General features: G+C 48.8%; 5 protein-coding genes across 12 annotated transcripts; 2 read left to right on the top strand and 3 right to left on the bottom strand.

The window, feature by feature from the left end:
• Positions 1-20,854: 20,854 nt before the first annotated feature.
• On the bottom strand, positions 20,855-61,642 carry LOC116953551 (dual specificity mitogen-activated protein kinase kinase 1-like). Its single transcript, XM_032973852.2, has 11 exons — positions 61,319-61,642; positions 42,157-42,367; positions 41,072-41,218; positions 37,659-37,736; positions 36,499-36,550; positions 32,305-32,429; positions 29,972-30,185; positions 28,927-28,991; positions 27,443-27,504; positions 25,159-25,204; positions 20,855-24,628 (listed from the first exon to the last, which is right to left on the bottom strand). The coding sequence occupies exons 1-11, from the start codon at positions 61,402-61,404 to the stop codon at positions 24,518-24,520; spliced, it is 1,197 nt and encodes a 398-aa protein (XP_032829743.1). The 5' UTR covers positions 61,405-61,642; the 3' UTR covers positions 20,855-24,517.
• Positions 61,643-67,196: 5,554 nt separating this feature from the next.
• On the top strand, positions 67,197-82,976 carry LOC116953543 (cyclic AMP-responsive element-binding protein 3-like protein 4). 3 transcript variants are annotated; one of them, XM_032973836.2, is made up of 10 exons: positions 67,197-67,619; positions 69,738-69,949; positions 70,535-70,847; positions 72,544-72,677; positions 73,231-73,317; positions 75,173-75,279; positions 75,885-75,953; positions 77,547-77,631; positions 78,150-78,246; positions 79,694-82,976. In XM_032973836.2, exons 2-10 carry the CDS (start codon positions 69,809-69,811, stop codon positions 80,062-80,064), a joined length of 1,404 nt encoding a protein of 467 aa, XP_032829727.2. In that variant the 5' UTR covers positions 67,197-67,619; positions 69,738-69,808; the 3' UTR covers positions 80,065-82,976. The 3 variants fall into 3 exon arrangements, with proteins under 3 accessions (XP_032829727.2, XP_032829726.2, XP_032829728.2); XM_032973835.2 differs by having other exon boundaries at positions 69,732-69,949; XM_032973837.2 differs by lacking the exon at positions 69,738-69,949.
• Positions 82,977-91,015: 8,039 nt separating this feature from the next.
• USE1 (unconventional SNARE in the ER 1) lies at positions 91,016-98,641 on the top strand. The gene is made up of 8 exons (XM_032973871.2): positions 91,016-91,195; positions 93,855-93,904; positions 94,312-94,390; positions 95,805-95,960; positions 96,984-97,002; positions 97,126-97,141; positions 97,400-97,559; positions 98,317-98,641. Exons 1-8 carry the CDS (start codon positions 91,097-91,099, stop codon positions 98,497-98,499), a joined length of 762 nt encoding a protein of 253 aa, XP_032829762.2. The 5' UTR covers positions 91,016-91,096; the 3' UTR covers positions 98,500-98,641.
• A 13,467-nt stretch (positions 98,642-112,108) lies between these two features.
• On the bottom strand, positions 112,109-152,392 carry LOC116953557 (tropomyosin alpha-1 chain). Of its 6 annotated transcripts, none has more exons than XM_032973865.2 (10): positions 152,132-152,392; positions 150,608-150,733; positions 133,972-134,105; positions 130,108-130,225; positions 128,449-128,519; positions 127,187-127,262; positions 124,776-124,838; positions 123,850-123,919; positions 121,844-121,922; positions 119,857-121,012 (listed from the first exon to the last, which is right to left on the bottom strand). In XM_032973865.2, the coding sequence occupies exons 1-10, from the start codon at positions 152,243-152,245 to the stop codon at positions 121,009-121,011; spliced, it is 855 nt and encodes a 284-aa protein (XP_032829756.1). In that variant the 5' UTR covers positions 152,246-152,392; the 3' UTR covers positions 119,857-121,008. The 6 variants fall into 6 exon arrangements, with proteins under 6 accessions (XP_032829755.1, XP_032829756.1, XP_032829753.1 ...); XM_032973862.2 differs by lacking the exon at positions 127,187-127,262 and adding an exon at positions 126,528-126,603 and having other exon boundaries at positions 152,132-152,387; XM_032973864.2 differs by lacking the exons at positions 119,857-121,012; positions 121,844-121,922; positions 127,187-127,262 and adding exons at positions 112,109-112,702; positions 126,528-126,603 and having other exon boundaries at positions 152,132-152,388.
• Positions 152,393-169,765: 17,373 nt separating this feature from the next.
• LOC116953532 (uncharacterized) lies at positions 169,766-216,967 on the bottom strand. The gene is made up of 20 exons (XM_076075108.1): positions 216,581-216,967; positions 216,052-216,101; positions 211,108-211,326; positions 210,104-210,602; positions 205,012-205,370; positions 204,246-204,355; positions 203,841-203,882; positions 201,678-201,854; positions 200,433-200,578; positions 199,433-199,527; positions 197,585-197,639; positions 194,699-194,815; positions 192,062-192,455; positions 191,549-191,664; positions 178,316-178,481; positions 177,365-177,588; positions 176,149-176,414; positions 172,711-176,071; positions 171,192-172,285; positions 169,766-170,915 (listed from the first exon to the last, which is right to left on the bottom strand). The coding sequence occupies exons 3-20, from the start codon at positions 211,267-211,269 to the stop codon at positions 170,736-170,738; spliced, it is 7,563 nt and encodes a 2,520-aa protein (XP_075931223.1). The 5' UTR covers positions 211,270-211,326; positions 216,052-216,101; positions 216,581-216,967; the 3' UTR covers positions 169,766-170,735.
• Positions 216,968-224,502: the final 7,535 nt, after the last annotated feature.

Here is a 224,502-nt window from a genome sequence, read left to right as displayed (position 1 = left end):
TGGTTGATGGTGGTTGATGGTGGTTGATTCCCATACTAAGTCTTGTTGTTGTTATTGTTGTTGTTGAGAGGTCCTACTCCAAACATGCACCGTGACGACACCAGCGGACCATTCGCGCGCGTGACGATGCCTAAGTTGTTGTTGTTGTTGCTGCTGCCTGGTTAATACACCCGCAGTATTAATTAACTCGCAGGGCGGCCCACCGCGGCCAAACCGCGACCCTCCTGCGTCGCCAAAGCGGCGATCGAGCTCCCCGCTTGGCCGTGTCCCCAATCAACATCCATCACCACCCCCCCCCGCCCCCCCCCCACATCGTGAAGAAGTCTTCCCAGACTGCAAGGTGCACGTGCTGTGAGCCAGCAGCACCTGTGAAGGTCGGCACGGCAACACAAGGGCATTCAGGTAATCGGAACCACGCCCGGACAGCCCGCATCTCTCCCTCGTGGCGATGTGCTCGTTACACATCGCAGAGGGTATCCCATTTGAAGCCGGGCAGCCCTTGGGAGAGGCCCAGGACTTGTTCAGGTATAAATCCCCACCGGCGTGGGTCGTGAATCGAACTCGAGCCGCCGGGTCCGCAGCGCCGCTGCGCCGCCGCTACCCACGAGAACGAGAGCCGTAGGCAAGGACACACTCGGACACACTCCCAGAAAGGTACAAAAACACAGAGAGAAAGAGAGAGACAAAGATTCCCCGTGTAGCCTTAACAGGCTGTTGGGGCAAAAGTGCTGTGAGCGAGCACCTATGAAGGCCGGCACGGCACACGAGGGGGTGGGTGACCAACACCACGCCCTGTCGCCTTTGTCTGCCTAGTGGCTATTTTTACACAACGCACTCATTTTAGGCTGAGTCGACCTAGGAGAGACCCAGGACCGGTTCAAATAATCGTCACTGATGTTTGCCGTGAGCGGGAATCGAACCCGGGTCGCCAGGTTCGTAGTGCAGCGCGCTAACCGCTACACTACCGCTCAGAGAGAGACACACACACCCACACACAGACACTCACACAAAGAGATACACATAACAGAGAGAGAGACACACACACAGACACACACACACTAAGAGACACACATAACAGAGACAGAGACACACACCTACACAGACACTCACACCCACACACAGACACTCACACACACAAAGAGATATACATAACAGAGAGAGAGAGACACACCCACACACAGACACACACTCACACACACAAAGAGATAAACATAACAGAGAGAGAGAGACACACACACAGACACTCACACACACAAAGAGACACACATAACAGAGACAGAGACCTACACCCACACACTCACACACACAAAGAGACACACAGAGAGAGACACACACCCACACACAGACACACACACACACAAAGAGACACAGAGAGAGACACACACACCCACACACAGACACACACACACACAAAGAGACACACATAACAGACAGAGAGAGAGACACCCACCCACACACAGACACACACACAAAGAGATACACATAACAGAGAAAGAGACACACACACCCACACACAGACACACACACACAAAGAGACACAGAGAGAGAGACAACAATAACAACAACCTACATTCACCACTAAGTGACGGTGACATCACCACGGCGCTTGTGCCAGGCTATGTGCACGTTGAGGCCACGTGAAGTGTCGAACGCCCGCTGGCAGGAGGTCACGGGGCAGACCCTGCAGGTGCCACGGGTCGACTGACAAGGATGAGTGGCTGATGCACCACCTGTGCCCCCTACTGTGCCAACCCGCTGTGCTTTAGCCATCCGGCGCTCCGCTCGTTGTTGTGAGCGTCGCTCCTCCGCCCTCCGTTGTTGTTGGAGGGCGACTGCCTCCAACTGCCCAGTAGCGTCCTTCACGAGTCTCTTCCACAGAGGCCGATCTTGACACCGCCGGTACCAGTCATCGGCAAGTCCACTCAGCTCCACGTCCTCCTGTACCACATCACTCCATCTCTTCTCTAGCCCGTGCCGCGCCCGCTTAGCCCCCTCGATGCGGCCGAACAAAAGCTGTTTCGGCATGCGGTGGCTGGGCATGCGGGCTACATGACCCAGCCATCGCAGCCTTGCCTGCCGGAGGAGTTCACCGATGGGACTTTGTCCAGATCTTTCAAGGATTTGTGAGCTCCTCACACAATCCAGCCTGGTTAAACCCATGATGGGTCGTAGGCAGGCAAGCCTAATTTTTTTTCTAACCGGCGAAGATGTTCCATTAGGGAGATCCATGTTTCGCAAGCGTAGAGAAGGGAGGGCATGAATGTGGCCGAGAAGATCTGAAGCTTTGTGTGGCGCGACAGACCGAGTAGCTTCCACACAGCAGCGTTACACAACCGATGAAAAAATAATGCCGCTCGACTGATTCGGAGTGAGACCTCTGCTGTCAAACCGGAGCCGGTCAGAGAGAGACATAGAGAGACACACAACAGATAAAACATTCACACACAACAGAGGCAATCACATAATAGAGAGACACTCACACAACAGAAATACACTTACAGATATACCAGAGAGGTACGCACATAACAGAGGAGACACACAACAGAGAGACACATACAGAGACACACACAACAGAGACACACTCACACAATAGAGAGACACTCACACACAACAGAGACTTACACACAACAGAGAGAGACACTCACACACAACAAAGAGACACTCACACACAACAGAGAGAGACACACACTCACAACAGAGAGAGACTCACACACAACAGAGAGAGACACACGCTCACAACAGAGAGAGACTCACACACAACAGAGAGAGACACTCACACACAACAGAGAGAGACACACTCACAACAGAGAGACACTCACACACAACAGAGAGAGACACTCACACACAACAGAGAGACACTCACACACAACAGAGAGAGACACTTACACACAACAGAGAGAGACACTCACACACAACAGAGAGAGACACACACTCACAACAGAGACACACACACACGGACAGTCCAGACCGACCACCCCCACCCCACCAGCCCTCCTCCCCGGCGTGTTTCCCGTGGCCGCGTGTCGGGTTTCTGGGAGAGCGGAGTTGCCTGCTGGAGGCGATCGCTGGCACCCAAACTCGAAGCACATGGGGCGCTTCGGAAGAAGCGCTGAGTGTGCAAGCCGGACGCTGCATCCGCGTTCGCGCGCGTTCTCGTGCGGCGTGCGCTCACGAGAACGCGCGCATACGCGTGCGTGCGTGCGCGTGTGTGTGTATGTGCGTGCGTGCTCACGTGCGTGCGTGTGTGTGCGTGTGTGTGTGCTCGTGTGTGTGTATGTGCGTTTGTGCGTGTGTGTGTGTGCGTGTGCTCGTGTGTGTGTGTGGGTGCGTGCTCGCGTGTGTGAGTGCGTGTGCTCTTGTGTGTGCGTGTGCTCGCGTGTGTGTGTGTATGTGCGTGTGTGTGCGCGCGTGTGTGTGTGCTCGTGTGTGTATATGTGTGTTTGTGCGTGTGTGTGTGTGTGCGCGTGTGTGTGTATGTGCGTGTGTGTGCGCGTGTGTGCTCGTGTGTGTGCGTTTGTGCGTGTGTGTGTGTGGGTGCGTGCTCGCGTGTGTGAGTGCGTGTGTGTGCGCCTGTGTGTGTATGTGCGTTTGTGCGTGTGTGTGTGCGCGCGTGTGTGCTCGTGTGTGTGCGTGTGCGTGTGTGCGACTCGAGTTCGATTCCCCCACTCACGGGCCAACACCGGCGATGGTGATCTAAATCGGCCAGGGCCATCCCCTGGGTCGACTCAGCTTCCACATGGGTACCTGGTGCGCTGTGTAAACATCGCGACTGGGGAGACAAAGGCGGCCGGGCGTGGCGTTGGCCACCCACCCCCTCGTGGGCCGTGCCGGCCTTCATAGGTGATACTTGCTCACAGCACTTGCCCCAACAGGCTGTGAAAGACTATACGGGGGATCTTTGTCTTTGTTTATTGTTTAACTTCGTTTGTTTACACAAGAAAGCCTCGCCGAATCCAATGACTCTTTGCTCAGGAGGGTCCTAGCCAAGTTGTCGGGGTTGATGATCGCTCCGTAATAATGATCCCAAGCGAGTAATTAGCGGGGTCATTTTAAAATTTGGAACCTTCACCATGCGCGCGCGTGCTATACTGTGGATGTATGTGTTTGTGGATGTATGTGCGTGTGTGGATGTATGTGTGTCTTTTGATGTATGTGTGTGTGTGTGGATGTATGTGTGTGTGTGGATGTATGTGTGTGTGTGGATGTATGTGAGCGCGTATGTATGGATGTCTATGTGTGTTGATGTATGTGTGTGTGTTGATGTATGTGTATGTATGTGTGTGTGGATGTATGTGTGTGTGGATGTATGTGTGTGTGTGGATGTATGTGTGTGTGTGGATGCCCTGGTGGTCCCCCTCTTTAAGAAGGGGGACCGCACAGACTGTAACAACTACAGGGGCATCTCACTCCTCAGTGTGCCGGAAAAGGTCCTGGCAAGGATTATTCAACATCGCCTTGCCAGGCACGCTGAGGAGAGGCTTGCGGAACCCCAATACGGTTTCAGGAAAGGGCAGTCCTGCACAGATGCCATATTTTCTGTCCGTCTGCTACAGCAGAGGTGTAGGGAATTCCAACAAGACCTACATCTCTGCTTTATTGACCTGGTCAAGGCCTATGATACCATCAGTAGGCCTGGGCTCTGGGTTGTTCTTCATGCTTTTGGAGTCCCTGACCCCCTGCTCACGATCATTAAGGACCTTCATGATGGTGAGCGGGCCCGGGTAAAACTACGTGGCCGGGAGTCAGAGCCATTCCCTGTACACCTTGGGGTGCGACAGGCATGTCCTCTGGCTCCCACATTATTTAACATCTATTTTGACCATGTAGTTCGTGAAGCCTTCAATAGCTGTATCTGGGGAATTTCCATCTGGTACAGATACGATGGGAAGCTGATTGATGCCCGGGTGCGGTCAAGGGATGGCTCCCTATTGCTCAACCACGTTATGTATGCCGACGATTTGGTAATAGCTGCTCATTCAGAGGAGGAGTTGGAGACGCTGCTGCTGAGACTGGAGCGTGCCACTAAGAGATGGGGCCTTACCATCAACCCCACCAAAACTAAGCACCTGCCTGGGTATTTTGTACCATCGGACACTCCACCCCCACAACTCCCAATCGGTGATGGGGCAGTTGTGGATAGAGTGGAAGACAAAGGCGGCCGGGCGTGGTGCTGGCCACCCACCTACTTCGTGTGCTACGCTGGCCTTTTCAAAGCTGCTCGCGAAAAGGCACTTGCCCCAAAGGTTCTGTTAAAGGTGACACGGCGGGACCCTTTATGTTTGTGCACGGGGAAGTGAGTTGAGGAATGAAGACGAAATGATGGTGGAGAGATATAAAAATGTGGTGGTGAGAGGTGGGGAGAGATGGTGAGTTGGGAGCTGTTAAGCGATGGTGAGTACCCCCCCCCCCCCGGTAGGAGAGTGGATGGGCAAGGCGGTGGTGGAGAGAGCGAGAGGGGTGAGCGAATGAGTGAACGAACGAACAAGGCGCGACTGGGGAATGACCGCCCCAGTGCGGAGGAGACTAAACACGGGGCGGAGACAGCTGACGTTTAAACGACGGATTTATCAAAGGAGATTTGGGCACGTGAGAACTTCCTGGGAGTGTGGGGTTAAATAAACACACACGGACACATTTATGTTTATGTCTATGTTAAGACGCACAAAGCCAAAGATCTGACCACCCGCGCCCATATAACCCTTGCAGACTGTTGCGGCAAGGGTTGTCACGGAGCTGGCAAGGCACGCGAGGGGGTGACTGGACCAGCACCACGCCCGGCCGCCTTTGTCTCCCCAATGGCGATGCTTACACATCGCACCGGATACTCGTTTGAGGCTGAGTCTACCTAGCGGAAACCCAAAACCGGTTCAGATCATTATCGGCACCGGTCGTGAACGGGACTCGAGATTGCGTCGCTGGGTTCGTATCGCAGCGCGCTAACCGCTGCACTACCGCTCCCCAAAGACAAAGATCCCCCGTATAGCCTTCGACAGACTGTTGCGGCCAAGTGCTGTTAGCGAGCACCTATGAAGGCCGGAACAGCACACGAAGGGGTGGGTGGCCAACACCACCCCCGGCCGCCTTTGTCTCCCTCGTGGCGATGTTTGCACTTTGCACCAGGTACTCGTTTGATGTTGAGTCGACCTGGGAGAGGTCCAGGACCGGTTCAGATCATTGATGTCCGTGAGCGGGACTCGAACCCGGGTTGCCCGGTTCGTATCGCAGCGCGTAAAACCGCCACACGACCGCTCCCCCACACACAAAGACACCGATACCAATCCCCGCCATTCGCCACGAAGTGACGGTGACGTCACCACGGCGTCTGTGCCAGGCTAGGTGCACTTTGAGGCCACGTGAAGTGTCCAAGGCTCGCTGACAGGAGGTCTCGAAACCCACCATGGGTTGGCACCTGGGTGTGTACCCCCGACTGTGCCAACTTGCTGCATTGTATCCGCCTGGCGCTCCGCTCGTTGTTGTGAGCGTCGCTCCTCTGCCCTCCGTTGTTGCTGGAGGGCGACTGCCTCCCACTGCCCAGTAGCAGCAGTGTCCTTCACGAGCCTCCTCCACAGAGGCCGATCTTGACACCGCTGGCGCCAGCCGTCGGCAAGTCCACTCAGCTCCACATCCTCCCGTACCGCATAAGTCCATCTCCTCCCCAGCCCGTGCCGTGTTCGTTTAGCACCCTCTATGCGGCCAAACAGAAGCTGTTTGGGCATGCGGTGGCTACGTGAACCCAGCTAACGCAGCCTTGCCTGCCGGAGGAGCTCATTAAATATCCCCCGTGTAGTCTTAACAGACTGAAGGGGCAAGTGCTGTTAGTGAGCACCTATGAAGGTCAGCACGGCACACGAGGGGGTTGGTGGCCAACACCACGCCCGGCCACCTTTGTCTTCCTAGTGGCGATGTTTACACATCGCACCAGGTACTCATTTGAAGCTGAGTCGACCTAGGGGAGGCCCAAGACCGGTTCAGACAATCGCCATTGGCGTTGGCCGTGAGCGGGAATCGATCCCGGGTCGCCAGGTTCGTAGCGGAGCGCAGCGTGCTAACCGCTACACCACCGCTCCCCACTTACACACAAAGGACAAATATCCCCCGTATAGCCCTAACAGACTGTAGGGGCACACACACACAGACACACGCACATAGATACATACAGATACACACACAGACACACAAAGACACACACAGAGACACACACACAGACACATACAGACACACAAACACACACACAAAGACACACACATACACACACAGAGACACATACAGACACACACACACACACCGGATACATCAACTGTGTGCCTTTTAACTGTTAATGCAGTTTGTCTTTTTCCATGAATTATCAGCCAAATCTCCGTGATTTATTTTCACGATGTCTTTGCGCTTTACAATCGAGGCATCCGCGTGTTAACACTTGGTTTATATATTAAATATATATAATGTATTTTATATGTATCAGGAATTTGAATCACACGTTTAAATACTTTAACCACCTTTATTGCCATCGGCTGCAAAGTGCTACAGTTGGGTAGAATTTCACTCAAGACGAAAAATAAATGGCAAAGGTGCGGCCCTGCAATTTCTTGCTCGGGCTACAGTGATCAAGAGGGCATTTGAACAGAGGGGGCTCTAGAGGGCCGCACCGTATGGCTATTGTGACGTCTTGGTAGAGGTGGGAGTACGCACACTTTACCCCACCACAAGCTACCCAAACTGTGGAGCACCCATTGATATTGCTGGCCGAACAGAGGTAGGGGGAGGGGGTGGTGATTAAGAAACTGCCACACCCGGAGATGTTAACTACCTCGCCTGGTGTACAGGAGGTCGTGGGTTCGATCCCGACCCTGACGCCTGCTGATGTATATTTGGAGTTTGCGGTGTCTCTCTCTCTCTCTCATCATCATCACGGTGGCTAGGAGATGTTAACTGCCTCGCCTGGTATACAGGAGGTCGTGGGTTCGATCCCGACCCTGACGCCTGCTGCTGTATATTTGGAGTTTGCGGTGTCTCTCTCTCACACATCATCATCACGGTGGCTAGGAGATGTTAACTACCTCGGCTGGTATACAGGAGGTCGTGGGTTCAATCCCGACCCTGACGCCTGCTGCTGTATATTTGGAATTTGCGTGTCTCCCTCTCCCCGTAATCGCGTGGATTTTTCTCCGGTTCCTCCGGATTTCTTTGCCAGTATTCGGCTGCTCTAAATGTCCACACGATACGCCACTTGGTTGAGCTATCATTTGTGGCCCGGCCGTTTCCGAAATAAGAGGCTCAGTGGGCCTTACCTGCTAAAACAAGAAGGAGTTTTACTTCTTTGGTTTTGGCTCTGTGGATCTTATTTGGGTCTCTCCCAACCCCCCCACCTCCACCACACCAAAGAGACCCTGCCCAGGTGCGCACGTGCACAGCTACCTACAGGGTACCAGGGCCCAACGCTCTCGCCGGTTCCTTGCGGGCGGCCGAACGGAAGCGCTTTCGCCGCCCGTTGACAGAGAGCCGCGGCGTCCTCCGCCGCCCTGGTTAACGCTGCGCAGTATTAACCGGGGCGGACCGGTAGGCACAGACCGCCCGTCCCTGCCGACCTGTCTGCCCTCCTGCCTGTGCCGGGAACCGCAGCGCGAAAGGTTTTTGGCGTGCTGCGCTTGTGAACTCAGAGATCCGAGTGGGCCTCCTTGTCAGGGTCGACCATCGGTGGAGCGTGGTATCTCAACTGGTTCCGAGCCGTTACTGTGATCGGCTCGGCCCACTCGGCTTGTGTCTATCCGTCCGCTTGCCTGCCTAATCTGCCTGCCTGTGGCCGCTCCGCCTGTCTGTCTGTCTGGCTGCCCGCCTGTCTGTCTGTCTGTCTGCCCGCCTGTCTGCATCGCAGCCAGCCGTACCCATCACGCCTGCGCGTGTCGTTTGCCCGAGCCGACCTCGCACTGCTGTGTTCACGGAAAAGGCCACATTTTTGGCTCTTACGCACGCGCACACAAACCCCATTGTTTCGACAAAAAGCGGAACAGAAAATATATTTCGAAGTGAATGAATGAAAATCTCGTGTCGGCTCTGGAGGCGGTGATCCAGATGTGGGGGTGGGGGGGGGTGCCGCGGGTGTGAGGGTCCAGGTGGAGATGTTTCCAGTCCCTGCCTGCTCCACTTACTTCCATGTCTGAGCGATATTCCATCCTGCACACATTGAGTTTGCACACAGGCCCGTGGACTTACACGGAGTGCAATAGATTTACTCCGATACCCAGAGACTTTCAAAATTTCCATGAGCGCCACGGTGGCTATGAGATGTTAACTACCTCGCCTGGTATACAGGAGGTCGAGGGTTCGATCCCGATCCCGACCCTGACGCCTGCTGTACGCGTGCCTCCGGGTTTTGACTCTATTTGACTGCTATACATTTCCACGTGGTAGGCCACTCAATTTGTGGCCAGGGTCGTTTCTGATTAAAAAAAAAATAGCTACATAGCTCAAGTGGGACTTGCCTGGTAAAGCAAAAAAAAAAGTTCGTTTCAGTTTAATTGCATATTTAGAGATCCCAAAAGACACAACGACGCCAGAGACGTTTCAACAGGACCCACAGACCCGCATAGAGAGATCGGGGGGAAGGGTTGGGAGGAAGGGTTGGGTACAGATGCAGCACTTGTCGTAGTTAAAACAATTGTTTTACAAATATTACGTAGAAAACATAGGGGGAACATAGACATAGAGTCGGGAGAGAGGGGGTAGAGAGAGAGGGGAGGGGGGGTAGAGAGAGGGGGTAGAGAGAGAGGGGAGGGGGGTAGAGAGAGGGGGTAGAGAGAGAGAAGGGGTAAGAAGGAGGAGAGCAGAGCGTGAAATCTTTTGTGAAATCTTTCATTTAAAAGGGGGGGGGGAGGGCACATAAAGCAAAGCATTGAAGGAACAAACCGAAATGATGAACGAAGCAAAGTGCCGACTACACCGATGATCTTCTTGTTTCCTCTGATCGTAACAAAAAAGAGAGAGAGAGATCCATGGGGCTTGCGGAGAGACGAGACGTTTGCCAAGATCTCCAAGACACAAGCCGATTCATTTTTTCGCTCTTCCCACTTCCTCCCCCGCCGACTTCCCCTTCGCTGAGCGAGATTCCGCGCGTCGCCACCTAGGGGCGTGAAACGTCGTCAACTGTTACATCGCCGCTCACCGCACGAAGACAACAACAACAAACAAACAAACAGGGCTACTTGTTTCGATTTAAAGCTTTCGTGACTGCAAGGATTCATCTTCTTTGGTTCTTTCGGTAAAGTCACGCAGAATGAGAATAAAATAATTAAAATAAAACAATAAAATTCTCACGACGTTTCGGCCACAACACAAGTGGCCTTATTCTTCAGGTGAAAGGAACAAACCTGTCGGGACGACAGATCTACAATGTAGCTCTGAAGAAGGCCACTTGTGTTGTGGCCGAAACGTCGTGAGAATTTTACCTGTCGGGACGACAGATCTACAATGTAGCTCTGTCGTTCCGACAGGTTTGTTCCTTTCACCTGAAGAAGGCCACTTGTGTTGTGGCCGAAACGTCGTGAGAATTTTATTGTGTTATTTTATTATTTTGGTCTCATTCTGCGTGACTTTACCGAAAGAACCAAAGAAGAGGGCTACTTTGTGTTTGTGTTTTATTTGCCACGTGTAGAAAACGTCCCGAGCGATAGACGCAACGCGTTCGGATGTTTTTATTTTATTTTTAAACTTCGTAATTAAAAGGCGGCGGTGGGGGGGGAGCTGTCCCAGCGGCGTGGTGACCGGTCAGCGCACCTCACCTGCAACCCGGATTAGTCGCCGGTTCGATATCAGTGTCGGGTGCCGCGGTTTAAACGGTGGTGAATAAATCCTTCCCCACCCAGCCTCATCTCTGTGGGGGGTGTGTGGGGGGGGGGTGTGGGAGGGTGTGGGGAGGGGTGTGTGGGGGGGGGGGGTGTGTGGGGGGGGAGTGGGGGGGGTGTGGGGGGGAGTGTGTGGGGGGGGAGTGTGTGGGGGGAGTGTGGGGGGGGGAGTGTGTGGGGAGGGGTGTGTGGGGGGGTGTGGGGGGGAGTGTGTGGGGGGGAGTGTGGGGGGGAGTGTGTGGGGGGGGAGTGTGTGGGGAGGGGTGTGTGGGGAGGGGTGTGTGGGGGGTGTGTGGGGGGGAGTGTGTGGTGGGGGAGTGTGTGGGGGGAGTGTGGGGGGGAGTGTGTGGGGAGGGGTGTGTGGGGGGGGTGTGTGGGGAGGGGTGTGTGGGGGGGTGTGGGGGGGAGTGTGTGGGGGGGGAGTGTGTGGGGGGAGTGTGGGGGGGAGTGTGTGGGGAGGGGTGTGTGGGGGGGTGTGGGGGGGAGTGTGGGGGGAGTGTGGGGGGAGTGTGTGGGGAGGGGTGTGTGTGGGGGGGGTGTGTGGGGAGGGGTGTGTGGGGGGTGTGTGGGGGGGGGTGTGTGGGGGGGAGTGTGTGGGGGGGGAGTGTGTGGGGGGCAGTGTGTGGGGGGGGGGGTGTGGGGGGGAGTGTGTGGGGGTGTGTGTGTGTGGGGGGAGGGAGTGTGTGGGGACACACACACACACTTGAGATTCCCGTACCGCCGTTTAAAGGCTGTGATGGAAAGGTCAAAGTGATTTTCTGGCTTCAAGCGATGGCCAATATGCTCATCATCTGCTCTTTTACGGCATCCTAAGTCAGTCATGGATATTTGGAAATAAAATTTTTATGGCAGGGACGAGTCTCAGCACAGGACAATTGCTGTTGACTCTTCCCATTTAAAGTTTGTTTCGCTCATTTTTTTCCCACCACGGAGGGACAGTGCCGGATTAGGCTCGTCCGGGACCTGTAGCATCTGTTATAAAGGGGCCCTAAATAAATAAATAAACTTGCATATTAAAACACTATTTTTTCGTACTTGCATAGTAAAGTAATTGTACCTTTTAATTTGCTATACAGCCAGATGATACGACAAATCGCTAACCTTAAACACCCAGTCGTTCATACAAGTTGAAGGCGGTATAGTACTACAGTAATAGAGCAAGTACAGAATCACTGAACCGGAATTGATAGCTTGAAAGCATTTAGCGCGGGGCCCTTGAAAGTGCGGGGCCCGTAGCTACTACATATGTAGTAGCTAACTTTGCTACTAGGATAATCCGGCAGTGCGTAGGGATGATGATGGTGGTGGTTTCAAGTCAACCCCTAGCCAGGATTTGAATTCGAAATCTCCCGCTTGCGAGAGCCGCTCTCTCTCTCTCTCTCTGCCGCTTCACCGTGTGGCTGGTGCTGTTAGCAAGCACCCATCGTCGTGATTATTATGAGTCGGGCTCGATCGGTCCATGAGTGAGCTTGTGTGATCACCCTCCTCTCTCGGTGCTCATTTTGCTCTGCGTGTTGCACCGTCACCTTACGGCCGAGTTAACCTCAGGGGAGGCCCTGGGCTGGTTCAGATAATAACCGATTCGTCACCTGACGTTGGCCGTGGCGGTGGATCACACTCAACTCCAAAATGTACAGGCGTCAGGGTCGGGATCGAACCCACGACCTCCTGCATACCAGGCAAGGTAGTTAACATCTCCGAGCCACCGTGATGATGATTGTCCTTTTACGAGCCTCCTCCTATTCTTGGTTCTTTCGGTAAAGTCACGTAGAAGGGAAATAATAAAATAATAAAAATAAAAATAATAATACAATTCTTACGACGTTTCGGCCACAACGCAAGCAGCCGTCCTCAGGTGAAGAACAGAGCTGTCGGAAAGACAGCGTTCGACAGCTCTGTTCTTATTTCCCTTCTACGTGACTTTACCGAAGGAACCAAGAATATGAATCCCTGCAGTCACGAAAGCTTTAAATCTAAATTTGAGCCTTCTCCTCCACATAGACCGATCTTGCCACCTCCGGTACCATTTCATCGGCAATTCCATTCAGCTCCACATCCTCCTGTAACCAACCACACCAGCCCACCTCTTTCTCTACCCCGCGTTGCGCTGGTCTATTCCCCCTCTATCCGGCCAAACGGAAGCTTCTTGGTGGAGGTTGTGGCTGGGCATGCGGTGCGACATGACCCGGGCAACGCTAGCGCAACAGCCACACTGCTGTGAGCCTGCCCTCTGGTGGACAATCGTGCTCATGACAGGAATTGTCACCATTTACCGATCTGCCGATTGCTGCTTGTGTCGGCAGTGGGGGCACAAACACACGCAGCAACAGCAGCAGCAGCAGCAACAACAACAACAGCTCCACACACAACACTGGTAAACAACAACACCACTTTGTGAGTGGCCTATAAATGTCAGTGTTGGTGTAGGGGCAGCGCCTGGAGAGAGGCCTCCGGATGGCGTAGAGGCCACTCAAATATGAACCTGAGTTGCGTGCCATGCTGAAATTGTCAGCACATTGGTTTGGCGCGATCTCCCGGTGCGGCAGCTGAAACAATCCATGATAGAGGGGAGGAGGGGGTTTAGATCGCGTGAACAGGAGGCTTTCTCCCACGATTCTGGCTGTCGCCCGATGAGGCTGGTTGTAATTACCGGCGAAACGTCACAGTATTCGAATTTTAAATGTTGTAGTGTGTTTACACTCCAACACACAACCGGTGTGTGCTGGACTAGTATGCTACACTATACACTACACTATACACTGCACTATACACTACACTATAATTGTAAATGTTGTAGTGGGTTTACTCTCCAACACACAACCGGTGTGTGCTGAACTAGTATACTACACTATACACTACATTATGCACTACACTATACACTGCACTATACACTATACTATAATTGTAAATGTTGTAGTGGGTTTACTCTGCAACACACAACCGGTGTGTGCTGAACTAAGTCACTAAATTGGCACGCTATGTTTACGTGACAAACCTCACTAATCGGCTGTTTCAGGTATTGGCGGGTTTAACGACACATTTATATTACTTACGCGATCTAATCGAAACAAAGCCTCTCATAATGGATATTGGTTGCTAAACCATTCCCATTCTCGTAGGATGGGGATGGTTTACGGTAGTTTAATTTGTGTGTTTGGGTAATTTGTTGACCTTTCTTGCACTTTGCACTCCTATCGTGTTGTTGTGGTGTAGTGTAACGTTCTTATCCGCCCCTGCTGGACATCTGTGAAAACGAGATTTACATCTTGATTTGAAGCTTTCGTGACTGCAGGAATCCATACTCTTTGGTTGCTACTTCAGCAGTTTGTTCTTGCTGTAGTTGTCCCACCTGAAGACGGTTGCTTGTGTTGAGATCGAAACGTCGTGATCTATTATTTTTTCTACCATTGGTCCCGAAAGAACCAATGAGTAAAGAGCTTCATAGTTCATCGGATTCCTCCTGTATAAATATAAAAAATTCTGAAAGCCCTACTACCACTCCGTGTTAAGTTGCGAGTTTCTAACACGCAGCGGTGTTTGTCGGTGGTGGAGCTGCACTTGATTATTTATGTCACTGTAATCGATAATCGATTAAAGTCACGTCGATTATCGATTACAGTAATATCGATTGTCATAGTGCAGTGGTTAATTATAATGAGCGCACTACGACATCAACCCTGCGAGGTTTTTTTTTAGATTCCCGGCCGTGTCTATAATGGGTGGCGATATGGAGATTTGGGTCCTGCCCAATATCTCAATTTTGGCCAAATATCGGCACGTGGGTTTGGGTCCGGAGCCTTACCTTCCTTTCTTCTTTAAACCTGCACTGACCGGCGTGGCTGAATTGTGAATCAAACGAGCCGTATAACCGACACAGCGTAAAGCCCTTCTCTTCAGCAGTGGTGTCACAATGGCAGATTAATTTGTTCATCATCACGCATAGTCGACGCAGGATCGTTGCGCCGAACGCGAGACATCCTTGTGACGGCGTTCGCATGAGCTGCACTTGCTTGACCATAGCAGGTGGACTATGAATGGTGTCCCTATTGGGCTACAACATAATTACTCATGATTACATGGCGATGTTGAAGGCTACCGATGAAATACGCTACGGAATCTGTGTCGATCCACTGCCGGATGGAAGCGTCCCCCGCGCCGCTGGCTGTCTCGTTGGATGATGTTTGGCCCACCACACTTCTTCACATCGAGTCGCCAGAACATTCGTTTGTACTGGAGGGATCCGATGAGCTATAAAGCTCTTTTTCACACGTGTCCTTTCGTCAGGGTAACGGTGTAAGAACGTTACGCAACAAATCGTGGGGGTTGGTGAAGGAGCCACGGCCCAGTTCAGATAGCAACTGGTCACTGATGGTGACACACCCGAACCCCCCACCCCCCACATGGCTCACGATCAGTATTGACTTTTGGGAAAACAGTGGGGGCGGGGGGGGGCTCGGTTGGGCAAGGAAGGACGCGTGCGCTACCAGGGATGGAGACCGGTTAAATTTCGATTTAAAGCTTTCGTGACTGCAATGATTCATCTTCTTTGGTTCTTTCGGTAAAGTCACGTAGAATGAGAATAAAATAATAAATTGATAAAATAAAATAACACAATAATATTCTCACGACGTTTCGGCCACAACACAAGCGGCCTTCATCAGGTGAAGGGACGAGACTGTCTGGTAGGACAGCGCTGTCCTACCAGACAGTCTCGTCCCGTCAGTCTCAGACCGGTTGTCTGAGACTGACGGCGCGTGGCTGCCGAACGAGACGAACCACGCCGCCGAGACGACTGCTGTCCTCGTGCGGAGATGGAGCGAGTTTTACATCGTCTCGTGAGCAGCGGGTGGCGGAGCGGATGGCACAGCGGATGGCACAGCGGATGGTACAGCGGATGGCACAGCGGATGGCACAGCGGATGGCACAGCGAATGGTACAGCAGATGGCACAGCGGATGGCACAGCGGATGGCACAGCGGGTGGCCGAGCGGATGGCACAGCGGATGGCACAGCGGGTGGCACAGCAGATGGCACAGCGGATGGCACAGCGGATGGCACAGCGGATGGCACAGCGAATGGTACAGCGGATGGCACAGCGGATGGCACAGCGGATGGCACAGCGGATGGCGCGCGCTGCGCTACAAATCCAGCAACCAGAGTTCGATTATAAACTAAACTCAACTATATTCTTGGTTCTTTCGGTAAAGTCACGTAGAAGGGAAACAATAGAAAAAAATGTCATGGTTTTCACACCTGATGATGATTGCTTGTGTTGCAGTCGAAACGTCGTGAGAATTTTATTGTTTTATATTTTTATTATTTTATTGTTTCCCTTCTACGTGACTTTACCGAAAGAACCAAGAATATGAATCCCTGCAGTCACGAAAGCTTTAAATCAAAATTTAAACTCAACTAATTTATTTTACCAGGTAAGGCCCACTGGTCTACATAGCTCTCTTTTTTTTAGAAGCGACCTGGCCATCACAAATTATGGTTCCAGCGAAGTGGCTTATCGTGTGTAAATGTATAGCAGTCAAAGACTCTAGTCTAAACGCATTTTGATCCTAAAATGTCGAGCTAAAAACCGGAGGACCCGGACAAAAATCCACGCGACCCCGGGGAGAGAGACACGAAAACTCCAAATATACAGCAGCAGGCGTCAGGGTCGAGATCGAACCCACGACCTCCTGTATACCAGGCGAGGTAGTTAACATCTCCTAGCCACCCTGACGCCACTTATTGTCCTTCACGAGCCTCCTCCTCCACAGAGGCCGATCTTGACACCTCTCATATAATTTAATCGGCAATTCCACTCAGCTCCACTTCCTTCTGCAACCACATCAGCCCATGTCTTCTCTACCCCGTGTTGTCCTTGCGGAAATGTGTGGTGGTCACTCTGTAAACACACACACGCTACACAGTACCTACCAGAGCGGGGTTATTGATAACCCTGACAAAGGCCCCGCCTGAGGGGTGGAGGCTGTGGAGTGTGTGTGTGTGTGTTGTGAGTATGTGTGTTGAGAGTGTGTGTTGTGAGTGTGTGTGTTGTGAGTGTTTGTGTGATCCCCCAGAACCCTGCCCCTAGACAGAAAGCGGGATAAACAAACAGATCTGTTGGACTACCTGTGGCCAGAACCCCTCGTGAGGGGAGGGGGCTGTGGGGGATCTGTGATCCCTCAGAACCCCGCCCCTCGGTGGGGAATCGTATAAAAGGCGGGCTCCTGAGAGCAGAGCTCAGTTCGCCTCAAGCCGAAGTCGAGGAGCCACCTGGAGACGAGACCCTGGACCCCAAGCCCTGACGCCCTTCTAAGGGCCGGGGCTCAGTGCGGTGCCAGAGGTAGAGAGGCTAGGACCCTGAGGTTCCCTCAGCCCGACGTCCTTCTGAGGGCCGGGTCTGGACGGGCCCAGTGGTCAGAGACCCACCGGTGCCAGCGGTGGGTCAGCCTCCTTAGCTCCAGCCAGCCGGAGGGCTATAGGAGTAGGTCAGTGGCTAGGATAGCCCGGGGGGCTGTACCTCCACAGGTTGTGGGTGGAAGGGGCCATTACCCCTTCGTGTTAAGTCCTAGTGAGTGTTGTTAAAGATATAAAATAAACGTGTTGCTTCCTACTACGACTCCGTCTACATACACGACCACTACAACTGTATAGCAGCAAAAATAGTCTAAATGCATGGCTATAAATGTGGAGGAAAAACCGGAGGACCTGGAGAAAAATCCACGCGAGCATGGGGAGAGAGACGCAAACTTCAAATATACAGCAGGCGTCAGGGTCGGGATCGAACCCACGACCTCCTGCATACCAGGCGAGGTAGTTAACATATCCTAGTCACCGTGATTATGAGAGAGAGACACGCAAACTCCAAATATACAGCAGCAGGCGTCAGGGTCGGGATCGAAACAACGATCTCCTGTATATCAGGCGAGGTAGTTAACCATCAAAATTGGTGAAAGAATCTGGAGAGATTTAGTCTCAAATGACATTGGTGTGTAAAAAACTAAGCACCTGGGAAGACAAAGGCGTTCGGGCGTGGTTCTGGCCGTCCACCCTCGCATGCCGTGCTGGCCTTGATAGGTGCTCGCTACTTGCCCCAACAGTCCGCTAAAGGCGATACGTGGAATATGTCTTTTATTAAAATCGTACTGCGATGGCTTGAGAGAGACATTCATCCGGTAGTGAACATATCACGGCTGACAGTTACTGAATGACGAGGATAGGTTGCAGCAAGCACGCACGTCACAATCTTGGTATGCCTTTTTATTTTAATTAACACTTCATATTCATTGTTAACGGAATCAAGTCCACGGATAAATGGAATGAACAATATAGCAAGGGTAACAGATTTCTAACCACTTTTCAACTTCACACGAAGAGTAATTACATGATTTAAACACGCGACTCGATCATGCGCGCGCTCTACGGGAGAAGACATCAACCAAGTGGTGCCGGATTCTCGTCGTAGCAGCTACTATTACATTTGTAGCAACTACTACATTTGTAGCAACTACTACATATGTAGTAGCTGCTACAAATGTTACAGGCCCCGCATTTTCAAGGGCCCCGCGCTAAATGCTTTCAAGCTATCGATTCTGGTTCAGTGATTCTGGACTTGCTCTATTACTATAGTACTATACTGCATTCAACTTCATGAACGACTGGGTGTTTAAGGTTAGCGGTTTGTCGTATTATGCGGCTGTATAGCAAATGAAAAAATACAATTACTTTACTATGCAAGTTAAACATTTGTGTTTTAATATTTATGGGTTTTTTTTCAATTCAGGGCCCCTTTACAACAAATGCACCAGGCCCCGCACGAGCTTAATCTGGCACTGCAACCAAGGATCCTTCCCTTTGATGTTAGCAAAGTTCACTCTCACCGCTGCGATAAGTTTACAGTCTCATTTCGGTACAAATGTCCTTTGCGTCTCGTTTTTTGTCTTCTTCTTCTAAAGAGTGACACCAAATTTCCAAGGTACATGCGCGACCAGTTAAAAAGGGACACTTGATTTTTCTTTACTTGTCTCAAATATTTTTTTAAACGAAAGTAAATAAAAAAAACTGCAAAGGGACTGACATCGGAAACTTCCATTCGTGACATTTCGTGGTGCTGGCTGACGAGTCTCAACTGTGTCCCGAGGCAATAAAGTGACAATCTCGATGCCATCAGTTTGACACGCAAGTAGGCTTTTCCGACCAATATTAATCGTAAAAGGTTTTTATTTTCTTGGGATTCGATGGCGTAAGTGTAAATGTGTTGTCAACCCACGTCTGGCAAAATCGCCCGACGATGCTGGTTGTAATTACCAGCGTAAGGTTACGGCACTCAAATAGTAAATTACTCTCCAACACCACCGGTGAGCTGAAGTAGTAAACTCATTGACACGTCGTGTTACCGTCACAAACTTTACTAATTGTGGCCGGTTTAACGACGCATTTATTATATGCTTAGTTCTTTCGGTAAAGTCACGTTGAATGGAAACAACAAAATAATAAAATATATATATAATTATATATTTTTATTATTTTGTTGTTTCCCTTCAACGTGACTTTACCGAAAGAACTAAGAATATGAATTACTGCAGTCACGAAAGCTTTAAATCAAGACGCATTTATTATCACGCTAACCCCAAAAGAGCGTTATGAATTGTGATGCAGCGTTTCTGCTCCCCAGATTTAAATTCAACTGCCCCCCCCCTCCTCTCTTTTGTTCTATGGACAATGTGAAAAGGGAAATTAATGAAACGGAACCTTAATATTTCAGTCAACCCCCACCCCCCGGCATTGGATGTCGTGACATCAACGCCACCAAACGTAGACATTATTGTGGGACAGATAGCGCAGTCCCCTTTTTGTTGTGTTTGAAGGACATCCGCTCCCGACAGCCCAAACTTCCTTTGCATCACCGCCTCTCGGCCCACTGGCAAACGACTGCCTTTGTCCACCACTCACGTCCTCCCGCTTGAGACGCGCGGCATCGCCTGAACTCGTGCGGCACTAAAGGGGCCGTCCATAAATGACGTCACGCGATTTTTGACCCCCCCCTCGTCACAAAGTCAGACCCTCCCTCAAATATGACGCCACAAATCTCTGCGCCCCCCCCCACATTTCAAACCCCCTCCCCCCTCGTCACACATCGTCACAAATGTCTGACCCCCCCCCCCCCCAGGTGCGTGACGTCATTTATGGCCGGCCCTCCTGACCTGTAAAACGCCGACGGGTTTATTTAGTTACTTCCCAACACAACGTTGGTCTAAGGCGTACAAACTAATTTTCTTCTCCCCCACCCCCTCCAGTCAACGTTGCCCCAACGTCGCACGCGCCCCCGGGAACGTTTGTTGCCACCGTATTAAAATTACCCATGCCGCCTCGCGGTGCCGTCACGTCACAAGCCACCACGTGTCACGGCTGCCGCTCCGTACCATCCGCGGACTGTGACCACCGTGAACTCTTAGAGATCACAGGGGACGTGACATCTCCGAAAGGCCATCGTGTATTCATGGATGAGTGCACACCAAGGGTGTTTATAACGAACTGATTGTGTAAAGTTCAGAGACTTGTTCATCTAAGCCACTATAAATACAACTTTTTTTTTTAGTAATTGCCAAACGATCTACATTTTTCACCATCTGCATTTATATTACCGTGTTCTCCAGCTCATGAGCAGGTTCCTCATCTGTACTGTATTTCAAAGCAAAAGTTTGGAGGTGAAATCTTTATAAAATACCTGTCAACCTATACGGTTTACCCGTATTCTTGTACAGGGGCATTGCATTCTCAGGTCCATGCGGTGTACAGCCGTGTCAATACGGGCAACAACTAAACATTATCTGTTTCTCCCTTGTGATGGGACTTTATAGGATGAACGTTGAGATTTATAAGGGCACGGGGTGACCAATAAGGTCTCAATTGATCTGTCATAATGTCACCACTGATAAGGGTTTAACAGCTCTGTTATAATCAGGTAGGAGTGCGTGCGTGCGACCGGATCTGTAGAACTCTTACTTATGCAGGACCACACGTTTTTCTTTTGGGGTGCGTCTTAACTTTTCCAGAGCTTTTTTATTTAGATAATCTGAAGAATGCGATAGATCATATGGGGTGAATTATTCCTCCAAAGTACCTCCAAATCTGAAAGCTTGTTTTTAAATGGGATATCAACAACCCCTTCTAAAACAGAAAAAAAATTCGCGTCACGGGCCACCGTGTGACGTGACCATTTGATAACTTTCCATCGCAATGTCCTCTTTCTTTCTTTTTTTTTGGAGGGAGTGGGGGGGGATAGGCTGCGGTGCAGTGTTTTTGGGAGAAAATAATTGTTCTCGGGTCGCGTAGAAAAAAAGAACACGCACTGGGGTCTGCAAAAAAACAAAGCAGAGCAGTCAAAATGTGTTCAAGAACCCATCTGCGCGAAATGTATAAACAAACCAAGTCTCAGTCGGCTCTGCATGCCCCACTCTCCCATTGAGCGCTTGCGTGCTTTTGAAAAGTTATCACACTAGTTAAGCTATGCACTTTAAAATGTGAATTGAACTAATTTCTTGAGAACTGTCGTTTGTGTTTAGTTTGTTGTCCTTCCCCCGCACCTCCGATTTAGCACGGTTGGCTGGGTACGGTGCAAAATAAGTTCTACATACATTGTGGAATGGAGATTGTTGCATTTAAAAAAACTTTCCATGCAGATTTTTTTCCCTGTGCACATGACATCGTCGGAACCACATCAAGACTAGTGTTCTCCACCATTTGTAACTGAATTCATGAGCCACGCACACTACATTGACACTGTTTTCGAGGCAGGATCCAACTCGCGTTTCGGAATTTTGTTCAGTAAGAGTTAACAACTTTCTTTGTAAAACTTGTCAGAATGTTAACTCTCATATTATTGGTCCGATGGAATCCCGTATTGGTCCAAAAGAATCCTGTTCCATCAGTTTGTTTCCTTCTGCCAACCCCACATCATGAGCTTGTATCACCATATTATTTCTCTGGAACCATGCACTTGTTCCCCCAATATTTTAAAGCAAAAGTTGGGAGGTGGGTCTTGAGAGCCGGTTAGAGGTGCGTGCGTGATTTGCATAACTGTCGGCACAGGTTTTGGGAGTGTGGAAGGCTCTTCCAATCCGGAAGCAACCAACCTTGTCGCAGCAAAGCATCATGGTACGGTAAACGTCAAATTTCCATGTTAATGTAAAACCGATGCGGCAATCCACGCGATCTACAAAGTCGGTTTACAACAGGCTCACATTACGTTACATAAACAACCAAAATCCTCAACAAAGTTCAAGCGGGGGGATGGAAAAAAGCACGACACACAGACGTTCAATTCTGCTTGCTTTGCCCATAGTAGATTTACTACATCTATAATAAATGTTCCTCCCCGGCAATTATCAATTCCCCAGGGTCTTTTTTTTGCAAAAAAAATAGGGAGCAATGAATTTCAATTAGTTCTTGCCTGGTTAAATAAAGAATATCGACCAACTGACATTATAATACTATACATCTATCCTTTTTAACATGAAATTATCTGGATTTCTCGCATGCCTTCAATATAATTACAAGTCTACAGTATATAATATTCTGCGCGGATTACATTCGGCGCGCGGTGATGTTAGTCCTCTCCTCGTCGTTATTTATGGCACCTGGTAGGAATTTAATTTTCACATCTCACAGTCGCGCGCCTCAATGTTGGCTCCCTCCGTGTTACAATGGCCGTGTCTAGATCTGCGGGCGCTCCTCTCTCCCTCCACCCACCCCGTGTCTCTGCTGCAGCTTTCGGGGGAGAGGGATAACAACGCAATCTGGATCGTCAAGGGCAATTCCCGATAATCGACATCGCGTTAGTTGTGCGTCTTGACGCCGACGACGTCACGACTACGGCGGCGCGTGTTGGGAAAAGCCGCAGACGTCGTTTCGGCGGCATCAGTTGCGGGGGGGGAGGGGGGGGAGGGGGGGTTGGCGAGCGATTTCCGATCATCTGAAAATTCACACGGACACGGCCTTTGGATATTTCAGATGCTAGGAAAAGAGATCAGCTTATGAGCTTATGGACACCTCGCCGATTTCGAATTACCCTCTTCTCAACAGCCGATTGGATTTTGTGAAAGCGATGGCTCATCAATGTTACATTAACGATGGCATTATATCGACGTTGGTAGGGGCTTCGGAATAAAATGTTTTCTCCAAATTTGCATTTTTCTGGGGTCTCCCATAAATAGATGAGCACGTAATAATATATGGGGCTGCAAAGTGGCAGCACAGCAATGGACCGAATCCATCTGTGCTGAGCTCGGAGTGGTGGAGGGGGTGACCCGTTGAATGTCGATGCCTTGGCGGCTACGACTACCACCCAAGTCCCCATACGCAACGTCGCACCCTAATTCATTGTACGACGGCTGTCCGATGTAATGTGCGCAATGTATTCTTTTCAACGAGCAGGGTCAGCAGTCCTGATATCATGAGTTCAAACCCCAAAACCAGATAACTAAGGCCCATCATCACAATCGTCATCCCTGCAGGATGAGTAAAACGAGCACCACCTGGTTAAGTTACACCACTTTGGTGCGTTCTATGGGCTGGGACCTGTCGTCTTTATCATCATCGTCAGCCATCATCAATCCCACTGCTGGATGGAGGCCTCCACAGGCCGTCGCCATCGTCCCACAATCCTGCGACGGAATAATCCACCCAGCACATGGCAGGATCGTGAGAGACGGTGACCGCTTGGGTAAGCCTGCCAAAGGAACGGAACTTCCGCGGATATCAACTGCACCCGCCCAGTGATGTAGAGGGAGGTGGGGGAGGGGGACAGGGTTGGGAGTGGGAAGTCGGATCGACCACTCCTCCGCAAGCGAGCGACATAAGTCGCCTCGGCAAGTTGCATCAGCAGTGTCAGCGCCGTGATCGTTGACGCCAAATAAACATGCGAGAGCCGCGCACAAAGACAAAGATCGCTCGTGTAGCCTGACAGATGGACAAAGATCGCCTGACAGATCGTTGGAGCAAGTGTTGCTAGCGAGCGCCTAATTAAGGCTGAGAATGGCGCATGAGGTGTGGGCTAGATCCACGCCCGGCCGCCCGAGTTCCGACGTACGCCACCGATGCTATCCGTGGCCGCAAATCAAATCCAGGTCACCGGGTTTGATGCGCAGTGTGCTAACCACAACACTACCGCTCACCTTGCAGATATAACGCACATCTGTGCACATGCACGCACGTGTCTGTTATGGGCCCCATGTTTGTGTACCGAGACCGATTTCCCACACCCCTCGACCGCTCCCGGTTTGATGTCCGTAGGAGAAGATAAACTGGCTGAGAATCAAACTCGAGTCGCGGGCTCCGTGGCGCGGTGTGCAAACCACTGTGACACCACTCCTCCCCATACCATACACAAGAGACAATGGTTCTGTGCAGCCACACGTACTGTTGGGGGCAAGTGCTGTTGTGTTTGTGTGCACCAAATTTTATACCGCACGCAAACCACGTGACAGAAACCAGACTGGAAAAAATGTAACGATGATCACTTTCGAGTCAGATTACGACTTTGCGTGTGGCTTAAGCAGCCCAACAACGAACGGCGTCCCGGGGAGTTAGGCAGTGTTGCAGCGAAGAGATTTTTTGACCGCGGTGAGGGCGCGTGCACAAGTGCGCGGGTGCGTGTGTGCGTGCGCGTGTGCTTGCATCGTCGGATCAAGCGCTGGTGTGCGTAGGGGTGCTTGGCTGGTTGAGGCTCATGGTTTTGCACAGCCATCCGGCAAAATCCACTTCCTCGGCCTCGGAGCGCTTGATGAATGCGTGCGTCTGTTGGAGGGAGAGGGAAGGTGGGGGGGGGGGAGGGGATGAGGCGAGACACGGAGGTTAGTGCGCAGGAGACGAGAGATGGGGAGGGATATATGGGAGGATCAAATGTGTGAGCGCACTCCGTCGCACAAACTGTAGCGCAGGGGGCGTGAAATTTACGCAGGACGGCAAACATGTCCATGCCTCTATCAGCAAGTCTGGATGCCAGCCACACTGCCTCCATCTTCGTATTGGCTTCTTTGTCCGTGTCTTTCAGACAGAGGTCAATGAATGAACGACTGTCAGAAAGTCTCATCTATCGTTCGGGCAGCAATTCTGTTTGTCTGTCTGCACAGTCTCTGTGTGTGTGCTTCTCTGTCTCGATGTCGGCAAGCGTGTCTTTCTGTCTGCTATTACGTCCATTTGCTTGTCCATCTGCCAGTGTGTGTGTGTGTACGTCTGTCGGCGTGTCCGTTTGCCTGCACGTCAGTCCATCTCGAAATGTTGTACAAATCCTGGGTGTGAAGTGTCCAATGTGTGCCCTTCCTCACCATCAGATACTTCAGGTCAGCTCTCTCTGCCGGGTTCTTTATCAAGCTGTCGGACAGACGCACAACAACACAACAACAAGACGAGTCGTCCCGATTTAAGAGAACTGTGACCGAGCGATAGCGCGTGCATCCAACCGCTTCTTGCAAAGGTCTGGTAGTTCAAGTCGTGTGTGGCCACCCCCTGTTGATACTGCGACGTGCATTCACAGTAAACGCTATACGCCATCCTCTTGACCGTGGGCATTAAAGATCCCGTGACCTTTATTTGAAAAAAAATGCACGGGCCATGTTTGCTGGCGTCACCAATTCGCATCAACCAAATATGAAATGTTACACTAAGAATTAGTATTCATTGGGCTACCACGACAATCATCAATCATCCTTTTACCATGTGAAACTACTGCAGACTGTCTGAAGTATGGCATGAATACCAAATGCACTCATGATTTGATATACAAAGTGGCTAATCTGTATGCATGCATGTACGTATGTAGAGTAGAACCCCTTTTGATGACGGTAATTGCTTCTACGAAACCGGTCGTTAAGTGATTTGGCCGTTAAGCGAGTTTAGGAAATACATGTTAAAGGCTTAATTCGTTCGAATAGCATCGAAAGTTAACCTTTTGCGCCCACAAAACGTACTTTTTACATATAAACAATGGATATCTATATTAATACATGAAGATACTAACAACATTATAAACACAATATTAAAAGAAACATGGTTAATCATTGCATTAATTAATATTTTACTGTATCTACAATAACCCGTTGTAAACAGGGGAATGGTCGGTAAGCGACACATTGGGCTCTATGGAGTCACTACACTACTATACACTACACTATACACTACACTACTATACACTACACTATACACTACAATACACTACACCACTATACACTATAAACTACTATACACTACACTACCATACACTACACCACTATACACTATAAACTACTATACACTACAATCCACTACACTATACACTACACTACTATACACTACACTACTATACACTACACTACTATACACTACACTATACTACTCTACACTACAATACACTACACTACTATACACTACACTATACAATACACTATATACTACACTATACAATACACTATACAACACTACTATACACTACACTACTATATACTACACATTTGGCTCTATGGAGGCCTGTCGCTAAGCAATTAGTCGTTAACAGGGGTGGTCGTTAAGAGGGGTTCTTACTCTACACTACACTATACACTAAACTAATATACGCTACACTATACACTACACTACTATACACTACACATTGGGCTCCATGGAGGCCCGTCGCTAAGCGATTAGTCGTTAACAGGGGTGGTCGTTAAGAGAGGTTCTACTGTATAAGTATCGCGCAAATACCAAATACACTCATGATTCTATATAGAATGTTGCTAATCTGTAAGCATGTATGTATGCGCAGATAACCCCCACCCCCCCCACTCCCGGAGAAGACTCCACCAATTTCACTGAGTGATGTGTCATTTGAAAGCTCTTTCGTGTGTAGTTTATGCAAATGAGGGAGTGAATCACAGACACATTTGACCTTCAATCCAATAATTGGACTTGTGTTGCTCCGGTGTTTGTTTGGGGCTACCATTTACAGTGGGTAGCATCATATATTTTCAAAATCATACCGTGGATAGGTGTGCCATTGCAGAGGGGAGGGGGGGGGTGTGGATGGGTGGGGTGTGCCAGCGGCGATATTTTTTACTTAAATTCTTTCCAAGTGATCTATTATCATTAAGTCTCAACAGGCTTTTCTACTGGCTGGTTTTAAAAGTTTAAAAAATACAATGCAATAATATTAAAAATATATACGCATTTCATAGTTCTGCGTAAACTAGGACCTACGTTTCGCACCTCCGATTAGCACGGTTGGCTACGTACGGTGCGATAGAAGTTGAACATGCATACATAGCTAACAAGACAGGGTTCCCTTGCATATAAACATTTGGCAGTGCATCAGGATTGGTTCAGGGCAAAGGCCTGATTGCTGATAAGACACAATGTCAAAAACGCACTGTCAAGAGTTTTTCCAATGAACCAAATGCTCCTGAAATGATGCACTCCCAGTAGTCCTGTGTGTAAGGGTGGCGAGATGAATCGTCTCAGAGTCTTAGTCACAGATATGTGGAGGAGGCATACTGTCTGCCTATTTATATATATATATTTTGTGCTGATATAGTAGTGTAGGATTTGGAGGTGTGCATCGGTTTGGTGATGGAATGCCGACGGAGGACTGCATTTTTTTACCATTTATTTACGAAGTCCTGGAAGTCCTGCGTGAAGACGGTGCAAGGCAGCTTAGGTGGTGGCTGCAAGGGGACACGGGTGAAAAAGGAGACATCATCATCAGCCATGGTTATCCCACTGCTGAATGAAGGCCTCCCCAAATCACCGCCGTCTCTAACGATCCCGCGATGGAATGAATCCACCCAAGCACATGCAGGGTCGAGAGAGAGACGGAAACGATTTGTGAAAGCCTGCCACAGAAACAGACTTCTGCAGATTTCTACCGGGTCTGCCCAATGCCGTGGCGATGCAATACTCCGCACAGGAGCCCATTTCATGGCTCCACCACCTCCATGGTGAGACATCTGTGACTTTTAGAACGAGACAGTCTTGCCGAGGTCTCAAGACTCTTTCTCAGGAGGATCCTGCTACATTGGCATGTTTGACCTATGTGAGAAACCCCCGACGAAACCCTTGAATGCTAACCGAGTGACACTCAAAGCTCCATACAGCTTCGAATAATCCACGGTTGGGACTAATTAATCTCCCCTGGAGACCACGCAACCGATATAAGTTTTCAAAATGAAGCGAGATGTGCTGCTTGGATTTTCAACTCCAAAAACCAAACGGCTCTCACCTGGCCATAACAACACCTTGTCCCAAGCTGTCCTACAAGACCTTAAAGAAGAAGGTGATCATTCGAACGTCCATGAAGCAGATTTTTTACTTGGACATAGTGTCAACCAATTAGAGACTGTGATTTGGATGGCTAAATAGTTGTCATCGTTTCTCGATGGGGAAAGAATGCTAAAAATACTGCGGTCTCGGACGTACTCGGACGAACTGACGCTTTCATTCGCACTTCGACGGTGGTGATGTCGCATTCAAGTTTCGTGTACATGTCAAACCTTTTTTGTTTACGCCACAAACAAGCCATGCTTTTCAAATGAGGGACCCCTGCCACAGCGGTGCAACGTTCAGTGCACCACACTTGGAATACAGGTCGCCAGTTCGATTCCATCTCCGGCGCAAAGGTTGAAACAACGGGGAAAGTTTCACAAATCCCCCCCACACCATCCCTGTCCACCCAGCAGTCCAAATGGGTACACCACAGCGAGTCCATTGTGTGGTGGGGTAAAATATGGGTACTCCCATTCCACGACATCTCGTTAGCATAGAAGTGTAGGCCAAAACTCCCACCTAGAGCTCCGTAGAGTGGAGGCCCTTCCACCAGCAGTGGCGTGGGAAAGCCATTGTAAGGGCTGCACCCTTACTAACATTTATTTCACATTAGAAACTATAAACACCTCGTTTTTTTTGTCCTTCCCCCGCACCTCCGATTAGCACGGTTGGCTACGTAGAGTGTGAAAATCCACCCCGTTTTAAGTTATTAAAATTATTTAGAAAATCTCAAATGATGCTGCCTAATTTGTGGAATGATCAATTTCTATAACTCTGGGCCCCAAGGCTGGCTAAAATCCGCACGGGCGTTCCCGGGTTCCCACCTCATTCACGATGTAATCCAGCAGTTCGAAGATTGCCATGGGAGGCCGTGCATCCATGTTGTACGCTGTGGGGATTGGGAGCCGAGAGCAAACAGAGGTGGGGGCGGAGAGGGGAGGAGGTAGGGGTTCAAGACAAGAGCATGATTTTATTCTTTATTATAACCAGAAGCAGCTCCATTATGTAAGAACATTCCATGCGAGTCTCCCGGCTTGGTCCGTAATCGGAGCGAGCCGTGCCGGGTAAAAGATCGCGAGGAATCCGTCATGGGCAGCAAAAGTTAAAAACACCTTATTACTCAAACACACAGAAACGTCAGGAGTGGTGCTAATAATATTGATGATAGCAACACTGAAAAGTGTAATGTTTATTAATTATACTATTCACATGATAAATATTGCTACATTTTTAAAGCAAGGTGTAAGGATGTAAGTCAAAAGGTCCTCCTATGTAAGTTTATGGACCCTTTGTTAGTTTACACATCCTATGAACGTCAATGGATCCCATATACTCTATGGGTTCTAGCTGAGCCTGTGGAATTGTACGGTGGGGCACAGTGCTGAATGCACTGCTCAAATAATCTCGTAATCGGAGCTCGATTCTCAGCCACAGATCCAGTCCTGGGTACCCACGACCTCCCTTCGCCAACCAGCACTGATCAGCGTGGTGAAGTGTGCTCAAACAACCGCCAATGACTGACATAGGCGTGGGGAGGCCATTGTCCAGCAGTGGATTGACAAATAACTGTAAATGTAATCATTTTGCAAGTCAAAGTGCCCATTGTATGATCGGGTCCTTTGGAAGTCTTTGGGGGCCGTGGGTCCCGGTGGAAGTCTTCAGGTGCCTATTTAAGTCCTTCAATCCCTACGTAAATGGTCGGGTCCCAATGGAAATGTGTGTCACACGCAAGTCTACGGGTCATAATTTCAGTCCATAAGTTCAAAGTATTTAAGAATCCTACGTAAATATCTGGGTCCTGTATATGACTACAACAATAACGTAATCTCTCTTGATAGCTCTCCGTCTCCCTCTCCCGCCACCACTCACCACTGCCGGGGCGTCCCGGCGGCCTTGGCCGAGGCGACGTGTTGTTCTGCATCGCCTCGGCGCCCTCGGTCACCGCCTTGCCAAAGATGCCCTCCAGCTCCTTGGCCTCGGGAGGTGGGATCGGGTAGCGGCCAATGGCCATCTCCACCAATGAGAGGCCCATGCTCCAGATGTCCGACTGCACCGAGTAGTGAGTGCCCTGCAGACGCTCCGGCTGCGCGCGCACGCAAACCAACGACCGTCACGGTGCCGCTGCCGCGCCGGGGATTGTGCCACGGCTGTCCCGCGAAACCCCAGAGAGGGCACACAACCCGATTTTCGACTGCCCGCTCACCGTGGCCAACGTCGGGTGACGAATGTCCGAACTGGTCGTGGGGCCCTCCCATAGGTCGACTCGGCCTTAAATGAGTAATAGTTTAAGAGGATGGCTCCATTAAATCCACCGACTTGGCTAAACTCCACAGGCTCGTTGTTGACAAGGCTAAAGATGCGACTGAAATATACAGTGAGGGAAAAAAGTATTTGATCCGCCGCTGATTTTGTACGTTTGCCCACTGACGAAGAAATGATCAGTCTATAATTTTAATGGTAGGTTTATTTGAACAGTGAAAGACAGAATGACAACAAAGAGATCCAGAAAAACGCATGTGCTATTAATTGATTTGCATTTTAATGAGGGAAATAAGTATTTGACCCCTCTGCAAAACATTACTTAGTACTTGGTGGCAAAACCCTTGTTGGCAATCACAGAGGTCCGACGTTTCTTGTAGTTGGCCACCAGGTTTGCACACATCTCAGGAGAAATTTTGTCCCACTCCTCTTTGCAGATCTTCTCCAAGTCATTAAGGTTTCGAGGCTGACGTTTGGCAACTCGAACCTTCAGCTCCCTCCACAGATTTTCTATGGGATTAAGGTCTGGAGACTGGCTAGGTCACTCCAGGACCTTAATGTGCTTCTTCTTGAGCCACTCCTTTGTTGCCTTGGCCGTGTGTTTTGGGTCATTTTCATGCTGGAATACCCATCCACGACCCATTTTCAATGCCCTGGCTGAGGGAAGGAGGTTCTCACCCAAAATTTGACGATACATGGCCCCGTCCATCGTCCATTTGATGCGGTGAAGTTGTCCTGTCCCTTTAGCAGAAAAACACCCCCAAAGCATAATGTTTCCACCTCCATGTTTGACGGTGGGGATGGTGTTCTTGGGGTCATAGGCAGCATTCCTCCTCCTCCAAACACAGCGAGTTGAGTTGATGCCAAAGAGCTCCATTTTGGTCTCATCTGACCACAACACTTTCACCCAGTTGTCCTCTGAATCATTCAGATGTTCATTGGCAAACTTCAGACGGGCATGTATATGTGCTTTCTTGAGCAGGGGGACCTTGTGGGCGCTGCAGGATTTCAGTCCTTCACGGCGTAGTGTGTTGTTACCAATTGTTTTCTTGGTGACTATGGTCCCAGCTGCCTTGAGGTCATTGACAAGATCCTCCCGTGTAGTTCTGGGCTGATTCTTCACCGTTCTCATGATCATTGCAACTCCACGAGGTGAGATCTTGCATGGAGCCCCAGGCTGAGGGAGATTGACAGTTCTTTTGTGTTTCTTCCATTTGCGAATAATCCCACCAACTGTTGTCACCTTCTCACCAAGCTGCTTGGCAATGGTCTTGTAGCCCATTCCAGCCTTGTGTAGGTCTACAATCTTGTCCATGACATCCTTGGAGAGCTCTTTGGTCTTGGCCATGGTGGACAGTTTGGAATCTGATTGATTGATTGCTTCTGTGGACAAGTGTCTTTTATACAGGTAACAAGCTGAGATTAGGAGCACTCCCTTTAAGAGTGTGCTCCTAATCTCAGCTCGTTACCTGTATAAAAGACACCTGGGAGCCAGAAATATTTCTGATTGAGAGGGGGTCAAATACTTATTTCCCTCATTAAAATGCAAATCAATTTATAACATTTTTGACATGCGTTTTTCTGGATTTTGTTGTTGTTATTCTGTCTCTCACTGTTCAAATAAACCTACCATTAAAATTATAGACTGATCATTTCTTTGTCAGTGGGCAAACGTACAAAATCCGCAGGGGATCAAATACCTTTTTCCCTCACTGTAATTAAAAAAACAGATTAACACTGACCCGAGTGCGGTTACACGTGACCGTGGACAGTGAGTTGCGCGCGTTTGTACGCGGTGGCATGCGGTTGCGCGTGGCCGAGTGGTTGTTCACAATTGCGTGCGGTCGCGTGCAGATGCGCACAGTTTCGCGAGTTGCGGGTAACTACGTGCGGTGGCAAGAGGGTTGTGCATTGGTCGCGTGCGGTGCGCGGGCAGGCCGTACCGACATGTAGGAGCGCGTGCCCACAAACGAGTTGGCCATGGAGTCGATGAGCTGCCCACTCACGCCAAAGTCGCACAGCTTGATCTCCCCGCGCGAGTTCACCAGGATGTTCGATGGCTTCACGTCTGCTCCACCAGGGCGTGGAGAGGGATTTGAAGCATCGACAAAATAATTGAAGTGCTTGGCCAGCTAGGGCGGCTCAGAGGGGGTGGGGGGGGGGGGCTCATGAGGGATGTGACAACGCATGGATTCATTGATCAGAATCCACGCTTCCGCTCGGGGGTACACGTGCATCAGATTCGCGTGCAAGTCTACCAATATTCTCGATTTTATGCAAATCTATGATCCAACATTACAGTTTATCTGATGGTGTGAACTTAAAACTGTACAAAGGAGATGGGGGAGGGGGTAAAGAGAAAAAATAAAAAATCTGAATTAAAATGAGACAGGTACTTGTAGAATCTTTTATGGAATCATGGCTGCTAATCACGATGATCCAATTGCCTGGTGGACGAAGCATTTTACCCCTAGGGCTAAATAATGATGATACGTTCACATTAAGTACACACCAATCATAATCATCATCAGCCTTGGTCAATCCCACTAGCACCAATAAGCTAATCTAGCTTGCACAATGCAAACAACGTAGGGCACCGCCAACACGCCGACTTGATGACGGTAAGGGAGGTGGAAGAGTTTTTCACAATTATTGATGGATAAAAGGGATTCAAAGTTCAATCAGATACAGTTACGCAGCACTATTTAAAGGAATGATGTGTGGTGGTAGTGGGGGGGGCAGCACTGCACTATGAACCCAGTAACCAGAATGCAATTCCCCGGCCAGAGCGAACATCCACGGTTGAGTGACATCCAGGAAATAAAAATTGGTGAAAAACAGTTCATAAATAATTCGATAAGGGATTAAACTATTTTTTAATTTTATTTGATTCTATCAGGTGAGGCCTACTGAGCTATATAGCTTTTCAGAAGCGACGTGGCCACAAATGATCACTCAACGAAGTGGCTTACCATGTGGAAATATAAAAGCAACCAAACACTCTAAAAGGCATGTTGTTTCGAAGTGTGGATGGAAAACCCGGACGACCCGGAGAAAAATCCACGCGACCGCAAACTCAAAATATGAAGGGGTCGAGATTGAACCCACGACCTCCTGCAGACCAGGCGAGGTAGTTCAAATCTCGCAATCATCAAAATCGGTGAAAGAATACCTGAACGGAATCTGGACAGATATAACCTTAAATGAACCTGGTGTGTGCAAAAAATCAGCACCTGGGAAGACAAAGGGTGTTCGGGTATAGTTCTGGCCATCCAACTTTCGTATGCCGTGCTGGCCTTGATAGGTGCTCGCTAATAGTACTTGCCCCAACAGTCTGTTACTACCTCGGTGGTCTAAATCTAAAAAGTACAATGACCATCTTTGTGGCACATCAAAGAAGACGCTCTTGACGAACGCTACAGCCGCGGGACACTGAATAATACATTTTATTCAATTTACAGAAACGTTTTGCAGTTGTTGGGTCACCTGGCTGAAACATTCAACTCTCTATGTTTGAGAACCCAGTTTGTATCATGGGCAACAGATATCCGCATTTAACCAGTGTGTGGTAGTGGTTAGCGCGATACGCTACGAACCCAGGTTGGATTTCCGCTCGCAGCCAACACCAGTAACGATTATCTAAACCGGTCCTGGGCCTCCCCCTAGGTCGACTCAGCCTCAAATGAGTACCTGGTGGGGTGTGTAAACATCGCCACTTGGGAGACAAAGGTGGTCGGGCGTGGTGCTGGCCACCCACTCCCTCGTGTACCGTGCCAGCCTTCGTAGGTGCTCGCTAACAGCACTTGCCCAAACAGTCTGTTCAAGGCTATAGGGGGGATCTTTGTCTTTGTTTTTCAGACTTACCAACTACGCGGCAAAGAGCCGTTTCTCAGCACGCAAACCACGCGAAACAATATCTCCTATAATTCACGGATGTTGCAGTGCTCAGCATTGCAACATTTGATAACCGATGCAGTTTGGTAACCGATGCAGTGTGAGCATTGTGCTTTTGATTAAATATGAAAGATCACATTTTTATTGTTCGAAAAAATGTAATATCGCTCACCATGGCCTGACTCCTGACATTTCATTTCGACGCTGCACGAAAAATTGATTGGTGACGTTAATTTAACCGTGAGGCGGCCTCGTTCGCATTCAGTCTCTTTTGCGAGAGGGGCTTGAAAAATATGAAAATAAATTCGATCCACTATATATATAAAAAATAAATACTTGAATGCAAATATAACAAATAATCCTTTTAGATTAATGGCATTTGATAAAAAAAATAGCGAGAACTTTTAAATAGTATTATTGTCTTGCGAATTTCACGGAGAGGCAATCATGCTTCTGATGCAACGTTGCAAAAAAAATGCAATTCTAATTTTTTGCAAAGTCTATTATTTAACCAGGAGATGAAATAAACATATTGAGACACGTATAACATTGCCTTCTTGGAAAAGGGGCACCTTTAGGGCTACATCGAGACATGTTAAGTACATTTTTAAAATGAACAAATCTAAATTATAACAAGAATCGAATGCACATTTGAATTAGACTTAAGAGATCTAAGGAAGCGTCGACGAAGCCGTGACTGTCAGGCACCTCCAACAATAGCCGCAACCCCGTGTACATTTACAATTCATCTCTTCAAATACTATCGCCATGGCGACATTGCCGTTACCGTGGATACTGCCGCCCTGCGGGTGCGCGCTAGGGTTGCTCGGGAAGAGCAGGACACTTACAAACCCCGCACGGCGATCTATCCCCAGTGCCCATATTTATTTTTCCGCTAAACATTTTTCGTACAAATTAATAAAAGGCATCGCCACCGCTTGCTCACGCTAGTGCTAACGGAAGGCCCCCCCCCCCCCCACCCACTAGAGGGAGCTGTCGAGAGTATCCCCTATCGAAAGGAGTTCCCAATATTTCTGAACACGCAGGGAACCACTGTCAACAATCAACTTTGTTTTTCCCACCCCCTCCCCCCCACGGACCACCAAGCACCAAATAACATTTTCCAAATTTAAAACGACTCCGAATCGGAGCATCGGCAACAGTTCGGCAGACCGCTTCCCACGGCCTTGAGGAGAGGCACCACCGGTCCCCGCAGACTGCAAGGTTGGGAACTATTACTTGAGAGGATATCTTCGCCTACACTCCCACACTGGCCAGCTGTCTTGGAAGAGGTGGAAGTTCCCACATTTTACTCCACACCACGTGACCTGCCATTCAATGCAACCGTGTTGTTACCCATTTATAACTGCTAGGTGGGCAAGAGGCAGGAGGATTAAAAAAGAAAACCTTGCCCCAATTGCTACGCCAGGAGAGGACAAATTCAATCGGCAAACCTCCTGGATTGCCACGCCAACTTCCTTTTTATTTAATATCACCACCAAAAGCAAATATTGGCAGAATGCCTTGAGGGCAAAAGTCAATTTTGCACAGTAAAGTTTACGCCAAGGCGCAAAGTGCACAAAGAAGTGCTGGGAGTGCAAAGGTTAATAAGAATTAGGCCCTAAAGAAGGCTGTCTCTAGTGTAGACCAATCAGTTTCAAAGACAATGCCTACATTACCGGAGCATGTTTTTTTTTGCGTGTTCACCACAAGTACGTGTGGTTAATGCAGACATGATTCCTTGCAAAAGGTTTGGTGTTTGAACATCATAACACCTGTTTAATTGCCATAAAGGGTAAAAACTATTCTTATAATAATGATAATTTCTTTTTATTTCGTTTATTTAGTCTAAGGCTCTTTTTTTTCAGGAGGGTCCTGCTACATTGGGGTGTTTGGACTAATTCCATTTTGCATTTGGCACATGGGTGGAAACATTAGAGGAGGAAAAACCTGGCCACCTCGCAGCTTTAAAGGAAGATGCAAGATACAAAAACAACTTTAATTTTGCATATGCGCACCCACCCGGGCTGTGTGTTATGGAATGCCACACACGAGTTTGAAGCTTCGATAACGAGGAAATTAAATACCCTTATAAAGCCACCATCACGCAGTCCGGCATAGCCCTCTAGTAGCACAACTTGCATTGAAGCCGTGTTGACGAGCACGGGTGCAATGATCACGCCCCTACGCACATTAACTGTTTGTTTTTATCAATGCCCGCTCAACTCAAAGCGACGTCTCACCTCTATGCATGATCTGATGTTTCTCTCGCAGGTACGCCAGTCCTTTGATAACCTGCAAAAATCATTCACGGATGCTCTCAATGGTGTGCGGAGTTATTCATCATGATTTGACATCAGCCATGATTTATCCACTGCTGGATGACCCCACTGCTCTCAAAATCCGTCGCCATCTGCCGCTCGTCCTGCGATGCAGCAATCCTTCAAGCTCCCGCACAAGTGCTGCTCATCCAGCATGTGCTGCGGATTTAATTTTGCTCCATCTCCGCAACGGACGTTATCTTGGGCGCGTTATGTCCGTTTTGGCAAGGTTACCGACGTCTGATGAAACCTAAATAGGTTAGCGCTGCAGCAATGCTCAATTTCAGATGTTCTTGCCTACAGAAGCCCGCCAATACGATGACATTCAGATAAATCATTTGTTGCATTAGTGCATACGCACTATTGCCATTTTAATTAAAAAGCACACACAATCGATTAATTATGTATTCATTGAGCGGCCAAGGCCTTTGGGCACGGTGGCACACACCCAAAGTCGAGGCTCGGTGGCTCACACATATTTGTAAAACTCCAAAACCCACTGGGAATGCGACTGTGGACAGTACAATGAGTGGGTTAATAAGCCTGTCTGTATGGATCTGTGTGCAATATCCACCTCATATTTGTGAGTTTCCTCTGGGTACTCCGGTTCCCTTCCAGTGCACAAACCAATTCCTGAAAAAGGGACCGGCCAAATATCCTGGCAGGTTTGTTAATCCAATAACTAATGAATGACGACATTCTGTCGATACCGCCAGTCAACCTTTGACATCAATTGGTGGCCCCTTCTCGTCTGCTGACCCTGATGTCTGGAACTCCCCCTCCCCCCCTTGCTATCTGCACTGCTGATTGCATTCTTGTTTTAATAGTTTGTTGCGTTACGGTATATATACAATGTGCCGGTATCTGTCTGCCCTCTTGGCGGGGACATTCCCACAAGACTGTTGCCTTTCTTAATTCACAACATTTTCTTTTACCCACAGATTATGAAAAAAACTTCCAATAAAAACCAGTGGGAGCCACAACTTTCCAGAAGAGTGGCGGAATCATCCACAAGTTGGGCTCGCGACGCACCTTACGGCGGGGCACGCAAGGCGGCGGGCTTGACGGAAATGTTTACTCACCGCGATGCTGACCTTGCCCAGGATCTCTTCCGGGATGCGCCCGGCCTTCTTGAGCACAAGGTCCAGGGAGCCACCGTCCTGGGAGGAGGGACAAATGCCAAAAGGGTTTTAACCGTGGGGGACGAACGGGCCCATGAGCCGTCGAGGTTGCACTTTAACCGGGGGATGGAGAGTGAACAAACAGGTGAGGCATTCTGTGACATCGTCATTAAAAGCCCAACCTACAAAGTCTATTGACCAATGAACCTTGTGCTGAATTCACTAGGGTACACGGTATTCATTATGCATGTAAGGATACATACAGTAATCGATTACGAAGCTCGATATGCAAGCGTGGGATGATGTGAGAATTTATTGAATATCAACTTGCGTGTGCTGTTGAAGCCTTTGATTAAATCGTCCGACACGCGCCTGATCTCGTCGGGATCTCAGAAACCAAGTCAGCTCGAGCCTGGACAGTGCTCGCACATGGTGGACATGAGGTCAAATGTAGGGAGTTGAGCGCAGGGGTGAGATCTGCGACGTGCCCGCAGGGTTCAGGCGAGCGGGAGATGCATTCATGAAGAGCAGCGTAAGGATTTACAAAGGAGCAGTGCCCATAGCGCTTGGCAGTAAGTGGGGCCAGAGCACTCTCCATCCCTACAGGGGCAGAGGCTGTTCTACACAACACAATGGACACGTTCAAAAAGCAATCCCATTTTGTGTGCACAAAGAGATACCCTGAAGTGAAGCAGTCATATTGATTGCCATTCACTATTACTTGCCATTACTGCTTTGTTTTTGAAGTGTTCCTTTTCCGTCAGTACAGTCAACTCGATTATCAGGGGTAATGGAGGGGGAGTACAGGCCAAAATACAAAAAAAACTCATGGCAATAAAAAAATACGGGTAAAATAGAAAAGGCGGTATTGATCATCTGTGTGGAATGGCGGTTAAGACATAGGACGCGTCCACAGTTTTTTTAATCGCCACCTTAAAATAATCGGTTTACCGGCCCAATGCATTTGCTGTCATGTGGCTACCAAGTCATTGACCCGCGTGACGAGCGAGGAGCAGCGAGTGATTAAGATGGCATGCGGTAAACAGCGGCGAATGAGCAACGTTCAAACGTAACCCCGGTAAGTCCGCGCACGGATAATCGAGAGTAGAGCCTACATCGATTCATCAACAAAATATTGTAATGAGTTAAGATTTTGTTATCGATTTACTCGGGTCCGTTGAAAAATTGCGGACCCCGCTCCCACCACCCATACCTCCTGAATGCAGGAAACTTCTTACAAGCAAAATATCCACGGGACGTCCTTAAGACGAATTTCTACGCCATCCAGCCTCGGGCCCACTCTAATTAACACCACCGCTTCCGAAGTTGCGTGAAAGACAAGCAGATGAGATGGCATCATTTCTGAGTGGTTGTTTTTTTTTTGGGCCGAGCTATTTTAATTAGGGGGCTAAGGTGGCGCTGCGGCTCCAAATTAATACATCATGAGACGGGTAAGCACGAGGTTGGTGGTTTACGCTGGGATCGCCACGTCCACGTGATACCCAGCTGTGGAGCGACGAGGAGGGGGGGGGTGCCTGTCGCGGGGGCGGTGGACATGTGGTTCCCAACCTCGGTTGGAAAGCGGTCATGTAAAAACAGTGTTAGCGCTCAATTTCGTAATTCTCCTGCCACAAAATTGGGGGCAAAGAATGTGTCCACTTTCATTGCTTCTCAAGTAATCAATTTAACAACAAATTACCTTTGTGTAGCTTAAGTGATGGACAGACAGCGCTCACGTATAAATAAACAGGCCCTTGTGTTTTGGAGAAGTGGTCAAAATCTTAAAAATTAGAAAAAAAATACCTGAAAATTACCTGATTGCACTTAGCACTTATTGCCCATCCCTACTGGCAGACTAATGACAGCTTGCAGGCCAGGTATCTAGTCACCTACAAAAGACACAAGGGACAGCTGCTACTGGAGGGTGCCCTTTTAAACTTTTTTGATGACAGGACAAGTAAATCACCTACCACCGGTTTCCCCACCATACATCGCCTCACTACTCTCGCCTTGCACAGAAGCTCACGGTAGAACCCTATGCAGCGGCGTCACTCTAAATCTGCTTCGGACACCAAGGTCTTGAACTGCTACAACCTCACGTCACTATAAACTACACTACTAGACACTGCAGTGCTATACACTGCACTACTATACACTACCAAACACTACACCATACTGTTCCAGCCTCACGTCGATTCTCTGCTGTCAGCCCCTCGGTGTCGAACCTTCAAATCCCTTTGCACATCCGCAACATCAAATGTACTTCGACTTTCAAGAAACATCTAAAGGCCTCTCTATCTGTTGGGCCAGGGCTTTCAAGCAGCCCTGAGCTTGGCTCCACACCTCTGAGTTGTTTGACTTGTCTGCACATTCTGGCGCGTTAAAAATGTCATTATTATCGCATATCAAGTGCTTTGAGACCCCAGGGTTGCGAGATGTTACCTCCCTCAACTGCTATGCCGGAGGTCATGGGGTTCTCGATCCCGACCCTGATGCCTGTATATTTGGAATTTGCGTGTTCTCCCCGTTGCCGCGTAGATTTTTCTCCAGGTCCTCCTATTTTCCCCTCCGCAGGTGGTAGAATCAACGTGGGTTTAATAGTTTATTTTGGCTGCTATAAATTTCCACGTGAAAAGCCACTTTGTTGAGCTATCATTTGTGGCCAGGTCGCCTCTGAAACAGAGCTAACAGCTCAGTGGGTTCTTTATCTGGCAAATGAAACAATATATATTTTTTAGCTCTATTTAAAACAAATGATTACCATCATTCCGAGTAGAAAAGCCATGTTGCGGCAATGGAAAATAGGAGGCAGCTGTAATTTTCACACTCTTCTCAAAATTATGAACTTGGAACACTAAAAGTAATCCGCTTTTTAAGTAATAAAATGCCATAATATATTGGTACGTTTTTATATTCTCTAAGATTTAAAGAATATGCTGGTGCAAGAATTACATTAAGAGGGGCACATTTTCCTTTTATTAGAGCAATTTTGCGTCGTTAGATATTATTATTGCTACTACGTCTTTGAAACTTTGAAACTTCTTGGAGCATTTCAATTCAACGTTTATCTGTACCACAGAATATCCCATTCAGCCTGTTAACCAGCTAGTTTGGATGGCAACGGCTCGCAAGCAGTCACGAACGACAACAGTTATTGTTGGGCTGGAGAGCAGCCCAGCGAGAAGCCAGCAAGGAAACTCGAGGCATTGATTATCTGTAGGAGTAGTAGTAGCATTGATGAATAAACCTCAATTGTAAAGCACTAAAAAGGGGAAAACACGAGGCCAAGTAAATAATCACCTCGCTCGCACGGAGGCAGCGCTTGCAAGCACTTTCGCCGATGTGCGCGCGCCAGTGGCGCACCCATCGCTCACCATGTGCTCCATGCAGATGCTGATCTCCCCGTCGCTGTAGAAGGCCCCGTAGAAGCCCACGATGTACGGGGAGTTGCACTCGTGCAGCACCTGCAGCTCGCGGATTATCTGGTTTCGGATCGCCGGCTTGATCTCCAAGTGGATGAGCTGCGGGGGCAGGGCCGCATCGCAGACGGAAGGCCGTCGGACGAAGACTTAACGACGTGCGAGCCACTTTTATCGGTGAAGGTGATAGGTGCAGCCCCGCAACTGGCTTACTCACGCCACTGCTGGCAGAAGGGTTTCCTCTCACAGAGGAAAGCTCTCGAGAGGGAATTTTCGCCTACTTGCGCATGCCGGGTCTAAGATCCTGGACAGGGAGTGGGCCCACTCTTTTACCCCATCACAAGCCACCTGGCGATCAACTCACCTGTGTTGTACCCATTTTAGGGCACAGAGGCGGATGCGATTTTTGTTTCAACTGCGATGCCGGCAGATTGAACCAGCGACCGTCTATTGCCAGTCCAGTACGCTAACCATTACACACCAAGGCAGCATCACATTCCTTTTTCCTCTTATAATATCTGTATTTATCATGGATAAGGAGTCACACAGAAGTGAGGGTAAATTCATATTATTTCACATTGACACAGATTTATCCCCATCAAGTGACAGAGATGATCTCCCAAAATGCAAAATTCATCCTTTTATCTGCATGTTTTCAAGTATTATATATTTACGGATAAGTGTCATGGTGTCAGGGGTAGTGTCAGTGTGAGTGCTAGTGCCAGTGCTACTGTCAGGATGCATGCCAGTGTGAATGTCAAGGCTCATGTCAGTGTGAGTGTTAATGCCAGTGTCAGGGCTAGTGCAAGTGTCAGGGCTACCGATGAACGCATGCATCATTTATATACGCAGCGTGTGTGGTGAGCATGGGCAGTGGTGGTGCTGGGTACGGGCGGTGAGTGAAAGAGAGAGGGGCGAGAGGGGCGAGCAATTGAGAAGGAGTAAAAGCACGACAGGACGAGCAGGTCACGAAGTGGTGAGCGTGAGAAGGCGGCGGCGGTGGTGGTGGGGGCGGGGTGTTGGTGCGTGAGTGGCCTCACCTTGCGAGCCATGATGAGCGCCGAGGGCTTGTGCAGGACCTTCGTGACGACGCCGCCATTGCCGGCGCCCAGCTCGCTCAGCTTCTCAAAGTCGTCGTCCTTGAGCTCCCCCACCTTTTGCTTCTGCGTGAGGAACGCCTCCAGACGCTTCTTCTGCTGCTCGTCCAGCTCCAGCTCCTCCAGCTTCTTCTGCAGTTCCTCCAGGTTGGCCCTGGGAAGGAGTGATTCGTCCATTTAATCATCACCATCATTTTTATTCGTTCAGTGTTTCCGCCCGTAGACAGGGTCCGATGGACAATTCTCTCTTCAATGTCGCTCCACCTCCCACTGCTCTCCTCGTCTGTCCGTACACACCCGTCCGCTTGCAGAACTTCGTCTAGCATCATCGTTGTTTTTTTTTTTCCCCCTTCCATCACAGAAATCTTCCCTCGATCGCTGCTTCCAGCAAGCCGTTGCCTCTCACTGCCACTTGCCCAATCCAGATGTCCATCACTTAATATTAATATTCACAGGACGTTTCACAAGCGGGGTAACAATCTCGAGATGCCATGCGGCAGGGGACGCGCCCGACAACAGCTGTGCCCTGTGTGGTACAGGGTGAACTGCAGCATCTGTCAGCAAGCGAGCACTCGTTCAATACGTAGGCTTTCGTGACCAAACTTATTCATAATTAAGGTTTTTTTGGGTTAGATCGCGTCGGTATAAATGTTGTGTCGTAACCCTCCGCCACCCCGATGCAGCCAGTAAGGTTTGTCACGTAAACAAAACGTGTCATTTAGTTACTACTTCAGCCCACCGGTGTGTGTTGGAGAGTAAATCCGCAACGTTTACAATTTAAGTACAATATTTCGCTCGGAATTACATCCAGCATCATCGGCGATTTGCCAAAATAGTGAAGCAATCCACCTGAAGGAGGTGGGCTGAAGCAATAACTAATTGGCACGTTTAATTTACTTGACAAACCTTACAGGCTGTGTCGGGTGGCGAAGGGTTAGGACACATTGACACTTATGCGATCTAACCCAAAAACCTTTATTATGAAGTGAGCATTAGTCTGCCAGGAGGGGATGCTGTTGATATGTGGTGATGATGATAATACTAATGTTTATAACTTACCCAGGAATAATCACACTTGAGTCTTAAGACTTGTGGCTCAGGAGGATCCTGCATTGGGGAAATTTGGCCAATTCCGTTAAAGTGAAGTTTGGCTTCAGGAGGGAGGGGATACCAGAGAACCTGGAGAAACCCTACCAAGCACCTGAGGAAGTGACATGGACATCTCCACACAGATAGATTCACAAATCCATTATTGGTATGCCATCTCCTGGCTATTTTGCAGCAAAAGCTTACGACACCTGGTTATTTGTGATACGGTCTCCCATCCATCCATGTACTAAGTTCAACAATGACGAGACGGGGCACGTGGCAGTGTTATTTTCATCATAAAACCGTACATTGCCCGATTCATGAGTCATGAATCCAATGTTACCTGAGCCGTGGTGAATTAGAACACCGCTCGGATGCTGTTACGCAACCTAGCATTGCATTTCCCACAAAACCAGCCGCGACACGCCACGCGATTTCGTTGATATTTTTCCTTCCGCCTCGGCGCAGATTCATTCTCAACGCAAAAAAAAATTGTCGTCGATCGGATCCCAGTCAAATGTCGATGACACGGGTCTGCGTTCTTGCTGCGGTTTGTGTTTCCGGTGAGCTGGCAACTGGGAGGGGATAAAAACCATGGGGTGGGTGTCTGGGACCGGCCTGGTGAGCACGCTGCACTATCAACCTGATCACGCGAGTTTGATTCCACGCCATAGCTAACATTGGTAGACGAGGTGATATCTGAACTGTTTATAAGTAAATCACTTGTGACCAGCCTGGTGAAGCTCTGGTTAAACAACCCCTACAGGCCGACAAGGCGTGTTGAGGTCTTTGTACAGCGGTGGATTTCCAAAGAGCTGCAAATTATTACGTGTTGTATGCGATTGGTTCATGTGATCCATGCAGCCACAACGCACCCCGACGTAAAATAAATATTTGAACCGCAAACCTGATTCGTGACAATTAGTCAAATAATTACAGGCCTGCATATCATCAGCAGCCATGGTCAATCCACTGCTGGATGAAGGCCTCACCAAGCCTTTGCCATTCCCCTGCAATGCAGTGATGCAACGATCCTCCTGCACAGGAGCCGATGTCATCGCTTGTTTCCTTTTTTGTACCCCCCAATTTTATTCTAATTCGCGCTGTCGGTGTGATGCCGAGTGGCAAAGTGTTCGTTTGAAAATCCTTGCAGGAAGCAACACGTACTGCCAAAGTGATAGAAAATGCCCGCAGAAGTTGGTAACACAGAACTACTTCGGAGATCCTCTCAAGTGACCCTCTCTTTTTGTTCACACAACTGGGGTGTTTCACTTTCTGACGCCGCCCTCCTGTGCTCTCAGGCACATTGTGGTCTTGTTGGTCAAGTCCCTCCCAAGCATCAATTCCCTTCTGTCCCAACCTGGTATTTTTCGCATCTTGTTACCTGTGCCCAAGGAGACAGAGAATTTAGCACGGTTCCAACCATGCAAACATAACACAGGATCCCCACCCCATGACAGATGGCAACAATATCCCCACCACAATGACACACTACCCAACATTATAACTCTACCACAAACCTTTACAATCACAAACCCACACCCATCTCATTCAATCTCTGCTCAATGGGAAGGTCAATGCCTTCTCTGATGCTTGGCACCCTTGACTGGATCTCGCTGCCCTTTGCCATCAGTGCTGAAGAGTCCATGTGCAAGTCCAGGTTCAAGATCATCCTCTTTTCCTCTGTGCTTATAACCGTCTCCTTTTCCTGATGCAGTAAGCAAGCCTCCTCTTTCTCCAGAATGCCCATTCAGAAGCAACTGCAGCTATGCACTTTTAAATCTAGATTTGAAACTCATTTCTCGAGAACTGATTTTTTGCGTTTAGTTTGTGTGCCCTTCCCACGCACCGCCGATTAAAACGGTTGGCAATGTACAGTGCGAAAGAAGTTCAACATATATATGCTCTCTACAGCTGCATTGAGAAGCTGTAAAAATCCAAGTTGTGCTGTACTGTATTCAGCGGAGGACAGTCAAACAAGGATTTGTCATCCCCACAGCGGGAGGTTTTGTTTCCAATTTAAGTAAAGAAGTCAAAGTTAGCAATTAATGACTGCACTGAGAGCATAAACTCGCTACGTGTGAAAACCCGGTTTAATCATCCTAGTGGATGAGTTGATTGCCCTGACCATGAACCAACCAGGTCCTCCTCCATGTTTTATTGCGTTTTAAATATATATATAAAAAAAATTATTATGCAAAGCCATGGCGGTTGCTCCAATTATCAGGCTGACGAATCCACGGCGAGTCGAAAGAGAAGCCCCACGGACAGCCGCCGATCGCGATCTCGACACTGCCGGGGAGCGCTAGTTGGAGCACGTCAAGGTCACACGCGCCTCTGGCGCCCACTCGCACACGTCACTCGCTCCACAATGTGTTCCGTCTGCGTGCAACGGGCCTTTCGCAGAAACCGCACTCGCCGAGGAACGACCATTTCCCAGAGGCAACAGCTGACGGCGATCGTCGCGGCGGTTTCAAATTGACCCGTAAAAACTTTTTTTGGCAGCGGAAAAAAATCTCTTTCAATTAAATGGCACGAACCGTGGTTGCAAAGGGGAATGATTAACTTTTTCTCTCAAGAGTAAAACAAAAATCCTTTGAGCCCACTGCGCATTGCAGAAATCTCTGCCTTTGAGCTTTTCAAAAGGTGTGCGATTGGCTATTGAATGAGCTCACACTGGTTAAAAAGACCATCACAGCACCTCAATCAGAAATATGCAACGCCCAATTATGATCAATTATAGGGCATTGCAATGCCCGATCAACAAATACGAAGGAAACATTGCAGCGATGCACTCCGCTACTCCTGACGCGGTTATCTGGCTTGACCACCGGAATGTGAAAATGTAGTTGCTCTGCATCTACATCAGCAGCCATACGAAAGAAGAAGAATCGGAAATCTGCATTGGACCCGTGAGCCCGAGCAGAACATTGAGTGCGTAAGGGGTAGACTGGGGTGTTAGGGTGGGGTGTTTTGACACCTCGACAGAAAAAAAGCCTACTGGTGGTGGTTAGAGCTGTCGAATTAGGAACCCTTGGCCAAGGGTCCTCCAGTAGACGGAGAGCTCTGGAGAGCCCTCTCTCAAAGGGGTATTTGGTCCAAATCTCCTACTCTTCCACGCTGACCAGACGTCTTGGAAGGGGTGGGAGTACCCGCACTTTACCCCGCCACATACAACCCGCCAATCGACACATTCTTGTGCACCCAATATACTGCTGGGTGAACAGAGGGGTGGGATTTAAGAAACTGCTGAATCAGGAGAAGAGAGATAAGAGTGTGTATGGAGGGAAGTAGAGTGAGATGAGAGAGGAACTTGAAAATGGCAAGTGCGATTTATAACTTGATCCAGGCTTGGATTGGGAGCCAGTGGTGCGACTCGAGTATGGGAGTTATGTGGTCTTTGTTTATGGCTACTTGGTGAGAATTCCGGCAGTGGCATTTTTAAACAATAAACAAGGCCACAATAACGCCATTGCGGTAGCACGCACTGCTGCAGCACTAGCATTGATTGACAAGCGCAACGCCCATTCCATTTACACAACTATTTCATGTCTGCAGCCTGGGTGCCTTGGTACCACCGTCTCATAAATATGGACTCGGCGCAACTCTTCATGCCGCAGAGCCGACAGCCACGGGCGACTGCACCAAATACTTGGCAGCGATGGAATCTGCCCTCCCTGACGCAGGATGCGATCGCTGGCACCTTGCAGGATTGGCAGGGCCCGCATGCACACCATTATCCCTGTTGTATTTTAATTCATAACTCACTTGTGGCCTGCAACGCGTCTCTTTGTCCGACTACTGGACAGTGGCGGCGCAGGCCTGTAAATCAGCACCGTGGAGGCCAGGGTTGGTGGCTCACACAAACGTAGAAAACCTCTCTTACCTTGGGCATAAAGCTGCAGTACCCGAGCTCATCAGGAGATGGTGGTACAGCAAGCATAGACTAATCACCATATGTCCTATCTGTATGAGATAGAGTGTTGCCCCCTCGCACGTGCGAGTTTCCACCCACATGTAATTAAGAATGCAATAACATACAATGTATGAACACACATTATTTGGGTGAAAACATCTTGATATAAATGCCCAATGCAGGACCTTTCTGAAAAATAGTCCTCGGATCTCGATGTGGCTTCCTGCGTAAATAAATAACTATTATGATTACAACGACCCCTCGAACTGAAAAAAAGCACACAACGAAGTGTGGAGAGGTGCGCATTTGGAATTACGGCGATCCACGTGTTCCGCTTTCTCTAAATTACATTGAGAGAAAAAAGGAGCACGTGGATCGGAGAAAACAGACGAGTCAGAGACGTTGTATTGACCATGATGAAAAGTGGCCTTGGGCAGGGTTGATGGCCAGTGGTTGAGAAGACAATGAAGGAGGGTCAGCTAAAAGGAGAGGAAAGCACCCGAGGGGATGTCCCACCGTGGAGATCAAGGCATGAAAGCAACTCGAATGCAACGTGGCCTGTTAATCCCATGACCACAAAAGATGGCGGAGCGGCTTGGGTAGACCCTCATCCAGCAGTGGACTGATCGTGGCTAATGGCGTTTTGTCGTATAGAAAGAGTAGAAATTTACCACGTTGAATACAAGTTCTGGCGAAGTCCTATTGCTCTGTACTGCTTTAATGCATGCAACCAAATGGCCTTTCAAAGCAAAAGCCAAAATAAAACGCCACTCAATGTTTTTTCATAAGTGGCACCTTATAAGGTATTGGCATGTAAAGGATCCCAAACCTCCCACCTGTCTCCCTTGTGATTGTATGAATCGTTGAAATGCAGGGTTGTGATTCAGTTGAATAATTAACGATTTTAATGAAACACTGGCGAATGGCAGCACCTCCTCGTAGGTGAGTGTTTATGTGGCCAAAATACAAACTATTATCATCTTCATCAACCGTGGTCAATCCACCGTAGGATGAAGGCCTCCGTATGCGGTGTTGTTTGGTTGGTCATGGGGGTCCATTTGACTTGCAACCACGGTTTGGTGGCAAGCACCGTCTCTGATGATACCTGTGGCGCGGGATCGAACATGGGTCGCTAGATTAAAAGTGCGGTGCACTAACCAACTGTGCCTCTGGCTCCACCCTGTACACAGCAAAGATAATTGTTCCTTCCACAATTCAATGCATTTATGGTGAGAAATTATCGTGCAACCCTACTGACGTTACCGGTGGCCGGGAATCGAAAGCAGGAAGCTAGGGCAGTGCGACAACCACTGTTGATAATTATAACGTTAAGCTTGGAACAATTTTACCGCCCCTGTGATTCAATGACTTTGTTTCCATGATTCAGGTAAACGAGGATAAAAAAAAATGTTTCCCCCACTTTTAAAATCCACATTGTACTCCCTCTCGTGCACGGTTTCACTTTATGCAGTCCTGTTCACTTCATTGGCCTAAATGAGCTGTAGGATGATCAGCAGTAGAGCGAGCGGACCACAAATTATTTCCAGCTTGTGGGCAAGTCAACAGTGGTTACCTTGATGGGTAGACTCTCCTCCACCGCGGGAATGTGGAATCACCATTGGCTCAGGGCTGTAAACACGATAAGCGCCAGCCTCAGTGCTCATTTGACCAGCAAATCACTTTTACTCTACTCGGAAGCCATCGTTTGTATGCATCATAAATAACATGTTCCCACGTGCACAATTGGTTGCATATTTTAAAAGTGTATTTTTTTTTATGAAATCGATGAATCTACGTATCATCTCATACCTAATTTCCACAGCATAAAGGCAAATCCAAAATTAATTTTAAACCCACAGGAATTGGTGTTGGTGCTCTTGGTGGGGTGGGGGGGGGGGGTCACAGGATATAACTTACCCGGTCCAACTGGCCTCAACAACAGATGCCAACGAGGCATGACAGAGGGCTCGAGAAAGTGGTCACGTGCGCACAAACCGCTCGTGACTCCGGCCAGCGCCGCTGCTGTCCCCGCACCGTCGCCGGGGCGGTATTAAATAATAATAATTCGGCGACCTGCCCCATGCGGAGGTCACGGTTTATCCCGAGAGTGAAGAATACGGCCACGAGCACAGGTGGAGAATCTTTGAGGCCGTGGGCAGGAGACGGCCCTGCAGCTACCCACCACCTTTCCCACCATGAGGTGAAGATGACAAAAAAGCGGATTTCGAATAAAGCACCGTCTAGGTGCAACCGCATCTCAAGACGATGTAACAGAAACCGTGGGGGCATTCGTTTTATTGAGCAAGTCAAACTGATTTCTCACTTGAATGCGCATTAAGGCGGTGCTCGTGTCTTGTTTGCAGCACTGCAATCAAGAGTGGTGACAATTCTACATCTCTATGGCAGAGGCGAGTCTCTCCGTTTGCACTATTCCTGAGCAACTTGGAGAGTTAAAATAGAGAGAGGCAGTCAGTCATAGGCAGAGAACAAAGTGATCTTTGAGACTGGACCTGATTAAGGGCGGGGAGTGGACAGCGAGGATGGCTGGGAGAAGGGAGCGAGAGCGCTATGAACCCTGTTCACCAGCACTTAAAGGAAACGGCCCTTGTACAACCTGTAAGATCCTAACCACGACTAATTTAAGAAGGCTAATTAAACGGCGGTATGCTCGCTAATTGTGTCTGGATGAAGGTCTGGTTACAAATCCCCACGGTAGCAGCAGCGATGGCCAAATCTGGTGCACCCTCCGCCGCTACTCATATTTCACTCGGCTTTGCAGACGAATGCCGCTGCCGTGGTGTAACAGTTAGCACACTGGACCTGCAATCCAAAATTCGCCGGATTAGATTTCCTGGCACGACAGTTAAAATAATGGGACAGTTTAATTAAATCCCCTCCCGACCGTTGTCTGCCCAGCAGTATAGGTAGGTACACCAACAGTTAAGCTTCTAACGTGACTTTACCGAAAGACCCAAAGAATATAACAGGTAAAAGTTGATCGCAGGCCAGAGTAAAGAGGTGGGGTAAGGCGTGGGTACTCCAATTTCTTCCAAGATGTCTGGCACGTGTGGAAGAGTAGACCGAAATAACCCTCTAGAGCAGGGGTCCCCAACCACCCGGGCCGCGGACCGGTACCGGTCCGTGGCTTGTTAGGAACCGGGCCGCACAGCAGGAGGTGAGCGCGGTGAGTCCGCGCGTGGCTCGCCCCCATGATTTTATTTACCACTTCCGTCCGCGCCTCTTTCCCGCACTGCGCAATTGTCTCAGTCACAGTGTTGGTAAGCCCACACGCTAACCCCTAGCCAAAATGAGTAAAAAAACAAACGTCGCTGGATAGCTTCTTTGAAAAGGGGGAAAGAGCCAATGATGACCCCCCCCACCACCACCCGGGTCCGTAAAAAAATTGTCCTCCACGAAACCGGTCCCTGGTGCCAAAAAGGTTGAGGACCGCTGCTCTAGAGGGGCTCTTTAGACCTGCCTCTAGTTGCAGGCCCTTCGGCCATAAGTGGTGTCAATAAGCAATTGCAGGGCTGCAGCCATACCTCGATTCGGTGATCAATGGCAAAGACAGAACGCATACTTGCGCCAACTCCCTTTCTCACACCCACCTCTGCGTTGCAACGAGTCCACTCGCTCCTGCATACGAGTGGATTGCATTGCTCTAATTTCCCTGCGTCGCACACACTCACGGGCCCGTTCCCTCCTTTGGCTGCCGCTCGCCGTTGTTAGTCTCAGCTTCTGTCCCATCGTCCCTTCTAGCCAGGATGTGTCCTGCCCAAGCCTACTTTACTTTTATTAGAAATCAATATGTCTCTAACTTGTGATTGTAGCACCCCCCTCCCCCCACCACTCCCAACAACCATCATGCTGCCAAACGGTCTGAGGACTAGAGCCAGCCGGTGCAGACGCTCGTTTCAAAGTTCAACGCTGGCGTCACCAGAGTAAGCCGCAACCATCCAGGGATTATCCTCACCTCTGCCGTGACTGGCGTCGCACGTGCCCACCACCACCAGGTTTCCACTGTGCCCAGGGATGATTTGCTTTTATTTAAAACTAGAAACACTCTGCATATGCATGGATTATGTGATGCTTCCCAACACGTGTTATTGTCCTTGGAAGTATTTAATTACGTAATCGGCAGTGCAAGCGCTGATGGGTAGAGGTCAGGGAAAAACGCGTATATGCATATTTGCAAGTATGTCCTCTCTGCGTAGCTGCCTCCAAGTTTTGGGGTGACCCTATGATCAATTTGGGCAGTTGTCTCGAGGGCCGTCGTTTCTAACCAAATTTGACTCGCGTACCAATGTCAAACCTCTAAACATATTTGTAGACCACCAAGCACCAAATAACTTATATTTCGAAATTCTAAATACTCTTAAAAGGGCTGAATAATGCACAAAAGCTATACAAAACAATTGACTAGATTTTTGTGACACATGTGCTATTTCTAAAGCGTTGTGCAATGGGTTGTGAAAAAAGTAGGTTCATGAAAAATATTACCTGGTACTATACTTTATTCGCAAGTTCCGCAAACCACTTTTTTTACAATAAAACTCAAAAATCTGTATGGTGATCCATTTACAGACACCACTCATTTCTAATGATCCTCTTAACTTGATTCTCAATAGGCGATTGCATATTGAGAGTGTTTAAATAGTGGGATTCATGTGTTGAGAATGGGGAGGAGACAGGTAGTCACTTTGATATGGAATGTTCATTCTGGAAATGTTCTCCCAATCATTTTGTTAGAGGCATCTATAGCATTTACAGATTCTTGAAAAGTGTCACGGTTTGAATCCCCTGGCCGCCCTGATTAATACTGTGGCACCATTAACCATAAAATACTATACGGCCGTCTGTTTCACAATGGACGTAAAAAATCCTGTGACATCATTAGGAAGAGTAGGCCAAGGTGTTCCGGGTATCATGGTGCCAATTTTCTAAATAAATAAAAAATTCCTGCCAATTACTCAATTTGAATCTACATGACAACCATCACTACATACTTGGCAAGACCTTCCTGAAAAAGGGTCATTAGACTAAGTGAGACATTCCAGGGTACCTAAGTGTAATAATAATTATAACAATACTGAGATTGGTATGAGGTGTGCTGAGTGGAGATTTTGATGTGAAATGTTCTCAAGGGTATAACGCAAAGAAAGACAAATAAGAAGCAGATATCCCATTAACAATTGATACCCACGATAGGCATTACATCTCAATGCCCCTTTGTATGCGCAAATGAAGTGATGGGGCTTAAGAGAACATAACTCTAGGCCGTTCGATAGTCAACCTTTGGAATGGTGCACATCCTGCACAATGCAATCAATCAATCATCTATTTATGGATGTGAAGTCCAATCCCATTAATAGCACTCCCTGGCTTCACTTCGGCATGAGTGCTGCTACAAAAATCCAAGCTGTACCGTCAATTAATCGCAAGTGGAATCGTACCAAGCCAAGGTCTCCTACGGGAAAGAAAATTAAATTATGGGGCTCTCTTCTGCTTCATTATCAATATCATCATCATTTGCCATCATCAATCTACTGATGGATCAACGCCTCTACATTTGTGCCATCTTTCACAGTCCTGTGATGCAACAAACCACTTTGCATCTGTAAACGAGCCAAACGTTTTGCTCTCTCTCTCCACGACAGATATCTTCTCGGGCACGTTAGCACTTTTGGCTGCCACTCAATTGTTAGTCTCGGCTACAAGCCATCTTCCTTTCTAGCGACGTCTCTTGCCCAATACTATGTACTTTTATTAAAGGCAGAAGTTGCGTCTTTAACCAGGGTAATGCTCTCCATTCCGTGCGTCTTTCCATCTCTCAGTGTAATCCCAAGTCTGCATCACTCCAAGCTTTCTTTGCACTCTCTTTTGCTCCGTCGTCTTTGTCGGTGTCAATGTTTCTTTTTGATCGAAATATTATAGCAGGTGATAGGCATTTATTAAGTGTGTGTAAAGCATAATGGCCATAAAGCATGTAATCGCTTACTTATTAAACACTCATTGTACAACACTAAGGAAAGTGAGGGTATCCCATTGCAGTCTACTCCAGACTGGTTTTTCAAATGAAACCTGCGTGAGCTCAATCGATCACATGCTCTATTATTCATGAGACAATGTACTGGCTAACAGGTAGTAGATATTACGGAAACCGGTGGGTCGAGTTGGCACAGTGGTTTGTGCAATGTCCTGTGAACTTGACAATGCGAGTTCGATTCTGGCCAAGGTGCACATCAAATTGCGAGTGTTATCTGAATCGGTTCTGGACCTCCCCCCATTTCACCAATTCACCCCCACGGGGTGGGGAGAAAGTTTTTAAGTAGCGGAATTAACAAAGTAATTACGTAATTTTAATGTTTTATAAAGGAAATCACATGAATGAAAGCATTACTTAATTCATCTGCCAATTAACTGTTTCTTCACTCCAGTTACTATGGAAATCAACTCTGGTCCAGCTTTTCAAGTATGCCAAACCTTTCACATTCATATGCAGACCACGTGTAAAATGAGCGGATATTTTATTCAGCGTTCCACAGCACTCACACGTATGTATATGTTAATAGCACAGTGAAGCAAACGAATCATGACAGTTTCATATAGAGTCTCACGTCTTTTGACGTATAGACGCACAGATTTTAATTTAGAGGCGAATGGAAAATTAGATAAAAGCTGCGGCCCTGCAGCCACTTGCTCACCGCAGACGTCTTTCTAAGAGGTGGAATGCACCCACACTTTACCTTACAACAAGCAACCTGCTAACTCTTCTATACTGCTGGGTAGACACAACACGTGGAGACGGGGGGGGGGATGCAAGAAAATTACGCATCGGATCAACTGCTGCGCTGAGAAAAAGAACTGGCAACTTCTGGTTCGCCCAAAGTTTAAATTAAGTGCTCATACCAATACCATCGGACAATCCAAGAGCTTCTGGATAGTATAGGTATGGGATGCCAATCAACGGCTGGCTATGTACGGCGCCAAAGAAGTTGAACATACACGCATGGCTGATAAAACTCAAAAACCACTTGCATCGATATGTTGAGACACAACAGACGTTATTCTTATATCCAGATTGCAAATCCAGTGTGTGAACCATTACACCGCAGCTGCGTCCCAGGCAATGAGATATTATATTCATTCATACAGATGATAACGTCTGCATTACTGTGCGTTCCCCCGTGTTGGGAGATTAATGCTTCCTGACGGAGAGGGCGGTGATGAACTCAGGGCTTGCATTCCATGGCATTAAAACGTGGCAACCCAACAATAGTCTGGGACACATGAGCACAAAAACAAATATCCCCCTTATAGCCTCATCAGGCTGTTGGGGCAAGTCCTGTTAGCGAGCACCGATTAAGGCCGGAACTGTCCACGAGGGGGTGGCTAGCCAACATGACACCCAGCTGCCTTTGTCTCCCCAGTGCTGATGCTAACACACCTAGGGGAGGTCTACTATCAGTTCAGCTATTTGCCACCGATTTTGGCTGCAAGCAGGAATTGAAATCCAGTCATCGGGTTTGTACCGCAGTTCAATAATGACTGCACCACCGCCCCCCACACATTTAACATGTGCCAGGCGAGGTGCACTCTGAGGCCAAATGAAGCGTCAAAAAGGCTCCCTGGCAGATCACAGAACAGACCCTAGTACCATGGGTTTACTGAGATGACTGGCAGACGCACTACTTGTGCTCCCCACTATGAGAATGTGCTATGTTTTAGTTGTTGTGAGTGTCGCTACTCCACCCTCTGTTGTTGCTGAAGTGCAACTGCCTCGAACTGCCCAGCAGCATCCTTCATCCTCTCCACAGAGGCCGATCTTGACACAACTGGTACTAGTCATCGGCAAGTCCAATCAGCTTCACATCCTTCTGTACGACAACAGTACATTTCTTCTCTAGCCCGTGCTGTGCCTGTTTAGTCCCCTCTATCTGGTCAAATGAAAGCTGCTTGGGCATGTGGTGACTGGGCATGCTGGCTACATGACCCAGTCAACACAGCCTCGCCTGGCCGAGGAGCTCACTGATGGGGCTGTGTCCAAATCTTTCAAGGAACTGAGCTCCTCACACAATCAAGTCTGTTTACATTCAGAATGGATTGTAGTGAGTCCATCCGGAATATTTCAGACCAGCGCAGGTGTGCCTTTAAAGGGCTCCACGTTTTGTAAGCACAAGGGAGGGCATAACTGTGGCAGAGAATATCTGGAGCTTTGTATGGAGTGATAGGCCAGGTATCTTTCACACAACGTTACGCAGCTGATGAAGAGACAGTGCCACTCGCCTGAATCGGACAGGTACACACACAGACGCATAGACACACTGATCCGCTGAGAAGTAAAAAAAAGGTAAAGGTGCAGCCTTGTAATTGCTTGGTCATGCCAGAGCTGGCAGAAGAGCTTCCTCTCGAAGGAGCTCTTGGGCGAGTATCCACAATATAGCCTAACACTGGCAACCTACCGATTGACTAAAGTGTTGTGTACTTCTTCTTTGGTTCTTTCGGTAAAGTCACGTAGAATGAGAATAAAAGAATAAATTGATAAAATAAAATAACACAATAATATTCTCACGACGTTTCGGCCACAACACAAGCGGCCTTCATCAGGTGAAGGGACGAGACTGTCTGGTAGGACAGCGCTGGAGTGACTTTACCGAAAGAACCAAAGAAGATGAATCCTTGCAGTCATGAAAGCTTTAAATCGAAATGTTGTGTACTTGTTTAAACTGCTGGGAGGGCAACGGCAGGGAAATATTAGAGACACTTACACTGTAGATTAAACTGCTGCGCCAGGATAACGAATTGGTGACCTGTGTGCTAACCATCACACCGCGGTAGCGTATGCATGGGAAGAGGGAGGGTGGAGACAAGAACATACTGAAAAATATACGGTTTTGGAGATGTGGAGATGTTTAAAAATAAAATGACGGCACACAAATGTACGTACAATGCAATACCGTGAAACAGACTCCGGTACAGATAAACCCACATTCTGAATGACGCACACGACGTGAACACAAAAACTGATCTACACACACACACAATGAGCCACACGAACAAGCATATACTGACGCACACGAAGACACAGTCAGAAAGCCACAGATATATAGATATACATACTGAAAATACAAATATCCCCTACATAGAATGTTGGGGAATGTTACTTTAGCAAGCACCGATTAAGACTGGTATTGCACATTTGGGAGTGATTTTGCCAACGCCACACCTGGTTGCCTTCGTCTCCCATATGCTGATGTCTGCACACTGCACCATGTACTCATTTGAGGCCGAGACGAGCTAGGTAGGGAAGGTGGAGAAGCAGTTCAGATAGCCACCACATGCATCAACCACTACACCACCACGCTCCACATACATGCGTCAAGACACACACACACATTGTGAACCACACACACACAATGCCACCATAAATCCAACCACGCATATAACATTTAACCGTTTGCCAGACGCACCCACAGGCAAACAGTCCCACCTTAAGTAAATGCCCTTGCCATGTGTCATCCTTCCCAAAGCCACACAAGGTGTTGCTACACCACAATGGTGACGAATGCAAAGCCATTGGAAGCCATGTGGAGTCAAACTGTATCAAAGAACAGGCAAGTCGACACAAAGAGGGAAAGGCCAAATACAGGGCCATTTAAAGTCAACGGGCAACCTTGCTTCTGTGTATGTATCCATAATAGAGGTTTTTGGGTTAGATCGCGTAAATATAATTGCGTGTCGTTAAACCCGCCACCACCAGACACAGCAAATAAGTAAGGTTTATCACGTAAACAAAACATGAAAATTCGTTACTAGTTCAGCACACCGGTGTGTTGGAGACTAAACCCACAACATTTACAATTCGAGTACGACGTTCCGCCAGTAACTACAACCAGCATCATCAGGCGGACAGCCAGAGTTGTGGAGAAATTCTCCTGCTTCGGTATACAGTACGGCCCGGTTATCAATCCACTGTTGGATGAATGAAGGCTTCCCTATGCCGTGTCCATAATGAGGGCTGTTTGGCCACACTGTTTCACCATGCTGGTCAGTACGGGTTTATCAAGTGGGTGGGTGTGGGGGGGGTACCGGTGGAGGGGGGGGGTACAGCTGGTGTATCTGCCAGTCATCTAAGTCAGCCAAACCCATGGCACCTGAGTCTGTCCCCTAACCTCCCATCAGCAAGCCTTCGACAATTCACGTGGACCCTCAGTGCACCTGGCCTGGCACGGGCGGGTGTTGGTATTGGTGCCCAGGACCAGGTTCGATAGCACTCGCCAATGTTTAGCCTTGCCTGTGAATCAAACTCGGGTAGTCGGGTCCATAGTGCAGTGCACGTGAGCAGTACATTGACACCCACCACACCCTTGACGAATGTACTTTGATAAAAAAAAATACAGTCACAAGTGTTATCTTGTTGCCAATTAAACACACGGGGAATAAAGTCGCCTTTAGTCACATTGTAAAGAGGAAATTAAGATGTTGATTTGAAGCTTTCGTGACTGCAGGAATCCATACTCTTTGGTTCTTTCGGTAAAGTCACGTGGTAGGTATAAAATAAAATAAATCACGACGCTTCGGGCGCACACACAAGCGTCCGCTTTCCCACCTGATGACGGACGCTTGTGTTGCGCCCGAAACGTCGTGATTTATTTCATTTTATACCTACGTGACTTTACCGAAAGAACCAAATAGTAGGAATATAAGATGTTATGACTCCACTGGAATAACAACAGTCCTTGTTATTAATACTTATAAATCCAATGGTCTTTTTGTAACACGTGTAATAATAACAATAAGCGTCCTTCATTTATCCTAAGAAAAATCAGTCCCGATGCTTCTGTTCTGAAGGATTGTTGCATGAAGATGTTTGGACAATTAATTTTAAGATCAAGTCCTGAGCCAAATGAAACTAAAGGGGAATCCGATGTCAAATGCCAGAAAAGAACCCCGTTCTTGAAAATATTTAAAGGCGTGTCCCAGGGGCCAGATGCATGTACAGTATTAGAATGTTCTTGTGCAAGTGTGCTCTCTACTCATCCTCAATTAGTACTTGGTGTGGTGCGTATAAACATCGCCACTAAGAGATACAAAGGCGGCCGGGTTGTGTTGCTGGCCACTCACCACCACCCCCCCACGTGTGCCGTTCTGGTCTTCATAGGTGCTGCTCGCTAACAGCACTTGCCCCGACAGTCTGTTAAGGCTATACGGGAGATCTTTGTCTTTAAAGAAGCACCACAAGAGAAAACACAATGAACCAAGGCTTTTCAAAGCACACGCGGAGATCACAAGCTTTGAATTCCATTGACAGAAAGAGGACAACACATGGGTTAGAATGGTAAGTGAGCTTGGACAGGACACGTCATATGGCTAAAAAGTGATGATGGCCAACGGTTAAGTGCTGTAGAATGAGGCAGCCGAGGCCAAGAAATTGAAAGAATAGCTGTCAACCCATACGCTTTACCCGTATTCGTGTACAGGGAAATAGAGTTTTCAGGTCCATACGGCGTATAGCCGTTTCAATACGAGCAACATTTTTTTGTCTATTTGTTTGTGTTTCTCCCCTGCGATGGGACTTTGTGGGATGAACGTTGAGATTTATAAGGAGCACAGGGTGACCAATAAAGTCTGAACTGGTCTGCAATAAGAGGTAGGCACTGATAAGGGGTTGACAGGTATGGGAAAGTTAGTGAGGAAACGTCCACCGTGGAGATGGAGCGCTACAGGTGTAAATATCCATCTGATAAGATGTTTACAAAGTTGCTCTGATTTTAACGGTACTTATTTGAACAAACGCCCATATCGCATGTGCAAGAAATTCACGATCAATGCATACGACTCAGGGATCAGAAACGTGAGCCAACGCTAAAAAAAACAAATGCACAAAAGATGGTGAGATGCATGTTTTGGAACTACGCTAAGATGTGAAATAGAACACATTGGACGAGGGGGAAAATGCAAAATCGGAGCCATCACGTTGGGTCATCAGCCAGCAGGAGATAAACCACGACTCGTCGATGAAAGCATGAGGAGATGCGTGCTTGTAATGACACTAAAGGAGACCAGAGGAACACGTGGATCAAGTGAACAAAGGCATCGTGTTGACGGTTAAGCAAAGCAAGTTGGTTTGGGCAGGACACATGATGATGGCTAGCTGCTGGAATGACGAATGATGAGACGAGACTGGTGAAAGAATGGCAGCCAAATGCAGAGACCCCCCCCCCCAGACCCCGTGAGGATCTTCTTCTGTCGTATGGATTCATAGCAGCAGATTAAAAGATGCAATTAAGATTTGATTTGAAGCTTTCGTGACTGCAGGGATTACTCTTTGGTTTTTTTCCGTAAAGTCACGTATAAATAAGAAATAATAAAATAACATAGCGTACGACGTTTCGGTTGCAACACAAGTAGCCATCATCAGGTACAGAAGAGCTAAATTATGAGAGAGGGGAGACACATAACCTCAGATGTATATACAGACACCCAAGTAGGGGGAACTAACACAGATACAACAGGGGACACAGAGAGAAGCATACCAGACAAACAGGGTTTAGCAAAAAAAAATTGGAAACCATGTAAAGCAACACAGACGGTCGGTCAAAACACAATTAACGCATAGTCCGGTTGATCACGCTATTTTGCTAAACCCTGTTTGTCTGGTATCCTTCTCTCTCTGTGTCCCCTGTTGTATCTGTGTCAGTTCTCCCTACTTGGGTGTCTGTATATACATCTGAGGTTATGTGTCTCCCCTCTCTCGTAATTTAGCTCTTCTGTACCTGATGATGGCTGCTTGTGTTGCAACCGAAACGTCGTACGCTATTATGTTATTTTATTATTTCTTATTTATACGTGACATTACCGAAAAAAACAAAGAGTAATGCAATTAAGATGTTGTTATCCACTCAAGTGTTTGTTTAGACGCAGAGTTGTCTTGTGGTTGTTGTTGTTGTTTGACTTGCATCCCACTGGGATTTTTTGCACACAGCGTTGGTGTACGGTGCTTTTATCAGGAATATTTTGCTGTTTTTTTTTCATGGATTTTCTGTATGCACAGTCACACATAGTCACTTTATGATGTTTTTCTTGTTCGTGTTTTTGTTTGTTGTGGTTGCACCCGATTCAAGAGCCGAATGGCTCACAGGGCTATACCAAAATAACTAAACTGAAACTGAAAGAGTGGATCTCGTCCGTTCTTCCTTTAAAGCAGTGAAGAGAGCAGCCGTGATGGGGACGACTTTAGACTCCCCCCCCTCATTTACAAAGCTTTTCCAACTGGTGTTGGTCACGACGTGCATGCGATGTATCTGCATTCTAGATTGTTGATTTTATCCAAGAGAAGACACGTGCTACTTTAAATGCTGATCCACACGGAAAATATTTTCAAGTAACGGTCAAGGAGATGGGTTAATTCATTACACGCGCACATATTTGAAGATACTTGGGCGGAACGTGATATCCGAACAAGTCTTGGGGTTCCACCTACATCAAACCCGCACACACCCAGAGTGGTGAAGTATGGTCAAACAACCCCATGAACACCCCGGGGGATTTCATCCAGCAGTGGATTGACAATTGGGGGGGGGGGGGCATGCGTTACATTTCCATTTAATTTCCATCTATTTGGTATAGCCCTGTGAGCCATTCGGCTCTTGAATCGGGTGCAGCCGCAATAAACAAAAAAACATGAACAAGAAAAACATCTTAAAGTGACTACGTGACTGTGCACACCTTAATATATTTAGTCCGCAGTGCATAACGATAATCGCGTTTAATTCGTGCGATCACATTTCATTAATTTCAAATCTACACTTATTCAAACGTTGCATCCGAAGCCTAACGCCAGACCAGGAGACACCGACCCTCGGATAGAATCACTGCCGGGATGGAGGCGCCAACTCCCGGCCGAGCTCGCCTGGTCCATGACCCCCCCCCCTCCTCACCTCGTGCGATCGGATTAAAAAAACAAAACTCTCGCACCTCAACGAAGAGCCCGGAGCTCTACAGAACATCCGCCGTCAACCAAAAATCGCAAACTAAATCAATACAAACAATACAATTGTCATCCAGAGCGCGACTTAACCCGCTCACGACGCAACTCACTCAGTGGACGTGGTGGGGTTTCCCATTGGAGCGCAGTCCCCGACCGTGTGGGTGATTTGCAAGGGTTCTGGCTTCTTCTTGGGCATCTTTGTAGAGCAAATTTTTGTTGTTGTTGTTAAGCTTAGGTTTGAAGAAATGTAAAACAAAAAAAGAAAATGTTTCTTTAAACGTTCAGATATTTTTTTTTGTGTTTTTTTTAAGGGGAGTATTTTTGAGGTTTTGTTTTACCGAGAGGCGCCGAGGGGGTAACAAACCACACGGACCCGCTACACACAACCACTAAAGCGCCGGGTTCCTCGGGCGACGATGACGTCACGCGGGCGACGCCCAACCCCTCCCCCGTAGCCCCGCCCACTTTCACACTGACCACGCCCTTTCGCTATCGCCCCCGCCTCCCTCTTTCAAGCCCCTCCCTTCAAGCGCGCCTACCCCCACCCCCTTCACGATCGCCCCCCCTCCCCCATGTATTAGTGGCCCAGCCACCCTCACTTCAAGCTCCTCCCCCTCAATTCTAGATTTAAAGCTTTCGTGACTGCTAGGATCCATACTCTTTGGTTCTATTGGGTAAAGTCACGTAGGTGAAAATAAAATAACAAAAAATCACGACGTTTCGGCCACAACACAAGCGGCCTTCATCAGGTGAAGGGACGAGACTGTCTGGAGGACAGCGCTGGAGTGGGAGAAGCCACGCTTAGATCACGACCTTTCGCCCCCCCCCACCTCCTCCAATACGATGGTGACGTCACCAGGGCGCCTGTGCCAGGCCAAGTGCACTTTAAGGCTACGTGAAGTTGTTGAAGGCTCGCTACTGGGAGGAGGAGGTCACGGGACAGACCCAGCAGGTGCCGCATGGGTTGGCTGAGATGATTGGCAAGATGCACCAGCTGTAACCCCCCCTCCCCCTACTGTGCCAGCTTGCTACGTTTTGGGGCCGTCCATAAATGACGTTACGCGATTTTGGACTATTTTTGAACCCCTCCCCGTCACACGGCGTCACAAAAAGTCAGACCGCCTCTCAAATATGACGTCACAAAGCTCTGCCCCGCCCCCCCCCAAAATAAAACATGCTTCAAATTGAATTTTGATTTAAAGCTTTTGTGACTGCAGGGATTCATATTCTTGGTACTTTCGGTAAAGTCACGTAGAAGGGAAACAATAAAATAATAAAAATATAAAACAATAAAATTCTCACAACGTTTCGACTGCAACACAAGCAATCATCATCAGGTGTGAAAACCACAGCAAGAAAATTTGAAAAAAGTGGTGGCTTTTTTAACGTTAGCACCACGGAGAGAGCGATTTGGCAGTTTATTCAGATGGACGAGTCCATCTATGTTCGGAAAAGAGGAGGGGGGAGACGAAAATAATGGATGCGGTCTGAAAGCCACCGTAAGCGTGAACAATCAATTAAGACCCGAAATGGTTTCTCAAATGCTTCCAATGATTGCTAAACTAGAATCCATCTTCTCGGTTGAAATTGTCTCTGTGTTTGTATATGTGGATAGCCTCATGAACGAATCTCTCATGGTAGCCAGATGACTTGCAAAGAACCTCTGTCTTGGAGAAGTCCATGTCATGTGAGCCTATTGAATTATAACAGTGATCTGCCACGGCCGAGGTGTTGGTCCGACCGTGTTTTAGGTCTGCTTTGTGTTCACGAATGCGGTCCGAGACATGTCGTTTGCTCATTTTTTTCGGTAAAGTTACGTATGTAGAAATACAATAAAATTATTTTAAAACAAAAAACAATCACGACGTTTCGATCACAACGCAAGCGATCTTCATCAGGTGTCAAGAACAAATCACGGAGGTAAATACAACTAAAAGATGAGAGACGAGAATTCAACAAACCTGAAAAAACATTATGTGAAGCACACCCAATGAGTAATTTTATGCAGTCACGAAAGCTTTAATACTTTATTATCACACTTCTACGGGGAAGTTACCATTGTAATTATGTGTAAGATGTGCCCTTTTCTGAGCTGCCGTTTTGTATTTACAAGAGGTGGTCATTTTTTGAGCTGCCGTTTTGTATTTACAAGAGGTGGTACTTTTTTGAGCTGCCGTTTTGTATGTGTAAGATGTGCGTGTTTGAGCTGCCGCTCTCGCTCTGGCCCCTCCCCCCATCCAACCGTATTTCCTATTTAAGCTTCTGTTCATCCCTCCGGCCCCCCCCCCCCTCTCTGCCTCCCTGTCCGTCTTTCCTTCCTCCTTACCTCTTGGTGGACTTGTATATGTATTTCTACTGACCGTGTACCTCGTATTTTTCATTCTATCTATGCTGGTATGTGCAAACCAAAGGTTGAACACGAAATTTAACACTTCTGAAATTCGTGGTCAGCCAGGAAGTGTCTGTGTTGTTGGCCTGAATGGATGTGCTTCACATGTTTTTTCAGGTTTGTTGAATTCTCGTCTCTCATCTTTTTGTTGTATTTACCTCCGTGATTTGTTCTTGACACCTGATGAAGATCGCTTGCGTTGTGATCGAAACGTCGTGATTGTTTTTTGTTTTAATATAATTTTATTGTATTTCTACATACGTGACTTTACCGAAAAAACCAATGAGTAATTTTATGCAGTCACGAAAGCTTTAATACTTTATTACATGTCGTTTGGTTTCTCCAATGTAACTACTACCACAGAGGCAACTTAGTGTGTAGACGCCAGGGTACTGTATGTCCGGAATCACATCTTTTACAGACGGAACCAGATCACGGATTTTATGTAATGTGTTGAATCGGACCTGGATCTTGTGTTTATTCAAGATTTTGGAGATCTTTTTTGTGATCCCCGAAATGTAGGGTAAAGTGATGGTTTTGAAAGGCTCCTCAAGAGGGTCCTTCTTCATGGTTTGAGTGATAGCTTTGCGGATTGTAAAGTCGGAGTAACCATTAGCCTTAAGAGCTTGGTGTACGTGCTTGAGTTCACTGACTATGTGTTCCTGGTCGGATAGGCATTGGGCTCTATGGTGCAGAGTTTTGATGAGGGAATTATTCTGGGATGGATGGTGGTGGGAATCCGGTTTCAGATAAGCATCCGTATTGGTAGCTTTCCTGTAGACAGAGTGGCTCATTGAACCATCAGGTCTCTTTTTTATGAGGACATCCAAAAAAGGTAGCTTGCCATCTTTTTCGACTTCCATGGTAAATCTGATGGCTGGGTGTATGGAATTAATGTGGTCGAGGAATTGGTCTAGAGCAGGCCGGCCATGTGGCCAGATGACAAAAGTGTCATCCACGTACCTCTTCCATAAGGTTGGGCGCAGAGTGGCAGTCTGGATGGCGTCAGTCTCAAATTTCTCCATGAAAATGTTGGCTACATTGATGATGATTGCTTGTGTTGCAGTCGAAACGTCGTGAGAATTTGATTGTTTTATATTTTTGTTATTTTATTGTTTCCCTTCTACGTGACTTTACCGAAAGAACCAAGAATATGCTTCAAATTGCTTTAAGCTATTGTCATTGAAGTGTGTATTTAATGTGCCACTGCACTTCTGATGTTGTGTGGGAAAATATTTATCAAAAAGTATATTTAATGAAGTAGAACGTGTTGTCTATATTTATTTACAGTTGCGCATTTTGATGTGACGTCACATTTCTCAACCCCACCCCCCCAGGTGCATGACGTCATTTATGGACGGGCCCTTTATCCGCCCGGTGCTCCGCTCGTTGTTGTGAGCGTCGTCTCCTCTGCCCTCCGTTGTTGCTGGAGGGCGACTGCCTCCAACTGCCCAGTAGCGTCCTTCACGAGCCTCCTCCGTATAGAGGCCGATCTTGACACCGCTGGTAGCGGTCATCGGCAAGTCCACTCAGCTCCACGTCCTCCCGTACCGCGTCACTCCATCTCCTCTATCCGGCCAAACAGGAGCTGCTTGGGGCATGCGGTGGCTGGGCATGCGGGCTCCATGACTCAGCACCTCACCTGCCGTCACCATGCCCGTTCCATTAAGCCCCTCCGTTGGTGCTGGCACTGTTTAATGTTTATGTTCATTAGAGTACTTAATGTTTATGTTAATTAGAGCACTTTCAAACGTTGTTCGATGATGCTGCATTTGCAGTGGTGCACAAGGACAAATAATGAAAAACTCAACACATTCGTCAATAACATTGTGACCTTAAAAGGAAGATTTTATAATCGGCGACATTTCAGCCAAAGTCCCTTTTCGGAGCACATGAATCGAATCAATTATTTTGATTTCTCATGCGACAGTTATGTTTTTTCTCATTTCTATTTGCTTCATTGTTCGCCGTATTTGCTTTTGTCATGTTGGTAAACGAGGTCACTCTTGCAAACGAGACTACAGTACTGGTCTCTTTGAGTTCTCTCACCTGGTTAGACAAAGTAACATGAACATTTTCTTCGGTTCTTTCGGTAAAGTCACGTCGATGGTTCAAAGAAAATAACAAAAAAAACTACGACGTTTCGATCACAACACAAGCGATCGACATCAGGAGGATGTGTTGTTATTTGCTTTGTACCTATCTACGTGACTTCACCGAAAGACCCCAAGGAATATGAATTCCTGCGGTCACGAAAGCTTTAAGTCAAGAAACATGTACATTTCAAACAGCAGACAAACGTGTCCAAAAAGCACCCACCTTCGTGCGATATTAAAAAAACTACCAACGGTTTTTAAATAACTGCAATTGTGGTCATCTTAGGTTACCATCTAATACATTTGTATTTATGTATCTACAGCATGTTAAACTTCTTTCGTACCGTATTCAACGAACCGTGCTAAGCAGAGGTGTGGGGGGGGGGGGGGAAGGACAACAAAGCAAGGCCGTAATTATAATTTATATTGGGGGGGACACACAAATATTCTGGACAGTCCTGTTTCTTCACCTGAGGACGGCTACTTGTGTTGTGGCCGAAACGTCGTGAGAATTTAATTGTTTTATTATTTTATTTATTTATTCTCATTCTACGTGACTTTACCGAAAGAACCAAAGAGGTCAAAAAGTTTATTTCAAACAACACTGTAACCCAATTTCTCAGCACGCGGTGAGTTTGCGGATGAATATCGCGGAATGAGGCGTAAGGCAAGGCCTAGCCTAAAGTCTAGGACTTGCCTAATGCGCAGTAAACAAACATTCGGAAGTGACTGCTTTCCGTTAACTAATATTAAATGTTTCGTGGTATTCATAAACAATTGGATACAGTATATGTTCCATTAGTTTAATTGTCGGTAGTGTTAGGGTAGATATTCGATGAAATGAAAGAATCGTAGGAAGGGCAGAGCGTATGTGCAGGCAAAGGATAGAGGTAGCGATACAAAACGGACGATAGCGCAACATAGTACCCAGAGAAAAGATAAACTAGTAATCGTGTACGGCAGGCGCAACTATTTCCGGCTATGGGATTTTATCTTGATGTCGGGGGGAGGGGGTGTGGTAATTTTTGGTTCAGACATACGGAAAATTCGGGTTACGGATCGTTCCGTGGAACGTAACCCCTTCCGTAACCCGGGGACTGCCTTGAAATGTGAACGCCATCCCCTTAGCAACATGGCCGCCCGTTGGTTCAACCCCCCCCACCCCCCCAGATGTGACGTCAAATCTGCCAGGTTGTACCCGGAAGCCCCGGGCACGGCTCCGACTCTCGCTGACATTGGATCTAACAACAACATCACCACCTACAATAACATCACTAACAACAACACCTACAATAACATCACTAACAACAACAATAACATCACTAACAACAACACCTACAATAACATCACTAACAACAACAACACCTACAATAACATCACTAACAACACCAACAACAACATCACTAACAACATCACCACCTACAATAACATCACTAACAACACCACGACCTACAATAACATCACTAACAACATCACCAACAACAACATCACTAACAACATCACCACCTACAATAACATCACTAACAACATCACCACCTACAATAACATCACTAACAACATCACCTACAATAACATCACTAACAACATCACCACCTACAATAACATCACTAACAACAACACCACCAACAACATCACTAACAACAACACTACCAACAACATCACCACCAACAACAACACCACCAACAACAACACCACCAACATCACCACCTACAACATCACCAACAAAAACAACACCACCAACATCACCTACAACATCAACAACATCACCACCAACACCACCACCAACATCACCACCAACATCACCAACACCACCAACAACAAAACCACCAACAACAACACCACCAACATCACCACCTACAACATCACCAACAACACCACCAACATCACCCACAACAGTCCATGAGATCTGAGGCCAGGAGCGAGTGGGTAAGTCTCGTGCCGAGCGATCTCAATCCGCTTGGGGGAGGGGGGGGTGTTGTTGTTGTTGCTGTTGTTGTTGTTGTTCTCTTTAAATTGTCGTCACTTTTGAGAGTCGTCTTTGCTTATCGCTGCGCCGACCAACTTGCATCGTCGCCCACCGCGTAGCGCGGGCCGCCGTTTTGCGGACGTGGCGACAGCTCCCCAACTCGCCCCGCGGCGCCTCCTCTCACTCGGGACGATTCCCCGGGGGGTTTCTTTTTGTTGTTACGAAGTTTTTTGTTGTTGTTGTTTTTAAATCGTTACAAACGTTTTTTTAATAGTTTGTTAATGTTTTTTGAAAAACGTCTTTCGCTCGAGAGCCGACTGCGCGATCGTCGATGCGATCGCTTAAAGCCGTCCACTGCTGGATGAGGAGGGCCTGACACCTACAAAGACAAAGCTCCCCCGTGTAGCCTGTAACACACTGTAGGGGCAAGTGCTGTTAGCGAATAGCAGCACCCTGTGAAGGCCGGCACGGCACACGAGGTGGGTGGCTGGCCAACACCACGCCCGGCCGCCTTTGTCTCCCCAGTGGCGATGTTTACTACACACACCGCATCAGGTACTCATTTGAGGCTGAGTCGACCTAGGGGAGGCCCGGGACCGGTTTAGATAATCGTCACCGACGGTGTTGGCCGTGAGCGGGAATCGAACCCGGGGCGCCAAGTTCGTAGCGCAGCGTAGCGCTAACCGCTGCACCACCGCTCCCCACCCTGACACCGACACACATTCACACTCACACATTTCACAGTCACTTTCGAGTGTTGCTGTTACGCTGAGAGTATTTGCAACGAATTGCTTTCCTGGTTCGACCGCACGGTAAAAGTTCGCGTGGTTGGTGATGGGACGTGGTAGCAGCAGCAGTAGTAACCGCGTCAACCCATGCGGTTTCACGCCCTGTTCTTCTCGTACGGGGTAAAAAATAAATAAATGTTAAGTTGTAAGGTACATACGGCGTGCAGACGTTTCACTGCGGGCAAAACTAATAATAATGTTTGTCTATGTGTTTGTGTTTCTCACTTGTGGTGGGACTTTGTGGGGTGAACGTTGAGATTTAGAAGGGCACAGGGTGACCCAATAAGGTCTGAATTGGTCTGCAATGCGGTAGGACTCTGAAGGGGTTGACAGCGACGAGGACCCACTGTCAGTGTGTTGTGCGTGGTGCATTACCGTACAGATTCTATCACGTAACATAGCACTACAAAGTCACATAAGAACGGCGGAGTGCTCTTGCCAATAACATCCAGCAAAGCAGCAGCAGCGTCTGTTTTAACAAGCCCTCACTGCTGATGCACCCCAGGAATGTCTTAAATTGTTTCCAGAGTTTTGTGGCTTAATAATTACACGTTGCTGGATAATGCAGATATGAAAAGCCAATCGGCTGATGAAATAAAAACGCGTTTTTAGCTCGACGAATGCACACAACGAAGTTCTGCTGTGTTAATATGCGTTTGGCATCGTTAATGTGACTTAACCATTCTGTTAACGTTACAATAGCGGTAGTTACGCCATTTCATTCTTACCAAATCAAGATACCTACCCACAGCACGTGTCTTCACCATGGTGAATGACCTTGCCATATATTGCACGAGGCTATCAACACGTAGCTTTACCATAACGTTGACTCTCGTAGTTGCACATTTCTCCGTAGTGACTGCCATGGTAAATGACATACCGTATAGCCACGTGCTATGGTAAAGCCAGATATCATTGTAACTGCACTTCATGCTGCTCAGTGTGGGTTGGTGAAAGATCACTCATGTTAAATATGGCCAGGAATCGAACTCAGGTGACCAGGTTCATAGGTCATCTTGCTAATCAGCACCACTGCTGTTAATATGCTCACATTACATACTTATGCTCACATTACATACATCATATCCATCAACGCTTGGCTTTATCGTATCATGTGACTCCTGTAGTACGGCATCTAACCTCTCCACGGCATGCGACTTTACCGTGGTAGATTACTTTGTCATTTAGCATGTGACTGTCAACATGTATCTATATCACAGCATTTGACTGCCATGCTCACTGTGTGATGGGCCATACCCGTGTGTCATGTATGTGTGTGGGCAGCAACAGTGGTGGCAGCAGAAACTGGCCACAACAACAGCAGACGCAGTGACAGCAGCAGCAGCAGAAACAGCGTGAGCATGGAGCTGGGCAGCGCAGAGCTCCTGGAACTGCTGCTCGACTGCCCGGATGGGTCACGTGACACAGGGCATTCTGGGATACTTATGGGGGATGCCTTCATCGGCTCTGAGGAATCGGGAGACATTTGGGGCATCAATCACGTGAGCAAAATGTCCTTTTCCTTCAATGCATTAGGGAGCTGATTGGATATGAACTGTCGGCTGTCACTGTTTTGTCCCTGTGGCTAGACTACAGGAAGGATGAGGATTTGCATTTGGAGGGCGCTCGCTTAAATGTACTTGCTTAAATTCCTCAGCAACGCAAATCGCCTTCCGTCACATCTCATCTCAGTCAATCCACTAACCATCTGCAGTTTTGGACAAGGGGGACCTCCGGATGACAGCTTCCCCTGTGCAGCGTAAGGCGATTGCCCTATAAGTGGGCATTCGTCTGCCGCTAGGGCATGATGTTGCCCTCGTGGCAGACTAATGCCGATTAGCACGGTTGGCTACGTACGGTGCGAAACAGGATCAACATACATGCATGTGGTTTTCGCAATTGAATAATTTTCAGTGGTTTTATGTTCGGTGAACTTCTTTGGCGCCGTACCTAGCCAACCGTGCTAATCGGAGGTGCGGATCGAATGTGGTTGAGATCAGGTGTGATGTAAGGTGCTTTTAGTTGGGAATTTAAGTGCGCTGTAAATGCAAATACTTACCGCAAAATAACCACATCTGCCTTCCCAGGCCATGGAAGACAGCGAGTCGGAGGACCTCCTCTCCCACATCGTCGACCCCAACCAGGCGCGCTCCATGTCCCCACGAGATGACGGCGGCTTGTCACCCATGGGCAGCGACGACAGCGGCATCTCGGACGAATCGGCCGTGCCGGGCCCAGGGGTCGCCCTCGGCGAGGGCCTGGCCCCCATGATCGCCGAGGGCAGCAGGGCAGCAGTGGGCAGCGGTGCCCGGGACGTGTGCTACGTACTGAGCGTGGGGTTGGATGGGGTGAAGGCCGTGGCTCCGTCGTCAGACATGGACATCATCTCCATTGAGTACGGTGAGTTCGCAGGGCTGGGACGATCAGTCAGTGAAGTCGATTTAAAGTCATCGCTGGTAAAAGTGCAGCCCTGCAATAGTTTGCTCATGCCACTGCTGGAGGAAGGTTTCCACGAGGGGGAGCTCTAGAGGGCCCTCTCTAGAAGTTACTTGGCCTACTCTTCCTCACCACACGCAACCTGTCGATCGACTATCTGGGTCTGTCCAATTTATTTTTCTTGATGGATAGCGACGTTGGGATTTGAGAAACTTGACCATTGTATTATTTTCTGCGCCAGGAGATCAAATTCAACCGGCGACCTCTGGATTTCAAGTCTAGTTTGCTAGCCATTACACAAGGCACAACAAAAAAGAGTACATTCTTGAATCGAATCTGACCTCAAACCGTGAACGTTTATTGAAGTCCTGACTGTATCGGGGATGAATTGTTACCTACTCGTATGTAGGAATAGGTTTTACCCTTTTAACTGGCACAAAAACTGACACCTTTATTCAAGGCATCATGTTTGCAATAACCACAACACAAGCAGTCAAAATGCAAACAAAAAAGACAACTCTGATAATAATATACACTGTCCTTGAATTTGATTGGTCCACACCCGAGACAGCTTTTCTTAGAGCCTAGTCTCCATTGGTGTTGGACCAGAAGACGCCAAAAGGCGTACAACTCAAAAACAGCGCACTATCAGAGTATTGAGGGCTCGGGGTGAGCATTAACATTATGAGACCTCCTTTGCCAGAAACAAGATATAGGAATAGGTTTTACCCTTTTAACTGGCACAAAAACTGACACCTTTATTCAAGGCATCATGTTTGCAATAACCACAACACAAGCAGTCAAAATGCAAACAAAAAAGACAACTCTGATAATAATATACACTGTCCTTGAATTTGATTGGTCCACACCCGAGACAGCTTTTCTTAGAGCCTAGTCTCCATTGGTGTTGGACCAGAAGACGCCAAAAGGCGTACAACTCAAAAACAGCGCACTATCAGAGTATTGAGGGCTCGGGGTGAGCATTAACATTATGAGACCTCCTTTGCCAGAAACAAGATATAGGAATAGGTTTTACCCTTTTAACTGGCACAAAAACTGCTTGTGTTGTGGTTATTGCAAACATGATGCCTTGAATAAAGGTGTCAGTTTTTGTGCCAGTTAAAAGGGTAAAACCTATTCCTATATCTTGTTTCTGGCAAAGGAGGTCTCATAATGTTAATGCTCACCCCGAGCCCTCAATACTCTGATAGTGCGCTGTTTTTGAGTTGTACGCCTTTTGGCGTCTTCTGGTCCAACACCAATGGAGACTAGGCTCTAAGAAAAGCTGTCTCGGGTGTGGACCAATCAAATTCAAGGACAGTGTATATTATTATCAGAGTTGTCTTTTTTGTTTGCATTTTGACTGCTTGTGTTGTGGTTATTGCAAACATGATGCCTTGAATAAAGGTGTCAGTTTTTGTGCCAGTTAAAAGGGTAAAACCTATTCCTATATCTTGTTTCTGGCAAAGGAGGTCTCATAATACTCGTATGTAATTAATATTTACGTAAAAAGTAATTCGCATTTCGAGCCGGATAAACGTACATACGGATTGACATCACGGATGCGTCTTCAGTGCCTGGGATGCACGTGCATGTTATTTCCCGGCACCGTGACCTCGTGCATCTCTCTCTCTCTCTGCCCGTTCACCCTTCATTGCAGACGAGTGGAACTCCCACATGGCCGGCATCTCCACGTTCGCCGACAATCCCATGGCAGCGCTGGCCGGCGGAATCAAAGTGGAGAGCACCATGCTGTCCGCCAGCCAGTACTCGTACCGCGACACTGGCAATCTGGTAGGCAGTGATTAAATTGTGTCCTCAGCTGGGGGGCGATGGGGTGCATAGGTCAGAGGACTTAGCCGCCACCATTGAGATCCTCGATTTTAGTCCCCGAGTTTCAGCCGCACGTCGATTAAGCCGGGCTCTCAAAGTGCTGCGAGTTGATGGTCTCAGCTCAGTGACCAAGCGGTGACTGCGCACAAAAACCCAAACTCGTCATATTAAATTTTTGTCTGACACTTGAAATTGCGCAAGTCCGGATGAGAACTTGGGAGGCAAAGCGTTATGATTAATAGATATTATTAGGCAAAAATGTGTTTGCACTGGGTAGGACACGTGTGCAGGATGGGGGGGGAGTGTTGATCACCGCTGGCATTTAAGAGGTCTCCATGAGTTTGGCGACCAAGGGGAAGAGAGAAGACATGAGAGCAGATTGTGCCATAGTGTTAGGGCAGATATTGGAGGTCATGTGCCAACTGCACTGCAACTGCTGGTAGAAGGTGGAAGGGCATCAGCAGCCTTGGCCTCGATGACTTCTTGACCTTGAGTGTATTGCTATGTGCTCAAGTTCCCAGAGATTACTCTGTCTGAAGAGGAGAGAAAGCTGCTGGAGCAAGAGGGATTGTCACTACCCTCCCACCTGCCACTTACAAAGGTACATTGCAACTAAGCACCTTATGCCTTTACTACACACAGGCACATGTACACACATACTATATATTTAGAAGCTACACACAACAACAACCACCGTTCGCCACTGTGGTGGTGATGTCACCACGGCGCTTATGCCGAGGTTGGTGCATTTTGAGGCCACGTGAAGTGTCCAAGACTCGCTGACAGGTCACGGAACAGACCCAGGTGCCATATGTTGACTGACATGACTGGCAGATGCACCACCTGTGTCCACACTGTGCCAAACTTGGTGCCTTTTAGCCACCCAGCGCTCTGCTCCTTGTTGAGGTCGTCACTCTGCCCTCCGTTGTTGTTCAGAATCAGAATCTTTCCATTTTTCCTGGAGGGATCTGATGAGCTATGAAGCTCTTTTTCGCAGATGTCCAGGAGGGCGAGTCAGCAATTTGTTGGAGGCCGACTACCTCCAATTTCCACGCAGCGTCCTTCACGAGCCTCCTCCACAGAGGACGATTTTGACACCACTCGTACCAGTCATCGGCAATTACAATCAGCTGCACATTTCTCTTTACCACATTAGACCATCTCATCTCTAGCCCCTGCTTGGGCATGCAGTGGTTGGGCATGTGGGCTACATGACCCAGCCAACGCAGCCTCAGCTGCCAGAGGAGCTCGATGATGGGACTGTGTCCAGATATATCAAGGATCTGTGGGCTCATAAAATCCAGTCTGGTTAAACCCAGGATGGATCGTAGGCAGGTCAGCCTGATTGTTTCAAACCGGCACACGTGTTCCTTTCAAGGTCTCCATGTTTTGCAAGCATCAATCAGTCTTTATTTTGCGTGCCAATATCTCCCTCAAAAAAATAGGCGTCAGTGCACATTACAGCAGAATGGAAATTGTACAGAGGCATAATAAATAATAATAGAAATATCCATTTTCCGTGCATCTCTTTGCCAAAAAAACACTAATATAGGTATCAATTATGCTTACGTTTCTCTGCCATCACGCAGTTTTGTAAATTAAAACTCCCAAAAGAAACGATCGGATAAATCACTCAAAATGATGATTTTGATTGATCCTCTTTCTATTTATAACGAACACTCACGATCCACCGATCGATGCGCGTGCTCGGTGATGACACTTTCCTGCTCCCGCACAGCAGAAGACTCAGCCTGCAAAGTTGATAGCAGCGGAGCCACGCCAATCAACATCAATCAAACTCCGCATAATGTTGTAAAGATTTGCAACTACTGTACTGTAGAGGCGATCACGTGGATTTCGGATTCATTTTAAGCACGTGACTTGTAATAAACATTTCCAAGAATAACAATGTATTACTGTTTTTAGATGATTCATTTGGGCTTAAGGGAAAAATCCATGAGTTATTCATTGATCTCAAAATCTCAGGCGCACGGTTCATCTGCAAATTGGACAAAACCATACACGGATAATCGAGAGTATACTGTATACAGATACATTCATAGCTAGCCACAGATACATTGATATATCTATACACAGACAACGATACACAGACAACCATACTTCCTCAAACCACAGTCTCTCTACACTGAAATGTTTCTTAGTCTGACTGCCCGAGCCCCAGGCATTAACACTGAACTCTATGAATCCTTAAGGTGCGTTTGTCTGCCTCTAAGCTTCGGACATTAATATTAAATCATAATTAATCTAAACATGCCTTAGTCTGGCTTTCTGAGCCTCTGCAGTGTTTACAATGTGCATTATGATTCTTCTGAAGCCTGTCGAGATTCGATGCATTCGGTGTGAATTGGCCATAGGCACAGCACTAACCCATTGGTGTACAAAAGAGCGAATGAATGAACAGATAAATGAGTGAATTCCTCCGCTCCTGCCAACAGGCGGAAGAGCGCATGCTCAAGAAAGTTCGCAGGAAAATCCGGAACAAGCAGTCGGCGCAGGAGAGCCGGAAACGGAAGAAGGAGTATGTGGACGGGCTGGAAGGGAGGTGCGTGGTTCCGCGCGCATCGTGCGGCCCAGATTACGGGAGGCAGCAGAGGAGAACGAGCAACCTCCCCACCCCTCCCCCAACTGTGTGCCTGCGTGTGCGCGCGCGCATATGCAGACAATAGATTGTTTACCCAACAAGACGCATGTTAATTTCCACGGTAAGAACATTAATTACGGCACGGAACACAGAATCCGATCTGCGTTAGGCGCTGCTGCACAGCTCTCCGATGTGCTTTCGGGCTGTGTCGTGCGTCGCTCGGCACGATATCCAACATTCCGCTCGGCGTGCAGCGCGTGAAGACAGCTGCCACCGCACAGAGCGAAACGTCGGACGCTGCGTGTAAACAACACGGGGCACAAGCGGGAAACGCGGCGGAGATCCGCAGAGAATCTTGAGTTTCGCAAATTTTGAGACGCAGTCGTTGCTCGCGTTAACGTTTGCGAACGTGACGTCAACCTCCGCTGAGTTCTCCACGCGACCTCCGCGGCCCGTCCGTGGTGGGGACAGGTGGGAGGCTGTCGATGCGTCCCCGCACCCGAGCGACGTTTCCCCACCCCTGGCCTGCGTGGCTTTCACTGTGAGGCGGTGATCGTGGCGTGCAGGGTGGCGGCCTGCAGCACTCAGAACGAGGAGCTCAAGAGGAAAGTGGATCAGCTGGAGGCACAGAACATGTGAGGTTTTTTTCTTTGGCTCTTGCAAACTCCCGCTCACTCACTTAAAGCATTGTGATACTGCCGGGGGGGGGGGTGGGGGCGGCGGAACTTATTTTACGAGCATTACCTACAGCCCCGTGTCTGTCCACAGTTGGGCGGCGGTCATGGGGGGATTGTTTGACCATACCTCACCGCGTTGGTCAGCGTGGGTTGGCAGGGGGATTTGGGCCCGGGACTGCTATTGATAGCAAACTGGCGGCGGTGGCTGAGAATAGAACTTAGGGCGCTGGATTGAGAGGGTAAGTCAGCAATCTCCGAAATGCTGTATCAGTGAATTAATATGCTTTACGATGTACAATCCACTGCCTCGATTGCATCAGATCTTGAAAGGTAAGCAGGTTTATAAGCCTTTGATAGTGCTTGCACGTGCGGCCACGTGCATAAAGCAGCTATCGTATGTCCGTATGTTGAACTTCTTTAGCACCGTACGTAACCAACCGTGCTGTCTTTAGGCGGCTGTGGGGCTACGTTGTGGGCGGCACAGCGCGGTGTAGCAAAATCAATCGTGTTCTACTTCTGTGCTTTCACGTCCGCTGCACGACTTCGCCAAACTCGTCCTGACCAGCGTGGTGAGATACAATTAAATAATCCCCCTACGTCGAGCAGTTGATTGCCAATATGCTCATACGTGTTCACGCAATACAGCAAGGCAGCGCAAAATAAATGTCTGTGCCATCGAATAACAAGACTCGCAAATAAGGGCAACAGTGCATCGAAACTTAATGGCAGTTGAACCTCATTTTACCATCGAATAACAAGACTCGCCAATAAGGGCAACAGTGCATCGAAACGTAATGGCAGTTGAACCTCATTTTACCAGAACTCTAATAGCATCCAAAGGTGGCAGGGTGATGCAATGGTAACGCTTGGCCTCAGAGCAACAAATACCTGGGTTCAATTCCAACTCGAGCACCTTTTTACGTGGAGTTTGTATGTTGCGAGCGGTAATGTCGCGGTTTGCGCACTGCGCTACGAAGCCGGCGAACCGAGTTTGATTCTCACTCATGGCCAAGACCAGTGATGATTATTTGAACCGGTGTTGGGCCTCCCCTAGGTCAACTCAGCCTCATATGAGTACCTGGTGTAATGTGTAAACTTCGCCATTAGGGAGACGAAGGCAATCACGTGTGGTGTTGGCCACCCACTCCCTTGTGTATCGGCTTTCATAGGTACTCGCTAACAGCACTTGCCCCAACAGTCTCTTAAGGCTATACGGGGGATCTTTGTCTTTGGAGTTTGTACCTTCTGCCCCTGTTGTGCATTGGGTTACTCTAGGTTCTTCCGTTTTCCTCCCATAGCTTAAGAAACCAACACAACGTAACTGGTATTGATCAAACATCCCGATGCCGACAGAAGAACTGCACATTACTCAATTGGTAAAACTCATAGCAAAATCATCCCCTCTGTGTAAACTTGGCAGGACGTGACGAAGCATCATTGAGGCTCTCCTGGTTGAACGCGCACGTGAACAATAATCACAATCGCACGTTAATGCGCCGAAAAGTACGGGGCGCGCGCGAGTCATTGGCGGTGGCCCCGTTTGCGTGCCAGAACGTTGGTGACGCAGCTGAAGAAGCTGCAGGCCATGGTGACGCAGACGTCCAGCAAAGCGGCGCAGACGAGCACCTGCGTCATGGTGAGCGAATCGCGTCGCGATATTCCCACATTTTATGCACGATTCTCATGTACAGCGACTCATCGACTTACAAACATTCGACTTACGCACTTTCAGAGATACGAACAAACCTGTCCGTATGTCCAGTTGCCTGTTTGGACCGAGGCTCGTAAGTTCAACCGCCGCGCAATAGATGGCAGTGGTGGCATCTACATTTGCAGAACGTGAAGTACCAGTGGCATCTACAGGAGATTATACAACTTTTAAAGCCATTCCCCGTGTTTAGTGTACATGCCGTACAACATGTTTGGAATCGACAGGAGTAAAGTTGGACTTATGAACAAATCGACGTACGAACAGACCTCTAGAACCTAAATCGTTCGTAAGTAGAGGAGTCGCTGTACGTTGTTAGCGGTGGTGTTAACGTCGCTCTCACAGCCATGAGAGAGAGCCACCATTAAAAAAAAAATTATTAACAGCACTTGGTTCGGCTTTTCAAATGTCTTTTGCCCCCCCCCCCCGCCCCCCTCGTTGCGAAGGTGTTCCTGCTGTGCTTCGCACTCCTTGTCTTCCCCAACTACAGCCCTTTCGGCTCGTCGAAGAACGCCACCCAGGAGCTCTATACACCCGAGGGAGGTGAGATGCTGCACTCATGTAGAAGACTCCCGATTATCCGCGTGCGGTTTGTCCGATTTCCGGTTTAACCGCGCACCTGAGATTTTTTTACATAAACTAACAACTCATGGAGGTTCCCTGAATCACGAAGTAATAATCGTTTTTCTTGGAAATGGTTATTACAGGCCACGTGCTTTAAACCGAGCAAAATATGTGCTCCGCTTAATCCGAAATCCACGTGATCGCCCCTACAGCACGGTAGTGGGCAGAGTTTGATTGATTTTTTTTTTATTGCCGCGGCTCTGCAGCTATCGTCCACTTAGTGGGCGGAGTCTTCTGCCGGGCGGGAGCAGTAAAGGGTTATCACTGAGCGCACGCATCGATCGGTCGGCCGTTACTATACGCATAATTGTGGCTTTTAGCATAGAGATCCGTGGAAAATAGATAGTCTTGGGTTATCCGCGATTTTGAATTATCCGTGGCTGTCCTCCCCGTCATTGGCGCGGATAATCGAGAGTCTACTAAAAATAAACACGTAAACATACAAGCGGACATGGCACCCTGTTAAGCGACCCTGACGCCTGTCTGCAATTGAGCGGTCACGGAATTGCGAGACCAATACATGGGTTTATGGAAATGGGCTCTTGCTTGCGTCATATAAACGCCCGCTGTGTAAATGACGTTTGAAAAACAATAACGGGTCGGCCTGTGGTCACGTTAGATTCTGCGGTTATCGGATTCCATGCCACCTGCTGCCCAGATGGGATTATTGCACGCGCTGAGACCGTGAGAGGCGGCGATGGCTTGCGGTGGGCACTCGCGTAGCAGCGGAGAGATCAAGGCTGCTGATATGATGGCGCCATTCACATAAACAGATGCCACCGTCGCATAAAGGTGACGCTGGGTCTTTGCAGGTGTCAAATTCCGAACGGTTGCTATGAAATTTTACAGAATGGCTGCAGACCATCGCTTATTTGTTCACAAAATAAACAGCGGCCGATGGAGTGGCCCTTCCACGTCGTTGCGTGACCCCGTCACTTGTGAGAAGTTTGACGATTGGGAAGCGCGTTCTTCCGCATTTCGGCACTCCCATGAAGCATTACCGTCTCGCAGTGCTGAGATCCCAGCGTTCAGATGTTGGCAGCTGCCCCGTTGTTAAAACCGAGTTTCCAAGTGAATCGAGTAAAGTGGCCTCAGCCCCGTTGGTAATGACTCCACTTAAAAGCCATTGTTAATCAACTTGGTTTTGTCAATGAAATATAATCTATCCAACTTCCCAGAATTACAAACGCCTCTGCAAACTAATTTCTATCATTGGCAGCTGACACCTGGATGTAATCCGAGGGTCTCAGCATAACGATATAAATTCCTTAAAACTTTTAGGATCATCAAATGAATTAAGAGCCACACGTGTGTTTTTTACCATACCGAAGTGTCATTTTACGATTTTCCCCTCCCTGCATTGCAGCGGTGCTGTCCAGGGCACTAAAGGGGATCGAATCTCCCCTAGAAAACCTGGAGCCAGAGCAGCCTAACCTGTCGCAACCTGACGGGGTCGTGCCAGCAGGGTCACCAGGAAGTCGAGCTATTGCCGTCGCCGGCCCTCCCAGCAACCCTGAAAATCGGCCATCGCAGTCATCATCATCATCGGCAACAGCAGCAGTAGATGACGTGGTGAAAGCGAGCTGTGGAAACGCCACAAATTGTGGGGCCGCCACCAAAGATGTCGTTGCGGAGGCGCCAGGCCCGGTTGGCGTGCCCAGTGGTGCGGTCGGAGACGGGGAGGCTCCGCTGGGCAGTGTGGCTGACGTCAAGTCGACGCACGCTGACGAGATGTGAGAGACTTGGAGGGAGGAGAGAAAACAACGGGGAGTAGCGGGGAGATATGAGGAGCGGGAGGAGGAGGAGGAGGAGGAAGAAGACATGGGGATGAGAGGGAAGACATAAGGAGGAGTTTGGAGACACGAGGATAAAGAGGAAGACACGGAGAGGGGAGGGTAGATAGGATGAGATAGAAGAAGAGACGGAGAGAAGGGAGAAACGAGAGAGCGGAAGCCATGATAAGAGACAAGGGGCCGAAGAGGAACAGGGATGACACGAGGAGGGGAGACATGGGAGAGTTGAGGGGAGGAGGAGTCCTGTCTTTTTATTTCGAAAACTTCTGGCCAGATAGGTGACTGGATGGCTCCTGAATTTGTCTGCTGTGACGCTGCGGGTTTCCTGACACTGAAATCAATAACCAAAAAAACATAGAGACCTGTGTAATATATTTTATTGTAATTTAATAAGTTAAATATTTTGACATTCCACGGATAATTCTTTCAATCATCAAGCCAATACGTGCCTTTAGGTACTATGGGACAGTCAGAGTATCAATAGTGACATTCAGGACGTCACAACTTTCTTTGTGGCGTTTTGCTGCATCGCCGAGATTCGATGCAAGAATAATTTTCGTCTTGTATCATTGTGGTAAATGTCGTAGCAGTCTTTCAGTGTGCTGCATGGGTAAGGTCAACCCATTACACGCTTCGCATCATTCCAGTGAGAATCGTATATTAATGACGGGCCAGATGGGTCAGCGGAAGAGCGAGTTACTTGCAATCGGAATGCGGCGAGTGCACATCCTGGTTGGGGCAGGCGGGGTGGGGGGAGAGGTGTTGACTCGGGATCGATAAAATAAATAGCAATGTGGGGGAAGTCAACAGTGGTTGTCCTATGCAGGAGATGTGGAACTTCGAACACTGTACTCAGGGCTACAAACAGGATGAGAACTGATGCCCTCAAAGCTCAGAGCGACAGGACATCACTTGACTTTTTGACTGTTTGTGTAATGGGCTCACGTGACCTCTCATTGCGTTAAATATGATGGGAACATATCGAGAGAGAGAGTCAGACTTTAGCAATGATTTTGAGAGCGTTTATAAACACGTTATCGTGTTATAATAGGGACCAGGGAGGCAGAACGTTCTCTGGTTCCAAATGCTGTAAAAATGTGTGCGCACATACACACGGCAACAAACTCCCGTTTGCCGTTAAGTAGCGGCAACGACGTGGCCCTTGTACTCGTCTCGGTACACTTTGAAACCACGTGGATTTACAAAAGCTCCGTTGACATGAGGTCACGAGACATCGAATGTTCGGTGAACCGCACCCTTTTCACAGAGGTGTGTACACAAACGTAAACAGACACATTCACTAGGACAGATCCCCCCTGTGGCCTTAAACTATTGGGGGGAAAGTACTTTTGGCGAGCGCCTACGTAGGCCAAAACGATACACGAGCGGGTGGGGGGTGGCCAGTACAACACCCGGCCACCTTTGTCTCCCAAAGTGCTAATATTTATACACCTCACCAGGTACTCAATTTATGGTTGAGTTGACCTAGGGGAGGTATCGAACTCTGGTCGCCGGGTTCCTAGCACAGTGCTCTAACCACTACACAACCACTCCCCAAAGTAGACATGCATAGCCACACATAAACAGATTCACATGCACGACAAAACAGACTCGTACATAAATAGCGGGTGAATGAGGGTATGGTGTTGCCAGTACCACGCCCAGCAGCTACCTTTGTCTCTCCAGTGCATTTGTTCACACACCACACTGAGGCTGCTTTGACTTTGGGGATGCCCAGAACCGGCCCAGACATCGCTTGCCACCGATTTTATTCGTGGCCGGGAATCAAACTCGGATGGCCATTTTCCTGGCGCATAGCGTGGAACCATCTCAGAACCATCGCGCCATCTTGTTATTGTGAGCTACAGCTCGTCAGCAAACGACATCAATGTTGGCCATATCACGCCATTTGTTGACTGCAATGAGCGTGGGGCACTTTGCCGTGAAGTGACATTTGCCTCTTGCTGCACTGCGGGGTTTAGGGCGCGAGAGCTTCTCAACGGCCCAATGAGTGTGAGCGCTTTGCCGGGGGAGCCGCGAATTCGTTGAGAAGGAACCGTTGCTTCTGGATTGGCAGGATTGGGCACCACGGTGGCTAGAAGATGTTAACTACCTCGCCTGGTATGCAGGAGCTCGTGGGTTCGATCCCGACCCGGTCGCGTTGGCAGCGTCCTGCGCCAACAGCTGGCGTGTAAGCACACGACCGCTATTCACGATCCGCTTGTGCGAGGGGAGAAACGGGGGGCGTCAGTGTAGGGTTAACGATGTGTAGTAGTGATTGTTTTTTGCACTAGCTTTATTTGTTGGTAATAGAGGTGGGGGGGGATGGTATTGTTGATAAACATTTACATATGACCTTGGTGGTTTACACTCCAAATGTGTTCTAAATGTGTTTAATGTCAATTGTAATAATTTTTACATTACGTTTGTCAATCCACTGCTCGATGGTTGCCGGCCATAGCGGGGGTGGGGGGTGGTTGCTTGAGCATACTTCACCACGCCGGTCAGTGTGGGTTCGTGAAGACAGGAAAGGGGAAGGGGGGGGGGGTCAGAGGTGGATCAGGACCATTTAAAAAATCAACTTGTCACTGATGTGAACCTTGGCCAGAATTTGAGCTCTCTGGGACCACTAGCGCCTTGCCCCACCAACCCCAAAAGCACAGGACTATAAGTCGAACACTACATTTCTGTTTCAGCTTAACTGCATTACGTTTGCTTTTGTGGGCATCTGATGGTACTGTAATTCACATAATCGGGGAGGCCGAAATCTTTTTCAACGATGTAGTTCTAATTGCGACGTGCATTCTGAAGGCGTATGTGTGTTGTACGCATTAAAAACAAAAAGAAATCCTGTTATTGTGCGTTCTGTGTGAGTTTGGAAAGCAGTCTTTTCTTTGGGTATTTTGAAGAAGGAAGAAAAAAAAACCTTATTGCATATTTTTGAGAATATTGATTTTACTTCGGTAGATGTGATGCAATTCGAGGTGACTTGGGTGAGCTTTTAGCCCCGCCCCTGTGATTAAACTGGGCTCTCGTGGGGGGTGTCCAGAGGGGGGCATGGGGGTCTGGGATGGGCTCGGAGTCCAGGGGGGCGGGGGGGGGGTTAGTAGACTTCAATGTTAAAGGCTCCCATAGACTTCAATGTTAAAGGCTCCCATAGATTTCAATGTTAAAGGCTCCCATAGATTTCAATGTTAAAGGCTCCCATAGACTTCAATGTTAAAGGCTCCCATATACTTTTTGGTTCTTTCGGTAAAGTCACGTAGGTATAAAATAAAATAAATTAAATCACCACGTTTCGGGCGCAACACAAGCGTTCGTCATCAGGTGGGACAACCACAGCAAGAAACAATTGAATAATTTGGCGGGACCCCGGGGTCCCGCAAAGATCAGGTCAATAATTATTATTTTTCTAAGGTCCGCCCCACTCGTGATCCCGACAACAACGCGCCGCCCGCCCAGACTCGCACCAACAAGCGCCAGCAGCAGGCGGCGATCGACACGACGGGCGCCACCCCACCGGCCAAACGCGAGCCCCGGGGGGCGTCCGCCGCAGTCGCGCGCGGCGACGACGCCGCTCCGGTCAGCCGTCGATCCTCGGCTTCTTTGCCAAGGCGAGCCCGCCGCCCCCCAGGCAGTGAATTGAACGTGCCTATGTAATTTTTCAACTTTTTACGAAACTTAGTGCCCCGAGTAGCTCTCGACGAGGCCAATCGATCGACCACTAGTTTTGTTGTCGGTAAGGCAAGACTCGTGTCGCTACGCGGTTTTTCCCACCACGGGGCAGTGATGGGACCCCGGGGTCCCGCCAATTGCTTCAATTGCTGAAGTGGGCAAAAGGGCTACTGTGACAAGAGGCTATGTAGGTAAGAGAGGGGGGAGGAGCCAGGGAGGAGAGATAGAGAGGGGGGGGAGTGGGGCGCTGTCTTGCTCGTTTCCTAATCCCTCTCGCAGCGCTCCACTCCCTCTACCCCACACCCCCCTCTCTATCTCTCTTCCCTGGCTCCTCCCCCCTCTCTATCTCTCCTCCCTTGCTCCTCCCCCCTCTCTATCTCTCCTCCCTTGCTCCTCCCCCCTCTCTATCTCTCCTCCCAGGCTCCTCCCCCCTCTCTATCTCTCCTCCCTTGCTCCTCCCCCCTCTCTATCTCTCCTCCCTGGCTCCTCCCCCCTCTCTATCTCTCCTCCCTGGCTCCTCCCCCCTCTCTATCTCTCCTCCCTGGCTTCTCCCCCCTCTCTATCTCTCCTCCCTGGCTCCTCCCCCCTCTCGATCTCTCCTCCCTGGCTCCTCCCCCCTCTCTATCTCTCCTCCCTGGCTCCTCCCCCCTCTATATCTCTCCTCCCTTGCTCCTCCCCCCTCTCTATCTCTCCTCCCTGGCTCCTCCCCCCTCTCGATCTCTCCTCCCTGGCTCCTCCCCCCTCTCTATCTCTCCTCCCTGGCTCCTCCCCCCCTCTCTTACCTACATAGCCTCTTGTCACAGCAGCCCTTTTGCCCACTTCAGCAATTGTTTCTTGCTGTGGTTGTCCCACCTGATGACGGACGCTTGTGTTGCGCCCAAAACGTCGTGATTTAATTTATTTTATTTTATACCTACGTGACTTTACCGAAAGAACCAAAGAGTATGGATCCCTGCATCCACGAAAACTTCAAATCTAGATTGGCTCCCATAGACTTCAATGTTAAAAGCTCTCATTAACTTAAATGTTAAAGGCTCCCATAGATTTCAATGTTAAAGACTCCCATAGACTTCAATGTTAAAGGCTCCCATAGACTTCAATGTTAAAAGCTCCTATAAACTTAAATGTTAAAGGCTCCCATAGACTTCAATTTTAAAGGTTCCATAGACTTCAATGTTAAAGGCTCCCATAGACTTCAATGTTAAAAGCTCCCATAATATTAAATGTTAAAGGCTCCCATAGACTTCAATTTTAAAGGCTCCCATAGACTTCAATGTTAAAGGCTCCCATAGACTTCAATGTTAAAAGCTCCCATAAACTTAAATGTTAAAGGCTCCCATAGACTTCAATGTTAAAAGCTCCCATAAACTTAAATGTTAAAGGCTCCCATAGACTTCAATGTTAAAGGCTCCCATAGACGTCAATGTCAAAGGCTCCCATAGACTTCAATGTTAAAGGCTCCATAGACTTCAATGTTAAAGGCTCCCATAGACTTCAATGTTAAAGGCTCCCATAGACTTCAATTTTAAAGGCTCCCATAGACTTCAATGTTAAAGGCTCCCATAGACTTCAATGTTAAAAGCTCCCATAAACTTAAATGTTAAAGGCTCCCATAGACTTCAATGTCAAAAGCTCCCATGAACTTCAATGTTAAAGGCTCCCATAGACTTCAATGTTAAAGGCTCTCATATACGTCAATGTTAAAGGCTCCCATAGACTTCAATGTAAAAGGCTCCATAGACTTCAATGTTAAAGGCTCCCATAGACTTCAATGTTAAAGGCTCCCATAGACTTCAATTTTAAAGGTTCGATAGACTTCAATGTTAAAGGCTCCCATAGACTTCAATGTTAAAAGCTCCCATAGACTTCAATGTTAAAGGATCCCATAGACGTCAATGTTAAAGGGTCCCATAGACGTCAATGTTAAAGGCTCCCATAGACTTCAATGTTAAAGGCTCCCATAGACTTCAATGTTAAAGGCTCTCATAGACTTCAATGTTAAAAGCTCCCATAAACTTAAATGTTAAAGGCTCCCATAGACTTCAATGTTAAAAGCTCCCATAAACTTCAATGTTAAAGGCTCCCATAGACTTCAATGTTAAAGGCTCCCATAGACGTCAATGTTAAAGGCTCCCATAGACTTCAATTTTAAAGGCTCCCATAGACTTCAATGTTAAAGGCTCCCATAGACTTCAATGTTAAAGGCTCCCATAGACTTCAATTTTAAAGGTTCGATAGACTTCAATGTTAAAGGCTCCCATAGACTTCAATGTTAAAAGCTCCCATAGACTTCAATGTTAAAGGCTCCCATAGACTTCAATGTTAAAGGCTCCCATAGACGTCAATGTTAAAGGCTCCCATAGACTTCATTGTTAAAGGTTCCCATAGACTTCAATGTTAAAGGCTCCCATAGACTTCAATGTTAAAGGCTCCCATAGACTTCAATGTTAAAGGCTCCCATAGACGTCAATGTTAAAGGCTCCCATAGACTTCAATGTTAAAGGCTCCCATAGACTTCAATGTTAAAGGCTCCCATAGACTTCAATGTTAAAGGCTCCCATAGACTTCAATGTTAAAGGCTCCCATAGACGTCAATGTTAAAGGCTCCCATAGACTTCAATGTTAAAGGCTCCCATAGACTTCAATGTTAAAGGCTCCCATAGACTTCAATGTTAAAGGCTCCCCATAGAGTGAATGTCCTGAAAGGCCTCGTCGTTGACTGAGTTTGGAGAGGAGGCCACGAGGCAGCAGACACACAAAGAGGTCACGAGGCACAGGCATCCTGACGCCGGAATGCGAACGGCGATATCGCCATCGGAAAGTTTAAACAACAAACAAAAAACCGCGTCGACAGCAACTTTGTAAACAACTTGGGCGGCAACGTCAAGCCCGACTCACAGACCTCAAGAGTTCGACGTTTTATTGTTGCCTTCGCTTGCCCTCCCTTTTACACCGTGTCGTACGAGCCCTGTCCCCCCCCCCCCCCCCCCTTAATTACAATTGGATTGCGTCTCTTTAAAATGTGCCTACCGCATTAAACAACAACAACAACCAAAAAACAAGTGTCACTAATGTTCTAACAGTGGTGGAGTTCACCGCTTCAACAGCAACGACACGCGAGGTGACCTCGCGTGAACTCAAGTCTGAAATGACCGCCGTGGTGTGTTTATTTGTCCGCTCGCGCTGCCACTCTCCGTGCCCGCTACTCGGAGCCACCTCTAGAGGCCCTGGGATGACGAAGGCGACGACGGTGATGATTGACCCCCAGGGGTTCACACGGCGACCAAACTCCGCACGCACGGTCGATGCTGCTCCCTCGCTCGCCCGTGCCATTGCGAGGCCTGACGCGAGAGTGGCTGGAGGGAGCGAAAGAAAGTCTCTACACCTACATTGTCATTTATACGCATTCGTTAACCCCCCCCCACACACACACTTCGCTCAAGAACGGCTCACAAGTGATGCCATCACATCTTCCACTCTATTTAAGGAACGAAACAGGAGGATTTTTTCCACAAATCTGGCTGTCGCCTGATGAAGCTGGTTGTTATTACTGGCGAAACGTCGTACTCAGATTGTAAATGTTGTGGCTTTGCTCCCCAACACACCGGTGTGCTGTACTCGTCACGAATTGGCATTGACAAACCTTACGAATTGGCTGTGTCGGGTGGTGGCGGGTTTAACGACACACATTTACGCGATGTAACCCAAAAAAACTCTTATGGTTGAGTAGTTTTGTTGTTGTTGCCTGCTCACCAGCTCGGGGCGTATGGGGGAAGGGGGTGGCACTTGGTTGGGGTTGGCCCATGGGACGATGGGGCTCAGGGTGAGGACTCACGGCGAGCGAGGTGACGCCTCGAACCACGGCTTGTTGACTTACGACATCTAACGCCTCGAAATTGCAACTGCAATTGCTGCCGAGGCAATCACCGATCCGCCAAATCGCATTGTTGGCCCGGAACGCCGGTGTTTCAGCACCGCAGAGGAAGCGTTCTTCACTCATTTTCGCCGATACCACGTAGTCCGTTGCACGAGGGCCTCCACTCCATTAGACACCTTTGGGGGTTTGACAGCAGGCCGATGATGATGGTGATGATGGGGCGGTGTTGTCACTCTTTGTGTTTTGTGTGTGGGGGGGGGGCACGAAAGGCCACCAGGGGCCGCCAGTGGTCCGCGGGACTTGGAATGAAGAACGCTGCCGTACAGGGTGGTCCAGATGTCTTGTGACCCCCCCCCCCAATTGACCCCGACAATTTTCGGCCAATTACAGTCCTATAACGTTTACAATTCTACACTTGCGTATGGCAGCAGGAGCTAAATGCCATGAGCCGGGAGGTTGGGGGCTATTCACGCCTGTAATTCAGCACTGTGGAGGCAGCGGGAGTTGGTGGGTCACACAAATGCCGTGAAACTCCCTTCCCGTGTGCGTCGAGGTGCCATAACCCTGGCTCGCCACGAGAATGCAGTACAGCAAGTTGACTAATCGCGATCTGTATGAATCTTGTGAAAGGGCCAACGCAGAAGATCCCCTGGTTTTGACCTTCCACGAAGCACGGGGTCCACCCTAAACCGCATTCGCACAAACATTGGCAGACGCGGATACCCGATGCACGAATGAAAAATGAAAAACTCTCCGGTTAGTGTGCGACTTTGGGCATCCAAAACACACCGTACGACGATCCACAAATACGAAGGAGACATCACAGCGATGATGCACTACTCCGCTACTCCTGACGCGGTTGTCTGGCTTGACCACCTGAATGTGAAATGGTAGTTGTTGCTGTGTATCTACATCAGCATCCGTACGAAAGAAGGAGAAGATCTGTTCGGGGAGTGGAGCGTTGCACCCTTGCGCGCGTGGGTTCTCTCCGTGTGCTCCGGTTTCCTCCCGCTTGTATCACCAAAGCGACTCATCATTAATTGGCTGAAAACAATTTCAAAAACAAAACAAAAAACCCAACGCGGCAGGACCCTCCTGGAAACGTGCTCTACGACTCAAAGTGTAACTTTCCCGGGTAAATAAGTACATTTCCCACTTACAAAATGTCGAAGTCTGGCTAGCGAGAGAGTTCGTGCCGTTTTGTTCTTCTCCCGTTGAAGGAGCGCAGACCACGGTCGTTGACTGTACGGTCCGTGGTTTGGTTTGCATGGTTTGCGGGTCATGGGTAGTTATATCCCATACTTCACCACGCTGGTTGGGGTGGGCTGGTGAAGCCAGATGAGGGCAGACGCGGGAGCATAGTACAGTACAGTACAGCGGAATCATGGATTTTGCTGCACTTCCCTCTACCAGCTAGAACCCCCAGCACTATCCAGGTTCAAAATCCCTGCTTAGCTTCCGAGATTTGATGAGATTGGGCGTGGTTTGGCCGACGTTGAGCTCAAGAATCGACACTAGCTATAATTCATCTCGCTAATTCATCTCAATATTTAATCTCGAAATTCACAAATTTTCTGTTAATTCCCCAACCACTTGAAATGCCATCGCTTCAAAACGATGTTCCGGCTACTCTCGCATCTAAATAACAATTTGATGCTAAACTGTCCATTATTTATACACTCACTTTCAGTTACATTTGCCACAAGGCCGTAGCCATGGAGTCAACATTGGTGGGGGAGCAAATATTCCAGAGAGTCTGGGGGTCCTGCCATATCCTGCCTAAAATATTAATAAATTCACTAACACATAGGATGGACTTTATTTTTTACAATAATGTCTAATAGTGTATTGTATTTACATTGCTCTGTTTTTTCTTCTGTTTTACCTTTTCTTGTTTCATTGTATGTAACGGCAGAGATTAGGGATTAATAAAGTACAACCATAACCACAATCATATAAACAGATATCTATTTTATAGCAATATATTGGGGGGACATTTTGAGCATATTTGAATTTTGTGGGGGGTGTGTCCCCCAATATATATTATAATTACGGCCTGGATTTGACATATAGAGTCCCTGTCAGGTTACATAATAGTGCAATAGTCACTCTATATAGGTTTAATGTTTCTGTAATTTAATCGTATTTGTACTATTATCCGTTAAATATATATATATACCCCAGCTGACTCACGCTCCAGGGAATGTATTATTAAACACCGATTTATATTTGTGCAAAATTTTCGATTTCCCTCGTAATTAAGTTATTTTTGTACTGATTTCTGTTCGCTTCATCCCTGTGCGGTACTTTATTGCTTTTTGCAATTTTAGTGAGACCCGCGTCAACTCTTGCGAATTAGCCTCTAATTCTGGTATCCGGCGTTTCTTGACATTAAACTTCGATTTTAAGCGGCTTTTGGCGAACCATCGAACAAATATGGTGGTCACCGCGTCGCGCGCTTCAAGACGCGTTTCCGCGGCCGTCTGGAACGCTCTTCCGTCCGATGTTAAGGAAGCCACGGGCAGCTATGCACTTTTGAATCTAAATTGAAAACTCATTTCCACACACGGCCGATTATCACGGTTGGCTACGTACGGTGGCGAAAGAAGTTCAACATGCGGTACAATACGAACGTGGAACGTTGGGCCAACGTTGGCCCGACGCTTCGTTGTAACCACATGCTAACGTTTGCATTATTACCACACCTGTCAACCCATAGCGTTTACCCTTATTCTTGTGCAGGGAAATATAATTTTGAGCTCCATACGACGTACAGCCGTTTCAATACGGGCAAAAATAAATAAATTGTTTGTCTATTTGTTTGTGTGTCTCCCTTGTGATGATGGGACTTTGTAGGATTAACGTTGAGATTTAAAAGGGCACGGGGTGACCAACAAGATCTGAATTGGTCTGTAATAAGGTAGGGCACTGATCAGGGGTGAACAGGTTTGTAGTAAATTTTGATTTAAAGCTTTCGTGACTGCAGTAATTCATATTCTTAGTTTTTTCTCTTCAACGTGACTTTACCGAAAAAACTAAGAATATAGGTTTGTAGTAGTGAGTGTAATCGTGTTGATTGCGTATTTGTTTGTGTTTCTCCCTTGTGATGGGACTTTGTAGGATGAACGTTAAGATTTTAAAGGGCACGGGGTGACCAACAAGGTCTGAATTGGTCTGTAATAAGGTCGGGCACTGACCAGGGGTTGACAGCTGTGGGTTACGGTCTGTACTTTGACGACTCAACAAGCCACGTGGACTTGGTAGGGGGTAGGGGTGGGGGGGACCCAGCTGGCACTTTACGACCCGGCACGCACAGACATATAAACCTCTTTACGACACAAACGATCACCACTTCACGACCCCCCCACCCTCTCCCGCACCGTGCTTTACGGTAAGCGCCGGCCAAACTCGTTGCTGGCCCGCGATGTCGGGCGGTCGCCTGCACATCAATTTCGTGCGACTTCTCGCAAGGTGCGAGTCGCTGGTCGCGGACAACAGAGCTCACGACTGGCGCCTCGACAAGGTGAGAGGCGTATGCCCCATGACTCTCCCTTAACAATATATATGTCTTAAATAAAAAAAAAATCCGCCGCGGGAGAGCTTTCGTCCACATACAGGCCCGAGGCGACGCACGGGGCTCGCCTAGAATTTGGCCGGGGATGGGCGCGGGTCGCCCGGCGGGAGTGGAGCAGCTGAGGTGCCCCCCCCCCCCCCCCTGGTTGTGGAGTTCCATGTCAGGGCTTGATCGCGATGTTACCAAGTCAGGCGACTTTCTCCTTGAAGGCTGCCAATGAGAGAGTGGACGCGTGTGTCTCACCGTCTCTGTCGCGCTGTCTTTTATTTGTCTGCCAGGCGATGTTCTCACCGATGTGTCCGAGTGTGTCTGTGTTTTTTTAAATGATTATTATTAAATATTTGTATCGACGTGTTCAGCTCTGTACCTCTTAATAAGATGTTTAACTTGTAACGCGCACGGTATTTGTTCACACTCGAGGAGAGAGAGAGAGAGCACGACTGTTGAGACGCGACGAGGCGCCACATGGCAGCTCTGCGCTTCTGCGGCCGTCTGGAATGTTCCAGCTTCCGATACTCGGGACGCCACGGAAGCTATGCACTTTTAAGTCGTCATCTAGATTGACAACTCGTGCCTTACAGAACTGCTTTTTGCGTTTAGTTTGTTCTTCCCCACGCACCTCCGATTAGCACGGTTGGCTTAATGTACGGTGCGAAAGAAGTTCAACAAACATAGGTGGTGAGCCGGCGCCAGCAATTGCACCAAGCTCTGCAGCCCTTTGTATGTGAAGGTGTGTTTGGCCACTGATGAGTATTCACGCCTGTTGGACTAAACGCGCGTGCAAGGATATTGTGTGATTCGCATTCCTGCCACAACTCCTTATCAGTGCCTTACCTTATTAGAGAACCAAGTGAGACCTTATTGGTCACCCCGTGCCCTTGTACATCTCAACGTTCATCCTACAAAGTCCCATCACAAGGGAGACGCACAAACAAATAGACGAAACACAAAAAAATGTATCCCGTATTGAAGCGTCCGTATGCCGTATGTACCTGAGAACTCAATTTCCCTGTACAAGAATAAGGGTAAACCTTATGGGTTAACTGGTGTGGATTCACTAACTACCCGATGTAACAATGTCAAGACAGCTCTATCCACATGTGTGTGTGTTGTTTAATCGTCTGTTTTCGTGTCTGTCTATGTATCTACGAATCTCTGTAACATTTTCTTTGTCGCTATACGTTATCCTGTCTCGGTGTTTTAGTTACGTCTAACCAGGAGTCGGTAATCGGGATAACCGGATATCCGGCTGCTGCAAAATGCTGCAGGCTGCCACCTTGTGCTGCCCTGCAGACTGTCACCTTGTGCTACCCTGCAGGCTGCCACCTCGTGCTGCCCTGCAGGCTGCCACCTTGTGCTGCTGCCCTGCAGGCTGCCACCTTGTGTGCTGCCCTGCAGGCTGCCACCTCGTGCTGCCCTGCAGGCTGCCACCTCGTGCTGCCCTGCAGGCTGCCACCTTGTGTGCTGCCCTGCAGGCTGCCACGTTGTGTGCTGCCCTGCAGGCTGCCACCTTGTGTGCTGCCCTGCAGGCTGCCACCTTGTGCTGCCCTGCAGGCTGCCACCTCGTGCTGCCCTGCAGGCTGCCACCTCGTGCTGCCCTGCAGGCTGCCACCTCGTGCTGCCCTGCAGGCTGCCACCTTGTGTGCTGCCCTGCAGGCTGTCACCTTGTGTGCTGCCCTGCAGGCTGTCACCTTGTGTGCTGCCCTGCAGGCTGTCACCTTGTGTGCTGCCCTGCAGGCTGCCACCTTGTGCTGCCCTGCAGGCTGCCACCTTGTGTGCTGCCCTGCAGGCTGTCACCTTGTGTGCTGCCCTGCAGGCTGTCACCTTGTGTGCTGCCCTGCAGGCTGCCACCTTGTGCTGCCCTGCAGGCTGCCACCTTGTGCTGCCCTGCAGGCTGCCACCTTGTGTGCTGCCCTGCAGGCTGCTTGAGCGGCAGCCTTTCGAACTTATCGAACTTATCAGCCACATCAGCGGCTCCGACCTATTAATAAAACTCCGCGTTCAAATCCAATAAAATTTATTTTATACATTTGTGGCGCCCATTGGAAAACATAAAACTGAGATATCTCAGAATATTGAAGTCGCCCCCCCAAGTCAAAATCCTGGCTCCGCCCCTGCGTCTAACGTGCTCTCCCTTGGCTGATGTTTCGTTTCGCGCTGCCCATGCATTGAGTGTCAGCGCGTCTCCGGGATCTTTCTTCTTAGCTCACTCCTTCCTCGCGACACGCATGTTATAATTGGACCTAAAGTATTATGAATTTGCACAGTGAAATACTTTTTTAATTGATGCGTATATAAAGAAAAGCCATTTGGTGATACGCACAAGTTGGAACCGCTGGGGTCCTCATGAGGCTGCAAGGGAACTTGTAATGCCACAGTAATTCGTAAGAACTCATTACGCTGTGTTATTCATGCATTAGTCTGTTGTGTTTGAACGTGTGGAAAATACAATTTGTGTAGTACAGTGGTACCTCGGAAATCGAACGCCCCAGAACTCGAACAATTCGCTGTTCGAACACTGTTTTGGAACGAATTAAGTTCGATCAACAAGCTACCACTGTACTTAATATTGTATTTATTTTAGTTAATACTTTGTTTTATGTCCTAGTACATTGGAGCATTACAAGATCAACTAGCTGAATTGAAAAGGCAAGCGAGGTATGGTTTTACGAGAATTTCATTTATTCAAATGACTGTAAATTTAAAGCTTTCAACTAAAATAAATAAATTTTTGTTTCAAGTTTGTTGATTGTAAAAGTGATCTAAACAAGACTTAATACTGTCGTTAAAATAGACTAACTTTTATTGTTTTTTATCAGCAGTGAACACATTATGTAGATAACGTGCGAATATATATCAGTATAAGGTAGGACATTTGCGAGGTCAAATACTACGCTTACATTCTTCTAACTCACAGCCACAACTTGCTTTGCATTCTTTTTTTTACTTTATAGATTTATAAAAAAATGTTTTAATGATGTGACAGCGCTTTGTGTTGCATTATTTGTGCCAGAAGGGCACCACATTTTATCCAAAACTGAATTGACTTCACTTTTTTTCTGTAGCAAACCATCTCCAGAATTGCTGAAGGAATACACAACCAAAGTGGAGTTCCTAAAAGGACTTTTGCTGGCAGAAAAGCTGGTAGGTGAAAATGAACTACCGCGTTTCTACATTTAAAAATGTACACTTTAAGGCAGTATAGAGTACTACAAAGACGAGCCATTTCCTGATATGCCACCCATTGTATACATATTGACACATTTTTCACATTTCTCACATTAACATCATGCTAATCTCTCACATTAACATAGCCACGTCCGTGCCCTCATTGAGGAGGCCGCTCTCCTCCTATCTTACAGTTACATGCTAATTTCTCACATTCACATCATGCTAATCTCTCACATTAACATCGCTAGCCCCGGCCACTTCTTTATGACCCTTTGGCTACACCCATTTCAAACCTTTTAGAAGTCTGCCTCAGCAGCAGACCAAGGCTTTCCCACCTGATGACGGACACTTGTGTTGCGCCTGAAACGTGATTTTATTTTATTTTATACCTACGTGACTTTACCGAAAGAACCAAAGAGTATTGACGAATCTGTTTAGTTTTGAGTATGAAGACAATTTTTATGCTTTTTCACACTTATATTCCAGTTGTATTTTTAAGCTTCAAATCACGAGACAAAACACATTTCCAGTCGGAACCCGACAGTCAGCATCGCATCACCCTCTGTCATAGAATGGCTCCAGATGTCGCAAACACTTCTCATGAGGTCACTTTAACAGGCTTACTTATCCACACCATGGGAGGAACTTTAAACATCCTGCAAAGGTTCATCGTACGTCAATCAAATTTAATTCTCAGAGCTGGAGTTTAGCCAATTTTAAGTGAAAAAACAAATGTGTTCTGTTCATTATAAATGTTTTTGGGTTAGATCGCGTTATTTAAAAATGTGTCGTAACCCTCCACCACCCGACAAAGCCAATCGGCAAAAAAAGTGTCACGTTGACAAAAGACAAAATAGTTCACTACTTTAGCCCACCGGTGTGTTGTAAGAGTGAATCCACAACATTTACAGTTTTTGAGTACGACGTTTCGCTGGTAATTACATCCAGCATCATCGGGCAATTCGCCAGAATGGTGAAGCCCTCGCTTGCTCCCGGTCTTAAATAGAGCAGCAGGGTAACGTCACCATTTAACTCATTCAGGTGCAGTGATTTGAGGCGGAGGGAGGGGTATTGTAATTATCTAATCGATTGGTAATCAGTCAATGGTTATGATTAGTAATGAGTTGTAGATTAGTGTTCTGTTCTCTGGCGCAGTGAGATCAACTCGTTCTACTTGAAAGCTCAGTTTTACTACAGGGGGCTGATTACCCGGATTCGAACCCAGCATCTCAACAGCTGCTGGCTCAATCCTCTTGACTCCGAAGCCACCCACCCACCCACCCACCCTAGCCACCACCTTCCAGTGTGTGTGCGCGCTTGTGACTATGCAAAAGCTTTCTGAGCAGCATGGCCCGACCTTTTGTGGCTTTGTATTCCTTATTCACAGCCAACAGCATCTGAGAAGGCTTTGGCAGCACAGTTGCTAGCTCCAGGACGCACGCCCACCACGCCCAATGAAGTTACGCCGACCAGCAAGACTGCTCATCTGCAGGCCAGCGCTCGCTATCATGGGGAGATGCGTGACGAACTGCTGGGATGCACCGTGAGTATTTTTGTTGCCGTTTCTAAAGTTGGATAGCGTTCACCGCGACACAGTGCTCGACAGTAGATCACTGACGGAGTAATACGAACACGAGAACAGCGGTTCTCGCCCTGTGGCGCGCGCAGGCCGTTGTTGCTCTTCCACCCGCAAGGCCATGGGAAGTGGTCCGCGGAACTGTTTGAGTTGCTAAGATTTTCAGCAGTTTTTACTTGAGAACAATGTTGTTTGTGAATTGTGGCCCACGAATAATGTTTTGAGTGAGGATTGCCAGAGGTCCGCGGGTACAGAAAGGTTCGGCAACCACTTTTTACGAGTGTCTTGAACCTTCACTCGGATTCCTAGTAAGCATTTTGCCTCCAGTGATGCCAAATCAGGATCTATTATGGAACATTTCCGACAAATATTGCGTGCGATGAGTTGTTGAAAAAACACATTGTTTAAATTTTACTTTGCAGGATTTTTTGGAGGTAATACACGGTTGTGCAGATGTAGCTCGCCGACGCGTTTCCCGGCTGTTGCCGCATGTTGTCCAGCGTGATGTCCGACGTTTCGCTCCACGTCCTGGAAGTTTTTTTTTGGTTTTAAGCCATTTAATTCCTTGAAAACGCACCCAACGTCGGACATCGTGCAACAAAACGCAACACAATACAAGCGGAACAACCCAGAACGCTTCAAAGAACTGCTTGTAGGTTTGACCTTCCTGGGATTCTCAAGAGGTGTGAATTATGAGCTTAACTTGTGAAATGAACGTTAACATTTCGCAAGGTTGTCTTGCAACACATTTTAATGGCAACTCAATTTACATTGTTTCATCGGCAGCCTACTCTCTACGTGCCTTACGCGGTACAGAATTACTGTTTTGAGCATTTTGCAGCATTTCTTGGCTGAATTTGTAACATAAATTAGATCATTCAGAGAGACAGAATAGCAATAACATCTATCAATTAAGTTTTTAGAAGAAGAAAGCAATGAACCCTGTGGTCTACTAAAGTGATTATTTTTTTCCAATCCTTTTTTCTTTAGACCCACGAGTTTGGAAATGGTAAGTGGAAATGTGTAAATAACTACGCACATTTGATTAATAACAGTCGCAAACATAATGAGGTTTATTTTTTTCATACTTAAAACCCTGCACAGTTTTTAATTGATGTTTGTTTTCGTTTAGGAGTGAGGAAACGAACGTGAGTATATATTTTGCTCCCCTCCGAACATTGCTCGTTAAAAATGTAACCGCCAGTTTTTTTTCCATCTCTTTAAATAGATATAAATGCGCCAGGCTATTAAGGCTACACGACGATCTTCGCAGTGCAGATTTGGACTTGTTAATCGTGATTGTATTGTTCCTACTAAGAATGAACGCATTTAGTTTTCTCACTTCTTATACATGCACAGTTGGAGCTAAATGCCAGGGACTAACGATGCAATATTGTGCGATGCAGTGCTGGAAGGGCGACGGATAATCAGCCGGCAGACATCGACGCGGTGTTGCAGCATCACAACAACATGCAAGAGAAGCTCGCGGATGAGATGCTGCTTCTTGCACGCAACCTCAAGAACACGTCGCTTATTGCCCACAACATCATCCAGCAAGACAACAAGGTATACGGTAGAGTGCCTGGAAATACGTGTGCTCTGGGAGATAGCAGTTTTAAACATTCCGCTTTGTTGAAATGACGATAACGTGTACCGCTAGTTCCGTTTAATTTTTCCGTCAAAAATCACGTTACTTTATCGTGAAGCATTTTGGGTAAATGTTTTTAAAAATAATTTGTTGTCTTCGCAAGCATCAACGTGACGAGGAATTATTTAACAATTCGCCTCTGCTTTGGGCGCACTGCCGGGTGGTGATGGCTATGCACGTGACATGTAATCCAGCACCGTGTGGAGGCAGCAGCGAGGGTCGGTGGATCACACAAACGTGAAACACCCGTGCCGTACCCTGGCTCGCCAGGAGAAGGTGGTGCAGCGGCATTGTGGTCTCACCCGTTGCATCGGAATGAGATGGCGTTGCCCGCTCGCACGTGTGTGGGTTTTCTCCAGTCGCTCCGGTTTCCTCGCACCGGCTCACCACCCTGGCTGCCTTGACTGTGCTTTCTTACGCCTCTTGAGTCATTATCTCTCTTGGCGAGTGAGCAAATACTGCCCGGCGTGTTACAATTTTCTTTATTACTATAATGATTCAAACCTCCTTTTGGAACACGGTGATGGCAAGGCTCTGTAAGACTGTCCGAGATCGGTCATGTAAGTCTCCTCGCCATCACGCCGGCAATTCCGACACTGGCTCGTATCTCTCAACCTCCACGCCCCCCCCCCCTTCCCCCCCTTACGCCGCCCCCCTCTGCGTCTTCGCCTCCAGACGATGACGCAGTCGCTCAAGATGGCGGACGTCAACTACGAGAAGCTTAAGGTGGAGTCCGAGCGTCTGGAGCAGCACACGAAGCGTGCTGCCAACTGGTGGATATGGATCATGCTGGTGGTCGTCTGCTTCATCTTCATCACGATGATCCTCTTCATACGAATCTTCCCCAAGCCCAGATAACGCGGCCAAAAGAGGCCCCGTGAGGAGGCCGCTCGCCAGAGTACCACCACAGCCTGCGCCCGAAACATTCTGTTTGCAAGTCGGCCCAGCACAGGACCCGTTAAGTTACGCTTCCAACAACAGCAGTGAGCTATGAAAACATGAACTCGCCTCCCCCCCCCACCCCCACCTCAAGTTCCAAAGGGAATCTCAAATAATAGTAAACTGAACCTGTTTCCGTTTCAAAGTGATTATCTACTCCAATACGCATTGAGGTATTGTGTTTTCCCCATCTACAGCTCTGAGTCAGTGGTGAAAATTCTGCTTTCCTAATGGGGGGGGGGGGGGGCGGCTAGTCCCGTGTTCTTCATTGCAAGGCCCGCAGGTCACTGGCGGCCCCTGGTGGCCTTTAGTGCGACCCCTGACGTGCCCCTCCCCCCCCCAGCAATACACAACACGTGACACAACACCCTTCACAGGCGGTGTGGTGGCCCTCCCACTCACGCTGCCTTATCAGCGAAAGTGTGGCCCCCCCCCCGCCCCCCTCTGAAAATTGGTGAAGAAAACACTGGGCTCGTCGATCCATAGGAACAACCACTGTTGACTTCCTCACGAAGTGGTACTAATGTTATCGACCCCAATGGGATGATGGGCCAAGTCTCAACCCCCAACCAGGATTTGAAATCCAGACCTTTTGGATTGCGAGCCGCTCTACTACCGAGCTTGATGCTGAATATTGTTTGGGTTTTGTGATAATGCTTCGATGCTTTAACATCAGTTATTAAAATCAAGACGTATGCATCAAGTTGCGTGTGCAAAAACCAGTGTTTTTTGAGTCCTGTTCATGTACAGTAAATGTTTAATATTCGCGGGGTGGTGGGAATACTTTCCTGGAGAACGGCGAAAATATTAAATCTGCGAAATAATAATACTTGAAGCGTGTGGGGAAATTAGGGTAAGGAGGCATAAATATATGTTACGATTAAAACCATGTGAACTATATTCTTAGTTTTTTCGGTAAAGTCACGTTGAAGAGAAACAACAAAATAACAAAATATATATAAAACAATAAAAATTCTCACGACGTTTCGACCATAACTCAAACGGTCATCATCAGGTGTGACACACCTGATGATGACCGTTTGTGACACACCTGATGATGACCGTTTGAGTTATGGTCGAAACGTCGTGAGAATTTTTATTGTTTTATATATATTTTGTTATTTTGTTGTTTCTCTTCAACGTGACTTTACCGAAAAAACTAAGAATATGAATTACTGCAGTCACGAAAGCTTTAAATCATGTGAACTATGTTTATATCATCATTTAACACATTGTAGAGTATTGTGTCATTTAACTTGCCAACAACAATAATGATGCACGCCAACATTTAAAAGTACAGATATAAATAAAAGTGAAAGAAAGCACTCGCGTCTACCGTCAACGGTGCGGCAGACAGAGGCGGACGAGGGAGAGCGTCGCATAGGCACCGTGGTGGCGAGATGTTAACTACCTCGCCCGGTGTACAGTAGGTCGTGGGTTCAACCCTGACACTTGACGCCTGCTGTATATTTGCAGTTTGCCTGTCTCTCTCCCCGTGGGGGTCATGTAGGGTTTTCCCCTCGACATTTAGGATAAACATCACGCGTTTGGAGTATTCGGCTGCAGCTGTACATTTCCACGTAAGAAGCCGCTTTGTTGACCCATTCATTTGTGGCAAGGTCGGCTTCTGGAAAAGTGATATAGCTTCAGCGAGCATTTCCTGGTAAAATAAAAAAATTAAGTTTATAGTTTAGTTTTTACTTTTGCCGTCTCACAATCTACACCGCTCCCATGTGCCACAACTTGTCAGGAGCGTGCTACGAACGCGAACATTAAAAATACAACCCCATAAATGTCAAATAGCACTCTTAACATTTCCGCGAATGTGCAAAACCGCGATAAAATACCCCCGGCGAATATTAAGGGATTGCTATTCAACGATGAGCAGTTGCAATCATTTCTTAAACATCGCAGCATCTCAAAGCGGCTCGTGTTGATATGGGGAAATACAAAACGCATTGGAGCAAAACGCGCAGCAGAGATACCGAAGACGGATTAAGATGCAAATAATATAATAACTTGCGTTGATCCCCCCCCTCCCCCCGTGCCCAATATTATCCATTAAATATGTTGCCTTAACTTTCGGGAACACTATATCACCCCTAATGCTGTGCGTGTGTCTACCCAAACATTTAAAGTTGTATTTCGAAAAATTGCATGTTGAATGTAGAAAGCAGATTAAGAAAATCCTTAGTCCCAAATTGTCATGATTCGAGCAGTTTATGCATGTTCTACTCGTTACATCATTTTCGTCATACTCGTAAAAATCACTTGACAATATTGCACATGTAGATATTATTTAACTCGTTATTGGCGGCGGCGGCGACGACGACGATAACATCGCCTAAGTTTTGTGCTGTGTCGGTGTGGATGTGCTCTCCTAAAAACGTGTCAATTTAAAATTGCCTGCGTAGCGTCTGCGTGTTGTCTAGATCTTCTAAAAGCGTTCTATTTCATGAATCGCTGTAAAAACTGAACACCTTTTAAAGATCCATGAGGTTTTTTTTGGGTTAGATTGCGCAAATGTATAAATGTGTCATTAAACCCGCCACCACCCGACACAGCCAATTAGTAAGGTTTGTCACGTAAACAAAACGTGGCCAATTCGTCACTAGTACAGCACGCCGGTGTGTTGGAGAGCCAAGCCACAATATTTACAATCTGAGTACGACGTTTCGCCAGTAATTACTACTAGCTTCATCAGGCGACAGCCAGATTTTACTAATTTGCTGTGTCAGGTGGTGGCGGGTTAAACGACACATACGATCTAACCCAACATTTTTTTTTATTATAGATATTGGTCGCGAAAGGTTACGTGTTAAAGCTTTTAAAGATGTCCACGAATAGCAGTGCATTTTAGCATTTTTGAGACAGGAAGTTGAGCTCTTCACTTAATTTTTGACATCGGGTCAAAACTGCACGTGCAATAATATGTTGTTAGTTTTTGTTGTTGCGATGTACATACAAAGTGTTGGAATTGAAATTCACACTTGCAACCAAACACTGCAAGGAAAATTTACATTTCGGTGAGTGAAAATTTCGGTAAATTTAAAATGAAAATTTTTGGTGATGGTAATCGTACCACGCGTGAAGTATTGCTCCAAAACAGTCGACAATCGCATGTCTAGAGCCAATTCTGAATATCTCGTTTCAAGAAACTCTTACTATAAAGTTACTTTCCAGCCCTGTATCGATCCACTGCTGGATGAAGACCCCCCCCCCCCCCCCCACACTGTTGATCGTGGGCATGCTGGTGGTTCGTGCGGGTTGATGAAGGGGTCAATCGATCAATATTTATTTGACGTGCCAATATCGCATCTCGATAAAGTAGGCATAGGTGCATATTACAGGAGAATGGTACACGGGGCATCGAGCAACAGGAATGAGAATAAACTCCTTTAACAAAAGTTATTTTTTTCAAACGGTTTTTATTAACAACTTCGTTTAACTCACGGTCGAGAAGTACGTCAGTGATGCGGCACGTGCTCCCACATCAACGCTTACTTGAATTAATTGGTTATTTTATACATGAATCTTCAAAGTACAACTTTTGTTTGTGTGGAGTGGGGGTGCCCGTAACTCGTTGACACGGAGCGTGCGCGCCTGAGACGCGTGGCGCCTGCTTCTTGGGCGAGGCGATTCGAAAGTTCTGGGGCCTGCGGCGTTTTTGACCTACACAAATATATAAATAGTAAGGCGTCCATACAAAATTGTAAATTGCTTTAAAGTCGCGAATTTAATTGATTAATTGATGCCGACTTTGATACAGGCATGCATTGTCACCGGATCTGAGTACGTGTTTGCAAAATGTGGAATTTATTGGACAACGGGAAGTGGACGAAATGTTGATTACAGGATTTGACCACGACAAACAGAGGAATCAAGTTCAGGTAAACCGTTGAAAAAAAAACCCCGTCACAACCTCGGCGGCTAACACCGACTGAGCATGTACAGTGAGGGAAAAAAGTATTTGATCCCCTGCTGATTTTGTACGTTTGCCCACTGACAAAGAAATTATCAGTCTATAATTTTAATGGTAGGTTTATTTGAACAGTGAGAGGCAGAATAGCAACAAATAAATCCATAAAAACGCATGTCAAAAATGTTATAAATTGATTTGCATTTTAATGAGGTAAATAAGTATTTGACCCCCTCTCAATAAGAAAGATTTCTGGCTCCCAGGTGTATTTTATACAGGTAACGAGCTGAGATTAGGAGCACACTCTTAAAGGGAGTGCTCCTAATCTTAGCTTGTTACCTGTATAAAAGACACCTGTCCACAGAAGCAGTCAATCAGATTCCAAACTCTGCACCATGGCCAAGACCAAAGAGCTCTCCAAGGATGTCAGGGACAAGATTGTAGACCTACACAAGGCTGAATGGGCTACAAGACCATTGCCAAGCAGCTTGGTGAGAAGGTGACAACAGTTGGTGCGATTATTCGCAAATGGAAGAAACACGAAACAACTGTCAATCTCGCTCGGCCTGGGGCTCCATGCAAGATCTCACCTCGTGGAGTTGCATTGATCATGAGAACGGTGAGGAATCAGCCCAGAACTACACGGGAGGCTCTTGTCAAAGATCTCAAGGCAGCTGGGACCATAGTCACCAAGAAAACAATTGGTAACACTACGCCGTGAAGGACTGAAATCCTGCAGTGCGCGCAAGGTCCCCCTGCTCAAGAAAGCACATACATGCCCGTCTGAAGTTTGCCAATAAACATCTGAATGATTCAGAGGACAACTGGGTCAAAGTGTTGTGGTCAGATGAGACCAAAATGGAGCTCTTTGGCATCAACTCAACTCGCCGTGTTTGGAGGAGGAGGAATGCTGCCTATGACCCCAAGAACACCATCCCCACCGTCAAACATGGAGGTGGAAACATGCTTTGGGGGTGTTTTTCTGCTAAGGGGACGATGGACGGGGCCATGTACCGTCACATCTTGGGTGAGAACTTCCTTCCCTCAGCCAGGGCATTGAAAATGGGTCGTGGATGGGTATTCCAGCATGACAATGACCAAAAACACGGCCAAGGCAACAAAGGAGTGGCTCAAGAAGAAGCACATTAAGGTCCTGGAGTGGCCTAGCCAGTCTCCAGACCTTAATCCCATATAAAATCTGTGGAGGGAGCTGAAGGTTCGAGTTGCTAAACGTCAGCCTCGAAACCTTAATGACTTGGAGAAGATCTGCAAAGAGGAGTGGGACAATCCCTCCTGAGATGTGTGCAAACCTGGTGGCCAACTACAAGAAACGTCTGACCTCTGTGATTGCCAACAAGGGGTTTGCCACCAAGTACTAAGTCGTGTTTTGCAGAGGGGTCAAATACTTATTTCCCTCATTAAAATGCAGATCAATTTATAACATTTTGACATGCGTTTTTCTGGATTTTTGTGTTATTCTGTCTCTCACTGTTCAAATAAACCTACCATTAAAATTATAGACTGATAATTTCTTTGTCAGTGGGCAAACGTACAAAATCAGCAGGGGATCAAATACGTTTTTTCCTCACTGTATGTATGTATATGTTGAACTTTGTTCGCGCCGTATGTGGCTCAACAAAAAAGCCTTTCTAAAAAAAAAATCGTTTTCAATCTCGATTTAAAAGTGAAGCGCGCAGAGCTCCAGTGGATTCCGAATATCGGCAGGAAGAGCGGTGATGACCGCGGTGCCCAGGACCGGTTCGGATATCAGCTCGCCAACTGGTAAATCTAAGGCAGGTTGCAGGGTTCATAGTGTGTTGCATGAGCCCTGTAAGCATGAGATGCCACGTGTATTTTGTTTTACAAATGAAATGTTGAATATAATGTTGCGTCTTTCGGTTCACTGGCCTCTAGGTTTAATAAAATACTTAACCTACCATTTGTGGTTTTCGGTGTACCAACGGGCAAGCAGTGAAATTGACACAACCGAGTGACCGATTTAGGCCTAAATATGACTCATCAGTCGAGTCCTGGCATCGATGTTCAACAGCTGTACACTCTCCGCTTGACCACCTGAATCTGAAACTAGTTGTTGTTGCTCTACATCTACAGCAGCCTCTTGCTATCTGCCTCCCAAGAGCTTCATACATGCTGCAGAGGGCTTATTGCCTCCTGAGTTCAAAATACATTGGTTCAAGCCCCGGGTTAGATTATATTTAAAATATGAAATTGACTCTCGGTCATATGTACCGTACCAAGACTCGTACAGAGACGGCCTCGCGTAGCTCAGTTGGGATCTGTAGTCTGGGAGCCTAGGTTCAAATCCAGCTACAAAGTATTGCCTCGTCGTCTGCTCGGAAACCCGCGTTATAACGGGATGGCACAATCTGCGTCGTGAAAAAGTGTTCCCTTCGAGGAGAACCGCGTTGTGTGAGTATGCGTTCAATGAGAACTTATATATATTTTAACATTTAAAGCATTTATATTGATTTGAAGCTTCCGTGACTGGTTCTTTCGGTAAAGTCACGTAGTTAGAAATACAATAAAATAGTCTACAAAACTGAGTTGTACCTGCGGTCGCAGTTACATTGGGTAAACGAAACGTCGTCTCGGACCGTGTTCGCGAGCACAAGGCAGATCTGAAACACGGCAGAACCAATTCCTCTGCCGTGGCTGACCATTGTTATAACGCTGTGGGCTCGCATGATATTGTTTTTTTCCGAGACCAAGGTGCTTTGCAAACCTTCGGACTACTATCAAAGTTTTGTTCATGAAGCCATCCAGATATATAAACATAGACATAACTTCAACCGAGAAGATGGATACAAATTGAGCAATCATTGGAAGGATGTTATTAACCAGGTAAATCCATAACTGTTTATGGGTGTTCCATCATATCTGCCGGGTACTAGTCCATTTTTCCGAGTTAATTTCCCCCCACATCCCCAGCGTTCCCAGCCTCCCACTTCCAGCCCCGTCCACTCCCCCCCCCCCCCGCCCAGCTTCACGTCCTCCCCCTAGCGCTCACGCAGCGCCCCCCCCCCCTCTCTCCCTCCCCCCTTGCTCCTTCCCCCTTTCTTACCTATATAACCTCTTGACACGGCAGCTCTCTCGCCTGCTGCATTGGCATTGTAGCTGCATTGGCATTGTTGCTACATTGGCATTGCTGCTGCATTGGCATTGCTGCTACATTGACATTGTTGCTGCATTGGCATTGCTGCTGCATTGGCATTGTTGCTGCATTGGCATTGTTGCTGCATTGGCATTGCTGCTACATTGGCATTGTTGCTACATTGACATTGTTGCTGCATTGGCATTGTTGCTGCATTGGCATTGTTGCTGCATTGACGTTGTTGCTACATTGGCATTGTTGCTACATTGGCATTGTTGCTGCATTGGCATCGCTGCTACATTGGCATTGTTGCTTCATTGTCATTGTTGCTACATTGGCATTGTTGCTTCATTGTCATTGTTGCTACATTGGCATTGTTGCTGCATTCGCACTCGTGCACCGCCCATGCTCCTGGTGCTGTTGATGCACTTGGGCTACGCCCATCCCCAAACCTTTATAAACAGTTTGCCTTGAGAGGCTGACTCCTTTGCCTGATGACGACTGCTTGTGTTGCGATCGAAACGTCGTGATTTGTTTTATTTGATTTCTAACTACGTGACTTTACCGAAAGAACCAAAGAGTACATATTCATATTTTTACACTTACACAAATATACTAAATATGGTAAGAATTAAGCATATATCGATGTTTTATTGTGTTAACATGCAACATACATTTTAAAAACATGTAACTGCACAACTGTGACATGACCAGAACATTTACTAAAACTAAACTTTTACCAGGTAAGGCCCACTTAGCTGTATCGCTATTTTGCAGAAGCGACCTGGCCACAAATGATAGCTCAGCGAAGTGGCTTATCATCATCACGTGGGCATTCACAGCAGCCAAATGACTCTCAACGCATGTTGATTCGAAATTTGGAGGGAAAACCCCAGAGAGCCTGGAGAAGTATCCACCCACAACCACGGGGAGAACATGCAAGTTCCAAATATACAGGCGGCAGGGGTTGGGATTGAACCCACGAGCTCCTGTATACCAGGCGAAGGAGCTGACATTTCTTAGCCACCGTGACGCATTTGTTTGGAGACGATGGTGGAGGCACTCCACTTGGAGAGAGATGGTGGTCTAGAGATGAGGAGGTGAAGCAGAGGAGACAAAAGTAAATCGGGAAAAATAGTGAGGGCTTCACCATTCTGGCGAATTTCCCGATGATGCTGAATGTAATTACCAGCGAAACGTCGTACTCAAAAACTGTAAATGTTGTGGATTCACTCTTCAACACACCGGTGGGCTAAAGTAGTGAACTATTTTGTCTTTTGTCAACGTGACACTTTTTTTTGCTAATTGGCTGTGTCGGGTGGTGGAGGGTTACGACACATTTATAAACAACGCGATCTAACCCAAAAACCTTTATTATGAATATTGGTCGCGAAAGCCTCCTACGTGTTAGTATAGAAATATATTTTATTGTTTCCCTTCTACGTGACTTACCGAAAGAACCAAGAATATAATTCCCAAACGATTTATTATACTATTTATTGCCACTAGAGGGCGCAGTTGCACTTAAATCTCAACATGTGACCAACTTCCTTCAAAGCAAAAATAATGCGTACCATTGGCGACGTTTCGGGCAGTGGACCCATTCTTCATGGCACATCAAAAAAGAGTTGTGTTGATGATTTCGTTTTGTTTATTTGTACTCGTGTACGACTGCCGACGCAGCAGCAGCATCACCAAAATAAATAAAACAGAAACATTGTCCGGGTCGTTTTTTGATCAGGGGGACAACCGCTCGACTTCACATGTGCTTCATTAGATCCTTTGCCAGTACCAAAATATAATAATAGGGGTTTTCCCCTTTTTTCTGGCAACAAAACTGAAACCTTTTTTACAAGGATTCATGTCTGCATTAACTACAATACCTGCAGTCAAAATGCAAACAAAAACACACTATGATAATATGATGCATTGTCCTTGAAACTGATTGGTCCACACCAAGGGACGGCTTTCTTTTGAGCCTCGACCCAATTGGTGTTCGACCAGATGACGCCAAAAGGCGTCATCTGGTCGAGCAGCATCACCCAAAAGGCGTCATCTGGTCGAGCACCAATTGGGTCGAGGCTCAAAAGAAAGCCGTCCCTTGGTGTGGACCAATCAGTTTCAAGGACAATGCATCATATTATCATAGTATGTTTTTTGTTTGCATTTTGACTGCAGGTATTGTGGTTAATGCAGTAACATGAATCCTCGTAAAAAGGTTTCAGTTTTGTTGCCAGAAAAAGGGGAAAAACCCTATTATTTCACACGTGCTGTTTGAGCTGCTCCCTTGTTCGCGTCCGCGAGGTCCACTCCTGAGCACACCAAATACGACAGTGTCCGGTGCACTCCGAATAAAAAGATTCCCCGGTAAAGTAAACTAGCTGGCGATGCTGCTGCTGCTGCGTTGACAGTCGTGCACACAAGTGCAAACAACACACAAAACAACATTAAACTCCCAACTCGTCTTTAATGTGTATCGATCCTTCGCCCGCAGTGTGTCCGTGAGTCCTGGGTGCCACGTGTTCACACTCAGGCCGTAAGTGTCTCGTGCCGATGGTGCTCCACTCATCTTTTACCCCCCCTCCCTGCTCACAGAGAGATGGATTTTGTGTACAGGTACTGTAGTGAGTGTGCAGGCGACGGCCAATTATCCCATGAGCTCATCAGACCAGACTGTGTCATGTGTCGGTGCAACCTCAGGTGGCAGCACAAATTTCGAAAGTTTACAATTTCTCAATGTGGCCAACAATAGTGAATGATTGCGAGAACCAATTGAAATGAGTGGGGAACCAAACCATTGACTCTTTTTAGCCACACTACAGGTAATATTGGGGGGGGGGGGGCTGCTGCATATGTTATAAGGGGGCCCTAAATAAAAAAAAGCATAAACATTAAACCACACATTTTTAACTTGCATAGTAAAATAATTGTATTTTTTCATTTGCTATACAGCCAAATACGACAAATCGCTAACCGTAAACAACCATACTCTTTGGTTCTTTCGGTAAAGTCACGTGGGTATAAAATAAAATAAACAGCGACGTTTCGATCGCAACACAAGCGATCGTCCTCAGGCGGAAAAACAAATAATCCAGCAGTGGAACTGCCTGAACTAGCGAGAGAGCAGCTACAACAAGGCTATTTATAAATATATAGTACTATACTGAAGGCAGTATAGTACTATAGTAATAGGGCAAGTACAGATTCACTGAACCGGAATTGATCACTTTAAAGCATTTAGCGCGGGGCCCTTGAAAGTGCGGGGCACGTAGCTACTACATGTGTAGCTACTTTTGCTACGAGGATAATCCGGCACTGCTGTTGTCGTAAACCAGATGAGTTTCCGGGATCTGACAAGATCTGGCTCGTGATTTGTGATTCGGTCATCACAAATCACGAGCCAGGGCAGAATTTGGTGCCACAAAGTGCGGGGAAACGTTTGCGGACATCACTTTATTTATACGGCCAACAAAAATGAATTTACGTGGGATAGCGTTTGCAACGTCAGAGAGGTTATCCGGTCATTACAATTCACTCATTACAAAATCCTAACGAGATATTGCAGTAAACAGCTGTCGGGTGGCGTGAGACCAATCGTCACAACTGAAGTGCACCGAGTAATCAGTTTGATTTTGTTTTCCTTCATAGCCACTGAGAAGATCTCAACAAATGCGAATTGTTTTCCTTCAGAACAGATTCGTGGGTCAAATTGCTGTCCCTTGCATCACGAAAAAGCCATCAAAGCGCCGGAGGATGATAAGAGTATCTCTACACACCCCGACTGATAACCCTCCGAGGTTGTGAACGTTATCCCCATGTAAATTAACTTTTTGTTGGCCACATAAACAATGCGGTTACCACTATGAGCACCTCCTTTGCCAGTAGCAAGATATAGTAATAGGTTTTTCCCCTTTTATCTGGCACAAAAACTGACACCTTTATTCTCAATACTCTGATAGTGCGCTGTTTTTGAGTTGTACGCCTTTTGGCGTCATCTGGTCCAACACCAGTGGAGACTAGGCTCTAAGAAAAGCCGTCTCGGGTGTGGACCAATCAAATTCAAGGACAGTGCATATTATTATCAGAGTTGTCTCTTTTTGTTTGCATTTTTGACTGCTTGTGTTGTGGTTATTGCAAACATGATGCCTTGAATAAATGTGTCAGTTTTTTGTGACAGATAAAAGGGGAAAAACCTATTACTATATCTTGCTACTGGCAAAGGAGGTGCTCAGTGTAAATGCTCACCCCGAGCTCTCAATACTCTGATAGTGCGCTGTTTTTGAATTGTACGCCTTTTGGCGTCAGCTGGTCCAACACCAGTGGAGACTAGGCTCTAAGAAAAGCCGTATCGGGTGTGGACCAATCAAATTCAAGGACAGTGCATATCATTATCAGAGTTGTTTCTTTTTGTTTGCATTTTGACTGCTTGTGTTGTGGTTATTGCAAACATGATGCCTTGTATAAAGGTGTCAGTTTTTGTGCCAGATAAAAGGGGAAAAACCTATTACAATGCGGTTACCATATTCTTGGTTCTTTCGGTAAAGTCACGTTGAAGGGAAACAATAAAATAATAAAATATATATAAAAAATAAAATTCTCACGACGTTTCGACTGCAACACAAGCAGTCATCATCAGGTGTGAAAACCAACGCCACTTCTTTCAAATGTTCTTGCCAGTGGTTTTCACACCTGATGATGACTGCTTGTGTTGTAGTCGAAACGTCGCGAGAATTAAATTGTTTTATATATATTTTATTATTTTATTGTTTCCCTTCAACGTGACTTTACCGAAAGAACCAAGAATATGAATCACTTCAGTCACGAAAGCTTTAAATCAAAATTTAAATGCGGTTACCCACAAACGTCTTCCCCACACTCCGTTGGACTGCGCCAATTTCTGCCATGGCTCCACCAATTTTTGCCCTGCATCGTGACGCTCCCAATCGTCAAACTTTTTTTTAACACCGAGGGGACGAGGCGGCAAGAGGCCACGTGTTCGCTTAAGCGTCCGTTGCAAATGTTTCGCATTCACGTTTTAAGGGCTTCTGGTTTTGGCGAACAAAGCTTTTCATCACGAAATTCGCATTTAAGGATGGTGAAATAATGGAGGACGTTGGGGATCATCATCCACTGTTGAAGGCACCCCCAAGCAACGGACATTCACAATAATCCTGCGACGTAAATAATCCACCCGGCACACGCGCTCGCGCCGATGTCATGGGCTCCAATCTCCTCGCTGCAATGCTCTCAGACGGATTCCACTTCTTGGCCGCCACCGTTATCATTCCTGGCCATAATCGGCCACCAATCCCTTCCAAACGAGACATCCTGGCCCAAGCCCGTTGACGTTTGTTCGGTTTGAAATATGTAAAAAAAAAAACCTGCGTATGCCCTCTTATCCACGCGTTCCGTCTCTCAAGTGTAATTCCAAGCGCGCGTATCTCCACGCTTGTGTGGACATTTCAGTTTGTGTTCCTCGACTGTCCGTTCTTTCTGAAGCTCGTGTCATAGCAAGATAATACTATTTGTGCATTGACTGAAACGTCAGCGAGACTAATCGAAGCTACATTTGAAGAGGTTTTTTTTAAATTTTATTTCAAAATGCAGAATACACATAGATGACCAGACTAGGCAAATCGTTTTAGCCCTTGGCATGTCACTTTCAGAAACAATCACGAGCAATTTAAAGACCACGCTTTAAAATGCGCATCTCGTGGTGTCAAGGAGCTTATGCACAGCAATGAAAAACGACAAACTAAACCCATTTTTATTTCACCAGGTAAGGCCCACTGAGCTACGTCGCTCGTTTTCACAAGCGACCTGGCCACAAATGAAAGCTCAACGAAGCGGCTAATCATTGCGTGGGAATTTATAGCAGCCAAATGCTCTAAACGCACGTTGATTCTAAATGTGGAGGAGAAAATCTGGAGGACCTGGAGAAAAATCCTAAGCCACCACGGGGAGAACATGCAAACTCCAAATAAACAGGCGTCAGGATCGGGATCGAACCCACGACCTCCTGTATACCAGGCGAGGTAGTTAACATCTCGCCACCGTGGCCACCTTGAGTCATTAAATGAGTCATTGAATGGCTCAATGTACCCAGCATATTGCTTTCGTACAGAAGACGTTTCATTCTCCAGCGTAGGATTACAGGCAGACACACCGAGCAACACTGCTTAATTTACGCAGGCGGGGGGCTTTCAGAATTGTACAGAAAAATCCATACCAAAATGTTTGCTCATCTGCATATGAGACCGCTTTGGCTACATGTATATAACAGATTATAAAAAAGAAGACAATTGGCTGGCTTAGATTGTGCAGCGATATGAAGACCTAAAGTATGATATAGTAGATTAGGTTTTCTAAAGAAAAAGCTCTTTACAGAGAAGTGGAATGTCAAACATGATATGCATTATTTTGGTTCAGCAATTAAAAACACATCTAAATTAGTCCCTGCTGACCATTGATACCCCACAAAGTATCAGATCATTTGGTTTTTCCCCTACCTTCAGCTGCCAGTTAATATTTAAACAAAATAATTAAATACCCCCGTACAAAACATGAAATGGATGCAAGCACAACGGAAATGTGTAGAGAGATGGCATATTTTAAAAGTTGACGGCTTAAATTATAGATTTTCTACGAACAGTCTATGGCAAATAATGGGTTTCGCACTCGACAGCTTTGTAAAAACTCAACATCTTACAACCTTTCTGGTTTGTAGCGCATAACTGTTCTGTTGATAGTGCACAAAACATTTCACTTGTTGGCCAGACATCACCGTGTATTTGCACCCCCTGCTTGTCAAAAATATGGAATAGTATTATGAAAATTACGAATTTTGTTTTGCACTAAAACAATAACAATATAAAACCAAATATCACCGGATCAATGGCAGCAAATAAGTTTTTGGCCCCAGCTATAGGCGACGAAGATCCCCACCCCGAGCCACGTGTGATGGGGGGCCCCACCTCCCTCCCCCCACCCTGAGAAGGCTGAGACGTCTCAGAGGTCGTGGATCTCCCTGATGGTCTGCTCCAGCGCCCTCTGGATGCTGACGTTTTGCTCTTGCGCGTGTTCCAGCTTGTCTGCACGCACGCACGCACACGTGGGGACGGACCACACACAAACCGGCTCAGCCACAGAGACGGGTCGCAAGCCAGGCCCGCCGGACGTGCCCATGGGGGCGGCAGTTCAAAGGGCAAATGCCCGGGTGGGCCGGTCCATTCCTGAAGGCCGGTGGGGGCCGGGTCTGTGTGGGGAAATTGCAAATGTGGCAAGAGTATTTTTTTGCCTTCTATTTTTTATTAATATATTTCATTACCTCCAACGTGGACCCTTCATTGCTTTTTTTACGACCTCGGTTTCTTCATTAAGTGCCCACATATTCGGCAGTCTCCAAAGATTCTTCCTCACCGGCGCCCCCCCCCCCCCCCCCGTCTATTTGTTTTTTGGACCCAGCTCCCGATGGGGGCCCAATGAGGATCGCACGGAAAAAAAAATCACGCGAATGCATCGTCACGTCACGACTCTAGCGACTGGCACTATGACTACTACAGTTTGTCAATGCAAAAAAAGACCCGTTTAAATTTAACAAAAATGCCCAGAGCCCGAATTTGGGTCCGGTGTGTTGACAAATTCCTGGGTCGATTTTTAGTCCCCATTCTGTCACTGGTCAAAAAGATTGTGAAACCAGAAAGCGCAATCAAGTTTCAAAAGGGAAGACGGATAAAATATAATAATTATATAACGATGATGAAAACATAAGAATAGGCTTTATCCTTTCTGGGAAGGGTGGAAAAACCCTGATTTTTTTTTGCAAATTTGATCGGGTTATTGGTTTTATAAAAAAAAAAACGATTTTGTAAAAAAAAAACCATGATTTTAAACCGGCAAGTCAAGTTGTCGTCAATCAGCGTCAGAGTAATCGGATTCGCTGTCCTCTTCGATAATCTCAACTGTGCCGTCGAAGAAGGCGGGAATGTTGCTCTTGATGAAGATGACCTTCTCCACCGACTCCACGCTCGGGCTGTTCCTCAGCTCGAGGCGAACGAAGGCCGTGGTGGAGAAGTTCCTCTCTGATGCGGCACTGGCCGTGGTGATGCTGGACAGCTTGATTGGCCATCTTTTGCGGCTCAGGCCACTCGCTGTCATCGGACAGCCAAGACTCCATCGGGCGTCTTGCGACGTTTGACCATCTTGTAGCGGAACGTGTTGTGTGTCCTCTCTTTGGTGGGGGCTATAATTGTAGGCATTAACAGGCAATAAAACGGGATTTTTGGCCATCTGAGATTATCGTTTTTTTTTAAATTAAAACCATGAAAACCCCCATGGGAAAAAAATACCCGATGCTGCCAGCCTTGCTTCCTGGCAATAAAACAGATGTTAAGCTGTTCAGACACTCTACAGATGCCTATCGCAAAGCATCAAGTCTGCGTTAACCACACACCACGGTGGTGAGATGTTATCTTCCTTGCCCCGTATGCAGGGGGGTCAGGGGTTCATTCCCGACCCTGACGCCTGCTGCTGTTCTCCCCGTGGCCACGTGGATTATTCTCCGGATCCTCCCGGTTTTTCCCTCCACATGAACAATCGGGCATTGAGATTATTTAGATCGCTGAAAACATTTCCAAACGATGGGGCCACTTTGTTGAGCCTATCATTTGTGACCAGGGCGCTTCTGAAAAATAATTTCATACCTCGGTGGGCTTTACCTGGTAGGATGAGGATGGTTTAGTGTTGTATTTGTTTGGGTGATTTCTTGACGTTTCTTGTACTTTGCATTCCTATCGTGTTGTTTTGTACTGTTTGCTGTTGTAATGTTTCTTACCCGCCCCTACTGGACATCTGAAAAAGAGCTTCATAGCTCATCGGATTCCTCCAGTATAAATAAACATGATTCTGACATACTTGTGGCAAAAGATGCTCTGATAATATACTTGCATTGTCTTTGAAACTGATTGGCCTACACCAGAGACAGCTTTCTTTATGGCCTTGTCTCACCACCAGTGTTAAGACTAGAGAACTGCCAAAAGGCGAACCAGTCCACAGACAATTCAAGCAAAGCATTAAGAGCTCTGGCTGAACTCGCTGCTCAACTCTTAACACATGTTTTATTGCCAGAGAGGGGTAAAGCCTCTTCTTATATTAAAATTTTTATACCGGCAAAAAGGTCCCTTACGTAAGACTATATTAAGTTATTTATTTATCAGGGAAAGCCACACTGAGTCAGAGGACTCTTGTTTCTCAGGAGGGTCCTGCACTGCCGTTTTATTTGAGAATGTTTTCAGCCAATTAACGACGAACTTGATTTGAAGCTTTCGTGACTGCAGGAATTACTCTTTGGTTCTTTCGGTAAAGTCACGTAGAAAGAAAATAAAAATAACACGCAAAGCCTCCGGTCCGCAGATCTGCCGGAGGCTTTTAGTTTATTTCTACATGACTTTACCGAAAGAAGCAAAAGAGTAATCAATGACGAGTTGTGTTTATTATTATTATTATTATACATGTGGGAGGAAACCGGAGCACCCTGACAAAAAACCCACGCGTGAGCGAGGGGGCAACACTGTATCCCCATGTATATGGAGACAGATGGCGGTTAGTCCACTTGCTGCACCACCCGCTCCTGGCCAGCCAGGGTACGGCACCTCGACGTCCATGGGAAAGGAGTTGCACAACGTGCGCGCGTGTGATCCACCAACCTCCCGCCGGCCGTGACAGTGTTGGATTACAGACGCGCACCGCCACCGCCGCCCAGCTTGAAATTGAAGTTGAACTTGGACACGGCTATCCCGTGCCCGGAACACCGTCACGAAACGCAACTGTGGTTGTGCCCGCGAAAGTCCTAAACAAGAATCTGAGAATTTATGGACACGCCCAGTACAAGCAACCAATCGGCCAACCAGAACAGGCGTAATAATAATAATGAGGGTGAGATTCCTCACGTTTAAGACGCCCAAGCCAGACGACCATACATAAGAGTCACAAATGAGTTGGTTAATCTAGTGGGGGGGAGGGGCGGGGGGGGGGCTTTTTTGCGTTATCGATCATCGCATGCAAAAAAAGATATTGATTGATAAAAAAAAATCGATTATCGATTTGGCACACAAATCTGCACGTCTAACAAAATAAAAAAAGAGTGCGGCGCTGCTCATGTGTCGTTTGCGTTTGCTCGAACATACCACGGAACCGCCTAGTCCAGCCGCCGGCGCCTTACTAAGGCTGCCGCGCTGACCAATGGCGTTCGCGCGCGCCAACCGTGCGGTTACCGCATCTCATTGTCAATTATACGTGTTTGGGAATTGATAAGGGATTAAACTATTTTTAAACAACTTTCTTATTTTTATTTTACCAGGTTAGGCCCACTGAGCGCCGTAGCTCTTTTCCACAAGCGACCTGGCCACAATTCGTAGCTCAACGCAGCGGCTTATCATCGCGTGGAAATTTATAGCAGACAAATACTCTAAACGCGCGTTGCTTCTAAATGTGGAGGGAAAAACGGGAGGACCCGGAGAAATATCAATGCAACCACGGGGATAACACGCAAACTCCAAATATACAGCAGCAGGCGTCAGGGTCGGGATCGAACCCACGACCTCCTGTGTACCAGGCGAGGAAGTTAAAATCTCCTAGCCACCGTGGATAAAAATTGCAAAATCGTTTGACAACCTTCGTCACAGTACAAGCCGCTGGTGCAGCAGGACACAACTCCATGGACCACGCGCACACGGACACTGGAAATACATTCAGAGAAGTGACACTATTGTGAAATTTGAGTGACGCACGGCACGTTGCAACGGTGCATTTTACAGGGTGACATTCGCCAAAGCAATGTCCAATAAGCTCCATTGAGGTGGAAGTGAAAATGACTACGACACGCACTTGCGATATGCCGACAGCATGTATGTCAAACTTCTATCGCACCGTACGTAGCCGACCGTGCCAATCGGAGGGGCGATGCAGAGACAACATAGGAGCGTGGTGAAAGTTACTTTATCTTTCCAACGCGTGAAACCATGCAAGGCATGCATGTGAAACTATGCGCACTTAACAAAATGATGAGCAACGCTTGCTTTGAAGTGCTACGTAAAAAAAAAAATACCTAGGACCACACTACAAAAGAATGCGCCCCATCTCGTTTTTCTCTGAGTCCGGATGATAGCGATTGGATGGGACAACCACCATGGGGAAAAAAAGGTGTTTTGACTCATGGGCCAAAGCAGAAATTGGTACCGCTTAAGGTAGTAAAACTTGAGTCGTACCCAACGTATTTAGGTAACGAATACGTGAATCTCTTGATAACCCCACTCAGTTTGGCCGCTATAAATTTACACGATTAGCACGTTTGGCTAAGTACGGCGCCAAAGATGTTCAACATAATACACGATAAGCCACTTCGTTGAGCTATCATTTGTGGCGAGGTCGAATCGAAAAAATAGCTGTATATCTCAGTGAGCTTTGGTGGTAAAATTTTTAAAAGTTTATTTTGGTTAACGTGGTTATAACATAATTCACGGTAATTAGCCACGTACAAAAGAATTAAATGCTGAAGTTATGCCACCTCTGGTGGTACAGAGAAGTGAAATATCTGGTCTGGGCTCACGAGGCTATCATACGCTGCAGGAAGTGTGGGAAATTCCATCGTCACACCGAACTCCGCTTCCAGCACTTTGATGCTGCCCATCTTCACCAACCCACGCCGACACGTTAGGTGAAGTATGGTCAAATCATTCTGACAAACATCTGCAGCAGTGGACTGTACAAATGAACATTTTTGTTTTCTCAGGTAAGGCCTCACTGAACATGCATTCAGTGAGGACTTACTGTATATATTTTAAAAGATTAATTTATTTAAATGTCCACATACAAAATTCGGTTAAAAATGTAAGCATACATATCAGAATATGTATTTATACCGGAGGAATCCGATGAGCTATAAAGCTCTTTTTGATAGATGTCCAGTATCGATTTAAAGCTTTCGTAACTGCAGGGATTCATATTCTTGGTTCTTTCTGTAAAGTCACGTAGAAGGGAAACAATAACCGAAAGCACCAAGAATATAGATGTCCAGTAGTTCACAGATGTCCAGCAGTGGATTTTGCATTGTGTTAACATACATTTAAAACACATGTGACTGCACAGCAGTGACATAACATAAACATTTACTAAAACTAAACTAAAACAAACTTAATCTACCAGGCAAGGCCCCACTGAGCTATATACAGATATTTTTCAGAAGCGACCTGGCCACAAACGATAACTGAACGAAGTGGCTTATCACGTTGACATTTATAGCAGCCAAATACTTTCAATGCACGTTGATTCTAAATGAGGGGAGAAAACAGAGGACCTGGAGAAAAAGCCACACGACCACGGGGAGAACACGCAAACTCCAAATATAGAGACGTCAGGGTCGGGATCAAACCCACGACTTCCTGTACACCAGGCGAGGTAGTTAACATCTCCTAGCCACCGTGATGATGATGATGAGAGAGACACGCAAACTCGAAATATAGAGACGTCAGGGTCGGGATCAAACCCACGACCTCCTGTATACCAAAAGAGGTAGTTAACATCTCGATACCATGGTGCAGGGTAAGCAACATAGGGAACTTCCTAAAACTCTGACATCTATTTTACGTTACACTTGTGAAAATGTATAGAATGCGCAATGAATCATGCACATTCAATTACCTTGTTTTTTCTTCCAACTGATGTGTTCAAATGTACTGTATGTGTATTATGTTGTAATGTAATACTTGGTTGTGATAAAATACTTTGACATTCAAGGTTTATTCATCCTGAATAGTTGTCATCATTCTACCAACTGATGGATAAAGGCCTCCGCCCACACCTTTCCCATCCCTCACAGTACAGCGATGTCACAACCTGTCTCATCCCGTGCTTAGAACCCATCTTTAACGCTCCTTCTCTACGGTGATCATCCTCTCGGGTGCCACGATAATGAGATGTTAACTACCTCGCCTGGTATACAGGAGCCCATGGGTTCGATTCCTTATCGTGACACCTGCTGTATATTTGGAGTTTGCGCGTCTCTCCCTCGCCGTGGTCGTTTGGCTTTTTCTCCGGGTCCTCTGGTTTTCCCTCCACATTTAGAATCACGTGTGGAGGGTATTTGGCTACTGCCATACATCTCCTCGCGATGTTAAGCCATGTCGTTGAGCCATCGTTTGTGATAGCCAGATGGTTTGTGAAAAAGAGCTACATCGCAGCTCAGTGGGGCCTTACCTGGTATAATAAAAATAGTTTTAGAGTGCGTTTCTTCCTTTGGACTCCCTCTAGAGCAGGGGTGGGGAGCGTCCGGCCCGCAGGCCGTATGAGGCCCACGAAATAATTTGGTGTGGCCCTGCCAAGGCAACCGCAGGCGGGACTCGAAATTCAATAAATCTGGGAGCAAACCTGGAAAAGCAGTTGCGAGTAGCGACATCATCAATACCAGCTAACATCATCACACGCCTCGCCAAAGAGAAACATTAATAATAGGGTGTTTTCCCCTTTTTCTGGCAACAAAACTGAAACCTTTTTACAAGGATTCATGTCTACATTAACCACAATACCTGCAGTCAAAATGCAAACAAAAAATATACTATAAGAGAAGCAGCTCCAGCCATCACATTAAAGGGCAAGTTAATGAAATGTTTGACCAAATATAACGGGCAAATTTTTAAGTTGATAATTTTGTATGGCCCGCGAATGATGATATAAATATCCAAATGGCCCTTGGCAGAAAAAAGGTTCCCCGTCCCTGCCCTAGAGCTTCCCATGGTGATGGCCCTTCCCACCGGCAGTAGACCGGGCATGAAACTGCAGGGCTGCATCTTGTACACAAGTAACAGACCGAACCACCTGGAAGTAAACTTATTAAATGGGATGTTACCGTTGACAACTGCGTCGCGTTGGAGAGAGTGCAACGACAACGGAGTGGACAGTGGAGGGGTGTTGGCTAAATGGAAAACGGGGCGGACAAGTGATCAAAACCGCAAAATGAATGAAGGAAGGGAAATAGGACGGAGAATTCAGAAGCCAAACAAACCTCAGGAACACGGGCATTTGTGGGCAAGAAATAACGCCAACGTCAGCGGGGCCCCGGAGGGCGAGGGCGCGAGCCAAGAAAACGCGGGCGTTCGCGGCCGGGAAACCACGCGGTCAAGAAAAGTGGAAAGCAACGCACAAGGGTAGAGAAGACAACCGATGCAACCAAAGAGAAACGAAGGCGAGAGGCGATTGTAAATTCCAGGTTTATTGTCTACATTGGGGGGAGAGGGGAGGGTGTGTGTGGGGAGTGGCAGTCAAATTGCTGTGGTTTCTGAAACGGGCAAGCTCACAGACACCACTTGTGATTTGAACAACAATACAGACGCAACCTGGCAATTAAGAAGACGCTCCCCCAAGCCATTTAATTACAATTCAGGATGGTGAAAGAAAAAGAAATAGTTTAGGGCAGAAGAAGACAGTAGGAAAGGGCTAGAAGAGAAAGGCAGAGAGTAAGGAGAGGCAGCTAAAGGTGGGGGAGAAAGATAGTTGGGAAGCAAAGGTGATATAGAAAAAGTGAGGGAAGGAGTTGTAGCGATAGATAGTTAGGGAAGGAGGGGAAGCAAAAGGAAAGGATGAGAGAGATAGAGTTCAGGTAAAGCAGAAGCAAGGACAAGAAAAGCAAGAAGCGAGTGAGAAAAATCAAGTCTAGGAAATCGGAGGAGGAAAAATAAGATGATAGGAAGGCGAAAAGGTAAAAGTAAAGTTTCTAAGCGCAGGCAGCTTATGAAGAAAAGTGCAAGAGGCGACAGGAGAGAATGACAGGTAAGAACAGGAGAGAATTAAAGGTAAGAAGAGCATTAGATGTGAAAAGAGTGAATTGCAGGAGTGGATGTATAAATAAATAAGCGGCAGTGGCGAAATCACCGCGAGAGCTCTCGGCTTGGCGCGCAGCGGTGCGTGGGGGCCTGCAACAATTCATCGTCTCTCATCTCTCGGTCGAGTACAACGTCGCGAGCGCTGTAAAGGAGCGCACCGATGCGCAGGTTGACACGCATGGGGGTATTATCGGTATGTCTCTTCCAAGACGGCTTGATAAAAACAACAACAACACCATCGTCGGCCCAACCGGACAGAGATCAGGTTTATTACACATTGACGCCGCCGCAGCCGCAGTCACGCTCGGCGAAGGCTCTCCCTAACAAGTTGACCACTGTGAAGGAGGCAAGGTGGCAGCAGCAGCAGCAGCAGGAGAAGAAGAAGAAGTGGCGGCGACTCGGGGGCGGGGGGGGGCGGGGACGTGGAAAGAAGGGGCCCCGGAGCCGTGACAGGAGAGAAGAGGAGGACTCAACCTCGCGGCCGACTCCAGCGACGACGCGCGCCAGTTCCGGTCGTGGGATTTTTAGCTGAGCGTACGGGGAGACACGGACGGACGGACGGACGGACGGACGGGCGCGTGGGTCAGCCGATGATTAGGCCGCCGGCGGAATATACGGCAGCCACAGAGAGGCCAAACGCGTGCAGAGGCAGAGAGAGAGAGAGGTGTTAGCCCGAGTAGGTTGCCGAAAACTCAAACACACAAGGCGTGCGTGCCACTGGAGTGGATTAGTTGAGTGCAGGTTAGCAAACTTACGGGTTTAATTTACATATTTTTTTCCAGTGAGTTAATCAATACACTTGTATTTAGTTCTCCGACGCTAAAGGTGTTTTCAGACTTACGAATAATAAATGTTAGGCTAATTAAAAACAAATATCTTTTCACTGTGTGTTGAAGAGACAAGCAGGCCATTACCAATGTATATGGTAAGCAAGGCAGTATGCAAGTTGCATAGAGTATATTATTATAAAAGTATAAAAATCATTACAATAATAATTTACAGCCATTTGTCAGTCCACTGCTGGATGAAGGCTTCTCCATGCCGTGTGTCGGTCACGGGGGATGTTTGACCATACTTCACCACACTGGCCAGCGTGGATTTGGTGAAGCCGGCGTCCCAGGACTGGTTCAGATTTCACTCGCCGCTGACGTTTAGCAGTGGCTGGGAATCGAACTCGGGACGCTGGTGTCGTGAACTAAACCAGCGGGGGCACCATAACAAGTCGGGGTCCCTGCAACGCTTTTGATTTGTCAAACAGCAGGGCTGTTACAGAGGAAGTTGCAGGCAGCAGAGAACACTGGGGAAGGGTGGGACATGCAAGAAGGCAACACAGAGAGCGAAGGAGAGAAATGAATTTACATGGAGGTCATGTCGTTGAGGGTGTGGTCCAGCTCCTCGCTGACAGCCTTGTACTTCAGTTTCTGGTTGTACAGCTCGTCTGCACGGGAGAGCCGCCGCCGGCAGACGGGTCAGGAGAAGACGGAAAGAGAGCGCCACGGTGGGGGGGGGGCGGTGCAGCGTGGGGAAAGGGAAAGTGCGTGCAGCGGAGCACGGGAAAGACCAGCGTGGGAGCGTACGCCAAGGACGACAAAAAAAAACATCTGAAATGGGGCTGCCCGAAACGTCCACTGTTATATACAGAATCAGAATATTTATTTATACTGGAGGAATCCGATGAGCTACAAAGCTCTTTTTCACAGATGCCCAGTAGGGGCACGGAGTCAGCACGTTACAACAACGACAAGCAATACAAAAACACGATAGGAATGCCAAGTACAAGAAAAGTAAACAAATCACCCAAAACACAAACAACACTAAACCATCCCCGTCCTATCAGGCAAAGCCCAAAGCGACCTAGCCACAAACGATACCGCAACAAAGTGGCCCCATCGCTTGGACATTTGTAGTGACAAAATAATCTCCATGCGGCGCTATTGGTCTGTTCATAACGTTCGAGTATTTAGGTGTTCCACTGACATGTTACTGAAAAAAAAACCTTGAAGGATAGAATATTACGAGGCACCGAATAAGCCAGCACAGTGGCTCTTATAACCTGGGGTACACGCGCCCTCTGGGGGCACGAGATGGCCCTTTCTGGGGGTGCCCGGACATGGGCAGATTTTTTTCGAAGGAAAATCATCGAAAAGACAAATTAAGCACGGGCACGTAAGATCAACTTACTTTGTCATTAAACCTCTTTTGCCAGTACCAACATATAATGATAGGGTTTTTCACCTTTTTTCTGGCAACAAAACTGAAACCTTTTTACGAGGATTCATGTCTGCATTAACCACAATACCTCCAGTCAAAATGCAAACCAAAAACACACTATGATAATATATGCATTTTGACTGCAGGTATTGTGGTTAATGCGGACATGAATCCTTGTAAAAAGGTTTCAGTTTTGTTGCCAGAAAAAAGGGGAAAAACCCTATTATTATAACTTACTTTGTGTTTCTGAACATTATACTTTTTCTTAGTTTTTTCGGTAAAGTCACGTTGAAGAGAAACAACAAAATAATAAAATATATAGAAACAATAAAACATTCTCACGACGTTTCAACCATAACCCAAACGGCCGTCTTCAGGTGTGTTGGTTCGCATAAATGTATTTTTAAACGGCGCATTTATTTATTTATAAAAAAAACGTTAGCGTCACGCGCAACGATTTGGCAGTTTACCCAGGACTAGTCCATCTATATTCTGAAAAGAGGAGGGGGGAGCCATCTGGCTTCCATGAGAGATTCGTTCATGAGGCTATCCACATATACAAGCACAGAGACAATTTCAACCGAGAAGATGGATTCTATCTTAGCAATCATTGGAAAGATGTGATAAACCATTTCAGGTCTTAATTGATTGTTCACGCTTACAGTGGCTTTCAGACAGCATACATTATATATATAAAAAAAAAATTCGTCTCCCCCCTCCTCTTTTCAGAATATAGATGGACTAGTCCTGGGTAAACTGCCAAATCGTTGCGCATGACGCTAACGTTTTTTTTATAAATAAATAAATGCGCCGTTTAAAAATATATTTATGCGAACCAACACACCTGAAGACGACCGTTTGAGTTATGGTCGAAACGTCGTGAGAATTTTTTTATTGTTTTATATATATTTTATTATTTTGTTGTTTCTCTTCAACGTGACTTTACCGAAAAAACTAAGAATATGAATTACTGCAGTCACGAAAGCTTTAAATCAAAATTATACTTTTTTTTACGATTGAGAACCAAAGAGGTGCACAGCAAGGCTGCAGTAATGGTTAAGAACCACTGTGCTTGTAGAAGCCCCAACCCTGACGAAAGAGAGCGACTGGCGGCAGGCTTGACGGATGGGGGGGTGAGAAACCCCTGGACGTACCTTCCAGATCGTCGATGGTCTTCTCCAGCTTCGCCACGGACCTCTCGGCAAACTCGGCACGGGTCTCAGCCTAGAAGGGAGCAAATGCACCAATCGTTGTCAAAGGGAAGTTTTCTTCGAAGCGTCTGGACAGCATCGCTCTCCAATGTAAAAATAATTGGCAAGTGAATAAATCATGAGAGAACGGCAGCCAGGGAATAAAAGGCGTCCGAGGAAACGTCCACCAGATGTACACTTTAAACCATTTAACATTTTTATTTTACCAGGTGAGGCCTATTGAACTATAAATCTCTTTTTCAGAAGCGACCTGGTTATCACAAATGATAGCTCAGCAAAGAAGTGGCTTATCATCACGTGAAAATTTATAGCAGCCAAATACTCTAAGCGCACGTTTCTAAAAACGGAGGATGTGGAGAAAAATCCAGGCGACCACGGGAAGAAAGACACGCAAACTCCAACTATACAGGCGTCAGGGTCGGAGTCGAACCCATGACTTCCTGCGTACCCGGCGAGGTAGTTAACATCTCGCCACCGTGGCACCCCACGGAGCGATGAAATCGGCTCACGTACAGGTGCTGGGTGGATAATTGCATTGTGGAATCGAGAGAGATGGCAGTTGCTTGGGCGATGCATTCATCCAGCAGTGGATTGACCATGGGCGATGACAATATGACTAAGCATCCAAAAGTAAAGAGCTTTCCATCTATGGGCATAAAGAATTCATGTCAAACATTTCCCAGAAGGACAGGCTTTAAACAGCCGCCTTGAACCGGTTTGGAGTAAAGTCTCTCCCCCGGCGAGCTGTAACATCGACCGGGCCAGCTTTGACTTGCCCAGGTAGGTTACTGCAAGTGAGATAATGTCCGCAGCGATAGCTGCTGCGCTGATGAGCGCACGTGCAGGGGAAGCACAGAGCGCTGCCTCACCTCCTTCAGCTTGTCCGTGAGCACCTTGATCTCCTCCTCGTACTTGTCCTCTTTTTGCGAGTACTGAGCACAAATAGAAGATAGAGGGGGGGCCCATCGGGCATCTCGACAACATAACGCATCAAATCGGCAGACAATACGTCTCCTTCATGTACCCGTCTCTCCACGTTAACATTTTTCGTCAAAAGGATTTCTTGCACAACCCATTGGTCGTAAGCCCTTGCTTCTGGTACGTATAATTCACGTATATATATATATCCGTCTCTCCACTTTGAAAAAAATTAAAGGATTTTTTGCACAACGCATCAGTCATAAGGCCGTGCTTCTGGGAGTGCATACTTTCATCAGCTTTTATTTCAAGACAAGTAAAACTATGGACTGGTTTTCGACAGTGTTTCATCATCATCATCCTCAGAAACAGGATTGCTTGAATCAATGCTGGTGAACTGCCAATCTTATAGGTAAGGGTTCCTCTCCCCTTACAATACGAGGTCCGAGTTAAGACATTACTAAGATAGTCAAAATCCTCCTCCCAAACAGACTAAGGGTGTGAAGACACAATGCTGCACAATCCAGAACACCGGTGGCTTAAAGTTCTGGCGGCAAGGGCCTCCACGACAAGCAGCTTAAAAGGCAGCCCTGTCTGGAGAGTTTTCATCTTGGCCTACTCTGTCACGCTGGCCAGAGCCCTCTTGGAAAAAGGATGCAACTACCCACATGTTGCCCCGCCGATCGACTCTTTCGTATCTATTCACGCTGCTGCGTATAGATGGGGAGATTCATGAAACTTGCTCCCATTGTTTCAACCGCTGCGCCGGGAGGTGGAATCGAATCGGCGACCTCTGGATCGCGAGTCCAACGTGCTGACTGTTACACCACGTGGAGCTTCGCTTTATTTTGCGTGTTTCAAACCTTTTTCAGCAAAACGTTGATGACATCTTTACTAGGTCAGAGTATCCATTCCGGCTGCAAATGATACACACGTAAATGCACGGCATATGTATTCAGAAGAAAGGTGGACGCAATTGGGCAGTGCTGCCGATGCATCGGATTAGGCAGTGATGCCACAACAACCTGAGACAGAATGCCTCGATGAATTGTGTCACCGCTATTGGCCGATGCCCTCGCGCCACTGAATACCTCAGGCGTTGCTGCAGAACGATTGCAGTAACAGCTGAGGTCATGCACTTAGACCAGGGGTGGGGAAATTTTGGCCGGTGGTTCAGATCGTGCCTGTGAAGACATTTTAAATGGCCCGTGGCAACATGAGGCCTACTACTTCTGAACGGCACGGTACAAACAAATCTTTACCCATCGCGATGGGAATCTTAGCAGCGCTAGCCAGGTTCCAGTCGTGAATATCTTGGGTCTGTGTTGCTAATTTCCACATGGCCGAGACGCTCCTGTCACTGCAAGGGCTTGCAGAGACACGCGCGTTACTCTTCACGCTGTTCATTGCTCAACGGTTAAGGACTGTGTTGATGTGCGGCCCACGATGGTAAAAAGGGGCAGCCCTGCAACTTCACACTCGCATCACTGCGGGTGGAAGGGTCGTCTGCTAGAGGGCGCTCTCGAGAGCCTCTCGGCCCACAGAATGGATCTGGAAGTCCAATTCGGTGCTCAGTAAGCAAAATGTTCCCTTTACCCCAACTTAAACCGTCGTCGATTCCCTTCAAAGGCTGCAGAACCCATTGGCATAGTTCCTTGTCTACACTGCCTCATGCACGAGGAGAGCCTCTGAGGGACCCACACCTTATCGGACTGAGCCTCCAGAGACTTGAGGTTGTTGGAGACAGTTTTCAATTCTTCCTCCAGCTCGGCACATTTGCTGTTCGACCGCAGGTTCGGTGCGGCGAGGAAGAGGCACAAAGGGCCGAAGGAAAATGGGAGGGGAAAGGAAATAAAAACAGCCAGGACAGAGGGGAAAAGAATAAAGTGTGAGAAGCAAGAAGTACGGGCCGTAAAATGAAAAAAATGTTTAAACTGTTACGAAAAAATGTGTTTGTGTTGTCCACAATTAAAGTTGAAAGTGGACGGAAGCAAAGTTGACATTTTACCGCAAGCGTAAAAGTATTTTAAAAACTTGTGATTAAAAATTATTCACAGCGTGTTTACATTTTTTCAAGTGGCCTAAGAACCTCTCGGTGGGTATGTTTTCTTTACGGCCGTTGCGACAAGATACTGGTACAAAGAGCGCCGAGTGCCCACAATCACATTTTACCGCGTACAAGGTTATACCCGAGCAAGAACTTTGACAGCCATAAAAGCGGAGCGGCATAAAAAATACCAAGCCAGAAAGTTGGAGCTTGAAAAACAGAACGAAGCCATTGCATGCGCAAGGGTAAGTGCGCGGGCGCAGAGGGCGAGAGAGCCCGAACTGCCTGACGTGTTAAGACAATTAATTTCTTTACCTGTTCTTCCGACGCGAATAGGGACCTCAGTTCCTCCTGCACGTGCCTTAGTTCGTCTTCCATTTGCCGGACCCGGCTGATTGACGAACGATTGACGGGCAGCCAGGCGGGTTAAGCGTGCGACCAACACACACGCGTTAGTTAGTGAGCAGCGCGGTCAAGCCATGCGGGTTAGTACACCGTTTGCACTGTTTAAAAATACATGGGGGCGCATCTGTCCTTCACGCGCAAATTATTTATGAGGGTATTTTTAGACAGTCTTTGGTACACAGTGGGAATTTATTCCAAGCGAATCCACCAACTGAAACAAAAAAAAATGGATCGCCTGCTATCATTGCATGTAACATTAAATTTTAAACATTCCTAGATTTAAATATTGGTTTTTACGATTTATTGTACTTGCTAATTATGTATTTATTGCCAAAAAATTTACCCAGGAAAGCCTCGCCGAGTCTCAAGATACTTTCTTCAGGAGGGTCCTGTGCAATGGGAGGAGTTGGCCAATCCCACAAGGGGTAAACAATGAACACGAGCATCTCCTGACCACCGTGCAGCCCCATGTCTATAATACCTGGCAAGCCCCCGTGGTGGTTCACCGATCCAAATACTAAAGCAGGCTCAACTCGCCACGGTGGCAAAATGTTAACTACCTCGCCTGGTGTACAGGAGGTCGTCAGTTCGATCCCGACCCTGACGCCTGCATATTTAGAGTTTTGTGTGTTATCCCCAATGGTCGCGTGGATTTTTCTCCGGGTCCTCCGGTTTTTCCATCCACATATCGAATCGGCATGCATTTAGAGTATTTGGCTGCGATAAATTACCACGTAAGTAGCCACTTCATTGAGCTATAATTTGTGGCCAGGTGCTTCTGAAAAAGAGCTATATAGCTCAGTGGTCCTTACCTGAAAAAATTCAAAATAGTTTTTTTTATTCAGTTTAAGTTTCCAACATGTAATGAGATCTGGTACATCTCGGGTCATTTGGTCAAAGGCATCCAAAAAAAAAAACCTTCCGATCTCAACGGGCTCTTACCTGGTTTTTAAGAGGTCAGATATTCATCTATTTTAGGCGCGAGCCAAAAATGTAGCAGAACGTAGAAACTGCACGGTACAGGCCATCCAACAATACTTAAGGGTGTTAACACGTGCTTTGGCAGCCGTTTCCAACGCGTCCCGTGGTCGTACACGCATTCGACACGAGAATCGCTGCGCGTTCGCTCGCGTCGCACGCGGCCGCCGTGATTTCCCGCGGGCCGCACTCACGTTTCTGAGATCTCCGCGCGCTCCTCTGTGCGCTCCAGATCTCCCTCAATGATGACCAGCTTACGGGCGACCTAGAGTTCCGCGAAGGGCAACGCGCGCGCACGCACACGCAACCACCAGGGACGTTACAGCCAGGGCTGCGTTTTTCTGCGAAATTGAAAACTAATTTCTTTAGAACTGTTTTTGTTTGTGTTCGGTTTGTTGTGCATGCCCCCGCACATCCGATTAGGCACGGTTGCCTGTGTACGGCGGTGCGAAATAATTTCAACATAGAGTCGAACCCCTCTTAACGACGGTAAATGGTTCCGCATAACCGGTCGTTAAGTGATTTGGTCGTTAAGCAAGTATAGGAAATACATACTCTTTGGTTCTTTTGGTAAAGTCACGTAGTTAGTTATTTCTAGTTAGTTATTTATACCTACGTGACTTTACCTGAAAGAACCAAAGAGTATGGATTCCTACAGTCACGAAAGCTTCAAATCAAGTATAGAAAATACACGGTAAAGGTTTAATTCGTTCCGATAACATCGAAAGTTACCCTTTTCCACCCAATTTCACGTACTTTAAAGATACTAAGAAGATTATAAACACATAATATTAAAAGAAACATGGCAAATCGATTCATTATTTAATTATTTACTCCATCTACAACAGCCCGCCGTCAACAAGGGAATGGTCAGTAAGCAAACACATTGGGCTTTTTGGAAGCCCGTCATGAAGCCATTAGTCATTAACAGAGGTGGTCATTAAGAGGAATTCTACCGTACACACATACATAACCGACTGCGGGTTTTCTATCTGGATAACCTGCCCATGGGTAATTAACTTTGCAGATTACAACATTGGGGTGGTATAAGTATTATTATCCTGTGTTGATGATGTCATAAATGTGAAATTCTGCAACAGAATGACTTTGTTTTTTTGTCAAATTGACAGCTGCAACCGTGTTGTGCTCTGCATTCGAAAGGAATCGCGTATACGGACTTGACATTTTTTTCTGGACATGTGTCTAATGCTTTTAAAACGAACTCCGCTTACTCCGAGTAATTATGTATGACAACTTAGAAGAGGCTAATGTATCATCATTATCCGTGCGAAAATAATACAGAGGATTTTTTTTCTCTCTCTTCCCGACAACCCCTTTTTGAATAAGCTTCAATAACGGCTGTCCATTCAACGTGGACCATTTAACGAGGGTCCACGCGGCGTTTGTATTCGCGTAAAAATCTAATTTCAGACAGTTCAGACATGACTACGAAGATATGAATTGGCATAAAAATACAAATCATCATACTTATCTGTTTTCATGCAAATATACCCTCATACTACGTTAATGATGGACCGATAGTCATTATTATAATCCTGTGCTCATATTCCTTTTCATTAACACAAATTCAATAATGGAATTACTTTTGTCGCTTGTGAATGAATGGCTTGAATGGTTGTATTGTATCGTACTAAATTGCCACTTATTTTTAAATAGCACATTAATTATTGCAGCACCACAAAGTATCATCACCACCACCCTTCACTCTTTGACAATGTTTGAGAAATTCTACGAATTAATGACTTTCGTTGAGGTCACATGAACATCTTGAATGGAGTTATTCTTGAAGTGAGCGAGTGAGCGAGCCACACCAAGTCGTCAAGTGAACTCACCTCCTCGTACTTGCGGTCAGCCTCCTCAGCGATGTGCTTGGCCTCTTTGAGCTGAATCTCCTGAAGTTCCATCTTCTCCTCATCCTTGCCAGCCCGGTTCTCAATCACCTTCATGCCTCTGTGGAAACACGCCAGGAACCGCGTTCAAATTATTGATTCATTATTATTATTATTTTATTTATTATTATTATCTTATGATCGTCCAGCCGAGCTGCGTGACAGCCACTCTATCTGCAGTCCGGAGGGCGCTGAGACCACCATTGAGTCTCATCAGGGGCAGCATTGGATCAGGATTTGCCTTGTGCTCTACATCAGTACCGGTGGCGAGATGTTCACTACCTCGCCTGGTATACGGTTAGATTCCGACCCTGACGCCTGTATATTTGGAGTTCGCATGTCTCTCTCCTCGTGGTCGTGTTAATTTTTCTCCAGGTCGTCCGGCTTTCCTCCCCCCCCCCACCCCGATAACATTTAGAAACATGCGTTTGAAGAATTTGGCTGCCGTAAATTTACACGTGATAAGCCACTTCGTTGAGCTACCATTTGTGGGCAGGTCTGCTTCTGAAAAAGAGCTATACAGCTCAGTGGGCCTTGCCTGGTAAAATAGAAATAGTAAGTAGTAAAAAAAAGAGGGTGGGTCTCCCTTGGTGGACTGTTCCCCCGACGCGTTCTATTCCCTGGCTGCTGCACTCTCATTATCATCGACCGTTGGCCCACGTGGGCATTTATTAACTTGCCAATTATTTTGATATTGGAGGCTTCAGCGTAGCGATGTTGTCCAGACTTTGCAGCAAACTCCCCTTGAAAATTATTCACGTATTTGAAGCTAATGATCCGGGCCAACGGACCGCATTCTTCAAGAACAAATGCATCTCGGTCACTTGCCACACCGATAACCCCGGGCGGAGTTTGCCATCCCTCTGACTCGATGTTGGGGGGTCGGTGGTTGCCTGCCAAAGTGCGGCCCAATCGGCGACTTGGCGCAATTCACCGTCCCGCGTGCTAATGGTGACTGAACACAGTACAAGTGCATCGATGTCTGTTGTATATTGATGAATGTATTACTAAAAATTAACCTTTCTGAAGACAATTATCAATTATGTAATTCAGTTTAACAGCTCAAAAGACCACAATATCGATGAAAAAAGTCTGGTTACGTGTTCAATGGCAATATTGATTTTTTTTTCTTTTTAGGCTTATATTAATGCTTTTAAAATGCATTTGTTATTTTGCTAGTGATGAATGTACGACTTTAAAGGTGAGTGTATTACAATCCACGTGAGAATGATACACTGTAACATTGTTTTTGACCAAACTGCTTTTAACAAGTGCAATAACCACTGGTTTAACCACATTTTTCAACCAGAGGGTCATTTAAGGAAAAAAGATAATGCATTTCCATTTTCAAACAAACGTAATATTTGTACCATTTAGTAATAAGTCCAAAGATTAGAATTTGCCTACACGTACATATCTTACGACTTTTCTCTTCCCCCCCCCCCCCTACAATGTTATCCCGATTGTGTGATCTGCACCCCAGCCACGAGATAAAGAGTTTGCAACAACAAAAACAAACTCTCCAATGTAATGTAAACTGGGCGGTCGCGGTTCTCAGGGGAACTTGCTCAGTACCCTGGCCTCTCAACTGCACTGGGCTGCTCTAAAAAAAAATCTTCTCGTCTTCGAAGCCACGTCGCACGTTCTAAGTGGCTTTTTTTTAGGCGCACCAAACCAACCGCAGCTATTCGTTTAACGTCGGGTTACACCTCCAACGTGAGCAATTGTTCCTGCAAGGGGGAAGTGGAGGGATGCTAACATTGTGTCTCACCTGTAAAAGCACTGTATCAAAATTGCCAACATCAGTGCTAACTGCAGGGTACACATGCCTTCCAGTGGAAACAAAACAATTACATGTAAAGCCCTTTTGTCAATACACCACATGGGCCTTGGGGGTTATTTGGCCATACTTCACCACACTCGTCAAGTGTGGCATGGTGAGGAGAAATTACTTGAGAGCACAGCAGTACAATACAACAACGGGTTTCACTGCACTGTCCTCTGCCGCCCATGACACAGCCCCGCGGGAGCCTATTACAACGCTGTTGTGCAAAACGGTCTCCAATCCAAGCACCATCTGGGCTCTACCCTGCTCTGCTTCCATGGTGTGACGAGATCGGGTGGATGCATTCCGTGTGCTTCGGTTAGAGGAAACGAAAAATAAATACCGTACAGATAATACGATCACACAAACGATACATCATGTAACCCGTGCCGGTTTGCTCCCATGGAAATAATTTATGTTAAACGTTTTAAAACAAGTCTTCTTCTTTCGTACGGCTGCTGATGTAGTCGATGCAGACCAACAACTACATTTTCACATTCAGGGTGGTCAAGCCAGATAACCGCGTCAGGAGCAGCGGAGTGCATCTGCTGCGATGTCTCCACCGGATTTGTGGATCGGACGTCGTGTCGTTTTCCGGTCTCTGTTCTGGATGATCAAAGTCGCATACTACTACTGGAGATTTTTTTAATTTTCCGTTTGTGCATCAGGTATCTGCATCTCCTGCCATGATTTGTGCAGTGGATGGGATTCAGGGTGGACCATGAGCAGCTTTGTGGAAGATCAAACCCGGGGATCTTCTGCGTTGGGTCTTTCGCAAGGTGTTTGGTTTGCGAGTTATTTTAAACTCCATTCAGCTCTCCACAGGTGGATCGTCAAGTAAATGGCATTTATTGCTTCTCTGCTGTAACAAGGCCTGACAACAGCGAGAGGGAGAAGCCGATACATCTGTAGCAGGGCCCCGAAGTTCAGTAGCCCCCCCAACCATTGCAAAAAATGATTTTTTTTTGTATTTACATAACAGGAGCCCTCCTGAGCCAGCATTTTAGGTACAGGCAGATCTGGGGTCAAGTACATTTGTAGTCGTGCAATTCGTTATGAATTACAATCACAATGTGATTGTAAAGGAAATTTTGGTTAACGTTGCTTTTGCAATTGTAATTTTAATTGATCCCGGGTGTGCGTACCACGGCCTCAAATCGCTCTCGATGCCCCCCCGGCCATAACCAAGCACCTGAATCACGAAGGGGTGCGGTGGTTGCGTCATGCAGCAAACACGTTGTGCCTTCACCATGCCTCAAAAACCTGCAAGGGAGCGACCTGCAGCCTGCGTTAATTAAATAACCGCCTTTCGTTACTTGGAAAAGGCACAACAAGACTGCCTTCACAACTTTCAGAGAAACCAACTATGATGGGTATATATTTTTTTTTTAAATGTGAGGCTTGTAAAATTCATGAAGCCCAACCGGTTAACTGGCTGGGTGGATGGAATCTGCTGCACTGCCTTATTGCTTACAAAGTAACCCCACAGCAATCTACAACACCTGCTTCTTGTATGATGGTGACCCATCCAAGTAATATCCAGGCTCAACCAACCCTTGCTTTGTTTCTGAGATATGACCGAAATGGCAGCATTTCAGGTGATTTGGCCATGTGCAGGGTTTAACAGCAAGCAATGTGGTTGCTCGTGGTCACTAAATATAAACTAAACTAAAAACTAAACTATTTTTTTTTCCAGGTGAGACCCACTGGAGCTATATAGCTCTTTTTCAGAAGCAACTTATAGCAGCTAAATACTCGAAATGCATGTTGATTCTAAATGTGGTGGAAAGAAATCGGGAGGACCCGGAGAAAAATCCACACGACCACGAGGAGAACATGCAAACTACAAATATATACAGGTGTCAGTGTCGAGATCAAACCCACGACCTCCTGTACACCAGGCGAGGTAGTTAACATCTCTCCACCGCGGCACCCACAGCAACAACAAAATATCCACAAGTGGACAGACGGTTGGTTCTGACCTCTCGCTCTCGTCGGCCGCCTTCTCGGCATCCTCCAGCTTCTGCAGGGCGGTGGTGAGACGCTCCTGCGCTCTGTCCAGCTCCTCCTCAACCAGCTGGATGCGCCTGTTCAACGATGCCACGTCAGCCTCAGCCTGCGGAACAAAAACGATCGTCGTTGGTTGGAGCGACAAGAATCGCAACAACGAGAGAGATGTTCCCGAAAAAATTCCAGCTAAGACGTCATTTTTTTGCCAGGGCCATAGCCGACTTTGTTTTAAATGAGCCACAGTCACATGAGGCATCATCATCACGATCCAGGGGCAGATCACCCGTTGGTGTCCACTGCACGTTTCGTCATTTGTTTCTATTTTCCTCTGTCGTGGCACATCTTTCTGGCACCAACCTCTTACGTCATCGTAAAAACATTCTCAATTAGGTCTTCCTCGCTTGCAGGTTCATTCCATTTTTCCCTGAACACACTTTTAATTTTTCTGTTGTTGTCCATCCTACATGTGTCCAAGCAGTGCCAGTTTCCTTCTCGTCACTGCCTGCATCTTCTTCCATGTACAACCATGAGGCATAGCACTTTGAAATGATCCTCATCTGTCACTGCGTGCATCTTAGCCATACTAATTGGGTACGACTGGGGAATAAAACTGCTACAATTAATTGTGGCAATTCATTGAATTGTGTAAGGTTGGGAGCCAGGGGAGGTCAAATAAATAATCACAGAACTCATACTGATGAATTCGCACATAGCAAGATAACCAAATACATATTTGGGATATAAGAATAGGTTTTACCGTTTCTGGCAATAAAACAGTTGTGTTAAGGTGTTAAATGTTTTATTGCCAGAAAGGGTAAAACCTATTCTTATATTTGGATACTGGCAAGTGAGGTTCAATGAAGTATTTGGGACCGCACGATTGTAAACTGTGCAATGTATATACTGTATATTTCATTCACATTGGCATCCTCTATGAACATGGTTCAGTGAGACTGAAGGGTAAAGAAAAATAAACTACCCACATAGTAGGGGAAACACTACCATTCAACACATTAACTAATAAAATAAACTAACCTTGTCTAAATACCCTAATAAATACTAATAATTCCGTTGCCAAGTTGTTACCTGCTTCCACAGGCAATTGTGGCAATTAGGGCAAACCACAGCAGGGAAAACACCTTTCCCGTTCCATTTGCTTGTCAATCTAAATTCGCGAATTTACGGTGCAGGAGTTACGTGCCCCCCCCCCCCCCATGCTTTACACAAAAGTGAGTGCGAAGCAACAACATCATTCTGTCTTCTACAAAGCACACCACGCATTATTAAAAAAGAATCATACTTAAAGTAAATTATTGAACATACATAACCACGGGTATCTTATTCCTCCACTTCCGATTGTATACGTAGGGCCTAAATCTAAAGCCACTGTTAAAATAATTCCTCCTCCATGCCATGCTGGTCTTAAGGGTTATTTGAATATATACGGTGCTGAACTTTAAACACTGGTGAGCGTGGGGAATTGGTGCGGGGGGGGGGGTTTAGATGCAGACCTAAAAGTACACAATGGATTTTGCTGTTCTGCACTATGCTGCCTACATACAACGCCGACTATCTAGGCTCAACGCTGCTCCGCTTCTGAGAAAGGGCGCATTCTGGGTGATACGGCCAAAGGCCAGGGTACCGTCACCATTACATGGCACTGTACTATATTATCAGCAAATAAATCAGTACGTTACTGAAAGTGGCAGAAAGCCTAGTCACCAATAACCATAAATTTTACGCTGTAGTGTGAGGTCAAAACTATGCCATTATCCGCACTGCATTCTTTCAACACCAATCACTTACTGAAACAAAGCCCAACAACATCTGCTGTGCCACAAAGCCAATAACTCAGAAATGCAATTAAGCCTTGTGAACATGCAATAACCTAAGTGCCAGTGTGTGTGTGGAATGAAAACAATGTCCAGCTGGAGAGATGCATGCCAAGTCTATCTTGTGAAATTAAACGCTCATCGGCAGATGCACTGGAGTGAATTATTACACTGAATTGACAGCGTTGAGACAGGCACGGGAAGACCACATTTTTTTGGGCACGAAGTTTTGAAAGTACATTTTTGACATCTATGTCAAAAACTAAATGTTAGCCCACCCTCCCCATCTCAGAAATGTAACCAAAAATACAGGTATTGCTGCTGTCTAGAGCAACTTCCTTATGGGAAATGCTGACAAAGTGAGCACGGTTGGCTACGTACGGTGCGAAAGAAGTTTGACGCGCACAGACACGAAGAGCCGAGTTATTAAGCCCCTTTGTGAATGAACGCACGGCGCAATGTTTGGAATACTGCGGAACGTAAACAAAGAGTCCCTTTAAAAATCGGTGGCGTTTATTTGAAATTGACACCACTGGTGATAAAGAGTTATCGGCAAATCGCAAAATTGCAGCGTCTTTTGTGGGGGTTTTTTGTTGTTGTTGCAGCATCTCTGCCTGTGACAAATCGCCCGGAATGCACCCGATCTGGTCCCACCTCGGCGTTTGAAGGGTTGAGTATTCGGATAGAAGACCACCACACCTCACACAAGTGATTTCGGGTAGCAGAGGGCAGTGGGACAAAATCAATTGTGCTGTAATATTGGCCACATCTATGAGCCTCCTCACATTCAAACCTGCACTGACCACGACCTCCATCGTATGGGGGGGGGGGTGTCATCTAGCAGTGGATTGACAAAAGGACTTTACACGTACAATATGCAGCATCTACGTTAGGCCATGCTGTTCCACCGTGATGATATAGAGCAGACATCGTCTTATTACAGTATCTACGGCAGCTAAAAATGGTCTTAATCGTGGGATAATCAAATTGGTGTCAAAAGTAAAATCCTGGTCATGTCTGGACCCTTCAGCCTTTTTGTTAAACGATAGCTGGATGAAGGCCTCCCCATGCAGTATAGAATACAGTAGAAATTAAGATGTATATATAGTAAAATTAAGCTATTAAAACCTCGGCTATTGCGACTTAATAAAAGTATTTTTTCGTATTATTTTTTCATTGAGTTTGTTTTCATTGCATAACAGTCCACACGGTCACTTTTTCAGTGAAATTCGCAACAAGGAAAAACTATGTACATTTCCTTAAAATTAGAGTTAGACCTTTAACAAATAACAGGAAAATCTAAATCCAATAAATAATGCCAAATACAGAGGCCCGGGCCTAGAAGCCTGCGTTGCCACGCCACTCTCCTAGAAGCCTCTACCGCTTGGGGCGCGCCACACCCGGCAGGGCTGCAGATTGGCTGCAGGGGTGCGGTGGTCCCAAACCGGACCCTTAACGTGGCACTGGTGACGCACGCACCTCCCAATTGCAGTGGCGTGCACCAAATTAGACTGCAAACTTTTTTTTATTTTAACGTTAATTAAATGTTTTCCCACCAAGTTGGAAATTACAGCGTTTAGCCAATTATGATAAATCCCCCTTTCGTGTGGTGTCACAATGCCACGAGGATTCCAGTGCAGTATATTAGGACGGGTTTAGTGGTTACTTTAAGATACATTACCTACATAAAACAAGACAGTTCCTAAAAACACCCAAAGCAACCGCGAACACCTTCACAATCTATCGTCGTAATGTTACAACAAGAGGTAAACTCAAGGGGGTCGACAGGGCCTTCGATTTATCGCAAAACGTGGCTAAGTTAACGAGCGAATGTCCACGGGATGTACTCTCCCTCGCCACCGTAACGTGGACATCTCACCGCTGGCTCGCGTGAGCGAGAACTTGCGATGATTCTGTTTGGAGTGGCTTATGCTGCTGCTGCTGTTGTTCATTGTGAACGATGATGGTGAAACACTTCATTAAAGAACTAACACGGCTGTATGTGAGTACGTACAGGTACGGCAGGAACAGGTGAGCGTTATTAACCAGCCTTGAGATAAAAAGCAAAAGGCGATGAGCGTGGACGTTTCGGTGCCTTTTGCTTGCTGTGTCTCCTTCTTGGACGATCCGTGGCTGCTGCTGATGATGCTGTCTGCTGCTGATGATGATGATGTCTGCTGATGATGATGATGTCGGAAGGAGAGCGATCGAGGCATCCTAAGCCAGGTTTCAGGGGGGCTATAGGGAGACCAGTGGCGAGCTATCGCAGGCTTGCCCCCCACCACTTCTCCTCCACTTTAAATAAATCCTCAACACGTTTTCTTACACACACACAGTACTTTAACATAACACGACCACGGCTGATGGCTGCACGCTGATGAATTTGTCACAGACAAGAACTTAACCGCGTTGGTTGCGACGCCACGAGTCAAAACACGGCACACACACACACATGTACTGTACAAACAGGCGACGTTTCGGGCAAGCGGCCTCGCCCAACTCTTCCCCCCCCCCTTCCCTTCCAATCTTCCTGCCATGCTGAGAACCCGTAGCCCGAAACGGACCTCAGGTGGAGGAAGGAGCTGCTTTGGTGAAGCCTCTGGCTCGACTTGTCCACCTCCTTCAACCCTAAGCGAGACAAGATATCTATTTATGTTTAAAAAAAATAGCCCCCCCCCAATCTCTCCTCCTATTCCTCCCACCACCATCATCATCATCCTCTTACTTTCTCTTTGCCGTCAATCTCGAAGTCGAGCAGCCTCTGGAGCCTCGAGACATTATCTTCCGTCTCGTCGGCCCTTTCCTGCAGCGCGCGGATCTTCATCCGCACCACCTCCACGCAGTTCGCGACCGTAGTCATGGCCAGCGAGATAATAATAATCCTCCTCCTTCACGGCGGACAAAACACCCGCGACGTTCCGCCACCACCACCACCAACAGCAGCAGCAGCAGCAATCCACAGCCAAGCACCTCGACCCCGGAATTCAACTTTAACCTTCGCAGGAGCGCTGTGGGTGGTGCAGCTGGTGGTGCAGCTGGTGGTGGTGGGTCTTTGCTTTAAAAAGTTAACAGAGTTGGTGGTGGTTTGGTTGTTGTCGTCTTGAAGCGACCGCCTTGTGGTTGCTGCTGTAAAGCAATGCCCTGGTGGTGGTGGTAGTGGCTCACGTCCACCTGGGACGGATGGCGAGGTGGGTGGGTGGGGAACGCCTCGGTGACGTCTCGGGCCCGCCCTACAACCCTCGTCACCCACAAAGACAAAGGATCCACACCACCGCACGTGTAGCCTTCGCAGACTGTAGGGGGCAAGTGCTGTTAGCGAGCACCTATGAAGGCCCGCACCGCACACGAGGAGGGGGGTGACCAGCACCACGCCCGGCCGCCTTTGTCTCCCCCAGGTGACGATGTTTTTTTTACGCACCGCACCAGATAGTACTAATTTGAGGCCGAGTCGACCTAGGGGAGAACCCAGCACCGGTTCAGATAAATCGTCATTGGTGTTGTCACCGTGAGTGGGAATCGCACTCGGGTCACCGGGTTCGTAGCGCAGCGCGCTAACCGCTACCCCACCGCTCCCCACACGCAGCCACGCACCCCCATTCATGAGTCACCACTAAAGTATTCAGTCAAAAAAGTATCATTCATTCATTCGTTCGGGGTGTTCAAAGTGAGGCGCCGTTCGTTCATTCATTCACTCACTCCTCACCACACCTCGGTGCTCTATTGAAGTGCGGTTTGCCATTTCATTTAAAGCGCGGGTTGGCTACGTACGGTGCGAAAGAAGTTCAACGTAATTATACATATGGGGCCGTCCATAAATGACGTCACGCGATTTTGGACGATTTTTGACTCCCCCCCCCTCATCATCACAGAGCGTCACAAAAAGTCAGACCCCCCCCTCAAATATGACGTCACAAAGCTCTGCCCCCCCCCAAAATATATAAAACATGCTTAAAATCTAGTAATAGGTTTTTCCCCTTTTATCTGGCACAAAAAAACTGACACCTTTATACAAGGGATCATGTTTGCAATAACCACAACACAAGCAGTCAAAATGCCAACAAAAAAAGACAACTCTGATAATCCACTGTCCTTGAAATTGATTGGTCCACACCCGAGACGGCTTTTCTTAGAGCCCAGTCTCCACTGGGGTTGGGCCAGAAGACGCCAAAAAGTTTTTTGGCGTCTTCTGGTTTTTGGCGTCTTCTGGTCCACACCAGTGGAGACTAGGCTCTAAGAAAAGCCGTCTCGGGTGTGGACCAATCAATTTCAAGGACAGTGCCAATATCATTATCAGAGTTGTCTCTTTTTGTTTGCATTTTGACTGCTTGTGTTGTGGTTATTGCAAACATGATCCCTTGTATAAAGGTGTCAGTTTTTGTGCCAGATAAAAGGGTAAAAACCTATTACTATATCTTGTTACTGGCAAAGGAGGTCTCATAGTGTGAATGCTTAAAATCGTTTTAAACTATTGTCATTGTAGTGCGTATTTAATGTGGCGCTGCAACTCTGATGTTGTAGGAGAAAACATTTATTAAAAAGTCTTTAATTAAGTAGAACGTGTTGTCTATATTTATTTAAAGTTGCGCATTTTGATGTGACGTCACATTTCTCAAACACCCCCCCCCCTCGTCACACATCGTCACAAATGTCTGACCCCCACCACCTCCCAGGTGCGTACACGTCATTTATGGACGGCCCCTTACCCGTCACAGTTTATTATTTAATCATAGTGCCATTTATTAAATAAACCACACTCCACAAAGTATTATCATACGTATGCATTCATTGTTTTGTATGGATGGTGGTGCAGCGGTTAGCGCACTGCTCTATGAATCTGGCTACCTGAATTCAATTCGCGGCGACTAATAACAATGATGTCCCGCCCAAGCCTCTTCACCAACCCGCAGTGACCAGCATGGCGAAGTATGGCCAAACTACCCGATGACTGACATGGCATGGGTAAACATAAATCCATCGGTGGACGGACTGTTGACAAATGTGTTAAATGTAGTCCTTTATTTAGCCAAGTTGAGCCATTAATTAAATCCGTTATTTAATCATACTCATTATCTCATGCAATCCTCTGTGTCAGCTGTTCCCAACCCTTTCGAGTGTGCGGACCCCTTTTCAACCCATGTGTGCGCGTGCCTTGAACTTCTTTCGCACCGTACGTAGCCAATCCGTGCTAATCGCATGTGCGGGGGAAGGCCAACAATCCAAACACAAAAAGCAGTTCTCAAGAAATGAGTCTGTCAATCTAGATGACGATTTCAAAGTGCAAAGCTCTCAATGACTTCCTAAAATCGGAAGCAAGAGCGTTCCAGACGGCCGCAGAAGTGCGCCTGAAAGCGCCGAGCAACGCGGTGACCACCGTCTTTTTTCGATGGTTAGCCACAAGCCGCTGCCGACCACCACACGCTAGATGCTACTCACTTTTATTTGAAATTGTACATTGCCTTGGTGAGAGCGTTATTATTACTATTACACGCTTTCTATTAACTCTGTTGTTGTTGTATCCTCAAATCTTGTAACTCAATTTTAACCCACTTCCCAATGTGATATCGACTGTAAACTTGGTATACTTATGTCATACTGGTGACAATACTATATATTCTATCATAAAAAAAAATATTTTTAAACGATATTTTTTATATGTTATGTTTCGGCTTGGGTCTAATTGTCCACGCTCAACTGACGTTGGCTGTAATTGACCACGGTCCCCTTACGTTATGGCAAGCTTCGGGGTCACTTCCTGGAGTCGTGGAGTTCTTACATTATTAGTACGGTACATTTAATTAAAGCGTGTTTAAAAAAAAAAGTTTTTTTTTACTATTACTTATTTTCTTCTTCTTTTCCGCGAGTAACCCCCTGTAGTAGCTTCGCACACCACCAGGGGTCCGTGGACCACAGGCTGGGAATCGCTGCTCGATGCTACGCGTTCGACAACCCAAGATAACTCGATAGAAGTATTATTGGAAAACAGATGATATTTACCGGTTTAAATATTGTAATTATTCCAGTAGTATCGTTAAATGTACAGGCCCTTATTAATCAACTGCTGGTTAATAATCATACTCTGATACAGTTTGTAATTCCCACACTATTCTGCAGGCATCAATGACCCCATGACACATGCTGTTTCAGTCGTAGGAGTTGTTTGACCAGACTTCACCACCCTGGTCACTGCGGTTTGGTGAAGGGTTTAATACATTTTAAGTTAACTAAACTATTTTATTTGACCAGGTAAGGCCCGCTGAGCTATATAGCTCTTATAATAATAGGGTTTTCCCCTTTTTTCTGGCAACAAAACTGAAACCTTTTTACAAGGATTCATGTCTGCATTAGCCACAATACCTGCAGTCAAAATAAAAAAAACATACTATGATAATATATGCATTGGCCTTCTGGCGTCATGTGGTCGAGCACCAATTGGGTCGAGGCTCAAAAGAAAGCCGTCCCTTGGTGTGGACCAATCAGTATCAAGGACAATGCATATATTATCATAGAATGTTTTTCTGTTTGCATTTTGACTGCAGGTATTGTAGTTAATGCAGACATGAATCCTTGTAAAAAAAAGGTTTCAGTTTTGTTGCCAGAAAAAAGGGGGAAAACCCTATTATTACATTTTGGTACTGGCAAAGGAGGTCTAATGATATATAGCTCTTTTTAAGAAGCGACCTGGCCACAAATGATAGCTCATAAACGTGGCTTATCACGTGGAAATGTATCGCAGTCAACTGCTCTAAACGCGTGGATTCCAAATGTGGAGGGAAACACTGGAGGGCCTGGAGAAAATCCACGCGACCACGGGGAGAACATCCAAACTCCAAATATACAGGTGTCATGGTTTGGATCGAACCTACGGCCTCCTGTATACCAGGCGAGGTAGTTAAACATCTCCTAGCCACCACGGCACCCCTAGGTTTAGTAAAGGGTTTGGCGAGGGCTGTCCACCACTGGTTTAACTGTATCACTCGCCACCCATGTTGGCCGTAGCCGGGGGATTCAGCTCAGGTGGCCGGGTTCATAGCGCGGTGCGATAACCACTCCATCACCCACCGCTGCACCCACTCCTATAAATACCACGGCGTGTGCCCAGGTTTTGCTCAAGCATGCCCTTTTTGGCCGAGTCAGGTTGGATGAGCCCCCTGTGGGCTTTGCGCGCGCACACAGGGTTGAGGAGGCCATCCCCACCCACTTGCCCCGTCTCAAATAGCAGCAGAGTTGAACCCCTGCACTTGCGCACCCCCTTGGAGGGGCAGATATATTTTTTTCTCTCTCTCATCGTGGTCAGCGAAAACCGAGAGAGTGCCGCTATAAATAATCCGTGCACACTCAATAGACCGTAAATAACAATTACGAGATGCGAAAGTTAATTTTAAGAGGAGGCTCGCTGCGACGAGATCTGCCGCACCAGGGGGCCTTGTTGGGTTAAAATCGAGGGATGACTTTCAATTTGGATAACAAATTTACCCCCCCACCCCTCCTCCAACCTCCCGGCAGGGGTTACAAGTCCCCAATTGCTGCAAATTGCGAGGCACTTAGCCTAATAAGGGATTTTGCACACCTACCACTGTGCAAAATGTTCCGTTTTCCAATTTACCGCGACCAGCACACGAAGGACTGATCACTCGTAGACGATTATTATTATTCCACGCGATGCATGCCTGGCATTTATAATTGTGCGCTGGCTATGAGGAATTGCGTCAAACAAATCATTGCAGTGCTCTTCAGTTGAGATACCGTTGCATGTGGATGTTTCATGAATCTAAATTGTAATATGCCGCGGAACATACCGTGACTCTGGCGCGACAGAGCCACGTTTAGATGAAATGTTTTTAAGTTAAATTTTGATTTAAAGCTTTCGTGACTGCAGTAATTCATATTCTTAGTTCTTTCGGTAAAGTCACGTTGAAGGGAAACAATAAAATAATAAATTATATATAAAACAATAAAAATTCTCACGACGTTTCGACCATAACACAAACGGTCGTCATCAGGTTTGCAAACCGACACACCTGATGACGACCGTTTGTGTTATGGTCGAAACGTCGTGAGAATTTTTATTGTTTTATATATATATTATTATTTTATTGTTTCCCTTCAACGTGACTTTATCGAAAGAACTAAGAATATGTTTTTAAGTTGTTTTGAATGTGTTTGGAAAATCACGAAGCCGTCATTTAAACACCATTGCATTGGCGAGCGCATGTTCAACATATGAAGATATTGTGCTCGGCGTGCATATAATGTGCACCTTGAATAACCCGAGATGACATACATTGCTGAAAGCAGACCGCTGCACTGCTGTTCCATATTCCAGAGTCAGGTTAGAAACGTTGCCTTCAGTTACACCGTGCTATTTGTAGAGTACTTGTAACGATATATTAACAAACATTTTAAGTCAACTATATACTTCCAGATTTCCAAAGTAAAAAAAAAACGTTAGTGCGACCTCTTCATCGTCTGTCACCTTGTTAAACTCATAGGCCATCATTCACATCAACTTTCATCTTTGTCTGCGTGACATTTTCGCTGTGTACTACATGCCGCTTAAAACGAGATAAGCAATTGTAATCGGCGACGGTTACGGATTAAGCAAAAAAAATAAATCACGCACGCACTACAAATATGCCCATCCCTTCTGTTTCATCTTGGAGACCAGCAGTGGCAGGATTACCATTTAAAGCCCTGCGCTAAAAATACGAGCCTTGCGCCTGCAAGGGGCAAACATTCCCAAGTCGTATCGCCTTTCTGCAGGCCCGCTTCATCACGCACGCTCGCCCAGATGTATTCAGGCCTGACAAGAAGGAGGGGAAGCGGAGGCGGTGATGGTCCATGGGGTGGGGGGGGGGCCCTAAGCAGAAGTTATTTTGGAGAGCCCTCCCTGTCAACGTATCAATATCCCAGTGAGATGACGTACCCACGAGATAGACTATTCAGCGATCCCTCTAGTGACGTGATCAATCAATTGGAGGGCTATTTATGTAACTTTTTTTTTGCCGGGGAGGGTAAAGGCCTATTCTTATTTTTTCACCATTTTTATACTGGTAAAAAAAAAAGGTCCCATATAAAATAACTGCTCAACCCGAGCTCTGGTCTGACACTGGTGGTGAGGCCATAAAGAAGGCTGTCTCTCGTGCAGGCCAATCCGTTTCAAAGACAATGCAGACATTACTCTTTGGTTCTTTCGGTAAAGTCACGTAGGTAGAACAATAATCAATCACGACGTCTAGATCGCAACACAAGCAATCGTCATCAGGTGGGACAACCACAGCAAGAAAAAAAAACTGCTGTGGTTGTCCCACCTGCTGACGATCGCTTGTGTTGCGATCGAAACGTCGTGATGTACTTTATTTTTCTACCTACGTGACTTTACCGAAAGAACCAAAGAATATGGATTCCTGCAGTCACGAAAGCTTCAAATCAAGAATGCGTACATTATAATCAGAGCATGTTTTGTTTGCATGTTTCGCCACAGGTACGTGTGGTTAATGCAGACTTGATGCCTTGCAATGCGTGTCCGTTTGGCGATTGAACATCTCAACACCCCCCGATCTATTGCCAGAAGGGGTAAGGTCAATTGCAGGGCTGCGCCTTTATCCCCTGCACCTTCGCGAGTGAGATGGCAGAAGAAGAGACGTACTTAAGGCATGCAGACGTAGTGCGAGATATGAGAGGGGTGAAGGCAAATGCCAGATGCGGACATCGTGGACGTGAGAGGTGAATGGGATTGCAATGTCCATTAGCTTGTTATGTTTATTGGGATTCGAGTTGACATTTGATGCACTCCTCGTTTTGTTTCACGAATCTAGCCCCCCCCCGCCCCCCCCCCCTTGAGCTACTTGGGGCACGACGCTTTCGAGCTGTGTGTTTATGCAATTTAACACTCAGTAGGCTTTCTTGAGCCATATTATTCATAATAAATGTTTTTTTTGGGGGGGTGGGGGGAGGGTGTAGATCGCATATATATAAGCCGGCTGTAATCGCCAGCGAAACGTCGTACTCGAATTGTAAATGCTGTGGGTGTACGCCCCAACACCGGTGTGCTGAACTAGTAACTAATCGGCACGTTGCGTTTACATGACAAACCTTACTAATTAGGCTTTATATTCTTGGTTCTCTTCGGTAAAGTCACGTTGAAGGGAAACAATAAAATATATATGTAATTTATTATTTTATTGTTTTTATTGTTTTATATATATTTATTATTTTATTGTTTCCCTTCAACGTGACTTTACCGAAAGAACCAAGAATATGAATCACTGCAGTCACGAAAGCTTTAAATCAAAATTTAATTAGGCTTTGGTGGTGGCGGTGGCTTCACGACACATTGATATTTACGCGATCTAACCCAACAAAAAATCCCTTATATCGGTATTACTATTACGTGTTTGTGAGCGTGTGCTTGTTCCTAGGTCGACTTAGCCTCAAATGAGTACCTGGTGCGGTGTGTAAACCTCGTCACTTGGGAGACAAAGGCGGCCGGGCGTGGTGCTGGCCACCCACCTCCTCGCGTGCCGTGCCGGCCTTCGTAGGTGCTGCTCGCTAACAGCACTTGCCCCAGCAGTCTGTTACAGGCTATACGGGAGGTATTTAAAAAAAAAAGATTTCCTCGTGCGTATCCACTGTTTGTCCTGGGTCGCTCTGCGTTTGCTCCACTCGGAGCGGCTGTCAAAAGTCCCCGAGTCAAATTTCCCCCCCCTCCCCACCACCACTCTCGTACCTTGGCGTTGTCCCCACGAGACACACGGCCCTGTATACCTAGCCGTGTTAAATATATTATGCAGCGCGGTACAGGTGCGTTTCCTCTTCATTCGGCGGCAGATGTCGCCATAAATCAACAGTGAGTTCAGATTGGCTCGCCGATTACAGCAGCCCCTGCAGTTGGAGGACACGAGGCTGGGCGGGTGGCCGCAAAGGAAGTTGAGCTGCTGCCTCTTCTCATCATCTGATGATGCTGGTTGTGATCACCGGCGAAACGTCGTTACCCGATTTGTAAATGCTGCTGTGGGTTTACTCTCCGACACGCCGGTCAGTGCTGGACCAGTAGCGAATTGGCACGTTGCGTTTGCGCGACACAGCCTTACAAATTATCCGTGTCGGGTGGTGGGCGGGTTTAACGACACATTTATATTTAAGCGATCCAACCCCCCCCCCCCCAAAACCTCCCCCCTTCTATTACGAAGCCTCTTCTGTTATTAAAAACTTGTTTTTGTTGCCAAGTTCAGACTTAAAGGCCCCCACGTGCCAAACGGCACAGCAACGTCGAAGTTGGGAATTCGATTTCGAGTCGAAGCGCGTTTCTCGAATCGAGCGAGGTTACTGCGAGAGCTTGCGGGGGGGGCGGGGGGGCACGGTGGGAGGGGCACGGTGGGAGGGGATGTCAGAGTCGAGCTGCGCGAGGAGCGGGCGGCGAAAGACACCGAGGCGTGAGCCGCAGAAGCTGGATTCAGACGAACAAAAACTGAACCAACCTGGACCGCAAGTGGAGGGTCATGAGCCGCATAAGCTACGTGCTATGATTAAAGTTTGTACGTGGTGACACACAGATTCAACAACCTCTTCTTTCGTACGGCTGATGATGTAGGCTGCAGAGCAACAACCACAATTTCACATTCAGGGTGGTCAAGCCAGACGACCGCGTCGGGAGCAGCGGACCGTATCATCGCCCGCGATGTCTCCTTCGTATTTGTAGATCGGGCGTCGCGTCGTTGAGCGTTATGCGGTCTTGTTCCGGGTGACCACAGTCGCACACGACGACTGGGAAGTTTGCATTGTCCCGCTTGCGCATCGCGTAATCCGCATCCACTGCCATGGTTTGTGCAGTGCGTGCGGTTTCGGGTGGACCGTGAGCCTCGTGGAAGATCAAACCCAGCAGGATTTTCTGCGATGGCTCTTTCACAGATTCATCGATGCGCATCCATGATTAAGCGCAAGGTACATGCATCGAATCATCTGTGCACCAATCAATGTTTTAATATTCGTATAATGTTGCACATACATACAAAGATCCCCCATATAGCCTTAACCGACTGTAGGGGCAAGTGCTGTTAGCGAGCACCTATGAAGGCCGGAACGGTACACGAGGGGGTGGGTGGCCAGCACCACGCCCGACCGCCTTTGTCTCCCCAGTGGCAATGTTTACACACCGCACCAGGTACTCATTTGAGGCTGAGTCGACCTAGGGGAGGCCCGAGACCGGTTCAGAAAATCGTCACTGGTGTTGGCCATGAGCGGGAATCGAAACCGGGTCGCTAGGTTCATAGCGCAGCGCGCTAACCGCTACACTATCGCTCCCCTTATGCACATACATACACATACACACACACACGTAACGCACACACACCGTAGAGATGTAGCTGTGCAATTGGCTCGCGCGCGAGCAGGTGTTAAGATCGATTGCTACTTCGCAGGAGTGGAAGAGATGGTGATGGATTGGAGCGACCTTCATCCAGCAGTGGATTGGCCATGGATATTGACGACGATGTCGCACACGATCCACCGGAGGCTTCTCAGTATATTCCAATCTTTACAAATTAATGGGTCCTTGACTTTAATCGTGATATCGTGTAAGTGACGATTACTCAAATAGCAGCGGGGGGGAGGGGGGTGGCAAGTCACGTGATATATTACAGCCCGGATGCACTGCGAGACTCCACTCACAGCAAGATAGCTTAATATGTAATTAACTAAATTAGTGAATAATAAGTGTTTTCAAAAGAGAGGAGACTTATGAGCGGGCAAGCAGAGGGCGGTGAAAACAAACATTGTTGTACTGTGCTTCTATGCTCCTACGTTTATGCTCCCCGCCTTCACCAACTCGCACTGGCCCAGCGTGACGAAGTGTGGTCAAATAACCTCCCTCCTCACCCTCCCCCACCCCCAACAGAGGGCAGTGAAAAAAACCCCATTGTTGTACTGTGCTTCTATGCTCCCACTACTAGGCTCCCCGCCTTCACCAACCCGCACTGGCTTAGCGTGGCAAAGTGTGGTAAAATAACCCCTCCCTCCTACCCCTTCCCCCCCCCCCACCAAGAACTTCCATGTCATCGGGAGGCCCTCGTTCAGCAGCGGATTTGGCAACGAATCGATTCTAGAAAATCGAATTGTGCCCCCGTGAATCCTCACAAGGGAGTTGCCGGTTCGGCCGGGTGTGCTACCCGTGCGCGCCTCCAATGAGAAGGTTTAACAAACTCGCCACTCTCGAGCGAGTGGCCTGTGGCGTTCACACGCAAGAGCCACCGGCCACGGAGGGCTTTCTCCGCGCGAAGGCGTTGGCAGTACACCAATATGAACAAAACCTGTACGGCCCTTCTTGCTCTGTCACGCAGTGAACTGAACACTGCCCTGGGAGACAGCCCAGCTGATTGAGAAAGAGGGTTCCCAGTATAGATGGGAATCAAAGTCCAAATCCTGGCCAGAGTTAAAATGAAGTGTCTTGAAATGATGATGTTGATGATGATATTACCGTCAGCGTCGTCGTAATTTGCAAAACGTTCACCACCTAATGAGGCTGCTGCGCCAAAGGTGGGCGTAACGATTGCGTCGTTTGCAAGCAATTTCGACGCTCAAGATAAGTTCATTCTTGATTTGAAGCTTTCGTGACTGCAGGAATCCATACTCTCTGTCCGTCTTCCTGAAGACGGACGCTTGTGTTGCGACCGAAACGTCGTGTTTTCTTTTGTTATTTTTTTCTATCAAGATAAGTTGCGTAACAAGCCATTATTTTACGATGCCCGGTAATTATATTGCGAATCTTACCTTTGGGGCTACTGAGACGAACAATAATACGAATGAGACGTAGGAAATAAGAACGGGGAATAAAGATCTGGTCTTTAAAGGAATCGTGACCCCCCCTCCCCTCCCCAAATACATGATAGGGTATTCAGTCGTGACAGGGTGAAGAAAAACACTCGTAACGGTTATCCGACGGAGAGACTTGGCAATTGTCCTTGCCGCAGTAATGTGGAATTTTCCCCACCGATTGAGCGCTGCCAGGGGACAGGGTCACCGGCCGCCTCGCCTTCCCTTAATTCAGTTGCTCTAGCTTTGTTACGCCGCAGGGCGAGACCCGGGGGGAGCGGCGAGTGACAATCGACTTGCCGGCAGCGCGAAGCCAGCTTTGTCGGTCCGTCTTAGGTCTACACGTGGTCGGTCATGAGTTGTGACTCGAGCGGGCGGCTCTGTACTTGACACTGCAACTCTTGTACCTGCTTGTCCTGTACCCTGTAACGCGGTGCTGTATACAGGCCACGTGTACATATCCCCACGAAAACAATCGAGAGGAATTAAAGAGGGAGGTAAAAAAAAAACATTTTCAAAGCTTCTACAAGTCTCAATCAACTTAGTTTCCCAGTAGGGAGAGATACTGCCAACTGCTTTGACCCAATTACACAACACGTGAGCACATTTTGAAATTCGGCAAATTTCGACCGTGATACAACGCCCACAACGCGTGGGCCTTACTCTATTTCGAATGACGTCACGGGACCCTTACACTCCCCCCCCCCCTCCCGCGCAGTATTAACCAGGGCAGCCGCACGGGCTCGAACCGGCAAAACCTCCGCCACGAGCGGACGCTACCCTTTCGGCCCCCCGTCAACGCCTGCCCCCCTCCCCGTGACAAATAAGGCCGTGGCTGAGCCGGGAATGCGAAGACTCCCCCCCCCCACCACACCCAGCCCCCCACCCACCCAGCCCCCCACCCACCCAGCCCCCCACCCAGCCCCCCACCCAGCCCCTGAGTGTCGGGAGATGTTTCTTTTTTACTCACGTCAGCCGCCTTCTTCTCGGCGACCTCAAGCTTCTCCTGGGCGTCCTTGAGGGCCTCCGAGTACTTGTCCAGCTCATCCTCTGTCCCCTTGAGCTTCTTCTGCAGAGCCACCAGCTCGTCCTCGAGCTGCGTGTCGGCGGGCGAGGGAAGGAGGGAGGAGGGAGGGAGACAATGTCAGGACAAAACCACAAAATAAGTTATTTTACAGCGCACCGGCGTGATGTGGAACAAAGCCACGAATTTAGCGCTTCCGAAATTAAATAAAACCGCCCATTCTCGATGTTCGGGTTGCATCTATCCGTGCGGGGCTTGGAGTGTGATATCTCATCGTATGCCTGGTGGGGTATTCTCCGGGTTCTCTGGATTTCTTCCACGCGAAACCAAATGATCTTGAACAGAATTGACCAAACATCAATGCAAACAATGTCATCGATGATTTCCCTCCTCGTTAACTTATATCGCGTTAAATGACAAACCGATGGGTCACTTTAACTTTGTTCGATGAGTTTTTTTTTTTACTTTACAGCCGACTACGTAACTATGAAAAAAAACCTTGACAAGATGTTCGTGTCGCCGTTGATTAATTATTGCGTTGTCGCTGTTAAAGGGACTCTAAACGAATCTTTAGAAATCCCACGTCTGCGATGGGTTTGTTGGGAAACCCAAGTCCTGGTGTCTCCCCACGGTCTATATTTATTGCGTTGAGCAATTCTAACGAACGCAATTCAATTATATTTCGGGGGGGGAATTAAAATATCACGACAAAATCCTCCATCTGCACGACCAGATGTGCCTACGCTAAGGAGCCTCTGTGCGATCTAATTCACTCACACACACACGGATGTGTTATTTATAAACGTGCAAAAAAAGTTATTGCGTGCGACACAATAACGATAGTTTCGCACATATGACACGCAGCGTCGTACGTGTTACAACGCCCACTGTTTTCACTTCTTCAGCAAGAAGAATAAGAAGTCGACGAAGAGAAAGCATAAATTTCCCCCACGTTTTGAATCGCTTGCGATTCTTTCGCCATTACAATTTTGCGTCCGCGGCCCTCCGACGGTGTTTTCAGGTTGCACCGCGCGGCGTTCGGGGCACGGTGTCCGACGTTTCGTTCCACACGCGCTGGGAGCTTCTTCAGGAACCTCACCCCCCCCCCCCCACCTCAAAGTCCGCCAAGCTCCCCAGCACGCGGAGGGAAACATTTCGTGCCCGAACGACGCTTGTGCCACACAAAACCCGAAATCACAACCGACAGCTGTGTAAGATATCTTAAAGCACACACGCACACACACACACAATGTACAATAAGCGAGCACAACTCTAACCGGCAAAATACATAACTAAGAGTCGACGATATTGTCTAAAAAGAGCTGCGTCCTTGGTCTCATGCAACACGTGGGTGATGGCCCTGCTCGGAGCGCATGAAACCATGAAGACAACTCACGAGCTGGGAGGAGGGTGGAGGAAGGAGGAGGGGGGGGGCACAAATGATCGATCGACCCCGACGCGGGAGACTACCTGCTTGGTTTTCTCCTCTGCCGCTTTCTTGTCGGACTCGGCCTGCTCGGCTCTGTCGATGGCATTTTCCTTGTCCAGCTTCAGCATCTGCATCTTCTTCTTGATGGCGTCCATGGCTGCGGCTGGCGGTGGTGGGCAATGTGCTCACACGACAGGAGGAGGAGGATGATGATGAGGGAGGATATGACGGCTTCGGACCGTGACTTGGCCGGCTGCGGCTCAGCGAGGCGAGTGAGCGGAGCAAGCCAAGGGGCCGTGCAGATAAGCGCAGGGCAGGGAGGGTGAGGAGGCGGGGACCCCCCCCCCCCCCCCACCTCCACCACCGCCTTCCTAAATCTCAGGGACATTTTTGGAAGTGGCCGCGTCAGTGGCCCTGCCGGCCTATGGGGATGCGGCAAAGGGTCCGAGCGCCGTCCGGGGTTCGCGTTGAGCTCTATTTCGTCGGCGAGTGGACGCTGCGGTGCCCGTAAACGGCACGGAGGGGGTGTGGGGGTGTGGGTGCGCCCTGATTGACGGGCACAAGAGGCCAACCCACCACCAGCACCACCACCTCCACCACCACCAGCACCACCCAACCAACAAAACCAACCGGCCGACCGTTCCAACCACACCCGATCCCCACCCCGCGGCGGCCGCTACCTCGACCCCCCCACGCCCCCGCCCCCCCGGGGGGCACCGTGACCCTCGGCGTGCACAGGTGCCCCTTCTGTATTACTGCGGCCGTGTAATCGTGGCCGTGTAACGCTACGGCAATCTTGCGAGGCCGGCACACACACACACACACAGACACACACAGACACACACAGACACACACACAGACACACACACAGACACACACACACACACAGACACACACAGACACACACACAGACACACACACAGACTGAGTGAGAGAGAGAGAGAAACGTCAAGCCTTCCACTTCTGACATCTCATTTATTTTCGAGATTAGCCCCCACCGCACCACCACCACCACCCTCCCAGAGTCCACCACGCGAGCGTTCGTGACATTCCCAAGAAGACAAAGATCCCCCGTATAGCCTTAACAGACTGTCGAAGCAAGTGCTATGAAGGCCCGGCACGGCACACGGGGGTGGGTGGCCAGCAACCACGCCCGGCCGCCTTTGTCTCCCCAGTGGCGATGTTTACACACCGCTCCAGGTACTCGTTTGAGGCCGAATCGACCTAGGGGAGGCCCAGGACCGGTTCAGAAAATCGTCACCGGTGTTGGCCGTGAGCGGGAATCGAACTCGGGTGGTGGGGTTCGCAGCGCGCTAACCGCTACACTACCGACCACACACACACAGACACACACACACAGACACACACACACAGACACACAGACACTCTCATCCGAAATACAAGATGTTACCACCGAGGCCCAGTAGAACGGTACCCACGGCGCGGAACACATAAGGCGGGCGACGATAATATTTTGGGTGGCTGGGCTCGGTGGATTTGTCTGAGCTTAGTTTGGCTGTCGGAGGCCAAAGCAACCACTTTGCGCATTAGATGCGAACCCTGGAACGCCGTCGTTCGTGCCGGCACACAGCCATCGTGTAAGATTTACACAAGAGTATTTTTGGACATTTACCGCAAATTCCCCAATGTCCTCTCGTAATGAAAGAAAATCCTCGCAATGTCTGAAACCTACGCTACTTTTAATGGGATCGATAGGCTGAGTATACGGCCACCTAAATATATGCTCAACATGAAGATGTACGCACACAGAGAGATGATATATACCTATATAGAAACATGCACGGTGCTTGATTTTTAAATGGATATGCTGTATCTGAGTCGCCCGGTAGATCAGAGTAGGGGCGCCACGGTGTCGAGATGTCAACCACCTCGCCTGGTGTACAGGAGGTCGTGGGTTCGATACCGACCCTGACGCCTGCTGTGTATTTGGAGTTTGCGGTGTCTCTCTCTCATCATCATCATCATCACGGTGGCTAGGAGATATTAACTACCTCGCCTGGTGTACAGGAGGTCGTGGGTTCTATCCGACCCTGACGCCTGCTGTATATTTGAAGTTTGCGGTGTCTCTCTCTCATCATCATCACGGTGGCTAGGAGATGTCAACTACCTCGCTAGGTATACAGGAGGTCGTGGGTTCGATTCCGACCCTGACGCCTGCTGCTGCTGCTGCTGTGTATTTGCAGTTGTTATGTCCTTCCCCGTGGTCGCGTTGATTTTTCTCCGGGTCCTCCGGTTTTTCCCTCCACGTTTCGAAACAACATCACCACGCGTTTAGAGTATTTGGGCTGAAATACATTTCCACTTGATTAGCCGCTTCGCCGAGCTCTCATTTGTGGCCAGGTCGCTTCTGAAAAAGAGCCACGTATAGCTACGTGGGCCTTATCTGGTAAAAATAAAAATAGTTCAGCCGAGGTGGCACGGTGGCGAGTAGGCATGGCCATAACGAGATGCACACTCGACGTGGTGTGCCGGGTGTATAAATATTTTTTCTGGGTTACGGAGCACAGCTAAAATTAGGCCCAATATTTATATACGCACATGTATATAAATATCCACACATTGAGAAGTGTTTAGGTAACGTTCATCTCCGTGTTGGTCCATTACCAGTCGTGGGACCCACAAGACTGTGAATTGAATTTCACTCCTCCGGGGGTCCCTGCCCTCTGCTTTAACGCGCTGATATAAGCACGGAGGAATGTGGATCCAGCAGCCGCGTTCACCACCAGGACTTCGTTTCAGCCGGGTCTCTCCGGGTCGGCCGGCACACCACATCGAGTATACCCGTGGCTTCTTCGGCTGTGGCCACTGCTGTAGTCCCGGTGCAGGCAGTGCGCGTTGCCGGCACAAATGCGAAATCAAAACCCGGAGAAGCTTGGTGAGCTGAATGGATTTTGATTTAAAGCTTTCGTGACTGCAGTGATTCATATTCTTAGTTCTTTCGGTAAAGTCACGTTGAAGGGAAACAATAAAATAATAAAATATATATAAAACAATAAAATTCCCATGACGTTTCGACTCCAACACAAGCAGTCATCATCAGGTGTGAAAACCAACGGCACTTCTTTCAAATGTTCTTGCCGTTGGTTTTCACACCTGATGATGACTGCTTGTGTTGCAGTCGAAACGTCGTGAGAATTTTATTGTGTTTTATATATATTTTATTATTTTATTGTTTCCCTTCAACGTGACTTTACCGAAAGAACCAAGAATATGAGCTGAATGGAGTTCAAAGGAACTCGCAAACAAACACCTCGTGAAAGACCCAACGCAGGCGATCCCATGGAGTTGGATCTTCCACGGAGCTGCTCACGGTCCACCCTAAACCGCATCCGCTGCACAAACCGTGGCAGTAGATGAGGATACCCTGATGCACAAATATAAATTTTAAAAACTCTTCAGTCGTTGTGGTGTGACTGTGTCATCCAGAGCAGACGGGCAACGTGGAACGACGGAGTGCCCCGATCTACAAATACAAAGGAGACATCGCGGCGATGCACTCCGCTGTTCCTGACGCTACTATACACTACTATACACTACACTACACACTACACTACTATACACTATACTACTATACACAGACTCGAGCTCTTCCTGGGGGAATTCCCAGGCGTCCCCAGGCCAGCCGAGCGACGTCGTCACGATACCAGCGTGGTCCCGACACCAGCCTGGTCCCGACACCAGCCTGGTCCCGACACCAGCCTGGTCCCGACACCGGCGTGGTCCCGACACCGATACCAGGGTGGTCCCGACACCGACACCAGCCTGGTCCCGACCCCGGCGTGGTCCTGGGCCGGCCCCGGGGGTCGCCGCCAGCAGTGCGACGTCGCTGCTGCTGCTGCTGCTGCCCGGTCGAGTTCCAGGGGGGAGTCTACCGGGGGGGGTGGGGGGGCATCCTCAGCGGGTGTGCCCGAACCACCTCGACTGGTTCCTCTCGATCCGCAGGAGGAGCAGCGCGGCTCGACTCTGCGGCTCTCTCGGATTTCCTGAGCTCCTCATCCGATCACGGAGAGTGGCGAGGCCCGGCAACCCCGCGGATCAAAACCTCACTTGGGCCCCTTGCTCATAACGATGATGATGAGGAGGATGACGATGAAACTACATCGGGCCCTGACCTCTCGTTAAATAAGGGCCACCGGCCGGCCAAGGTTTGCTTTTGCCGGTGCTTGTCCCACACCCGATGAAGCCCGGTGCCGCAGCTGTCGAGTGTGCAGGCGGTGCAACTGCGGGTTGGAAGGGTCCAGGTGCTCCGAGTTGCGGGTGGTGGGGGATTGGAATGGGGCGGGGGGGGGTATTTTATTCCTTGAACCAGGGCCAAAGCCAAACACGTAACCCCACTGGCCGAAGCAATTTGTTTACACCGAAGACGCACGTATGTACGTACGTATGTATGTGTGTTGAGCTTCTTTCGTACCGTACGTGGCCGACCGTGCGAGTCGGGAGGGTGCGTGGCGATTCTTTTGTTTGGACACGAACGGGTGAGGTCAGGTCAGGTCACCCCCACGGCGGCATCCGAGAGTGGACTTTGGCTGATTGACCTCTTGATGGCTCGCCCAGTTCCGTGGGTCAACGTACACGCAGCCCCACTGCCTTGCCAACTCACCTCGTGCCATCATCACCGAGGGTTGGCAGAGGTTTTCAAGCCTCGCGGGGCGGTGACACGGCCCACATCAGTGGCACGTTCGCCGCTTGTCGCAGAGGTTTGCTTTGTCGACTTTGGCAAGCCGCCCTGGTCAATCGTGAAGACTCGGAAATCCTTGTTGATGTAAGTTGAAACTATAAACTTTTATTTTACCAGGTAAGGCCCACTGGCCGATATAGAGCTCTTTTTCAGAAGCGACCTGGCCATCACAAATTATCGCTCAACGAAGTGGCTCGTCATCATCACGTGGCAATTTAGAGCAGCAGCCAAACACTCTAAACGCGTGACGTTGATTCTAAATGTGGAGGGTATAGCCGGAGGAACCGGAGAAAAATCCACGCGACCGCGGGGAGAGAGACACGCAAACTCCAAATATACAGCAGGCGCCAGGGTCGGGAACGAAAAACTAAACTATTTATTTTATTTATATTACCAGGTAATTTCCCACTCAGAAGCGACCTGGCCATCACAAATGATAGCTCAACGAAGTGGCTCATCATCATGTGGCAATTTATAGCAGCAGCCAAATACTCTAAACGCATGATGTTCATTCTAAATGTGGAGGGAAAAACTGGAGGACCCGGAGAAAAATCCACGCGACCACGGACGGGGAGAGAGAGACACGCAAACTCCAAATATACAGCAGGCGCCAGGGTCGGAATTGAACCCACGTCCTCCTGCGTACCAGGCGAGGTAGTTAAAATCTCACAGCCACCGTGGTTAATACTGCTGGTGGATGAACCGTAAAACAAACCTCACCGGCTGCTTCGCAAGATTGTGTCGTCATTCGCAAGCCAGGCCACTGTGGGCTGGAATCACTGCACAAAAATGGCTAAATTATATAAATACAGGTCACTGTGGGCTAAAATCACTGCACAAATATGGCTAAATTATATAAATACAGGCGACTGTGGGCTGGAATCACTGCACAAATATGGCTAAATTATATAAATACAGGCCACTGTGTGCTGGAATCACTCCACAAATATGGCTAAATTATATAAATACAGGCGACTGTGGGCTGGAATCACTGCACAAATATGGCTAAATTATATAAATACAGGCCACTGTGGGCTGGAATCACTGCACAAATATGGGTAAATTATATAAATAAAGGCCACTGTGTGCTAGAATCACTCCACAAATATGGCTAAATTATATAAATACAGGCCACTGTGGGCTGGAATCACTGCACAAATATGGCTAAATTATATAAATACAGGCCACTGTGTGCTAGAATCACTCCACAAATATGGCTAAATTATATAAATACAGGCCACTGTGTGCTGAATCACTGCACAAATATGGCTAAATTATATTAATACAGGCCACTGTGTGCTGGAATCACTCCACAAATATGGGTAAATTATATAAATACAGGCCACTGTGTGCTGGAATCACTCCACGAATATGGCTAAATTATATAAATACAGGCCACTGTGGGCTGGAATCACTGCACAAATATGGCTAAATTATATAAATACAGGCCACTGTGGGCTGGAATCACTCCACAAATGTGGCTAAATTATATAAATACAGGCCACTGTGTGCTGGAATCACTGCACAAATATGGATAAATTATATAAATGCAGGCGACTGTGGGCTGGAATCACTCCACAAATGTGGCTAAATTATATAAATACAGGCCACTGTGTGCTGGAATCACTCCACAAATGTGGCTAAATTATATAAATACAGGCCACTGTGGGCTGGAATCACTGCACTAATATGGCTAAATTATATAAATACAGGCCACTGTGGGCTGGAATCACTGCACAAATATGGCTAAATTATATAAATACAATAAAATTACCCGCAAATGACATTCGGCAGACCACCGCGCTCTACTGGGAGACTGCTGCCCGTTTTCAGGCCACGTGCTCCTGAGTCGCCTCGTGCAGCACAGAGACAGCTGCCACTGGGGGGGGGGGGTGCCCCCTTTCAGACGTGCTGAGACGAGATGGCAACGTTGGCCGCTGATCGCGTGTAAGAACTTTCTCTGCGACACCGCCGGTGGCTCTACAAAAACGTGTTATTGTTATCGTCATCACCTGATCGACAGAGTGCCATCCTCCGTGATGAGGATGGCATATTCCCTCCACCTTTATCATTGCATCTCCCCCAGGCTCTGCGGTCCCCTATATATATAAAGGTCTCTCTCTAGCGCATGGCAACTATGTGGCACATCACACGCGTCCAAGTTTAAGTCCGTGAGCCACGCGACAGCCCCGGGAGTTGCCGCGACTCACGCCGCTCAGCCCGGAGGGGTGCAAAGTTGTCCGCGACATGGTGGTGGTCCATTGTCCGGTTCGGGTGGCCTGCAGTCACACTGCGCGGGTCGTCTTTAGTTCCCCCTACTCGTGGAGGAGGTGTGCGGGCCGATCAGTTGGCTGTTCTGAAGCGGAGGACGTAGCGCCACACGTAGTTGATGGGTGGGAGATGTTAGCCTTCTTGTGGCCCGCCTGTGAAGTGCCTCATCGCACGACTAATACCATCACTTCGGGCCTTTTTGGCAAATGTGTCGAGGTTATTTATCCGCCAATTCATAACGAGTTCTTACATGGGGGGAACCGCGGCGTCCTGAGAAAACCCACGCGTGTGAGGGAGCAACGCTGTATCCCAGTCGGTTGCGATTCTATTGCGACTGCGCCAACGCGGAATCCGTTTTGGTTAGATCACAGAGCAGCGCAACCCCCCCCCCCCGGCGTTAGAGAATGGTCCACGGAAGAAGATACAGCAGAGCTACATCCGAGATCCCCTCAGGTGACTGGGTCACTTAAACCCGTTGGCGGCATCATGTCTCACGAAGCAGCAAATTTAAGTGATTTCAGTTTAAAAAAAAAACAATTCGGCGAATCGATTTAGATAGAAATAAACCAAAAATGTGGGGTGCCTGGTTTGTTCCCGCCCCGCCGCCCCCTCCACCCCCACGAGAAGTTTATTTTGGCCAATTTAAGCCACCCCTTGGAGAGAGAGAGAAATAACCCAGAAGGAAGTGAAATGCGCATTGACGGCCGCTGGGATCGAACCGCGCCTTCTCCAAAGCAAGCCGGAGGGAACGCCCCCCCGCCCCACCCACCGTACCGGCCCCAAACGTCACGGCGCGAAGATCCGCGGGCACGGCGCGAAGATCCTCTGCCCCTCCACACGGCCAACAATCAGAAGAGGTGGCGGAGGGGGGAGGAGCGGCGGAGGGGGTGCGAGTGGGGGTGTCAGCTGTTTTACTTTCTCGAGTTTCACCGCCCCTTCGGCATGGCTATGTAGGGTGAACCCTTGGTTGGAGCCACGGAAGAGTCTCGAAATAGCCACGACTCGAGAGGTATTCGCCAGCGCAGAGAATGGGGGCGTCTTCGACGGCGTCGCCACTTTCAGTGCCCCCCCCCCACTCCTCGCCGCCCCTCTCCCGAGACTCACACCCAGCACGCACGGTGGTGGGGGGGGGGGGGGCGTGGAGTGGGGGGGCATGGGGGGGGTTTCTAATTTGCCCATTCCCAACCTCATTCGGCAGCTTCTGCAGCAACCCTTTCGCTAATTATCAGCGCCCGCCGATCGAGTACCGGCTGTTTGGCAGGAATTAAAGTCGCGCAAGGTTTCGGCTCCCTTGTCCGGGTGACCCCGGGGACCTCTCGCCCGCGCCTGTGGCTTCATTGCGAGTCACGCGCCGCCTACTGAAGTTTAACGGCGATCCGCAAGTTTGGTCAAGTGAGAAATGAAGCCGTGGTGATCTTGGCCATGTTTTAAGGGATCACAGAAAGTAGTTCTGTGACATCGCCTTCCACAAGGGGTGATGATCATGATGAGGATAATGCACTGCTCTGCTGGAAGTTCCAAAAATCACGCGTCGCCTACTGAAGTTTAACGGCGATCCGCAAGATTGTTCGGTGAGAAATGAAGCCGTGGTGATGATCTTGGTCATGTTTAAAGGGATCACGGAAAGTAGTTACGTGATATCGACTTCCACAGGCGGTTGTCTAACGTAAGGGGTGACGACGATAATGATGACGATGCACTCCTTTGCCGGAGTTACAAAACGGAGCGTGCGTCTCGTGGCGAGCTATGCGAAACGAAAATTGGGATGGAGCCGCGAGAGAGAACAGGACAATTTAGGATGGCAAAATAATTGCGAATAAAAAAAAAACCCGTCGCGCTCGCAAGGATTTCCGAACACAATTCGCAACTTGTGTCCAATGCCACTTTCCGGCCACTGCAGTGGTTACCCGCTTAAATCGCAAAAGGATAGCAACACTACCAATGGTTCTGAAACCGTGACTAAACTACCCCTTCCAAACCCACGTCCAGCATTCAGAATAATGCCAGGTCGCTCTCTCCCGTGGCGCGGTTGCTTTGCTCAGACGTATTTTTTTCCATTCCTTATTGTCACGTTCGTGGGCCAGATTCCTCTTGGACAATTCATCCCGGTCTCTTGAGTTCTCATCAAGTTCAACGAAATATCGGAAACTCACATTTCATCACTTGCATGCATGTTGAACTTCGTCCGCACCGTACGTAGCCAACCGTGCCAATTGTGGGTGTGCGTGGGATGGACAGCAAACTAAACGCAAACAGCCGTTGTAAACAAATACGTTTTTAATCAAGACGATGATTTAAAAGTTCGCATAGCTCTCAGTGGCTTCCCAATGTCGGACGGAAGAGCTTTCCAGACGGTCGCAGAAGGGTCGTCTGAAAGCGCTCGACGTCTTTGTTCGATGGCTGAGCCAAAAGCCGCTGCTGCCGTTGCCGCTGCGACGATGAGCTGAGCTCACGTGATGATGGTTTATGCTTCTTGATGAGATCAGCGAGGTATTGTGGTTCATTTGCGGCAAGCAATTTGTGTGCGATGATTCGGCGCTGTAACGATCAAATGACGCTCACTACCACGGCGATGCAATAGTTGCCATTCAGGGGCCACAATTCGATTCAAGAATTGGCCTGTTTTTTTGTTGTTGTTTAATTTCATCATTAGACCTCCTTTGCCAGTACCAAAATATTATAATAGGATTTTCCCCCTTTTTTTTCTGGCAACAAAACTGAAACCTTTTTACAAGGATTCATGTTACTGCATTAACCACAATACCTGCAGTCAAAATGCAAAAAAAATACTATGATAATATATGCATTTTCCTTGATACTGATTGGTCCACAACAAGGAACGGCATTTTGACTGCAGGTATTGTGGTTAATGCAGTAACATGAATCCTTGTAAAAAGGTTTCAGTTTTGTTGCCAGAAAAAAGGAGAAAAACCCTATTATATTATAATGTTGTTGAATTTGTTTCGCAATGTGGTGAACGTATCGGCCGCCAGTGCCTGCAGAGAACACGTGAACCCAATACTCACGACGCACAGTGTGCGCATTCAATCGCACATCGATTCTCACGAACAGTGTGATGGGTGCTTAGATGTGGGGGGGGGGGGGGGGGGCACAGCGTCGTGAGAAAACCCACACGTGCGAGGGGGCAACACTCTATCCCACCCAGACGGAACGGGTGGAGGCCACTCTTTGCTGTACTCTCCAGGGGGTTACGGCTCCGCCTCGACGTCCGCGTGGCGCGACGGGAGTTGCACAGCCATCTGTGCGGTGATCCATCAACCCTCGCTGCTGCCCCCCACGATGCTGGAGGATTACCCGGCAGTCACGCGCAGCGGCGTAGCCATGGCCACCAGAAAAATCACCAACAAAACAATTTGGTTGGTTGAGCGAACGAAAAACGTCGCAAATGACTCAACGAAATGCAATATAAACAAGTTGCTTCAACTCAACAATAACAACAACACAAAGGCGTTCTGCTCACAAACATCTGTAAGGCACGACCCTAACCCATCACGTCTTGAATGGACTCGTCCATCTGAATAACTGCCAAATCGCTCTCCGTGGTGCTAAAGTAAAAAAAAATTAAACGCCACTTTTTTCAAATTTTCTTGCTGTGGTTTTCACACCTGATGATGATTGCTTGTGTTGCAGTCGAAACGTCGTGAGAATTTTATTGTTTTATATTTTTATTATTGTATTGTTTTCCTTCTACGTGACTTTACCGAAAGAACCAAGAATATGTAAGGTCCAGCCATCAGATTTACCATGGAAGTCGAAAAAGATGGCAAGCTACCTTTTTTAGATGTCCTAATAAAAAAGAGACCTGATGGTTCAATGAGCCACTCTGTCTACAGGAAAGCTACCCATACGGATGCTTACCTGAAACCGGATTCCCACCACCATCCATTCCAGAAGAATTCCCTCATCAAGACTCTGCACCATACAGCCCAATGCAGATCCGACCAGGAACACATAGCCAGTGAACTCAAGCACGTACACCATGATCTTAAGGCTAATGGTTACTCCGACTACACAATCCGCAAAGCTATCACTCCAACCATGAAGAAGGACCCTCCTGAGGAGCCTTTCAAAACCATCACTCTACCCTACATTGCGGGGATCACAAAAAATATCTCCAAAATCTTGAATAGACGCAAGATCCAGATCCGATTCAACACATTACATAAAATCCATGATCTGGTTCCGTCTGTAAAGATGTGATTCTGGGCACACAGTACCCTAGCATCTACAAATTAAGTTGTCTCTGTGGTAGTAGTTACATTGGAGAAACCAAACGACATGTCTCGGACCGCATTTGTGAACACAAAGCAGACCTAAAACACGGTAGGACCAACACCTCGGCCGTGGCAGATCACTGTTATAATTCAGTAGGCTCACATGACATTGACTTCTCCAAGACAGAGGTTCTTTGCAAGCCATCTGGCTACCATGAGAGATTCGTTCATGAGGCTATCCACATATACAAACACAGAAACAATTTCAACCGAGAAGATGGATTCTGGCTTAGCAATCATTGGAAGGATTTGATAAACCATTTCGGGTCTTAATTGATTGTTCACGCTCACGGTGGCTCTCAGACTGCATCCATTATTTTCGTCTCCCCCTCCTCTTTTCCGAACATAGATGGACTCGTCCATCTGAATAACTGCCAAATCGCTCTCCGTGGCGCTAACGTTAAAAATAACCGCCACTTTTTTCAAATTTTCCTGCTGTGGTTTTCACACCTGATGATGATTGCTTGTGTTGCAGTCGAAACGTCGTGATTATTTTATTGTTTTATATTTGTTATATTTTATTGTTTCCCTTCTACGTGACTTTACCGAAAGAACCAAGAATATGAATGCCTGCAGTCATGAAAGCTTTAAATCAAAATTTAACAGTGAGTTAAATAAAAGCATGTAAAATACACACAACGCTGAGGTAATTTTTTCAAAGTGTGATGTCTTCTTCTCCCCCCCCAACCCACTGTGTGCACTTACTACGATAGGGTTGGTAAATACTATTATATCCCTTGGATACTATTACTGTAGAGCGGGCGGGGGGATGGTGTGGGGGGGGGGTATAGCAGCCCAGTCCCAGCCTGTCAAGATAACACCACGGCCGGCTGGGCAATCTAGGCAAGGCCGGGGGCTCTCCACGAGACTAGGCCTCACAACGGCACTTTGTATACTTACTAGATATTGAGAATAGGTTTTCTCCTTTTTTATTTAATTTTATACCTACGTGACTTCACCGAATAGAACCAAAGAGTATGGATCCTTGTAGTCACGAAAGCTTCAAATCTAGAAAAGGTCAGTAAGTACTTCTACAGTTAGTAGATACTGATGTAGTAACATCATTGGATGTCACTGTGTGAAGCTGGCCTGGGAGAGGCACGGCGTGCGGTGTATTGATATCGCAGACACCACTGAAGGTAGATGCAGTACCGGCCGCAGCAGGGCTCGGGGAGCACTGACCGACAGCAATGGGTGGCACCACGCTCTGCGTGCAGTGCCAGCCCCTACAGGATAGGGTGCGAGGGTGCCGGCCACGGAACGGGGTTGCAAGGGGCCATGGTACTCTGGTTGACCCCGGAGGACACGTGACCAGAGGTGTCTACCCGGGGACCCTCAAAGAGGGGCTGGGGTGATCACGTGTTCAGGTGGAGATCATCCTCGAGGATTCGAGGTGGTCGTGGCTAGGGGCGGAGCGAGCCCCGTCACGGAGGATATAAGCCGGGCCCCCGGTGGGACCGGCGGCTGTTGTTATCCTGAAGAAACCTATGTTCTACATCCTACGTCCAGAAGAGTCTCCAACACGTGGACCTGGACCCAAGCTGTGGTCCGGTCCGTTGTAGCCAGCTACTGTGTGATTAGTGTAGCCTTGTGGTCACCACCATAGGTGTATAGTGTTAACCAGTCTTGGTGTTAAATGTGTTGCCTCCAAAGAGTACGTCTGAGTCTCCATTTGAGCCCACTACACTACTATAAAGTCAGTCGATACTACTGTAGCATTAGTAGTTACTATAGTCAGTTGATACTACTATAGAGTCAGTAATGACTACTATAGAGTCGGTAGATACTACTATAGAGTCAGTAGCTACTACTGAAGTCAGTAGATACCACTACGGTCAGTAAATACTGCTACAGTCAGTAGATTCTACTATACAGTCAGGAGATACTACTACGATCAGTAGATGCTACGATAGAGTCAGTAGATCCTACTGTAGAGTCAGTAGATACTACGACAATCAGTAAATACTTCTACAGTCAGTAGATACTACTAGAGAGTCAGGAGTTACTACTATAGAATTGGGAGATGCTGCTATAGAGTCAGTCGATAATACTACAGTCCGTAGCTACCACTATTGTCAGTATTTCTACTATAGAGTTGGTTGATAGAGTCAGTAGATACTGCTGTAGAGTAAGTAGATACTACTATAGTCAGTAGATACTGCTATAGTCAGTAGATATTGCTATGTAGGGTCAGCAGATACTACTGTAGAGTCAGTAGATACTACTGTAGAGTCAGTAGACACTACAGAGTCAGTAGATACTACAGAGTCAGTAGATTCTACTATAGAGTCGGTAGATGATATAGAGTCAGTGGATACTGCTATAGAGTCAGTAGATACTACTGTAGAGTTTGTAGTTACTACTATAGTCAGTTGATACTACTGTACCGTCAGTAGATACTACTGTAGTGTCATCAGATACTACTTTCGAGTCAGTCGATATTATTTAGAGTAAATATATACTAGTCAGTAGATACTACTGTAAAAACCAGATACTACTGTAGAGTCAGTTACTACTAAAGAGTCACTAGATACTACTCACTCTATTGTATGTAGGATGTTTAGGTATATATACCTACGCGGGGCTAAACATATTTTTTGAGGGGGGGGGTCGACAATTTTCGGAAACCTTTCAGATCAACTATTTACCCCCACTTTCTATAACTTTTGGGAGTTCTGCAAGCTTCTTATAATTTTGTTGACGGACAAATGGACAAACGGCACGCCGGGCTTTCACAATAGCTTAGTATTTGTGCATATATATGTTATGTTTTGAAGATAAGTTTTGAAATCTATTTTTTCCCCCGGGCAATGCCGGGTACTTCCCGCTAGTATTTTATAAAGAGGCCCTAAATAAATAAAAAAACACACAAATGTTTTACTTGCACAGTAAAGTAATTGTATTTTTTTAATTTGCTATACAGCCAGATAATACGACAAATCCCTAACCTTAAACACCCAGTCATTAATAAAAGTTTAAGATGGTATAGTGCTATAGTAATAGAGCAAGTGCAGAATCACTGAACCGGAATTTATCGTTTGAAAGCATTTAGCGCGGGGCCCTTGAAAGTGCGGGGCCCATAGCTACTACATACGTAGTAGTAGTAGCTACTACATATGCAGCTATGTTTGCGACTACAATAATCCGACACTGCACCCCCCACCGTGTTTAGCTCGGTTACTCTGGGGGGACGGGGGGGTGCACATGGTAGTTCATCGATATGCGCGGCGAGAGATCTTGTTAAATAAGAACGCCGCTTTTTGGTTCATTAGCGGAGGCCGCTCTTGATTTGAGTATTTTGTGCACGGATGCGCAACGCGGGAGGGGGGGTGGGGGGGGGGCGCGCACGTCCACGGATTGCGGTGATCATCATCATCATTATTGTTTACAATAACAATTTATTTGTTGGGTTGGATCGCGTGAAGGTGAATGTGTCGTGAAGCCAGCCGCCACCCGACAAAGCCAATAAGTAAGGTTTTGTCAAGTGAATAAAACATGCCAATTATTAGTAACTAAATTAGTAACTAATTAGCAGGCCAATTAGTTACTGTTTGGAATGTTTTGGGTTTTCACCGCAACGTTTCGTAACCAGGCGTGACAAACCTTACTAATTGGCCGTGTTGGGTGGTGGTGGCGGGTTCAATGACACATGTATATGTTTACGCAATCTCAACATCCACCTCCCCCAAAAACAAACCACCTCCTTTTATGATGGATAATCCTGGTGGCAAAAGCCTCCTCCTCCCACCACTACGACGAGGTGTTACAACTATTGTTATGATTGTTGTGGATCGGCTGTTGAGGCCAGTGGCTTTGAGTGCTGCCCCGTTTGGGCGTCACGTGGCTTCTAAGCGCACCGGGCCCATTTCGAATGTACACCCCCCCCCGCCCCCCGCCCCCCCACACCTCCGCGTGCAGCTGAAACGAACTCATCAAGAGTGCTGCCCCCCCCCCCCCACTCGGACCCCAAACGCAAACCTCCAGTCCACGCTGCGGTGGATACAGAACGCGCGTGGTGTCACCACGGCGGAGAGTCGTAGCTCTCGGAGTGTGCGGTTGCGGCCGGGGGGGCCGGGGGGTAAGGTGTTGGTAAGTGTCTCTCATCTACAGAGACGTCCGGACTTCCGTTGTGGAAGAGTAGGCCAAAATAGTATCCTCTACGGGGTGGGGGCTGAAGTGGGGGGGCGGGAAGCTCTTCCGCCAGCGGGCAATTGCGGGGCTGCGCCTTTGCCTTCAACTTCAACCCCCCCCCCACAATCCCATCCCAGATGAACCTCACGAGCGCGTGGTGGTGGACGGGCAGCTGATACGTCTTCGAATACATCATTACATCATGGTGGCACAAACGCCAAGGTGAAAGGTGAGGGTTGTTTATTAATGTGCACGGCCGAACTTGGCGCAGCAAGCACCGGTTGGCACAACATTGTAGGGAGGGTGGGGGGGTAAATAAATAACGTGATGAAGAAAACGGACTCGTCAAAATAACGAACAAATGAATCAATAAATAACGTGACGAAGAGAATAGCGAACTAAATACAAAAACACGAGCGTCCGTCCACCATCTTGAAAACAAACGTCGCGACGACCGAGCGAGCAAAAAAATAGCTACCGGCCTAATGAAGACGTCGCCACGACTTTCCGTGCGCATTAACAACGACGACGACAAAGCCGAGCAGCTCAATCGCTCGCTCGTCGACACACGGCGGTGGTGGTGGTGTCCTGTTGTTGCATCTCGCTACCGGAAAAGGGGGCAAAAGATTTTTGGCCACAACAAAATCTCCGGCTAAGCGAGGAGGCTCTCTGGCCCCCCTCCCGGATCGGACCGGATCGGACCGGACGGGGGCAGACCGGTCCGGTCTGGTCTGCAACGGACTTGAGTGGACTGGACCAGACCGGACCTGAGTGGACCTGAGTGGACCGGACCGGATCGGACCAGACCAGGCCGGATCGGGCTGGATCGAATCAGGCCGGACCGAATCAGGCCGGACCGGACCAGACCAGATCAGACCAGGCCGGACCGGAGTAGACCGGAGCTGACCGGGCGCGATGCGACCCGTCCGTTCCCCCGGGGCGGCCGAGTACGAGCACGGCTCCCCGCGGCCGACCTGGTTTTCACCGCAACGTTTTGTAACCAGGCACAGGAGTTTGTCCCTCCGCGTCACCCGCGGAGCGAATATAGAAACTTCCCGAGAGAGGGGGAAGGTGGCGAAATCGCAAGCTTTCTTAATAGGTTCCACACCTTCGATAGAATAAATAAACCTTTATCCGCCACCGCGTCACATCATCGTCATCACAATCAGCTACCGTCATTAACCGATTAAGGCACTGGCTCTGACCCCGGTGACAGCACGGTTACAGCCGCGCTTTTTACAGACGTTCACAAGTTGAAAAATCCGGCATAACCGCCCTGGTTAATACTGCGGGTGTATCAACCATATAGTAATTACACGCCGCCTGCATCACGGTGAACGTTAAAGATCCCGCGATGTCACTCGAAGGAGAGAGTCGGCCGTTGTGTGTGTGGTGGTGGGGGGGGCAGTGGTAAAACTCGCAGCAAGAGAGTCCTGGGTTCAACACCAGACTCGGATGCCTCTTGCAGAGATTCCCCCTTCCCCGTAGATAATGTAACGTAAAAAAAAAGTAAACAAAAAAATGTCACCGGCGCTTGGCCAAACATCCCACAATTGCTGAAACGTCACCCCGCAAATGTACCCAATCGAGACTCTCGCACGGGGGTCGAAAAACATCGGCAAGCTCCTGCAAAAAAAAAACCCCATGGGAGCCCCCCCCCCCCACCCCGAGCGAGCCTTTTAAGACTCAGACGCCGCCCTGCGCGACAGCGAGCGTAACACCGATTGCTAATAATCCGCTGCTGGACGACGGCCGCCCCCAGCAAGTGCAGACGAGCCGATTTCGTGGCTCCGTCTCCCCGAGAGGACGCGCGACTCCCTCGTTGTGCGTCGCTCCGCTCCTTGGCCGTCGCTCCGCTGTTATATCTTGACCGCAGGGCATCGCCCCCTTCCAGCAAGCGGCACGCGCGCCCCTCATCCTGCCCCAAGCCCGCGTGCCGACTTTCCCGAACGTCGCCAAGGGCGTCGTCGTTTAAACCTGCGTTGCGTTCCCTCGTCTCGCCAGGTGTAAATAATAAAATAATATGCTTTTTAGTCCACCGGCATTTTGGTTTCCCAGACCAATGTTATCCAGCAGCAGCAGTAGCAGCAGCATTTGTTTGGCAGGCACACTCCTGGACAGGTTTTCACCTTCTGGGTACCATCGGCAGCGTCAGGCCTGTTCAAGAAATGCTACAGAGTTGAACAGATGAAATAATAAGGAAAATTAGAATTTAAACTTGAAATGCACCACCGCACACGGTATTCGCTCGTTCTTTGAAAGAGAAAACGACCTTATAGTTTGATTATATTCATTTTATTTTACCAGGAAAGGCCCCACCAGTGAGCTATGTAACTCTTTCTCAGAAACGAGCTGGCTATCACAAAAATGATGGCTCAACAGAGTGGATCATTATCATCATCATCACCACCACCACGTGGAAATATATAGCAGCCAAACACTCTAAACGCGTGATGCTGATTCTAAATGCGGAGGGGGAAACCGGAGGGCCTGGTGTAAAATCCACGCGGCCCCGCTTAGCTTCAAACATCTGAGAAGATTGAGGGCGAATCCCGGATGATTTTGGAAATTCTCGAGGTCCGCAACGATTAGCAGCCCCAAGTTTTCAAAACATCGGTCCGGAACACATCACCGCAGACGCTACCCGGAGGGACCGCGATGGCAAGAAAAGAAAGTCGGTCCACGTCCCGAGTTGTGAACCGCTTTCTGCGTTTTGTTTGTTCGTCCTTGCGAAAGAAATTCAACGTACAATACAACACGTGGACAACTCGCAAAAAAACCGAGTCGTCACATTCCCACGATTTCACGGCACCGAGCGAAGTCGCCGACCCACCCTTTGGACCGCAACTTCCAGAGCCAACAAACGGCTCGGGTGATTTCACCATCTGATAGGCCGATTCCTTAATAAATACTTGATAAATAAACAAACAAAGCGATAAACACGGCGGGAAAAAATGCGGTGGCTTGGGCACCCCACAAGCGCGACGCGAGACGTATTGGCGCGATGTAAATATTAACGCGAAGGTGATGATGATGACGAAGAGTGAAGCCACAGGGCGACGACATCAGCTCACGTGCGAGTGGCTACGTCGCGCGGGTCGCATCGCGGGATCGCGAGAGGCGGTGGGCGGCTTGGGGTGGCGGCCTTCATCCAGCGGCTGATTGACCGTGGATTAAAGATGATGATGCCAATGATGATGATGATGCAGAGCGCGAAGCCCGCATCGCGCTCGGCTCTGCAGCTGGACGTCACTGGACTTCCACGAAGATGTCCTCGATGGTGAAAGTCGACAGAGCATCGGGGTCGGCGTCGGGAGACATGGAGGGGCTGGCGGCGCCGGCGATCCCCGAGGCCCCCAATCGGGGGGCTCCGATCCCCTGCGCCGGGGTGCTGGAGGGGGACCGCACCCCAGGCCTGTACCACGAGGTCTGATTGACAGGAGTTGGGGGATGGGGGCAAAGGTCGAGCGAGAGACAAAAACAACGACAAGGGCTTGTGCGCCGCGTTCGTACATATGTAGGTATGTTGAACTTCTTTCGTACCGTACGTAGCCGACCCTGCCAATCGGCGGCGTGCATCGAGTACGGTAAACAAAGCAGCGGCGTGTGTGTAAGCGCGTGTGTGTGAGCGCGTGTGAGAGCGCGTGTGTGCGTTTCCGCGGTCATTGTCGCATGGCTCTCACGACCGTGGCCTCGCGCGAGTACCTCAGCTTTGGGTGAGGCAGCGGCAGGAGTTCCGGCCACGCGTTCTCCGTCCGCAGTCCCATCATCGTCGTCGCCGCTTACCAACGAACGCTCCGCCTCGTCGTCCTCATCCGCCCTCCCGCCCCTCGTCGAAGTCTCCTCCGCCGAGTTGCCAAGGCGCAAGCGGCGCCATCCCTTCGCCCGCTCCACTTCCCCTCCCTCGGCTCGCCCACCGGCGCTCCTCCTCTTCCCCTCCCCCCGGGCCGGAGGCTCTCGCCCGGACGCGGCGTCACGCTCGCCGGCGCCGGTCTCGGCTTCCGCGTGCCGAGCGGGAACTCCCTCGTCCCGGCGTCGCCGTCCCGGGCCGTGGCGCGGACGTTTCGCCGGCGCTTCGGGGACTCTGCCCCCCCCAGCCTCCTCCTCCTCAGGCTCGCCACCACCTCTCTTCAGAGCCATCGTCCTCTTCCTGAGGGCCCCCTGTGGCGGCCGCGGTGGTGGCGGCCGTGGTGGTGGCGGCATCCTGGCAGCGGTTTCCTCGGGGCTGATCCGGGGACGTCCTGCGGCATCTCGGTCGCGCTTGCTGCCGCGTGGCGTCGACGTTCTCCTGGCTACAGCCTCCACCTCTTCCACCTCCTCCACCTGCTTCACCTCCTCCACCTCTTCAACCTGCTTCACCTCCTCCACCTCTTCCACCTCCTCCACCTGCTTCACCTCCTCCACCTCTTCCACCTTATTCACCTCCTCCACCTCTTCCACCTGCTTCACCTCCTCCACCTCCTCAACCTGCTTCACCTCCTCCACCTCTTCCACCTCCTCCACCTTCTTCTCCGCCACCTCGTCCACCTCGTCCACCTCCTCGTCCAACACCACCGCCGCCGCCGCAACAGTAGTCCCTCCTCGTCGGGCATGAGAGTCATTGGAGTTGGGTTCACGGTCGCGCCGTGGTGCTCGCTCCTCCGTGGAGCCGCACTGAGCTCCACGCTCTCCCTCCTCTTCCTCCTCCTCCTCCTCCTCTCGTGCATCGTCGCTGCTGCACCTTGCACGGCCCGGCCTCGGTGACGGGGTAAGGGGAGGAGGAGGAGCCGTGGAGTCCCGTGGGGGTGCCCCCTGCTCTGCTGGGGGTCAAGGGGTTAAAGAGAGAAAAAAGCGCCACTGTGAACATAGGCTCGGTCCTCCCAGCATGCCCTGCACGTCGCGCGAAATCGCCACATAACTGCGCGTGTGGAAGAGGGCGGCAAGATGGTGCACCGGTAACACTCGTGCCTAACAGCAAGAACGATATGGGTTTGATTCGTAACTTGGGTGGCCTTGCCGTTTGTACGCTCTCCCACTTGTATGCAGAGCGAGTGCGTGGATGTTCTCGCCCTGTTCTGTAGAGTGATGAGGGTATGCGTTTCCTCCAGGCGAGGACACGGTACGCATGCTTGTCGAACTTTCGTTCGCACCGTACGTGTCCGACCGCGCTAATCGGCGGTGCGAATGCAGCACGTCGCGGTTGCGAGCCCACGAAGGCGCTGCCGCGGCTCTCGTCGGCACTCACTCGGGTCGCCGGCGCAGCGCGGCACCCCGGCCTCCAACCCCGACGCCGCCTCTCCGCCTCCCGTCACCACTGCATCCTCCTCCTCCTCCTCGCGCCCGGCCTCGGCGATCGCCTCCCCCGCAGGCTCGCCACCGTTCTCGGCCCCTCTACCCGCCGGTGCTGTCGTTGCCCGCATTGCCGCCTCGCCCACCCGGGCGCCGGCACGACGCGGTGCGCCCATCGCGTATATGGACCGCGGTATTTCGAGCAGCGTGAGCGTGTAGGACACTGGCGCCTCCCGCCGGTCGACATCGGCCGGCGCTCCGTCGTCGCCTTCGCCGTCGGCGCCTCGTTCCCGAGCGGCGACGTCGCGGCGCCACGGCGCTTCGTCCTGCCCCCTCTCCGTGGGGTTGGCCAGGCTTCGGGCGGCCCGGCCGCGCACCGCTCCGGCGTTCGGTCGCGACCGCGCCGCCCCGCCCGCGGCCTCCGGGGCCTCCCGGCGACCGATGCCTCTCGACGTCCCGTCGCCTCCGCCGCCGGTGCTTCGTTCCGGAGCGACGGCGCTCCCCTCCTCGCGCCGATCGTCTCCCGTGCGTTCCGGCTCGGCCTCCGAGTGCCCGACCGCCGCGGCCTTCCGTCCGGCGTCCTCCGAAGCGCCCGGCAAGGCCACGGCGGCGGCAACGACCCAAGCCGCCATCGCCGCGGGGGCGGCCCCGGCGTCGCGCGACGAAGACCGGAGACGTTGCGCCACGATCCCGCCGCGGTCCGTGGCCTCCCGTAGAGGCCGCCGGTCCGCGGGCATCGCCCCGCTCCCCGCCGCTCCGATGTTCGGCTTGGGCCTCGGTGATCTCGACCGCTGGGCTTCGCCTGTGGCGTCCCCCGCAGCGTCGCTTGGCATGCGGCCGCTCGTTCGGGACGCGTCTCTGCCCTGCTCCGTCACCACGGCGGCGTCAAGTTCGCCGACACTTCGCCGTCCGCAGGCGTCGGCGTGGGCGGCTTCCCCCCCCCACGCTCCGGCGATCGTTTCCGCAACGGGCGGGTCGAGGATGCCGAGCTCGTCGCGTCCGGGCGTTGCGGCGCGCCCCGGCATTTCCCATCCCGTCGCGGCTTGCCGTCGGTGGCCACGACTTGCGGGCTCCCCCGAGATGAGAGGTGAGTCGCACGGCTCGGGCGAGTTCGCCGTCTCGACAGGACGGTCATTTCGTTGTTCTCCTTGTTGTTGTTGTTGTTCTCCTTGTTGTTGTTGTTCTCCTTGTTGTTGTTGTTGTTGTTGTTCTCCTTGTTGTTGTTGTTGTTGTTCTCCTTGTTGTTGTTCTCCTTGTTCTCCTTGTTGTTGTTGTTGTTGTTGTTCTCCTTGTTGTTGTTCTCCTTGTTGTTGTTGTTGTTGTTCTCCTTGTTGTTGTTGTTGTTCGCCTTGTTGTTGTTCTCCTTGTTGTTGTTGTTCTCCTTGTTGTTGTTGTTGTTGTTGTTGTTCTCCTTGTTGTTGTTCTCGTTGTTGTTGTTCTCCTTGATGTTGTTGTTCTCCTTGTTGTTGCTGTTCTCCTTGTTGTTGTTGTTCTCCTTGTTGTTGTTCTCCTTGTTGTTGTTCTCCTTGTTGTTGTTGTTCTCCTTGTTGTTGTTGTTCTCCTTGTTGTTGTTGTTCTCCTTGTTGTTGTTGTTCTCCTTGTTGTTGCTGTTCTCCTTGTTGTTGTTGTTCTCCTCGTTGTTGTTCTCCTTGTTGTTGTTGTTCTCCTTGTTGTTGTCGTTCTCCTTGATGTTGTTCTCCTTGTTGTTGTTGTTCTCCTTGATGTTGTTCTCCTTGTTGTTGTTCTCCTTGATGTTGTTGTTCTCCTTGTTGTTGTTCTCCTTGTTGTTGTTCTCCTTGTTGTTGTTCTCCTTGATGTTGTTCTCCTTGTTGTTGTTGTTCTCCTTGATGTTGTTGTTGTTCTCCTTGTTGTTGTTCTCCTTGTTGTTGTTGTTCTCCTTGATGTTGTTCTCCTTGTTGTTGTTCTCCTTGTTGTTCTCCTTGATGTTGTTCTCCTTGTTGTTGTTCTCCTTGTTGTTGTTGTTCTCCTTGTTGTTGTTGTTCTCCTTGTTGTTGTTGTTCTCCTTGTTGTTGTTCTCGTTGTTGTTGTTCTCGTTGTTGTTCGGCACTCCCCGAGACAACACGAACCTCACCGCCATTTGTGGCAAATTCAAGCGAGCCTCCCGATCGCCGCGCTTCCGCAACACCGAAGCTCTCCCGCCGAGGCTCGCGACCTCCTCCTGCGTCTGACGGAGCCGGTCCTCCCGGCCCAACGACCGATCCGACGGCAGCGACGCCGGCGCCGGGCAATCCAATGGGCACCGTCATTTCGCCGCGGAGCGAGGCATCGTCGGCCGGCTCGTCGCGACGATCGTCCGACGAAGCCCCCGGGGAGGCGGCCCCCGGATCGTCTCCGATGCCCGCCGCCTGGCCGCCTCGACGCCGCCCCACAGCGGCGGGCATCCGTTCGCGCGACCCTCGACCTCTCGCCCCGATTGCCCTGCACCCGGTGATGTTCGGCCGGGGTTTCTGCAGACGCGAGCGTCCGCCGCCCTTCCCTCCCGCTTCCGCCGTGAGCGTCGGGACGGCGTCGGTCTCCGCGCTGCCAGAGGCCGCCCCCGAGGCTGCCCCCGAGCGGCCTTGGACAAAGTCTTCAGAAGCTTCGGCGGTGGCCTGCAGGCGGGGTCTTGAGCTACAGGCGTCGTCAGACTTGACAACCACCGCCAGCGAATCTGCGGCGTCCCCCTGCGCTTCGTGCCGTCGCGTTTCGTGTTTTGCCGTTGTCCCTTCGTCGTCGCCGCCGCCATCGCCGTCGTCGCCAACGTTTCCGGAGCCGCGGCCGTCGCCCCCGGCCTCAACGGCTCCGCGAGCAACGTCGCTTCTCCCCGCCTCCCGCCGATTCGCTTCCACGACAGTCGCAGCGGAGGCGGTGGCGCACGAACCCTCCGCCGATTCTGCTGGCGCCGTCACGGCAATCCGGCGAGCGGCGACGTCCTTCTCAGGCGTGCGTGCGTTTGTAGGGCGCTTCCCGCCCTCCTCCTCCTCCTCCTCCCCTTCCTCCTTCCCCGGCTTGTCCTCCTCCTCGCGAGCCTCCGACCGTGCAGACCCAACGGACGCGGCCCCCGCTCCACCGTCGTCGGCCGCCGGCGATCCTCCTCCCGTCCGCCCCCCGCATCGAATGGCTGCGCGCCGCAACGACGGCCCGACGCTCGGCTTCGGCCTCCTCTGCGGCCTCCGCAGCCGCGCCGACGCATCGGCGACGCCACCGCCGCTCGTCGCCAAGACCGGAGCGTCGGCGAGTGCCTCGGGAGGAATCCGCGTGCCGTGGGTGGCGCTCTCCATGGGAGTTCTGTCGCCTCGGGCTTCTGCAACGCTCGCCTGTAAACCCCACACCTCCGGTTAACACGGTTGGCCACGTACGGCGCGAAAGAAGTCCAATGTATACACAGACGTACCCGCGACGGCGGCGGGTTCTCCCAGGGTTCCCCACGTCCTCCTCCCGGGCGGACGTGCTCCGAATCGCCGGCGACGGAGTCGTCGCCTCGTGGGCTACCGCCGGCGCCCCGCCCGGCATCCCCGGCGGATGAACCGGCAGGCGAAGTTCCCGCGATCTGCGCGTCCACCCCGTCGCGCTCACCGCCTCGGTGCTCTCCCGACAAAACCTCCGCTTCGGCGTCGTGGTCATCGCCAGCCGCAGCCGCCGCCACTGCCACCGCCGCATCTGTGGATAGTTGAACAAAGTCGCGTGTGCATGTGATGCGCGTGTGCACGTGTGTGTGTGTGTGTGTGTGATGCGTGCATCCCATCAGGAGGGACGTGCCAAGCGACGATTATAAAATCGCGATTGGCGCGATGTGCCTAACGTTTCACGTGCCGGGAGATTTTTTTCTTCCAGGAACGGAGGAATATAAAGACACCCATTGAGAGAAGGTCACGGGGTCGCCAAGAAGGGCTGACGGCCGACGGTCAGGATTCACGACAGAGTGGCCGCCACCCCTCGAGATTTGATGGGATGATGTCGAGGGGGTTGCAGCGATGGAATCGGCTCATGGTGGGTGGATCGCCGTGAGAGGTGGCGGTGGCGGCAGCTTGGGGATGCCTCAATCCAGCAGTGGATCAATCGTGACTAATCATGAGTTTATTATTATTTCATGGGTGTCTTCGGATGGTACAGACATTAGAGATGTTGAGCTACAATCGTGGTTTCACGGGTCGCGATGCGGTGGCGAAATGTTAACTACCTCGCCTGGTATGCAGGAGGTCGTAGTTTCGATCGCAACTCTGAAGCTTGTATATTTGCGTGTCTCTCTCCCCGTGGTCGCGTGGATATTTCTCCGGGTTCTCCAGTTTTTCCCTCCACGATTAGAATCGACGCCACGTGTTTATAGACTATTTGGCTGCTATAAATTTCCACGGGGCCTTACCGGGTAGAATAAATTTAAAGAGTTCGTAGTTTTATAAGATTAACACGCAGGCTTTCGCGACTAATATCATAGTAACGAATTGGCATGTTCTGTTTTCGTGACAAACCTCACCAATTGGCTGTGTCGGGTTGGTGGCGGGTTTAACGACACTTTTATATAGTTACGCGATCTAACCCAAAAAACCTCTATTATGGAGTTTATAAGACGTTGAACAACTAGACAAAACAAGATGGCTACCCAACTTCACCTGGGGTTGAGCAGCTCTCCCTGGGTACTGCCTCCGTCACAATTCTCGCCACATCCTTCCCCTTCCCTCCTCCTCTCCCTCCTCTCCCTCCTCTCCCTCGGCTTCGCCTCCCTCCGCGGGCTCCCCGTCCACCCCTCCTCGGCCCGACCGCGGTCCCCACAGACAGGGGTTCTGCCACCTCAGCTCCTGGATCCGTGCTCGGCTGCCCCGCTGCTCCAGGGTCTCTGCTCCAGATGGGTGCCACAAATTAGTCAACGTCGGAGGGAAGCGGCAAGGCTGTGGGCCTCTGTATGAGTTTGTGGGTCTCTGTGCGAGTCTGTGGGTCGCTGTATGAGTCTGTGGGTCTCTGTATGAGTCTGTGGGTCTCTGTATGAGTCTGTGGGTCTTTGTGAGTCTATATGGCTCTCTGTATGAGTCTGTGGGTCTCTGTATGAGTCTGTGGGTCTCTGTGTAAGTCTGTGGGTCTTTGTGTGAGTCTGTGGGTCTCTGTGTAAGTCTGTGGGTCTCTGTGTGAGTCTGTGGGTCTCTGTGCGAGTCTGTGGGTGTCTGTGCGAGTCTGTGGGTCTCTGTGCGAGTCTGTGGGTCTCTGTACGAGTCTGTGGGTCTCTGTGCGAGACAGTGGGTCTCTGTGTGAGTCTGTGGGCCTCTGTATGAGTCTGTGGGTTTCTGTGCGAGTCAGTGGGTCTCTGTGTGAGTCTGTGGGCCTCTGTATGAGTCTGTGGGTTTCTGTGCGAGTCTGTGGGTCTCTGTGCGAGTCTATATGTCTCTGTTTGAGTCTGTGGGTTTCTGTGCGAGTCTGTGGGTCTGTGTGTGAGTCTGTGTGGCTCTGTGCGAGTCTGTGGGTCTATGTGTGAGTCTGTGTCTCTGTGCGAGCCTGTATAACTTTATTTGGTGCGTCTTACAATCCGGACTGCTAGGACGTTCGCAGTACGCATGGCACGTGGTACGCACCCATTCTCTTTCTCGGCTGCATTGGTACGGTCCGTCCCATTGCAATCGGGAGCCGACGGGTCGTACCAAGTGAAGTCCGGGGCAGGCTCCTCCTGGCCGTCTCCATCACGGTGGCCGTGATCGTTTTTGACTTTCATCTTCTTCGATTTCGTGACTTTTTTCTTTTCTAGTCAAAGCAAAAAGGACAAGGTGAACCGACGACGCGAGTTCAGCCGACGTCGTTTCAAGCGACGTGCCACTTGGGAGCCTGCCGAGACGCTGAGAAGAGACGCGGCCGCCGCCGCCGCTGTTGCTGGGCAACTGGCGTAGCCGTCGGTCGGGTGTACAGGCGGTGCAACTGCACCGGGCCCGGGCGTAGAGCCGTAACCCTGCAACGCTCGCGTGTAAACCCCGCACCTCCGGTTAGCACGGTTGGCTACGTACGGTGAGAAAGAAGTTCAACATACGGCACATACCCGCAGCTACGATTAGCACGGGTGGCTTCGTATGGTGCGAAAGAAGTTCAACGTACACACGTACATACACCGCACCTCCAATTAGAATGGTCGGCTATGCACGTTGCGTAAGAAGTTCGGAATATACGGCACTGTAGCAAGGGCTGGTGGACGGCACAAATTCGTGAAACTTCCTCTCCCCTTTCCGCTCAGCGTCATCAGGGTATGATGGCAACACAGCCAGTGGACTTGGACTAATCGCCATCAGTTTCCATCCATACGGGGATGGAGTATTCCCACCCCCCACCACGGCTCGTGTGAGATTTTCCAGCGGGGTTCTCCGTTTTCCTCCCAAGGAGAGTTCAAATCAGTCACCCGATGGAGTTGACCAGAACAGACACTGATGGAGTTGACCAACACAATCACTTGATGGAGTTGACCAACACAGTCACTGATGGAGTTGACCAAAACAGTTACCTGATGGAGTTGACCAAAACTGTCACCTGATGGAGTTGACCAAAACAGTCACCTGATGGAGTTGACCAAAACAGTCACATGATGGAGTTGACCAACACAGTCACTGGAGTTGACCAACACAGTCACTGATGGAGTTGACCAACACAGTCGCTGATGGAGTTGACGAAAACAGTCACCTGATGGAGTTGACCAAAACTGTCACCTGATGGAGTTGACCAAAACAGTCACCTGATGGAGTTGACCAAAACAGTCACGTGATGGAGTTGACCAACACAGTCACTGGAGTTGACCAACACAGTCACTGATGGAGTTGACCAAATCAGTCACCTGATGGAGTTGACCAAATCAGTCACCTGATGGAGTTGACCAAATCAGTCACCTGATGGAGTTGACCAAAACAGTCACTGATGGAGTTGACCAAATCAGTCACCTGATGGAGTTGACCAAATCAGTCACCTGATGGAGTTGACCAAAACCGTCACTGATGGAGTTGACAAAAAAAGTTACCTGATGGAGTTGACCAAAACAGTCACTGATGGAGTTGACCAAATCAGTCACCTGATGGAGTTGACCAAATCAGTCACCTGATGGAGTTGACAAAATCAGTCACCTGATGGAGTTGACCAACACAGTCACTGATGGAGTTGACCAAATCAGTCACCTGATGAAGTTGACCAAATCAGTCACCTGATGGAGTTGACCAAAACAGTCACCTGATGGAGTTGACAAAATCAGTCACTGATGGAGTTGACCAAAAGAGTCACTGATGGAGTTGACCAATTCACCTGATGGAGTTGACCAAATCAGTCACTGATGGAGTTGACCAAATCAGTCACCTGATGAAGTTGACCAAATCAGTCACTGATGGAGTTGACCAAAACAGTCACCTGATGGAGTTGACCAATTCACCTGATGGAGTTGACCAAAACAGTCACCTGATGGAGTTGACCAAATCAGTCACCTGATGGAGTTGACCAAATCAGTCACTGATGGAGTTGACCAAATCAGTCACTGATGGAGTTGACCAAAACAGTCACTGATGGAGTTGACCAAAACAGTCACCTGATGGAGTTGACCAACACAGACACCTGATGGAGTTGACCAAAGCAGTCACCTGATGGAGTTGACCAAAACAGTCACTGATGGAGTCGACCGAACAGTCACCTGATGGAGTTGACCAAAACAGTCACCTGATGGAGTTGACCAAAACAGTCACTGATGGAGTTGACCAAATCAGTCACCTGATGGAGCTGACCAAAACAGTCACCTGATGGAGTTGACCAAAACAGTCACTGATGGAGTTGACCGAACAGTCACCTGATGGAGTTGACCAAAACAGTCACCTGATGGAGTTGACCAAAACAGTCACCTGATAGAGTTGACCAAAACAGTCACCTGATGGAGTTGACCAACACAGTCACCTGATGGAGTTGACCAAAACAGTCACGTGATGGAGTTGACCAAAACAGTCACCTGATGGAGTTGACCAAATCAGTCACCTGATGGAGTTGACCAAAACAGTCACTGATGGAGTTGACCAAATCAGTCACTGATGGAGTTGACCAAAACAGTCACTGATGGAGTTGACCAAAACAGTCACCTGATGGAGTTGACCAACACAGACACCTGATGGAGTTGACCAAAGCAGTCACCTGATGGAGTTGACCAAAACAGTCACCTGATGGAGTTGACCAAAACAGTCACCTGATGGAGTTGACCAAAACACAGTCACCTGAAGGAGTTGACCAAAACAGTCACCTGATGGAGTTGACCAAAACAGTCACCTGATGGAGTTGACCAAAACAGTCACCTGATGGAGTTGACCAAAACAGTCACCTGATGGAGTTGACCAAAACAGTCACCGGATGGAGTTGACCAAAACAGTCACCTGATGGAGTTGACCAACACAGTCACCTGATGGAGTTGACCAAAACAGTCACCTGATGGAGTTGACCAAATCAGTCACCTGATGGAGTTGACCAAATCAGTCACCTGATGGAGTTGACCAAATCAGTCACCTGATGGAGTTGACCAACACAGTCACTGATGGAGTTGACCAAAACAGTCACCTGATGGAGTTGAGCAAAACAGTCACCTGATGGAGTTGACCAAAACAGTCACCTGATGGAGTTGAGCAAAACAGTCACCTGATGGAGTTGAGCAAAACAGTCAGCTGATGGAGTTGACCAACACAGTCACCTGATGGAGTTGACCAACACAGTCACTGATGGAGTTGACCAAAACAGTCACCTGATGGAGTTGACCAAAACAGTCACCTGATGGAGTTGACCAACACAGTCACTGATGGAGTTGACCAAATCAGTCACTGATGGAGTTGACCAAGACAGTCACTGATGGAGTTGACCAAAACAGTCACCTGATGGAGTTGAGCAAACAGTCACTGATGGAGTTGACCAAATCAGTCACCTGATGGAGGTGACCAACACAGTCACCTGATGGAGTTGAGCTAAACAGTCACTGATGGAGTTGACCAAAACAGTCACCTGATGGAGTTGACCAAAACAGTCACCTGATGGAGTTGACCAAATCAGTCACCTGATGGAGTTGACCAAAACAGTCACCTGATGGAGTTGACCAAATCAGTCACTGATGGAGTTGACCAAAACAGTCACCTGATGGAGTTGACCAAAACAGTCACCTGATGGAGTTGACCAAATCAGTCACCTGATGGAGTTGACCAAAACAGTCACCTGATGGAGTTGACCAAAACAGTCACTGATGGAGTTGACCAAAACAGTCACCTGATGGAGTTGACCAAAACAGTCACCTGATGGAGTTGACCAAATCAGTCACTGATGGAGTTGACCAAATCAGTCACCTGATGGAGTTGACCAAATCAGTCACCTGATGGAGTTGACCAAATCAGTCACCTGATGGAGTTGACCAATTCACCTGATGGAGTTGACCAACACAGTCACTGGAGTTGACCAACACAGTCACTGATGGATTTGACCAAATCAGTCACTGATGGAGTTGACCAAATCAGTCACTGATGGAGTTGACCAAATCAGTCACCTGATGGAGTTGACCAAAACAGTCAACTGATGGAGTTGACCAAAACAGTCACCTGATGGAGTTGACCAATACAGTCACCTGATGGAGTTGACCAACACAGTCACTGGAGTTGACCAACACAGTCACTGATGGAGTTGACCAAATCAGTCACTGATGGAGTTGACCAAATCAGTCACCTGATGGAGTTGATCAAAACAGTCACCTGATGGAGTTGACCAAAACAGTCACCTGATGGAGTTGACCAAAACAGTCACCTGATGGAGTTGACCAAAACAGTCACTGATGGAGTTGACCAACACAGTCACTGATGGAGTTGACCAACACAGTCACCTGATGGAGTTGACCAAAACAGTCACCTGATGGAGTTGACCAAAACAGTCACTGATGGAGTTGACCAAAACAGCCACTGATGGAGTTGACCAAATCAGTCACTGATGGAGTTGACCAAATCAGTCACCTGATGGAGTTGACCAAAACAGTCACCTGATGGAGTTGACCAAAACAGTCACCTGATGGAGTTGGCCAACACAGTCACTGATGGAGTTGACCAAATCAGTCACTGATGGAGTTGACCAAATCAGTCACCTGATGGAGTTGATCAAAACAGTCACCTGATGGAGTTGACCAAAACAGTCACCTGATGGAGTTGACCAAAACAGCCACCTGATGGAGTTGACCAAAACAGTCACTGATGGAGTTGACCAACACAGTCACTGATAGAGTTGACCAACACAGTCACCTGATGGAGTTGACCAAAACAGTCACCTGATGGAGTTGACCAAAACAGTCACTGATGGAGTTGACCAAAACAGCCACCGATGGAGTTGACCAAATCAGTCACTGATGGAGTTGACCAAATCAGTCACTGATGGAGTTGACCAAATCAGTCACCTGATGGAGTTGACCAAAACAGTCACCTGATGGAGTTGACCAAAACAGTCACTGATGGAGTTGACCAAAACAGTCACCTGATGGAGTTGACCAAAACAGTCACCTGATGGAGTTGACCAAATCAGTCACCTGATGGAGTTGACCAAATCAGTCACCTGATGGAGTTGACCAATTCACCTGATGGAGTTGACCAACACAGTCACTGGAGTTGACCAACACAGTCACTGATGGAGTTGACCAAATCAGTCACTGATGGAGTTGACTAACACAGTCACTGATAGAGTTGACCAAATCAGTCACTGATGGAGTTGACCAAATCAGTCACCTGATGGAGTTGACCAAAACAGTTACCTGATGGAGTTGACCAAAACAGTCACCTGATGGAGTTGACCAACACAGTCACCTGATGGAGTTGACCAACACAGTCACTGGAGTTGACCAACACAGTCACTGATGGAGTTGACCAAATCAGTCACTGATGGAGTTGACCAAATCAGTCACCAGATGGAGTTGACCAAAACAGTCACCTGATGGAGTTGACCAACACAGTCACTGATGGAGTTGACCAACACAGTCACCTGATGGAGTTGACCAAAACAGTCACCTGATGGAGTTGATCAAAACAGTCACTGATGGAGTTGACCAAAACAGTCACTGATGAAGTTGACCAAATCAGTCACTGATGGAGTTGACCAAAACAGTCACCTGATGGAGTTGACCAAAACAGTCACTGATGGAGTTGACCAAAACAGTCACCTGATGGAGTTGACCAAAACAGTCACTTGATGGAGTTGACCAAATCAGTCACTGATGGAGTTGACCAAATCAGTCACCTGATGGAGTTGACCAAATCAGTCACCTGATGGAGTTGACCAAATCAGTCACCTGATGGAGTTGACCAATTCACCTGATGGAGTTGACCAACACAGTCACTGGAGTTGACCAACACAGTCACTGATGGATTTGACCAAATCAGTCACTGATGGAGTTGACCAAATCAGTCACTGATGGAGTTGACCAAATCAGTCACCTGATGGAGTTGACCAAAACAGTCAACTGATGGAGTTGACCAAAACAGTCACCTGATGGAGTTGACCAATACAGTCACTGGAGTTGACCAACACAGTCACTGATGGAGTTGACCAAATCAGTCACTGATGGAGTTGACCAAATCAGTCACTGATGGAGTTGACCAAATCAGTCACCTGATGGAGTTGATCAAAACAGTCACCTGATGGAGTTGACCAAAACAGTCACCTGATGGAGTTAACCAAAACAGTCACCTGATGGAGTTGACCAAAACAGTCACTGATGGAGTTGACCAACACAGTCACTGATGGAGTTGACCAACACAGTCACCTGATGGAGTTGACCAAAACAGTCACCTGATGGAGTTGACCAAAACAGTCACTGATGGAGTTGACCAACACAGTCACTGATGGAGTTGACCAAAACAGTCACCTGATGGAGTTGACCAAAACAGTCACCTGATGGAGTTGACCAACACAGTCACTGATGGAGTTGACCAAATCAGTCACTGATGGAGTTGACCAAGACAGTCACTGATGGAGTTGACCAAAACAGTCACCTGATGGAGTTGACCAAAACAGTCACCTGATGGAGTTGACCAAATCAGTCACTGATGGAGTTGACCAAAACAGTCACCTGATGGAGTTGACCAAAACAGTCACCTGATGGAGTTGACCAAATCAGTCACCTGATGGAGTTGACCAAAACAGTCACCTGATGGAGTTGACCAAAACAGTCACTGATGGAGTTGACCAAAACAGTCACCTGATGGAGTTGACCAAAACAGTCACCTGATGGAGTTGACCAAATCAGTCACTGATGGAGTTGACCAAATCTGTCACCTGATGGAGTTGACCAAATCAGTCACCTGATGGAGTTGACCAAATCAGTCACCTGATGGAGTTGACCAATTCACCTGATGGAGTTGACCAACACAGTCACTGGAGTTGACCAACACAGTCACTGATGGATTTGACCAAATCAGTCACTGATGGAGTTGACCAAATCAGTCACTGATGGAGTTGACCAAATCAGTCACCTGATGGAGTTGACCAAAACAGTCAACTGATGGAGTTGACCAAAACAGTCACCTGATGGAGTTGACCAATACAGTCACCTGATGGAGTTGACCAACACAGTCACTGGAGTTGACCAACACAGTCACTGATGGAGTTGACCAAATCAGTCACTGATGGAGTTGACCAAATCAGTCACCTGATGGAGTTGATCAAAACAGTCACCTGATGGAGTTGACCAAAACAGTCACCTGATGGAGTTGACCAAAACAGTCACCTGATGGAGTTGACCAAAACAGTCACTGATGGAGTTGACCAACACAGTCACTGATGGAGTTGACCAACACAGTCACCTGATGGAGTTGACCAAAACAGTCACCTGATGGAGTTGACCAAAACAGTCACTGATGGAGTTGACCAAAACAGCCACTGATGGAGTTGACCAAATCAGTCACTGATGGAGTTGACCAAATCAGTCACCTGATGGAGTTGACCAAAACAGTCACCTGATGGAGTTGACCAAAACAGTCACCTGATGGAGTTGGCCAACACAGTCACTGATGGAGTTGACCAAATCAGTCACTGATGGAGTTGACCAAATCAGTCACCTGATGGAGTTGATCAACACAGTCACTGATGGAGTTGACCAAATCAGTCACTGATGGAGTTGACCAAATCAGTCACCTGATGGAGTTGATCAAAACAGTCACCTGATGGAGTTGACCAAAACAGTCACCTGATGGAGTTGACCAAAACAGTCACCTGATGGAGTTGACCAAAACAGTCACTGATGGAGTTGACCAACACAGTCACTGATAGAGTTGACCAACACAGTCACCTGATGGAGTTGACCAAAACAGTCACCTGATGGAGTTGACCAAAACAGTCACTGATGGAGTTGACCAAAACAGCCACTGATGGAGTTGACCAAATCAGTCACCTGATGGAGTTGACCAAAACAGTCACCTGATGGAGTTGACCAAAACAGTCACCTGATGGAGTTGACCAAAACAGTCACTGATGGAGTTGACCAAAACAGTCACCTGATGGAGTTGACCAAAACAGTCACCTGATGGAGTTGACCAAATCAGTCACCTGATGGAGTTGACCAAATCAGTCACCTGATGGAGTTGACCAATTCACCTGATGGAGTTGACCAACACAGTCACTGGAGTTGACCAACACAGTCACTGATGGAGTTGACCAAATCAGTCACTGATGGAGTTGACTAACACAGTCACTGATAGAGTTGACCAAATCAGTCACTGATGGAGTTGACCAAATCAGTCACCTGATGGAGTTGACCAAAACAGTTACCTGATGGAGTTGACCAAAACAGTCACCTGATGGAGTTGACCAACACAGTCACCTGATGGAGTTGACCAACACAGTCACTGGAGTTGACCAACACAGTCACTGATGGAGTTGACCAAATCAGTCACTGATGGAGTTGACCAAATCAGTCACCAGATGGAGTTGACCAAAACAGTCACCTGATGGAGTTGACCAACACAGTCACTGATGGAGTTGACCAACACAGTCACCTGATGGAGTTGACCAAAACAGTCACCTGATGGAGTTGATCAAAACAGTCACTGATGGAGTTGACCAAAACAGTCACTGATGAAGTTGACCAAATCAGTCACTGATGGAGTTGACCAAAACAGTCACCTGATGGAGTTGACCAAAACAGTCACTGATGGAGTTGACCAAAACAGTCACCTGATGGAGTTGACCAAAACAGTCACTTGATGGAGTTGACCAAATCAGTCACTGATGGAGTTGACCAAATCAGTCACCTGATGGAGTTGACCAAATCAGTCACCTGATGGAGTTGACCAAATCAGTCACCTGATGGAGTTGACCAATTCACCTGATGGAGTTGACCAACACAGTCACTGGAGTTGACCAACACAGTCACTGATGGATTTGACCAAATCAGTCACTGATGGAGTTGACCAAATCAGTCACTGATGGAGTTGACCAAATCAGTCACCTGATGGAGTTGACCAAAACAGTCAACTGATGGAGTTGACCAAAACAGTCACCTGATGGAGTTGACCAATACAGTCACTGGAGTTGACCAACACAGTCACTGATGGAGTTGACCAAATCAGTCACTGATGGAGTTGACCAAATCAGTCACTGATGGAGTTGACCAAATCAGTCACCTGATGGAGTTGATCAAAACAGTCACCTGATGGAGTTGACCAAAACAGTCACCTGATGGAGTTGACCAAAACAGTCACCTGATGGAGTTGACCAAAACAGTCACTGATGGAGTTGACCAACACAGTCACTGATGGAGTTGACCAACACAGTCACCTGATGGAGTTGACCAAAACAGTCACCTGATGGAGTTGACCAAAACAGTCACTGATGGAGTTGACCAAAACAGCCACTGATGGAGTTGACCAAATCAGTCACTGATGGAGTTGACCAAATCAGTCACCTGATGGAGTTGACCAAAACAGTCACCTGATGGAGTTGACCAAAACAGTCACCTGATGGAGTTGGCCAACACAGTCACTGATGGAGTTGACCAAATCAGTTACTGATGGAGTTGACCAAATCAGTCACCTGATGGAGTTGATCAAAACAGTCACCTGATGGAGTTGACCAAAACAGTCACCTGATGGAGTTGACCAAAACAGTCACCTGATGGAGTTGACCAAAACAGTCACTGATGGAGTTGACCAACACAGTCACTGATAGAGTTGACCAACACAGTCACCTGATGGAGTTGACCAAAACAGTCACCTGATGGAGTTGACCAAAACAGTCACTGATGGAGTTGACCAAAACAGCCACTGATGGAGTTGACCAAATCAGTCACCTGATGGAGTTGACCAAAACAGTCACCTGATGGAGTTGACCAAAACAGTCACTGATGGAGTTGACCAAAACAGTCACCTGATGGAGTTGACCAAAACAGTCACCTGATGGAGTTGACCAAATCAGTCACCTGATGGAGTTGACCAAATCAGTCACCTGATGGAGTTGACCAATTCACCTGATGGAGTTGGCCAACACAGTCACTGGAGTTGACCAACACAGTCACTGATGGAGTTGACCAAATCAGTCACTGATGGAGTTGACTAACACAGTCACTGATAGAGTTGACCAAATCAGTCACTGATGGAGTTGACCAAATCAGTCACCTGATGGAGTTGACCAAAACAGTCACCTGATGGAGTTGACCAAAACAGTCACCTGATGGAGTTGACCAACACAGTCACCTGATGGAGTTGACCAACACAGTCACTGGAGTTGACCAACACAGTCACTGATGGAGTTGACCAAATCAGTCACTGATGGAGTTGACCAAATCAGTCACCAGATGGAGTTGACCAAAACAGTCACCTGATGGAGTTGACCAACACAGTCACTGATGGAGTTGACCAACACAGTCACCTGATGGAGTTGACCAAAACAGTCACCTGATGGAGTTGATCAAAACAGTCACTGATGGAGTTGACCAAAACAGTCACTGATGAAGTTGACCAAATCAGTCACTGATGGAGTTGACCAAATCAGTCACTGATGGAGTTGACCAGAACAGTCACCTGATGGAGTTGATCAAAACAGTCACTGATGGAGTTGACCAAAACAGTCACTGATGAAGTTGACCAAATCAGTCACTGATGGAGTTGACCAAATCAGTCACTGATGGAGTTGACCAGAACAGTCACCTGATGGAGTTGACCAAAATAGTCACCGATGGAGTTGACCAACACAGTCACTGATGGAGTTGACCAAATCAGTCACTGATGGAGTTGACCAAATCAGTCACTGATGGAGTTGACCAAATCAGTCACTGATGGAGTTGACCAAAACAGTCACTGATGGAGTTGACCAAAACAGTCACTGATGGAGTTGACCAAATCAGTCACCTGATGGAGTTGACCAAATCAGTCACCTGATGGAGTTGACCAACACAGTCACCTGATGGAGTTGACCAAATCAGTCACCTGATGGAGTTGACCAAAACAGTCACTGATGGAGTTGACCAAATCAGTCACCTGATGGAGTTGACCAAATCAGTCACCTGATGGAGTTGACCAACACAGTCACCTGATGGAGTTGACCAAATCAGTCACCTGATGGAGTTGACCAAATCAGTCACCTGATGGAGTTGACCAAATTAGTCACCTGATGGAGTTGACCAAATCAGTCACCTGATGGAGTTGACCAAAACAGTCACCTGATGGAGTTGACCAACACAGTCACCTGATGGCGTTGACCAGAACAGTCACTGATGGAGTTGACCAAATCAGTCACTGATGGAGTTGACCAAAACAGTCACCTGATGGAGTTGACCAGAACAGTCACTGATAGAGTTGACCAAATCAGTCACTGATGGAGTTGACCAAAACAGTCACTGATGGAGTTGACCAAAACAGTCACTGATGGAGTTGACCAAAACAGTCACCTGATGGAGTTGACCAACACAGCCACTGATGGAGTTGACCACCACAGTCACCTGATGGAGTTGACCAAAACAGTCACCTGATGGAGTTGATCAAAACAGTCACTGATGGAGTTGACCGAAACAGTCACTGATGGAGTTGACCAAATCAGTCACTGATGGAGTTGACCAAATCAGTCACTGATGGAGTTGACCAGAACAGTCACCTGATGGAGTTGACCAAAATAGTCACCGATGGAGTTAACCAACACAGTCACTGATGGAGTTGACCAAATCAGTCACTGATGGAGTTGACCAAATCAGTCACTGATGGAGTTGACCAAAACAGTCACTGATGGAGTTGACCAAAACAGTCACTGATGGAGTTGACCAAATCAGTCACCTGATGGAGTTGACCAAATCAGTCACCTGATGGAGTTGACCAACACAGTCACCTGATGGAGTTGACCAAATCAGTCACCTGATGGAGTTGACCAAAACAGTCACTGATGGAGTTGACCAAATCAGTCACCTGATGGAGTTGACCAAATCAGTCACCTGATGGAGTTGACCAACACAGTCACCTGATGGAGTTGACCAAATCAGTCACCTGATGGAGTTGACCAAATCAGTCACCTGATGGAGTTGACCAAAACAGTCACCTGATGGAGTTGACCAAATCAGTCACCTGATGGAGTTGACCAAATTATTCACCTGATGGAGTTGACCAAATCAGTCACCTGATGGAGTTGACCAAAACAGTCACCTGATGGAGTTGACCAACACAGTCACCTGATGGCGTTGACCAGAACAGTCACTGATGGAGTTGACCAAATCAGTCACTGATGGAGTTGACCAAAACAGTCACCTGATGGAGTTGACCAGAACAGTCACTGATAGAGTTGACCAAATCAGTCACTGATGGAGTTGACCAAAACAGTCACTGATGGAGTGGACCAAATCAGTCACCTGATGGAGTTGACCAAATCAGTCACCTGATGGAGTTGACCAAATCAGTCACCTGATGGAGTTGACCAAAACAGTCACTGATGGAGTTGACCAAATCAGTCACCTGATGGAGTTGACCAAATCAGTCACCTGATGGAGTTGACCAACACAGTCACCTGATGGAGCTGACCAAATCAGTCACCTGATGGAGTTGACCAAATCAGTCACCTGATGGAGTTGACCAAAACAGTCACCTGATGGAGCTGACCAAATCAGTCACCTGATGGAGTTGACCAAATCAGTCACCTGATGGAGTTGACCAAAACAGTCACCTGATGGAGTTGACCAAAACAGTCACCTGATGGAGTTGACCAACACAGTCACCTGATGGCGTTGACCAACACAGTCACTGATGGAGTTGACCAAAACTGTCACCTGATGGAGTTCGCCAAGCATCCCAATGCATAGGACCGCGGAGCTTCCACCAGCAAGGGTTTTGATCCCAACCATCGAGTTTGCGGTGTCTCTCTCTCTTTCCCCGTGGTAAGGTCCCACTGAGCTATGTGGCTCTTTTGTAGAAGCGACCTGGGTATCACAAGTGATAGCTCAACGAAGTGGGCTCATCATAATCACGTGGAAATTCACAGCACCAGCCAAATACTCTAAACGCGTGACGTCAGTTCTAAATGTGGTGGGGGATAAAAAACGGAGCATCCGGAGAAAAATCCACGCGACCGGCGGGAGAGAGACACGCAAACTCCAAACATACGGCAGGCGTCTGGGTTGAGATCGAACCCACGACCTCGTGCGTACACCAGGGGAGGTGGTTAACATCTCGGCACCACGGTGCGTACCATGCACGGTGTGTATTGGGCGCGTCTTCAGGAGGACTGGAGTGGGGAAATTGGACAGCTAGGGGGCTAGAGTCCACGCCTCGCGCCACGGCCCATGCCAACCCTAGGCTGCACCACCGCGGCGTCCCGCGACTCCTTACCCTGCGCCGCCTTCCCATCCGTCTCCTTCTGCTCCTCCTCCTCCTCCTCGTTGTTCCGTCTCCGCCGCCTCTTCCTCGTCTTCTTCTCGGCGACCCCCGCACGAACCTCGCAGCCCCTAGCAAATATTCACCGGCGCGATGGAACGGTGAAAACGATTCACCCCCTCCGGCCGCAACGGCCGCGAGGGCGCAAGGGCCCTGTCCCAGCAGCAGCAGCACCAGCAGCACCAGCAGCACGCACGACGCTCGGCCTTCTCGCGTGTGTACGCGTTACGAAACCAGTGACGACCGTCTGAACCGGTCCTGGGCCTCCCCTCGGTCGACTCAGCCTCGAATGAGTACCCCGCTGCAGTGTGCGCATACATCGCCGCTGGGCGTGGTGTTGTCCGCCCACCCCACCGTGCGCCGTGCCGGCCTACATGGGTGCAACTCGCCAACAGCACTTGTCCCAACAGTCTGTCAAAGGCTATACGGGGTGGTCGGGGTGGGGGGTGGGGGTCACGTGCCGCTCACCTGCCAGGAACCGTTTCCGAGGAGGCGGCATCGTCATCACCGCCCCCCGTGCCGACGGAGCCGCCCTCCGGAGCAAGCGGCCCATCCACGCCATCGCCGCTCGCCGCCCGTCCAGAGTCGTCTCCGCCGCCATCCTTCCGTTTGCTCATCTTCCTCGCCCTCCTCCTCCTCCTCTTCCTCTTCGCCGCCGGCGTTCCGGACGGAGCGGCGCTGCCAACTTCCTCCGCCGTTACCTCCCGTGGGCCTCCGTCGCTCTCCTCCCTCGCGCCACTCCGCCTCTGCCTCTTCGTCTTCGTCCGGCTGCCCTCGTCGCACGCTGGGTCCTCGCCGCCGCCGTCGTCGTGCTCGACGCCGCTCAAGCCACCCTCCTCCTCCTCCTCCTCGTCGTCGTCATCTGGGGCGCGAGCGGCGGTGGCGAGAAGGGAGCTGTTACGTCACTGGGGCTGTGTTGTATGTGTAGTGATTCAACTCGGAGACGATAAGACTTCTTTATTTCGCAAGCACCATCGGGATAACACAGCCCCTACGTGGGTGCACGCTATTATAATGAAGACCGTCTATTGTTGGCGCACTGCTCAGTCAGGACAGATGGTAGGCCGTCTGATTAGCGGCGCCCCGGGATGGTGAAGACGGAGACAACGACGAGGAGATAGTGACGACGAGGAGATGGTGATGACGAGGAGATGGTGACAACGGTGGTGGACTTGAGGAGTACGACGGGTATCCCACTTCCAACAACAGCCGCGAGGTTCCTCACAGGGGCCTCTCAGACTCCCAGCGTCGGCCACGCCCCCTTTCTGGAACCTACCAGCGGGTTTCCGGGGCTTCCCGATGGGCCCCATCTGTGACCTTTCCCCTAGATGTCCCCCGCTCGTGTAGATCGTGGCCTGCTGACGTCAGTACTGCCATACGCCGCAGATCCCATTTTTTGCCAGCAGCCAGCGCTATGCCACTACACCTGTATGTACGTTGAACTTACTTCACATCGTGCGTCGCCAACCGTGCTAATCGGAGGATGCGGGGCAAGGCCAACAAACTAAGCACAGCAAGCAGTTCTTGAAGAAATGAGTTTGTCGATTTAGATGATGATTTTAAAGTGCACGGCTCCAGTGGCTTCCTAATATCGGATGGAAGAGCGTTCCAGACGGCCGCAGAAGCGCGTCCAAAAGCGATGCGGTGACCACCGTCTTTATTCCATGTTTAGCCACAAGCCGCTGCTGCTGCTGCGAGGATGACCGGAGCGAGGATGATCGGAGCTAGCGTGATGGTTTATGAACCACGCCGCGCATCGATTTAGTTGAATACAATATAAAGGCTGTCTTGGTTAACAACGCGGTGTGTACAAACCACACAGCGGACATTAAAAATTCCCGCGACGTCATTCACAAGAGCAGCCCGACGATGTGTGTGCGGGTGTGACCGGCCACATTTTTTCAGGATTCGAAAGATTACACTGCAGATTACTCAAATTGCGATCACGGAAAACACAATCGTGGTCATCGCTCCCTCTCACTCCACCCCCCCCCCCCCCTCGGCTGTTGCAAAAAAACCTACTCCGGATCATTCTAAAAGGGAGAGTCGTGAGACCGATGCCCCGCATGCAGGCCAGGAGCTGAGAGTCGGCTTCCTGCTGCTGCGCAGGGACAGCTGCCGCTTGGGGGGTGGGGGTTATCGGGGTGCACCCCGTCCAATGTTTGAGAGGAGATGCTGCGGCAAGCAAGCTAAAAGCGCATCTCTACAAACCGGCCTCGCCCCTCTTTAGTTTAGTCGGTTGCCCTGGTTCTGTATTTGTTATTTCCTGGCATCTCCGTGCATTGGGGGCATTGGGATCCTGGGATGGAATGACGAGCAACACACGTTCGTCAAGTTATTAACAGCCTTCATTTGGCCGCACACGACCACCGACTTCAGGCACGAGCTTCGCTTCTCCAGCCACGAACTTCGACTTCTCTCCAAGCGTCCCCCCCCCCTCTCTCCCTGTGCTTCCCCTTTTTTTAATCCCCCTCGAGCCCCCCTTTCACGACGGTTTCCTCGACCTACCTCCCCCTCAGCCAATCCCGCGTCCTCCTCGTCCAATGGTTTTCAACCATTTACCCTGTCAAGCCAACCTTGGTTTTCCCGCCCTTTGGGCTTGCATCTTTCCTCCAATGATTTCAATTGTCTGTCTGCAGCCAATCCTTTTCCAGGCCCCGCCCCCCTGTACCTCCCCTTTCTCCGTCATCCACCCCCACGTGGTCTCTCCCAGATCAGGGGCACCAATCGGAGGCCTTGTTTTGCTTCCCGACTGCCCGTGTTCGCACGCACAGCGTACGCACTGTGCCAGGCACGTCGCTTGTTGTGTTTCAATCTTTACACAAGGACGGAACACGCATTATGAACATTATTATGAAATGCAAGTATAGTTAATGTTGTCGTTGTTGTCGATTATTCATGAACCAATGCGTGGGCATTTCCGGAAGGTCACGTAGAAACGTAGTTCCGACGGAGGGAATGAGATTGACAACTCGAGTGAGATAGACGGGGGGAACGAGACGAGGCAATGCGAGGTGATGCAGCTCTCGCTGGGCGCGGGAGCAAAACGTCGGACGTTGTTGCCGAATACCAAAATCGCGGAGGAGAAAGAAAAAACACACTTACCCGACGGTTTTGCACGCCTCTTGCGAGTTTTTTTTTTAGCCTTCTTCTTTTTCCGCTCTTCCTCTTCGTCGGCCAGCAGCTTGGCGAAGCCCTCCATGTCCATCGGCTTCTTCTCCACTGGGCGAAACAAAACGGCAGGGGGGGACGCCGCAGTGGCGGGATGTTAACTACCTCGCCTGATATGCAGGAGGTCATAGGCTCGATCCCGACCCTGACGCCTGCTGTATATTTTGGAGTTTGCGTCTCTCTCTCTCTCCCCGTGGCCGCGTGGATTTTTCTCCGGGTTTTCCAGTTTTTCCCCTCCACATTTAGAATCAATGTGCATTTATAAAGTACTAGCGGGAAGTACCCGGTGTTGCCCGGGTGAAAAAGACCCACACACACAAAGACATCGACCCACATACACAAAAACATTGACTTACACACACATGGACGTAGACACACACACATAAACTGACACACATAGACTCACGCACACACACATCAACTCACACACGCACATAGAGCCACACACACACATCGACTTACACAGACATATCGACTTACACACACTCAGACTCACACACACACATGGACTTACACACACACATGGACTTACACAAACACATCGACTCACACACACACATTGACTCACACACACACATAGACTTACACACACATGGACTTACACACACACATATATCGACTCACACACACACATCGACTTACACACACACACATAGACTCACACAAACATGGACTTACACACACACATGGACTTACACACACATGGACTTACACACACACACATCGACTCACACACACACACATAGACTCCCACACACATGGACTTACACACACATGGACTTACACACACACACATATCGACTCACACACACACACATCGACTTACACACACACATCGACTTACACACACACACATAGACTCACACACACACATCGACTTACACACACACATCGACTTACACACACACACATAGACTCACACACACATGGACTTACACACACACACATAGACTCACACACACACATCGACTCATACACACACATGGACTTACACACACACATCGACTCACACAAACACACAGACTTACACACGCACACATAGATTCACACACACATGGACTTACACACACACATCGACACACACACACACATATATCGACTCACACACAAATAGACTTACACATACACGCACACATCGACTCAGACACAGATCGACCCACACAAACAAATCGACTTACACACACACATAGACTCACACACACATGGACTTACACACACACACACACAGACTCACACACACATGGACTTACATACACACATATATCGACTCAAACACACACTTATATCGACTCACACACACACATATATCGACTCACACACACATATATCGACTCACACACACATATATCGACTCACACACACATATATATCGACTCACACACACACACATCGACTTACACACACACACACAGACTCACACACACATGGACTTACACACACACACACAGACTCACACATACATGGACTTACACACACACACACATCGACTCACACACACACACGACTCACACACACACATAGACTCACACACACACACACATAGACTTACACACGCACACAGACTCACACACACATGGACTTACACACACACACAAATAGACTTACACATACACGCCCATATCGACTCAGAAACACACACATCGACTTACACACACAGATCGACCCACACAAACACATTGACTTGCACACACAAACACAGCGACTCACACAAACACACAGCCACCTACACATACACATCGACCTACACACACACACACATCAACATACACACACAAAGACAAAGATCCCCCATATAGCCTTAACAGACTGTAGGGGCAAGTGCTGTTAGCGAGCACCTATGAAGGCCGGAACGGTACACGAGGGGGTGGGTGGCCAGCACCACGCCCGACCGCCTTTGTCTCCCCAGTGGCGATATTTACACACCGCACCAGGTACTCATTTTGAGGCTGAGTCGACCTAGGGGAGGCCCAGGACCGGTTCAGATAATCGTCACTGGTGTTGGCCGTGAGCGGGAATCGAACTCGGGTCGCCAGGTTCATAGCGCAGCGTAGCGCTAACCGCTACACTATCGCTCCCCACACACACATGAACGCACACACACACATGGACGCACACACACAGATGGACTCACACACATACATATCGACTTACACACACACACACATTTACACACACACAGATCGACTTACAGAGAGGAAATGCACGAGTGTATAATAAGTAATGAAGAGCGACGACGATGGGGTTCCGCCATTTTTGTGCAAACGTTTGCCGCGAGCAGAAGCGGCAAATAAATGAAAGCCAGCGAATAATAAAATAAACTTCTCCCACCTGTAACTAGGAGCAGATGCGCACCGATTAAGCCTAATTGACAGAACGTCACTGCTCAATCCCCGTACTGAGGGGCCAAGTGTAAATATATACCATTCAGTATATGTATTTGTTTGGCCCTGTGCAGTAAGTGATATTACGTGGCCGCTCGTGCCTCAAGAGTGTGTCGCAGCTGAGTCTCGCGAACATTTGACATGGCTTTGGGCGATGCTGCCCGACCGATTTGCCAACGGGCGCACCTCCCGTCATCACGGTTGGCCGCATGGGGTGCGAAAGAGTTTCAGCACTTAGACGCGTACGTACCGCCAGGCCGTGCGGGCAGCCAACGCAGCACCCCGCAAGCAAAACGGAAGCAACGGAGTCCGGGAGGGATCCAAATCTCGCAGTTTGCAACGACGCTCGAAGGACGTGAACGAACCTCCAGCATCCCCCCGCCCCCCCCCCCCCCGGCCGCCCCCCCCCCCACCTCCCCTCACTTACGCTCTTACTTACTGCAGGCCTTGTCTATCCTCCACGGGTGGATACGCGATTCCCTTTTGAATTTATTCTGCGGTCGCACAACACACACACGTACACACGTACACACGTACACGATGGCACGTACACGATGGCACGTACACGATGGCATTGTACACGATGGCACGTACACGATGGCACGCGCACAAAGCAGTACGGTACAATTACAGGGTGGGGCGCGGTGCAGAAAGAAAGAACCGTTCAGTTGGAGGCAAGAGGGAAACAAATGTGAAGGTCTGGACTTAAACAGGGACAGGGAAGGGAACAGCGACCTCCCGCTGGCCACAGGCAACCGGGGGAGGTTTCAAGAGAAGGCTTTGGTTTCTGTAGGGGAGTCGAGTGAGATGAGAGGGGAGGAGATAAGCGAGTGCTGTAGGTGTAGGTGCACTCACACACACCCAAACAAAGACAACGATCACCCGTATAAGCCTTAGCAGACTGTTGGGGCAAGTGCTGTTCGAAGGCAGCACCACACCCGGCTGCCTTTGTTTCCCCGGTGCGAATGTTTAGACACCGCAGCGGGTATTCAAATGAAGCCGAGTCGACCGAGGTTAGGCCCAGGACCGGTTCAGATAAGCGTCGCCGGTGTTGGTGGCCGTGAGAAGGAATCTAACTCGGTTCACCGAGTTCATAGCGCAGTGCTGCTAACCATTACGCCACCACTCCCCACACACAAGGACACCAACGCACACACGTGCAAAGATCCCCCCCCCCCCCGAAAAGCCTGAAACGACTGTTGGGGCAAGTGTTGTGGGGCTGTCCATAAATGACGTCACGCGAATTTGGACGATTTTTTACCCCCCCCCCTCGTCGCACGGCGTCACAAAAAGTCAGACCCCCCTCAAATGACGTCACAAAGCTCTGCCCCCCCCCCCACCCAAGAAAATTAAAACATGTTTCAAATCGCTTTAAACTATTGTCATTGTAGTGCGTATTTAATGTGGCGCTGCACTCTGATGTTGTAGGAGAAAACATTTATTAGAAAGTCTATTTAATTAACTAGAACGTGGTTGTCTATATTTATTTAAAGTTGCGCATTTTGATGTGATGTCACATTTCTCAAACCCCCCCCCCTCGTCACAAATGTCTGACCCCCCCCCCCAGGTGCGTGACGTCATTTATGGACAGCCCCTGTTGGCGAGCACCTATGAAGTGTGGCACGGCACACGAGGGGGGTGGGTGGCCAACACCGCACCCGACTGCCTTTGTCTCCCCAGTGGCGATATTTTTACGCACCGCACCAGGTACTCATTTGAGGCTCAGTCGATCTAGGGGAGGCCCAGGACCGGTTCAGATAATCGTCGCCGGTGTTGGCCATGAGCGGGAATCGAACTCGGGTCGCCGGGTTCGTAGCGCAGCGCGCTAACCGCTACACCGCCGCTCCCCACCAATACGTACAAAGACAAAAAGACAAAGATCCCCCGTATAGCCTTAACAGACTGTAGGGGCAAGTGCTGTTAGCGAGCTCCTATGAAGGCCGGAACGGTACACGAGGGGGTGGGTGGCCAGCACCACGCCCGACCGCCTTTGTCTCCCTAGTGGCGATGTTTACACACCGCACCAGGTACCGAGTCGACCTAGGGGAGGCCCGGGACCGGTTCAGATAATCGTCACCGGTGTTGGCCGTGAGCGGGAATCGAACCCGTGTCGCCGGGTTCATAGCGCAGCGTAGCGCTAACCGCTACACTACCGCTCCCCACACCAATACGTACACACACACACTGACACACACACCACACATACTGACACACACAAAAACTGACACACACACACAATGACACACACACACACACGCGCGCACACGCCCGGCATCCCGGCCGTTACCTTCAGCTCGTGCCTGCTGCGCGTGGGGAAGAGGTGCGACACCATCGACATGTCGGTCCCCACCATGCTGATGGCCAGGAAATACAGCTCAGTCTCTGCAGCGACGTGGGAGGGGTGGTGGGAGCGGCAGCACGGGGGGTGGGGGGGGGGTCAGCGCACCGCGCTACCAACCCGGCGAGCCGAGTTCGATTCCCGCTCACGGCCGCCAACACCGGGGACGATTTATCTGAACCGGTCCTGGGCCTCCCCTAGGTCGGCTCAGCCTCAAAAATCAGTACCCGCTTGCGGTGGTGCAGTAAACATCGCCGCCGGGGAGGCGGCCGGCCGTGGCGCTGGCCACCCACCCCGTCGCTGTGCCGTGCTCGCAAACAGCGCCTGCCCCAACAGTCTGTTACATACTCTTTGGTTCTTTCGGTAAAGTCACGTAGGTATTCTAGATTTAAAGCTTTCGTGACTGCTAGGATCCATACTCTTCGGTTCTATTGGGTAAAGTCATGTAGGTGAAAATATTTTGAAAATATTTTATTTTCAGCTACGTGACTTTACTCACGTAGGTATCACATAAAGTAAATCACGACGTTTCGGGCGCAACACAAGCCGTCCGTCATCAGGTGGAAAGTTACAGGCTACACGGCGGATCACGGCGTGGGCACCGCTCGTGTCTGACCACGGCCGGTGCGGCGGTGGTGGTGGTGCCGGTGGTGGTGGTGCCGGTGGTGGTGGTGCCGGTGGTCGCTGTGGTAGCGGTGGTGGTGGTGGCGTTGGTGGTGGTGCCGGTGATTGCTGTGGTAGCGGCGGCGGTGGTGGTGGTGGCGGCGGTGGTGGTGCCGGTGGTCGCTGTGGTAGTGGTGGTGGTGGTGGCGTTGGTGGTGGTGCCGGTGGTTGCTGTGGTAGCGGTGGTGGTGGTGGCGCCGGTGGTCGCTGTGGTAGCGGCGGCGGTGGTGGTGGCGGCGGCGGTGCTTGCAGAGGGGTGGGGGGGGGGGGGGTTGACGCCGTGTACCCATGTCGCTCCATCTCCGCGTGGCGACGTGCTTGGAGAAGTTGCTGTAGCGGGCGGAGGAGCCGTCCTCGCGCAGCGCCTCCACGGCGAGCGCCGCCGCCACCCCGGCGTCGTCCTCGCCGGGACGCCTCACACGCACCGTGAGGCTGAGCGGCGGCAACAATGACAACGATGGTGACAATGACAACGACGACAATGACAACGATGACGACAATGACGACAATGACAACGGTGACGACAATGACAACGACGACGACCATAACAATGACAAAAATGACAACAATGACAACGACAACAATGACAACGATGACGACAATGACAACGATGATGACCATAAAAATGACAACAATGACGACGACGACCATAACAATGACAACAATGACAACGATGACGACAATGACAACGACGACGACCATAACAATGACAACAATGAAAATGATGATAATGACAACGATGACGACAATGACAACAATGACAATGACAACGATGACGACCATAAAAATGACAACAATGACAACAATGACAACGACGACGACCATAACAATGACAACAATGACGACAATGACAACGATGACGACCATAACAATGACAACGATGACGACAACGACAACGATGACAACCATAACAATGACAACAAAAAAAACGACGGCAAACAATAACCACCACTCATGCCATTTTTCCCACTGGCATCACAACCGTGCCGGCCCCGTGCCGGCCCCCTGCCGGCCCCGTGCCGGCCCCGTGCCGGCCCCGTGCCGGCCCCGTGCCGGCCCCGTGCCGGCCCCGTGCCGGCCCCGTGCCGGCCCCGTGCCGGCCCCGTGCCGGCCCCGTGCCGGCCCCGGCATGGCTTCACGAGGCACCAGGCCAGAGCCGCATCAAGAGACTTCTCAAGGTGGATGGGGGAGGCGGGGGGTGGGAAGGTTTGTTGAGAAATATTAAGCTTTTCGAATAGAGCGCTACACAAATAATAATAACAACACTCATTCTATGGATCATCCCTGATAAACATAAATAAAAATCTATTTTCCAGGTTTCAGGGGGAGGTGGGGGGGTGATAGTAGACGTGGTGGTGGTGGTGTTGGTGGTGGTAGCGGTGCTACTGGAGGTGGTGTTGGTGGTGGAGGTGGCAGTGATACTGGTGGCAGTGGTGTGGTTGGTGGTGGTGTTGGTGGTGGTGCTACTGGTGATGTTGGTGGTGGTGCTACTGGTGGTGGTGGAGGTGGGAGCGATTGAGAAGCCGCGCACCTCTCATTGTCCAGGATGAGCGTGCCATCCTCGCCCACACGCACCCTGGGCACCATCAGACCCTCGTCGCCATCGTCACCATCATCGTCATCATCGTCAACGCCGTCGGCCTCGGTCACCGGACATTCCGGCCGCGGCGGCACCGCCACCGCTCTGTCCGAGAGGTGGTTTTCCCGCCTGCGCCGTACGGGCACAGAGACACAAACAGACAGACAACAACAACAACAACAACCGCCATTTGCCACCAAGTCGTGGTGATGTCACCACGGCATCAGCTCGACACTTTTGAGGCCACTTGAAATGTGGAAGGGCTCGCTGCTGGTCAAAAGTCACCGGACAGACCCAGGTGCCATGGGATGACTGCCTAAGATGACTGCCATGTAGACAAAGATCCCCTGTATAGCCTTAACTGACTGTTGCAGCAAGTGCTGACGTGCTGTTAGCGAGCACCGATGAGGGGGGTGGGTAGCCAGCACCAAGCCCGGCCACCTTTGTATCCCCAATGGTGATGTTTTACACACCGCACCAGGTGCTCATTTGAGGCCGAGTCGACCTAAGGGACGCCCAGGACCAATTCAGATAATCGTCACTGGTGTTGACCTTGAGCGAGAATCGAACTCGGGGTGCTACCGTTCCCCACTGCCAGATATCGAGACAAAGATCTCCCGTATAGCCCGAACAGACTGATGGGGCAAGTGCTGTTAGTGAGCACCTATGAAGGCCGGCACAGCACACGAGGGGGTGGGTGGCCAGCACCAAGCCCGGCCGCCTTTGTCTCCCCAGTGACGATGTTTACGCACCGTGTTAGGTACACGCACACGTACACACACACACGCAGAATCTGTCCAGCCGAGCTGCATCATTGAGACATCAATTACTCTCGACCCAGGAGCATGACACGTTTACGGTGGGAGTAGGGGGGGGTCATGATATGGTCAATGTTAAACATACTTATAATAACAATACGATCCGATGTTGTCTATGCATGCATTCTGCTCCACGTGTGCACAAGGAAAGGCCGCAACAGTCATAACTTACTCTTTGGTTCTGTTCGGTAAAGTCACGTAAAAGTATAAAACAACAACAGCGCTATCCTCGAGACAGTCTGGTCCCTTCATCTGATGAAGGCCACTTGTGTCGTGGCTGAAACGTCGTGAATTTTTTTTTTAGTTGTTTTATACTTTTACGTGACTTTACCGAATAGAACCAAAGAGTATGGATCCTTGCAGTCACGAAAGCTTCAAATCTAGAAGTCAAAACTTAATTGTGCGATAAGAATTTAGTTGCACGCGTAGTAGTAGCACAGTAATAGTGGGGCTTTCGCGACCGATATTATCCACGAGAGGTTTTTTTTTTGAGTTCGATCGCGTAAATGTCAGTGTGTCGTTAAACCCGTCACCACCCGACAATTCTGCCCGTCGCCTGATGATGCTGGTTGTTATTGTAATTTCCAGCGAAACGTCACGCTGCTCGAATTTAAATGTGGTGGGTTTACTCTCCAACACACCGGTGTGCTGTACTAGTATACACTATACACTCCACTATAATTGTTAATGCAGTAGTGGGTTTACTCTCCAACACACCGGTGTGCTGCACTAGTATACACTATACACTACACTATACACTACTATACACTACCCTATAATTGTAAATGTTGCAGTGGGTTTACTCTCCAACACACCGGTGTGCTGTACTAGTATACACTACACTATAATTGGTAATGTAGTAGTGGGTTTACTCTCCAACACACCGGTTAGTGCTGTCCTAATATACACTATACACTACACACTACTATAATTGTAAATGTTTTTTTGAGTTTACTCTCCAACACACCGGTGTGCTGTACTAGTATACTACACTATACACTACACTATAATTGTAAATGTTGCAGTGGCGGTTACTCTCCAACACAACCGGTTAGTGCTGAACTAGTAACGTCATTGGGCACGTTTTGTTTACGTGACAAACCTCACTAATTGACTGTGTCGGGTGGTGGCGGGTTTAACGACACATTTATAGTTACACGATCTAACCCAAAAAAAACCTCTGATGTTTCAGAGTTTACCAAGGGTTGGCCGAGCCTCCGGTATCGGAAGGCTTGGCCCTCTCAATCCCCCCAAAATGCCAAGGCGGTTGAAGCGAAATAAATGGAAGCGACGTAACTCTTTAGCGACAACTTTCTCCTTTTCCTCCTTCAGAGTCGACCTGCGGTGCAAAGCGGAGACACGAGGCTGGTAACGTCCGTTCAACGTCATCATCATCATCGTACTTCTAGAATTATCATCATCACCATCGAAAGTCCATTACCAGCGAAAGTCCATCACCATCGTAAGTACATTAACCATCGTCATCATCATAGTAACTCCATCAACCATCGTAGCATCTATCATCATTGTACATCCATCATCATCGTCATTATCATCGTTATCGTACGTCCATCATCACAATCAACACGGTATATCCATCACGATTGTACGGTTATCATCAGTTGCCATGTGCAATGGCAATCGATCGATTTCGAATTTGGCAAAAACAACATCAGGAGCAAATTCCTGTCCACGTGCTCACAGCATTGGGTTGTTGCTAGGAATCCAGTACAGGAGCTGCCTCATGCTCATCTTGCTGTGGTCCACATCCTTATAGTCCTCCCTGGAGATCTTCAAGCTCCTCTGCATCTGCTGCAGTTCACACGGTGGTCAACACGGTGAGTTTAGCGGCGCGTAACGAGTTTAACCGAACATGCGGCGTTTTTGTCATCACGCAAGCGCACACACACCAACGCGTGCACACGGCACGTGCTCACTCGCACATCACACATACGCTCATATCACACACACACACATCACGCAAGAACAGACACGCATCATGCACGCACGACATCACACACTCACACTCTCGTCACACACTCACTTGTTACGCACACACCACAAATTCAAAGGTCCCGCGAATAGCCTTAACAGACTACAAGGGGCAAGTGCTGTTAGCGAATAGCCCCTATGAAGGCCAGAACGGCACACGCCCGACCGCCTTTGTTTCACCAGTGGCGATGTTTACACACTGCACCAGGTACTAGTTTGAGGCCGAGTCGACCTAGAGGAGGCCCAGGACCGGTTCAGATAATCGTCACTGGTGGTGTTCGCCGTGAGCGGGAATCAAACTCGGGTCGCCGGGTTCGTAGTGCAGCGTAGCGCTAACCGCTACACTATCACTCCCCACACACGCCCACTTGTTACGCACACACTCACACACCATGCACACACGCACACACGCACTCAGGCACACACTCGCGCACACTCACGCATGCACACACGCACAGACACACGCACGCACGCACGTGCTTCTTCCTATGGTCGTCCTGCACCATGTCGGCGAGCATCTGCGCCTTCTTCATCAAAACAAACTCCTTGACGAGAAGCTTCTTGGAGAGCGAGGAATCCTCCTCCTCCGCCTCCTCCTCGCCTGCCCGCTCCTCTGCAGGGGGTTTCTCGCCTTCGTCCACAGAGCGGCCATCGTCGGAACCCCACTCGTTGGCGACGCTCCCCTCCCCCCCCTCATCCTTCTTGAGCGGCGTCAATTCCTGAAGCTCCGTCGTCTCATCTGACCGGTCTACCCCACCGCTGCCACGGATGCCACGGCCACCACCGCCGCCACCGCCGCCACCGCTGCCCGATACGGACGAGGGCGTCCATTCCTCTGGGAAGATTCGTGCACCGAACATTGGAATCGCGGCATCAATGATGTAAAAAGGATTTGTGTGCATGTCTTTTGAACTGCTTTCGCACCGTACATAACCAAACCGTGCTAATCGGAGGTGCGGGCAAGTACGTATTTGGAACTTCTTTTGCACCGTACATAGCCAAACCTCTTCCGAATGTGTTGGAAGCACCCGACAGATACTTCGCCGCACGCCGCCTGACCATCGACTTACGGCGGATGTGCCCAATGCGTTCTGCTGGGTGGACTGAGGTGGTGGGGCAGGGGGGATTTCAGAAACCTGCCGCACCCTTCCCTGTAAGTGACGAACACGTGAAAATGCCCAGTAAATGTGTAAAAATATACATTGTTTGGTTTGCTGTCCTTCGCCCGCACCTCCGATATGCATGGTTGGCTATGTACGGTGCGAAAGACGTTCAACATACAGACAAACGCACATACATATGACTGCCGTGATGTGGAGGGGGACCGGGGATGAGATCAAGGGGTGGGCCTGGGAGGAAAAGGTGGTTGTAAGAGGTGGACAAGGGATGTGAAGGACTGTGGGGTAGATGTGGAGATGATGGCCCAGGACAGGAGAGAGTGGTGGCCCAGATCAGGAGAGAGTGGTGGTCCAGGTCAGGAAAGAGTGGTGGTACAGGTCAGGAGTGGTGGTCCAGGTCAGGAGTGGTGGTCCAGGTCCGGAGAGAGTGGTGGCCCAGGTCAGGAGTGGTGGTCCAGGTCAGGAGAAAGTGGTGGCCCAGGTCAGGAGTGGTGGTCCAGGATAGGAGAGAGTGGTGGTCCAGGATAGGAGAGAGTGGTGGTCCAGGATAGGAGAGAGTGGTGGTCCAGGATAGGAGAGAGTGGTGACCCAGGTCAGGAGAGAGTGGTGGCCCAGGACAGGAGAGAGTGGTGGTCCAGGACAGGAGAGAGTGGTGGTCCAGGTTAGGAGAGAGTGGTGGTCCAGGACAGGAGAGAGTGGTGGTCCAGGTCAGGAGTGGTGGTCCAGGACAGGAGAGAGTGGTGATCCAGGACAGGAGAGAGTGGTGGTCCAGGACAGGAGAGAGTGGTGGCCCAGGATAGGAGAGAGTGGTGGTCCAGGTCAGGAGAGAGTGGTGGCCCAGGTCAGGAGGGGTGGTCCAGGACAGGAGAGGGTGGTGGTCCAGGTCAGGAGAGAGTGGTGGTCCAGGTCAGGAGAGAGTGGTGGTCCAGGTCAGAATGGAGTGGTGGTCCAGGTCGGGAGAGAGTGGTGGTCCAGGACAGGAGAGAGTGGTGGTCCAGGACAGGAGAGAGTGGTGGCCCAGGATAGGAGAGCGTGGTGGTCCAAGTCAGGAGAGAGTGGTGGTCCAGGTCAGGAGAGAGTGGTTGTCCAGGTCAGGAGAGAGTGGTGGTCCAGGACACGAGAGAGTGTTGATCCAGGACAGGAGATAGTGGTGGTCCAGGACATGAGGGAGTGGTGGTCCAGGACAGGAGGGAGTGGTGGTCCAGGACAGGAGGGAGTGGTGGTCCAGGACAGGAGAGAGTGGTGGTCCAGGTCAGGAGAGAGTGGTGGTCCAGGAGAGAGTGGTGGTCCAGGACAGGAGAGAGTGGTGATCCAGGTCAGGAGAGAGTGGTGGTCCAGGACAGGGGAGAGTGGTGGTCCAGGACAGGAGAGAGTGGTGGTCCAGGACAGCAGTGGTGGCCCAGGTCAGGAGAGAGTGGTGGTCCAGGACAGGAGGGAGTGGTGGTCCAGGACAGGAGGGAGTGGTGGTCCAGGTCAGGAGACAGTGGTGGTCCAGGACAGGAGAGAGTGGTGGTCCAGGACAGGAGTGGTGGCCCAGGTCAGGAGAGAGTGGTGGTCCAGGACAGGAGGGAGTGGTGGTCCAGGACAGGAGAGAGTGGTGGTCCAGGTCAGGAGACAGTGGTGGTCCAGGACAGGAGAGAGTGGTGGTCCAGGACAGGAGTGGTGGCCCAGGTCAGGAGAGAGTGGTGGTCCAGGACAGGAGACAGTAGTGGCCCAGGACAGTAGAGAGTGGTGGTCCAGGACAGGAGACAGTAGTGGCCCAGGACAGTAGAGAGTGGTGGTCCAGGACAGGAGAGAGTGGTGGCCCAGGACAGGAGGGAGTGGTGGCCCAGGACAGGAGAGAGTGGTGGTCCAGGTCAGGAGAGAGTGGTGGCCCAGGATAGGAGAGAGTGGTGGTCCAGGTCAGGAGAGAGTGGTGGTCCAGGACAGGAGAGAGTAGTGGTCCAGGACAGGAGGGAGTGGTGGCAGTGGTGGTCCAGGACAGGAGAGAGTGGTGGTCCAGGACAGGAGGGAGTGGTGGCAGTGGTGGTCCAGGACAGGAGAGAGCGGTGGTCCAGGACAGGAGGGAGTGGTGGTCCAGGACAGGAGAGAGTGGTGGTCCAGGACAGGAGGGAGTGGTGGTTCAGGACAGGAGACAGTGGTGGTCCAGGACAGGAGAGAGTGGTTGTCCAGGACAGGAGAGAGTGGTGGTCCAGGACAGGAGGGAGTGGTGGTCCAGGACAGGAGAGAGTGGTGGTCCAGGATAAGAGAGAGTGGTGGTCCAGGTCAGGAGAGAGTGGTGGTCCAGGACAGGAGAGAGTGGTGATCCAGGATAGGAGAGAGTGGTGGTCCAGGACAGGAGGGAGTGGTGGTCCAGGACAGGAGGGAGTGGTGGTCCAAGACAGGAGAGAGTGGTGGTCCAGGTCAGGAGAGAGTGGTGGTCCAGGACAGGAGAGAGTGGTGGTCCAGGACAGGAGAGAGTGGTGGTCCAGGATAGGAGAGAGTGGTGGTCCAGGATAGGAGAGAGTGGTGGTCCAGGACAGGAGAGAGTGGTGGTCCAGGATAGGAGAGAGTGGTGGTCCAGGACAGGAGGGAGTGGTGGTCCAGGACAGGAGGGAGTGGTGGTCCAAGACAGGAGAGAGTGGTGGCCCAGGACAGGAGAGAGTGGTGGTCCAGGTCAGGAGAGAGTGGTGGTCCAGGACAGGAGAGAGTGGTGGTCCAGGATAGGAGAGAGTGGTGGTCCAGGATAGGAGAGATTGGTGATCCAGGACAGGGGAGAGTGGTGGTCCAGGACAGGGGAGAGTGGTGGTCCAGGACAGGAGGGAGTGGTGGTCCAGGACAGGAGAGAGTGGTGGTCCAGGACAGGGGAGAGTGGTGGTCCAGGACAGGAGGGAGTGGTGGTCCAGGACAGGGGAGAGTGGTGGTCCAGGACAGGAGGGAGTGGTGGTCCAGGACAGGAGAGAGTGGTGGTCCAGGACAGGAGAGAGTGGTGGTCCAGGACAGGAGAGAGTGGTGGTCCAGGATAGGAGAGAGTGGTGGTCCAGGACAGGAGAGAGTGGTGGTCCAGGACAGGAGGGAGTGGTGGTCCAGGACAGGAGGGAGTGGTGGTCCAGGACAGGAGAGAGTGGTGGTCCAGGATAGGGGAGAGTGGTGGTCCAGGACAGGAGAGAGTGGTGGTCCAGGACAGGAGAGAGTGGTGGTCCAGGACAGGAGAGAGTGGTGGTCCAGGACAGGAGAGAGTGGTGGTCCAGGACAGGAGAGAGTGGTGGTCCAGGACAGGAGGGAGTGGTGGTCCAGGACAGGAGGGAGTGGTGGTCCAGGACAGGAGGGAGTGGTGGTCCAGGACAGGAGAGAGTGGTGGTCCAGGACAGGAGAGAGTGGTGGTCCAGGACAGGAGAGAGTGGTGGTCCAGGACAGGAGAGAGTGGTGGTCCAGGACAGGAGAGAGTGGTGGTCCAGGACAGGAGGGAGTGGTGGTCCAGGACAGGAGGGAGTGGTGGTCCAGGACAGGAGGGAGTGGTGGTCCAGGACAGGGGAGAGTGGTGGTCCAGGACAGGAGGGAGTGGTGGTCCAGGACAGGAGAGAGTGGTGGTCCAGGACAGGAGAGAGTGGTGGTCCAGGACAGGAGAGAGTGGTGGTCCAGGACAGGAGAGAGTGGTGGTCCAGGACAGGAGAGAGTGGTGGTCCAGGACAGGAGGGAGTGGTGGTCCAGGACAGGAGGGAGTGGTGGTCCAGGACAGGAGAGAGTGGTGGTCCAGGATAGGGGAGAGTGGTGGTCCAGGACAGGAGAGAGTGGTGGTCCAGGACAGGAGAGAGTGGTGGTCCAGGACAGGAGAGAGTGGTGGTCCAGGACAGGAGAGAGTGGTGGTCCAGGACAGGAGAGAGTGGTGGTCCAGGACAGGAGGGAGTGGTGGTCCAGGACAGGAGGGAGTGGTGGTCTAGGACAGGAGAGAGTGGTGGTCCAGGACAGGAGAGAGTGGTGGTCCAGGACAGGAGAGAGTGGTGGTCCAGGACAGGAGGGAGTGGTGGTCCAGGACAGGAGGGAGTGGTGGTCCAGGACAGGAGAGAGTGGTGGTCCAGGATAGGGGAGAGTGGTGGTCCAGGACAGGAGAGAGTGGTGGTCCAGGACAGGAGAGAGTGGTGGTCCAGGACAGGAGAGAATGGTGGTCCAGGACAGGAGAGAGTGGTGGTCCAGGATAGGGGAGAGTGGTGGTCCAGGACAGGAGAGAGTGGTGGTCCAGGACAGGAGAGAGTGGTGGTCCAGGACAGGAGAGAGTGGTGGTCCAGGACAGGAGAGAGTGGTGGTCCAGGACAGGAGGGAGTGGTGGTCCAGGACAGGAGGGAGTGGTGGTCCAGGTCACCACTCAACGTTCGAAGGAAGCAGATCGAGAAAGCAGCAGACCCCCACGTGAGTGCCAACAATTCCAGGAAGGAGAAGGGACGTTAGAAACGAGAAGCCGAATTCCACACACCTGCATAGGACGAATCTTCAAAACCCAAATATGAATGCCCATTTTTTCCCGCGCAATTCGGCTGAAGTTTCCCAGGCGTTTTCGGCGAAACGGATTTTTCTGCAGCAGTCGTCTCCTCCGGAGGGGCAGCTGACGCCGCCTCCGCCTCCACCGGCATCGCCCGAACAGAGCCCGCGCGCCGCGCTCCCAGCTTCGGCTGTACCAACGGGCGGCTGCGACGGCCAGGTGCATTCTGGGAGCGCACCGCGGCATTCTGAGAAGACACGGGGGCCGGGCTCGGCCCGACAGGTTTGCCGTGCCCCGCGTAATCTTCTTCTCGGCCACTGCTGCCACCGAGAGGAGCGGCCGTGGAGGAAACATCACCCTCTGTGGCAGTGCACCCTCCTGGGTCTCCGAGTGAACACAGCGACGGCAGTGACGTAGAACAGGGGCCAGCCGGCGGAACGGCCGGGCCAGGCAAACGGGATGGGAGGGCGCATGGCTTCTCTGCCCAATCTTTCTGGGAAGAGGAAGAAAGGGAAAAAACGCATTGTGCGAAGACCGGGCAAAGACGTCGCTGAATGTCACCGCTCATCAGAGGTGACCGGGGCGGCTCCCAGGCGAAGGGCCCCAAGCCGCGGCCACCGAGCACCTGGGTTCGAATCCAGGCTTTGCTCATCCGCGTTATTAAACCGCGTCTTCGAGTGGCTAGCAAGCTGGCGACGGTCTCGGCCCGGTAATGAGGACGTCACCGTGAAAACATTTCGGTTCGGCAGCAAATCAGCGCGGACTGAGTCCCTGCAGGCGTTGCAGAGGTCAAAGGGGGCTGGGCGAAGGAAAAGGTAGCAGTAGAGAGAGCTAGCGACCGAGGCATCCGTGGCGCCCCCGCGATCATTGCAGTTAAGAGGGAGATGTTCACAATGATGATGATGATGATGATCGTGACCCCCCCCATTACAGACAGATGGAATGGAATAAATGAATGAAACGCTTTTCGACCGTAGCCAGAAAGCGCAGTCAGGTACCGCCGGAGTCCTGCTGTCGGAGCCGGCGGGCCGAATGGGTGCCTCGGCAGGACCCTCTCCGCCGACTTGCCCTGGGACCTCCGGTCCATGGGGGGGGCAGCCCCCCGGCTCCCCCTTCCTGCTCACGTTGGGTCTCACATTGACGCGCGAGCGGCGCAACATCGGGCAGACACAGAGAGAGACAGAGAAAGAGACGCAAAAAGACACAGACAGACGCCCCTGCGGAAGTTCAACACAACCGTTCGTGTTTTTCTGTGTTAACGACGAATACACGTTGGCCAGATGTCATGAAGTTTGAATTTCCCGTAGACAATACTCTACTCGAATATCCATGACCATCCTGTCCACGTGTCCTATGATGAACGCACTGTGCGTCGAACTTCTTTCACATCGTACGTAGCCAACCGTGGCTGATCGGAGGTGCGGGGGGGGGGCAACAAACCAAAGAGATTGGTGCCAGGAAGATGTGGCCACTACTTGGCGCAAGACGGAGAGGAAAGTGGATACAAATGACGAAACATGCAGTGGACACCTACGGGGCTATCTGAACCATGGATCGTGATAGAAATTATTTTTCAATGCAGATTTTGATTACACGATGTAACACAATTTTTGTTCCTGGGTAGGAAGCATTGTCTCCTAATTGCTTATGCTTAAAAGTATAGAAAATGGCTATTATTCCCCACGAAACTTTGCTTTTGTGACCAGGACATTGATATTTTGAAATTTACCTATTTTCAATAAATAAACGGGCAAATTTGCGTATTTTCGTTCACATAAAGTCAGAAAACAGCAACATATGAATCAAAATTAACATGTATTTATACTAAAGTAATATAAAAATGACCACGAAAGATTTAGAAGCGAGTAGTTTTTCGAGATTTACGATTATGCTGTAAATCACTTTCACGAATCAGCCCCCAAATGTCGTCTCCCATCATGTTCTCGTTATACTGTCCTTGGTAGTGGCGTTCAAAGTCCAGTATATCCTGGTGGAAGCGCTCGCCTTGCTCCTACGAGTACGCTCCCATGTTCTCCTTGAATTTGTCAAGATGAGCATCAAGGATATGGATTTTGAGGGACATCCTACAGCCCATTGTTCCGTGGTTCTTCACCAGTCTCAACCAGCTCCACATACTTTTCGACCTTGTGATTGCCCAGGAAGTCACGAACCACTGCGACAAAGCTGTCCCAAGCCGCTTTCTCCTTACTAGTGAGCTTCTTTGGGAATTCATTGCATTCCAGGATCTTCTTTATCTGTGGTCCGACGAAGACACCGGCTTTGACCGTTGCCTCAGGCAGCTTAGGGAAGAAGTCTTGAAGGCTGCCGACTCCTTATCTACAGCTCTGACAAATTGTTTCATAACGCCCAATTTGATGTGCAGTGGTGGCATCAGCACCTTCCGGGGGTCCACCAGTGCCAAAGATAGGAGGGAAACTTGGTAAAACCGCCTTGGAGACCTTTCAGGAATGCCACCATTTTGAAGTCTCCGATGACCTCCCAGCCATACTCATCATACTTCAAGGTGTCCAGCAAGGTCTTGATGCTGTTGTAATCCTCTTTGAGGCGCACCGAGTGAGCCAGGGGAAGAGACGGGTACTTGTTACCATTATGGAGCAGCACGGCTTTGAGACTCCTGGATGAGCTGTCAATGAAGAGGCGCCACTCATTCTGGTTACAGGCGATTCCGATTGCCTCGAACAGACTGGTCACATTGTGGCAGAAGCAGAGCCCATCTTGACGGGTGAAGAAGCTGCAAAAAGGTTGGTGACACATCCTCTGATCTGCGGCCTCCACACTTTCATCCAACAAGTTCCACTGCTGGAGCTCGGCATTGGACTTGGTGAGACCAAGATCTCTGATAAAGTCGTTGAGGTCTCTTTGTTTGGGGTAGTATGGGTTTCTCTCCTCAGCTTCACCTCTGAAAATCTCATCTAGATCTACAACGTCTTCCTCGCTCTCTGACTTGCTACTCTCTTCTAAAGACGGCTGCTCTCACTCCGGAGGAGTGGGTACGGGGAGGTCATGGCAGTGTGGCACCGGGGCGATGGATGAAGGAAGGTCCAGATACGTGATAGCAGGTGGATGCTTTCCAGTCCGACGTTTGGAAGGGTCCACCATGCAGAAGTAGCAGTTGCATGAGTGGTCAGTGGGTTCCCGCCAAATTCTTGGGATAGCGAACTTCATGGCTCTCTTTTCCCCTCTGTACCATCCTACAAAAATACATTTATTTCACCCATGATTGATGTGTAAGAGATTCTTGCAACATTTAAAAATTGAAAACTTTTACAATTAAAAACATTTTAACAAATTTTATAACATAAAATTCCGAGCAACAATTGTCCATCTTACCTTCCAGAGTTTTTTTTTGTATTGCTCGTAGGTGAAATGAGGTGCCCAGGGTTTGTCTTGATCCCCAACAGGCATGTTGAAATTTACCTTGTAGGCCTCATACATCTTAGCAGATGCTTGCAGAGTACTTTTTCGCTCTTGTCTGGATAAATGGGCCGCAGACATAGCAAAATGCGTCTGCCGGATGCTTGCAGCCTCTTGATGTCATCTCAGAAAAATGCAGATATGTAATCACTTAGGCAGCCGGAACTAAACTGAACTGGTGGGCTTAAGGCCACTGTATTTATACTATTTATATTACTAGAAAGTTCTAGAAGTTACTCCAAGTTTACTTGGCGCTGAATCTGTCTGGAATGTTGTGGAAAATAGGTAAAATTTCAAAATATCACTGTCAACATATGCTACAGCCCCCACACTAGCTTAATCCGGCACTGAGAAGGATTGTAAAAGGAAAGGTGATGATAGGGGAAGGGAGGGGAGACACTCAGCCGCATATTGACTCAGACATTTAGAGCAGTCTTCTTCATTGCAAGGCCATTGCAGGCCCCTGGGTGGCCTTCAGTGCGGCCCCTGAAGGTGCGCCCCCCCCCCCCCCCCCAACAACGCACAGAGTGAAAACACTGGCCCCATCATCACCGTCAGCGCGCTGCTGCTGGCAAAGCCCCAATGGTTTTAAAATGTGTGGCGGCTCTCACGCACTGGCTGATGACTTATCGGCTGAAGTGCCTCGCCCCACCGCCGCCCCCCCCCCCCCCCTCTGAAAATGGGCGAAGAACCGCTCCATTAGATGCACACGTGACAGTACAGTGCTTTCATAGTTTAATATCCTCAAACCATCGGCCATGATCGATCCACTGCTGGATGAATGCCACCACAAGCCGCCCCCCGCCCCTTCTCCCCCTTCACCGCAAACTCCCACGACAACTTTTTGCGAAGTTCAAAATCACAAATCCACGCAAGCACCTGCACCGCCAGGCCGATTCCACCGCTCCATCTCCCACGGTGGCCGTTCCTCTGGGAAGTGTCTCCCCTGTTCCTGGACTGCCGACCGAACCACTCCACGTCGGTCATCCACCTCTTGCTGTGCGAGACTTGACGCGTCCTGGCCAACTACAGCCCCTAACACCCCCCCTGGCCCCCCCTGGCCCCCCCTGCCCCCCCCTGGCCCCCCACACGTGATCACTCTGCCCCCTGGAAAGTCGATAAATTCACTATGTAACACAATTTTTGTTCCTGGGTACTGTTATTTTTTAATTGCTTATGCCTAAAAGTACAGAAAATGCTTTTGTGACCAGGACTTTATGTGAACGTCGTGAGAATATTATTGTGTTATTTTATTTTATCAATTTATTATTTTATTCTCATTCTACGTGACTTTACCGAAAGAACCAAAGAAGATGAATCCTTGCAGTCACGAAAGCTTTAAATCGAAATTGTGTGTCCTTTCGGTGAAGTCACCGAAAGAACCAAAGAATACGAATTCCTGCAGTCACGAAAGTTTTAAGTCGAAAGACACAAATGCACACCACGTTTTCTCATTGAAAATATGTACATTTCAAAATATCACTGTCCTGGTCACAAAAACAAAGTTTGTGGGGGAATGATAATATAAATTTTCTGTACTTTTGAGGCATAAGCAATTAGGAAATAACACTTACTACCCTGGAACAATTTTGTGTGTGTTATAGAGTGTTATCGATGGCTCGATAAAAGCCATCGATTATAATATAATATAATCGATGGCGTATCCTGCACGCGAGTGCACACTCTCTCCCCAAAGGCGCTTTTAGCTCTCTCGCTCTCCCGTCGTTGTAAATAAAGAATCGGATAATTCGAAGCGTTCTTCTTTGCGCACTGTGTGTGTGTCGCAGCCCTAAGTGAATCAACTTATATTCTGTACCAACAACCCCGTTTTCATTTCGGACTATAAAGTAACAACCCAATTATAGCGGCGGCGGCGGCGCCCTATGGCCCGTCCCGTTCAATAGCGGCAATCATACGAGTTGTTCAGTATTATTATTATCATTTGATGAGAAACACAACATGTATCCAAGGTCGCTACGGCGTTCGACGTCTCTCTCGGACGCACTCTGTTGGGGTGGGGCAGTAGCCCCACCAGCAAGGACAAAGTTGCCGCTTCAGCGCCCACCGCCGCCGCTGTTTCGCACTTTGCTATCACGTGGTGTCTTTTCGGGCTTCTCGCCGCAATGCTTCATCAGCATTGCCAACAAAGCGACACACACACACAGACACACATACACACACCAGACACACATACACACTACTCACATACACACAACACACACCAGACACAAAACACACACACCAGACACACATACACAACACACACCACATACACAACACACACCAGACACACAACACACACCACATACACAGCACACACAAAACACAACACACACCAGACACAACACCACACACACAAGACACACACCCAGACACAGAACACACTACACACACTCAGACACACACCAGACACACATCAGACGCACACAACACACACGCGTGCGTGGAGGGACATCCCCGACTTGTCTCGCGAAGGCAACAGCCGCTCAACATCAACAAACGCTCACCTCGTCAGGCCACGTGATCCTCTCCTCTTCCTTCTTCGTCTCCCTGTGCGCTGTGAACGGAGCGCGATGGTTCAGTTCAGTAGCCCCCACCCCGGTCCCGTCTCGCCGCCCGGGCAGTTGAGTCACCACCACCACCTCCTCACCACCACCTCCTCACCACCACCTCCTCACCACCACCTCCTCACCACCACCTCCTCACCACCACCTCCTCACCACCACCTCCTCACCACCACCTCCTCACCACCACCTCCTCACCACCACACCACCACCTCCACCACCTCCACACCACCACCTCCACCACCTCCACACCACCACCTCCACAACCTCCACACCACCACCTCCACAACACCACCACCACCACCTCCACGCCACCACCACTTCCACACCACCACCACCTCCACACCACCTCCACTCCACCACACCACCACCTCCACACCACCACCACCACACCACCACCACCACACCACCACCACCTCCACACCACCACCACCACCTCCACACCACCACCACGTGCGTTTCCCCCTCCTACCCCACAAGCGATGCAGCTTCACCGGCACCACCCCACGGATGATTGCGCAATCGCACCACGGGCGCGCACGTGACCACCCCCCCTCCCCCGGGATGGCGCAGCTGCGCTTCACAGCATCGGCCGCATCATCAGCGTCGTCGTCATCATCATCATCATCAGCGTCGTCGTCATCATCATCAGCAGCGTCATCATCATCATCAGCGTAGTCATCATCATCAGCGTAGTCATCATCATCAGCAGCGTCGTCATCATCATCGTAGTCATCATCATCAGCAGCGTCGTCATCATCATCATCGTAGTCATCATCATCAGCAGCGTAATCGTCATCATCATCAGCAGCCACACAGACATGGACATGCTCTATCCGCTGCTGTAGTGAAGAAGCCAACGGCAGGTATCGTCCGTCACACAGCCGGATGAGAGCTCCCTCCACGTCAGCAGCAGCAGTAGCGACTGTCTCTGGCTGCAGGCCATTACAAAATACCCTCGGTCATTTTCTATCCACTGCTGGATGAAGGCCTCTTATCGACATCTTCACGGGCTACCCACTGTTCGGTAAATATCTTCCCCCACACCGTCATCATCCTCTGTCTTATCCACTGCTGGATGAAGTCATCCCAAGTTAGTTTAACACGTAGGCTTTCGCGACCAATATTATTCATAATAAAGGTTTTTGGGTTAGATCGCGTTTATTTATAAATGTGTCGTAACCCTCCACCACCCGACACGGCCAATCAGCAAAAAAAGTGTCACGTTGACAAAAGACAAATAATTCACTGCTTTAGCCCACCGGTGTGCTGAAGAGTGAATCCACATTTACAGTTTTGTCGACGGTCATTTTCTATCCACCGCTGCATTAAAGCCTCCCGATATCTTCGTCATAATGCCATGGTCGATCAGCTGTTGGATGAAGACCTACCCATACCCTCATTATCCACTGCTGGATGAAGGCCACGAGCTGCCTGCTGTTTGGAGTTTGCGTGTCTCTCTCTCTCTCTCCCCGTGGTCGCATGGATTTTTGTTTTGATGTCCTCCGGTTTTCCCCTCCACATTGAGGAACGTCCACGCGTTCAGAGGATTTGGCAGCTGCCTTGCATCTCCACACCTGGACGACGATGATGATCATGAGCCGCCACGTGGTTGAGCTCTCGTCCGTGATCGCCACTTCGCTTCTGAAAGAGAGCTGTTGTGTAGCTCCGTTGGGGCCATCCCTCGTAAAATAAAAATAATAGTTTAGTTTATAAGAATAAATAGTTTAGTTTTAGTTAAAAAATAATAGCTTAAATTTTGATTTAAAGCTTTCGTGACTGCAGTAATTCATATTCTTAGTTTTTTTCGGTAAAGTCACGTTGAAGAGAAACAACAAAATAATAAAATATATATAAAACAATAAAAAATTCTCACGACGTTTCGACCTGCTCTAGACCAATTCTTCGACCACATCAATTCCATACACCCAGCCATCAGATTTACCATGGAAGTCGAAATAGATGGCAATATACCTTTTTTGGATGTCCTAATTAAAAAGAGACCTGATGGTTCAATGAGCCACTCTGTCTACAGGAAAGCTACCCATACGGATGCTTATCTGAAACCGGATTCCCACCACCATCCATCACAGAAGAATTCTCTCATCAAGACTCTGTATCATAGAGCCCAATGCATATCCGACCAGGAACACATAAGCAGTGAACTCAAGCACGTACACCAAGCTCTTAGGGCTAATGGTTACTCCGACTATACAATCTGCAAAGCTATCACTCAAACCATGAAGAAGAACCCTCTTGAGGAGCCTTTCAAAACCATCACTTTACCCTACATTGCTGGGATCACAAAAAAGATCTCCAAAATCTTGAATAAACACAAGATCCAGGTCCGTTTCAACACATTACATAAAATCCGTGATCTGGTTCCGTCTGTAAAAGATGTGATTCCGGACATACAATACCCTGGTGTCTACAAACTAACTTGCCTCTGTGGTAGTAGTTACATTGGAGAAACCAAACGCCATGTCTCGGACCGCATTCGTGAACACAAAGCAGACCTTAAACACGGTAGGACCAACACCTCGGCCGTGGCAGATCATTGTTCTAATTCAGTAGGCTCACATGCCATTGACTTTTCCAAGACAGAGGTTCTTTGTAAGCCATCTGGCTTCCATGAGAGATTCGTTCATGAGGCTATCCACATATACAAGCACAGAGACAATTTCAACCGAGAAGATGGATTCTATCTTAGCAATCATTGGAAAGATTTGATAAACCATTTCAGGTCTTAATTGGTTGTTCACGCTTACAGTGGCTTTCAGACAGCATACATTATATATATAAAAAAAAAATCGTCTCCCCCCTCCTCTTTTCAGAATATAGATGGACTAGTCCTGGGTAAACTGCCAAATCGCTGCGCGTGGCGCTAACGTTTTTTTATAAATAAATAAATGCGCCGTTTAAAAATACATTTATGCGAACCAACACACCTGAAGACGACCGTTTGAGTTATGGTCGTAACGTCGTGAGAATTTTTTTTATTGTTTTATATATATTTTATTATTTTGTTGTTTCTCTTCAACGTGACTTTACCGAAAAAACTAAGAATAATAGTTTAGTTTATAATAATAGTTTATTTTTAGCTCATGATAATAAATAGTTTAGTTTATAATTAGTTTAGTTTATAATAATAGTTTAGTTTTAGCTTATAAGAATAAATAGTTTAGTTTTAGTTAATAATAATAGTTTAGTTTAGTTTATAATAATAGTTTAGTTTTAGCTTATGAGAATAAATAGTTTAGTTTTAGTTAATAATAGTTTAGTTTATAATAATAAATAGTTTAGTTTTAGCTTATGAGAATAGTTTAGTTTTAGCTTATAATAATAAATAGTTTAGTTTTGGCTTATAAGAATACATAGTTTAGTTTCTAAGAATAAATAGTTTAGTTAATAATAGTTTAGTTTATAATAATAGTTTAGTTTTAGCTAATAATAGTTTAGTTTTAGTTTATAATTAGTTTAGTTTATAAGCAGAAATAGTTTAGTTTTAGCTTATAAGAATAAATAGTTTAGTTTTAGCTTATAAGAATAAAGTTTACTTTATAATAATAGTTCAGTTTTAGCTTATAAGAATAAATAGTTTAGTTTATAATAATATATAGGTTAGTTTTAGCTTCTAAGAATAAATAGTTTAGTCAGAGCGATGAGCTGGCACCGCCAGGAACACTACGTCATCGGCTTCATCCAGGACGAATAACTTCACATCTTATCGGCTTCATCCAGGACGAATAAACATCTTGATGAGGTTCCAGAGCCGTGCCTGCCGATAACTGAAATCCGGATTGTGTAGTGTATAGTGTAGTGCATAGTGTAGTGTATAGTGTAGTATACTAGTTCAGCACTAACCGGTTGTGTGTTGGAGAGTGAACCCACAACAACATTTACAATTATAGTGTAGCGTACAGTGTAGTGTATAGTGTAGTATACTCGTTCAGCACTAACCAGTTGTGTGTTGGAGAGTGACCCCCACAGCAGCATATACAACATCATCAACCAGCACCATCAGGCGACAGGTTTGTGGGTAAATCCTCCAGTTTCGGTCTTCAATAGAGGGGTGCACGTGCAGTGGACGCTTGTGAGCCAGCCAATCAGGTGCGAGGGCCAAAGGGGTAATAATAATGCGTGCATATAAATTACGATGTGACAGTATCCATTACCGGTTGGGTTAATTCATTGGGCAATCAACGCACGTCGTGCATGAACACCATGCATGTACATGTTCAACATGCATGGTGCACACGTGTTGGGTAGGACATTTAGAGACATCTGTGCCACTGCACGTTTGTTTCCACTCTCGTCGGAATCTCGGAAGCTAAGCAGGTGGAGGAGGTTGGAGGCTGCTCAACACCACACCCGTCAACCCCTTATCAGTGCCCAACTTATTACAGACCGATTCAGACCGTATTGGTCATCCCGTGCCCTTCTAAATCTCAAAGTTAATCCTATACACTACACTATACACTACACTACTACATACCCGTCAGCCCCTTATCAGTGCCCTACCTTATCACAAACCGATTCAGACCGTATTGGTCATCCCGTGCCCTTCTAAATCTCAAAGTTAATCCTATACACTTCACTATACACTACTATACACTACACTATGCACTACTATACACTACACTATACACTACACTATACACTACACTACTACATACCCGTCAACCCCTTATCAGTGCCCAACTTATTACAGACCGATTCAGACCGTATTGGTCATCCCGTGCCCTTCTAAATCTCAAAGTTAATCCTATACACTACACTATACACTACACTACTACATACCCGTCAGCCCCTTATCAGTGCCCTACCTTATCACAAACCGATTCAGACCGTATTGGTCATCCCGTGCCCTTCTAAATCTCAAAGTTAATCCTATACACTTCACTATACACTACTATACACTACACTATGCACTACTATACACTACACTATACACTACACTATACACTACACTACTACATACCCGTCAACCCCTTATCAGTGCCCAACTTATTACAGACCGATTCAGACCGTATTGGTCATCCCGTGCCCTTCTAAATCTCAAAGTTAATCCTATACACTACACTATACACTACACTACTACATACCCGTCAACCCCTTATCAGTGCCCAACTTATTACAGACCGATTCAGACCGTATTGGTCATCCCGTGCCCTTCTAAATCTCAAAGTTAATCCTATACACTACACTATACACTACACTACTACATACCCGTCAGCCCCTTATCAGTGCCCTACCTTATCACAAACCAATTCAGACCGTATTGGTCATCCCGTGCCCTTCTAAATCTCAAAGTAAATCCTATACACTTCACTATACACTACTATACACTACACTATGCACTACTATACACTACACTATACACTACACTATACAATACACTACTACATACCCGTCAACCCCTTATCAGAGCCCTACCTTATCACAGACCGATTCAGACCTTGTTGGTCACCCCGTGCTCTTATAAATCTCAAAGTCCATCCTACAAAGTCCCACCACAAGGGAGAAACACAAGCAAATAGACACAATCGATGTTACTCAATAAAAAAATACTGTTTTACGTATTAATTTTGATAATTGGTGTCAATGATGCTACGTATGCTACAGCCTGTGATCGTGCATGCTGCTGCATGCTTGATATGTAGATGCCCACACTCGTGTTGTAAATGTAAAACAATCAACACAGAAAAACCTGTCCAACGACTTTTAGTTATTTTGTGGCCTCATGATGATGTTCTTCTCCGTGTTGAAACGGCTGCGCGCAGTGCGGACCTGAAAACTCAATGTCCCTGCACAAGAATGCAGAGTAAATCGTATGGGTTGACCGGTATGCAACTGCGAGATGTCCAGGCGATGGCAGCACGCAGCAAGAGGGGTGGAATCTCTGCCGAGTTTTTGAGCGGCAATGCCGATGTCCCCAACTCTCTAGGTGTCTGTGTGATGTCTCTAGGTGTCTGTGTGATGTCTCTAGGTGTCTGTGTGATGTCTCTAGGTGTCTGTGTGATGTCTCTAGGTGTCTGTGTGATGTCTCTAGGTGTCTGTGTGATGTCTTTAGGTGTCTGTGTGATGTCTCTAGGTGTTTGTGTGATGTCTCTAGGTGTCTGTGTGATGTCTCTAGGTGTCTATGTGATGTCTCTAGCTGTCTGTGTGATGTCTCTAAGTGTCTGTGTGATGTCTCTAGGTGTCTGTGTGATGTCTCTAGGTGTCTGTGTGATGTCTATAGGTGTCTGTGTTATGTCTCTAGGTGTCTGTGTGATGTCTCTAGGTGTCTGTGTGATGTCTCTAGGTGTCTGTGTGATGTCTCTAGGTGTTTGTGTGATGTCTCTAGGTGTCTGTGTGATGTCTCTAGGTGTCTGTGTGATGTCTCTAGGTGTCTGTGTGATGTTTCTAGGTGGCTGTGTGATGTCTCTAGGTGTCTGTGTGATGTCTCTAGGTGTCTGTGTGATGTCTCTAGGTGTCTGTGTGATGTCTCTAGGTGTCTGTGTGATGTCTCTAGGTGTCTATGTGATGTCTCTAGGTCTCTATGTGATGTCTCTAGCTGTCTGTGTGATGTCTCTAAGTATCTGTGTGATGTCTCTAAGTATCTGTGTGATGTCTCTAGGTGTCTGTGTGATGTCTCTAGGTGTCTATGTGATGTCTCTAGCTGTCTGTGTGATGTATCTAAGTGTCTGTGTGATGTCTCTAGGTGTCTGTGTGATGTCTCTAGGTGTCTGTGTGATGTTTCTAAGTGTCTGTGTGATGTCTCTAGGTGTCTGTGTGTGTGATGTCTCTAGGTGTCTGTGTGATGTCTCTAGGTGTCTGTGTGATGTCTCTAGGTGTCTGTGTGATGTCTCTAGGTGTCTGTGTGATGTCTCTAGGTGTCTGTGTGATGTCTCTAGGTGTCTGTCTGTGTGATGTCTCTAGGTGTCTGTGTGATGTCTCTAGGTGTCTGTGTGATGTCTCTAGGTGTCTGTGTGATGTCTCTAGGTGTTTGTGTGATGTCTCTAGGTGTCTGTGTGATGTCTCTAGGTGTCCTTGTGATGTCTCTAGCTGTCTGTGTGATGTCTCTAAGTGTCTGTGTGATGTCTCTAGGTGTCTGTGTGATGTCTCTAGGTGTCTGTGTGATGTCTCTAGGTGTCTGTGTGATGTCTCTAAGTGTCTGTGTGATGTCTCTAGGTGTCTGTGATGTCCCTAGGTGTCTGTGTGATGTCTCTAGGTGTCTGTGTGGTGTCTCTAGATGTCTGTGTGATGTCTCTAGGTGTCTGTGTGATGTCTCTAGGTGTCTGTGTGATGTCTCTAGGTGTCTGTGTGATGTCTCTAGGTGTCTGTGTGATGTCTCTTGGTGTCTGTGTGTGGTGTCTCTAGGTGTCTGTGTGATGTCTCTAGGTGTCTATGTGATGTCTCTAGCTGTCTGTGTGATGTCTCTAAGTGTCTGTGTGATGTCTCTAGATGTCTGTGTCATGTCTCTAGGTGTCTGTGTGATGTCTCTAGGTGTCTGTGTGATGTCTCTAGCTGTCTGTGTGATGTCTCTAGGTGTCTGTGTGATGTCTCTAGGTGTCTGTGTGATGTCTCTAGGTGTCTGTGTGATGTCTCTAGGTGTCTGTGTGATGTCTCTAGGTGTCTGTCTGTGTGATGTCTCTAGGTGTCTGTCTGTGTGATGTCTCTAGGTGTCTGTCTGTGTGATGTCTCTAGGTGTCTGTGTGATGTCTCTAGGTGTCTGTCTGTGTGATGTCTCTAGGTGTCTGTCTGTGTGGTGTCTCTAGGTGTCTGTGTGATGTCTCTAGGTGTCTGTGTCATGTCTCTAGGTGTCTGTGTGTGGTGTCTCTAGGTGTCTGTGTGATGTCTCTAGGTGTCTGTGTGATGTCTCTAGGTGTCTGTGTGATGTCTCTAGGTGTCTGTGTGATGTCTCTAGGTGTCTATGTGATGTCTCTAGGTGTCTGTGTGATGTCTCTAGGTGTCTGTGTGATGTCTCTAAGTGTCTGTGTGATGTCTCTAGGTGTCTGTGTGATGTCCCTAGGTGTCTGTGTGATGTCTCTAGGTGTCTGTGTGATGTCTCTAGGTGTCTGTGTGATGTCTCTAGGTGTCTGTGTGATGTCTCTAGGTGTCTGTGTGATGTCTCTAGGTGTCTGTCTATGTGATGTCTCTAGGTGTCTGTGTGATGTCTCTAGGTGTCTGTGTGATGTCTCTAGGTGTCTGTGTGATGTCTCTAGGTGTCTGTGTGATGTCTCTAGGTGTCTGTGTGATGTCTCTAGGTGTCTGTCTGTGTGATGTCTCTAGGTGTCTGTGTGATGTCTCTAGGTGTCTGTCTGTGTGATGTCTCTAGGTGTCTGTCTGTGTGGTGTCTCTAGGTGTCTGTGTGATGTCTCTAGGTGTCTGTGTCATGTCTCTAGGTGTCTG

This window comes from Petromyzon marinus, chromosome 52 (assembly GCF_048934315.1).
Source record: "Petromyzon marinus isolate PM22_M1 ecotype Great Lakes invasive population chromosome 52, UKy_Petmar_22M1.pri1.0, whole genome shotgun sequence".
NCBI lineage: Eukaryota > Metazoa > Chordata > Hyperoartia > Petromyzontiformes > Petromyzontidae > Petromyzon > Petromyzon marinus.
This window is presented reverse-complemented; position numbering and strand designations above follow the sequence as displayed.

Coding starts and splice junctions, on each gene's coding strand:
- LOC116953551 (XM_032973852.2), bottom strand. CDS start 61,404: ATGCCCAAGAAGAAGCCAGAACCCTTGCAAATCACCCACACGGTCGGG. Junction 37,737..41,071: donor GCATCTGCATGGAGCACATG/GTGAGCGATGGG, acceptor CCCTCCTCCCAG/GACGGTGGCTCCCTGGACCT. Junction 27,505..28,926: donor TGGATTACATCGTGAATGAG/GTGGGAACCCGG, acceptor GTCCCCTTGCAG/CCACCACCTAAGCTGCCTTG.
- LOC116953543 (XM_032973836.2), top strand. CDS start 69,809: ATGGAGCTGGGCAGCGCAGAGCTCCTGGAACTGCTGCTCGACTGCCCG. Junction 72,678..73,230: donor ACCGCGACACTGGCAATCTG/GTAGGCAGTGAT, acceptor TATGTGCTCAAG/TTCCCAGAGATTACTCTGTC. Junction 78,247..79,693: donor GCTCTATACACCCGAGGGAG/GTGAGATGCTGC, acceptor CCTGCATTGCAG/CGGTGCTGTCCAGGGCACTA.
- USE1 (XM_032973871.2), top strand. CDS start 91,097: ATGTCGGGCGGTCGCCTGCACATCAATTTCGTGCGACTTCTCGCAAGG. Junction 91,196..93,854: donor ACGACTGGCGCCTCGACAAG/GTGAGAGGCGTA, acceptor TTTATGTCCTAG/TACATTGGAGCATTACAAGA. Junction 97,560..98,316: donor TCATCCAGCAAGACAACAAG/GTATACGGTAGA, acceptor CTTCGCCTCCAG/ACGATGACGCAGTCGCTCAA.
- LOC116953557 (XM_032973865.2), bottom strand. CDS start 152,245: ATGGACGCCATCAAGAAGAAGATGCAGATGCTGAAGCTGGACAAGGAA. Junction 128,520..130,107: donor CTGACCGCAAGTACGAGGAG/GTGAGTTCACTT, acceptor GCGGAACTCTAG/GTCGCCCGTAAGCTGGTCAT. Junction 121,923..123,849: donor GACCATCGACGATCTGGAAG/GTACGTCCAGGG, acceptor TCTCCCGTGCAG/ACGAGCTGTACAACCAGAAA.
- LOC116953532 (XM_076075108.1), bottom strand. CDS start 211,269: ATGTTGCGCCGCTCGCGCGTCAATGTGAGACCCAACGTGAGCAGGAAG. Junction 203,883..204,245: donor CCTAGCAACAACCCAATGCT/GTGAGCACGTGG, acceptor TTTGCACCGCAG/GTCGACTCTGAAGGAGGAAA. Junction 191,665..192,061: donor TCGGAAACGGTTCCTGGCAG/GTGAGCGGCACG, acceptor AATATTTGCTAG/GGGCTGCGAGGTTCGTGCGG.